The sequence below is a fragment of the Eschrichtius robustus genome, chromosome 4 (assembly GCF_028021215.1).
Source record: "Eschrichtius robustus isolate mEscRob2 chromosome 4, mEscRob2.pri, whole genome shotgun sequence".
NCBI classification, from domain to species: domain Eukaryota; kingdom Metazoa; phylum Chordata; class Mammalia; order Artiodactyla; family Eschrichtiidae; genus Eschrichtius; species Eschrichtius robustus.
The window spans coordinates 45,354,088-45,642,445 of NC_090827.1; the positions used below are offsets into that span (position 1 = coordinate 45,354,088).

The window sequence follows — 288,358 nt, forward strand, 5'->3', positions numbered from 1 at the left end:
AAGAAATGGCCTCTATGTGAACCAGTGATTCATATCAACATCTGAATTCACTTTCTGTAAGCATTTCAGCCCCAGCTCCTGCTTAGCCAAGACATGGTGTTAAATAAGGTTGGAGAGAATTATACCAAGGTCAAAGCCAAGCCAAGTAATCACCTGCTGTGTCAAGTCCTTAGGCCAAAAAAGGCTCTTATAGATAAAACACAAATTTCAGTTGCTTCATTATTTCAGTAGAGGTCTCATGACTAGCTGGAAAGAGGATCACCAGGGATAATAACCCAGGGAGAATTATTTATATTCAATTAAACAAACATTTATGGAACACATCCTGTGTGCTGAATTCTAGAAAGATGCACATGAATATTGTCCCTGACCTGAAGGAAATCTCAATATTGTAGAGGAGATAAACATATAAAGAAATAAAATATGACATGGTGTGGCCAGATAATTTTAAGAAGCATCTGGAAAGATGTTACTGGAACTGAATTCTAGGGTCATGTAGTAAAAACACAAGGTTAGTCTGGTGTCCAGAATATTAGGAAACTTTATGGTTCTTCTGTTGTCCAATATGTCATAGGTGTAGGTGATAAGGTATTTCAGATCAACATAAAGTTTTAACAATGTTTATATAGCTTAGTCTCTCCACATTTAAACATTCTTCACAATCACCTTTTATACCATGATACTGACATTCCAAAATAATAGAAGCCATTCTCAGGAAAGATTGGAGCAGTAGGCTTCAAGTCACCTTTCACCCCTAATTTGAGGATCTCATGTATTCAATATGTAGACCCTTTATATTCATTCATTCAGCAGCTATTTATTTTATGCCTACTTTTTCCTGTTGTAATTAGTGTTGGGTTTACAGTAATTACTTGTGCATTGTCCCTCTTCTCTTGGAGCTGATATAATTAGGCAATACTGATCAACCAAATATATAAAAGCCCCCTCTAGGTCAAAGCTTCTAGATTACTTGATAAGAGAGATATTACTAAGAACCACAAGTGTACAGGCCAATATTCAGTCCTCAATAAATAAAACAAACATCGGGATGTCATGAAATCCTGGAAAGCACAAATGTTAAGGTAAAACACCTCAGCCCTGATTACGTAACCATGGACAATACAAAAGGGCTCTTCAGAATGTTCTTCAACAATAGGTAATGCTTAAAAGGCAACATTCATAGGCTCCTCAAGGAAAGGGTGGCTTGCCTTTTGCCACTTCTCCAGGATTCAGAAAGGGCTTGGCTCACAACAGGCAATAGATTGACAAAAAAATGACTTAAAGAAAACCAACGGTAAAAAAAATTAAAAGAACTATACTTGATGTAAGCAGACAGGGAGGCAGAGACTGCTGGATTTTTTTAAAGAACTCAAACATACTGAAAGGCTTGTAACAATGTCCACTTACTATTCTGAAAAAAAATAATTACAAAATCTTATGTAAAGCTCTAAGGATGAGCATACTGTTTGGTCATGATCAGTTGTGAGATACATTGCAAGTCACTTGTTATTACTAATAAAGTAATGAAGTAAATAGTTCATTTCTTCAAAAAAAAGGCAACATTCAGACAACTTTGGAGAGAGGAATGCAAACCAAATTGTCATCCACCGAAGGCTCTTTGACTTTTGAACTAGTATCTTATGCCAATTTCTCTTGAGTTGCTTCTTTCTGGCCTTTTAAATTCTCCAATACAGTCACTGAAATAGTACATAATGATTAATGATCTTGGGTGCCACACAGATAATTCTGGATAATGTGCTGTGTGAACTAAGGAAAATTGTTCTCTAAGCAGAGAAGAGGGCACGGTCTTCCAGGGAGAAAAATAGTATACACAAAGATGCATTGTGAGGCAGCATTATGTATGTAGAGAATTTCCTGTATTAAATTCCTTTTCACTTGAAATATCTAGAATGGTTTCTATGTCCTGTACTGGCAGGATGGGGAGTATATCTCTTGCTGTCTTTAGTATGGAGCACCCATTTCTACTAAGTTGCTGGTTACCTTAATCACTTACTTAGTATCTGAAATTTTAATTTTTGGGGAGGAGTAAGCTGTCAGATTGAAACCTGCATAGGTCAATGTAGATGAAATGTCAAATATATCTAGGAAAAATGCTTAAAAATTTGGAAAAGAAATATCATTAGATCCTACCTCACATGATTCATTAAAACAAAAAACTAAGTGGATGAAGAAATAAAATGTTAAAAGTTTAATACATAAATAGGTTCACTCTGATATGGGAGAATAACCCCAGGCATAAAATGTTCCTCAAATCATCACGGCATCATATGAATCACTCATAAGCTACCTCACCTTTTCAGCCATCTCCTTAGATAGTCCTGCTCTGTAACAATCAGGGAATCCACGGCTATTCTAAGGGCAGAGCAGAAGGGGGAAATGTTATACTCTGTGCTTCCTTTTGTTTGAGGTGTATGGGAAGGAGTAAACAAATGAGCACGTCCTCCTCACCCACATTTGTCAAAATTTATGCAAAAGAATGCGCTTCAGTGGCTATTTCCTCCAAACTGCCTTTTCTCAGTAGCTCTTTTCAGGTGGGGCCTACGTTTTCTCCCAACCAAAATAATGACTGTTCCAGATGTATCTTTCTGTAACAGTTTGTGAACTTACCTGAATTTTCTTTCAGGGGGAAACATCCTCCAGTTTATGAGGAAAAAAAATTAAAACCTGTAATAACAGCAAACTGGCTTTAGTAAAGATTGTAAGCGCTTTTTAAAAATAAAAGTTGAAAATGTGTCTGCTTGATTCCCGTTCTATTTTCCTTGGATGAAGGATAATTCTATTCTCATATTTTTTTAATAAAAAGAAGGACTTTAAAAGAATGTGTACTATCTTAAATAAATCTTAGCTGACCATATTTATTGCATATACAGTTCTTGGATGGTCCACGTAATCTAAAAGCATACCTGTCCACCTATTCTATTTAGTTTGTTTATGTGCAAAGCTAGAAAATGCTACCAGGTCACAGGTAAAAGCTAAAGGAACAAGTGAGATATTCAGGAATGAATAGAATGGGGACTGCCATTCCCTCAATTTACTGACAGCCTTTCTTGTATGAGACACTGTGCTATGTGCTAGGGATACAAAAGTGAAAACAGTCATGTTTTTGAGTTTGAGTTCAATGAGAAAAAACATAACTTTTTGTACTAAGCATTTGAAGAAGTTTTTCAATCTGATTTTTAAGATGTTTGTTTTTCAGGGACATAAATAAGGCATGTTGTTGTCATCTTGCTTTATTTTTTGGCCTAGAGAGAAATTACTTTTACTTTCTCCATTTTTCACCCGGTCCTCAACCACCTTAATAGCAGCACCCAGAGGCCTTTGCCAGATCCTCACTTTCTTTGACTTTCCTTCATCATTTGATGACCTTTCTTAGAAAGCTTTACTTGTATGTGATTTGGCAAGTACTTTCACACATATTATTTTCTTTAATCCTCCTTCAAACCCTGTAATGTTAGTGGTGCAGTGAAGCTGAGCTACAGTAAAATTAAGTGAATTGATAAGGATCTTTCCTTTCTCCCCAAATCTAAGTGTATAACCAAACACTTATGTTTATTATCATTATTATTATTTAGATATTCTTTTTCTTTATAATCTCCCTCTAGATATCCTGTGCATATCTAAAATTCAACATACCTGTAATCCAATTAACCAGGTCTCTTATTTCCTAAGCCTATTACAGTATTCTTTTTCCAGACTTCTTTATTACCATGGAAATACTTTCATTCTTTAGGTCACTGAGGTTTAAAATACTGATCCCCTTACTCCCATCAGTTACAAAATCTTCCCTTTGTATTTACAAACGTATCTTGCTTTATTTCTATCCTGCTCACCGGCCACCAACACTCCCTAGAGCCTGAATGAAGATTTTTTTTCTTGTTTGGACTGTTGCAGTAGCCTTCAAGTCAAGCTCTGTATTAAAGACTTTCTCCCGCTGACAAAGTTTGTCACTATATATTATCAGCACTTGTATTTGTTTATTGTCTATTTCCTTGAGAACAAGGACCCAGTTATGCACAACACTTAGAATAATATATTGAAGTTTCTAAATAACTGTTAATTGAATGAGTGTTGGATTAATGATGATGCTATAATGATCTTCCCAGAGCTCACTCTGATTATATCATCCTTGTTGCACGGCTTCCATGGTGCACCCAGGTCTAAACTCCACTGTAACTGTCTGGCTTATACCTATTTTCCCAATTGTCTTTTACAGGTTTCCTTTGCTTGCAAGACAATTAAATTTGTGAAAACAAGCTTAAATAAAAAGAGGATATTTATTTTGGAAGAATACAGTGTATGCATCTCACAGAATGCAAGGGCATATAATACAATCTGGCCTCATGAGGGATTATAACCAGAAGTAAAGAACCCATCCAAAATCAAGTACCATCTCTCGTTCTCACGGTCCCTCATCTATGCTTTACTTTCATATCTAATTCATTCTTTACCTTCTCTGTGGACTGGCTTTCATTGGTTAATAAATTCAGTAAATTCTTATAGAGTGATACTATATGTGTGCTGGGTATTGTTCTACAGTGTTCTAGATATAGGTAAATGGCAAACATCTCTGCCCTCCTGGAGCTTATGTTCTAGCTGGGGAGAGAGATCATTAACAACAATACAAATGTACTGCTTGGTAAGTGCTATGAAGAAAAAAGAGATAAGGGAAAGTGACTGATGGGCTTTTTTGGGGGGGGTTGAGGAGCCATGGTGACTTGGGATATTAGTTCCTCCACCAGGGATTGAACATAGGCCCTGGGCAGTGAAAGTGCAGAGTCCTAACCACTTGACCGCCAGAAAGTTCCCCAGATGGGCCATTTTATATAGGGAGGAGAGTGACATCCGAGAAGATAATTGACATTGCAGACACGTGCTGCCCTGACCCACCCCTCTGCTTCCCCGGCTTGGCCCAGGCCCCCAGGCTCTAAGCCTGTGCGCTTCCCACCTCGCCAGGAATCCCTCAACTCCTCCAGCTCATCTTTTGGTCTGTGCAACCTCTGGGTCATTATGCCTGTTATCACTTTGGTTTTGTCAGCTAAAAATAGAGACCCAATGCTCAGCTTTAACAACGGCCTCACGGGTACAGGGAGTAGGTCTGCCGCTTCCACACCCCATCCACAATTCCTTAACACAGGCTATTAAAAGGTTATCTAATTAATAAATGTTATCTAGAAATATATTATATATTAAACACATGATATAAATGTATAATATAAATTCTATCTGTTAAGGCTCAAGTCAGATATCACTTTCTTCAGAAGTCCTTCCTGATTCCAAGTGGAATTGATTGCTCTCTTGTTTTCATTGTGTGCATGTCTGCTTCACTGCTGAACTCTTCCTATTGGTGTGGAGCCAGCTGTGAACACGCCAGTCTTCTCCACTGGATTGTAAACAGGAATCACGTTATAAGCTGTGCGTCTTCCATTGCTGAGCACAGCCCCTAACGCATAGAAAGTACTCAAGAGGGATTTGTTAATTTAGCTGGAAAGTGACTCAAATCCCAGGCTGAAGAATGAGGGTAATTAACAGGTAGTCTGGAGAGCAGACTCGGGGTCCCTCTTAGTGCTTCGTGGAGCACTGGCTAACCCGACCGTACACTTTGCAGGCCACTTATTACTGTCTGTGTGACTGCATTTTCCTCCTGGCCTTGATTTTCTGTTTTTATTTTTATCTTATCTGATTGTAATAAATCTATTTTTGGTAAATTTTCCCAACCTTCGTGGGACAAGGTAAAATACAAACAAATTTTGAAAAAAATTCTACTTACAATAAGTAATATGCACAACTTTTCTGTTAAATATGTAGCACTGTGAAAAGGGCCATTATGAATGAAAATGATTGGTACTAGATTCTCCACATTATAGGAATAGGCTCTCAGTGTTCAGAATGGGCCTTGAGACATCTTCAGAAGAAAAGGAAGCCTGCTGTATACGTTTTGAAGTTTGGGAAACTGTGAGGATGGTGCTAAGCAGCATTTGGCAGAACTCTTCTTTCATGTTTATGCTGCTTAAGTTTCAGAACATGTCATCTTGAGACTTGTTCTTCTTAGATCTGTGGATGGGACAGAAACCCATGAATCCAATACAGACAAGCAATGAAGGAATTAAACTCAACTGATTTCCATAACAAGTAAAACTAAAGTCAATCTAAGCAAAAGAATAGATATTTAAGGAAGTTCAAGCTCACATATAAGTTTAGTGATATCATCGGGCTTCAGTAGGCATAAAAATTTTCATTGAATTGACATTTGATTAACATGCGTTTCTTTTATACATCTTCTTCAGTTGAATTTTTCTTCAAGAAAGCAGAAGAAATCCTGACACTTGGTCTGAAATTGCAAACCAACAGCCATTTTTCACAGATGTGAGTGAAGCTTTAGTTACCTAATGGTAATTAATAATGTCAATTCAAGCAGATGCTTGGCTTCAGAGAAAATCATGCTCTCGCCAGCCCATGTTTGTGCATATGCAATTTCAAAAATCGACTTTACTTTGTGTTTTTTTGGTAAAATCTGCTTTGGTGAACTTCTCACTCTTCAAAACATTTAACTTGTAAATATTTAGCTGCACTGGCTTTCTTTTTACTGAAGGTGTGTATATAAGCAGGTCTCCAAAGCACAGTGTCAAAACTGTGACAATAAAGTCATGAGTGATTATTGTAAACAAATATTTTGAAAGTTTTATTCAGATCTGAAAGGGACGTACAAGAAAAATTCATCTCATTATTTTAGTCACTTTTTCTTTTAGCCTCAAACATCCTATTCAAATTTGTTCAACATATCCATTCCATTGCTTTCAAATGACTTTTGGACTTTTAAAAAATTGCATCCCTTCTCAGTGGATTAATGCCATCACTGAGACTACCTTGAAGGCTGGCTCTGTTTCTGACTCGTCTTGTTGTACAATATATTGTCTGGCTTATGGTAGATGCTCAACAAGTGAATAACTGTGCATCTGAAGAAAGTCCTCAGGAATTCCTAAACTTCTTCAGTGCAGGGAATTTATCTCCAATTTCGGAGATGTCACATAACTCAGTACTTATGCCCCACAACTGAATATTATACCCAAGAAACCACATTCCATTTTGAGCCGGAAAGGAAAACCCATTTATGGAAGTCTTCCTACCACATGTGAAAAATTTAGGTGGAAACGAGTCATAGTCAAAACAATAAAACACCAAAACTTTTCAGTACTACAGTAATTTTTACTGTTCCAAGTTCTTTAAAAGGCATTATTTTATTTTGTGTAATTCATATTGCATTATCCTCATCACAATCATGTCAATCAAACAAAAAGTTCAAACATAGAAGGATCCAGGTTTTATGATGAAGACCGAAGTTAATGTAATTTGTAGGATGCTTAATAAGAAAAAGAACATAAAATTATATAAGAAAGAATATTTATTTGGAATGAAGAAAGAAATCACAGTAAATTACAAACTTAAAAGGATGATAAATACCCTAATCATCCACAAAATCCAGAAAAATAGTTATATTTTTATTAATAAACTATCTGACACATATCTGTATGACATTTTCCCTATATTTCTGACAGTATAATCTTTGATTTCCTATTCATATGACAACAATTTAATGTAATTTTATAGAGGTATTGGAGAGATAATTCAATCTTTCTTTTAGCCTGTTTGATTATTGTCTTTTATGATGGTAGTTGGGATGCATAAAACATGTGACTTCACACACAGTTGCATTCATGACTTGCAGACTGCTACAAGACTGTGCCTTAAAAACCCAAGAATTCTGACAAATTCTATTTTGCATGATTCTTAACATGAAAAATATTTATGGCTCATTGATAATTATATACATTGGATTATAGAATAAATTCCTAAAATATTACTATATTTTATAGTAACTAAACCCATTTAAATACAGTTATTCTGGAAATTACACATAAGTTAAACATTAAAGGCTTCACATCACATAAAGATATAGAATCTGAGTGACTATTTAACTTTTATACATCTTTCTTAGTTCTAAAGAAGTTAAGATAGCCCTTATTTATACAGACTGTGTACTCTTATGAAATACACCTTAAATAGATGAGAAAATGAGACAAAGGGAAGATAAGGTTATGTGGAAGCCAAATGAGATCAAGCAGTGACTACAAAGAAGGATGATATACTAACAATCTAGGCCTAGGACACTTGAATACTGTATTAGCTGAGCAAGTTACTCAACCCCTCTGAGTCTTTGTTTTCTTATCTGTAAAATGAGGACGTTAGTAATATCTACCCATAGAGTTTTTGTGGGAGGATTGAATCACTTATATGTGAGGTCCTTAACACATAATTAGTGCTTCATAGTTTTAGGCAATATTGTTACTTAGATTGTGAACTTCAAATGTTATTAAAGTTTATTATTAGTTACTCCTTAAAGTAATGATCAGCAGACAACTGATTTTTTACAGTGTAATTTATTCTTCTCTAATATTTGAGTTTCTTCAGAATAGTAGAACCAGAACAAACTACCACAGTGATAATTTTTCTTTGTGCTGCAGCAATAACTATGTGATATCTTTTTGAAATCAGCTGGAGGATTTTATTTGGTTTGAAGTTGAGTTCTGTCCTATATCCAGCAAATACTTTAAGATATACTCTTTAGTGGTTACCTGAATTCATAGCCAAATTTCAGAGACAAGGGAGAAAGTAGAGACAGACATAGAGGGAAAAATGTGTGTTGGTGTCTGTCTTATTCATTATTGTTATGGGGTCACTGTCTGTCTTACTGGTTATTGTTTCCTAGGACCTCTTACAATGTCTAGTACAAGCAATAGTATAGGCCTGCAATAAATGTTTGTTAGGCTTGCATTTAGTGGTTGAGAATGTAAAACAAGAAAATGCTTGAACAGTTGGTTTAGTTTTTAAAAATCTATTTCCAGCCATCTTTTCCTAGACAGTTGAACACTTTATTACCTTCTAATGGAGATACAGAAATAGGAAATTTCACAATTAATTTTTAAACTCTTATTTTATTGACTGATAATAAAATGTCTTTTCCAAAAGGTGTTTATGCTAAGGGAGTAGATACGATATCACTTATATGTGGAATCTAAAATATGACACAAATGAACTTATCTGTGAAACAGAAACAGACTCACAGACATAGAGAACAGACTTGTGGTTGCAAAGGGGAAGGGGGTTGGGGGAGGGATGAAGTGAGAGTTTGGGGTGAGAAGATGCAAACTATTATATATAGGATGGATAAACAACAAGGTCCTACTGTATAGCACAGGGAGCTATATTCAATATCTTGTGATAAACCATAATGGAAAAGAATATAAAAAAGAATGTATATATAGGTATAGCTGAATCACTTTGCTGTACGGCAGAAATTAACACAACATTGTAAATCAACTACATTTCGATTAAAAAAAAGAAGGAATAGGTCAAGTTTCTGCCAGTTGCCCTGCCACTCTCAATCATCATCTTCATCCGCTGGTTCAAAACTGGATTGCTGGTGTATCTGCCTTGTAGTTTGCAGGAAAGAATAAAGAGCCAAGGTCCTGGAAAGGCAGCTTGTCCATAAAAAGGAGATATCTGGAAGTTGTCCGCCTTCCTTTCCCTCTCTTCCCACTGGCCCACTGAGTCACGTGGCCTCACCTGGCTGCAAAGGAGGTTCAGAACTGTCATCCTTAGCTGGGCAGCCATGTAAGAGGGAACAAGGAAGAATAGACTTTGAAGGGACATTTAGTACAGTCTGTCACATTACATATGACCATTTTAAGCAGTGATTTTTGTGTTGGAATTCCTTAAGACACTATTACACTTTTTCTCTTCCTTAGTTAGTAAAGCTTTAGTGTGTTCAAAAGAATCTCAAGTGAATGATGACATAGAACAGAGCACCCCTGTGAGAGTAGACAAACAGACTGCTATGTAAGAAAGAAAGGAATCATCTCATTTCAACTATGTGTCCAGGGATATCTTTGTTAGAATAGTTTAACAAATTCAGAAATAGGTACCTGGAGATGGTGTCCTGTCATAACAAAAAATGATGATGTGTTGCATACTATGTGTTGTGTAAGTGGCTTGTGATGAGAAAGATATTGCAGCTTGGAATGCCCTTGAACATTTGTCATCACATAATAAAACATTTGGGAAAATGGTCTATTTTTTGACAAAATCTCTTAGCAAACTAGGAATAAAGAGAAGGTAGCATTCTTATTTTCCAAAATAACTATAGCTAACATCACACTTAATGGTGAGATATTGAGTTCTTTCCCTTCATGATCAAGAAAAGGACAAGCATGTTCACTATCACCACTTCCATCCAACACTTTACTCAAGGTTTCAGTGAGCTCAATAAGGTGAGAAAAAGAAATAAAAGGTACAAGGATTAGAAGGAAGAAACACAACTGTCATTATTTACAGAAAGTCTTGCAAGAGTTTGCAAAGACAATATACATAAATTGTACAAAGATACCATTCACAAAAGTGTTAAAAATATGAAGCATTTTAGAATAAATCCAACAAAATATGTGGCAGGCTTCTAAGATTATTTAAATAATTTAAAAATATTTTTATTGAAAGGATGTTACAAAAATGGAGAGCGATGCACTATATTCACAAATTGGAAGACTAAGCACTATCTGTGCCAATTCATTTAGAGTCAATGCCATTGAAATCCCCAGAGTGCTTTGTGTGTGACTTAGCAAGCTGAGTCTAAAATGTATACAGTATACAAAAGGCCAAGCTCACCCAGAAGTAGAGCAAGTTGGGAAGATTTGCTCACTAGCTATCAAAACTTTTTTTGACAATATAGTAACTAAGGCATCTTGTATTGGTGTGGAGAGAAACAAGCAAGTGGAATTGACTAGAGAGCCCAGAATCATATCCACACAAGTATGGGTACTTGATATTTGAAAGAGACAGCACTACAGGTCAAGGAAGAAGAAATGTAATATTTTTTGTAATAGATCGTGCTGAGACAATTGTATCCATGTGGAAAAATATGAAACTTGATCCTACTTCATCTCATACACAAAAAACAATTCCAAATAGATTAACTCTTTCCATATGATTCTAAAAGACACATTTTAAACATTCAAATATCTCTGAAATCCGAATGTTTTAACAATCAATGACATACCATAGTTTACCTAGCAATAGTCTTTCTTTCTGTGTGTTGAAAAAATTGATGGTAGGTCTTATATTTGATGATGACTTAGGTTTGATGAAATATGGTGTAACAGTTTGGATTTGCTTAGGAAAATAAAAGTCAAAGTTCCAAGAATAAAACGTTTTAATACAGGAAATTAGAAGCTTCCACAACTAATGGAACGACTAAGGGAGTGAAGAGCAGAGAAGTTGCCATTGCTGATCTTACCAATCAGTGCTTGAGAGCTCACCTGTAGGCAGCTGTAAATCTCAGGAACCTCCAAGAAGCTACTGACAACTCCCTCAGCTCAGGAAGCCACTCCCAGTGATCTCAGAGACCTAGAGCACCCAAACTGCTTAATTTGAAGATTTGCTTTCCTATGACCCTTTGACACTGTTAGCAAAGTGTTATAAGGAAGTGATATTCTCAGGCTAGTATTTGGTCCTCATTGTGTTTTGTGTGTCTACTTGGAAGTAAGTAGATACATATCTAACCTGCTTTCTAGGTTATACATTTTCTGGGCCTGAGGAGCCACTCTGGACAAGATGGAGAAGCTGCTCATCACTCAGGCATCCTGAATTTTGAGCTGGCTGCAGTAACCGGATGGAATTTTTAGTATTTTCCCTTGGGAGAAGGGTGGTATGTTGTATTGCAGGTAGAATGGTGTGTAGGATACTTGGGTGGACAGAGGGGCAGACTATAGCCAACTGCAAGTTGCCTCTTTCTTCCTGGGTATGTGTCAATCCAGGTAGAGACAATATTTCCCAGTCTTCCTTGCAATTAGGTGTGGCCATGTGACTAACCCTGGACCAGGGAGACATGAGGGGTAGTGAGGTATTCAACTTACATCTCTTCTCCAACTTAAGGACTAGTCACTATTCTCAGACATCAGTTCTTTTCCTCTTGCAGGAACTGGAATACAGATGTGCCAGAGACCTGACCATGACCATGAAGACAAGGATGATGCCTTTGGGCATGGCCAAGAACAAGGTGGAGACACGTGTGTCTCAGAATGTCCATATGGGGTAGAAAGGCCCTGCCAATATTTACTCTGTTTCACTAAAGGATTTATTGCTGTTTTCCGCCTGCTGTGTCAGTGGTGATTTACTTTTTAAATCCTTCATCAGAGATGGTGTGGTATGGAGGAGTGTATTAATTAGCTTTAATCCACATTGGCAGCGGTGAGTTGCCTGAGGAGGGAATATACACCACAGGGGTGGTGCTGTGGCATTTAATCAAAAGGACCCTGGAGAGAGTTCCTATGAGCTCTTCAACTACTTTTAGCTCTAATCAACAGTATATGCTTTGTTGATTAGCAAAACGAAGGTTAGAAATTAGTTTTTGCTGGTGAAATTAATTGTGTTGAAGACATGTGGATTGGCCAGAAATATAGAGTATAAGAGTCGAGCAGACCAGTAGTCTGTACCCTGTAGTATGGTGCCTATGGCTTAATTCCAAACTGTTACCTCTGGGCAGCCTCCTATTCAGAAAAGTCCTGGTGCCTAATACTGAACACAAGGTCAGCTGACCCTGCCTTTGTAATGTTATAAGTTTTGTCTTCAGTGAACCTTTCATGTCAGTTACGTTCAGAGCACCTAAAAAGATAGAGCTGGGATTTGACCTCGTGAAACAGATGTCTATTTATTTATTTGTCTGCTTGCTAATAGATGTTTGTAGGTGTAGACACGTTCAGTCTGAGAGTTATTTTTATAGGGCACTGATAGATTGTGGAGAGTCTCCCTAGGGCCTTACTTATGTCTAATAGATGTTACATATTGGTGGCTACTGGTATCCATATAAAATTCTGATAATTATTAGTGGCTACACCGGCTGAATCAGTTTGGTACCAATTTCATAAACAATTGTGTTGTTCTGACTTGTAGCTTGACCTAATGAAAGCAAACAAACAAACATAGCTCTAATACTTACCTGCTGGGCAATGTGGGCTAAATTACTTAATAACTCTAGGTTACACTTTCCACATTTATAAAATGGGGACACCAGTATTGCATGAGCTAATTTGTGTGAAAGCAGCTGGCACTGTACCTGGTACATACCTAGCAATCAACAATACTAGTTTTCTGGGAAATAAGCTGAAATAAATTATTCAGAGAACTTTCCTTAAGTTATATCAGACTGAGACTGTCAATCATTGAATGCTGTTTAGAGGCAGCATTACAAGACAGTGAAGAATACAAACTCAATCACATCAAATATAGTACCTGTGACCGTGAACAAGATGCATAAACTTTCTGTGCCTCAGTTCCATCACTTGTAAAATAGAGATAATAAGACCACCCTTGTTAAGGATTAAGTTATTTGACATACGGAACGCATTTAGAACAGTGCTTGGCGATGGCAAGCATGCAATAAATTTCAGTCAATATTAAAATTCATGCAAAGGACTATATTAGGAGTCATAGAGGATAGTAACTCTCAGAGATGAATGTGATTCAGTTCTTTTTTAAAGGAGTTTATAATATACTGCATGTGGCAGGAGGAAGGGAAGCTAGCCTGTTTAATCAAATATTAAATAATGTGTAAAATGAGATACAAAGTAAAAAGATGAACTACTATGAGAATGTAGAATAAGGACTTATTGAGTCAGACTATAAGTGAGTTATTCAAATGAGGCAGTGGCATTTGAATAGGCAATAAAGGATTAAAATATTTTAATAGAGAATAGGAAAAGTTATTTCTGCTTGACAGAACCACAAGAGCAAATGCATGGGGTCTTAAGAATGTAATATTTGGGGAATAAACAAGGCTGGAATATAGGAGGCATTGGAAACCTTAGGAATAGAAAAGGATGGGAAGGTATTTTGGAATCAGGTAAGGAAAATCTTTCATGCAATGCTAAAAATTCATTCATGTAGAATGAAGGCTAACTCCTTTCCCACTCACCATATGTAACATATTATAAACTACTTGAATATAAGAACTGAATCACATTCGTCTTTGAGAGTTATTATTCACTATAACTCTTAGTATAATAATTTTCAATAATAAGCTTTTTTTTTTTTACCCAATACCTTTTTTAAATTGAGGTAATTATAGATTAACATGCTATTGTACGAAGTAATTCAGAGAAATCCCTTGTACGCTTTGCTCAGTTTCCCCTAATTGTTAACATTTTGTAAAATCATAATAAAATATCACAACCAGGATATTGGTTGATACAATTGATACAACTGATAAAATTGACATTGATACAATTCTTTTGTCTTACTCAGATTTCCCCAGTTTTATTTATTTGTGTGTATGTGTGTTTTAAGTTTTTCACCTGTGTGTGTTCATGTATTTATAACCACAGTAAAGATACTGAATAGTACAATGCCACAAGGATCCCTCATGTTGCTCTTTTATAAGTTCACCCGTTCTCTTCTGATCTCTTCCCACAGAGACTGGCAAATACTAATTTGTCTTCCATTTCTACAGTTTTGTCATTTCAAATGGAAACATAGAGTATGTAACATATTGGGGTTTTTTTTCACACAAAATAATTCCCCAGAGATTCATCCAAGATGTTGTGTGAATCAATAATTCCTTTCCTATTGCTGAGTAGTATTCCATAGTATGGAGGCACTACAGTGTGTTTAATCCTTCACCTGTTGAAGGACATCTGGGCTGAGTAAGGATTTTGGCTATTACAATTAAAGCCACTGTAAACATTCATGTGCAGGTTTCCCTGTGAACATGTTTTCATTTCTTTGGGATAAATACCTTGGAGTGCAATTGCTGGGTCATATGATAGTTGCATGTTTAGTTTTCTAAGAAATTGCCCAACTCTTTCCTAGAGTAGCTGTACCATTTCACATTTCCATCAACAATGCATGCATGATCTAGTTTCTTTACATCCTCAGCAGCATTTGGAGTTGTCACTTTTTTAAATTTTAGCCATTCTGACAGGTATGTAGTGATATCTCATTTGGGTTTTGATTTGCATTTCCTTAATGGCTAATGATGTTGGGCTTTTTTTGTTTTCATGCCCTTATTTGCTATCTGAATATCCTCTTTGGTAAAATCTCTGTTCATGTCTTTTGCCTATTTTCTAATTATATTGTTTGGTATTTTATTGTTGAGAATTAAGAATACTTTGTATTTTAGATATGTGGTTTGCAAACATTTTCTCCCAAACAGTGGCTTGTGTTTTCATCATTTACACATGAGCTTTCATAGAGTAAAAATTCTAATTTTGGTGAGGCCCAGGGGATGCAGACAACAATGGACAAGAGAATTCCCCCCAGAGAGCAGAGTCAGGGAAGTCCCCTCACTGTCAGGAGAGAGTTTCCTCAAAATTCCTGTCTGGAAGAACTTCATCATTGCTATAGAGCCATGACTATTTCTCCAATTCTTTCCTTTTCTTAATTAAAGCGTTTACTGTGGCTATCTTGCCCCTACTATACCTTATATATTAGATGTGAGTGAGTGTGTGTGTGTGGGGGGGGCAGACAACCTGTATTTTTAGGGTGTAAGTCACTGGAGTGTGAGAAGATGTTTTTATACTTGGAGAGAAACATCATCACCCAAAGACTCTGGACTTTAAGCTGGATGTAGTAACTGGATGGGACTTTGGCTTCCATCCCTTAGGGAGGGGTAAATGTGTTATTTGTGTGGAAAGAATATTTGATGAGCAGAAGGGTGGGTTGTTATAGAGTCTGGCTAGCCATTTATCAAACATATTTTCTCTTCTTCCTGGGAATACATTCCCAGATTATATTTCCTGGCTTGCTGCTATGGACTGAATTTTTGCCCCCTCAAATTCATATGTTGAAGTCCTAACCCCCAATATGACTGTACCTGGAGGTAGGGTCTTTAGGAGGTCATTAAGATTAAATGAGTCATAATGAGCTCTACTCTGATAGGACTGTGGCCTTATAAGAAGAGGAAGATTCTCTCTCTCCCTCTCCCTCTCTCCAGCATGTGAGGACACAGTGAGAAGGTGACCATCTGCAAGCCAGGAAGAGAGTTCTCACCAGATACCTCTATCTTGGACTTGCCTTCAGAACTGTGAGAAGTAAATTTCTGTTGTTTAAGCCCCTTGGTCTATGGCATTTTGTTATGGCAGCCTGAGCAGACTAATACACTCCCTTTGATGTGGTCATATGAATGAGTTCAATTTAATGGAATGTGAACAGAAGTGACATGCATTATTTTCAGAAATGGTCACAAAATCATTTTTACCTTATTTTCCATGTTCTTTTTCCTTCTAAAGACTCAATGAAGTCATGCTCACGAACTTGAAAACCAAGTGTTAAAGATGGCAAAGTCATAAAGATGGAAGATGCCTGAATCTCTGAATCACTGGTGGCAGAGGGTGACCTACTGATCAGAAACCTTTATTTTGGACTATACATGTACAAGAAATAATTTTTTGTGCCAAGCCAATATTTCAACAGGTTATTTATTGCAGCAGTTGCATAATCCTATCTAATATAATAGAAATGACATAAGATAATATAGTGGGGGAAGAGACTGATTTAGGGGAAGAAATAATCTGGTTTAATGTTTTTGATGCTCAACAGACATAAATTCAGACAGTAAGTGAGAACAGAATGAGAAAGTGTCTGTGTTAGTCCATTTGGGCTGCTATAACAAACAAAACATCGTCACAGACCGGGTGGCTTAACAATAACAGAAATTTATTGCTTGCAGATCCGGAGGCTGGAAGTCCAAGATCAGGTTGCCAACTTGGTTGGGTAAGGCCCTCTTCTGGGTCACAGAGTTCTTGTATCATTACATGGCAGATAAGGGCAAGGGAGCTTTGTGGTATCTCTTTTAAAAGAAAACTAATCCCATTCACGAGGGTTCCACCCTCATGACTTAAGCACCTCCCAAAGGCCCCACTTCCTAACACTGTCACATTGGACATTAGGATTTTAATACATGAATTTTGGGGAGACACAAATATTGAGACCATAGCAGTGTCCAAGGACACAAACTTAAGGAAAATAGACATTTAAAGAGTTAGAAAATTAGGAAGAGCATCCAAGGAGAGTAACAAGAAACAGACAGAGAGAGAAGAAATAAACCAACAAGGTAAAGCATTTCAGGAGACAAGGAGGGAAAGACATTCAGGGAGAAGGTGAAAATATGTCAGTTCCCAGTGAGATGAGAATTACTTCTTGCAGAGAAGAAATGAATCTGTGGAGGAGACCACTGTTCTGAGAAGTTTTGCAATGGAGAAGCATCTTCAGGGGAAAGATTGCTGAGGATGTGTTTGGTTTTGTTTGTTAGGGGAGAGGAGACTTGGACATTTTTGTTATAGAGAAGGGATTATGGTGGAGAAATAGTATCAATATTATGATAGAGAAAAGGAATAACAGAGAAAGCCAGATTCTTGAAGAGATAGAATTACCTGTAGAATTGCTAATGAATACTTTCTTAATGAATTTGCAACCTCTAAGCTTTCACATTAGCAGAAAGGTACATTTTGTGATACTTACCATTCTTTAATTTCTTTCTAAGTCATTCAAATATGAACCGATGAATCTTTTCTTGCTTCTTTTACTGACCAAACAATAAGAATTGCTATGAGCCAGAAATACATTTTGTAGCCATATTTCTTACTAACTACAATTATTTCTTTATGTTCTTATTTAAAGGTTATTTTTTTTTTTTTTTTTTTTTTGCTAACTGGATTTAGGAGAATGTGTATTTAGATCTAGAACTTTACATCTTTCAAAATGAGTAATTCAAATTGTTCTTCTACTTTCAGACCTTTGGAACATAGTCTGTTATTTATGTTCTTATAAAGGTAAGAAAAAGAATGTAACATGCCACTGTCTATTGAGAAGAGAAGAAGGGAGAATAGGAGGGAGGAGGAGAGGAGAGGAGATTTCTAGAGATTTCCACTCATGTCTACCCTGTTATTCCAAAACTTGTACAACATTGTTGAAGAGAAAAATAATGAGCATGCAGTGGCTTTGTACACCTACCTTAAGTTATCTGTCTCTGTAAAAATGGGGGAAAATGAGATGTAGATCTTTGTTGGAATTAGGTATGAAAATTATGTGTAAAAAACATAATATCATACATGAAACCTCTTAATACAGAGACTGGCAACTTTAGGGGAGGAGTAGATGTTAATTCTCTTCCATTTCTTTTATAATTATTCTTTGTTTTTTTCTAAGTCCATTATTTTAAAAAATATTTTCCAGTGTTCTGCAGGTTAATGTCAAATGAAAAATTATGATTCATTTAAGTACATATGCTAATAGCTCTGACTTCTATCCTAAAGATACGCTTAAAATTAATTTCACTGTAAGAAGAGCCTTAATAATTCACGGAAACAGCAACTTTAGGAGTCATGGTAGGGGGAAAAAGAACTATCAGTAATTTAGCTAATATTTAATTCAGTACTATTTTTTGACTGAAAATAGCTTAACTCTGATAGTTATATATTATGATAATCAGATTCAACAGATTCAATCTCACAGTGATAGAATTCATTCTAACAGATGATAGAATGCCTGCTATCCAGGAACAATAGGTTTTTTTGTTGATGGGTTGTGTCTTCATGTAGGGATTAGATACAGACTTTCAAAATGCTTTTAGATATTTGCAGTTAAAAACATATCTATCTACATCTTCATTTCTATCTTTATCTCTAGCTCCACCTCCATGGCCATCTCTATGTCTAGATCTTCCTATTATACATGTCTCTCATATATATGTGGCATTAATAGTATACTGCCATCTAATACATGAAATATGACATAATACATCTCAGTAAATGGAAATGTTAGTAGAGAATTATATTAAGAACCAGTCTGAGCTAACATGAACCTTTTCAAAATGATATGTACTTCTTTAGTGAGAAATAAAACAAAACAAAAAAAATGACCACGTTACTAAAATTTAATTTAATCAAAAACATACGGATGAAAACTAAGGTCATAGTCAATTTAATGGTTCTTTTGCATTAGGAATATGTCCACTTGAAAAAGGAAGTTTAAATGGACTACTTTAGTTTAATATGAAAGAAATGCATGGCACCAAATCTATATTTCAACATTTCCATGTAAAATTCTTCCATTAAGTTATACTCTAATCAGTATTCAAAGGAATTAAGATTTGTTTAGCATTAGGAAACTCACTGTCACTATTTTTTTTAATATCTTGCAACATTTCTACTTCAGTCTTGAAAGCAACAGCTCTATGCTTTTTCTCTGAATACTCACCTTAATGACCCCCTAAACACCCACCCTAAGGAATGTACCAAGTCTCTCTAGCATTCTTGTTTCTTCACTCTGACCTCATTCTGATGGTTAATGACATAACACATGGCTTGTTTATGTGCTCAGATAGGCATATTCTCAATGGGTGATGGTTAAATGGCTTTTTAAAGGGCCATGAAACCAAAACATTTATAGTAAAGACACCTCTGGGAACACTGCATGTTTTTGTCTCTGTGAACATTGTTAAGCCCCCCTTTTCCATCTCAGGTTGTAGTTGTAGGTTTAGGGGAAGTCATTCAACCCAATATCTTTATGGAACTAGGCTTCCTGGGGAACCGTTTAAGACAGATGCTAACAATTCCTTTTAAGTCCTGTAGTTGAGAGCTATGCAAGGTTCCTCTGTATTTGGTTCTGAATCCTGACACTATGGACAGAGCAACAGAGAAAGGACAAATTGGGTGAAGTTATTTGCAATATCTAAAAGCAATGATGCAACAATATTTAGAACAAATAAGAAACTTCTTCAAATCACTGAGAACAAGAGAACAAAAAGAATATGAACAGGAAATTAACAGAAGGTGAAATCCGAAAGAGAAATTCTCACATAAGGTCCATAAAAGAACATGTCCAACATAGCAGCATTTATGGCATCTGAGAGCTGGAGGTAACCCAGTACCCACTGGGAAGAAAGTGGATGGATAATTAAAACCGTGGGGTACCCTCTAGGAGCTACTATGTAGCAGTTTGAAACTAGATTTTTACATAGCAGTATGAATTATAAAAATTATGCAAGAATCATGATGTAATGTACATTTAGCCCCATTTATGAAAACAAAATATATCCTCACAGAATAACAATACATGTTTTGCAAGAGGTGGGACAGAAACAGAAATGGGAACACTTAATCACTATATACAGTATCGCTGAAGCCTTCTAAAGCAAGGTCCATAGTGCTGAGTTCATTCTATTCCACTTTTGGATGGACAAGTAAAATTTGGTGGCCTATGGGAACACAACTCGCTTACCAGATAAACTGGAAATTAAAATAATTGTACTTTCTTCCAATAATCTGAAATTGAATTGTTGTGACGTTACAGATAAATCTGTAACTGGAAGAATAGAAACTTGAAGTCATTGCTGGTAAAAATATGGATAGTGGTAGTAGTAGTGGTGATCACAGTGACACAGCAATTTGAGGACCCTAATTCCATAATCACTCCCATCAGTTGCGTAGAGTGCTAGCTGACTGCTCCATAACTTGATCTGTAAACACTGGGCAAATTCAAGAAATACAACAAATTTTTTTCTTCTTTTTTTTTAATCAGTCATCAATTTTATACACATCAGTGTATACATGTCAATCCCAATCGCCCATTTCAGCACACCACCATCCCCACCCCACCACGGTTTTCCCCCCTTGGTGTCCATACGTTTGTTCTCTACATCTGTGTCTCAACTTCTGCCCTGCAAACAACAAATTTTTTTTAATCCCTCCATGTATAACTCTAAACCTCTCTAAGAATTCCCCTGGAGGTTCAGACTTTGGGTAGCATTACAGACCAAATCTTAGTTCAGTGGGCCCAGCTCTTCATTAAAAAAATCTGCCAGTAGACTAGTTACACATGAGACCATCCTCTCATTCACCATTGGAAAACTTGTCAAAAGTCTGGTGCTGTTTCTTATTACTGCTTTTGCCAACAATTAGAAATCTCATAGCCTCTATCTTTTATCATAATTCTGTCATCAATAGTACCAACACTACCCTCTCCATCCTGTCCTCCTGGACAAGTTCATCATCTTCAAGGAGGAAGGGAAGTGGGAAGGCTTTCCCACTCACATGTGTGGTCCTGTGATTGGCTGGTACCCAGTTTCCAGCAAGTGTTCATTAGGTTATCCTCTTCCATACAGGGTTCTTTATAATGTATAAAAATGGACATTTTTCTAATATTGCCAGTGTTATCAGAATTTCAAAACATACATCATATGAGCCTGCTCTCAGATGCCACTGATAGATATCCCATCTTACCAGTTTCTTGGAAGCATGGCTATTAAAGTAGACCTCTGAAGAACCTATAACCTGGTGTTCTAGATGTTCCTCAGTTTTAATAAGCTCTGGTGTTATTGGACATGGGAAAATTAGCCAATATGAAGACACAGCAATAGGAACTATTCAAAAAGAGACACACCGAGAAGAAAGAATTTGAATAAAAGAACCAAGCATAAATGAGATGTGGAAAAATTCTATTGGCCTAACATATATGTAACTGAAGTCACAAAAGGAAAGGAAAGGAATGCATAAAAAATGTATTTTTAAAAAAAATGACTGAAAATTTTCAAAATTTGGTGGAAACTCTTAACCCACATATCCAAGAAGCCCAACAAAGACTAAGCACAGACACATGAAAAAACTATCCTAAGGGTTTGGGTTACACATGTTAGGAGCTTGGAAGTTACCACTCCATCCTCACAAGTAAAAAGCTAAACAGACTGAAAAATCAACTATTCTTGGATCCATAAAGAGGGCAGGACAAAGAGCAAACCAGTGCCTATGAGACTGGAAAGGCAGACAGGCTAATATAGGGAGTCACTGCTTACCAGGGCAAAGACTTACAGAAGCTGCTGGAACCAGTGTCAGGACAGGAAAACCTCAGCTGTAATAGATGAATAGCTGGAGCTCAATGGGGACAATTCTGAGAGTTAAAAACTCCAATGAGACCCAGTCTTGGGAAGCAGGGGACACAATATTTTGAGATTACCTCAAGCAGCTTGATCAGTTTCCCCACAGTTAATATTGGAGAAAAGTTCCTTTCTGCTTCTGTCAGGAAGAGGGGAAAAGGAACCATTTAAAAATACCCCAGAGCACTCTACTCTTCTTAATAAGGCCTGCCCTCAGGAGAAACTAATTAACCAGAACCAAACCTGCTGGGTTTTATCAGATCCTAAGTGACCTGGGGCAAAGGAAATAACCCAACTCTAGTCAGGTCTAGTCTTCCATGTGGGAAAAGGGAAATACCTAACTCTAGCCCACTCTAGTCATCCTGTGCCACCTAACAAACGGGAGAAAACAACTGAGAAACACTTGTGAAATTCACAGTCCAGAGGCATGGGTTGCTAAAAAACTGAGACTTAATCATAGGACCAGAGAACACTTCTCCTCCACCACACCTCACCTCCACATTACTAAGCTCTAAACACAGCAGTTCTTTTTACCCAGAACATCATGTCCAGCTATCAAGAAATAGTTACAAGGCATACTAAAAGGCAAAAACACAATTTGAAGAGACAGAGCAAGCATCAGGACTAGATATAGCAGGGATGTTGGAGTTATCAGGCTGGGGATTTAACACAGGTATAATTGATATGCTAAGGGCTCTAATGGATAAAGTAGACAGCATACAAAAATAGATGAGCATTGTAAGCAGGGAGATAGAAATACTAACAAAGAACTAAAAAGAAATGCTAGAGATAAAATCACTGTAATAGAAATGAATAATGCTTTGCTGGTCTTACTGGTAGACTTAGACATGACTGAGGAAAGGATCTCTGAGCTTGGGGATATGTCAGTAGAAACTGCAAAAACTGAAAAGCAAAGAGAACAAAGACTGTAAAAAACAGAATAGAATATCCAAAAACTGTGGGACAACTACAAAAGTTGTAACATATGTGTAATGGGAATACCAAAAGGAGGAGAAAGAAAGGAACAGAAGAAATATTTGAAGCAAAAAGAACTGAATTTAATATCAGACACAAAACCACAGACCTAGGAAGCTCAGAAAACACCAAGCAGGACAGATACCAAAACAAACAAACAGACAAACAAAAAACCCTACAGCTAGGCTAATCATTTTCAAACTACAGGTAGTCAAATATAAAGAGAAAATTCTGAAAGAAGCCAGAGGTGGGGGGGGGACCCACTTTACCTGTAGAGTGACAAAACTAAGAATTATATCCAGCTTCTCCTCAGAAACAAGGTAAACAAAAAGAGAGCGGAGTGAAATATTTAAAGTGTTGAGGACACAAGTTTAACACACAAAATTCAATTGATTTCCTATATACCAGCAGTGAACAAGACGAACTTTACATTTAAAAACCTAATACCATTTATATTAGCATCCACAAAAATTGAAATACTTAGGTAAAAATCTAACAAAATATGTACAAGATTTACATAAGGAAAACTACAAAACTCTGATGAACAAAATCAAAGAACTAAATAAATGGAGATCTATTCCATGTTCATAGGTAGAAAGACTAAATATTTTAGAGATGTCAGTTCTTCCCAACTTAACTGGAGATTCAATGCAGTCCCAATCAAAATCCCAGTAGTTATTTTGTGGATTTTGGCAAGCTTATTCTTGTTTATATGGAGAGGCAAAAGACCCAGAGTAGCCAATACAATATTAAAGAAGAACAAGGTTGAAGGACTGATGCTACCCAACTTCAAAATTTATCATAAAGCTACAGTAATGAAGATGGCATGGTATTGGCTAAAGAATAGACAAATAGATCAATGGAACAGACTAGAGAGCCCAGAAATACTCACATAAATATAGTCAACTGATATTTGATGAAGGAGCAAAGGCAATGCAATAGAGCAAAGTAGTTTTTTCAACAAATGGTGCTGGAACAACTGGACCTTCACATGTAAAACAATAAATCTAGACACAGACCTTACATCCTTCACAAAAATTAACTCAGAATAAATTATAGGCTTATATGTAAAACACAAAACTACAAAACCCCACAAAATAACATAGGAGAAAACCTAGGTGACCTTGAGTATGGTGATGACTTTTCAGATAAAACATCAAAAGCACAATCCATGAAGGAAAGAATTGATAAGCTGGACTTCATTAAAATTAAAAAATTTCTGCTCTGCTAAAGGCAATGTCAAGAGAATGACAAGACAAACCACAGATTGAGAGAAAATATTTTCAAAAGACACATCTGATAAAGGAATGACAGCCAAAATATACAAAGAACTTTAAAAATTCAACAATAAGAAAACAAACAACCTGAAAAAAATGGGCCAAAGATCTTAACAGACACCTCAACCAAAGAAGATATATGGATGGCAAATGAGCATATGAAAAGATGCTCAGCATCATATGTCATTAGGGAAATGCAAATTAAAATGAGATACTACTACATACCTATTAGAAAGGCCAAAATCTGGAATACTGACAACACCAAATGCTGGCAAGGATGTGGAGCAAGAGGAACTCTCATTCATTGCTGGTGCTGGTGGGAATACAAAATGGTACAGCCACTTTGGAAGACAGTTTGGCATTTTCTCACAAAATAAAACATACTCCTACTATAAGATTCAGGAATCACACTCCTTAAAAATGTATCCAAAGGAGTTAAAAACTTATGTCTACACAAAAACCTGTACATGGATTTTATAGAAGTGTTATTTATAATTGCCAAAACTTGTAAGTAACCAAGGTGCCCTTCAGTTGATGAAAAGAAAAATAAGTAAACTGTAGTACATCAGACTATGGAATATTATTCAACACCAAAATGAAGTGTCAAGCCATGGAAAGACATAGAGGAACCTTAAATGCATATTAATAAGTGAAAGAAGCCAATGTGAAAAGACCATATATTGTATGATTCCAACTATATGACATTCTGGAAAAGACAAAACTGTGGCGACAGTAAAAAGATCAGTGGTTGCAAGGGTTGGTAGGATGATGAATAAGTGGAGAACAGAGGATTTTTAGGACAGTGAAAATACTCTTTATGATACCATAATGGTGGATAATACCATCATACATTCGTCTAAACCCATAGAATGTTCAACACCAAGAGTGAACCCTAATGAAAACTATGGACTTCGGGTGATTATGATGTGTAAATGTAGGTTCATCAATTGTAACAAATATACAGCTCTGGTAGGCGATGTTGATAATGGGGGAGGCTATACATGTGTGTGGGTAGGGGTATATGGGAAATTTCTTCACCTTCTTCCTAACTTTGCTGCCAACCTAAGACTACTCTAGAAATGAAGTCTTGAAAAAATAACTTAAGCTGTATAGCAATAAAGTAAAATGTAAACAGAAAACAAAACAAAACAAAACAAAGAAACTGTACTGAGACATGTCCTTGTCAAATTGCCCAAAAACAGTGATAAAGAGACAATCTTATGAGCAGCCAGAAAAAAAGACATCATGTATAGAGGAGAAAAGAAAAACAGATTTCTCATCAGAAACAATGCAATCAAGGAAACAGTGCAGCAACATCTTAATAATACTGAAAGAAAACAACTGTCAACCTAGAATTCTCTACCCAGAAAAAATATCTTTCACAAATACAACCAAATGAAGTTTGAAAACCCTTCCTCTGTCCTCTTTGATTCTTCTCTTTCCTATAATTCCCTATTTTTCAGCCTCTGTCAATTTGCATATGACAATAACTATCTGGGTATTTCACTTTCTACATTCACCCACCAACAATGTACAACCTAGAAGTACCTTCAGATCAATCATCCCTCAGAACAATTGGTGGCTACTTAGTTTTTATTTGCATAACTGAAATAGCCGATTACTTTCGTTGTTCTCCAAACTAAGGGAGAGTATGCTGTAAAGGCAAATCCAGTCTCTAAGAAGCTGGCAAGTGTCTCTTAATTTTTAACTGGAAGGCGTTTTAGATTCAAAAGCAAGTTTTTTTTCAAGCAGATCCCTTGGTTTGCTTGTCCACTGGGATGTAGTTTATCTGCCTTTCCATGGTGTCTTTCTATCACTCCACTGTGTCTCTCTATCCATTTTTTTGTCCAATTTCTATGACCAGACATCATGTTCTAGCATTTGGCTTCCTACTACCATGTTTTTGTCTCCTTTTAAATCGTTGATTCACATGTACTTGTTGTCTTTGTGTAGACCTTAAGTTCTCAAAGCTTTTTAAATTATAAGGGAGAGAGTATACTTGATAGGCTGGGAAGTAAAAACACCCCAGGCATTTCTTTCTACCCCTCTGCAGTCAGGCAAGATACATACCAATAGACACTTGTCTGTTTTCCTTAATCCTTCAATTACTTTTAATAAATGCATTTTGCATTGTAATACCAAGGATTACACATCATTCTGCAAAGGACTCAAGGTAGCATTAGAATTACTCTTAGTCTAAATGCATAAATTTTGTTCTTTATTCTCTTTCTGTCTCAAATTTTCTTACTTATATGGTTTACTTTTCAATAATGTCATGTTTCTGAGGCAGGGAATTTCCAAGCTCATTGAAATTTGATTTTACATTTATTTTTCCTGTTTTGATGAGGATCACTAACTTCTGGAAATGGGACTCTGTGTTTCATTTCACAGGCTCACTTCCAATGCCTAGTTTCATTTTTCTCTTCTCTCTTTGCTCCTCAGGCTTCAGATTGGCAGCATGATGTAGTGTGTATTGTTCTTTTTATGTTGAAAGCAAATGACTAGAGGCAACTTGTAGAACTTTACTCAAATTAACCAACATCCTGTGAAGGCAGGAACCCTCAAGGAACAGATTCTCACTATGAATTTTATATTGAGCAGCCTTGGATTAACTGTTAGCTGCAAGTTGGTAAGTAACATCTGTGTTTATAGATATTAGGTTATAATTAACCAGTAGTTAATTGAATATAATTTTATAGATTATTTTAGCTGATAGTAAGAAAGAATAATTCATGCCTTACTTTTCATTATTTTATGTTTATATTTCTGTCTGCCTTATTTATCTGTGAGCTTTCTAATACGCTCATTGCCTTGCACAGTGCGTGGCAAATAGTAAGCACTAAATAAATGTTTGTTGAATGACAACAGGCAAGACCATAGGAACTTGGGGCAAAGAGGGTTTTTCAGAACTTGTGATTGGTAATTTCCACGTACATTTTTAGTTTGTTGAAGAGCCAGTTTAAAGTGAAATGCTGTGCCTGGCTTTCTTCAGCTCTGATGTTGGGTCATATATGAATTCTTATTCTTTTCTTCTTCACTGATGGCATTCTTTTTTCTTGCCTTTGCTAAAAGTAATACTTCATTAATTTATTTATATTTGTTAAATTTTATTTTTTAATATTTGTTGGTTGAGATATAATTAACATATAACACTGTATTAGTTTTAGGTATACAATGTAATGATTTGATATGTGTATATATTGCAAAACGATGACTACAAAATTTAGTTAACATCCATCACCACACATGGTTACATATTTTTTTCCTTCTGCTGAGAATTTTGATCTACTCTCTTAACAACTTTCAAATGTACAGTATAGTATCATTAACTCGCTTTAGTTTTCTGAACATAGTTATAACAGCTGCTTTGAAGTTTTTGTGATAATCTGACATCTGGGGTCTGTAGAGACGGTTTCTGTTCACTTGTTGCTTTCTTGTATATCTGGTCACACTTTCCTCTTTTTTTATGCATATCTCATAATCTTTTGTTGATTACTGGATATTCTAGATAATGTTGCAAATCTGGATTCTGATCCCAAGGGTGGCATTTGTTGTTGTTTGTTTATTTGTTTACTGAGTTTCCTGGACTAATTCTTTAGGCTCTCTTTTCCTGCATTATTAGCCACAATGTATTAACATCTTTGTTTTCATTTTTAAGACTTCTTTCTTAGAGATCTCCCTGGATCAATATAGCTTATTGGTTAGCCAAAGATTGGTTAAAGGTTGTGCTTAACACTTTGAGCCATTAAGTCTTCATTCCTTTTTTTTTTTTTAAGCATCTTCATTGGAGTATAACTGCTTTACAATGCTGTGTTAGTTTCTGCTTTATAACAAAGTGAATCAGCTATGTATATACATATATCCCCATATCCCCTCCCTCTCGCACCTCTATCCCACCCTCCTTATCCCACCTCTCTAGGTCGTCACAAAGCACCGAGCTGATCTCCTTGTGCTATGCAGCTGCTTCCCACTAGCTATCTATTTTACATTTGATAGTGTATATATGTCAATGCTACTATCTCACTTCATCCCAACTTACCCTTCCCGCTCCCCATGTCCTCAAGTCCATTCTCTACGTCTGCATCTTTATTCCTGTCCTGCCCCTAGGTTCATCAGAACCACTATTTTTTTTTGGGGGGGGGAGTTTGTTTTATTTATTTATTTTTAATAAATCTTTATTGGAGTATAATTACTTCACAATACTGTGTTAGTTTCTGTTGTACACCAAAGTGAATCAGCCATATGCATACATATATCCCCAATTCCCTCCCTCTTGAGCCTCCCTCCCATACTCCCTATCCCACCCCTCTAGGTCATTGCAAAGCACCGAATTGATCTCCCTGTGCTATGCTGCTTCTTCCCACTTGCTAACTATTTCACATTGGGTAATGTATATTTGTCGATGTTACTCTTTCACTTCGTCCCAGCTTTTTTTTTTTTTAGATTCCATATATATCTGTTAGCATACGGTATTTGTTTTTCTCTTTCTGACTTACTTCACTCTGTATGACAGACTCTAGGTCCATCCACCTCACTACAAATAACTCAATTTCATTTCTTTTTATGGCTGAGTAATAGTCCATTGAATATATGTGCCACATCTTCTTTATCCGTTCATCTGTTGATGGACACTTAGGTTGCTTCCATGTCCTGGCTATTGTAAATAATGCTGCAATGAATATTGTGGTACATGTCTCTTTTTGAATTATGGTTTTCTCTGGGTATATGCCCAATAGTGGGATTGCTGTGTTGTATGGTAGTTCTAGTTTTAGTTTTTTAAGGAACCTCCATATTGTTCTCCATAGTGGCTGTATCAATATACATTCCCACCACCAGTGCAGGAGGGTTCCCTTTTCTCCACACTCTCTCCAGCATTTATTGTTGGTAGATTTTTTTGATGATGGCCATTCTGACAAGTGTGAGGTGATACCTCATTGTGGTTTTGATTTGCACTTTTCTAGTGATTAGTGATGTTGAGCATCCTTTCATGAGTTTGATGGCAATATGTATATCTTCTTTGGAGAAATGTCTGTTTAGGTCTTCTGCCCATTTTTGGATTGGGTTGTTTGTTTTTTTTTTGATACTGAGCTGCATGAGCTGCTTGTAAATTTTACAGGTTAATCCTTCATCAGTTGCTTCGTTTGCAAATATTTTCTCCCATTCTGAGGGTTGTCTCTTCATCTTGTTTATGGTTTCCTTTGCTATGCAAAAGTTTTACGTTTCATTGGGTCCCATTCATTTATTTTTGTTTTTATTTCCATTTCTCTAGGAGGTGGGTCAAAAAGGATCTTGCTGTGATTTATGTCATAGAGTGTTCTGCCTATGTTTTCCTCTAAGAGTTTGATAGTGTCTGGCCTTACATTTAGGTCTTTAATCCATTTTGAGTTTATTTTTGTGTATGGTGTCAGGGAGTGTTCTAACTTCATTCTTTTACATGTAGCTGTCCGGTTTTCTCAGCACCACTTATTGAAGAGGCCGTCTTTTCTCCATTGTATATTCTTGCCTCCTTTATCAAAGATAAGGTGACCATATATGCACGAGTTTATCTCTGGGCTTTCTATCCTATTCCACTGATCTATATTTCTGTTTTTGTGCCAGTATCATACTGTGTTGATTACTGTAGCTTTTTAGTATAGTCTGAAGTCAGGGAGCCTGATTCCACCAGCTCCGTTTTTCTTTCTCAAGGTTGCTTTGGCTATTTGGAGTCTTTTGTGTTTCCATACAAATTGTGAAATTTTTTGTTCTAGTTCTGTGAAAAATACCATTGGTAGTTTGATAGGGATTGCATTGAATCTGTAGATTGCTTTGGGTAGTAGAGTCATTTTAACAATGTTGATTCTTCTAATCAAAGAACATGGTATATCTCTCCCTCTGTTTGTATCATCTTTAATTTTTTTCATCAGTGTCTTATAGTTTTCTGCATACAGGTCTTTTGTTTCCTTAGGTAGGTTTATTCCTAAGTATTTTATTCTTTTTATTGCAATGGTAAATAGAAGTGTTTCCTTAATTTCTCCATCAGATTTTTCATCGTTAGTGTATAGGAATGCAAGAGATTTCTGTGCATTAATTTTGTATCCTGCTACTTTACCAAATTCATTGATTAGCTCTAGTAGTTTTCTAGTAGCATCTTTAGGATTCTCTATATACAGTATCATGTCATCTGCAAATAGTGACAGTTTTACTTCTTCTTTTCCAATTTGGATTACTTTTACTTCTTTTTATTCTCTGAATGCCATGGCTAAACCTTCCAAAACTATGAGGAATAATAGTGGTGAGAGTGGGCAACCTTGTCTTATTCCTGATCTTAGAGTAAATGGTTTCAGTTTTTCACCATTGAGAAAATGTTGGCTGTGGGTTTGTCATATATGGCCTTTATTATGTTGAGGTAGGTTCCCTCTATGCCCACTTTCTGGAGAGTTTTTATCATAAATGGGTGTTGAATTTTGGCAGAAGTTTTTCTGAATCTATTGACATTATCATATGTTTTTTATCCAATTCGTTACTTTGGTGTATCACATTGATTGATTTGCATATATTGAATAATCCTTTATTCCTGGGATAAACCCCACTTGATCATGGTGTATGATCCTTTTAATGTGCTGTTGGATTCTGTTTGCTAGTATTTTATTGAGGATTTTTGCATGTATGTTCATCAGGGCTATTGGACTGTAGTTTTCTTTCTTTGTGACATCTTTGTCTGGTTTTGGTATCAGGGTGATGTTGGCCTTGTAGAATGGATTTGGGAGTGTTTCTCCCTCTGCTATATTTTGGAAGAGTTAGAGAAGGATCTGTGTTAGCTCTTTTCTAAATGTTTGATAGAATTCACCTGTGAAGCCATCTGGTCCTGGGCTTTTGTTTGTTGGAAGGTTTTTAACCAATTTCCATTTCAGTGCTTGTGATTGGAATGTTTATATTTTCTATTTCTTCCTGGTTCAGTCTTGGAAGATTGTGCTTTTCTAACAATTTGTCCATTTCTTCCCAGTTTTCCATTTTATTGGCATATAGTTGCTTGTAATAATCTCTCATGATCCTTTGATTTTCCTGCAATGTCACTTGTTACTTTTCCTTTTCATTTCTAATTCTGTTGATTTGCATCTTCTCCCTTTGTTTCTTGTTGAGTCTGGATAATGGTTTATCAGTTTTGTTTATGTTCTCAAAGAACCAGCTTTTAGTTTTATTGATCTTTGCTATTGTTTCCTTCATTTCTTTTTCATTTATTTTTGACCTGATCTTTATGATTCCTTTCTTTCTGCTAACTTTGGGGGGGTTTATGTTCTCTTTTCTCTAATTGCTTTAGGTGTAATGTTAGCTTCTTTCTTTGAGATTTTTCTTGTTTCTTGAGGTAGGATTGTATTTCTATAAACTTCCCTCTTAGAACTGCTTTTGCTGCATCCCATGGGTTTGGGTCGTCTGTTTTCATTGTCATTAGTTTCTAGATATTTTATGATTTCTTCGTTGGTTTCTTCAGTGATCTCTTGGCTATTTAGTAGGCTATTGTTTAGCCTCCATGTATTTGTATTTTTTACACTTCTTTTTCCTGTAATTGATATATAGTCTCATAACATTGTGGTCGGAAAAGATACTTGATATGATTTCAATTTTCTTAAATTTACCCAGGCTTGATTTGTGAACCAAGATATGGTCTATCCTGGAGGAGGTGCCATGATCACTTGAGAAGTGGTCAGGGATGAATGTGGTCAGTCCAGAATGTGGTCAATCCAGGTTGCATCACAGGCCCTGAACGAATTTTGTAAGAATTTCTGTCTCTTTCACTGTCTTTTTTTTTTTTTTAATTTATTTTTATACTGGGGTTTAGCTGATTTTCAATGCTGTGCTTATGCCACTTTACACCCACATGATTCACTTAAAGAGAGATATCAATAAATAATTTTTCAGAATCTTACTACTCAGATATATTCTCCTCCAGTGAAAGAGGTGTGTTGAGTCCAGTTCATTGAGCAATGAGTAGGTCTTGTCTATTAAATATTTGGTTTATGGAATGGTATCTGTGCTAACTTCAAACTCTTGTTTTATGCATCACCCCACCTCACGTTTCCCCTTAAGCAGCCATAAGTGGGTTTTCTAAATGTGTGACTCTGTTCTCTTTTGTAATTCATTTCATGTGCAGCGATTTTTTGAAAGCCCCTATAAGTGATATCTTATGATAAGTTTCTTTTTCTGTGTGACTTATCTCAATTAGAATCATCATACCTAAATCTACTCATTATGCTGCTACTAGCCTTTTGACATTGACTTCAAGGTTGAGTGACATTCCATTGTACATAAGTACCACAACTTGTTTATCCATTTTTCTCTTTCCTGAGATACTTAAGGTGTACCTGAGTCAAGGTTCTTGTAAACAGAGCAGACCTAAATTTTGGGGTGCCAGTGTCCTGTCGATATTTGGTTTCCTGAATATATACGCCCATGAGTGGAAGTGCCGTATGCTCTGTAGCTCGGTTTTTTATATGTTTTAGGAAACACCATACACTTCTCCTGAGTGCCGGTGGCAATTTACATCATGCCCATCAGCGCAACAAGGCTTCCTTTTCTACATGGCCTGTCCTGCATTTCTGGTTTTTACAATTTTCCAGGAAGGCCTTTTTGACGGATGCGAAGTGAGATGTCTTTGTAGTGCTGATTTGCATTGCCCGCTTGTTTTTTTGGTCAAAAAGGGCGTATGTGGTTTTTCCTGAATATATTCAGCAAAAAACGCATATGCCCTTTTTGGCCAACTGCATCATTGTCGATGTTCTGCCACTTTTCATGTGCTTTAAAGTTGAGTCCAATCTACTTGTTGGAAACTGTTTCCTGCAATTCTGCCTTGCTTTCAAATCCTCTTCGTTGTCTTAGCTAAATATATTTTTGGATGATAGTTATCATTTATAACCCTGTAGGTTTGTGAATTGCAGTGCCCCTGACTTCCATGTTTCAACTCGCTTTTTTGGGAGCTGGCCGCAAAACCGCAGGATTGCTTCAGGCCCTATTCTGGTTCTGGGGGGCAGGTTGAGCCTTTGGTTAATTCTTCTTCCTGAGTGGAAATTAGAGTGACATGTGCCTGTCCAAATACCTAGAGCTAGTCTCTCATTGGTTTCCCCTCTTCCCGTTCATCCTCCAGACAAATTGCAAAGTGTACAAAACTGGAGATTAAAGGTGCTGATTCTCCAAGTGGGGAGATTTTTAGTAAAGCGCCTGGAATAGCGAACCCGAGCACCAGGAGATGAAAAAATGAGGTGCATTTTAGAAAGCTTTCCCAATCTCATGGTGTACTGTACCCTGGGATTCCCATGCATGTTTTAGCTGTAGGAAGATTCCCTTGAACCTGGAGATTTGGGACCCATGGAATGGGTACCATGCAGTATTAGTTTTAAGGGGATGCATATGCTCATCCAATCTCACCAATCCTCTCAGCCCCAAGACTGTCCAGCCTTATGTCTCATCCAGCTGTGGATCTAGATGTGGTCAATCCAGGTTGCATCAAGGTCCCTGAACGAATTTTGTAAGAATTTCTCTCTCTTTCAATATCTTTGTTTGTTTTTTTTTTTTTTTGGAATTTATTTTTATAATGGGTTTAGCTGATTTTCAATGCTGTGTTTATGCCACTTTAAAGCCATTTGATTCACTTACAGAGAGATATCAATAAACACATTGTAAGATTCTTACTACTCAGATATATTCTTCTCTGGTGAAAAGGGTGTGTTGAATCCGGTTCACTGAGCAATGAGTAGGTCTTGTCTATTACATATTTGCTGTATGGAACGGTTTCGGTGCTAATTTCAACGTCTTGTTTTGTGCATCACCCTACCACTCCTTTCCCCTTAAGTAGCCATAGGTGTGTTTTCTAAATGTGTGACTCTGTTCTGTTTTGTAATTCAGTTCATGTGTAGTGATTTTTACATTCCATCCAGAAGTGATATCTTATGATAAGTTTCTATTTCTGTTGGACTTACTTCACTTAGAATCATCGTATCTAAATCCACTCATTATTCTGCTACTAGCCTTATGACAGTGATTTCATGGCTGAGTGATATTGCTTTGTACATAAGTACCACAACTTCTTTATCCATTTTTCTCTTTCCTGGGATATTTAAGGTGTACCGATCAAGGTCCTTGTAAACAGAGCAGCCTGAAAGTTTGGGGTGCCTCTGTCCTGTCGATTTTTGGTTTTCCGAATATATATGCCAATGAGTGGAAGTCCGGATGCTCTGTCTCTCTGTTTTTTAGATCTTTTAGGAAATACCATACATTTGTACAGAGTCGCCGTTGGCAATTTACATCTCATCCATCAGCCTAACGAGCATTCCTTTTCTCCATGGCCTGTACTGCATTTCTGGTTTTTACACTTTTCCAGGAAGGCCTTTTTGCCGGATGAGAAGTGACACTTCTTTGTAGTGCTAATTTGCATTGCCCAATTGTTTGGTTGGCCAAAAAGGGCGTATGCATTTTTTCCTGAATATATTTAGGAAAAAACGCATACGCCCTTTTTGGCCAAATACATCTTTGTCAAAGTTCTGCCACATTTCATGTGCTTTAAAGGCGAGTCCAAACTACCTCTTCAAAACTGTTTCCTGCAATTCTGCCTTGCTTTCAAATACTCTTCGTTGCCTTACCTCAATATATTTTTGGAAGATAGTTATCATTTATAACCCTGCAGGTTTGTGAATTGCAGTGCCCCTGAGCTACATTTTTCAACTCGCTTTTTTGGGAGCTGGTTGCAAAACAACCTGATTGCTTCAGACCCTATTCTGGTTCTGGGGAGCTGACTGAGCCTCTGGTTAATTCTTCTTCCTGATTGGAAATTAGTGTGACATGTGCCTGTCCAAACACCTAGAGCTACTCTCTCATTCATTCCCCCTCTTCCCATTCATCCTCCGGACAAATTGCAAACTGTACTAAACAGGAGGTAAAAGGTGCTGATTCTCCAAGTTGGGAGATTGTTAGTAAAGCAGCTAGAATGGCGAACCCGAGCACAAACAGATGAAAATTGAGGTGAGTTTTAGAATCCTTTCTCAATCATATGGTGTACCATCCTCTGGGTTTCCCATGCATGTTTTAGCTGTAGGAAGATTCCCTTGAACCTGGAGATTTGGGACCCATGGAATAGGGACCACGTAGTATTACTTTAAAGGGTCTGCATTTGGTCATCCAACCTCACCAATCCTCTCAGCCCCAAGAGTGTCCATCCTTATGTTTCATCCAGCTATGGGTGTAGATGTGGTCTATCCAGGTTGTATCACAGCACCTGAACAAATTTTGTAAGAATTTCTCTCTCTTTTGCTATCTTTGTTTTTTTGTTTTTGGAATTTATTTTTATAATGGGGTTTAGCTGATTTTCAGTACTGTGTTTTTGCCACTTTACACCCACTTGATTCACATACAGTGTGATATTAATAAATATTTTTTAAGATTTTTACTACTCAGATATGTTCTTCTCGGTGAAAAGGGTGTGTTGAGTCCGGTTCATTGAGCAATGAGTGGGTCATGTGTATTACATATTTGGTTTATGGAAAGGTATCTGTGCTAATTTCAAACTCTTGTTTTATGCATCACCCCACCTCACCTTTCCCCTTAAGCAGCCATAAGTGTGTTTTCTAAATGTGTGACTCTGTTTTGTTCTGTAATTCAGTTCATGAGTAGCCATTTTTCGAAATCCCCTATAAGTGATTTCTTAGGATAAGTTTCTTTATCTGTGTGTCTTATGTCACTTAGAATCATCGTACCTAAATCCACTCATTAGGCTGCTACTAGCCTTATGACATTGATTTCATGGCTGTGTGATATTCCATTGTACATAAGTACCACAACTTTTTATCCAATTTTCTCTTTTCTGGCATATTTAAGATATACCCGAGTCAAGGTTCTTGTAAACAGAGCAGCCCTAAAATTTGGGGTGCCTCTGTCCTGTCGATTTTTGTGTTTCCGAATATATAAGTCCTTGAGGGAAAGTGCCGGATGCTGTGTAGCTCAGTTTTGGGAATGTTTTAGGAAACACCATACACTTTTCCAGAGTAGCTGTTGGCCATTTACATCCTGCCATCAGCATAACAAGGCTTCCTTTTCTCCGTGGCCCGTCCTACATTTCTGGTTTTTACACTTTTTCAGGAAGTCCTTTTTGACAGATGCGAAGTGAGACTTCTATGTAGTGCTGATTTGCATTGCCCGCTTGTTTTGTTGGGCAAAAAGGATGTATGCGTTTTTTCCTGAATTTATTCAGGAAAAAACGCATACGCCCTTTTTGGCCAACTGCATCATTGTCGAAGTTCTGCCGCTTTTCCTGTGCTTTATAGGCCAGTCCAATCTACCTCTTGAAAACTGTTTCCTGCAATTCTGCCTTGCTTTCACATTCTCTTCATTGCCATACCTCAATATATTTTTGAACGATAGTTTTCATTTATAACCCTGCAATTTTGTGAATTGCAGTTCCCCTGAGCTCCTTTTTTCAACTCGCTTTTTTGGAGCAGGCCGCAAAACTGCAGAATTATTTCAGGCCCTATTCTGGTTCCAGGAGGCATGCTGAGCCTTTGTTTAATTCTTTTTCCTGATTGGAAATTACTGTGAAATATCCCTGTCTCTCATTCATTCCCCCTTCTCCCATTCATGCTACAGAGAAATTGCCAACTGTACAAAACAGGAGGTTAAAGATGCTGTTTCTCAATCGGGGAGATTGTTAGTAAAGTGGTTAGGTTGGCAAACCCGAGCACCAGGAGATGAAAAATGAGGTGTGTTTTAGAAACCTTTCCTGATCACACGGTGTACCACCCTCTGGGTTTCCCATGCATGTTGTAGCTGTAGGAAGATTCCCTTGAACCTGGAGATTTGGGACCCATGGAATGGGTACCATGCAGTATTAGTATACGGGTCTGCATTTGCTCATCCAACCTCACCAATTCTCTCAGCCCTAAGAGTGTCCATCCTTATGTCTCATCCAGCTGTGGGTCTAGATGTGGTCAATCCAGGTTGCATCACAGCCCCTGAAGGAATTTTGTAAGAGTTTCTCTCTCTTTCACAATCTTTGTTTTTTGTTTTTTGTTTTTTTAGGAATTTATTTTTATAATGGGATTTAGCTGATTTCCAATGCTGTGTTTATGCTGCTTTACACCAACTTATTTCACTTACAGTGTGATATCAATAAATACTTTTTAAGATTCTTACTACTCCGATATGTTCTTCTTGGTGAAAAGGGTGTGTTGAGTCCGTTTCATTGAGCATTGAGTAGGTCTTGTCTATTACATATTTGGTTTATGGAATGGTATCTGTGCTAATTTCAAACTCTTGTTTTATGCATCATCCCACCTTACCTTTCCCCTTCAGCAGCCATAAGTGTGTTTTCTAAATGTGTGACTCTGTTCTGTTTTGTATTTCAGTTCATGTGTAGCGATTTTTACATTCTCTCTATAAGTGTTATTTTATGATAAGTTTCTATTTCTGTTGGACTTATTTCACTTAGAATCATCATACCTATATCCTCTCATTATTCTGCTACTAGCCTTATGACATTGATTTCATGGCTGAGTGATATTCCATTGTACATAAGTACCACAACTTTTTATCCATTTTCCTCTTTTCTGGCATATTTACGGTGTATACGAGTCGAGGTTCTTGCAAACAGAGCAGCCCTAAAATTTGGGGTGCCTATGTCCTGTCGATTTTTGTGTTTCCGAATATATACGCCCATGAGTGTATGTGCCGTATGGTCTGTAGCTCTGTTTGTTAGATGTTTTAGGAAACACCATACTCTTCTCCAGAGTGGCCGTTGGCAATTTACATCCCACCCATCAGCTAAACAAGGCTTCCTTTTCTACATGGCCTGTTCTGCATTTCTGGTTTTTACACTTTTCCAGGAAGGCATTTTTGATGGAAGCGAAGTGAGACTTCTGTGCAGTGGTGATTTGCATTGCCCGCTTGTTGGGTTGTCCAAAAAGGGCGTATACGTTTTTTTCTGAATATATTCAAGAAAACTGCATACGCCCTTTTTAGCCAACTGCATCATTGTCAAAGTTCTGCCGCTTTTCATGTGCTTTAAAGGTGAGTCCAATCTATCTCTTGAAAGCTGTTTCCTGCAATTCTGCCTTGCTTTCACATCCTGTTTGTTGCCTTACTTCAATATATTTTTGGTGAGTAGTTATCATTTATAACCCTGCAGGTTTGTGAATTGCAGTGACCCTGAGCTCCATTTTACAACTCTCCTTTTTGGTAGCTGTGTGCAAAACAGCAAGATTTCTTCAGGCCCTATTCTCGTTCCAAGGGGCAGGCTGAGCCTCTGGTTAATTCTTCTTCCTGACTGGATATTAGAGTGACATGTGCCCGTCCAAAACCTAGAGCTCGTCTCTCATTGGTTCCCCCTCTTCCCATTCACCCTCCGGACAACTTGCAAACTGTAGAAAAGAAGAGGTTAAAGGTGATGAGTCTCCAAGTGGGGAGATTTTTAGTAAAGCAGCTGGAATGGTGATCCCGAGCACCAGGGGATGAAAAGTGAGTTGCGTTTTCGAAAGCTTTCCCGATCACATGGTGTACCATTCTCTGGTTTTCCATGCATGTTTTAGCTGTAGGAAAATTCCCTTGAACCTGGAGATTTGCGACCCATGGAATGGGTACCACGCATTATTTCTTTAAATGGTCTGCATTTGCTCATCCAACATCACCAATCCTCTCAGCCCCAAGAGTTTCCAGCCTTATGTCTCATACAGCTGTGGGTCTAGATGTGGTCAATCCAGGTTGCATCACAACCCCTGAAGGAATTTTGTAAGAATTTCTCTCTCTTTCACTATCTTTGGAATTTATTTTTATAATGGGGTTTAGCTGATTTTCAATGCTGTGTTTATGCCGCTTTACACCCACTTGATTCACTTACAGAGAGATATCAATAAACACATTTACAGATTCTTTCTACTCATGTATATTCTTCTCCGGTGAAAAGGGTGTGTTGAGTCTGGTTCATTGAGCAATGAGTAGGTCTTATCTATTACATAGTTGGTTTATGGAACGGTATCTGTGCTAATTTCAAACTCTAGTTTTATGCATCATCCCACCTCACCTTTCCCTTTAAGCAGCCATAAGTGTTTTTTCTAAAAGTGTGACTCTGTTCTGTTTTGTAATTCCGTTCATGTGTAGCAATTTTTACATTCCCTCTATAACTGATATCTTATGATAAGTTTCTTTTTCTGTTGGACTTATTTCATTTAGAATCCTTGTACCTAAATCCACTCTTTATTCTGCTACTAGCCTTATGACATTGATTTCATGGCTGAGTGATATTCCTTTGTACATAAGTACCTCAACTTTTTTATCCATTTTTCTCTTTCCTGGGATATTTAAGGTGTACCGAAGTTAAGGTCTTTGTAAACAGAGCAGCTCTAAATTTTAGGGTGCCTTTGTCCTGTTGATTTTTGGATTTCTGATTTTATACGCCCATGAGTGGAAGTGCCATTTGGCCTGTAGCTCTGTTTTTTAGATATTTTAGGAAACACCATACACTTCTCTAGCGTGGCCGTTTGCAATTTACATCCCGCCCGTGAGCGTAACAAGGCTTCCTTTTCTCCATGGCCTGTCCTGCATTTCTGGTTTTTACACTTTTCCAGGAAGGCCTTTTTGACGGATGCGAAGTGAGACTAATGTGTAGTGCTGATTTGCATTGCCCGCTTGTTTGGTTGGCCAAAAAGTGCCTATGCGTTTTTTCCTGAATATATTCAGGAAGAAACGCATACACCCTATTTGTCCAACTGCATCATTGTCAAAGTTCTGCCGCTTTTCATGTGCTTTGAAGGCGAGTCCAATCTACCTCTTGAAAACTGTTTCCTGCAATTCTGCCTTGCTTTCACATCCTCTTCCTTGCCTTACCTCAATACATTTTTGGAAAATAGTTATCATTTATTTATTTATTTTATTTTTTTGTCTGTGTTTTGTCTTCCTTTCTATGCGAGGGCTTTCTCTATTTCTTGCAGGCGCGGGCCACTCTTCATTACGCTGCACGGGCCTTTCACTGTCACGGCCCCTCTTGTTGCGGAGCACAGGCTCCAGACACACAGGCTCAGTAGTTGTGGGTCACGGGCCTAGTTGCTCCGTGGCATGTGTGATCTTCCCAGACCAGGTCTGGAACCCATGTCCCCTGCATTGGCAAGTAGATTCTCAACCACTGCGCCACCAGTGAAACCCCAGTTATCATTTATAACCCTGCAGGTCTGTGAATTGCAGTGTCCCTGAGCCCCAGTTTTCAACTCGCTTTTTTGGGAGCTTCCCACAACACCGCAGGATTGCTTCAGGCCCTATTCTGGTTCCCGGATCTGGCTGATCCTTTGGTTAAGTATTCTTCCTGGTTGGATATTAGAGTGAAATGTCCCTGTCCAAAAACCTAGAGCTTGTCTCTCATTGGTTACTCCTCTTCCCGCTCATCCTCCGGACAAATTGCAAACCGTATGAAACAGGAGGTTAAAGGTGCTGATTCTCCAAGTGTGGAGATTGTTAGTAAAGGGGCTGGAATGGTGAACCCGAGCACCAGGAGATGAAAAATGAGTTGCATTTTAGAAACCTTTCCCGATCTCACGATGTACCATCCTCTGGGTTTCCATGCATGTTTTAGCTGTAGGAAGATTCCCTTGAAACTGGAGATTTGGGACCCATGGAATGGGTACCATGCAGTTTTATTTAAATGGTCTGCATTTGCTCATCCAACCTCACCAATCCTCTGAGCCCCAAGAGTGTCCAGCCTTATGTCTCATCCAGCTGTGGATCTAGATGTGGTCAATCCAGGTTGCATCAGAGCTCCTGAAGGAATTTTGTAAGAATTTCTCTCTCTTTCACTATCTTTGTTGTTTTTATCTTTGGAATTTATTTTTATAATGGGGTTTAGCTGATTTTCAATGCTGTGTTTATGCCGCTTTACACCACTTGATTCACTTACAGAGAGATATCAATAAATACTTTTAAAGAGTCTTTCTAATCAGATATATTCTTCTCTGGTGAAAAGGGTATGTTGAGTCTGGTTCATTAAGCAATGAGTAGGTCTTATCTATTACATAGTTGGTTTATGGAACGGTATCTGTGCTAATTTCAAACTCTTGTTTTAGGCATCACCCCACCTCACCTTTCCCCTTAAGTGTTTTTTCTAAATGTGTGACTCTGTTCTGTTTTGTATTTCCGTTCATGTATAGCGATTTTTACATTCCCTCCATAAGTTATATCTTGTGATAAGTTTCTTTTTTGTGTTGGACTTATTTCACTTAGAATCCTTGTACCTAAATCCACTCTTTATTCTGTTACTAGCCTTATGACATTGATTTCATGGTTGAGTGATATTCCTTTGTACATAAGTACCACAACTTTTTTATCCATTTTTCTCTTTCCAGGGACATTTAAGGTGTACCCAAGTTAAGGTCTTTGTAAACAGAGCAGCCCTAAATTTTGGGGTGCCTTTGTCCTGTCGATTTTTGGATTTCTGAATATATACGCCCATGAGTGGAAGTGCCATTTGGCTTGTAGCTCTGTTTTTCAGATATTTTAGGAAATACCATACACTTCTCTAGAGTGACCGTTGGCAATTTACATCCTGCCCATGAGCGTAACAAGGCTTCCTTTTCTCCATGGCCTGTCCTGCATTTCTGGTTTTTACACTTTTCCAGGAAGGTCTTTTTGACGGATGTGAAGTGAGACTAATGTGTAGTGCTGATTTGCATTGCCCGCTTGTTTGGTTGGCCAAAAAAGGCGTATGCGTTTTTTTCCTGAATCTATTCAGGAAAAAACGCATACGCCCAATTTGGCCAACTGCATCATTGTCGAAGTTATGCCGCTTTTCATGTGCTTTCAAGGTGAGTCCAATCTACCTCTTGAAAACTGTTTACTGCAATTCTGCCGTGCTTTCACATCCTCTTCCTTGCCTTACCTCAATATATTTTTGGAAAATAGTTATCATTTATTTATTTATTTTATTTTTTTGTCTGTGTTGGGTCTTCGTTTGTATGCGAGGGCTTTCTCTATTTGTGTCAAGCGGGGGCCACTCCTTATTGTGCTGGGTGGGCCTTTCACTGTCACGGCCCCTCTTCTGGTGGAGCACAGGCTCCAGATGCACAGGATTTAGTTGTGGATCACAGGCCTAGTTGCTCTGCGGCATGTGTGAACATCCCAGACCAGGACTCGAACCCATGTCCCGTGCATTGGCAGGTAGATTCTCAACCACTGCACCACCAGAGAAACCCCAGTTATCATTTATAACCCTGCAGGTTTGTGAATTACAGTGCCCCTGAGCCCCAGTTTTCAACTCGCTTTTTTGGGAGCTGGCCGCAGCACCGCAGGATTGCTTCAGGCCATATTCTGGTACCCGGACCTGGCTGAGCCTTTGGTTAAGTATTCTTCCTGGCTGGATATTAGAGTGACATGTCCCTGTCCAAACACCTAGAGCTTGTCTCTCATTGGTTACTCCTCTTCCCGTTCATCCTCCAGACAAATTGAAAACTGTACGAAACAGGAGGTTAAAGGTGCTGATTCCCCAAATGTGGAGATTGTTAGTAAAGGGGCTGGAATGGAGAAACCGAGAACCAACATATGAAAAATGAGTTGTATTTTAGAAACCATAACCGATCACACGGTGTACCATCCTCTGGGTTTCCCATGCATGTTTTAGCTGCAGGAAGATTCCCTTGAATCTGGAGATTTGGGACCCATGGAATGGGTACCATGCAGTATTATTTTAAAGGGGCTGCATATGCTCATCCAACCTCACCAATCCTCTCAGGCTCAAGAGTGTCCAGCCTTATGTCTCATCCAGCTGTGGGTCTAGATGTGGTCAATCCAGGTTGCATCACTGCCCCTGAAAGAATTTTGTAAGAATTTCTCTCTCTTTCACTATCTTTGTTTATTTTGTTTATTGGAATTTATTTTTATAATGGGGTTTAGCTGATTTTCAATGCCGTGTTTATGCCACTTTACACCCACTTGATTCACTTACAGATAGATATCAATAAATACTTTTTAAGATTCTTACTCTTCAGTTATATTCTTCACTGGTGAGAAGAGTGTGTTGAGTGCGGTTCATTGAGAAATGAGTACGCCTTGTCTATTCAATATTTGGTTTATGGAACGGTATCTGTGGTAATTTCAAACTCTTGTTTTATGCATCACCCCACCTCACCTTTCCCCTTCAGCAGCCATAAGTGTGGTTTATAAATGTGTGAATCTGTTCTGTTTTGTAATTCAGTTCATGTGTAGCGATTTTTCGAAACCCCTTATAAGTAATTTCTTAGGATAAGTTTCTTTATCTGTGTGAATTATCTCACTTAGAATCTTCGTACCTAAAACCACTCATTAGGCTGCTACTAGCCTTTTGACATTGACTTCAAGGTTGAGTGACATTCCATTGTACATATGTACCACAACTTTTTTATCCATTTTTCTCTTTTCTGGCATATTTAAGGTGTACCCGAGTCGAGGTTCTTATCAACAGAGTAGCCCTAAAACTTGGGGTGTCTGTGTCATGTCGATTTTTGTTTTTCCGAATATATACACCCCTGAGTGTATGTGCCATATGGTCTGTAGCTCTGTTTGTTAGATGTTTTAGGAAACACCATACACTTCTCCAGAGTGGCCATAGGCAATTTACATCCCGCCCATCATGTTCACAAGGCTTCTTTTCTCCATGGACTCTCCTGCATTTCTGGTTTTTACACTTTTCCAGGAAGGCCTTTTTGACGGATGCGAAGTGAGACTTCTGTGGAGTGCTGATATGCATTGTCCACTTGCTTGGTTGGCCAAAATGGACATATGAGTTTTTTCCTGAATATATTCAGGAAAAAACGCATGCGTCCTTTTTGGCCAACTGCATCATTGTCAAAGTACTGCCGCCTTTCATGTGCTTTAAAGGCGAGTCCAATCTATCTCTTGAAAACAGTTTCCTGCAATTCTGCCTTTCTTTCACATTCTCTTCGTTGCCTTGCTTCTATATATTTTTGGACAATAGTTATCATTTATAACCCTGCAGGTTTGTGATTTGCTGTTCCCCGAGCTCCATTTTTTAACTCACTTTTTTGGGAAGCTGGCGGCAAAACCGCAGGATTGCTTCAGGCCCTATTCTGGTTCCGGGGTCAGGCTGAGCCTTTGGTTAATTCTTCTTCCTGGTTGGATATTAGAGTGACATGTGCCTGTCCAAACACCAAGAGCTAGTCTCTCATTGATTCCCCCTCTTCCCGTTCATCCTCCGGACAAATTGCGAACTGTGAGAAACAGGAGATTAAAGGTGCTGATTCTGCAAGTGGGGAGATTGTTAGTAAAGAGCTGGAATGGCGAACCCGAGCACCAGGAGATGAAAAATGAGTAGCATTTTAGAAACCTTTCCCTATCACTCAGTGTACCATCCTCTGGGTTTTCCATGCACGTTTTAGCTGCAGGAAGATTCCCTTGAATCTGGAGATTTGGGACCCATGGAATGGGTACCATGCAGTATTAGTTTTAAGGGGATGCATATGCTCATCCAACCTCACCAATCCTCTACACCCCAAGGGTGTCCAGCCTTATGTCTCATCCAGCTGTGGGTCTAGATGTTGTCATTCTAGGTTGCATCACTGACCCTGAAAGAATTTTGTAAGTATTTCTCTCTCTTTCACTATCTTTGTTTATTTTGTTTTTTGGAATTTATTTTTATAATGGGGTTTAGCTGATTTTCAATGCTGTGTTTATGCCACTTTACACCCACTTGAATCACTTGCAGAGAGATATCAATAAATAATTTTTAAGATACTTACTACTCAGATATATTCTTCTCCGGTGAGAAGGGTGTGTTGAGTCTGGTTCATTGAGCAATGAGTAGGTCTTGTCTATTACAAATTTGGTTTATGGAACGGTATCTGTGCTAATTTCAATTTCCTGTTTTATGCATCACCCAACCTCACCTTTCCCCTTCAGCAGCCATAAGTGTGATTTCTCAATGAATGAATCTGTTCTGTTTTGTAATTCAGTTCATGGGTAGCGATTTTTTGAAACCCCTTATAAGTGATCTCTTGGGATAAGTTTCTTTATCTGTGTGACTTATCTCACTTAGAATCATCGTACCTAAATCCACTCATTAGGCTACTACTAGCCTTATGACATTGATTTCAAGGTTGAGTGATATTCCTTTGTACATAAGTACCACAACTTTTTTATCCATTTTTCTCTTTTCTGGCATATTTAAGGTGTACCCGAGTCGAGGTTCTTATCAACAGAGTAGCCCTAAAATTTGGGATGCCTGTGTCCTCTCGATTTTTGTTTTTCCGAATATATACGCCCCTGAGTGTATGTGCGTTATGGTCTGTAGCTCTGTTTGTTAGATGTTTTAGGAAACACCATGCACTTTTCCAAAGTGGCCATAGGCAATTTACATCCCACCCATCTTCTTAACAAGGCTTCTTTTCTCCATGGCCTGTCCTGCATTTCTGGTTTTTACACTTTTCCAGGAAGGCCTTTTTGACGGATGCGAAGTGAGACATCTGTGGAGTGCTGGTTTGCATTGTCCGCTTGTTTGGTTGGCCAAAAAGGACGTATGTGTTTTTTCCTGAATATATTCAGGAAAAAACGCATACGTCCTTTTTGACCAACTGCATCATTGTCTAAGTATTGCCACTTTTCATGTGCTTTAAAGGCGAGTCCAATCTATCTCTTGAAAACTGTTTCCTGCAATTCTGAATTTCTTTCACATTCTCTTCGTTGCCTTGCTTCAATATATTTTTGGACAATAGTTATCATTTATAACCCTGCTGGTTTGTGATTTGCAGTGCCCCTGAGCTCCATTTTTAAACTCACTCTTTTGGGAAGCTGGCCGCAAAACCCCAGGATTGCTTCAGGCCCTATTCTGGTTCCGGGGTCAGGCTGAGCCTTTGGTTAATTCTTCTTCCTGGTTGGATATTAGAGTGACATGTGCCTGTCCAAACACCAAGAACTAGTCCCTCGTTGACTCCCCCTCTTCCCGTTCATCCTCCGGACAAATTGCAAACTGTGAGAAACAGGAGATTAAAGGTGCTGATACTGAAAGTGGGGAGATTGTTAGTAAAGCGGCTGGAATGGCGAACCCGAGCACCAGGAGATGAAAAATGAGTAGCATTTTAGAAACCTTTCCCGATCACGCAGTGTACCATCCTCTGGGTTTCCCATGCATGTTTTAGCTGCAGGAAGATTCCCTTGAATCTGGAGATTTGGGACCCATGGAATGGGTACCATGCAGTATTACTTTAAAGGGGCTTCATTTGCTCATCCAACCTCAACAATCCTCTCAACCCCAAGGCTGTCCAGCCTTATGCCTCACTCAGCTGTGGGTCTAGATGTGGTCAATCCAGCTTGCATCACTGCCCCTGAAAGAATTTTGTAAGAATTTCTCTCTCTTTCACTATCTTTGTTTATTTTGTTTATTGGAATTTATTTTTATATTGGGGTTTAGCTGATTTTCAATGCCGTGTTTATGCCACTTTACACCCACTTGATTCACTTACAGAGAGATATCAATAAATACTTTTTAAGATTCTTACTATTCAGATATATTCTTCTTACTTTTCAGATATATTCTTCTTACTATTCACATATATTCTTCCAATATATTCTTCTCCGGTGAGAAGGGTGTGTTGAGTGCGGTTCATTGAGCAATGAGTAGGTCTTGTCTATTACATATTTGGTTTATGGAACGGTATCTGTGCTAATGCTCTGTTTATGCCACTTTACACCCACATGATTCACTTAAAGAGAGATATCAGTAAATACTTTTTGAGATTCTTACTACTCAGATATATTCTACTCCGGTAAGAAGGGTGTGCTGAGTCAGGTTCATTCAGCAATGAGTAGGTCTTGTGTATTACATATTTGGTTTATGGAACGGTATCTGTGGTAATTTCAATCTCCTGTTTTATGCATCACCCCACCTCACCTTTCCCCTTCAGCAGCCATAAGTGTGGTTTATAAATGTGTGAATCTGTTCTGTTTTGTAATTCAGTTCATGGGTAGCGATTTTTTGAAACCCCTTATAAGTGATTTCTTAGGATAAGTTTCTTTATCTGTGTGAATTATCTCACTTAGAATCTTCGTACCTAAAACCACTCATTAGGCTGCTACTAGCCTTATGACATTGACTTCAAGGTTGAGTGACATTCCATTGTACATAAGTACCACAACTTTTTTATCCATTTTTCTCTTTTCTGGCATATTTAGGATGTACCCGAGTCGAGGTTTTATCAACAGAGTAGCCCTAAAATTTGGGGTGCCTGTGTCCTGTCGATTTTTGTTTTTCCGAATATATACACCCCTGAGTGTATGTGCCATATGGTCTGTAGCTCTGTTTGTTAGATGTTTTAGGAAACACCATACACTTCTCCAGAGTGGCCATAGGCAATTTGCATCCCGCCCATCATCTTCACAAGGCTTCTTTTCTCCATGGACTGTCCTGCATTTCTGGTTTTTACACTTTTCCAGGAAGGCCTTTTTGACGGATGCGAAGTGAGACTTCTGTGGAGTGCTGATATGCATTGTCCACTTGCTTGGTTGGCCAAAAAGGACGTATGCGTTTTATCCTGAATATATTCAGGATAAAACGCATACGTCCTTTTTGGCCAACTGCATCATTGTCAAAGTACTGCCGCTTTTCATGTGCTTTATAGGCGACTCCAATCTATCTCTTGAAAACACTTTCCTGCAATTCTGCCTTTCTTTCACATTCTCTTCGTTGCCTTGCTTCTATATATTTTTGGACAATAGTTATCATTTATAACCCTGCAGGTTTGTGATTTGCAGTGCCCCTGAGCTCCATTTTTAAACTCACTCTTTTGGGAAGCTGGTGGCAAAACCGCAGGATTGCTTCAGGCCCTATTCTGGTTCCGTGGTCAGGCTGAGCCTTTGGTTAATTCTTCTTCCTGGTTGGATATTAGAGTGACATGTGCCTGTCCAAACACCAAGAACTAGTCCCTCGTTGACTCCCCCTCTTCCCGTTCATCCTCAGGACAAATTGCAAACTGTGAGAAACAGGAGATTAAAGGTGCTGATTCTGCAAGTGGGGAGATTGTTAGTAAAGCGGCTGGAATGGCGAACCCGAGCTCCAGGAGATGAAAAATGAGTTGCATTTTAGAAAAATTTTTCGATCACACGGTGTGCCATCGTCTGCGTTTCCCATGCATGTTTTAGCTGTAGGAAGATTCCCTTGAATCTGGAGATTTGGGACCATGGAATGGGTACCATGCAGTATTACTTTAAAGGGTCTGCATTTGTTCATCCAACCGCACCAATCCTCTCAGCCCGAAGAGTGGCCAGCCTTATTTCTCACCCAGCTGTGGGACTAGATGTGGTCAATCCAGGTTGCATCACAGCCCCTGAAAGAATTTTGTAAGAATTTATGTCTCTTTCACTCTCTTTGTTTTTTTTTTTAATTTATTTTTATATTGGTGTTTAGCTGATGTTCAATACTGTGTTTATGCTGCCATACACCCACTTGATTCCCTTACTGAGAGATATCAATAAATATTTTTAAGATTTTTACTACTCGGATATATTCTTCTCCGTTGAAAATGGTGTGTTGAATCCGGTTCATTGAGCAATGAGTAGCTCTTGTCTATTACATATTTGGTATATGGAAAGGTATCTGTGCTAATATCAAATTGTTGTCTTATGCATCACCCCAGCTCACAGTTCCCCTTAAGCAGCCATAAGTGTGTTTTCTAATTGTGTGCATCTGCTCTGTTTTGTAATTCAGTTCAGGTGTACTGATTTTTACATTCCCTCTATAAGTGATTTCTTAGGATAAATTTCTTTATCTGTGTGACTTATCTCTCTTAGAATCATTGTACCTAAATCCACTCATTATGCTGCTACTAGCCTTATGACATTGATTTCATGGCTGAGTGATATTCCATTGTACATAAGTACCACAACTTCTTTATCCATTTTTCTCTTTCCTGGGATATTTAAGGTGTACTGAAGTCGAGGTCTTTCTAAACAGAGCAGCTCTAAATTTTGGGGTTCCTGTGTCCTGTTGATTTTTGCTTTTCTGAATATATAAGCCCATGAGTGGAAGTGCCGTATGCTCTGTAGTTCTGTTTTTTAGATGTTTTAGGAAACTCGATACACTTCTCCAGAGTGGCCATTGGCAATTTACATTCCACCCATCAGCGTAATAAGGCTTCCTTTTCTCGATGGCCTTTCCTGCATTTCTGGTTTTTACACTTTTCCAAGAAGGCTTTTTCCTCGGATGCTAAGTGAGACTTCTTTGTAATGCTGATTTGCATTGCCTGCTGTTTTGTTGGCCAAAAAGGGCGTATGTGTTTTTCCTGAATATATTCAGGTAAAAACTCATACGCCCTTTTTGGGCAACTGCATCATTGTCAAAATTCTGCTGCTTTTCATGTGCGTTAAAAGCGAGTCCAATCTACCTCTTGAAAACTGTTTCCTGCAATTCTGCCTTGCTTTCAAATCCTCTTCGTTGCTTTACCTGAATATATTTTTGGATGATAGTTATCATTTATAACCCTGCAGGTTTGTGAATTGCAGTGCCCCTGAGCTCCATTTTTCAACCCGTTTTTTTGGGAGCTGGCCACAAAACCGCAGGATTGCTTCAGGACCTATTCTGGTTCCGGGGGGCAGTCTGAGCCTTTGGTTTGTTCTTCTTCCTGAGTGGAAACTAGAGTGACATGTGCCTGTCCAAACGCCTAGAGCTAGTCTCTCATTCGTTCCACTTCTTCACGTTCACCCTGCGGACAAATTGCAAGCTGTACAAAACAGGGGGTTAAGAGTGCTGATTCTCCAAGTGGTGATATTGTTAGTAAAGTGGCTGGAATGCTGAACCCGAGCACCAGGAGATGAAAAATGAGGTGTGTTTTAGAAAGGTTTCCTGATCACATGGTGTCCCATCCTCTGGGTTTCCCATGCATGTTTTAGCTGTAAGAAGATTCCCTAGAACCTGGAGATTTGGGACCCATGGAATGGGTACAATGCAGTATTACTTTAAGGGTCTGCATTTGCTTATCCAACCTCAGCAATCCTCTCAGCCCCAAGAGTGTCCAACCTCACGTCTCATCCAACTGTGGGTCTAGCTGTGGTAACTGTAGGTTGCATCACAAGCCCTGAACGAATTTTGTAATAATTTCTCTCTCTTTCACTCTCGTTTTTTTTTTATGGAATTTATTTTTATACTGCTGTTTTGCTGGTTTTTAATGCTGTGTTTCTGCCGCTTTACACCCACTTGATTAACTTAAAGAGAGATATCAATAAATACTTATTAAGATTCTTACTACTCAGGTATATCTTTCTCTGGTCAAAAGGGTGTGTTGAGTCCAGTTCATTGAGCAATGGATTAGTCTTGTCTATTACATATTTGGTTAATGAAACGGTATCTGTGCTAATTTCAAACTCTTGTTTTATCCATCACGCCACCTCACATTTCCCCTTAAGCAGCCATAAGGGTGTTTTCTAAATGTGTGACTCTGTTCTGTTTTGTAATTCAGGTCATGTGTAGCGATATTTCGAAATCCCCTATGAGTGATATCTTATGATAAGTTTCTTTTTCTCTGTGACTTATCTCACTTAGAATCATCGTACTTAAATCCGCTCATAATGCTGCTACTAGCCTTATGACATTGATTTTCTGGCTGAGTGATATTCCATTGTACATAAATACTACAACTTCTTTATCCATTTTTCTCTTTCATGGGATATTTAAGGTGTACTGCAGTTGAGGTCCTTGTAAACAGAGCAGCCCCAAATTTTGGGGTGCCTGTGTTCTGTCGATTTTTGGTTTTCTCAATATATACGCCCCTGAGTGGAAGTGCCGTATGCTCTGGAGCTGATTTTTAGATGTTTTTGGAAACACCATACACTTCTCCAGAGTGGCCGTTGTCAATTTACATCCCACCCATCAGGGTAACAAGGTTTCCTTTTCTCCATGGCCTGTTCTGCATTTCTGGTTTTTACACTTTCCAGGACGCCCTTTCTGACGGATGCGAAGTGAGATTTCTTTTTAGTGCTGATATGCATTACCCGCTTGTTTGGTTGACCAAAATGGGCGTATGCGTTTTTTCCTGAATATATTCAGGAAAAAACGCATACACCCTTTTTGGCCAACTGCATCATTGTCGGAGTTTTGCTGCTTTTCATGTGCGTTAAAGGCGAGTCCAATCTACCTCTTGAAAACTGTTTCCTGCAATTCTGCCTTGCTTTCACATCCTCTTCATTGCCTTACCTCAGTATATTTTTGGATGATAGTTATCATTTATAACCCTGCAGTTTTGTGAATTGCAGTGCCTCTAAGCTCCACTTTTCAACTCACTTTTTTGGGAGCTGGACGGAAAACTGCAGGATTGCTTCAGGCCCTATTCTTGTTCCCAAGAGCAGGCTGAACCTTTGGTCAATTCTTCCTGTTTGGAAATTAGAGTGACATGTGCCTGTCCAAACACCTAGAGCTAGTCTCTCATTGGTTCCCCCTCTTCCCGTTCATCCTCTGGAAAAATGGCAAGCTGTATGAAACAGGAAGTTAAAGGTGCTGATTCTCCAACTGGGGAGATTGTTAGTAAAGCGGCTGGAATGGTGAACCCGTGCACCAGAAGATGAAAAATGAAGTGCATTTTAGAATCCTTTCCCGTTCACACAGTGTACCATCCTCTGGGTTTCCCATGCATGTTTTAGCTGTAGAAAGATTCCTTTGAACCTGGAGAATTGGAACCCATGGAATGGGTACCACGCAGTATTACTTTATAGGGTCTGCATTTGCTCATCCAACTTCACCAATCCTCTCATCCCCAAGAGTGTCCAGCCTTATGTCTCATCCAGCTGTGGATCTCGATGTGGTCAATCCAGGTTGCATCACAACCCCTGAATGAATTTGTAAGAATTTCTCTATCTTTCACTATCCTTGTTGTTGTTGGTTTATTTATTTTTTTTTTTGGAATTTATTTTTATAATGGGGTTTAGGTGATTTTCAATGCTGTGTTTATGCCACTTTACACCCATTTGATTCACTTACAGAGAGATATCAATTAATACTTTTTTTTTTTTAAAGAAATTCACGTTCTTTTATTTATTTATTTATTTATGACTGTGTTGAGTCTTCGTTTCTGTGCGAGGTCTTTCTCTAGTTGCGGCAGTGGGGACCACCCTTCATCGTGGTGCGCGGGCCTCTCACCATCGCGGCCTCTCTTGTTGCGGAGCACAGGCTCCAGACGCGCAGGCTCAGTAATTGTGGCTCACGGGCCCAGTTGCTCCGCGGCATGTGGGATCTTCCCAGACCAGGGCTCGAACCCGTGTCCCCTGCATTGGCAGGCAGATTCTCAACCACTGCGCCACCAGGGAAGCCCTCAATTAATACTTTTTAAGATTTTTACTACTCAAATATATTCTTCTCCAGTGAAAGGGTGTGTTGAGTCTGGTTCATTGAGCAATGAGTACGTCTTGTCTACTACATATTTGGTATAAGGAACGGTACCTGTGCTAATATCACATTCTTGTTTTATGCATCACCCCACCTCACATTTCCCCTTAAGGAGCCATAAGTGTGTTTTCTAAATGTGTGACTGTTTTCTGTTTTGTAATTCAGTTCATGTGTAGTGATTTTTTGAAACCCCCATAAGTGATTTCTTAGGATAAGTTTCTTTTTCTGTGTGACTTATCTCACTTAGAATCATGGTACCTAAATCCACTCATTATGCTGCTACTAACCTTATGACATTGATTTTATGGCTGAGTGTCATTCCATTGTACATAAGTACCACAAATTTTTTATCCATTTTTCTCTTTCCTGGGATATTTAAAGTATATCTGAGCCGAGGTTCTTGTAAACAGAGCAGTCCTAAACTTTGGGGTGCCTGTGTCCTGTCGATTTTTGTGTTACCGAAAATATTCGCCCATGAGTGAAAATGCCGTATGGTCTTTAGCTCTGTTTGTTGCATGTTTTAGGAACCACCATACACTTCTCCAGAGTGGCCATTGGCAATTTAAATCCCGCCCATCAGCATAACAAGACTTCCTTTTCTCCATGGCCTGTCCTGCATTTCTGGTTTTTACACTTTTCCAGGAAGGTCTTTTTGAGGGATGTGAAGTTAGACTTCTTTGTATGCTGATTTGCATTGCCCGCTTGTTTGGTTGACCAAAAATGGCGTATGCATCTTTTCCTGAATATATTCAGGAAAACACGCATACACCCTTTTTTGGCAATTGCATCATTGTCGAAATTCTGCCGCTTATCACTGGCTTTAAATGCGAGTCCCATCTACGTCTTGAAAACTGTTTCCTGCAATTCTGTATTGCTTTCACATCCTCTTCATTGCCTTACCTCAGTATATTTTTCGACGAGAGTTATCATTTATAATCCTGCAGGTTTGTGAATTGCAGTGTCCCTGGGCTCCATTTTTCAACTCGCTTTTTTGGGAGCTGGCTGGAAAACCGCAGGATTGCTTCAGGTCCTGTTCTGGTTCCAGGGTGCAGGCTGAGCCTTTGGTGAATTCTTCTCCCTGAGTGGAAATTAAAGTGGCCTGTGCCTGTGCAAATACCTAGAGCTAGTCTCTCATTGGTTCCCCCTCTTCCCGTTCATCCTCCGGACAAATTACAAACTGTACTAAACAGGAGGTTAAAGGTGCTGATTCTCCAAGTGGGGAGATTTTTAGTAAAGCGGCAGGAAATACAAACCCGAGCACCAGGAGATGAAAAATGACGTGCGTTTTAGAAACCTTTCCTGATCACAAGGGATACCATCCTCTGGGTTTCCCATGCATGTCTGAGCTGTAGGAAGATTTCCTAGAACGTTGAGATTTGGGACCCATGGAATGGGAGCCACGCAGTATTACGTTAATGGGTCTGCGTATGTTCATCCAATCTCAGCAATCCTCTCAGCCCCAAGAGTGTCCAGCCTTATGTCTCATCCAGCTGTGGGTCTAGATGTGGTCAATCCAGGTTGCATCACTGCCCCTGAACGAATTTTGTAATAATTTCTCTCTCTTTCACTATTATTGTTATTTGCTTTTTTTGGAATTTATTTTTATAATCGGGTTTCACTGATTTTCAGTGCTGTGTTTATGCCACTATAAACCCACTTGATTCACTTACAGAGAGATATCAATAAATACTTTTTAAGATTCTTAATACTCAGATATGTTCTTCTCCGGTGAAAAGGGTGTGTTGATTCTGGTTCAGTGAGCAATGTATAGGTCTTTTCTTTTACATATTTGGCTTATGGAATTGTATCTGTGCTAATTCCAAACTCTTGTTTTATGCATCACCCCACCTCACCTTTCCCCTTCAGCAGCCATAAGTGTGATTTCTCAATGTGTGAATCTGTTCTGTTTTGTAATTCAGTTCATGTGTATCGATTTTTAGAAACCCCGTATAAGTAATGTCTTAGGACAGGTTTCTTTTTCTGTGAGACTTATCTCACTTAAAATCATGGTACCTAAATCCACTTATTATGCTTCTACTAACCTTATGACATTGATTTCATGGCTGAGTGATATTCCATTGTACATAAGTTATCACAAATTTTTTATCCATTTTTCTCTTTCTTAGGATATTTAAAGTGTACCCAAGTCAAGGTTCTTGTAAACAGAGCAGCCCTATACTCTGGGGTGCCTGTGTCCTGTTGATTTTTGTGTTTCCGAAAATATACGCCCACGAGTGGAAGTGCCGTATGGTCTGTATCTCTGTTTGTCAGTTGTTTTAGGAACCACCAAACACTTACCCAAAGTGGCCGTTGGCAATTTACATCCCGCTCATCAACGTAACACGGCTTCCTTTTCTCCATGGCCTTTCCTGCATTTCTGGTTTTTACACTTTTGCAGGAAGGTCTTTTTGAGGGATGCCAAGAGAGACTTCTTTGTAGTGCTGACTTGAATTGCCAGCTTGTTTGGTTGGCCAAAAAGGGTGTATGGGTTTTTTCCTGAATATATTCCGGAAAAAACGGATACACCCTTTTTGGCCAACTGCATCATTGTCGAAGTTCTGCCACTTATCACTTTATTAAAGGCGAGTCCCATCAATCTCTTGAAAACTGTTTCAGCAATTCTGCCTTGCTTTCACATCCTCTTTGTTGCCCTACCTCAATATATTTTGGACAATAGTTATCATTTAGAACGCTGCAGGTTTGGCAATTGCAATGACCCTGAGCTCCATTTTTCATCTCGCTTTTTTGGGAGCTGCCCTCATAATGGCAGGATAGCTTCAGGCCCCATTCTGGTTCCGGGGTCAAGTTGAGCCTTTGGTTAATTCTTCTTCCTGATTGGAAATTAGAGTGACACGTGCGTGTCCAACAACCTAGAGCTAGTCTCTCATTGGTTCCCCCTCTTCCCGTTCATCCTCTGGAAAAATGGCAAACTGTACAAAACAGGAGGTTATAGATTCTGATCCTCCAAGTGGGGAGATTGTTAGTAAAGCGGCTGGAATGGCGAACCCGAGCACCAAGAGATGAAAAATGAGGTGTGTTTTAGGAACCTTTCCCGATCACACGGTGTCCCATCTTCTGGGTTTCCCATGTATGTTTTAGCTGTATTAAGATTCCCTTGAACCTCGAGATTTGGGACCATGGAATGGGTTCCACGCAGTATTACTTTAAAGGGTCTGCATTTGCTCATCCAACCTCACCAATCCTCAGCCCCAAGAGTGTCCAGCCTTATGTCTCATCCAGCTGTGGGTGTAGATGTGGTCAATTCAGGTTGCATCACCACCCCTGAAAGAATTTTGTAAGAATGTCTCTCTCTTTCACTATCTTTGGTTATTTTTGGAATTTATTTTTATCATGCGGTTTAGCTCATTTTCAATGTTGTGCTTATACCGCTTTACACCCACTTGATTCACTTACAGAGAGATATCAATAAATACGTTTTACAATTCTTACTACTCAGATATATTCTTCTCCCGTTAAAAGGGTGCATCAGTTTCATTGAGCAATGAGTAGGTCTTTTCTATTACATATTTTATTTATGGAACGGTATCTGTGCTAATTTCAATTTCCTGTTTTATGCATCACCCCACCTCACCTTTCCCCTTAAGCAGCCAAAAGTGTGTTTTCTAAATGTGTGACTCTGTTCTGTTTTGTAATTCAGTTCCTGTGTAGAGATTTTTCGAAATCCCCTATAAGTGATATCTTATGATAAGTTTCTTATTCTGTGTGACTTATCTCACTTAGACTCATTGTACTTAAATCCGCTCATTATGCTGCTACTAGCCTTATGACATTGATTTCATGGCTGAGTGATATTCCATTGTACATAAGTACCACAACTACTTTATCCATTTTTCTCTTTCCTGGGATATTTAAGGTGTATCGAAGTCACGGCCGTTGTAAACAGAGCCGCCCTAAACGTTGGGGTGCCTGTGTGCTGTCGATTTTTGGTTTTCCAAATATATACGCCCATGAGTGGAAGTGCAGTATGCTGTGTAGCTCTGTTTTTTAGACGTTTTAGAAAGCACCATTCAGTTCTCCAGAGGGGCCGTTGGCTATTTACATCCCTCCCATCATCGTAACAATGCTTCCTTTTCTCCACGGCCTGTCCTGCTTTTCTGGTTTTTACATTTTTCCATGAAGGCCTTTTTGACGGATGCGACGTGAGACTTCTCTGTAGTGCTGATTTGTATTGCCCGCTTGTTTGGTTGGCCAACTGCATCATTCTCGAAGTTCGGCCAGTTTTCATGTGCTTTAAAGACGAGTCCAATCTACCTGTTGAAAACTGTTTCCTGCAATTCTGCCTTGCTTTCAAATCCTCTTCGTTGCCTTATCTCAATATATTTTTGGATGATTGTTATGATTTATAACCCTGCAGGTTTGTGAATTGCAGTGCCCCTAAGCTCCATTTTTCAACTCACTTTTTTTGGAGCTGCCACAAAACAACAGGATTGCTTCAGGCCTTATTCTAGTTTCGGTGGGCAGGCTGAACCTTTGGTTAATTCTTCTTCCTGATTGGAAATTAGAGTGACATGTGCCTGTCCAGACACCTAGAGCTAGTCTCTTATTCATTTCCCCTCTTCCCGTTAATCCTCCAGACAGATTGCAAACTGTACGAAACAGGAGGTTAAATGTGCTGATTCTCCAAGTGAGGAGATTGTTAGTAAAGCTGCTGGAATGGCGAACCCGAGCACCAGGAGATGAACAATGAGGTGTGTTTTAGGAACCTTCCCCGATCACACGGTGTCCCATCCTCTGGGTTTCCCATGCATGTTTTAGCTGTCGGAAGATTCCCTTGAACCTGTCAATTTGGGACCCATGGAATGGGTACCACGCAGTGTTACTTTAAAGGGTCTGCATTTGCTCATCCAACGTCACCAATCCTCTGAGCCCCAAGAGTGTCAAGCCTTATGTCTCATCCAGCTGTGGTTCTAGATGTGGTCAATCCAGGTTGCATCACAGCCCCTGAAAGAATTTTGTAATAATTTCTCTCTCTTTCACTCTCTTTGTCTGTTTGTTTGTTTTTTTTTGGAAAATATTTTTATACTGGGGTGTAGCTGATTTTCAATGCTGTGTTTATGCCGCTTTACAGTCGCTTGATTCACTTACAAAGAGATATCAATTAATACATTTTAAGATTCTTACTACTCAGATATATTCTACTCTGGTGAAAAGGGTGTGATGAGTCCAGTTCATTGAGCAATGAGTAGGTCTTGTCTATTACATATTTGGTTTATGGAATGATATCTGTGCTAATTTCAAATTCCTGTTTTATGCATCACCCCACCTCACCTTTCCTCTTAGCAGCCATAAGTGTGTGTTATAGATGTGTGACTCTGTTCTGTGTTCTAATTCAGTTCATGTGTAGCAATTTTTCGAAATCCCCTATAAGTGATATCTTATGATAAGTTTCTTTTTCTGTGTGAGTTATCTCACTTAGAATCATCGTAACTAAATCCACTCATTATTCTGCTACTAGCCTTATGACTTTGATTTCATGCCTGAGTGAAATTCCATTGTACATTAGTACCACAACTTCTTTATCCATTTTTCTATATCCTGGGATATTTAAGGTGTACTGAAGTCAAGGTCCTTGTAAACAGAGCAGTCCTAAACTTTGGGGTGACAGTGTGCTGTCGATTTTTGGTTTTCCAATTATATACGTCCATGAGTGTAAGTGCCGTATGCTCTGTAGCTCTGTTTTTTAGGTGTTTAAGGAAACACCATACACTTCTCCAGAGTGCCATTGGCAATTTACATCCCGCCCATCAGCGTAACAAGGCTTCCTTTTCTCCATGGCCTGTCCTGCATTTCTGGTTTTTACACATTTCCAGGAAGGCCTTTTTGACGGATGAGAAGTGAGATTTCTTTGTAGTTCTGATATGCATTGCCCACTTCTTTGGTTGGCCAAAAAGTGCGTATGCGTTTTTTCCCGAATATATTCAGCAAAAAATGCATACGCCCTTTTTGGCCAACTGCATCATTGTCGACGTTTTTCCGCTTTTCATGTGCTTTAAAGGCGAGTCCAATCTACCTCTTGAAAACTGTTTCCTGCAATCTGCCTTGCTTTCAAGTCTTCTTTGTTTTCTTACCTCAATATAATTTTGGACGTTAGTTATCATTTATAACCCTACAGGTTTGTGAATTGCAGTGCCCCTGAGGTCTATTTTTCAACTCGCGTTTTTGGGAGCTCGCCACAAAACTGCAGGATTACTTCAGGCCCTATTCTGGTTCTGGGGTCTGGCTGAGCCTTTGGGTAATTATTCTTCCTGATTGGAAATTAGAGTGACATGTGCCTGTCCAAACACCTAGAGCTAGTATCTCATTCTTTCCCCCTCTTCCCGTTCATCCTCCAGACAAATTGCAAACTGTACGAAACAGGAGGTTAAAGGTGCTGATACTCCAAGTGGGGAGATTTTTAGTAAAGTGGCTGGAATGGCGAACCCGAGCACCAGGAGATGAACAATGAGGTGCGTTTTAGAAAACTTTCCCGATCACACGGTGTCCCATCCTCTGGGTTTCCCATGCATATTTTAGCTGTAGGAAGATTCCCTTGAGCCTGGAGATTTCGGACCCATTGAATGGGTACCACGCAGTACTACTTTAAAGGGTCTACATTTGCTCATCCAACCTCACCAATCCTCTGAGCCCCAAGAGTGTCCAGCCATTTGTCTCATCCAGCTGTGGGTCTAGATGTGGTTAATCCAGGTTATATCACAGCCACTGAATGAATTTTGTAAGAATTTCTCTCTCTTTCACTATCTTTTTATTCTGTTGTTTTTGGATTGAATGTCCTATAAATATGAGTAAAGTCAATCTTGGCTAGTGTGTCATTTAAAGCTTTTGTTTCCTTATTTTTTTCATTTTGGATGATCTGTCCATTGGAGAAAGTTTGGTATTAAAGTTGCTTACTATGATTGTGTTACTGTTGATTTCCCTTTTTATGGCTGTTAGCATTTGACTTATGTATTGAGTTGCTAGTATGTTGGGTGCATAAATGTTTACAAATGGTATATCTTCTTCTTGGATTGATCCCTTGATCATTATGTAGTGTTCTTCTTTGTCTCTTGTAAGAGTCTTTGTTTTAAATTCCCTTTTTTTCAATATGAGAATGGCTACTGCCGCTTTCTTTTGATTTCCATTTGCATGGAATATCATTTTCCATCTTCTCACTCTCAGTCTGTATGTGTCCCTAGGTTTGAAGTGAGTCTCTTGTAGATAGCATATATACAGGTCTTGTTTTTGTTTCTGCTCAACCAGTCTATATCCTTTGGTTGGAGCATTTAATTAATTTACATTTAAGGCAATTATCGATATGTATGTTCCTATTCCCATTTTCTTAAATGTTTTGGGTTTGTATTGTTGGTGTTTTCCTTCTCTTGTGTTTCTTGCCTAGAGAAGTTCCTGTAGCATTTGTTGTAAAGCTGGTTTGGTGGTGCTGAATTCTATTAACTTTGTTTGTCTGTAAAGGTTTTAATTTCTCCGTTGAATATGAGTGAGATCCTTGTTGGGTAGAGTAATCTTGGTTGTAGTTTTTTCCCTTTCATCACTTTAAATATGTCCTGCCACTCCCTTCTGGCCTGCAGAGTTTCTGCTGAAAGATCAGCTGTTAACCTTATGGGGATTCCCTTGTATGTTATTTGTTCCTTTTCCCTAGCTGCTTTTTTTTTTTTTTAATTATTCACCTATTTTCATTTATTTATTTATGGCTGTGCTGGGTCCTCTTTTCTGTGCGAGGGCTCTCCCCAGTTGCGGCAAGTGGGGGCCACTCCTTATCGCAGTGCACGGGCCTCTCACCATCATGGCCTCTCTTGTGGTGGAGCACAGGCTCCAGGCATGCAGGCTCAGTAATTGTGGCTCACGGGCCTAGTTGCTCTGCGGCATGTGGGATCTTCCCAGACCAGGGCTTGAACCCGTGTCCCCTGCATTGGCAGGCAGACTCTCAACCACTGCGCCACCAGGGAAGCCCCTCCCTTGCTGCTTTTAATATTTTTTCTTTGTGTTTAATTTTTGATAGTTTGATTAGTATGTGTCTTGGCATGTTTCTCCTTGGATTTATCCTGTGTGGCATTCTCTGTGCTTACTGGAGTTGACTATTTCCTTTCCCATGTTAGGGAAATTTTCAACTATAATCTCTTCAAATATTTTCTCAGACCCTTTCTTTTTCTCTTCTTCTTCTGGGACCCCTATAATTCGAATGTTGGTGCACATAATATTGTCTCAGAAGTCTCTGAGACTGCCCTCAATTCTTTTCATTCTCTTTTCTTTATTCGGCTCTGTGGTGGCTTTTCCCACTATTTTATCTTCCAGGTCACTTATCCATTCTTCTCCCCCGGTATTCTGCTACTGATTCCTTCCAGAGAATTTTTCATTTTATTTATTATGTTGTTCATCATTGTTTGTTTGCTCTTTTGTTCTTCTAGGTCCTTGTTAAATGTTTCTTCTATTGTCTCCATTCTATTTCCAAGATTTTGGATCATCATTACTATCATTACTCTGAATTGTTTTTCAGGTAGACTGCCTATTTCCTCTTCATTTGTTTAGTCTGGTGGGTTTTTACTTTGCTCTTTCATCTGCTGCATTTTCTCTGTCTTTTCATTTTGTTTAACTTACTGTGTTTGGGGTTTCCTTTTTGCAGGCTGCAGGTTTGTAGTCCTGTTGTTTTTGGTGTCTGCCCTCAGTGACTAAGTTTGGTTCAGTGGGTTGTGTAAGCTTCCTGGTGGAGGGGACTGGTGCCTGTGTTCTGCTGAGTTGGGCTGGATCTTGTCTTTCTGGTGGGCAAGGCCGCATCCGGTGGTGTGTTTTGGGGTGTCTGTGAACTTAGTATGGTTTTAGGCAGCCTCTCTGCTAGTGGGTGGGGTTTTGTTCCTGTCTTACTAGTAGTTTAGCATGGGGCGTGCAGCACTGCAGCTGGCCATTGAGTGGAGCTGGGTCTTAGTGTTGAGACCGAGATCTCTGGGGAACTTTCACCAATTGATATTACGTGGGCCAGGATGTCTCTGGTGGTCCAATGTCCTGGACTCAGCTCTCCCACCTTGGAGGCTCAGGCTTGACACCCCGCTGGAGCACCAAGATCCTGTCAGCCACACAGCTCAGAAGAAAATGAAAAAAAAAAAAAGGAAGAAAAAAAATTTTTAATTGAAAAAATAATAAAATAAAAAAAAGAAGAGAGCAACAAAACCAATAAACAAATCCACAAATGATAACAAGCACTAAAAACTAAACTAAGATAAACTTAAAAATCAGAAACAAATCAGTTGCAGACAGCAAACCCCAAGTCTACAGTTGCTCCCAAAGTCCACTGCCTCAATTTTGGGAACATTCGTTGTGTATTCAGGTATTCCACAGATGCAGGGTTCATCAAGTTGATTGTGGGTATTTAATCCACTATTCCTGAGTCTGCACTGAGATATTTCCCTTTTTCTTCTTTATTTGCATGGCTCCTGGGCTTCAGCTTTGGTTTTGGCCCCGCTGCTGCATGTGGGTCACCCTTAGGTGTCTGTTCCCCTCCTAGAGAGGAGGAGGTTAAAGCAGTGTCTGATCAGGGCTCTCTTGCTCTCTCAGTCTGGGGAGAGGGAGGAGTACAGTAGTCATAATTGCAATGCCGGGTGAGCCTGCATTGGCAGAGGCCAGCATGACATTGCAGCAGACTGAGGTGCACTGTGTGTTCTCCCAGGGAAGTTGTCCTTGGATCTCGGGACCCTGGCAGTGGCATGTAGCACAGGCTCCCAGGGGGTGGGGGTGGGTGTAGTGACTTGTCCTTGCACACAGGATTCTTGGTAGCAGTGACAGCAGTGTTAGCTTTTCATGCCCATCTCTGCTGTCCGAGCTGATAGCCATGGCTTGTGCCTGTCTCTGGAGCTTGCTTAGGCAGTGCTCTGCTTTCTGTGGGCACACAGGGAAGGAATCCCGTCTCCTCCTGCACCCTGAAATGATGATCTCTTGCCTCTTAGGCAGGCCCAGACATTTTCCCAGACTCCCTCCCGGCTACCTGTGTCACACTAGCCCCCTTCAGGCTGTGTTCACACAGCCAACCACAGTCCTCTCCCTGGGATCCGACCTCCGAAGCCCGAGCCTCAGCTCCCAGCCCCCACCTACCCCAGGGGGTGAGCAGACAAACCTCTCAGAATGGTGAGGGCTGGTCGGCGCCAATCCTCTGTGTGGGAATCTCTCTGCTTTGCCCTCTGCACCCCTGTTGCTGCACTCTCCTCCATGGCTCCGAAGCTTCCCCCTCACCCACCCCCCCGTTTCCGCCATTGAAGGGGTTTCCTAGTGTGTGGAAACTTCCTCCTTCACAGCTCCCTCCCAGAAGTGCAGGTCCCATCCCTATTCTTTTGTCTCTGTTTTCTCCAGGTATGTGAGGATTTTCTTGCCTTGTGGGGAGTCTGAGGTCTTCTGCCAGCATTCAGTATGTGTTCTGTAGGAGTTGTTCCATATGTAGATGTATTTTTGACGTATTTGTGGGGAGGAAGGTGATCTCCACATCTTACTCCTCCACCATCTTGACGGTCCCCCTAATAATTCATTAATTTTTAACAACTCCAGGACAATATGTATCTGTTTGGCAGTACTATTTACAGACTTTTTCTTTTCTGTAGTTACTTAGGTAGATAATCAGAAAACTGAAGTACAGCAATTCATATGAAGGCTTTCCTGTGGAATTTGTTAACTGTATCTGCATAGATGAAGACATTTCCATTTTTAGCAAGCTTTAGTTACTCAATATATTTCACAGTCTGAATAGCAAAAACAAACAAAAAACTCTGTTTTCTGTTGCTTCCATATTTTCTCAGAGGAATTCTTACATCCTAACACATATGTAGCTAGAATGTCAATGTAAATCGTTCATTCACTTATCTTTCTATTCATTCTGGCCTGGGAATATAAAAGATGAGTAAGACAGGGTTCTTGCTCTTAAAGCATTTTGGAATCAGTCTTTGCATTTCAAAACTAATTTGCCCAAGCCATTGGGCAAATACTACTCACAACATAAATGGGATGGTTGATTTGGGTAAATCCAGAATAGAATTATCCCAATGAGGTACACATTTGAATTCCACTATAAAGCAGTAAGAACCCACAGAATATTTCCTTAATTTCCAGGTTCATCATATGAGAAACCCTGATTATCTGTCTCACTGTAAACAACTGAAAGTACTGGGTGATATATTTTAAAATCATCTTTTCAAGTGCATCAGTGAGCTGGTTGCCAAAAGGAATTTGTAAAAGTAAAGACCAACTGAAGCAGGAGTACAGAAAGATATACATTGAAGCTACACAACCTTAAACTTTTGTTTTGATGGGTTTTTTTTCTTTTTATTAAGGTGTAATTGACATGTAAAATTATGTTAGTTTCTGATGTACAACATAATGATTCAATATTTGTATACACTGCAAAATAATCACCACCATAAATGTAGCTACCATTCATCATCATAAAAAGTTACATATTTTTTTTCTTGTGATGAGAACTTTTAAGACTTACTCTCTTGGCAACTTTTAAACATTAAAATACAATATTATTGACTATAGTCACCATTGCTGTACATTCCATCCACATGACTTATTTATTTTATAACTGGAAGTTTGTACCTCTTGACCTATTTTGCTCACCTGTTTTGCTCACCCCCAACACCCACCCTTCTGGCAGCCATCATTCTGTTCTATGAGTTTTGTTTTGTTTAGTTTTATTTGGTTTTTTCATTTGTTTTATTTTTTAGAGTCCACATATAAGAGAAATCATGTAGTATTGGTCTTTCTCTGTCTGACTTATTTTACTTATCACGATACCCTCAAGGTCCATCCGTGTCATCACAAGAGGCAAGATTTTATTCTTTTTTATGGCTGAGTAGTATTCCATTGTGTATATATACCACAACTTCTTTATCCATTGATGTACACTTAGGTGGTTTTCATATCTTCACTATTATAAGAAATGCTGCTGTGAACATAGGAGTGTATATATCATTTCAAGCTTTAGCATTTTCATTTCCTGGATAAATTCCCAGAAGTGGAATTCCTGGATCATTTGGTAGTTCTATTTTTTTTGGGGGGGGCACCTCTATATAGTGGCTCACTAATTTACATTCCCACCAGCAAAGCATGAGGGTCCCCTTTTCTTCACACTTTTGCCAGCACTTGTTATTTGTTGTCTTTTTGAGGATAACCATTCTGACAGGTGTGAGGTGATATCTTATTGTGGTTTTGATGTGCATTTCCCTGATGATTAGTGATGTTAGCATCTGTTCATGTGCCTGTTGGTCATATGTATGTCTTTGGAAAAATGTCTATTCAGATCCTCTGTACATTTTTTATTAGGATTGTCTGTTTGTTTACTATTGAGTGTATATTAATCCCTTATCAAATATATGATATGCAAATATTTTCTTCCATTCAGTAAGTTGCCTTTTCATTTTGCTGATGGTTTTCTCTGCTGCATAGAGCTTTTTAGTTTGATGTGGTCCCACATGTTTACTTTTGCTTTAGGAGTAAGATCCAAAAAAATCATTGCCAAGACCAATGTCAAGGAGCTTGTTCCTTATGTTTTCTTCTAGAACTTTTATGGTTTCAGGTCTTACACTCAAGTCTTTAATCCATTTTGAGTTAATTTTTGTGTATGGTGTAACATAATAGTCTAATTTCATTCTTTCGCATGTGGCTAATTTTCCCAACACCATTTTTTGAAGAGACTGTTTTTTCCCATTGTATATTTTTGGCTCCTTTGTTGTAAATTAATTGACTATGTATTTGTGGGTTTATTTCTGGGCTCTCTATTCTGTTTTAATAATCTATGTGTCTGTTTTATGCCAATATCATACAGTTTTATTTATTAGAGCTTTGTAGTAGTTTGAAATCAGGAAGCATGATGCCTCCAGCTTTGTTCTTCTTTCTCAAGATTGCTTTAGGTATTCAGGGTCTTCTGTGGTTCCATATAAATGTTAGGGTTGTTTGTTCTATTTCTGTGAAAAATGCCATTGGAATTTCGGCAGGGATTGCATTGAATCTGTAAATTGCTTTGGATAATATGGACATTGTAATATAATAATTATTCCAATCCATGAGCCTAGTATATTTTTCCATTTATTAATGTCTTCTTCAATTTCTTTCATCAGCGCCTTATAGTTTTCAGTGTACAGATCTTTTACCTTCTTGGTTAAACCTATTCCTAGTTATTTTATTCTTTCTAATGCAACTGTAAATGGGATTGTTCTCTTAATTTCTTTTTCTGTTAGTTCATGGTTAGTGCATAAAAAAACAACAAAATTTTGAATATTGCTTTTATACCCTGCAACTTTACTGAATTCCTTTATTAGTTCTAACAGATTTTTGGTAGAGTCTTTAGGGTTTTCTATATATAAAATCATGTCATCCACAAATAGTGACAGTTCTACTTCTTTCCTCCCAATTTCAATGCTTTTTATTCCTTTTTCTTGTCTGATTGCTGCGGCTAGGATTTCCAATACTATGTTGAATAAAAGTGGCAAGAGTGAGCATTCTTGTTTTGTTTCTGATCTTAGAAAAGCTTTCAGCTTTTCACTGCTGAGTATGTTGTTAGCTATGGGCTTGGCATACATGACCTTTATTATGTTGAGGTACATTGCCTGTATACCGACTTTGTTGAGAGTTTTTATCATACATGGATGTTGAATTTTGTTAAATGCTTTTCCTGCACCTATTGAGATGATCATATGATTTTCATCCTTCATTTTGTTAATGTAGTGTATCACATTGATTGATTGATTTGTAGATGTTGAACTATCCTTGCATCTGTGGAATAAATCCCACTTGAACATGGTGTATGATCCTTTTAATGAATTGTTCAATTCAATTTGCTAATAATTTGTTTAAGACTTTTTTGCATCTATGTTCATCAGGGATATCAGCTTGTAATTTTCTTTTTGTGATGTCCTTGACTGGTTTTAATATCAGGGTAATTTTGGCCCGGTATAATGAGTTTGAAAGCAGTCCCTCCTCTAATTTTTTGCAAGAGTATAAGAGAGGTATTAAATCTTTGAATGTTTGGTAGAATTCACCAGTGAAGCCATCTGGTCCTGGACTCTTGTTTGCTGAGAGGTTTTATTACTGATTTAATCTCTTTACTAGTAACCCATCTATTCAGATTTTCTATTTCTTCATCAGTCAATCTTGAAAGGTTGTATTTTTCTGGGAATTTATCCATTTCTTCCAGGTCATCCAATTTGTTGGCATAAATTGTTCATAGTAGTATCTTATGATACTTTGTGGTATTAGTTGTAACTTCTCTTTCATTTCTGATTTTATTTATTTGAATAGTCTTTCTATTTTTCTTGATAAATCTAGCTAAATGTTTGTCAATTTTGATTATCTTTTCAAAGGACCAGCTCTCATAGTTTTTTCATTCTTTTCTACTGTCTTGTTAGTCTCTCTTTTATTTATTTCTGCTCTGACATTTTTAATTTCTTTTTTTCTATTAGCTTTTGGCTTTATTTTTTCTTTATTTTCTAGTTCCTTTAGGTGTAAAGTTAATTTTTTTTTATTTGGGATTTTTCTTGATTCTTGATGTTGGCCTGTATTACTATGAACTTCCCTATTAGAACTGCTTTTACGGTATCCTTTAGATTTTGGTATGTTGTATTTACATTTTCATTTGTCTCTAGGCATTTTGTAATTTCTCCATTGATTTTTTTTGGATCCCTTAGTTTTTCAGAAGCATGTTGTTTAATGTTTACATATTTGTGATATTTCCAGTTTTCTTCTTGTAATTGATTTCTGGTTTTCCACCATTGTGGTTGGAAAAGATGTTTGATATGATTTCATTCTTCTTAAATTGACTGAGACTTGTTTTGTGGCCTAACATATGACCCATTTTGGAGACTTTTCCATGGGCACTTGAGAAGAATGTGTATTCCACTGCTTGGATGGATGCTCTCTATGTGTTAAGTTTATCTGGTATAATGTGTCATTTAAGGTCAAAGTTTCCTTATTGATATTCTATGTGGGTGATCTATCCATTGATGTAAGTGGGGTATTTAAGTCCCATACTGTTATTGTATTGCTGTCAATTTCTCCCTTTAGGTCTATTAATTTTGCTTTATATATTTAGATGCTGTTATGTTGGGTGCATAATGTTTACAAATGTTATATATTCTTGTTGGATTTATCCCTTTATTATTATGTAATGCTCTTCTTTTGCTTTTGTTACGGTCTTCGTTTTAAAGTCTATTTTGTCTGATATAAGTGGAGCTACCCAGCTTTCTTTTGGTTTCCATTTGCATGGAACATATTTTTCTACCCCTTTACTTTCAGTCTGTGTATTTCTTTATATCTGAATTGAGTCTTTTCTAGGCAGCATGTAGATGGGTCTTTTTTATTTTTTTAAATTTACTCAGCCACTCTATTTCTTTTAATTGGAGAATTTAGTCCATTTACATTTAAAGTCATTATTGATAGGTATGTACTTATTGACATTTTGTTAATTGTTTTCTAGTGTTTTCTAGTTCCTCTTCATTCCTTTGTTCTTCTCTTGCTCTCTTCCCTTGTGATTTGATGACTTTCTTTAGTGTTATGCTTAGATTCTTTTCTCTTTTTCTGTTGTGTAATTACTACAAATTTCTGCCTTGTTGTTACCATGAGGCTCACATGTAACAGACTATATATAAAACAGTCCATTTTAAGTGGATAGCAACTTACACTTGAACACATTCTAATACTCTACATTTTTACTCCTCCCCTCATGTTTTATGTTTTTGATGTCACATTTTTTATATTTTGTGTGTACCTTGACAAATTATTGTAGTTATAGTATTTTTGACAACTTTTTCCTTTTAACCTTCAAACTAGCTTTATAAGTGATTAATCTACTACCTTTATGATATATGACTTTACTTAGTAAGATCTATACTGTCATATGTTTTCTTGTTACTAATTAGTGCCTTTTCTTTTCAGCTTAAAGAAGTCCCTTTAACATTTCTCATAAAGCCGGTTTTAGCAGTTCTGAACTCCTTTAGCTTTGGCTTTGCAAGACATGCAGGAAAAGAAATGCCTTGATAACAGACTTTAACCAATGGCCAAACAGGAGTTTGTTGATAAGCATTCTAGCTTCCCCACCCTCTGGTGGGACAACTCTGAGGTAGGTTTTTATCCATTTTCCAGAGGTCTCCCACAACAGTAACCTGCTCCTGAATGCATCTTGTACTGGCTTCCTCCTTTATCTGTCTCACCTCCTAGTGCTTCTTGCATAACCTCATGTAAACTACTTCTTCCAGGTGTTCCTGTGGGGAATACTAAGACAGTATTTAAATGGCTCCCTGCAGCTATTTTTCTTAAAAGCCATATTTTTGCCATTCATTTGGTTGCCTTGACATCTGGATTTTAAATCTGAAAATATAAATTCAACCAGCCATACTGATTTTTACTTAAGTGTCAGTAAGGAAGTCATAAACTCAATGGACAAAGCAAAACTCCATATGGTCAAAATAACCCTTAAAAATTCATTTTGGATTCTGGTGCAGTGTTTTTCAGTTAAAAAATACTCTCTCTCAGATCTTGATGGTCTAGACTGAATGTGGCCATGTTCTGTGCCATGGTGTGGGGTGGTTGGGTGAGCAGATGGGGATGGTGTATAACTCTGCCAGAAGGCCACGTCTCTAAGCTCTATGTAACTGGAGATCAGCCCGCCATTTCTGAGTGAGTCTTCCACCAACTTCCTGTTGGACCAGACTGCTGCTTCTTTGGGCAGACAACAGAGGTAGTAATTGTATATGTGTGTAGTGAAAACGAGGTATAAAAATACCTGTCTTCAAACAAACATTAGCTTCCCATTCAGTGAGGAGTATTGCTCATTCCACAAGAGGCCTAGAGGGGCCTGGGACCGAGGGAGGGCAGGGAACATGTCCTGTTTTCTACTCAGTCTGGTGCACATCCTCACTGAGCATATTAGCAAGCTAATGGCTCACACTTTTGTACTTTCTAATTTGGCTGAATTGTACCTGTTGAACTTAGAACATTAAATATGTCCAAGCTGTAATTCCATCATACTTGAGTTCTCTAAGCTTCATTTTCCTTGTCTCTATAATGGAAATAACAGTCTCAGTTTGTCTCGTGAAGTTTTGGGGAGACTCAGATAATATGTGAAAGCCCTTTGTGAAGCACACAGTTGTATATAAAGGTAAGGATTTATTTTTATTAAGGCTGAGTAAATCATTATAGAGTTAATATTCATTTGGTTGCTCATTTAAGGTTGCTGCCTATCTGTGGATGGTGAAGGAATTCTCAAACTACACCCTCATACTATTTGGCAGCCTATGGAGGCTATATCGATCAAACACAGGTTCCTATTTTATTTTTTGCACCATTGTGTTCCAGGTCCTGTGTAGGAAGGAGCTTCACATGGGAACTCTGGCCTTAGAGTTAGGAGATCTTTGTTGATAATAACCGACTGATTTTGGCAAGCACTGAAACATTTTGTGCTTCAGTTTAATCATTTGTAAAACAAGCCAAATAACTTTACAGGATGATCTCTAACGTCCCTAAAACTTCAAGTTCACAAGTCAAAACAAATATTTCTCAAAGTGTGGTCTAAAGGAAAATCAGCTTCATTGGAAGTTTCCAGAGAGTTTGTGAATCAGAGTCTCCCAGGTTGGGGGTCCCAGTATTTGCATTTTTATTAAGTATGGAAAAAGAATATTTCAAGCCCTATATTTTTTACTTCAGCTTTGACTATAAAATGTAATTGGAGCCAGCCTTAATGAGCCATTTAATCAGAAAACTTGTAAGGTATGTGAATATTCTTGACACTGGTTCTTTGGAAGGCAAAACCATGGCTAGCTATTATCTTATTAGATGGATATGGAAAAGATCAGTGAATTTTTACATACCCGTTACTATAAAAGTATACCTCTTCTATATCATATCATAATAAAATGGATATTTTATCTATAAACCTTTGTGAAAAAGGGCTAATAGGGCTTCCCTGGTGGCGCAGTGGTTGAGAGTCTGCCTGCTAATGCAGGGGACGCGGGTTCGAGCCCTGGTCTGGGAGGATCCCACAAGCCACGGAGCAGCTGGGCCCGTGAGCCACAACTACTGAGCCTGCGCGTCTGGAGCCTGTGCCCCGCAGCGGGAGGGGCCGCGATAGTGAAAGGCCCGCGCACCGCGATGAAGAGCGGTCCCCGCACCGCGATGAAGAGTGGCCCCCACTTGCCGCAACTGGAGAAAGCCCTCGCACGAACCGAAGACCCAGCACAGCCAAAAATAAATAAATTTAAAAAAGGGCTAATAGTCTTTCTTTAATAAAGAATGGTTTAATAGGTTCATGGGCTATTGGCATGTCACCTTGGAAGTAAAAGTTCAAAAAAAATACAATGCATACAGACTAAAAATTTACCCCAAAGAACAAAATCCCTTCATTTGCCAAAAACCCACTGGCCCTGTCCTTACTGTCCCCTGCCTCCATCTCAGTGAATCATCGTCCTTTCTTCTCATCAATTGTTCTCCAGAGACAATTTCTGTTTTCTGCTCCCAGATCAACCTACACTTGCACTCATCTCTCACATTTGCCTCCCCTCATTGTAGTGATGATCAGGGAGAGAGAAAGATGCATTTTCACTTGCTCTGTCAATTGGAACAACTGTAAACGAGTCCTGTTGGTCACCAGTGCTCCACTCTCTGGCACTGCTTTTTTCTGTGAAGTATTGAGTGGATGAATTCTGATCACATTTGTCTAGAACAAGAAGCAAGGGCATCACAAAGGCCACCACGGGCCCAGATCTGGTGTTCCAATCAATCTCTAATCATCTCCAAGTCTCACTTTCCATCCCTGATCTTTTAATTAAGTTTGAATTCTCTATTTTCAACTACATATTGAAAACCATTTTTGTGGAGGAAAACAGTATTTGTTCACTTAAGCTATAGACCATGTATGTATAGGAAATATGGTTTTACCCAATGAACTTGACTTAACTAACTCACCATCTCTGGCCTTATTGACGTAGTTAGATAGCCTCTTTTCTATATATGTGGCTTGACTTCACATGTTAGTTGGAATGACTCAAGAGTCTTGAGAAATTATTAAACTTGATGATGAAAATTAATTTTGAAATACATGTGAGTATAAATATATCATTGATTCATTGATTCAACCAACATTTATTTAATTTTCAGTATATTCCAAGTCCTATAGTAAGTACTGGTGATACAAGACTAATGCTATTTTGACCTTTAGTATGTAAATCATATTAAGGCTTTCTTTTATACTTTTCTGGATAAAGAGAGAAGTGTTATAAAAAGCAAGAAGGAGTAAATTAAGGTAAACTAAAAGACTCTGGGTATTCACTGATACTAATGATCCGTAAAATTTCCTTTTCAGGAATCTAAAAAAATTAACATTCTTCTTCTCAATGTTAGCCTGGGGCATTTATGTGAGGAAGTAAGTATGAGGAAGAAATTAGTTGTTTGTTTATCTCTAAAGAAGTTCCACTAGTGGCTTTGGACAGGATATTAACAGAAAATAATGAGGGTATTTGCCAAATATCTGTAAGAAGGTAGTACAAATTTTTGGAAAAGAACTGCAAATCATATAATCTCCAGGGTGCCAGGATCATTTATCCACCTACTTACTCTATATCTCCACTTAGCTATTTAATAGCTCACTAAAACTTAGAATATTTAGAGTGGAATTCTTGATTTTCCTCATCCTCAAATTTGCTGCTTCTCAGTAAGTGACACCACCATTCACTCAGTTGTTAGGCCCAAACCCCCTACATGTATCCCACACACAGAATCATAAATATTCCAAATCTGATCATTCCTCAGCATGCCCATTACTTCTACCCAAATCCAAGCCAGCATCTGAGTATAGCTTCCTAATTGCTTCTATTCCTACTTTTCCCTCAATCTATTCTCTCTCCATACAACATTCAAAGTGCTCTTTTAAAACAGTATGTAGATTACATATACTCTGTTTAAAATTTTTAGTGGTCCCTGTTTATAATTAGAATAAAACAGAAATTTATTACTTTGACCAACATGGGGCCATGCATAACCTTGTCTCTCCACGCTCCTCAAAATCTGTCTCCTTAATTCTCCCTCTCACTCTTTCTGTGCCAGCTACACTGACTCCCTTCCCAGTCCTTGAACCCTCCAGGTTTTGCCTGACTGAAGACTTTTGCATTTGCTGTTCTCCCAATCTGGAATTGCTCTCCTCCCAGAGTGTTTCTTTGTTGATCTTCTTGTCTGACTTTAGACTGACTTTCTCCTTTACTTCCCTATTTATAATAACTATCAGCCAATCACTCTCCCTTCCATCACCCTTCTTAATTTTCTCCATAGTGTTGGTTACGATGAAACTGTTCTTTTTATTCATTTGCTTGCTTATTTTGTTTCCCTCAAGTAAAATGTGAGTTTCATAAGAACTGTGATTTTCTGTGTACTATTCTTTACCATACCCTGATATCTAGAACAGAACAGGGCATATAATGGGGGTTTCAGTAAATATTTATTGGATAATCTCAGCATATTAAAAATAGGAAAAAAAAGTATTGGTTCTGGGGTAATACATATAATGATGTAAATAGAGTATTTCACCATTACTGCATTGTATTCATTAACCAAATTATGTGCTTTAATTTTATCTTTATGTAGTCTTATCATACATGAGAAATATTTTTAAAAATGTGATAGGAGAAAATATGGGAATAAGAAAGTATACTTTGAATGGCTTATTTTCCCTTTCTGTATTTTTTATAATTAAATATTTAAGAGATCACTCTATGGATCATTCAGGTGATTAGTGTGGAAAATATCTTATAGATTTTTTTTCTGGCAAAGTAGTGTTTTAATGATCCACTGTTAGCCCTCTGTATCTGCCAGTTCTGCATCAACTGATTCAACTAACTGTAGACAGAAAATATTCAGCAAAAAATTCCAGAAGGTTCCAAAAAGTAAAATTTGAATTTGCTGTATGCCAGCAATTATTTACATAGCATTTATATTGTATTTATAATGATTTACATAGCATTTACATTGTGTTAGGTATTATAAGTAATCTGAGATGATTTAAAGTATACCAGAGGGTCTGGGCAAGATGGCGGAAGAGTAAGACACGGAGATCACCTTCCTTCCCACAGATACAGTAGAAATACATCTACACGTGGAACTGCTCCTACAGAACACCCACTGAACGCTGGCAGAAGACGTCAGACCTCCCAAAAGGCAAGAAAATCCCCACGTACTTGGGTAGGGCAAAAGAAAAAAGAAATAACAGAGACAAAAGAATAGGGACGGCACCTGCACCAGTGGGAGGGAGCCGTGAAGGAGGAAAGGTTTCCACACACTAGGAAGCACCTTCACGGGCAGAGACTGTGGGTGGCAGAGGGGGGAAGAAGCTTCAGAGCCATGGAGGAGAGCACAGCCACAGGGGTGCAGAGGGCAAAGCGGAGAGATTCCTGCATGGAGGATCGGTGCCGAGTAGCACTCACCAGCCCAAGAGGCTTGTCTGCTCAGCCGCCGGGGCGGGCGGGGGCTGGGAGCTGAGGCTCGGGCTTCGGTGCTAGCCGGGAGGGAGTCCGGGAAAAAGTCTGCAGCTGCCGAAGAGGCAAGAGACTTTTTCTTGCCTCTTTGTTTCACAGCACGCAGGGAGAGGGGATTCACAGCGCCGCCTAAACGAGCTCCAGAGACGGGTGCAAGCCGCGGTTATCAGTGCGGACCCCAGAGATGGGCAGGAGACGCTAAGGCTGCTGCTGCCGCCACCAAGAAGCCTGTGTGCGAGCACAGGTCACTCTCCACACTGCCCTTCCTGGGATCCGGTGCACCCCGCCACTGCCAGGCTCCCGTGATCAGGGGACAACTTCCCCGGGAGAACGCACGGCGCGCCTCAGGCTGCTGCAATGTCACACTGGCCTCTGCCGCCTCAGGCTCGCCCCACATCTGTACCCCTCCCTCTCACTGTCCTGAGTGAGCCAGAGCCCCCGAAGCAGCTGCTTCTTTAACCCCGTTCTGTCTGGGCGGGGAACAGACGCCCTCAGGCGACCTACATGCAGAGGGGGGTCCAAATCCAAAGCTGAACCCCGGGAGCTGTATGAACAAAGAAGAGAAAGGGAAATCTCGCCCAGCAGCCTCAGAAGCAGCGGATTAAAGCTCCACAAACAACCTGATGTGCCTGCATCTGTTGAATACCTGAATAGACAACGAATCATCCCAAATTCAGGAGGTGGACTTTGGGAGCAGGATATATTAATTTTTCCCCTTTTCCTTTTTTTGTGAGTGTATATGTGTATGCTTCTGGGTGAGATTTTGTCTGTATAGCTTTGCTTTCACCATTAGTCCTAGGGTTAGGTCTGTTGGGTTTTTTTGTTTTCTTTTTTTTTCTTTTTTTACTTAAAAAAAATTTTTTTTCCTAATAAATGTTTTCTTAATAATTTTTTCCTTATTTTCTATTGTTAGAAATTTTAAAAAAAATTTTTAATAAGTTTTTTCATATTTTTTATTTTTAAAAATTCAAAAAATTTTCTTAATACATTTTTTCTCAATTTTTTCTTATTTTTTATTATAAAAAATTAATAAATCTATTTTTAAAAATTAAAATTTTTTCTTAATAAATTTATTCTTAATTTTTTTTCTTATTTTTTATTATAATAGTTTTATTTTATTTTATTTTTTGCTCTTTCCTTCTTTCTTTCTATTTTTTTTCTCCCTTTTATTCTGAGCCGTGTGGATGAAAGGCTCTTGGTGCTCCAGCCAGGCATCAGGGCTGTGCCTCTGAGGTGGGAGAGGCAACTTCAGAACACTGGTCCACAAGAGACCTCCCAGCTCCACGTAATACCAAACGGCGAAAATCTCTCAGAGATCTCCATCTCAACATCAAGACCCAGCTTCATTAAACGACCAGCAAGCTACAGTGCTGGACACCCTATGCCAAAAAACTAGCAAGACAGGAACACAGCCCCATCCATTAGCAGAGAGGCTGCCTAAAATCATAATAAGGCCACAGACGCCCCAAAACACACCACCAGACGTGGACGTGCCCACCAGAAAGACAAGATCCAACCTCATCCACCAGAACACAGGCACTAGTCCCCTCCACCAGGAAGCCTACACAACCCACTGAACCAACCTTAGCCACTGGGGACAGATACCAAAAACAATGGGAACTACGAACCTGCAGCCTGTGAAAAGGAGACCCCAAACACAGTAAGATAAGCAAAATGAGAAGACAGAAAAACACACAGCAGGTGAAGGAGCAGGGTCAAAACACACCAGACCTAACAAATGAAGAGGAAATAGGCAGTCCACCTGAAAAAGAATTCAGAATAATGAGAGAAAAGATGATCCAAAATCTTGGAAATAGAATAGAAAAAATGCAAGAAACATTTAACAAGGAACTACAAGAGCTAAAGAGGAACCAAGCAACAATGAAAAACACAATAAGTGAAATAAAAAATACTCTAGACGGGATTAATAGCAGAATAACTGATGCAGAAGAACGGGTAAGTGACCTGGAAGATAAAATAGTGGAAATAACTACTGCAGAGCAGAATAAAGAAAAAAGAATGAAAAGAACTGAGGACAGTCTCAGAGACCTCTGGGACAACATGAAACGCACCAACATTCGAATTATAGGGGTCCCAGAAGAAGAACAGAAAAAGAAAGGGACTGAGAAAATATTTGAAGAGATTATAGTTGAAAACTTCCCTAATATGGGAAAGGAAATAGTTAATCAAGTCCTGGAAGCACAGAGAGTCCCATACAGGATAAATCGAAGGAGAAACACGCCAAGACACATATTAATCAAACTATCAAAATTAAATATAAAAAAAAATATTAAAAGCAGCAAGGGAAAAACAACAAATAACACACAAGGGAATCACCATAAGGTTAAGAGCTGATCTTTCAGCAGAAACTCTGCAAGCCAGAAGGGAGTGGCAGGATATACTTAAAGAGATGAGGGAGAAAAACCTACAACCAAGGTTACTCTACTCAGCAAGGATCTCATTCAGATTTGATGGAGAAATTAAAACCTTTACAGACAAGCAAAAGCTGAGAAAGTTCAGCACCACCAAACCAGCTTTAAAACAAATGCTAAAGGAACTTCTCTAAGCAAGAAACACAAGAGAAGGGAAACACCTACAATAACAAACCCAAAACATTTAAGAAAATGGGAATAGGAACATACATATCGATAATTACCTTAAATGTAAAAGGATTAAATGCTCCCACCAAAAGACACAGACTGGTTGAATGGATACAAAAACAAGACCCATATATATGCTGTCTACAAGAGACCCACTTCAGACCTAGAGACACATACAGACTGAAAGTGAGGGGATGGAAAAACATATTCCATGCAAATGGAAATCAAAAGAAAGCTGGAGTAGCAATTCTCATATCAGACAAAATAGACTTTAAAATAAAGACTATTACAAGAGACAAACAAGGACACTATATAATGATCAAGGGATCAATCCAAGAGGAAGGTATAACAATTGTAAATATTTATGCACCCAACATAGAAGCACCTCAATACATAAGGCAAATACTAACAGCCCTAAAAGGGGAAATCGACAGTAACACAATCATAGTAGGGAACTTTAACACCCCACTTTCACCAATGGACAGATCATCCAAAATGAAAATAAATAAGGAAACACAAGCTTTAAATGATACATTAAACAAGATGGACTTAATTGATATTTATAGGACATTCCACCCAAAAAAAACAGAATACACATTTTTCTCAATTGCTCATGGAATATTCTCCAGGATAGATAATATCTTGGGTCACAAATCAAGCCTTGGTAAATTTAAGAAAATTGAAATCGTATCAAGTATCCTTTCTGACCACAATGCTATGAGACTAGATATCAATTACGGGAAGAGACCTGTAAAAAATACAAACACATGGAGGCTACACAATACACTACTTAATAACGAAGTGATCACTGAAGAAATCAAAAAATACCTAGAAACAAATGACAATGGAGACACGACGACCCAAAACCTATGGGATGCAGCAAAAGCAGTTCTAAGAGGGAAGTTTATAGCAATACAAGCCTACCTCAAGAAACAGGAAACAACTCAAATAAACAACCTAATCTTGCACCTAAAGCAATTAGAGAAAGAAGAGCAAAAAAACCCCAAAGTTAGCAGAAGGAAAGAAATCATAAAGATCAGACCAGAAATCAATGAAAAAGAAATGAAGGAAACAATAGCAAAAATCAATGAAACTAAAAGCTGGTTCTTCGAGAAGATAAACAAAATTGATAAACAATTAGCCAGACTCATGAAGAGAAAAAGGGAGAAGACTCAAATCAATAGAATTAGAAATGAAAAAGGAGAAGTAACCACTGACACTGCAGAAATACAAACGATCATGAGAGATTACTACAAGCAACTCTATGCCAATAAAATGGACAACCTGGAAGAAATGGACAGATGCTTAGAAATTCACAACCTACCGAGACTGAACCAGGAAGAAATAGAAAATATGAACTGACCAATCACAAGCACTGAAATTGAAACTGTGATTAAAAATCTTCCAACAAACAAAAGCCCAGAACCAGATGGCTTCACAGGCGAATTCTATCAAACATTTAGAGAAGAGGTAACACCTATCCTTCTCAAACTCTTCCAAAATATTGCAGAGGGAGGAACACTCCCCAACGCATTCTACGAGGCCACCATCACCTTGATACCAAAACCAGACAAAGATGTCACAAAGAAAGAAAACTACAGGCAAATATCACTGATGAACATAGATGCAAAAATCCTCAACAAAATACTAGCAAACAGAGTCCAACAGCACATTAAAAGGATCATACACCATGATCAAGTGGGGTTTGTTCCAGGAATGCAAGGATTCTTCAATATATGCAAATCAATCAACGTGATACATCATATTAACAAATTGAAGGAGAAAAACCATATGATCATCTCAATAGATGCAGAGAAAGCTTTCGACAAAATTCAACACCCATTTATGATAAAAGCCCTGCAGAAAGTAGGCATAGAGGGAACTTTCCTCAACATAATAAAGGCCATATATGACATATCCACAGCCAACATTGTCCTCAATGGTGAAAAACTGAAACCATTTCCACTAAGATCAGGAACAAGACAAGGTTACCCACTCTCACCACTATTATTCAACATAGTTTTGGAAGTGTTAGCCACAGCAATCAGAGAAGAAAAAGAAATAAAAGGAATCCAAATCGGAAAAGAAGAAGTATACATGTCACTGTTTGCAGATGACATGATACTATACATAGAGAATCCTAAAGATGCCACCAGAAAACTACTAGAGCTAATCAATGAATTTGGTAAAGTAGCAGGATACAAAATTAATGCACAGAAATCTCTTGCATTCCGATATACAAATTATGAAAAATCTGAAAGTGAAATTAAGAAAACACTCCCGTTTACCATTGCAAGAAAAAGAATAAAATATCCAGGAATAAACCTACCTAAGGAGTCAAAAGACCTGTATGCAGAAAATTATAGGAAACTGATGAAAGAAATTAAAGATGATACAAATAGATGGAGAGATATACCATGTTCTTGGATTGGAAGAATCAACATTGTGAAAATGACTCTACTACCCAAAGCAATCTACAGATTCAATGCAATCCCTATCAAACTACCACTGGCATTTTTCACAGAACTACAACAAAAAATTTCACAATTTGTATGGAGACACAAAAGACCCCGAATAGCCAAAGCAATCTGGAGAACGAAAAATGCAGCTGGAGGAATCATGCTCCCTGACTTCAGACTATATTACAAAGCTACAGTAATCAAGACAGTTTGGTACTGGCACCAAAACAGAAATATAGATCAAAGGAACAGGATAGAATGCCCAAATATAAACCCACGCACATATGGTCACCTTATCTTCGATAAAGGAGGCAAGCATATACAGTGGAGAAAAGACAGCCTCTTCAATAAGTGGTGCTGGGAAAATTGGACAGGTACATGTAAAAGTATGAAATTAGAACACTCCCTGACACCATGCACAAAAATAAACTCAAAATGGATTAAAGACCTAAGTGTAAGGCCAGACACTATCAAACTCTTAGAGGAAAACATAGGCAGAACACTCTATGACATAAATCACAGCAAGATCCTTTTTGACCCAGCCCCTAGAGAAATGGAAATAAAAACACAAATAAACAAATGGGACCTAATGAAACTTAAAAGCTTTTGCACAGCAAAGGAAACCATAAACAAGACCAAAAGACAACCCTCAAAATGGGAGAAAATATTTGCAAATGAAGCAACTGACAAAGGATTAATCTCCAAGATTTACAAGCAGCTCATGCAGCTCAATAACAAAAAAACAAACAACCCAATCCAAAAATGGGCAGAAGACCTAAAGAGACATTTCTCCAAAGAAGATATACAGATTGCCAACAGACACATGAAAGAATGCTCAACATCATTAATCATTAGAGAAATGCAAATCAAAACTACAGTGAGATATCATCTCACACCAGTCAGAATGGCCATCATCAAAAAATCTAGAAACAATAAATGCTGGAGAGGATGTGGAGAAAAGGGAACACTCTTGCACTGTTGGTGGGAATGTAAATTGATACAGCCACTATGGAGAACATTATGGAGGTTCCTTAAAAAACTACAAATAGAACTACCATATGACCCAGCAATACCACTACTGGTCATATACCCTGAGAAAACGATAATTCAAAAAGAGTCATGTACCAAAATGTTCATTGCAGCTCTATTTACAATAGCCAGGACATGGAAGCAACCTAAGTGTCCATCATTGGATGAATGGATAAAGAAGATGCGGCACATATACACAATGGAATATTACTCAGCCATAAAAAGAAATGAAATGGAGGTATTTGTAATGAGGTGGATGGAGTTAGAGTCTGTCATACAGAGTGAAGTAAGTCAGAAAGAGAAAAACAAATACAGTATGCTAACACATATATATGGAATCTAAGGAAAAAAAAAAAAAGGTCATGAAGAACCTAGTGGCAAGATGGGAATAAAGACACAGACCTACTAGAGAATGGACTTGAGGATATGGGGAGGGGGAGGGGTGAGATGTGACAGGGTGAGAGAGTGTCATGGACATATATACACTACCAAATATAAAATAGATAGCTAGTGGGAAGCAGCCACACAGCACAGGGAGATCAGCTTGGTGCTTTGTGACCACCTAGAGGGGTGGGATAAGGAGGGTGGGAGGGAGGGAGATGCAAGAGGGAAGAGATATGGGAACATATGTATATGTATAACTGATTCACTTTGTTATAAAGCAGAAACTAACACACCATTGTAAAGCAATTATACTCCAATAAAGATGTTTAAAAAAAAATAAATAAAGTATACCAGAGGATGTGCTTAGGTTACATGCAAATCAACACCATTTTATACAAGGGACTTGAGCATCTGTAGTTTGTGGTATCTGCAAGGGTCCTGGAACCAATCCCCCATGGATACCAAGGGAAGACTATATTCCTTTCTCTTCAGAAGGTTATAAATCATCAAATCAAATCTACACAAATTTAATGGTGTTGGAAGCATCAGTTTAAAACACATTTTTAAGAATATTCTAGTTAACTTAAGGGAACAGAAGAAGATAACATAACATCTAGTAAACCTTTGACATTCAGCTGTGCTGCAGGTTCTGTAGACCAGTGTTACATTTACCAAATAGGTCAACTTAACATCAATCAAAACAAATAAAATTCAGTGGTAAGACATCTATTTACAATTTAAAAAATTGACAAGTCCTTCCCAGTTTTAGCGAGTGATGTTTTGGTTGACATTTCATTTTATAAATGTACAATATTATTAAATGTCCTCATATTTAGAATTCAGGTGATGTACTAAAGAAAGTTAATCAAGGCTCTGATCAGTCATATGTTTGTGATGTTGAGTTCATTTTTGGCAGTGTATTTCCCATAGGGCAGTTGTAAGGCAGAGGAGGGGGGAAACAACAGCAAAAATCAGCCTTCATCTTGACCTGAGGATAAAATATGACAGCAATAACAATAATCCAAGGGAACAAATGGTGCCCATCACAAAATGAGTATGGAAATGTTCCATGAGATTTCAGAGAAGGGGATTTCATTTTTAGCTGTGGGAAGGAGAAAGAATCTAAGAGACTAACAGGAAAGGCAATTTGTAATTTGTTCCTTCAGAGACAGAGGAGAGGGAAATTCCAGGTGAGAAGAGCTGTAGACTCAGGTGTTTGCAATGAAGGTGAGCTGTTTCATGAGTGGGCTGTTTCAGGAGTGGACTGAGGACAAACAGTGGAGGGACTTGACGATTGAAGAGGACTGTGAATGTTGGTAGTTTATGAGGGATGGTGGAAGGTGAGTGGCATGATCGAAATTTTGCTTTGGGAAGATGATTATGGCAGCAGGATGAAAGAAGAAAAGAACTTTGGGGGTGGACTGTTAGAAGTGTGTGATAGTCCAGGTGATGCGTGGTGCAGTTAGAAATAATAGAGCACTGAGGGGCTGGAGAGGGGAGGAAAGGCTCGAGATATGTGCAAAGCTTGAAGTCGAGGATGGGAAAACTAATTTGATGTGGAAAAGGAAAGTAAGTTCAGTTTTATTTATTTTTAAAATTTTTGGCTGTGTTGGGTCTTTGTTGCTGCACGCAGACTTTCTATAGTTGTGACGAGCGGGGGCCGTGGGGGCTTCTCATTGTGGTGGCTTCTCTTGTTGTGGAGCATGGGCTTTAGTTGTGGCACGTGGGCTCAATAGTTGTGGCACACAGGCTTAGTTGCTCCATGGCACGTGGGATCTTCCCGGACTAGGGATCGAACCCGTGTCCCTTGCATTGGCAGGCCCATTCTTAACCACTGTGCCACCAGGGAAGTCCCAGTAAGTTCCGTTTTAGAAATGTTGAATTTGAGGCCTCTGAAGGATCCCTAAGTGAAGTCGTCGAATGGACAGTTGGAACTATAGAGTTCAGACTTGCCTGAAAATTCAGAGGTGGAAAGGGAGTCTTAGGGGGTGATTCGAGAGATCTGGGTTCTTGAGGATTCAGATTCACCCACAAAATTCTTCACGTTGCTCCATTAAAATTTCAGCCACCTCCACAGAGGAAACCCCATCCCAAGCCAAATAGCAGGATCCACCCTTGCTCCCTTTTTGCAAAGGCCAACTCTGAGGGCTTCATTTTGGAGAACACATAGGGCTCTAAGCTGCTACTAATAAAAGAAAGAGAAAGCTCTTCATATGAAAAGACATGCAAAGCTTACATTTGGATCTGCTACTTCTTGTAACTGCATCAGAGCTGCTACACACTCTGAAAGGGACACAGGAAAACAAAGACACCAGTGCCTAGAAACAGCACAAAAACATGTCTTTCCTGCAGGACAAGGCCACATAGCTTGAACCAGTGCATTCATCCACTGAGACAAAATGCAGAATTAAAGTCATAGGACTGTGAATGTCAAAAGGACTTAGAGAGCATCTGGTTAATGTCCACTATTTTATGGTGAAAGAAACTGAGACCTACATAGAGTAAGTGACTTGCTCAAGGTCACAAAGGTAGCTATTGGCACACATGAGACTACAACACACATTGGGTTTCTCTTAGAGCACTGGGCTTTTGTTTTGCAATGAAAAAAAAATGGAGATATGCCCACAAAACAAGAAATCACATGTAACATGCTTGCTTTTATTTTTGCAGCATTAATTGCATTATTAAGACAAAGACCAGGGTACAAATATGGTAGAGGTGTGCAGTAGTGTAAGCCTTTCACACACTCCTCTCTATTAGAGATGGGAATAAAGGCCATATGATTTTAGTGAAAATCTATAGATTTGGTTATTTCAGAGTAAATTGGGATTTTTCAAAGCACTAACAGTTAAAAGGAACTTAAAAGCATATATTTTCCTTCTACAGATGGCCTGGTACCACCTGTACCTGATCAGATAAAAATGCTGTTTATGCAGTCTCCATCACTGTTCTGGCCAGAACTGAGGATATGGGCAATTCTCCAAAAATTAGGTATTTTAGTTCAAATGGAGGGTTGTTCCACAGTTCAATAGTTCTATCTGAGGAACTATACTGAAATTTTGGAAACGACAAACTTTCTGATAAAGTGCCCAGTGCCATTTACTTCTTCCATAGAGCACAGTCACTGCCTCTGGGGTGATAGATAAGTTTTCCACTCATTCCTGCTTCCCAGGAGAAGTGGTTCAAGAGGTGTGGCACTCTCAGCACTACGTGCAACGTTTTCTATGGCAAACTGCTATTTTTTTTCTTCCAAAATGAATTCATGTCAGTGTGACCCCCTAAATCTTTGAGTATTGTTAGACTTTGAGTCTCCTTTAAGAATGAGAGTATTAAACAAAACAAATTCTATCCCCCATACTATTCCCTTCATGTATTTATTAACAACCTCAGAAGTATTTTACTGGAATTTAGGCAGGAGATCCACATTCTGAATCTTTTTTTTCTCCCAAAATAATTTCTATATTTAAAAGTTTTCAAATACATTCCATTTCTAAGGAAGGCAAGCACGATAGATAATTTTAAAAAAAATAACAGGTTAATTGAGATAAAAGCCACTCTTTTGGGTGTGCAATTCAGGGATTTTAGTGTAATAAATTGTGCATACATCATCACTTCTAAATTCTAGAACATTTCATCACACCAAAAAGAAATCCTGTACCCGTCACCACTCAGTCCCCATTCCTCCCTCCAGCCCCTGGCAACCACTAATCCACTTTCTGTCTTTATATTTTTGCCTATTCTAGACATTTCATATAAATAATATAGCATGTGTGACTTTCTGTGTCTGGCTTCTTTCACCTAGCATGTTTTCAAGGTTTATCGATGTAGCGTTTGTAAAAACTTCATTTCTTTTTATAACAGAATAATATTCCATTGAGTGAATGTATTACATTTGGCTTATCCATTAATCAGTTGATGAACATTTGAGTTTTCTTACCTTTTGGGTATTATAAATAATGCTGTTGTGAACATTCATGTACAAGTCTTTGGACGTATGCTTTCAATTCTTCACCTGGGAGTGGATTGCTTTTTAACGGTACTCGTCATTCCTTGGCATAGTTGATTTGCAGAGTAACCAAAAGTTGGTTGCAGATACTTTATTTCTAAAAGGGACATATGCTCTTTTATTTTCTTATAAATGAAATCCATTCCAATGGCATTTATTTCTTCTGTATTGAAACAGGTAAATGTTTTATGGTGGACATGAATGTAAATCTTAATATGTGAAAGTGACTCAAGTGTGTTAGGTGTGTTAGTTTTTATACGCTAAGGGGGTTGAGAAAAAAATTAATTAGGTCAATAAACCAAGGATGACTAAAATACTGATTACCAGCTATAATTTCTTTATCACAACTACTCCTGGTTGAATACCGTAATGGTTAGTTTTACATGTCAACCTGACTGGGCCACAGGTTGCCCAGATATCTGGTCAAACATTATTCTGGGTGAGGGTGTCTCAGGTTGGGGTTAACATTTCCATTGGTAGACTAAGTAAAGCAAGTTGCCCTCTCTAATGTGGGTGGGCCTCATCCAATCAGCTAAAGGCCTGAACAGAACAAAATGCTGACCTGCACCCAAGTAAGGGAGAATTCCTTGTGCCTGACTGCCTTTGAACAGGGACATCAGCTTTTTCCAGCATTTGGACTCAAACTGAAGCAATGGCTTTTCCTGGGTCTTGAGCCTGCCAGCCCTCGGAATGGAACTATACCATTGGCCCTCCTGATTCTCCAGCTGCCCACTTGCCCTGCAGACTTGTCAGCCACTATAATCAAGTGAGCCAATTCCTTAAAGTAAATCTCTCTCTATATATACATATATCTATAGCAATATCAATATCTATCATATATCTAATATATCTATATCTATATCTATATCTATCTATCTATATCTATCTATCTATCTATCTATCTATCTATCTATCTATCTATCTATCAACATAATTTTTAGGTCTGTTTTCTGGAGAACTCTGAGGAATACAAATACCTGGATATCTTCCCCACCAACTTCCCTCTCATTGCCAGGCCAGCAGAGAGTGGACACGAGGAGCGAAGAGTGGGATATTAGTGTACCTTTCTTTGGTCTCCTGTTGTTTCTCCCTACATTGTGGCTCTTTGATGTTAACATGAGGTGGAGGCTGGTGTGAGGTGGAGATATATGTTGGCCAAAAGGTATTGGAGAGAGAAATTTAGCAGAGGAAGATGTCTCAAGTTTATTGGTGCCTATATAGAAAGTTGATTATCTTTGTGTTTCATTTGTTAATTTCTCAGGTAAAAAGGTTTAACTTGTAGGTTTTGTATAGTTGCTATAAGATTGTTTCATTATTACTTACCATACTTTTTTTTATACCAAAATTTAGATGATAGATGAAAATAAAGCCAACACTGTCTTCTGTCTGCCTTTAGGACTTATTTCTTATTAACACTTATTACCCCTTTTTACTGGGAGTGAAGTATTCCTGAGAGAATCCCAGGCAGAGGACAGCCAGCTCTAGCTCTGCTGACCCCGAAACTTGTCTTCTTTCTCCCTCCAAAAGATGACTCAGTCACTCTTACTGGTCCTTGGTCTTCATCCTCTCAGTTTTGTTCAGCTAAATAAATATTTGTGGGGCATCTGCTGTTCATTAGGCACAGAGTTAGCTTTTAGAAGTTCACCTCCTAGTGGGGGAGACAAACTCGTGAGCAAGAACAGTTGAGTAAATGTTGGTCAGCACTCTGATAGATGTGCATACAGACAGGTCTGCCCGTGACACTTGTGGGGCCCAGGGCAAGAATGAGCCCATGTTTCAGACGTCTAAAGATTGGAAATTTTTAAATCTAACTACCAGAGCATTGCCAAATAAGATATGTGCTATCCTCCTCCCTTGATAAATATACCTGTATGACCAGATTTGAATCTAGAAATATGGCTTCTTGGAGTTCTACAGAGAAACATGGCATTGAAAGAAAGCCAGTCCCTGACCTATAGTCCAACCCCTTCCCTTCCCATTCCTGGTTACCACTCACTGTGGGGGGCCTTGCAAACATACATATGGACACCCTAGCCTAAATGTGCAGAGTGCATCCATGTGGACATAAACAGCTGGGCTTTGGCTACCTCTCAGCCTAAGGGTGCATACCCCAAGGCCTTGGAAGTGGGCTCTGGACCATTTGTACAGAGAATTCTGTGCCCAGGGAACCTAAAGCAAAATCTGAAAGGGATGGGTGGGGCTCTGTGTAAGCACCTCCACTTGACCCTGAGGAGTCCTCAGAGGGGAGGAGGATCAGAGCCCTAGGAAGCTTGGACCTGGGGTGGGGGTTTCTTGGCATAGAACACAGGTGAGCACAGATACTGTCACAAGGTACAATAGGAGCATCGAGGAGGACATTTAGCAGAAGAAAAAGAGTCAGGGAAGACTTCTGAGAGGAAATAATATCTGAGCTAAAATATTGAAAGGGAAGGTAGCCAGATAAACAAAGGTGGACAGGCCATGACAAGCTGAGCAATCAGCAGGGGCTCATTTGTAGAGATGTGACAGGGCACAATGTCTCCATGTGAGGAACTAGGAGGGCAGCACATTCGTCTTTGCCAGTGGGAGTCCATAGGAGCAAACACCTAGCAATCGTGCGGTATTTGAATTTATAAATTTCAAGTCTTTAGACATGGGCTTCATTCTTGCCCCTAAACTCACCTAGAGCTTGAGTTTAATCTGCAGGTTGTAGGGACCCTGACAAGTCTTCACTTCTGGACCTGCCTGTGGTTTATACTGTGATCTCTTCAGCAATTTTGGGCCCCAAAGCATCATCCACTCAGGGTTTCTGCTCTAGGCCACTGTTCTGGCTCCAGAGCACTCGGGAGCTCTCTTGCAGTCAGAGCTCTGGCAGCGAACTTCTGTTGCCAGTCTTGGCAGTAGTCATAGTTTCACTCTTTGGTTCTACCTGAACCTTTTTGCAACATGTTGTGCTATTGTTATATTTCCTCCTCTCTTCTTTCTTTCCAAGATATTTCTGGCACAATCTATCCATCCATCACCTATCCTATCAGGTGTTTAACAGCGATCATATGCTCACACTGCCTTTACCGAAACACCACCAGCATGTAAATTCAAGAATTCTAGGCAGGGTTTCCCTGGTGGCACAGTGGTTAAGAAACCACCTGCTAATTCAGGTGACATGAGTTCGAGCTCTGGTCTGGGAAGATCCCACATGCCACGGAGCAACTAAGCCCATGCACCACAAATACTGAGCCTGCGCTCTAGAGCCTGCATGCCACAAAACCTGAAGCCCACGTGCCTACAACCTGTGCTGTGCAACAAGAGAAGCCACCACAATGAGAAGCCTACGTGCACTGCAACGAAGAGTAGCCCCTGCTCACCACAACTAGAGAAAGCCCGCGTGCAGCAACGAAGACCCAATGCAGCCAAAAATAAACAAAACAAAACAAACAAACAAACAAAAGAAGTGTATACATTTGGATTTTTATCAGTTTTGGTCACTGATGTATTCCAAGCCATTAGAGCAAAGCTTTGCACTTGGATGAAGAACAAATGATGAAATGCCCTTTCTTCTTCTTTACCTGACTTGACAGTTTTTAATTAGGCTTTAAAACCTGTGTGTGGACTTCACATCCAGAAGACTCCCATTCTGCTTTGGCCCAGAACTTTGCACACACCTCAGTCCTTAGCATTTGTCTGCAGGTTGACTTTTTGAATCTCCTGCTCTGTTTTAGGCCCCTAAGCTCCGAGTTTTTTTGCTTATCTCTGTACCTTCAGTTCTTATTATCACAGCTCTCAGAACATACTGAGTAAATAACAAATGTTTGTGAATGGATGTCTTACCATGATATCTCCTCTGAACTTCAAGCCAAATGCCCAACTAAAATCAACAATGGGTATTTCAAAGACACCCCAGTGTCATGTTCTTTCCCTAGATTTTCACGTGGCTCACTCTACCCAATGTCATTTCCTATCACCCTGTCGAAAAATAGCACCTCTTCTAATTACTTTCTCTGTTTTATCACAGTTAACCTGACATAAAATTTTATTGAATTCCGAGAGTCTAAAAATGACCCTGGCATATAATTGACATTCAGTAAGTATTGGTAAATCAATGAATACCAAATCACAGTTATCTACAAACCTGGTTATTGCTTCCATTGTTTCCCATCAGAGTGAATGTCACCAACCTTCACCAAGTTACTCAAATCAGAAAGCCAGCAGTCATTCTTTCTTATGGTTTATTTTTAAAATTTAAGATATAACTAACATTTTATAGAATACACAGCCATTATATGTTCAGTTTTATGAGTTTTGGCAGTTATTTACCCATATAACAATTACCCAAAACAAGATAGAGGACATTTCCATCACTTAGAAATGTCTGTTGTGCTCTTTTCCAGTCAACCCATTCCCCAGAACCAATGAGTTTCTGACTTCTGACACCATAGATTCACTCTGCCTATGTTTTTTAACTTCATTTAAATGAAATCATACAGTATGCACTCTTCTGTGTCTGGATTCTTTTGCTTAACATATTTTTTTGCTTAACGCATTGCAGTGAGTGTTGCTATATTCATCAGCAATTTGTTCATTTTTATTGTTGAGCAGTATTCCATTCCATGAATATATCATAATTTGTTCATCCATTCCCTATGGCTGGCACTGAGATTGTTTCCAGTTTGGGGTTATTATGAGTAAGACTTCTGTGAACATTCTTGTGCAGTCTTTTGGGAGGGACATGTTTTTATTTCTTTTGGGTAAATACCTAAGAATGTGCAGGTTTGGGGGTCCCCGAGACCACCCTCAGGTTCAATAATTCACTAGAAGGACACACAGAACTCAGCAAAGTATTATGCACATGGTTATGGTTTATTGTGGTTTATAGATTAAAATTAGCAATGGGAAAAGACTGAGAGAGCAGAGTCCAGGAGAGACCAGGTGTGAGTGTCCAGTTGTTTTTTCTCAGTGGAATCAAATGACAGTGCTTAGGCATTGATGTGTGATAATATATACAAGGTATTTCCAACCAGGGAAGCTCACCTGATCCTTGGTGTCAGGTTTTTTATTAGTGGTTGGCCATGTAGACACAGATGACTGTTCACATGGTGACTTTGGTTTCCAACCCCTCCAGAGGGCAAGCTGTGTAACCCCCATAAATCACACTGCCCCACACATAAATCACTATCTGGCATAGTTCAAGGCAAACAAAGACACTCCTACCAGACAGGATATTCCAAAGGCTAAAAGATTACCACCCAGAGTTGGGGGCAAAGAGCCAAACCTGTCTTTGGGCAAGATTAATCCCTTACTGCACAGAGTGTAACTGCTAGGTCATAGTAGGTTTATGTTCAACTTTATAAGAAACTAGAAAATAGTTCTCCAAGTGGCTGTACCTTTTTACATTCCCACCAGCAGTCCAATTGTTTCACATTTGTACCAACATTCGGTATTGTTGGTCTTTTTTATTTTAGCCATTGTTAGTGGTTATGAATAGACTTTCATTGTGGTTTTAATTTTCATTTTCCCTGATGATTAATAATGCAGGTACCTTTTAATGTTCACATCTTTTAGTACAAATCATTGGACATTTTTGTATATCTTCTCAGAAGTCATTCTTGACACTTCTCTTGCCTTTACAGTCTATATCAAATCCTTTATCAAGCTTTCTTGATTTTATCTCCTAAATAGCTCTCAAAACTCTGCTTTTCTCCATCTCTACCACCACCACCCTAAACTGAGCCCCTTGGATCTCTATCCTGGGCTTCTGTGGTGGCTCTTTAGTGCTTTACCTACATCCACGGTGACCACCCTCTGATCCATTCTCTATTACAGCTGGAATGATCCATTGAAAAGTTAATTCCTATTATTTTATAATCCTTGCTAAACACACCAAAATAAGCAAAAACAAACAAACAACAATACGAACTTCATTGCCTACCCATTTCTCTTAGGACAAAGCATTTCCTAGCATGATGGATAAAACCTTGCAATCTCAAGCCCTCTTATACTCTCCAGCCTTCTTTTCCATCCTTCTCACCATGGCGTTCTATACTCCAGTCATATAGGCCTTCTTTCTATCCCTTGTTTTCACCTCTGGCTCTCCCTTACCATAGAGTGTATATATATATATATATATATATATATATATATATATATATATATATATATATATATATATATATATATACATTTTTTAAAATAAATTTATTTCTTTATTTTTGGCTGTGTTGGGTCTTCGTTTCTGTGCGAGGTCTTTCTCTAGTTGTGGCGAGCGGGGGCCACTCTTCATCGTGGTGTGCGGGCCTCTCACTATCGCGGCCTCTCTTATTGTGGAGCACAAGCTCCAGACACGCAGGCTCAGTAGTTGTGGCTCACGGGCCCAGTTGCTCTGCAGCATGTGGGATCTTCCCAGACCAGGGCTCGAACCCGTGTCCCCTGCATTGGCAGGCAGATTCTCAACCACTACGCCACCAGGGAAGCACTGAGTTTATGTTTTTACTGTTACTTAATGCCTGGAGATTCTCCTTCCCTCTCTTTTACAGTAAGCTAACTCCTTCTCATCTCATAGTTCAGCTGAAGTCTCACTCACTCAGAGAAGCCTTCCACAACCTCCATGACTAGGTCAAATTCTTCAGTGATAGGTACTCCTGGCTCTCTATGTAGCTCTTCTGAGGAAGATTTATCACAGCTACAATTTTAAATTTATTTGTATGATTTTTTATTAGTCTCTCTCTCTCTCTCTCAAGTGCCAATAGAGAAGGACTCAGTGGTGTGCTGGAACCAACTCTAAGAAACTGTTGTGGGCATCTTGTCCCAACTCCACTATCAGAGGCAGCACATTGATAGCTTGAAGTTAACCAGCGTGCACGTATTTACACCATAGAAACTGGCAAGTGCTATAGACTAAGGCTTTTTTTCCCTTCCTGGAGAGCTGGTGGTTTAAATGTTTACCAGCACACTACTGGAAGAATCAGGTACTTTTTTTCTCCATCACTGTATCCTCACCAGAAGAAAGTCTTTGGCCACAATGATTTATCAATCAATATTTGTTAAATAAGTGAATAATTTAGTACCCTGGGCTCTCCAACTCCCTTGGGATTGCTTTTTTGCTCTTTCTCATCTAACTCTCCTAAATATTTTGAAAGGTGGGGCATTGGACAGTGGTCTGTTTACTACTGAATATTTTTGACTGGGTTTCAGCAATAAAAATATTAATTTTGTATTTATAATTGTTACTTTTTTTCTGGATGGCCTATGGAATAGGTTTTCTCTCTTCTCCCATGCCCCAAATTTGCTGGCTCTTCAAAGGCTACCTCGTTTATTCAGGCAGATTAAATGACCCAGCATGAGACAAATGGGACCTAACAGGAGACAGTGCATATACACCAACAGAGAGAATATATGAAAATTTACATGTAGTGTACTATGTAATGGAAACCACTTAAAATTCCATTTCTGCACTTCTGATTCAAGCCCTTCTGGAGTATTTTCTTTGGCATGTGTAGAGAACATGGAGAACATTTCAGGGAGAACAGTTCAGGGCTCAGTTTAAGCTGTTAACCAAGGTAATTGCTGCCTGTGGGGATGCAACATGATATCATGCTAGTTTTTTCATGTTTTAGTCATTCAGTTCTACTGTTATAATTTTAGTCATACATCATGTGGTAACAAGCCAATTGTATTATTATTTGTAATATTTCATATTTTTCTTTAAATTGAGCAACTTTTTTTTTTATACTGCAGGTTCTTATTAGTCATCAATTTCATACAAATCAGTGTATACATGTCAATCCCAATCGCCCAATTCAGCACACCACCATCCCCATCCCACCACAGTTTTCCCCCCTTGGTGTCCATATGTCTGTTCTCTACAACTGTGTCTCAACTTCTGCCCTGCAAACCGGCTCATCTGTACCATTTTTCTAGGTTCCACATACATGCGTTAATATAAGATATTTGTTTTTCTCTTTCTGACTTACTTCACTCTGTATGACAGTCTCTAGATCCATCCACGTCTCAACAAATGATTCAATTTCGTTCCTTTTTATGGCTGAGTAATATTCCATTGTATATATGTACCACACTTCTTTATCCATTTGTCTGTCGATGGGCATTTAGGTTGCTTCCATGACCTGCCTATTGTAAATAGTGCTGCAATGAACATTGGGGTGCATGTGTCTTTCTGAATTATGGTTTTCTCTGGGTATACGCCCAGAAGTGGGATTGCTGGATCATATGGTAAATCTATTTTTAGTTTTTTAAGGAACCTCCATACTGTTCTCCATAGTGGCTGTATCAATTTACATTCCCACCAACAGTGCAAGAGGGTTCCCTTTTCTCCACACCCTCTCCAGCATTTGTTGTTTGTAGATTTTCTGATGATGCCCATTCAAACTGGTGTGAGGTGATACCTCATTGTAGTTTTGATTTGTATTTCTCTAATAATTAGTGATGTTGAGCAGCTTTTCATCTGCTTCTTGGCCATCTGTATGTCTTCTTTGGAGAAATGTCTATTTAGGTCTTCTGCCTGTTTTTGGATTGGGTTGTTTGTTTCTTTTAATATTGAGCTGCATGAACTGTTTATATATTTTGGAGATTAATCCTTTGTCTGTTGATTCATTTGCAAATATTTTCTCCCATTCTGAGGGTTGTCTTTCGGTCTTGTTTATGGTTTCCTTTGCTGTGCAAAAGCTTTGAAGTTTCATTAGGTCCCATTTGTTTATTTTTGTTTTTATTTCCATTACTCAAGGAGGTGGATCAAAAAAGATCTTGCTGTGATTTATGTCAAAGAGTGTTCGTCCTATGTTTTCCTCTAAGAGTTTTAAAGTGTCTGGTCTTACATTTAGGTCTCGAATCCATTTTGAGTTTATTTTTGTGTATGGTGTTAGGGAGTGTTCTAATTTCATTCTTTTACATGTAGCTGTCCAGTTTTCCCAGCACCACTTATTAAAGAGACTGTCTTTCTCCATTGTATATCCTTGCCTCCTTTGTCATAGATTAGATGACCATAGATGCGTGAGTTTATCTCTGGGCTTTCTCTTTTGTACCATTGATCTATGTTTCTGTTTTTGTGCCTGTACCATATTCTCTTGATTACTGTAGCTCTGTAATATAGTCTGAAGTCAGGAAGTCTGATTCCTCCAGCTCCGTTTTTTTCCCTCAAGACTGCTTTGGCTATTCGAGGTCTTTTGTGTCTCCATACAAATTTTAAGATTTTTTGTGTTAGTTCTGTAAAAAATGCCATTGGTAATGTGATAGGGATTGCATTGAATCTGTAGATCGCTTTGGGTAGTATAGTCACTTTTACAATATTGATTCTTCCAATCCAAGAACATGGTATATCTCTCCACCTGTTGGTATCATCTTTAATTTCTTTCATCAGTGTCATAGTTTTCTGCATACAGTTCTTTGTTTCCCTAGGTAGGTTTATTCCTAGGTATTTTACTCTTTTTGTTGCAATGGTAAATGGGAGTGTTTCCTTAATTTCTCTTTCAGATTGTTCATCGTTAGTGTGTAGGAATGCAAGAGGATTCTGTGCATTAATTTTGTATCCTGCAACTTTACCAAATTCATTGATTAGCTCTAGTAGTTTTCTGGTGGCATCTTCAGGATTCTCTATGTATAGTATCATATCATCTGGAAACAGTGACAGTTTTACTTTTTCTTTTCTAATTTGTATTCCTTTTATTTCTTTTTCTTCTCTGATTGCTGTGGCTAGGACTTCCAAAACTATGTTGAATAATAATGGTGAGACTGGACATCCTTGTCTTGCTCTTGATCTTAGAGGAAATGCTTTCAGTTTTTCACCATTGAGAATGATGATTGCTGTGGGTTTTTTGTATATGGCCTTTATTATGTTGAGGTAGGTTCCCTCTATGCCCACTTTCTGGAAAGTTTTTATCATGAATGGCTGCTGAATTTTGTCAAAACTTTTTCTGCATCTATTGAGATGATCATATGATTTTTATTCTTCAATTTGTTAATATAGTTTATCATATTGATTGATTTATGTATATTGAAGAATCCTTGCATCCCTGGGATAAATCCCACTTGATCATGGTGTATGATCCTTTAAATGTGTTGTTGGATTCTGTTTGCTACTATTTTGCTGAGGATTTTTCCATCTATATTCATCAGTGATATTGGTCTGTAATTTTCTTTTTTTTTGTAGTATCTTTGGTTTTGGTATCAGGGTGATGGTGGGCTTGTAGAATGAGTTTGGGAGTGTTCCTTTCTCTGAAATTTTTTGGAGGACTTTGAGAAAGATGGGTCTTAGCTCTTCTCTAAATGTTTGATAGAATTCACCTGTGAAGCCATCTGGTCCTGGACTTTAGTTTGTTGGAAGATTTTTAATCACAGTTCCAATTTCATTACTTATGATTGGTCTGTTTATATTTTCTATCTCTTCCTGTTTCAGACTTGGAAGGTTATAGCTTTCTAATAATTTGTCTATTTCTTCCAGGTTGTCAATTTTATTGGCATAGAGTTGTTTGTAGTAGTTTCTTTGGATGCTTTTTATTTCTGCAGTGTCTGTTGTAACTTCTCCTTTTTCATTTCTAATTTTATTGATTTGAGTCCTCTCTCTACTTTTCTTGATGAGTCTGGCTAATGTTTTATCAATTTTGTTTATCTTCTCGAAGAACCAGCTTTTAGTTTTATTGATCTTTGCTATTGTTTTCTTTGTTTCTGTTTCATTTATTTCTGCTCTGATCTTTATGATTTCTTTCCTTCTGCTAACTTTGGGTTTTGTTTGTTCTTCTTTCTCTAGTTCCTTTAGGTGTAAGGTTAGATTGTTTATTTGAGATTTTTCTTTTTTCTTGAGGTAGGCTTGTATAGCTATAAACTTCCCTCTTAGAACTATTTTTCTGCATCTCATAGGTTTTGGATCATCATGTTTTCATTGTAATTTGTCTTTAGGTATTTTCTGATTTCCTCTTTGATTTCTTCAGTGATCTCTTGGTTATTTAGTAACGTATTGTTTAGCCTCCACGTGTTTGTGTTTTTAACGTTTTTTTCCTTGTAATTCATTTCTAATCTCATAGCATTGTGGTCAGAAAAGATTCTTGATTTGATTTCAATTTTCTTAATTTTACTGAGTCTTGATTTCTTACCCAAGATGTGATCTATCCTGTAGTATTTCCATGCGCACTTGAGAAAAAAGTGTAATCTGCTGTTTTTGGATGGAATGTCCTATAAATATCAATTAAATCTATCTGGTCTATTGTGTCATTTAAAGCTTCTGTTTCCTTATTTATTTTCGTTTTGGATGATCTGTCCTTTGGTGTAAGTGAGGTGTTAAAGTCCCCCACTATTACTGTGTTGCTGTCGATTTCCTCTTTTATAGCTGTTAGGAGTTGCCTTATGTATTGGGGTGCTCCTATGTTGGGTGCATATATATTTATAATTGTTATATCTTATTCTTGGTTTGATCCCTTGATCATATGTAGTGTCCTTCCTTGTCTCTTGTAACCTTCTTTATTTTAAAGTCTATTTTATCTGATATGAGAGTATTGCTACTGCAGCTTATTTTTAGTTTCCTTTTGTATGGAATATCTTTTTCCATTCCCTCACTTTCAGTCTGTATGTCCCTAGGTCTGAAGTGGGTCTCCTGTAGACAGCATATAGATGGGTCTTGTTTTTGTATCCATTCAGCGAGCCTGTGTCTTTTGGTTGGAGCATTTAATCCATTAACATTTAAGGTAATTATCAATATGTATGTTCCTCTTATCATTTTCTTAATTGTTTTGGGTTTGTTTTTGTAGGTCCTTTTCTTCTCTTGTGTTTCCCACTTAGAGAAGTTCCTTTAGCATTTGTTGTAGAGCTGGTTTGGTGGTGCTGAATCCTCCTAGCTTTTGATTGTCTGTAAAGCTTTTGATTTCTGCATCAAATCTGAATGAGATCATTGTGAGATAGAGTAATCTTGGTTGTAGGTTCTTCTCTTCATCACTTTAAGTGTACCATGCCACTCCCTTCTGGCTTGTACAGTTTCTGCTGAGAAATCAGCTGTTAACCTTATAGGAGTTCCCTTGTATGTTATTTGTCATTTTTCCCTTGCTGCTTTCAATAATTTTTCTTTGTCTTTAATTTTTGCCAGTTCGATTACTATGTGTCTCAGCGTGTTTCTCCTTGGGTTTATCCTCTATGCGACTCTCTGTGCTTCCTGGACTTGGGTGGCTATTTCCTTTCCCATGTTAGGGAAGTTTTTGAGTATAATCTCTTCAAATATTTTCTCAGGTCCTTTCTCTCTCTCTTCTCCTTCTGGGACCCCTATAATGTGAATGTTGTTGCATTTAATGTTTTCCCAGAGGTCTCTTAAGCTGTCTTCATTTCTCTTCATTCTTTTTTCTTTATTCTGTTCCGCAGCAGTGAATTCTACCATTCTGTCTTCCAGGTCACTTATCCGTTCTTGCACCTCAGTTATTCTGCTATTGATTCCTTCTAGTGTAGTTTTCATTCCACTCATTGTATTATTCATCTCTGTTTGTTTGTTCTTTAGTTCTTCTAGTTCTTTGTTAAACATTTCTTGCATCTTCTCGATCTTTGCCTCCATTCTTTTTCCGAGGTCCTGGATCATCTTCACTATCATTATTCCGAATTCTTTTTCTGGAAGGTTGCCTATCTCCACTTCATTTAGTTGTTTTTCTGGGGTTTTATCTTGTTCCTTCATCTGGTACATAGTCTTCTGCCTTTTCATCTTGTCTATCTTTCTGTGAATGTGGTTTTTGTTCCACAGGCTGCAGGATTGTAGTTTTTCTTGCTTCTGCTGTCTGCCCTCTGGTGGATGAGGCTATCTAAGAGGCTTGTGCAAGTTTCCTGATGGGAGGGACTGGTGGTATGTAGAGCTGACTGTTGCTCTGGTGGTCAGAGCTCAGTAAAACTTTAATCCACTTGACTGCTGATGGGTGGGGCTGGGTTCTCTCCCTGTTGGTTGTTTGGCTTGAGGCAACCTGACACTGGAGCCTACCTGGGCTCCTTTTTGGGGCTAATTGCAGACTCTGGGAGGGCTCACGCCAAGGAGTACTTCCCAGAACTTCTGCTGTGAGTGTCCTTATCCCCAGGGTGAGCCACAGCCACCCCCCACCTCTGCAGGAGACCCTCCAGCACTAGCAGGTAGGTCTGGTTCAGTTTCCCCTGGGTTTACTGCTCCTTCCCCTGGGTCTCAATGCACACACTACTTTGTGTGTGCCCTCCAAGAGTGGAGTCTCTTTTTCCCCCAATCCTGTCGAAGTCCTGCAATCAAATCCCACTCCCATTAGCCTTCAAAGTCTGATTCTCTAGGAATTCCTCCTCCTGTTGCCGGACCCCTAGGTTGGGAACCTGACGTGGGGCTCAGAACCTTCAATCCAGTGGGTAGACTACTGTGGTATAAGTGTTCTCCAGTCTGTGAGTCACCCACCCAGCAGTTATGGGATTTGATTTTACTGTGATTGCGCCCCTCCTACCATCTCATTGTGACTTCTCCTTTGTCTTTGGATGTGGGGTATCTTTTTGGTGAGTTCCAGTGTCTTCTTGTCAATCATTGTCCAGCAGCTAGTTGTCATTCTGGTGTTCTTGCAAGAGGGAGTGAGAGCATGTCCTTCTACTCTGCCATCTTGGTTCCTAATCCTCTTTCCGTTATTCTTATCATCAACATGAAAAATGGGGTTTTCTAATGCAGACAAATCTGTAAGTTGTTATCTATACTTTGCTCAGAATGCATAGCAGCCTTGCTCCATGTGAAACACTTAGCCATCAGCAACTTGCAATTCAGAATCAGCAGCTCTCTGGGGGCAGATTCAGACGTGTAAAATAATCATGCAAGGGTTGTTGATTTGCGTTTCTGCCTCAAACTGAAAGAAATTAGCAATTAACCATCTTTGGGATATTTCCACAGCTGGGTCTTGATTCATGATCAGTCAAAAGCAGAAATCAGGAATTATGATAAAAGGAACCATGCTTAGATACCAGGTTGCCTAATACCAACTCAATCCATCCATCAACAAAATGCATTGTTTGCCTACTGTGAACTTGGTCATTCTGGTACTGCCTCTGCCAAAACTCTCCCTGACTACACCAGTCCTCACAGACCTCTCTCCTCTTAGTCCAACATTCATGGACTTGGTGGTCTTTTAACCCCACCACAATGAACTCTTCTCATGGGACCACATCCTTCATGAAGGCAGTGTGCAACCTTGGGAAACACTGTATCTTTGGTACTATTTTGTGAGGGAGCATGTCTTTTTTTCATAAGTTCTACTCCTTAATGGCCACATAGAACTATGACCAAGTCAGTGGAAGTTTGAGGAAAAAATATCCTGCTTAACAAAAGAAGAACTTTCTTACAGGCAGAAAAATCTACCAGTTAGATGGCTGCCCCCAAGAGAGTGAGTATCCTCCAAATGGGTATTGTTCAAGCAAAAACTATACAATCATCTGACAGTGAGGATGTAGACAGAGAATTGAAAAGTTTGGAAGGGCAGTTAGACTACTTGAGCTCCAATTCCCTTTATATATAGATTCTATAATTCTATGCATTGCAAAGTACACTGAATGGTTACCAGCACAAGGGATAAACAGTAGAGCTGGAGAAACAAGATCTACAAACCTAAATAATTAGTAAATAGGTTCTTGTAAAAAACAGCATTCTTCATTGACATACTAATAAAGCATAGAGTTAACTATTGTATTAGCTATTTACTTTAAAATACTTCAATATAGAGAGTGGGACATTATGGCTGTCATTATTAGTCAGGTTAAGCGACAACCCAAGTCGTCCTAGTATATTCACTGGATCAGCTAGCATTTCTAATCAGGAAGCCCGTATTCCAGAGGTAACATCTATAAGTGCTTCTTTTATCCAGAGGGGCAGAGGATTTGTGGAGACTGTGAACCCTGGAATCAGACTGCCTCCATTGGAATCCTGGCTCTGTTATTTACTAGTTAAAATATCTCAGGAATTTAACTTACCTGCACTTCAGTTTCTGAATCTGTAAAATGGGAATAATACTAGTGACTGCCTTATAGCCTGTTAAAAGGATTAAATGAATTAATATGGATATCATTTTTAGAGTAATATATACCACATAGTAAATGCTGTATAAGTGTTAAACAAATAAAATCAGTTGATATCAGATACCTTGCTTAATAACACGCTAAATGTCAGAAATGGGTTCTCACTGGTGAAATTAAAGGTATTCAAATTGTGTAGATTGGTTAGCATAACCTAAAGACACTCTCTGTCTTTCTACCCTTGCATGAACAGGATATAAGAGCAAGGCTAGCAGGCATGACATTCAAGATTTAATCCTTAATTATTCTGGGTCCAGCAATTGAATCAAAGGATTCTGGTTCCTGATGCCAACTGTAAAGGGAACAGAATCCTGCCTTGAAATATTATCATTTTGCCTTGATTAGACATTTAATGTATGAAGGTAATTAGAACAGTGAAAACATAAAGAACTGTAATTCATGGAGCTTCCAACAGATTATATGAACATTTGTTTGCCTACCTGCTAATGAATATTTGTGTAATAATTATATTTATATGACAGAATTTGTTCTGAGACTTGCTTTTATTATAGCCCAGTGGAGAGGTTGTGGGGGAGAAGCTAACTCTCCATATCAAATAAAAATTTGTAGGATTACCTACAAAGATGGTCTATCCTAAGAAGTGCATAATGGCCAAACTGAATTAGGTTCACGTCACAAGAAAAGGAGAATAGACTAGGGTATATGATGGTGCAGTGGTTCAGTATGATCCACTGAACCCAGTAATTCAGAAGGATCTGAGACAGTAGCAGAGAGGGTGAAACTTGAGCCTCTGTAAATGGATGAAACATAGGTAACAGTAGTAATAAAGATAGGAAGGAAAGTGTGAGAGTGACTGAGATTCTGAGATAATGAGGAGTAGGAATATAAAGTTTGGATAAAAGGGGTAACGTCAAAATATGGAGAGATTAGAGGTTAGGCAAGTGGTTTTTGGCTGGGTGGACAATGCATAGCTTCCTAAAATGGCTTCTCTCAGTGCTTTACAGAAATGCTCTCCTGCACATCATCAATGATCTCCTAGATCCCAAAGTGTTATCTCAGTTCTTCCCTTTGTTCACCTTTCTGAAGTGTTTGACCTGTGATGTACCTTCCCTTCTGGAAGATGACAAGCACAAAGGTGGAAATGCTGGCCTTGGGTCCTTGAGAGAGTTGGAGCTGGAGATCCAGATTTGCAAAAGTGGAAGTGTTGATGCTGTGGCAAGGGGTAAGGGTATGCTGTGCTGGGGTGCCCAGATGCCAAGAACTGTGACAGAACCTTGGAGGGTGATGACATTGAGAGGGCAGGGAGAGAGATGCGCAGGGGAGCAGCGATCAGAATACAGGAAGGGAATCAGGGAGCTCAGAGAGAGAAACCAAAGGATGATGTGGGTGCTCAGTGATGCATCCCTGTTGTGGGTGGCTCTGGGAGTTGCTAGGGCTGAGGGTGTATCTCCGTGTTTGCAGAGAGGATAGGGAGGACAGTGAATACATCAGACCTGCCTACCAGTTTATTAACTCCATGGATGCATCCACCTAGAAAATATCGATGATTCACTGAGATAATGATTTTCCTTTTTATCTCTTCCTGTAGTTCCTCTTCCCTGCTTCATCGGTAAATTAAATCACAAAATGAGGGAACCTGTGTGTCTCTTCTTGACAAAGCATAGGCCCTGTTGCCATGGGACTCCCTGCAGTTTTCCACTATGAGAATTATTATAAAGATATGTGCACAAGAAGAACAGATGAAAGGACTCATCAAAATGAATGTGTAATTACATTTTTTACAACACTATCTTCTAATCAATGGGGAATGTTTGCATTTAAAGCATTTGGAATTAAAAGTAATTGGTTTAATCTATGTTGTGTTTCTTTCTGCAGGCTCTGGACACCCCATATTAATAAACTTCCTTCAATTTTTTTAATAGAATATAAAGGACAATACTCTAGTGAACGGAGTCGTTCATCCATCCAACAGATATTTACCGAAAGCCTCTCATGTGCTGGCGAGTGTCCCAGGCACTAGAGATACAGAAATGAACATAGTAAAAAATGCTCCTGCCCTCAGGGAGCTTGCATTCTGGATATTTTGAAAAGGTCACACAGACAACAAATTTTAATTTATTTTGTCAGCTGTTTTGCTTAAATAAGTTTTTAAATCTGTCTGCTTCACTTTCCTTATCTACTAAAAAAACTTAGAACACAGTTAAATACTCAACAAATGTGTTAAATTCAAGGGATGATGTATGCAGAAAACTAGAAAGCAGCATACCTAATTAATTCAGAAATCATCATGGGTTGGACCACCTTGGAGGTCAATTGGCCTGTGACTTTTATAGTGCTGCTTGCTCTTGGAGGAGGGATAATCATGTTTGATGGATAAACTCCTCTCTGTTTCTGGTGCCACTGCTGGGTATTCATTGTCATTACAAATCCCACTTCCAGGAGCCTCACCCATTGGGAGCTTATTTGGTTTACTTGGTTTACACTCAGCATAAAGTGTCTGAGTGAACTTTTAAACTCTTGGCTGTGCCCTATATAATGCTTATGAAAAGTTAAAATTCCTTTTTAACATTAGTAAAAAGCTTTTGTTATCATTATGTTTAGTTCTTTCTGTTAGAACAAAATAAATGGAGCTTTTCTGCCACCTTGCTCTGCAAAGCTAACCAGGTCCTGGTTAATTTACGACCACTGGAATGTGCATGCTTAGCTGAGGTCCTTAAGATCTATAGAACAATAAGAGGGAGGTCATCATTACATTGTCCTGTTATGCACTTAGTAAGGGGTAGAAGAGGTAGATATCAGGCCTGCTTTTGGCAGAATGATCACTTGGGGCAGCAAAGTCTGAGAAAACCTTTACATGATTCTTTCCAGTCTTTGTGAATAACATTCACATAAACTCTAATGAATATGTTGGTTTCATAGCGAAATTAAGTCCAAACAAATGGTAAGGTGAAGATTGAATAAGATGTGCAGAAGGTAGTGTAATATTGTAGTCACATGGCCAGTGGAAAATCAGCATCAACATTAGTATCATTGGCCCACATCTTCCTGTGGGAAGAAAATATGGGAAGCACATATATCCGAAAGGTATATATTTGAAAAAAATTAAAACACTAATTAGAAAAGATACATGTACCCCAATATTCATAGCAGTATTTACAATTGCCAAAATATGGTAGCAACCTAAGTGTCCATCAACAGATAAATGGATAAAGAAGATGTGGTACATATATACACAATGGAATATTATTCAGCCATAAAAAAAGAATGAAATTTTGCTATTTGCAGCAACATGGATGGGCTTAGAGAGCATTATGCTAAATGAAATAAGTCAGAGAGAGAAAGACAAATACTGTATGATATCACTTATATGTGGAATCTTAAAAATACAACAAACTAGTGAATAAAACAGAAAAGAAGCAGACTCACAGATATAGAGAACAAACTAGTGGTTACCAGTGGGGAGAGGGAAGAGGGGAGGGGAAATATAGCAGTGGGGGGGTAAACTATAGGTATAAACTATTAGGTATAAAATAAGCTACAAATATATATTGTACAACACGGGGAATATAGCCAATATTTTATAATAACTGTAAATGGAGTATAACCTTTAAAGATTATTAATTACTATAATGTACACCTGTAACTTATATAATATTGTAAATCAACTATACTTCAATAAAAATAATAGAAAAATAAAATATGGAAAGCAGCCCAGTATTCACGACTTTTTTTTTTATGAGTCTAGTGTGAGGAATCTGTGGCCTGGTGATTTACTATAAAATTTAAAAAAAAATTTGTAATATTAACAGATTTTTAATACTGTAAAGTTGAAAAAAATTCACAGTGTAAGGAAGAAAATGAAAGCCATCTAAATTAAAGTTCCACCACCCTGAGATAACTACCATTAACATTTTATGCCTACACAACACATAGCTTAAATTTTTACTTAAATGATATATGAAACATGCTGTTTTTGAATGTGACATCTTAAATCTTTTATTTTTTATGTCCTCTCTCCACCTTGTCATTTTTAACTGCCAAGTGTGCATCTCCCCATACCTTTCCCAGGTCATATAATCATATATAAACACACATTATAGGGAAGTTTTTAAGTCATTGTTTTACAAAAGTAGAATTCATTATATATACATCTCTCCCTATTGCTTTTGTAAGTTAACAATAAGTTGTAGAAGTCCTTCAGGTTCATTGGTATGGATTGAAATCATTCTTTAAAAAAGCTGCATACCCTTTCATGTCATAGATAAACCACAATATATTCATTCATTCTCCCACTGATGAATATTCCTTTTGTTTACAGGTTTTGCCCCTATAAAAAAGGCTGCAATCCATTTTTATTGTTCATTTATCTTTACACTTGGTACTTTTCTGTCCAGGGGAAGATTCCCAGAGGTGAGATTGGCTGTGCCACTAAGAATTTGGATGGAGAGGTAATTCAGCAAAATGGAATTTGCTTTCTGGAAGAGGGGTATGACTGATAAAACTAGAGACAAAAAAGGTCAAGCAAATATTAGATGGTCGCTGTCATGCTCTGAACATCAGATGTGCTCTAAAAATGCATGTTGATTAAAGGAATGAATGAGTGAAGGAATAATTGCAGAATTCCTCCTGTCCCCCTATTGTTGTAAATCCTTCGGTGAAGTGATAAAAACAGATTGCTCTTGTTCTTCTGTTGTATAAACCCCATTTCATTTGCCTCTGGAATTTAGTGATCTGGGGATGACTAGCCCGTTAATTCATGGCTATTTCTTGTTACACTTTACGTACCTAAGGTTTATTCATGTTGTGATAACCTACCTGAATTCCTCAGGAGGCCAAGATGTCCAAGTCCCCCCAGACACTGCGTCCTCAAGGCATTAGCATTCTCTCAGTCATTTCTACTCAGGACACCTATCATACCGTGTTAGTGCTGTTTAGTGATACATTTTCCCAAAGGTTCTTTTCCTTTTACTTCTCTCATGTTCTACTCCAGTTTTAATTGTAAATTTGCCAGACAGCTGTCAGATGTCAGCACAGTGAAGGCTTTAGTCACCTGATGGCCACTTTCCACATTTTCACTTCAAATATTTGCATTTTTATGTCCATACATAAATCTCTCCCTGGGTATTTATATACCAAATCCAGATTTGGATTAATTAACTTGGATGTATTACTCATAAAATGAAAGGACATTCTAGTTCTAGAATGAAACACTTACATTTAGATTCTTACAGTTGAGAAAGTCAAGGCTCATTATTTCACTCACTTGCTAATTTCTAACGGCCCCTTGGTGTGCGAACTAGAAAACTTGAACAACTTAATCACCCATGAATTAGTTGACACAAAAAGCAGCAGAATTTCATTTCAAAAACACATCAATATTAGGATACATTGTCCATAATATTTTAAAATATTCATGAATGACATTTTTTAACTGTGACCAAATTTGGTAAATTTGTCTATGCATTCTGTGAATGTATGAATAACAGTGTGCCAAGATTACAGTGAAAATATTTTTAAGTTTTTCCTGAGGTGTTTTTTAGGGTTTTTTTTTTTTTTTTTGTGCTTCAGGAAATGACGAGACCACTACCTCTGCATAACCCAAGAGGAGGCCCCTCTTTTGCTCTGTCTTCAGTTAACCCTCAAGCACCCCTCAGAGTCTGTAAGTCACGGATCTCCTGTCTAAAGCTGGGACTGAGAGCCCTTAGGGACATGAAGGAAATAAGGTTTAAATGGCAAAACAGGGAGGCTTCCTTTTAAATGCTAGAGACTGCAAAGGAGAAGATGAAGAAGAAAGCAGGAGAACAACTACAATAATGAGAACAACTAATATCTATTGAGTGCTTACTAATTGACCGCAATTTACATGCCTATTGTATGTATCTGTATAGGAAGTTTGCAAAATTGGTTTGCAAGTATTACCATTTCCAGGAGAAAACGGAGACTCTGACACACAAATTTCCCAAGTTACTCAATTGGTGAATTAAAGCCATGGACTGGAACCCGCTTGTGTCTGCCCCAAAAGTCCTTTATACAGTCAGACCTCCGCTTGCCGCAGTTCCGCCCCGCCTCGGTTCCGCCTCCCAGGTAGGAGGGCCGACTGTGCTAGGCCATTTTATACAAGGCACTTGAGAGGGCGCCTGTTTTGGTGTGGGCCGGGATCTTGGAACCAGTCCTCAATGGATACTGTATCACCATTTCCCTCTGTGGAAGAAGTACTCCTCAGGGCCTGTGACCTTGGGGAAACTTGAGTGCTGCAGCAGGTAGAAGCCCTCTGTTTCTGTGGCTCATCATCTGCCCTTACCTCTTGCCCCCCCTCATTTCTAGTATCCAGATACCTAGCAGGGCTGCCTGCTGGAGGGGCCTCGGTTGGCTCTGGCCAATTCTTTTTCTGCTTTCTACCCTTGCCATGCCCTTCCTGGCCTCACTTTGCTCCAGTCTTCCCCACGTCCTGCCCAGGAGTCATGCCCCTCGCCATATCCTCATCTCTAAGACTCATTTGGTGGCGGGGTTCCTTAAAGCTTGTTGGCTAGCTTGTGAGATGGAAGAAGTTACAGGGGACGTGTCAATCAGTGCAGGAGACCCAACCCCTGCAGCACTTGGCCCTCCGGTCCAGGTACCTCGGCGGCTTTGCTTCATGCACACCGGGAAGCACTTAACCTGTGGGTATAAGTCAGGATGACAGGCTGGCCTCCCAGCTCCAGAACTGAATATTTATCTTCCTAATCTAATTTAAATATGGAACATAAATACAAGGTTTGATGATTCCTGACTCCTCTATTGTCTGCTGCTTATTTGAAAGTATTGAGGACAAAGATCACAGCCTGCCTACTGTTTCAATAAACAAAGGATACTGCCACTGTAAAGCCATCAGCCACTGCAGGCACCGCTGACGGTGCACCCTGAGGGGATTTAGGATGGAGAAAAACTAGATACTGTCCCTAGATAGTTAAGATGTATATCAAAGGAATGATTCAATAAGCCCTGGCTCTTGCATCTTCCCATGAAGAGAAAAGCACTAAAATATTTAACTTGAAATGACTGTTTTTTGTGATTAGCAGTAATGTCTTGATGTTCGACTACATTTTTTTTCCCCAACAAATCTCCTAAGTATCCCGGTTCCTCCCTTAGGTCTTCAGAACAGTCCCTCAGAGCTCTCTGGGGGGCTGCCATCCCGGGCTACAGCTGAAAGCTGTCAGTTAACTGCATTCTGAACTTTCTGCAAATGAGCAAGGAGGTAAGACCAGATTCTGATGTTACTCCGACAGCATTATATTTCCCTCCCAGAAGGCCTATTTTGGAAGCATCAAACCTAAGAACAAATAAACACTACTTTTTTGGGAAAATGACCTATAGCTCCTATTCCCTTTACAATTACAGTTTTCAAGTTAAGCTTTGTTCATTGAGCGGCTGTCCTGTTGCTGCTGTTTACCTATGACTGTGCACTGGATCATCTTCTCCATGTCCTGGTGATGCTCACTAGTGGCAAACACAGTGAAGGTGCTTCAAGGACTTGTGAATGAGAAACGTTGCCTGCCGTATCAGTAAACAAAGGATGTTGCAGCCATCAAGCCATCATACCCGCTGGTGAGCCCTGAGGAAACTCAAGATGGAAACAGGATATCTGCCATCAAGCAGTCAAACACTGTGGCCATCCCCAATGGTGCATCCTGAGGAGACTCAGGATGAGGAAGCACAGGGTACTGGCCTTGGCTAGCTGAACTGCATATCAAAGGAATGATTTTAATGAGCCCAGACTTTTGCATCTTCCCATACATAGAAAAGCACTGAATTCATTAACTGAGATGTCTGGTTTTCTTTAATTAACAATAATTTTTTTGGCGTTCTGAATTTCCTGGTCTTTGTTGCAAAAACTACATATCCTGGCTCCTCCCCACCCTCTTGGGAGCCATCCCTCAGAGTGATCCTCGAGCCTGCCTCCCGGGCTTGAAGTCCTCAGAAAGTCTGCTAAATAAAACATAATTCTCAACTTTTACATTGTGCTAGACTGAGTTTCTAAATTCAGTCCTAGATTAATTTTCTAAATTATGTGAAATATAGTTTATAACTGAAAATAATAAATTTATTTTTTAAATTGAAAAACATGGGTAGGATTTTTTTTTAATGTTTATTCGAATATTTACTGCTTGATGAAAATTATTTTACAGAGGTTTGTCTAAACATGGGAAAATTCACTCACTATAATTTCTAATTATGACCAAACTTGAAAGTCAATGGCCTTTCAACATCCACATCTTATTGTTCAATATTCTTGAAAATAGAAGGCCCCACTAGTCCTTGTGGGCACAGCACCTATCAGCTAACCAACCTCTTAATGGCACAAGGAACAAAACGCTTCACCATTACAAAACTCAAAGGATACAAACCAGAGTTGGTTCAAAACGTCTCTTCACTGTTCCAGCTCTATCCCAACTTGGAGGGTGGGAAATCACAATTTGTGAACCCAGGTTAGTGAAGGACATATTTCCCCATGGACCAAATGTTTGATATTTTGCTTAGGAAGGGTAATGAATACACAAGGGAAAATGGAGAGTTTCATTGTAAAATGCCATACAACTGCTTTCATTTAGATGATTACTTTTACCTTGTCTTTTCTTAGTAAATGGCTTTCAGAGTTAGTTGTTTCAGAACACCACATCAAAACAAAGTGTTTTTTCTGTTTCTGTTTTATTTTTATTGAATTTAAAATATCTTTGTTGTCAACCATTAGGTTGTCAAACTTCTGTCAATTTTTGTTCGTCTGTTTTTAAAAATTGTCCAGAGTTCAGTGGGCAGGACCCCCTTTCCAGGAATGGGTGTGCCCTAAGCAAGGACTTGTGACACTCAGTTCCATGTGGCTGGCTTCCTCTCCATCAGGGAACTCATCTGATGGGTCATTCCTGGTTCTTACATATTTGGAACAGCTCCCCTTCCCTAAATCAGCCCTCAACCTCTCTGGTCCCTGAGGCAGACTGCTCCTTGTTATGGAGATGATGTATCAATTTCTCACAGACAGATGTGCTTAAATATATTTATTAATAATATATTTTGCTATTCTAAGTGTCTTCATTTGGTTCTGACACTTAAGCTTGCATTTTCTCAGAGGTGACAGAAGAAAACAAAGATGTCATTTCTTAGCTTTCAGGTGTTAAAAGTTGCAGCCTCAGCATAGGACAAACATAATTAGAAAAAAAATTTACTGACTGAGCATAATCCTCCTTCCAGGCATGAATCAAGAAGAGCCTCTAATGGGAAAGGCATAATTGGAGAGGGAACGAGAGTCAGACCTTCGTAAGTGCTGGTAGACTCGGGCTTGACTAGGTGGGTAGGCGAGGGAGTGGGGGCAGTGTTTGATAGAACTCTCTAGGTTAACTTTGGGAAACCCAGGAGTAGAATATCTTGTGTGCTGCTTTCTGCCTGGAGATCTGAGAGATGGTCAGTCCCACCCTGAGCTCCTGTGCCACTAGGACCCCAGAAAGAGAGTGGAGGTGTGTATACGGGGCTGCCAGGAGTAGCAGACCAGGCTGAGGCATCCTCAGAGAGAACCCCGCCCCACAGCAAGTGCCCTCCTGTGTGGCTGAGAGAGGACCCACCGGCCTCCCCTGACAGAGGCCTGCAAGCATGAGCGGGCCTTTCCTGTGTCAGAGAGAAGGATGGATTCAGGGATTTCAGGTTCAGAACAAGAAAGAGTTCTGTGACAGACACCCATGGAGATGTGGTCATCCAGCAGGTGCCAAGGAAGAGAAGTGACACCATCCAGGGACTGAAAGGGACCACATCTCAGCAGATGTCAGGGACCAAACATTTGCCCTGGAGTTAAGTCCACCCTGTGTAATCGAGAGAGGGAAAGTACTGAATTTCACTGAGACTATTCCTAAAAACAAGTTTGTACTTCAGACTGGCAATTCCAAATCAACTTAGCTATTTTAGGACTCATACTGGAAAAATACGGTACCAAACAGAGGTTCAGGTGAGCTATAGGAAAGTAAGGTTATATTTTGCACACCCAAGTTTGTGACCTGAGTACGTCTACTAGCCATTGGATTATAAATTGACTTCTGGGGATGTTTCCCTAAATGTGCCAGCCGGTTGAAGTGTCTGCTTTCTTTGGCAGTTATATTTATTGGCATAGCTAAATCCATGGCTGTTTTAGCTTGTATGTCTGACTTTTAATGAGCTTTATTTGTCTAAGTCCAAGCTGGAGAGATGCACCCACTCTCAGGGTACTGGCAACCACGAAAGGCAGAATCTGCCGAGCTGAGGACAGAATCTGACATGGTGACATGTCTCAGATGAGGCTCTCCTGGAGTCACATTAATGCGAGCACTTGGATGGAAGCCCTGAAACCAAGAGCATAGAGGCTCCGTCTTACTTACATTTTCATCAAGTACCCAGATTGGTTCATGAGGACATAAGTTCTCAATAAATGTTGAAAAATTTGAGCCAAACTAAATGTATTTTCCCTCTTTTTGATTCCTAATGTCTTTCCTAACCTTGCTAACTTAGCCCTTTCCTCCCGGACAGCACTTTCCTCTCTGGAGAGGGTGGTGCCCCCACGAGGGCTTGCTGTGCTGCTGCTTCGAGAATCACAGCATCAGGCACCCAAGTTCTCAGGTCCACTCCCACCCAGGCAAGAGACTGAGGACACAGGAGGCGAACACTGGAGGAGGGGAGAGGCAGGAAAGACCAAATGGGACCACAAAGCCCAACTGCGGAGCAAGTCATTTGGCAGGGGCTTGTTTTAAACTTCACGCCTCAGTGACTCTCTGTGGAAGAGAAAAAATTCACCTATCTTGAGTATAGTTCTCCACAAAGAGGAGTCTGTGTCTCGGTGGCAGAATGCAGGAGAACATTCTCATTGGATCATCTCAAACCCATCTGCTGTCCCTGAGCATGTGGGTATCAGAGGCTGACTCAGTGATTCTTAACAGTGGACAGCTTGGCCCTAGGGAACATCTGGCCATGTCTGGAGACATTTTGGCTGTCACAGCTGTGGGGAAAAATGCTACTGGCCTCTAGTGTGTAGAGACAAAGGATACTGCTAAACATGTTTGACCCCAGCAAAGAATAATCTGGTCCAACATGTCAATGGTGCTGCTGTTAAGAAACCCTGGGTTAACATTTTAATTTAAATTGTATTAAAAATGTAAATATTCAAAAAACAATTTACTGGTATGTGTTAGTTACACCTCAGCACGACAGCCATAGCAAGATTACCATACTGAATGGACAATATTTCAAACATCACTCGATAAGTAATTGACAAAATATGACCCTTGTCTTTGTCAGAAGTTTGTGGAAGTGGTAAAAGAGAGGATAAGCAGTGATCTTGGCACCCACCAAGTGTAAACGCCCTGCACATTGCGACTGGCCACTTTGCTGGTGAAGCCTGTAGATTCTGTTGCACTGCAAGGAATGCCTTGGTGCATGGGCCACACCTCCCCCCTTGGGGAGTGAAACACTCCCAGAGGCTGCACTGAGCACTCTCAGCTGAGTCCCTCCCTAAACACTGCTCTAGGCTGGGGTGAGCAGCCTTGCCCAAAGTCACCTCAGGCACCTCCTCAGTCAGCTTGAGGCTAATGACTTGTCTGAGAGGGAATATAATCAATTCGAGGTTATGCCGAGGGGCCCTCCTAGCCCCTGAGCTCCCAGTGGGATCACCTGAGGCTTTTGTGTGCCTGCAGTGCAGTTGCTCCTCCCTCTGCCCAGTCCTCAGGCCTCCCTCCTCCTCACCAGCCCTTGGTGCTGAAGGTCCTCCCCAGTGAACCTTCTCAGAGCTTGTTTCCCAGGGAACCCACATTGCGATATGCACAGATATAATAATTTGGGGCAAATTTAACAGTACCGTGTAAAGATCTCTTTAGGACACATTAAGGTTTCAGAACAGTACAGAACAAACCAGTTGATAATTCATATGAGAACATTTTGTGTTCCTGTATCCCAAGAGGGTTGGAGGGATAGTGAAAGAGAAAGTACTCTCAATGGATACAAAGCTACTCCTTGAAATGATGTATGATGACTGACTGGAAGTAGAATGTGGGTAAACAATGTGATGTCACTGGACCAGTCTCTTTCTTATTTAAAAGTTTCAGTTTCTGGGTTTTTTTGCTTGTTTGTTTCTTTGTTTGTTTTCCTACAAATATCCACATGCCATTTATTGAAACTGACTAGGTGGGCTATGACATGGGAAGGACTCTGTAGTAAGTACAGCCTGCCCACTCACCTTACAATTCTGTGTTCAAAGAAGCCCGTCGCTTCCCCTTCATTTGATTTATCATCTTTAGTAGCAATATATGCTTAAATCATAAAGAGACAGGGAAAAATAGAGAACATTTTTTTCTACTTCAGTTTGTATTTCTAATGGGGGGAAAGAGTTTAGCAAAGGTCTTTCAGCTTTTCCACATAAGAATCTGTATTTTTATGTAAATTATATTTATATAATGGGATTTGTTCTCCAAATTCTCTTATGCTCTGTATGGTCTCTTATGATTCATCTCATTTGCAGACATTACAGAAGATATGAAAAGTGTTGCTATGCAAGACTAAGGGCACTGATTTTTTTCTGTTATTGATTATAATAATGATGTAGATGCATATCAGTAACATATGCAGAGCAGACAATAGGTGTGTGGGTTGAATGGGGAATTGGAAATAAAAGTGGAGATTGAATTATATCCCAGTAAGGCTGCTCATCTTTGTAGTGCTTATTCTTTAAGCATTTTAAACCCCTAGGGACTTATTTCATGTTGGCATTCAGTCAGAAGGCATTGCATTACACACCTGTCTCTATTTCAATCTAATTGAAGGTTATTTTATTCCTGATGAGTGCCCATATTGTTATAATGTATGAAATATGATTTATATTGGAATAACACAGGACTAATTTTTTTTTTGCTACCAGTTATCACACTCTTGTATTTATGTCACACTCCTTCCTCCTTTGATAAGGCAAAGTGCTTTCATAAAGTCTCACTTATTTTCATAAAATTTCTGAGGGATAGATTGGGCAGGTTTAAACTTTTTTTTCACTATGGATTAGGAAATTGGGACTTAGAAAGTGTTGCCCTTATACCACATATTGGTTTGGGGCACAGTAAGTTGCCATCATACTTGGTGGCAACCAGAAGATTAGGAGAAAAAAACCCAAAGTTTAATTTCTGTGAAGGTCAGAATATACAGCAGAACTCCATCAAAGCCAATTTTATCAATTGTCTATTTGTCATTATTTGACTTGAGGCTGATTTGAAACTTTTATTTTCATTCTTTGTGGATATTGTTCTTTGGGGTTGTTTTTTGGTCATGCTGAGTGGCTTGTGGGATCTTAGTTCCCCAACCAGGGATCGACCCACACCCACAGCAATGAAAGCACAGAGTCTTAACCACTGGACCAGCAGGGAAGTCCCTGGATATTGTTATATAAACCCTGTCTAGGGGAACGCATTGAACTTGCCAGAGAAGAACAATTGAAATGAATCTTGATAATTGCAAATGAACTTGATCTGTTGGTTAAAGAAGGTCCAACACAAACTCTACTTGAAACTAAATATGAGCAGTGAGTCCTACTATCTGGAGGTTTAGAATACATCATGAGCAGGGCTTTAATATTTGTAGTACAAAACATGGTTTTAGCTAAAGGAAAATAAAACGAACAAAAACCAAATTTATCTCTGGGGTCTATGAATATTTTTAACTCCAATTTCATCTCCCTGTGGGAGGGAAGGAGTAAGTGTCCAGAGTAATAAAGAACTTCTGGAAAAGTATCCAGAGTTTTGGAACCCTGAAAAGACTATTGTGAAAGGACCAAAGACTCAAATTTTAAATGAAGGCTCCATCCTTTGCTACTGATGGCCTGTATGCAGCAGGCAGATAATAAGGTCAACTTACTGGTCTTGGTGGTGAACCACTCAGTTCACTATGCTTAGGTTCTTCAATTCATGAATGTTCTTTTATGCTTTTATGTGGAACTAGCTTAGTCAGTTTTGCAAGCAGACCAGGCCCTTTTAAAGAAAACTGCTTTACTCTGTAATCAAGGCTTTTCTTTCTTTCTCTTTCTTTTCTTTTTTCCTTTTTTTGCACAAATTGTTCTTTTCCTTTCTCAGTCAACAGGCAGCCTTGGCTATGGCCATCCTGTGTTGAGGACACTGAGGTGGTTTTGACACAGGAGCAGTGAGTGGGGCCTCCATCACTCACACGCTAGGACTCAAAGGATGGGGATGATTTCAGTTTGTGGAGATGCAGCACAGTTATCTGAAAAAGTGTTCTCATACCTGAAATGAGTATTCCAATGACTCACTAATATTCCTACTTTACTCATATTAAACCCACCCTGACTAAAGGAAATTTTCTTACAACTTTATTCTCTGTTGCATGTAATAAATAATGAAATTTATCAACAAGGCATTTCCAGTTATAATTAGCATCTGTGTGCCTATGTGAAGAGGGAATTCAAAGTTTCTCTACCCTGATACCCCTTTTATAACCCTCTAGAGAGAAGTTAGGGCGAGAACATCCACTCTCAAAAGCAGATGTGTTGTGCAAATGCTAGAACATCTTGGAAGGGTTATTTTTTTTTTTTTTTCTAGAGCTGGTGTCCCCTAGATGGGTTGCATGGATGTGTTTTCGTCTGTGTGTCTGGACTTAAGAATCTGGGCTCAATCAGCCCTAGCCAGCTCTCACTTTCACTTTGCCCACATGCAGCCTGAAAAACCTAGTTGAGTATTGAGTAATCTGCTCCCTCTTTCCCTTTGTCTCCATCTCCAATATCCCTGGTCCTATGGGATGTGGATTTTCTTTTTCTTTGAGTTTTAAGATTCAAGATTTGAGTCTGGGTTTGAGGGGAAGAAGGATCCCCAAGTCTCTAACAGAGGCAAAAAACGGAATTTTCCTGTGGTCCAGCCCAATATCCTAGTTCCTACAATGGATTTTGGACCCAAAGTTTAAGCTAAATAATAAAGTATTTTGCATCTCTTTGCCCTCTTTATATATAAGTATAGCGTTCTCAGGAAGAAGGCTGTATTTTACTATGATCTTGTGGAGAGAGAATTAGACAGACTTGGCTCTGCCACTGCAGTAAATGAGTCAAACAAGTTATTTCACTTGAGCCTGAGTTTCCCAACTGTAAACTGATTGTTAAACACTCTTTGGTTGTGAGGATTTATTACAATTTATTAAGATTTAAAAATTATCTAGTACAGTGTCAGACACAGAATATGTTAAACCAATGGCAGCTATAATATGGAAACAAAGATGAAATGAGCACATTCTAGGCTAGGAAAAATGTTTGGCTACTATTAGATTTATTATATAGAAATGTGCTTTCTGCATGTTTGCAAGTGTCTAGCATTCCACTAACAAAACCCAAGGGCTGCAGGAGTCTGGAGGAATGAGAAGTAAAGCAGAGGTCACAGGACTGTGAAGCTCTCTTAAGGCCGAGCAGGCAGCAGTGGCTGGCTTGGATGAGTGCGATAGCTTGTGAAGCCCCTGAAGATGAAGTGAGGAAGTGAGGGTATTTATCATGTCCAAATTGTGAGGCAAAGTGGAAATGAGAGGGTTAACAGCTTGTGGGGAAACTACCATACTAAGTCATGTTCGCCACCTGCTGGGGGTAGATTTGTGGTTTACACCACACAGGACTTGACAGAGTGGGATTCCTGGGGCAGGGTCTGCATGTCTATCTGTCCATAGGATTTGTTTCCGAGGCTGCATCCTACTTTCTTCCTGAGCATATTCCACCTCTGTATCTCAGGTATCTGTTTTTCCCCTCTCTGTCTTAAAGTCTTCTGACCACCATCACTCTTACCCTCTTTGACTTTCCAAGAGCTGCTGAAACTTAAAAGTCTCTAGTAGGCAGTCCCCACAGAGCATGCTGTTGGGATGCTGGCCCCGCAGATGAGGCCTCACTCTTGTTGTGGATGCTGTGACATATCACCACCCACACCCCAACATCCATTAACATCCTCCCCCATTAGTGTCGACCCCGTCTCCAGCCTGGCTTGGTATAAACCCAGAGGGCAATCCTCTCCTCCTGGCTACAGTTCTGGTCATTTACAACCAAGCCAGTCAGTGCCTGGCATGCTTCCAGCTACAAGGGTGAGTTTGGGGTGGTTCAGTCACTGAAAATGTGAGGAATTCTGTTCAAAGGTTGTAGAACTCAAGCTCTGTGTCCTACTGGTAAAGTGAGGAAACATCGGTAGCATTCCTATGGCTGAGGTGAGGCCGCTTTGGGATGGCCCTGACTGCGAAGGAAGGGTGCTGTTTCCTTATGACATCTCTGTATAAACCAACTTCAAGGCTCATCCAGCCTCTGGACTTCCCAATAAGATGGATTAGTAAGTTCTTTTTGGACATTTATTCTTAACTGCTATTGTGAACATCTTAATGGATGTAATTATGGGTATGTGCCTCTGTGTACACCAGATCTCAGGAACTCCTCATTATGGATGAGAGTGCCAGTTTGGACTCAGGTACCATAGGTAAGGCTGCCAGAAAGAGAAAGGAAGATGCTCAAAACTGTGTGTTGCACGGGGTTGAAGAAGCTGCATGGAAACAAAATCCTCACTCTTGCAAAGATGACAGGTAGTTCAAAGGCTCAGAAAGGAACTTGGTTTTGGTTAATGCACTAAAGCAAAAGTCTACCAAAATATAACTTTTTGGAAGAAAAAGAATTATTTTAAGATTTGACTTTACAGTTTTAATTGTAAACCTTGTCTCACCAAAGCTTTCAGCCAATGCTTTTAACACAAAAACCTTAGGCAAGGGGATTCTGGTGGCAAGCAGGAAACAGTTTTCAGTTTTACATCTGGGTTGACATGGTACAGAATAAGAGTAAAACAATCCATAAGCTAAAACAGCAGCTCAGAGTCAGAGGTTAATCTGAATCCATAAGACTCCATCCCTCTCAATGTTTGGAGTAGCTAGAGGAATGATGCACTATGCTATCTCCTCTTGTGGGGTGTGATTCAAGCTTATTTTATTTGACCAGCCATAAAGGACTTTTTTTTTTTGGTAAAACCATTCGAGTTACATATAGGAGGGAAAAATTACAATATACATACTTTTGAATTTGTACGGATGCCAAACAAAATAATCTCAATCTAGCCTGAGATAGATTAAGGGTGGTGCTATTTCCAATTCCAAATTGAAGTCAGCAGGATATAAATTATTACAATTAAAATGAACAATTTTGAGTTTAAATATTTTCATCAGTCATGTTGTTGTTTTAAGCCACCTCTTGTGTCACTTTAGGGATGGACACCATTGGTTGTGTTTTCCTGGTTCAAATTCTAGAGGAGGCACATTTGTCTATGTTCTCACATTGGCTGCAAGTCCATTCCTTGTGTTTCATATTTAAGAAAGTGGATATCTCTTTGTGAACCTAACACTTTGAGCTTGGGTTTATTATGTACCAGAAATAACTGAATTTATTCTGTAAGTATAAAAAGACTAGGTCTTAGCTAGAACAAAAACTTCAGAAAAGGAAAATGTCAGAGTTGTAACTTTTCAAGTTTATTTTCAGATTTGATATAGAAAAGAGAAACAGCTATAATATGTCTGCTTTACTGGCATCATATGATTTATTTTTCATAGGAAAATATAAATGAAATGGACCTTGAACTGAAAGTTATTTATTAACCAAATTTAAATTTAGACGTTATGGCAGGAAATAAGGAAAAAAGGAAGAGCTGTCTCCAGCCATACTTAGCCACGTGTTGGCTGAGTCCCCCCACTTCCCTCAGGCTTCTCCAGAGAGCATTCCCTTCACACATCTCTTTCATAAAAATCCCCACCCCAATCTCCAACCAAGCACAGTAATATGTACAAATAATATATTAAAAATACATATACACACAACTATTCTTATTCCCAAGTGGAGATTTTGGTGTATATATTTCAGATATGTAAAACCAGTGCTTTTCTGTTACTCTTGCTTTGTCTAACTTGAATATTTGCAGCTGAGAATTCAGCCCAAGTATTATTTGTGCTGAGAGGGTAGTCAACTACGGAATCACATTTTATCTGCTGTCTGTGAATCTATCCCATAGAGGTAGATTTCAATTAGATTGAGAAGTACTGAGAGATGAGTTTTTTCATTCTGGAAAGGGTTGATTTTGGCACTGCTCGCTGGAGTTTCAGTCTCCTCTCGGCATGGTAGATGTATGTCTCTAACCTACTCAAATAGTTTCTTGATCAATAGTTTCTTGTCTTTCAGGCATTCTCTAGCTGAGGGTCTTGGGGACTGACGTAGCAGCTTCTGGTGAAGACAACAGGAACCCACACCAAGAAGCCAGAGTCTTCTCTCTGCCCCTGTGGATTATTAGGCTACATTTTGCTGATTTTCTTTACTGCCCCCTATACTTGGAAAAACCTCTCTCTTCATTATAAGATATTTCACCTCCTTCCCTCCTTCCTTTTTCCACTTGTGGAGAAGCAGGGAAGAATGCCAGCTCTGGGGTCTGACTGCCTGGGCTGAATGCTGCTTCCAACAGTCTGGCCCGTAGAGCAAGTCCCTGGATGGCTCTGAATTGGTTTCCTTATCTGTAAAAACATTTGCTGTTGTGAGGATTCAATGAGTTCATATGTGTAAGGCATTTAGAACAGTGTCCGGCACTTTGCAATTGCTCATAAATGTTAGTCAGTAGTTATTAATAGCTAGTAGTTATTCTGACTCTACACAAGGCATTCTGAGGGCCCCAGAGATGGGAAAGAGAGAACTCTTGGTTCCAGGCGGGAGAAAAGACAGCTCCTCAGGAACCCAGAGGCCCCACATTTGGAGGGGACCTCACTTTTCCATCCTTCTTCTTTGCCCCCATGTTTCATGCTGTCCTATCCCTGCCTTTGTCTGAGGAAGAGTCTTCCAAAGCTCATGCCTTGACTTCCAGGTGCTGTGACTGACATGTTCTATGAGGTGTGTCCTTCACAACCCCCCACCCCACCCCTCAAGCCCTTGACACGTTGGTTTTCTCTAAATGGGTGCAGAGACCCCTTAAATCTGGACAAATTTCCTTCCTTGCCTACACCAACTAAGTCAAATAACTAGTGATATTTGATAAACTCTTAAGGTACCAAATTATTTTCAGGTTGAATGTTTCCCTCTATCCTTAATTTCAGTCTAAATTTAAGCACGATTTACCTCAATTTTTCTTAAAACTGAGAAAATTGTTTTAAGAAATATAAAATATCATAAAATGGGAAAGACCCAGAACACTTACGCAGACAAGCATTTCAATTAATATATTCTATATAAAAAAGAATGCTTCATAGTTGATACACAAAATAGGTTATTTTCCCTTCCCCTTTCTTTATAAACAAAATCATTTTCTTTTCCTGATAATAGAAGCTACACGTGGACATTGAAGGCAATTTAGAAAACAAAATAAAGAAAAAGTATGAATTACCCACAATCCCATATGTAGTGGGGTACTTTTAATATTTTCATAACCTCCGTGAATTAGAAAAAAACGCTATTACTGCATTTCTTTTTGAACATCTATTTTGTATAATTTAATTCCCATTATTTTTATTGCTGTAAAATATATCTCTTCCACTTAAATCCTAAGTGTGCAAAAAACTTAAAGTTTAAAATTTTTGCATAGATGAGGGCAATTATTAAATACAAACCTAGATGCTTCCAAGGATTTTTAAAATCAGTGTTGTGGAAAGAAGAAAAAAAGGAAGGGACAATGGACAATTCTTCTTGTAATCCTTCTGGTCAAAATTATAATTAATTTTGGAGTCAGACTCACTCATTCCAATCATCTTATTATTTCAATAATGAGGAAATAGAGGCCCAGGGAGCTTATGTGCCTTGTTCAAGTTCACATGCTTTCTTAGTTCTCTCTTTTGCTGAATTTTCCTGTCAATGATCCCTGCATTGGCTCCTCCATTTTTCTGCATAAGTTACACAGATTCTGCTTTTCTGACAGTGCATGTGAGTAGGTTTTCCTGGAAATGTGATGTGAATCTTCTATCTTCTGTATTTATAATAGTTTTTTTTAGGTTAACTTATTCAATATCCATTCTATCTTGACGATTTCATTTTCTGAAAATTTGGCATTGCCTAGTATGATCTAAAGCTGATGGGTGCATTTAGAACCATAATTTCAAGAACTATCCTGGGACATTTATATTCAAGCAGTTTCTTTGTGAAATGCTTTCCCATCATTCCTGGCTCGCAGCCAGGAATAGATGGCTTACTATGCCTCAGAATTTAACAAATTCCCAGTTGAAGAGTCAGCATCTAATTGAATTAATGAAACAGTATAGATGGATGAGAAATATATGGGCCACACCAAAAAATGTCAGCATTATCTCCGAACAGAATTCAGGGAATCTCAAAATACTCCACAATTTCCAAAGTCATTCAGAGAAAGGCCATTAGTCTTGGGTTCAGCACTGTACTGCAGAAGTCAATTTTAAAACATTTTAATCTGTGCAATTCTTGCATTTCAGCTCTCATATTACTGTTGTCTTGTCTTTTTATTGCTAAAACCAATCTTGAAAAAAAAGAAGTTGTTACCTATACTATAGTTGCGTTTACCATAGCCTGTTGGTGATTGTTTTCTGGCTCTTTTATGATTCCTTTTTTTTTTTTTTCTTTTTTGATGTGGACTATTTTTAAAGTCTTTACTGAATTTGTTACAGTATTGCTTCTGTTTTATGTTTAGTTTTTTGGCCGCGAGGCATGTGGGATCTTAGTTCCCCGACCAGCGATGGAACCCCCACCCCCTGCACTGGAAGGAGAAGTCTTAACCACTGGACCGACAGGGAAGTCCCTGTCTTCTGGCTCTTTAGAAACAGATTTTTTCTTTTTTTTTTTTTATTGAAGTATAATTTACATACAATGTTATGTCAGTTTCAGGTGTACGAAATAGTGATTTAACATTTATATATATTATGAATTGACCACCATGATGAGTCTAGTAATCTGTCACTGTGCAAAGTTATTACAATATTATTGACTATATTCCCTATGCTGTACATGACATTCTCATGAATTATTTATCTTGTAACTGGAAGTGGGTATCTGTTAATTCCCTTCACCTATTTTGCCCAGCCCTGTACCCCCTGCCCTCTAGTGACCACCAGTTAATTCTCTGTATTTATGAGTCTGTTTGTTTTATTTGTCCATTGTTGGTAATTTCTTTCCAGTATAATATTGCCATTTCTGTACATCTGTACAGAATGGATAATTTCTAGGACTTATGAATTAAGGAGACATATCTAGATTTCAGAAGAAACAGATTATCCCTGAAAATTCAAATCAAAGGTAAATCAATAGGCCTTGAGGCAAAAGTCAAAAGTAGTTTGGAGGAATGTGAAAAGAGGTGGTTGAGTGAAAGTTGCTGGTGAGTTCCTAGAGGTACCCAGGCATAAGTAGGACCTGAAGATCAGAAGAAATTAGCTTTGGTGGGTATCTAGGAAATTCATTTGGGGGAGCTAAGCCTGGGGTGGGACACAGTAGCTTTAAAATGGGAATACAAATTTCTTGGGAGCAGAGGGAGAGAAGGATTTGGTTGGAAAGAGGCTGAAGTTTAGAAAGGCCTGAGTAAAATTCTTCCTGCTGGCCAAGGATTTTTGTTTTTGTTTTTCCCTACGATTGTAATGCAAAAACAAAACAAAAACAAACCACACTTAACAATACAGAAAATTAACAATTATATCATTTTTTTTCTTCTGGGGTTTTTACCTTTAAATACACTAAAATATAATGATTTTTCTGAGTAAATTGTGGATGACACATTTCAAAAATGATGAAATGACAAAAATTGTAAAGCACACTAAAATTTCAAGTTTTATATTTTAATGTTTTTCTCAGAATAACCCTAAGGTTTTTCCTAAAGTATGAAAATATCTAGCAACTTTATATCTCTCTACGAGGTAGAAATTCTTAGAACCCAAGAATTTCTCTATTTTCTTTATTCAAATATCTAGTGTGTTGGGTGGCAAGCACTAAATTGGGTGTACCTCTAGATAAGACCTTGCAGAACAAAGCTGGTCAGGGTAGTCTGTGGAACTAGGCACCAATTAGTTTAGTGGAAACTTTGGAAACCATTTTCAAGTAGACATCTGATAGTGCCCTATTTTTCTATTGGTCTGTTTCCCACCAGTTCTCCTCCTCAGACTTAATAATGTTCTCCTTGGGCACCAGAGAATCTGTCTCTTCACTACTTCCACCCCACCTCACTGCAATCTAATTTGTGCTCACTCACTATAATTTAAGAGACAACCATGATGGAGAAGGATCTAAAAACCATATCATAAAAGGAAACCATAACCTTATTTTATGATGAGGAGATTTAGGAGACACAGGGAAATGGGCTTCAAATGACTGAGGGGATGATATATAGCTTAGGGAGCAGATTCATTTTCCTTTTGACAGAAGACAGAACCAAAATCACTTGATAGAAAACTTAGTGAGGTTGACTTTTATCAGTTTATATACGTTTTGTAAAACTTTAGGGAAAATATTTCAGAGAAAATTATTGACCTATTGCTAAGTGAGTTTAGTCATAAATTGGATTTCTAAGAGATATTGTAGATGGAAATTTTGTTTTAAATGGGAGTGTTGAACTGAGTATCACCTCAAGTTTTTCCAACCCTAAGATTCTCTGAGAGCTGAATATCAGTAAGGACTCAGATAAGATTAAGCTGTATTTTCCGTGGTCCCAGTAAACAGTTTGGTAGCCCTAGGAGTGGAACTAGAGAAAACAGATGGTGAGAGTGGCCTTGGGTGAAAATTGTCATGGATGAGGAGGAAGGGCATGACATTATGTGACACTATAGGGAGCAGTGGTTAAAGATTGAGTTTGGAGTCAAGGCCTGATGGGAGGTGAGTGAAGCCAGGAGAAGACTGATGGACTAGAAGAGTATTTTGACGATTTCTAGCTCTCAGTTTCAGTAGCCTTGAGCTTCTTGGAAAAAAGGTGTTACTTGCTTAATTAATAACTAGTAAAAGATTGGTATTGGCAGCACTGTACTATGTTTCAAGAGCATTTTATTACTATAATGGATATAGTTGCATAGGGGTGTTCAGTGGGGTTTTCTGTAGCTAAAGTGGTCTTGATGTGGGTATTGATTACTCCTCCCCATGGTCTGGTCAAGGCAGGGTGATACATCAAATGATGTTTGTGTACACCAGTGGTTTTCACTCCCACCTCTTTGAGTTCAGGCATCTTCTCAAAGCGGTAAAACTCTTTAGGGGAAACCTGCTGAGGTTGCTCCCCAGAATAACTTCTGTGCTTTTCTCTCTAAGGATTGTGGGAACTTTCTGGCTCCCCTCTTGCGCCCTCCCAGAGCTGTAGTATAGCCACATATTCTCTGTGTATTAGGTATGCTGTACCATAATCCTTAAATTTCCACAGCTCTGGCACTTAACATGAATCACAAGCTGTTTAGTACCTCAGTGGAGAAGGAGGACACCCCCATAGTTATGAGAATTGACCTAAAATAACTTGGCCACTTACCATAACTAGGTTCTTGTTAATATGTAATGTAGCTGCCAAAGAAATTTAAAGTGGTGAGGGTTGGCTATGATCTCTCTATTATATCATAACAAAAGAAATTTTATGCCTCATATACAGAGATGTATTAAGCTAAAGTTTATTAGCATATGATGTCTTCAATATTTCCTACAACTTATCTTATAGGCTCAATAAAGTCCCAACTCTTCACTCACTTAGGTGCTCTGACCATACCTTGAATGAAAGGTTCACTTGAAACAGACACAACAGCATTACAGAAGTGGGATTCTTTTATTCTTATATTTAGCATCAGACATTCAGAAATCTTCCCATTATCAATGACTAGGCAAAGGACAGATTAGGGAATCAAGACTCAAGTTTTACTCAAGTTTTATCTCTAAAGGTGAAAGATAGGTAGATTTTTACAACTTCTTCATCCAAGGATGGGGAGCATATCTCAAGTATTTTAGTCAACCCACGTGTCATAAATGTTTGCCTGTTTCACCAATAAGAGCCAGTTTCTAAGATTTATATTCTAAATACTAAAGCCATAAGTTTCAGTTGTAAAGACCCATGTCTGATACTCAGTATGATAATTGCCAAAGTGTCAATAGTTGATTAACACAGGATAAAAGGAGTACTTATAATAGCAACTTCTAGAGTATGGACCTTTTTGATATAATGTTAGTTGACCACTCTGGACTGTGCATTCTTGATTAGGGCAACTGCCTCTAGACCTAAAGTTTTAACCAACTGCTGTATATTATCACATGGTCCATGCTGAAGTATTTAGAAGTCCATTATAGTCTGCTATCAACTTCAAACCTTACAAGTGGTTCTCTGGAGACTATTGTCTGAGGTTGAGGATATAGTTCAAGGTGCTTTTCCTGTCTTTTTCCCATCAATGTAAGAGGAAGGGACCAACTCCAATTTCTAAACTGCAGAGACTCTGTTCTCACCCAGAAGAAGACCCTGCTGTATTCCCCCACCTAACCATTTACCTATAGTTGTTGGGGAGTGTAGGAGTGAGAATTATTGCCATACAGGTTTTGCTGGAATATCAGCAAATAAATCACAGAGGGCAGTTGAAACCCACAGGGGGAGTGGAACTTACATAGTAAAGCAATCAGTAATTTTCCCTGTAGTTTCAGCCATGCTTTCCTAGGACAACTGTTTTCTGGCTCAGAATCCGGGTTTACTCTCAGAGTTTTGGCTCCCCACGCAGTTGCACTGTTTGTGCAGTGGCGACTACCTTTAGGATAAAGAAAGGAGAGGAAAAAAAAAAAAAGAAAGAAATCCTCCCCTCCTCCCAACACTGTGAGAAACACAAGAGCCCAGTTCCCCATTCCTCTTGCTAGAGGGAAGGATTTTCCCTTATGATTTTGGGTGCCCACTACTGCTGCCACAGCACTGCCATTTTGAGACTGGGGCTGGCCTCAGGGAAGGCCAGGAGATGGAAAAAGAAAAAGACAAAGAAAGGAGGGAATCTCTGCATACCTATCAGCGTGCAGAGGACCTCTTTTCTGGTTCTCTGGCTAGAGAGAGGGTGTTTTTCCTGGAGTTTCCACTGTTCATGCCTGTTGCACAGTTCTGGGACTTGGCCCACTTTTGGCTGAAAACCTAGAGATAAATGAAAATACATGCTTCTGGCCATTATTCATGTTTTGATTTTTCTTCTTAGTTGTTCTTCTACCTTTCAATTTTCAGAGTTTTCAGGTAGTTGCTTTTATATTTTCTCAGAGTGTATGGTTGTAGTCTGTTAGGAGAGATAGCCCATACTAGGCTTATTCCATCTTGGTTGGTACTGGAAATCAGCAATTTATTCTGAAATGTTAATTGTTACAGTAGAACCAGTAGTGTAAACCTGACAGTTGTTGTTTATTTCCCCTTTTTTGTAATGCAAGTGACTGGCTGAGGCTTTGATTGCTGGCATCCATTTCAAAGATGGCTATCGCTCCCATCTATCCCAGGAGTGCAGTAAGCGCTGCCAGTCACAGCACCTCGCCTCACTGAGGCTTCTTTGTTTTAGAAATCTTGATTGATTTGGATAACTGACATTTGGGCAACTTGTTTTTTTTTTTTGTCTTCCAGAGCTTTAAATTCCCACTCTTATGTTTTAAATTCACCAATAAAGAATGAGTCCTTGAATTCTTTGGCCCCACCCTTGACCCCAATAAAAACAGAATCCCAGGCTCTTGTGCTCTCTCTCACTCTACCCATGCCCTCCTCATTGTGTGACCCCAGATGTGCTGTGTAATTTCCTGATCCTATAAGAAATAAGCCTTTATTTTTTTTTCAAGTTTTTCTGATGATTGTTTCTAAAGGGCATCTTACAATTATAATAAGAAACACAAGATCTGGTCCAGCCACAACATTGCTTATTGATAGGCTGAGACCAGCATGAAACAATACCATTCTATGTTGCTATTGCACTTGTTAGTAATTATTCCTATTTCAGTGAATGTGGATCAAGAGTATAACTTATCAGAAGCAAAGCGTCACCTTTGGCATTGCAGTTCATACACAACCAGTCACTAAATCTTACTGACTTCCACAGGGAGCCAGTAGGGTGATGGTTAAGAACACTGGTGATTATACTCAACTGTTTTGACTTGAATCCTGCTTCTTTCATTTTCTAGTTCTTTATCCTGGGAAATTTATTTAACTCTTTTGTGCATCAGTTTCCACAACTCCAAAATGGAAATGATGTTATCAGCGATAATAAATCTTAAATTTGTTTTGGAATTGAATTAATACATCTAAAGCAGTAAAAATAATGCCTGGCATATTGTAAGCTTTGGCTATTACCTCCCTCATCCTAGATATCTCTTGAAAGCATTTCTTTTCCACCATTATTATCCTAGTTTAAGCAGAAATTTGAAACACTTAAAAACAATATTACCCAAGGCTCTGAGAATTAGAAAACAAACTTTAAAAACTGTTCAGAGTAAAATGTAGGAAGACTTAAGTGATTTTTGCAGCATTTCAAACTTCTGTTCAGTGACTCAGAAAAGAATTACAGCAGGTAAGGCAGAATTTAGAGGAAAGCAAGAGGTAAGAGCTTTCTTTCAATGGTTCTCAGACTTTATGGCGCTGCACAGAATCAACTGATTCAGAGATCCTGATTCTGTAGGCCTAGGAATCTACAGTTTTAACAAATGTATCCTCATTATTCTGATACAGATAATTCTAGAAGCAAACTGAAATCCATACTGCTTCTCTGGCAGTGTGATAAAAGTTGACAATATGCTGAATTCTCTTTGAAGTTGAATTATTTTTTTGCTTTAGAAAACATGACCTGTAACAGCATCCCATCACGTCTCAGGGTACAAGAAATGACCCAACTGACCCCTACATTAGTGTTAACCTTTCCCATTAACTCTCTGTACTTTGTTTAGTGGGAACTATGTCTCCATAAGCAATGATAACATTTTAGAGCTCACTCTCTTTGATTTGGGGGCAATATACCTTTTTCTCCTAATGGCACATCTGGTGCTGTTATCAGCAATATCTCTCAGCTCTTGTTGCTTACCCCTGTCACCAGCTTCACTCCACTGTTGCAAGTGTTGTTTCAGATTCTGATGTGACTTATCATCTCCTTCTATAAATTCACTGTTCAGCTTTTGTTCTGGTTTAAAGGACAGAGCATGGACCAGGAGTCAGGAGACCTGTCTGGCATCTCAGTCACTGTTAGGGTGACTTTTGTTCTCTAAGTCAACTAATACGAACTGCCATTCTACAAAATGATGTTATTAATGATTTCTATAATTCTATTCTTTTAGTCTAGTCTACTAAATTATTTTCTTTTAGTCTGGTCTACCCTACTTTTCCTCTTTTTTTATCTCTAGCCCTAAAGTGAGAACAAAAAGATCATAATTATGATAATAAACTGAAAGTACTTCCAGGATGTCACTGTTTTAAGCACATTTGCCATTGGATGGTAAATATAGTTTAATTTCTAGATCTAGGAATTTGTCATTATGCTAAGATTCTTTTAAGGTCCAACAGTCAGATGGCAAGACTGTTAGAAATTTGCCAAGTAAAATTCTATTTTGGGGTCTATTATATTTAGTTTAAATGTTTTTAGGTTAATTAACCCTCTCTGAAGCTCTTTGCTAATACCTCCATAGTCTCCTGGCACCATAAATACAGCTGCTAAGGCAGACTACCTAAGCATAGCATATAACAAACTATTGGAAGGAGACACTAACCCCCTTACCCTGTCAACATTAGCAAACAGTGTGTTCTCTGTGGTACTCACCAAACACTTGTAGGAAGGTTGAATCAATAAACAAAATTCTTGTACCCTGTAAACCTTCATAGACAACTTGCCCCTATGGTGCTCAGCAAGCACTTGGAAGACTGAGTCATCTCTGTTTTGTTGAAGGAACTCATTTTGAGAGCAAGGGATATAAGTATTCCATCCTTATCTCATAAAGCAAGGATTCAGGATAGGGGAATGGAAACTTCAGTGTTTGGATAAGGCAGACAGAAAACAAGTTAACTACTTTTTTTCCCCTTCTTAAATGGTGCATATGAATTTGAAGCAGCTAACATTACAAAAGCAATTAAGAAAATAGCTTGTAGGAAATCAGGGGAATTGTAATAATTAGGGGGAAAAATACCAGTTTTGGTTCACAAATCTCACAAACATTGTGAGATTTCCTTTTCATTTCACTCACTGAATTTTTTAATAGTGACTGTTTTTCTTGAAAAAAATTCTTACATTTATCAGGATTCAGTTAAGAATTCATTGGTACTATGCTTAGGCAGTCTACTTTTGGATTATTAAGTTTAGTTTTATAACATTGAATTTCAATTCTCTCTTGTGGGTGGTGATTCTTTGGTTTGGGTGGTTATTTTTCAATTGCACAAGAAGATAAAAGTTCTAAATTTGAGGAAGCATCAATGCATTTTAAGAATGATGGGTGATTCATTGATTCCAGGTAGAGATATTCAGATAGAATTGTTTTACTGGTCAATTAAACTGCCTGCGGTTAACTTGTTTTGCAAAATGAAGGAAAATTTAATAAGTTAGGTGTGAACTAATATTTTAATGAAAAAATATTGCCCAAGATTTCTACATATCTAATGTATTGAAGTTAGGATAGCTCAATCTGCTATTAAACAGTAATTACCATATATTTCCATGGCACATGGTACCCTTCAAAGGTTGAGTTTTACTACTGACATTTCACGAGTGAAGAGCAACATATTATGTTTAAAATGTAGCACAGGGTTTCTGGTTTCTAGTCCAATGTGTAAGGAGCTTAGAAATCGCCACTCTGTCTTAATTGTTCAGTTTGTCCTCAGCAGAACAAACTGAAAAATCAATAATTCTTCTTAGATCCAGAAGAAAAGTGAGGCCACAGGGCAAACTGCTGTCCCTGGAGAGACAGACAGATAATCACAACTTATTGGAGCATAAACACATGAGCAAAAACCTCTGCAGAAACTAGTGCTGGGGTAGGAAAAATTGAACTATAATTGCCAAGCTGCTGCAGGCTCAGTTTGGACAAGTCTGAGAGTTAAAAACTCCAGGAGAACACAGTCATAACGTTCCCACACTTTTGTGATTTCTACCACCAAGAGTCCAACCTGGTTCTCACAGTAAATTTGGGAGAAAAATCTCCTGGTGTTTCTGGAAGGGAGAGTGGAAATGAACCATTCAGGAAAATATCAGAACATTTTGCTTTTCTTTACAAGACCTGCTTTCTGGTGAGATTATTTTATCAGAGCTAAAACTGGTAGGGTTTTAGCAGAGATCAACTTACCTGGGGAAAAGAAATACCCAAATCCAGCCCCCTCTAGCCATCCAACTCCACCTTAAGGGGGAAAAGCAGACAAGCAATGGTGAAATTCACAATTCAGGGCCACAGATTCACCAAAACTCTGAGACATAATTATAAGACCATAGGACGCTTTCCCTCCCACTTTACCACTATGTTGCTAAAGGCCTTTTACCAACTATGTCATGTCTACATTTCAACAGAAAATTACAAGGCACACTAAAGGGAAAACAAAATAAAACAAAACAAAACACAGTTTAAAGAGGCTGAACAAGCATCAGAAACAAGAGTTTGAGAGGGCTTTCTGGACAAGATGGTGGAGTAGAAAGACCTTAAACTCACCTCCTCTCATGAGCACACCAAAATCACAACTAACTGCTGAATAACCATTGATAAAAAAGATTGGAACCTACCAAAAAAGATATTCTATATCCAAAGACATAAAGAAGAAACCAAAACAAGACGGTAGGAGGGGCACACTTGTGATATAATTGAATCCCATACCCCCTGGTTGGGCAACCCACAAACTGGAGAATAATTATATCACAGAAGTTCTCCCACAGGAGTGAGAGTTCTGAGCCCCATGTCAGGCTTCCCAGCCTGGGAGTCTGCACTGGGAAGAGGAGCCCCCAGAGCGTTTGGCTCTGAAAGCCAGCAGGTCTTGATCAAAGGAACTCCACAGGACTGAGGGAAACAGAGACTCCACTCTTGGAAGACACACACAAGGACTTGTGTATACCAGGACCCAGACCAAAAACAGTGCCTTCATAGGAGACTGGACCATACCTACCTATTGGCCTTGGAAGGTGTCAGGGGGAGGGGCCGGTTGTGACTCATTCTGGGGACAAGGACACTGGTGGCAGAAGTATCAGGGAGTATTCATTAGCATGAGCTCTCCTGGAGGCTGACATTTTGGCACCAAGACCTGGCCACATCCAACAGCCTGTAGGCTCCAGGACTCAGGCCAAACAACCAACAGGGTGGAACACAGCCCTACCCATCAACAGACAGGCTGGACAGGCCACCTTTCCTGAGCCCACAGCCACCTAGAGACATGACTCTCAACACAGCTCTACCCACCGGAAGGTCAAGACACAGCTCCACCCACCGCTGGGCAGGCACCGGCCCCTCCCACCAGGAAGCCTGAACAAGTCCCTAGACCAGCCTTACCCACCAGGGGGCAGACAACAGATGCAAGAAAACTATAATCCTACAGCCTGTGGAACTGAGTCCACAAACACCAGAATTTAGACAAGATGAGACAGCAGAGGAATATGTTCCAGATAAAGGAACAAGATAAAATCCCAGAAGAACAACTAAGGGAAGTGGAGATAGGCAACCTACCTGAGAAAGAATTCAAAGTAATGATCGTGAAGATGATCCAAGAACTCGGGAAAAGAATGAATGCACAGAGTGAGAAGTTACAAGAAGTTTTTAACAAAGAGTTAGAAAATATAAAGAAACAAAACAGAGTTAAAAAATACAGTAACTGAAATGAAAAATACACTAGGAAGAATCAATAATAGAATAAATGAGGCAGAAGAACAGATAAGTCAGCTGGAAGAGAATGGTGGAAATCACCGTCACAGAAGAGAAAAAGAAAAAAGAATGAAAAGAAATGAGGACAGTTTAGAGACCTCCAGGACAATATCAAACACATCAACATTCACATTATAGGGTTCCTGGAAGGAGAAGAGAGAGAAAAGGGGCCTGAGAAAATACTTGAAGAGATAACATTAGCTGAGTAACAATAGCTGAAAACTTTCCTAACATGGGAAAGGAAACAGTTAACCAAGTCCAGGAAGCACAGAGAGTCCCACACAGGATTAACCCCAGGAGGAACACACTGAGACACATAGTAATCAAACTGACAACAATTAAAGATAAAGAGAAAATATTAAAAGCAACAAGGGAAAAGCAACAAATAACATACACGGGAATCCCCCTAAGGTTATCAGCTGATTTTTTAGCAGAAACTCTGCAGGCCAGAAGGGAGTGGCACAAAGGATGAATCCAAGAAGAAGATAGAACACTTGTGAATATATATGCATCCAGCATAGGAGCACTGCAAAATATAAGGCAAATTTTAAAAGACATAAAAGGAGAAACAGACAGTAGCACAATAATAATGGGGGAATTTAACACCCCACTTACATCAATGAACAGATCATCCAGACAGAAAATCAATAACAAAACACAGGTTTTAAATGACACATTAGACCCAGTGGACTTAATCAATATTTATAGAGCATTCCATCTGAAAGCAGCTAAATGCACCAAGTGCACATGGAACATTCTCCAGGATAGATCACATTCTGGGCCACAAAACAAGCCTTGGCAAATTTTTTAAAAAAAACCAAAAAACAGAAAACTGAAATCCTATCAAGCATCTTTTCAGACCACAATGCTAAAAATCAACTATAAGAAAAATAAAAACTGCAAAAAAACACAAACACTAGGACGCTAAACAATATGCTACTAAACAACCAATGGATCACTGAAGAAATCAAAGAGGAAATTAAAAAATACCTAGAGACAAATGAAAATGAAAACACAATGATCCAAAACCTATTGGATGCAGCAAAAGCAATTCTAAGAGGGAAGTTTATAGCAATACAAGCTTACATCAGAAAAGAAGAAAAATCTCAAATAAACAACCTAACCTTACACCTAAAGCAACTAGAGAAAGAAGAACAAACAGAATCCAAAGTTAGTAAAAGGAAAGATATCATAATAATGAGAGCAGAAATAGAGACTAAGAAAACAACAGAAAAGATCAATGACACTAAAAGCTGATTCTTTGAAAAGATAAACAAAATTGATAAACTTTTAGCCAGACTCATCAAGAAAAAAGGGATAAGGCCCAAATCAATAAAATTAGAAATGAAAAAGAAGTTACAAAGAACACCACAGAAATACAAGGGACCATAAGAGATTGCTACAAGCAACTATATGCCAATAAAATGGACAATCCAGAAGAAACAAACAAATTCTTAGAAAGGTACAATCTCCCAAAACTGAATCAGGAAGTAATAGAAAATTTGAATAGACCAATTACCAGTACTGAAATTGAATCTGTGATTTAAAAACTCCCAACAAACAAAAGTGCAGGACCAGATGGCTTCACAGGTAAAATCTACCAAACAGAGAAGAAAAAATTGCAGAGAAAGGAATACTTTCAAACTGGTTCTCTCAGGCCACCATCACCCTGTTACCAAAACCAGACAAAGATCCACAAAAAAGAAAATTACAGCCAAATATCACTGATGAACATAGACACAAAAATCCTCAGCAAAATAGTCACAAATCAAATCCAATGATACATTAAAATGATCATACACCATGCTTAAGTGGGATTTATCCCAGGGATGCAAAAATGTTTTTAGTATCCACAAATCAACCAATGTGGTACACCATATTAACAAGTTGAGGAGTAAAAACCATATGATCATCTCAATAGATGCAGAAAAAGCTTTTGATAAAATTCAACATCCATTTATGATAAAAACACTCCAGAAAGTGGACATATAGGGAACCTATCTCAACATAATAGAGGCCATATATGACAAACCCACAGCTAACATCATACTCAAAGGTGAAAGCATTTCCTCTAAGATCAGAAACAAGAGAAAGATGTCCTTCTCGCCACTTTTATTCAACATAGTTTTGGAAGTCCTAGCCATAGCAATCAGGGAAGAAAAAGAAATAAAAGGAATCCAAAGTGAAAAAGAAGTAATACTGTCACTGTTTAGATGACAAAAACTGATACATAGAAAATCCGAAAGATGCTACCAGAAAACTACTAGAACTCATCAATGAATTCAATAAATTTGCAGAATACAAAATTAATACTGAGAAATCTGTTGCATTCCTATACACTAACAATGAAGTATCAGAAAGAGAAATTAAGGAAACAATCTCATTTACCATCATAACAAAAATAATAAAATAACTAGGAATAAACTACCTAAGGAGGCAAAAAACCTGTACTCTGAAAACTGTAAGACACTGATGAAAGAAATCAAAGATGACACAAACAGATGGAAGTGTTCTTGGACTGGAAAAATCAATATTGTCAAAATGACTATATTACCCAAGGCAATTTACAGATTTAATGCAATCCTTATCAAATTACTAATGGCATTTTTCACAGAACCAGAACAAAAACTTTTAAAGTTTGTATTGAAACACAAAAGAATAGCCAAAACAATCTTGAGAAAGACAAACAGAGCTGGAGGAATCAGACTCCCTGACTTCAGATGATATTACAAAGCTACAGTAATCAAAACAGTATGGTACTAGCACAAAAACATACATATAGATCAGTGGAACAGGATAGAGAACCCAGAGATAAACCCACGCACCCATGGTCAATTAATCTATGGCAAAGGAGGCAAGAATATACAATAGAAAAGACAGCCTCTTCAATAAGTGGTGCTGGGAAAACTGGACAGTTACATGTAAAAGAATGAAATTAGAACATTCTCTAACACCATACACAAAAATAAACTAAAAATGGTTTAAAGACCTAAATATAAGACTGGAAACTATAAAACTCCTAGAGGACAACATAGGCAGAACACTCTTTGACATAAATTCCAGCAATATCTTTTTGGATCCATCTCCTAGAGTAATGGAAATTAAAACAAAAATAAACAAGTGGGACCTAGCTAAACTTAAAAGCTTTTGTATAGCAAAGAAAACCATCAACAAAATGAAAATGCAACCTACAAAATAGGAGAAAATATTTGCAAATCATATGTTTGATAAGGGGTTAATATCCAAAATATGTAAAGAACTCACACAATTCAGTAGTATAAACAAAACAAAACAAAACAGGCTGATTAAAAAATGGGCAGAGCATCTGAATAGACATTTTTCCAAAGAAGACATACAAATGGCCAACAGGTGCATGAAAAGGTATTTAATGTCACTAATGATCAGGGAAATAATCAAAACCATAATAAGGTGTCACCTCTCACCTGTTAGAATGGCTATCATGAATAGACAAGAGGTTAAAAAGTGTTGGTGAGGATGTGGAGAAAAGGTAACCATTGTGAACTATTGGTGGGAATGTAAATTGGTGCAGCCACTATGGAAAACAGCATGGAGCCTCCTCAAAAAGTTAAAAATAGAACTACTATATGATCCAGCCATTCCACTGCTGGATATTTATCTGAAGGAAATAAAATCACTATCTTGAAAAAATGTCTGCATACCCATGTTCATTGCAGCATTATTTAAAAAGCCAAGTCATGGAAATAACTTGTGTCCAATGAAGGATGAATGGATGAAGAAAATACGTATATACAACTGAATATTATTTAGCATTAAAAAAGGAGGAAATCTTGCCATTTATGACAACATGGATGGACCTTGAGGGCATTATGCTAAGTGAAATAAGTCAGATGAGAAAGACAAGTACTGTATGATTTTGCTTATATGTGAAATCTAAACTAAAAAACAATGCAAAAAACAAACCAAACTAATCAAAAAAGAACACATGATTAGTGGTTGCTGGAGGTGGGGATTGGGGTTGGGTAGGCAGGTGAAAGTGGTCAAATGGTACAAACTTCCAGTTATAAGCAAAATAAGTCTTAGAGATGTAATGTACAGCATGGTGACTATAGTTCATAACACTGTACTGAGTATTTTAAAGTTGCTAGGAGATAGATCTTAAAAGTTTTCATCACAGGGAAAAAATTTGTAACTATGTGTGATGATGGATGTTAGGTAAAATTACTATGGCAAACATTTCACAAAATATACATAAATTAAATCATCTTGTTGTACATCTAAAACTAATACAATATTATATGTCAATTAAAAAAATTAAAGTTGCCTCTGTGTAGTTGCACATATATAACTTTTGTGATGAAAAAAGTGGATATAAGTACCAAAGGCATGCATATCAGTAGATATCGATCATAATTATTTGCATTTCCCTGATAACATATTATGTGGAGCATCATTTCATATGCTTATTTGTTATCTGTATATCTTCTTTGGTGAGATGTCTATTAAGGTCTTTTATCAATTTTTTAATGAAATTTTTGTTTTCTTATTGTTGAGTTTTAAGAGTTCTTTGTATAGTTTGGATAAGTTCTTTTTCAGATGTTTATTTTGCAAATATTTTTGCCCAGCCTGTAACTTGTCTTCTAAGTCTCTTGCAGAGCAAAAGTTTTACATTTTAATAAAGCCTAGCTTATAATTATTTCTTTCATGAATTTTGCCTTTGGTGTCATTATTGTATTTTAAATGACAGACTATATATTTGCACTATGCCTTATTATGTTTTTTTGCATATCTTCAACTATAAATTAAAAAAACACAGAATAAAGATTTTCTAATATTCCATTTACCCTTAAGAAAAAGGATATTGATTTTGACTGTTTTTTCTGAAAAAAAAGTATTCTTGTGGTTTGACAACATGGACGTTTTATTTCATGCATCATTCTAATAAAAACAGAAAAAATTTGAAAGGGTGCTGAAGTTGTTATGCATTATTTAACTATAATAAAAAATACAGTACAAAAATTATGCTAAAAGTATACAAATAACTCTGGTAATATTCTAGGTTTGTGATAATCACCTATGGAGTCTTTTAAAAAAAATAAGTAACCATATGTCATATTTGTCATATGTCATATGATATTTGTCATATGTCATATAATCATATAAATCATATAGTTTAGTTTCTAGTGTGTTTTCTTGAAATAGGCAAAAAGCTTAATTGAATTGCTTCACACACTTTTAAAATTTGTCATTCTGACAAGTTCAAAAACCTTAATTGAATTGCTTCACACACTTTTAAAATGTCATTCTGACAAGTCTTTCTGAAAAATTATCTTGTAGTTTAAGTATTTATTTCTCTTCTCATTCTCATGGTTGAGATAATACTTTTTGGTAATAAATTAGGAGACAATAGGAAAATAAAATTTGACTGTGCTTTGTAAATTTTTAGCATCTTGTGAGAAGAATTATTACAGAACTCTGGCCACTTGAAACTGGTTACTGGCTGTGATCAAGGCTGGTCTTGTAGAATTTAAATTTTATTTGAAGGCTTTGCCTCCTAAATAAACATTAAAATATATAGTTTAGAATATATCATACTAAACATTAGAATTCTCTATAGAGTTTTGGAATTGCAACCAAAGCAAAGATGAGAGTAATACTTGGGACAAAAACACATATTCTGTACCACTCCAGTGAACTGCTCTTTTTAAGATAACTGATGACCTTCACACTGGTAGACCCAGCATTTAGTCTATAGTCTTCACCTCTCTAGAGATCTTCACAGTGTTTATATCCTTTATTCTTGAAACACTCTCTTCATGTGAAGCACATTATTCTCCTGGTTTATCTCCTGTCACAATCTCCAGATCTTTTCAGTATTTTCGTTTTTTTTCCTCTTTTACTCTACATCTATCACCTATCTATCATCTATCTATCTATCATCTGCTTTATTCAAAACCTACTGATTTAAATTTAACCTCATCTGAAAAATACCTTCACAGTGACATTTAGACTGATGTTTGACAAAAATCTGGGTTATTTGGTCTAGCCAAGTTGACATATAACATATGTCACTCTACACCCATGTACCTACCTCAGAATCCCTATCTCTGTCCCTGATAAGGCTTTCATTTCGTAAATACTGGAGTCTTTCTTGAATCCTCTATTTCCTTCACACTCAACATCCAGATAGTACTTTGACTCTACTTTTACAATATATCCTGCACAAAATGATACATACGTTGCCATGAGTAGCATCTGGACCACCATTGTCTCTTGCCTGGAGACTGTAATAACCTCTTAATTAGTCTCCTTGTTGCCTCTAAAACCTGTTTTGCAAACAGCAGGCACTGAGATTCTAAAGAAGTGAAATGCTTCATCTTCTTTTCAATCCTCTAAAATAAAATTGAAAGTTTTGCTATAAGCACATCCTTACTAGTCTGATCTCTAATAGCCACTCTAATCTTTCAAATTCTCCATCCCTGCGGGCCTTGTCAATATTCTTTGTAAACACAAAGATATTTCTTGAAGGTGCAAAGGTGCACCCACCAGGGCCTTTGTACCTGCTGTGGCCGGAGACTTGAATTCTCCCCCCCAGATACTCACATGATCCGCCCCCTCACCCCACTCATGTCTTTGATGAACTGACCACCCCAACTATTTATTTATTTTCTTTTTTGGGGGGGCTGCCTCCGGTCTTACCTGCGGCACGCAGGGGCTCTGTTGAGGTGTGTGGGGTCTTTCATTGTGGCGGGGGCTCTTTGTTGTGGTGCATGGACTCCAGAGCACGTGGGCTCTGTAGTTTGCGGCACGCGGGCTCTCTTGGTTGTGGTGTGCGAGCTCAGTAGTTGGGGAGTGCAGGCTTAGCTGCTCCACAGCATGTGGGATCCCAGTTCCCAGACCAGGGATCAAACCCATGTCCCCTGCATTGGAAGGCGGATTCTTTACTGCTGGACCACCAGGGAACTCCCTGACTAACCCATTTAAAGCAGTTCTCCCTGATGGTCACTATCTCTTGACCTTCCTCATCTTTTTTATTTTGTGCATCCCGTCCTTTCTTGCCTTTTCCTTAGAGGAATTCTCCTGCTATCACAGACCTGATTGAGCTCTCCAGCCTCTGAAATGCCTTTTAAAGTGAATGTTATACATAATGGAGTAGTGTTAACCCTAAAACCATATAAGATTTTACTTTTTTACCCCCCCACTCTTATTTCTATCTGACGTTATTTGATGTAATTCTGTATTTATTTATCGTTGTCTTTCTTCCTCACTAGAATGCAAGCTCAGTGAAGTCAGACTTAATCTGCCTTTATTTCCCAGAGCCTAGAATAGTGTCTGCACATAGTAGGTGTTCAATGGTGAATCAGAGCCATGTCCCGAGTCATGTCTTGTGGCAGTAAATATACATTGATCAGCTGCTGCTCAGTCCACAGAGTAATAACATCCTTCAAAAAATCAAAACCAAATTTCCCAAGGGAAAGAGACACTCCAAGGGGGAAAAAATCTGTAAATAGTCCTGCTTATTCATTTGTGGAGCACATCTGTTCTGTACACTCCTTATCTGCAAAGCCCTATTGTGGATGTTGCATAAAGAAGGGAGAACAGTTAAATAAGGAATTTATTGTGAATAAAATGTCTATGTATATAATTTTGGATAATGGCAAAATTTAGAATCCAAAATAGTCTTAAGACTTTTATTTTTGTCTTTACTAAGGCTTTAAACCAAGGATGTTTTCTTTTCTAGCAAAATATACTCTTTACACAAACTCCAGTTAATATGATGTCCATCAGCTTGTAATTATGGTGGAGGCTCTATTTCATACAGTTTGCTGTCATGGGGAGCTGAGAAAAAGTTTCAGTAGATAGAGGAAGATATAGGGTCAAGGCATTTAAAAAAATTAGTTTTAGCATATTTAATGCTGGTGGGAATGATAGAGAGGAAATCTACCTTCCGAGCACCCCAAGCTGTCATTTCCTGTTTTGGGGATGTGTCCTGGGCTATAAGATAGCCTTCTCCAATCACAGCATCTCCCTTTGTGTCTGTCCTTAAACCGAAAGGGTCCTTAGGGATTGTTCTGTCCCACTCCCTGTGTTTTACAGATAAGAAAGGCAAGATGCAACGATGCCCATACAGTCATCTCTTTCCTTAGACTGCCACTGTCACTTCCTAGCTGGGCTCCACATCTCTGCCCCTCCAAGTCATCCTCCACACTGAAGCCAGCGAACTTCACAAACCACAGATCTTGTACTGTTCTGCTCCTACCACCATCTAGGGGCCCAGGATTTTAGACTCCAAGCTCCAATGACCATATATTCCATTACACTTAATAAACATGTGATTTGTGGGGTTTTTTTTAATAAAAATAAAGTTATAGGTTAAGTTGATACATGCTAACTTGGTTGAAAAGAAAAAAAGTATGGTCTAATATGATATGGTTCTCACTGGTTCTAGAAATGTGCTGTGCATTAGAATCACCCAGGAAGCTCTTAAAAGTCCCAATGCCTGATCAAAGTTCCCATCTGATCTGGCCTTTGCCTAATCTCTTCCTGGCGTCCTGCTCTGGAACACACCAGGCTCCCTCCTGCCTCAGGGCCTTTGCATTGTCTGGTTACCTCTGCCAGGATATTTTCCCTCCTGGATTTTATACTTGGATCTGAGTTTCTCTTCAAAGAGATCTCATCACTCTTTAGTTATCTTTCCTTGACCCAGGAGATTACATGAGGATGGTTTGTTATATGCTGTCCTAGGACTGTCTTACCGACTTTCACTGCAGTTACCTCAGTGTGTAATTATGTGCTCACTCTTTTGGGTGATTAATGTTCCTCCTCCTCACCAGACTGAGAGGTGTATGAGTGTCATTGTTTGCACTTCTAACCTAAGTGCTTACTTAGCAGAATTGCTTTTTAGGCACTCCATAAATTTTTTTTTTTTTAAACATCTTTATTGAAGTATAATTGCTTTACAATGGTGTGTTAGTTTCTGCTTTATAACAAAGTGAATCAGCTACACATATACACACGTTCCCATATCTCTTCCCTCTTGCATCTCCCTCCCTCCCACCCTCCCCATCCCACCCCCCCCAGGAGGTCACAAAGCACCGAGCTGATCTCCCTGTGCTATGCGGCTGCTTCCCACTAGCTATCTATTTTACATTTGGTAGTGTATATATGTCCATGACACTCTCTCACCCTGTCACATCTCACCCCTCCCCCTCCCATATCCTCAAGTCCATTCTCTAGCAGGTCTGTGTCTTTATTCCCATCTTGCCATTAGGTTCTTCATGACCTTTTTTTTTTTTTCCTTAGATTCCATATATATGTGTTAGCATACTGTATTTGTTTTTCTCTTTCTGACTTACTTCACTCTGTATGACAGACTCTAACTCCATCCACCTCATTACAAATACCTCCATTTCATTTCTTTTTATGCCTGAGTAATATTCCATTGTATATATGTGCCACATCTTCTTTATCCATTCATCCGATGATGGACACTTAGGTTGCTTCCATGTCCTGGCTATTGTAAATAGAGCTGCAATGAACATTTTGGTACATGACTCCTTTTGAACTATGGTTTTCTCAGGGTATATGCCCAGTAGTGGGATTGCTGGGTCATATGGTAGTTCTATTTTTAGTTTTTAAAGGAACCTCCATACTGTTCTCCATAGCGGCTGTATCAATTTACATTAACACCAACAGTGCAAGAGTGTTCCCTTTTCTCCACACCCTCTCCAGCATTTATTGTTTCTAGATTTTTTGATGATGGCCATTCTGACCGGTGTGAGATGATACCTCATTGTGGTTTTGATTTGCATTTCTCTAATGATTAATGATGTTGAGCATTCTTTCATGTGTCTGTTGGCCATCTGTATATCTTCTTTGGAGAAATGTCTATTTAGGTCTTCTGCCCATTTTTGGATTGGGTTGTTTGTTTTTTTGTTATTGAGCTGCATGAGCTGCTTGTAAATCTTGGAGATTAATCCTTTATCAGTTGCTTCATTTGCAAATATTTTCTCCCATTCTGATGGTTGTCTTTTGGTCTTGTTTATGGTTTCCTTTGCTGTGCAAAAGCTTTTAAGTTTCATTAGGTCCCATTTGTTTATTTGTGTTTTTATTTCCATTTCTCTAGGAGCTGGGTCAAAAAGGATCTTGCTGTGATTTATGTCATAGAGTGTTCTGCCTATGTTTTCCTCTAAGGGTTTGATAGTGTCTGGCTTTACACTTAGGTCTATAATCCATTTTGAGTTTATTTTTGTGTATGGTGTCAGGGAGTGTTCTAATTTCATACTTTTACATGTACCTGTCCAATTTTCCCAGCACCACTTATTGAAGAGGCTGTCTTTTCTCCACTGTATATGCTTGCCTCCTTTATCAAAGATAAGGTGACCATATGTGCGTGGGTTTATCTCTGGGCTTTCTATCCTGTTCCATTGATCTATATTTCTGTTTTTGTGCCAGTACCAAACTGTCTTGATTACTGTAGCTTTGTAATATAGTCTGAAGTCAGGGAGCCTGATTCCTCCAGCTCCATTTTTCGTTCTCCAGATTGCTTTGGCTATTCGGGGTCTTTTGTGTCTCCATACAAATTGTGAAATTTTTTGTTGTAGTTCTGTGAAAAATGCCAGTGGTAGTTTGATAGGGATTGCATTGAATCTGTAGATTGCTTTGGGTAGTAGAGTCATTTTCACAATGTTGATTCTTCCAATCCAAGAACATGGTATATCTCTCCATCTATTTGTATCATCTTTAATTTCTTTCATCAGTGTCCTATAATTTTCTGCATACAGGTCTTTTGTTTCCTTAGGTAGGTTTATTCCTGGATATTTTATTCTTTCTGTTGCAATGGTAAACGGGAGTGTTTTCTTAATTTCACTTTCAGATTTTTCATCATTAGTATATAGGAATGCAAGAGATTTCTGTGCATTAATTTTGTATCCTGCTACTTTACCAAATTCGTTGATTAGCTCTAGTAGTTTTCTGGTGGCAGTTTTAGGATTCTCTATGTATAGTATCATGTCATCTGCAAACAGTGACAGCTTTACTTCTTCTTTTCCGATTTGGATTCCTTTTATTTCTTTGTCTTCTCTGATTGCTGTGGCTAACACTTCCAAAACTATGTTGAATAATAGTGGTGAGAGTGGGCAACCTTGTCTTGTTCCTGATCTTAGTGGAAATGGTTTCAGTTTTTCACCATTGAGGACAATGTTGGCTGTGGGTTTGTCATACATGGCCTTTATTATGATGAGGAAAGTTCCCTCCATGCCTACTTTCTGCAGGGCTTTTATCATAAATGGGTGTTGAATTTTGTCAAAAGCTTTCTCTGCATCTATTGAGATGATCATATGGTTTTTCTCCTTCAATTTGTTAATATGATGTATCACGTTGATTGATTTGCGTATATTTAAAAATCCTTGCATTCCTGGCATAAACCCCACTTGATCATGGTGTATAATCCTTTTAATGTGCTGTTGGATTCTGTTTGTTAGTATTTTGTTGAGGATTTTTGCATCTATGTTCATCAGTGATATTGGCCTGTAGTTTTCTTTCTTTGTGACATCTTTGTCTGGTTTTGGTATCAGGGTGATGGTGGCATCGTAGAATGAGTTGGGGAGTGTTCCTCCCTCTGCAATATTTTGGAAGAGTTTGAGAAGGATAGGTGTTATCTATTCTCTAATTGTTTGATAGAATTCACCCGTGAAGCCATCTGGTCCTGGGCTTTTGTTTGTTGGAAGATTTTTAATCACAGTTTCAATTTCAGTGCTTGTGATTGGTCTGTTCATATTTTCTATTTCTTCCTGGTTCAGTCTCGGCAGGTTGTGCATTTCTAAGAATCTGTCCATTTCTTCCAGGTTGTCCATTTTATTGGCATAGAGTTGCTTGTAGTAATCTCTCATGATCTTTTGTATTTCTGCAGTGTCAGTGGTTACTTCTCCTTTTTCATTTCTAATTCTATTGATTTGAGTCTTCTCCCTTTTTCTCTTCATGAGTCTGGCTAATTGTTTATCAATTTTGTTTATCTTCTCGAAGAACCAGCTTTTAGTTTCATTGATTTTTGCTATTGTTTCCTTCATTTCTTTTTCATTTATTTCTGATCTGATCTTTATGATTTCTATCCTTCTGCTAGCTTTGGGGTTTTTTTGCTCTTCTTTCTCTCATTGCTTTAGGTGCAAGGTTATGTTGTTTATTCGAGATGTTTCCTGTCTCTTGATGTAGGCTTGTATTGCTATAAACTTCCCTCTTAGCACTGCTTTTGCTGCATCCCATAGGTTTTGGGTCGTCGTGTCTCCATTGTCATTTGTTTCTAGGTATTTTTGGATTTCCCCTTTGATTTCTTCAGTGATCACTTTGTTATTAAGTAGTGTATTGTGTAGCCTCCATGTGTTTGTATTTTTTACAGATCTTTTCCTGTAATTGATATCTAGTCTCATAGCATTGTGGTCGGAAAAGATACTTGATACGATTTCAATTTTCATAAATTTACCAAGGCTTGATTTGTGACCCAAGATATGATCTATCCTGGAGAATGTTCCCTGAGCACTTGAGAAAAATGTGTATTCTGTTGTTTTGGGGTGGAATGTCCTATAAATATCAATTAAGTCCATCTTGTTTAATGTATCATTTAAAGCTTGTGTTTCCTTATTTATTTTCATTTTTCATGATCTGTCCATTGGTGAAAGTGGGGTGTTAAAGTCCCCTACTATGATTGTGTTGCTGTTGATTTCCCCTTTTAGGGCTGTTAGTATTTGCCTTATGTACTGAGGTGCTCCTATGTTGGGTGCATAAATATTTACAATTGTTATACCTTCTTCTTGGATCGATCCCTTGATCATTATATAGTGTCCTTCTTTGTCTCTTGTAATAGTCTTTATTTTAAAGTCTATTTTGTCTGATATGAGAATTGTTACTGCAGCTTTCTTTTGATTTCCATTTGCATGGAATATCTTTTTCCATCCCCTTACTTTCAGTCTGTATGTGTCTCTAGGTCTGAAGTGGGTCTCTTGTAGACAGCATATATATGGGTCTTGCTTTTGTATCCATTCAGCCAGTCTGTGTCTTTTGGTGGGAGTATTTAATCCATTTACATTTAAGGTAATTATCGATATGTATGTTCCTATTCCCATTTTCTTAAATATTTTATGTTTGTTTTTGTAGGTGTTTTCCTTCTTTTGTGTTTCTTGCCTAGAGAAATTCATTTAGCATTTGTTGTAAAGCTGGTTTAGTGGTGCTGAACTCTCTCAGCTTTTGCTTGTCTGTAAAGGTTTTAATTTCTCCATCAAATCTAAATGAGATCCTTCCTGGGTAGAGTAACCTTGGTTGTAGGTTTTTCCCTTTCATGACTCTAAGTATATCCTGCCACTCCCTTCTGGCTTGCAGAGTTTCTGCTGAAAGATCATCTGTTAACCTTATGGGGATTCCCTTGTGTGTTATTTGTTGTTTTTCCCTTGCTGCTTTTAATATGTTTTCTTTACATTTAATTTTTGATAGTTTGATTAATATGTATCTTGGCATGTTTCTCCTTCGATTTATCCTGTATGGGACTCTCTGTGCTTCCAGGACTTGATTAACTATTTCCTTTCCCATATTAGGGAAGTTTTCAACTATAATCTCTTCAAATATTTTCTCAGTCCCTTTCTTTTTCTCTTCTTCTTCTGGGGCCCCTATAATTCGGATGTTGGTGCATTTAATGTTGTCCCAGAGGTCTCTGAGACTGTCCTCAGTTCTTTTCATTCTTTTTTCTTTATTCTGCTCTGCAGTAGTTATTTCCACTATTTTATCTTCCAGGTCACTTATCCATTCTTCTGCCTCAGTCATTCTGCTATTGATCCCATCTAGAGTATTTTTAATTTCATTTATTGTGTTTTTCATCGTTGCTTTGTTCCTCTTTAGTTCTTCTACATCCTTGTTAAATGTTTCTTGCATTTTGTCTATTCTATTTCCAAGATTTTGGGTCATCTTTACTATCATTATTCTGAATTCTTTTTCAGGTAGACTGCCTATTTCCTCTTCATTTGTTAGGTCTGGTGTGTTTTGACCCTGCTCCTTCATCTGCTGTGTGTTTTTGTGTCTTCTCATTTTGCTTATCTTACTGTGTTTGGGATCTCCTTTTCACAGGCTGCAGGTTCATAGTTTCCGTTGTTTTTGGTGTCCGTCCCCAGTGGCGAAGGTTGGTTCAGTGGGTTGTGTAGGCTTCCTGGTGGAGGGGACTAGTGCCTGTGTTCTGGTGGATGAGGTTGGATCTTGTCTTTCTGGTGGGCACGTCCATGTCTGGTGATGTGTTTTGGGGTGTCTGTGGCCTTATTATGATTTTAGGCAGCCTCTCTGCTAATGCATGGGGCTGTGTTCCTGTCTTGCTAGTTGTTTGGCATAGGGTGTCCAGCACTGTAGTTTGCTGGTCGTTGAGTGAAGCTGGGTCTTGATGTTGAGATGGAGATCTCTGAGAGATTTTTGCCATTTGGTACTACGTGGAGCTGGGAGGTCTCTTGTGGACCAGTGTCCTGAAGTTGGCTCTCCCACCTCAGAGGCATGGCCCTGATGCCTGGCTGGAGCACCAAGAGCCTTTCATCCACACGGCTCAGAATAAAAGGGAGAAAAAAATAGAAAGAAAGAAAGGAAGAGGATAAAATAAAATAAAATAAAACTATTATAATAAAAAGTAAGAAAAAAATTATTAAGAATAAATGTATTCAGAAAAATTTTTTTTTAATTTTTAAAAATAGATTTATTAATTTTTTATAGTAAAAAATAAGAAAAAAATTGTTAAGAAAAAAGTTATTAAGAAAATAATTTTTTTTATTTTTTAAAATAAAAAATATGAAAAAACTTATTAAAAATTTTTTTTTAATTTCTAAAAATAGAAAATATGGAAAAAATTATTAAGAAAACATTTATTAGGAAAAAAAATTTTTTTAAGAAAAAAAAAACACGGACGGAAAAGGGGAAAATTAATATATCCTGCTCCCAAAGTCCACCTCTTGAATTTGGGATGATTCGTTGTCTATTCAGGTATTCAACAGATGCAGCCACATCAGGTTGTTTGTGGAGCTTTAGTCCATGCTTCTGAGGCTGCTGGGCGAGATTTCCCTTTCTCTTCTTTGTTCATACAGCTCCCGGGGTTCAGCTTTGGATTTGGACCCCTCTCTGCATGTAGGTCACCTGAGAGCGTCTGTTCCCCGCCCAGACAGGACGGGGTTAACGGAGCAGCTGCTTCGGGGGCTCTGGCTCACTCAGGCTGGGCGAGAGGGAGGGGCACGGATGTGGGGCGAGCCTGCGGCTGCAGAGGGGCATGACTGCAGAGGGGCATGATGTTGCAGCAGCCTGAGGCGCGCCGTGCGTTCTCCTGGCGAAATTGTGCCTGGATCACAGGACCCTGGCAGTGGCGAGCTGCACAGGGTCCCGGGAGGGGCGGTGTGGAGAGTGACCTGTGCTCTCACACAGGCTTATTGGTGGCGGCAGCAGCAGCCTTAGCGTCTCCTGCCCGTCTCTGGGGTCCGCGCTGATAGCCGCGGCTCACGCCCGTCTCTGGAGTTTGTTTAGTCGGTGCTTTGAATCCCCTCTCCTTGCGCACCACGAAACAAAGAGGCAAGAAAAAGTATCTTGCCTCTTCAGCAGCTGCAGACTTTTTCCCGGACTCCCTCCCGGCTAGCACCGAAGCCCGAGCCTCAGCTACCAGGCCCCGCCCGCCCCAGCGGGTGAGCAGACAAGCCTCTCGGGATGGTGAGCGCTGCTCGGCGCCGAGCCTCCGTGCGGGAATCTCTCCGTTTTTCCCTCTGCGCCCCTATTGTTGTGGGATCTGCACTGATAGCCGCGGTTCGCGCCCGTCTCTGGAGTTCGTTTAGGCGGCGCTCTGAATCCCCTCTCCTTGTGCGCTGTGAAACAAAGAGGCAAGAAAAAGTCTCTTGTCTCTTCGGCAGCTGCAGACTTTTTCCCAGACTCCCTCCCGGCTAGCACTGAAGCCCGAGCCTCAGGTCCCAGCCCCCGCCCGCCCCAGCGGGTGAGCAGACAAGCCTCTCGGGCTGGTGAGTGCTACTCGGCACCGATCCTCCATGCAGGAATCTCTCCGCTTTGCCCTCCACACCCCTGTGGCTGTGCTCTCCTCCATGGCTCTGAAGCTTCCCCCCTCTGCCACCCACAGTCTCTGCCCACGAAGGGGCTTCCTAGACTAGTGTGGAAACCTTTCCTCCTTCACGGCTCCCTCCCACTGGTGCAGGTCCCGTCCCTATTCTTTTGTCTCTGTTATTTCTTTTTTCTTTTGCCCTACCCAAGTACGTGGGGATTTTCTTGCCTTTTGGGAAGTCTGACGTCTTCTGCCAGCGTTCAGTGGGTGTTCTGTAGGAGCAGTTCCACGTGTAGATGTATTTCTACTGTATCTGTGGGAAGGAAGGTGATCTCCGTGTCTTACTCTTCTGCCATCTTGCGCCTCCCCCCAACTCCATAAATTTTTGTCAGGTGAATGAATGAATAATGAATTGCCATGAAGAGGTCTGAGTAGTTTCTGTGAGAAACATTAGACATAAGGGAAATAATGCATTTACCTGATGATTATTTCCCAGTGTACCCTTTATTTTTCTATGCCCTCCTACAAGTTTCACCAGTTCCCTACAAGATTCACAAGGAATTGACCATTTATTATTAGGCAGAAGTGTTTAATGATGTTGGTAGTTACTTAAAATGAGATTCAGCATGAAAAGTATATCTATTTTTTACTTTGCTTTGTTAAAAACCTTTTATACTCAGATCTTAGATCAAATATTTTGGTTTGTGTTTCCTTTGAGAAAAATGATCTATCCAATATGTATAATGAAAATATTATAACTGTTTATTATGATGCTCAGATAATTCCCATGGTCTCCTATTTTCTAGTCATCTTTCTAATATATTTTTTCTCTTATATTAATTAAATATAATTAATTAATTATAATTAATTAGTTTCTCTTATATTAATTAAATTTCTCTAATAAAATTTTTCTCTTACATTAATTAGTTTTATATCAGTATTTCAGAAAATATAAAATTATGAAATTTTCATTGAAGATAAGTTTTGCACATTAGTGGATCTCACTAGCTTTTTATCTTGGGCATCTTTCAGGATTGTTATCTCTTCTTATTTCTTTTGGCCTGGATTTTGTTATTAATTTGTTTGGTGGCTTTTCTTGCTGAGTCACATTCTGCAATTGGGTCTCATGCATTTTTTAACCCTTGGGTATAAGGAGATGTTAAATCCCATTAAGAAGAAGAATTTTTTTGGTAGTGTTTAACACTTATCCTTCTTGAAAAACAATAAAATGTGCCACTGCTTTCTATCCTTTACCCCAGTATGATACATTCCTTGAGCAACTGGTAGTTTTGATCATATTTGTAGCTGATAGTCCTACAGAATTTTAAGGCTCTTGGGGCCTCTTGAGAGCATCAAGATGTTAGTGAGATGAATCTGACTGTCCCACCTGGGTGCAGCAAGGCCAGGTTTCAAGCCCTCATTTTCACACTTAGTAGTTATGCAAGCTGGAATATTCTGAGTTCATCTTCTCATCTGTAATAACCAGTAAACAGTCACAAAACTGAGTGTAGTTTAAATAAGACAATACTTCACAGTGCTAGGAGAACAAATCTGTTGGTCGTGAATCTTCTTTTCATGTTATAGCTGATGAAGCCCAGATCCAGACAAATCTGGGGACTTTAAGCCTGTGTAAATACACTGGCAGAGCTGCGGGCCCAGGTCTTCTACACTGCATGTCCCCATTCCACTATATTTGATAAGTGATTTTAATTTTTGCTTTTAATGAAAATACAATTATAGAATGGGTTGGTAAATGCTATGTTGGTTGAATAGAAACAAAACTCTGTATGGTCTAATATAGTGATTTCCACTGGTGCTTGAACCTTACTGCACATTAGAATCATTTGGGAAACTTTTTAAAAATCGTAATGTCCAGGCTATACCCCATTCCAATTAAATCACAGTATCTGAGGGTGGGACCCAAGCATGATTTTTGTTTTAAATGACTTCCTATGCAATTTTGTACACAGAATTTGCCAAAACTAGGCTGAGAATACTCCAAACCATATCTAGGACAGTTTTTAAAGGTCTGTTCTTCTGTTAACAGATCATATATCTTGGGGACTGTGTTGAGTGCCTCTTTATGGGTTTGTTTTCTGATATATTTTCCCTTCTTCCTATTGAAATACGCCACAGACCTCACATCTTTTGGTCACTTCATCCGTGTCACTAACCTGAATGCTGCTGCATCCCAAAGAGGTCAATGCCTTATTTGCGTGCATCTCAAGATGTCTCTTAACAATGAATCCTGCAAGGATAACAGAGAAGGGCTCTTCTTTCAATAGGACCTGGTATCCACATTTAATTCAATAGGCATGAATGAATTTTATTTTAATCCCTTAATTAACTTTTTCCCTCTGGTATAAATCTAGGCTTTCTGGATCGAGTGGTGGGAGTCTTCGAGGAGACGGTACTGCCCCTTGCAGATTTAGCCAGAGATTTGTGTGGGGACACGCCTGGGTAGTTTAGATATGATAGGGTGATGATCTGGAAGAGTCTACTTCAGTCTTCTTCGTTATTTAAAATACGAACTGGACCATTGATTTTGCAGTTGTTTTCTTTCCATACCTCAGAAGTTCCTATAAGGGGCTGAAAGATGCCAGGGTTGCTTATGTGTTACTGTTTCATCTCTGACAGTTTCTATTTCTCACAGAGGATCAGAGCAGGGCTGGAAACAGCTAGCTTTATTTTTATTATCTACTGTAAAATGAGAACGTGATGTAAATGTGCAGACAGTGTTTACCAGTTGAGGTCCTGAGGGAACGATCCACATATCTTTTTTTAAACACCTTTATTGGAGTATAACACCTTTATTGGAGTATAATTGCTTTACAATGGTGTGTTAGTTTCTGCTTTATAACAAAGTGAATCAGTTATACATATACATATGTCCCCACATCTCTTCCCTCTTCTGTCTCCCTCTCTCCCACCCAACCTATCCCACCCCTCTAGGTGGTCACAAAGCACCGAGCTGATCTCCCTGTGCTATGCAGCTGCTTCCCACTAGCCATTTTACATTTGGTAGTGTATGTATGTCAATGGCACTCTCTCACTTCGTCCCAGCTTACCCTACCCCCTTCCCCGTGTTCTCAAGTCCATTCTCTATGTCTACATCTTTATTCCTGCCCTGCCACTAGGTTCATCAGTACCATTTTTTTTAGATTCCATATATATGTGTTAACATGCGGTATTTGTTTTTCTCTTTCTGACTTACTTCACTTTGTATGACAGACTCTAGGTCCATCCACCTCACTACAAATAACTTAATTTTGTTTGCTTTTTATGGCTGAATAATATTCCATTGTATATATGTGCCACATCTTCTTTATCCATTCATCTGTCAATGGACACTTAGGTTGATTCCATGTCCTGGCTATTGTAAATAGTGCTGCAATGAACATTGTGGTACATGACTCTTTTTGAATTATAGTTTTCTCAGGGTATATGCCCAGTAGTGGGATTGCTGGGTCGTATGGTAGTTCTGTTTTTAGTTTTTTAAGGAACCTCCATACTGTTCTCCATAGTGGTTGTATCAATTTACATTCCCACGATTTATTTTTAATGAATGGAAAAGCTTGCCATATAGAAAGCAAAGTAGATACATGTGATTTTATGTAAGTTTTGTATCATCTGACTCTGGGAAAATCTTTTGCCTGACTGAAAGATTGATGGCTCCGGGTGGTACTGGGTGACCATGCCTATAATCCTCGTGGCAGACAAGAGAGAGCAACAAGGAGAAAGGAGGTCAGGGAATGAGGAGAGGAAGCCTTGCAAGGCAGAAACTATGAGAGTGAGAGTGCAAGCTGCCCACCTGCACCTAAACAGGCAGAGTGCCTAGGGCCAGGGGCAGAGTTCTTTAACAACAGAAACTCTCCCACCAACCTTACAAACATCATACTCAATAACATTTCTGTGTGTTACTGCTTCCCTTCCTTGAAATCCCTTCAGTGGAATGTCTGTTTGCATTCTCATGCAGGGGGTTGTAGATGGATGGACAAGCAGGCCGTGGAGAGTAAGCACATAAAAGAGGAGCCACCTTTGACTATCTTTTTTACCAGTTTCTTGGTTTCTTTTCAAAACTGCTTTCTCTGGTAAAAGAAACAAAAAAGCTTACATGCTATCTAATATATATGTATATATATTCAGATCAGCCAAATCACCCTTGGCCATTAAAGGGGAGACAGCTGTTGTGGCCAGATCGCCCTCACATCCTCAATGCCTGTTTTCTGTAGGAACTTTCCATGAATTCTCTGCTCTTCATTTATGACCATGTTTTCCAAATGTATAGTGTCTACAAAAGGTATGAAAAGTTTAGGACTTATGATAATAATACTCAGTATTGGCAGTAGCCACACTGAGCCCTTCATTGCTCACTGCTTTTCTCACTGACCCTGGAGTTTGAGGGTGACAGGGGAGGACCTTCAAGATGATGGAAGGGTGAGACGTGGAGATCACCTTCCTCCCCAAAAATACATCAAAAATACATCTACATGTGGAACAACTCTTACAGAACACCTACTGAACACTGGCAGAAGACCTCAGACTTCCCAAAAGGCAAGAAACTCCCTACATACGTGGCCATGTGGCTGACAGGGTCTTGATGCTCTGGCCAGGTGTCAGGCCTGAGCTTCTGAGGTGGGAGAGCCGAATTCAGGATGTTAGGCCACCAGAGCCAACCTGGCCCTACGTAATATCAATTGGCGAGAGCTCTCCCAGAGATCTCAATGCTAAGACCCAGCTCCACTCAATGACCAGCAAGCTCCCGTGCTGGACACCCCATGCCAAACAACTAGCAAGACAGGAACACATCCTCACCCATTAGCAGAGTGGGTGCCTAAAATCATAATAAGTTCACAGACACCCCAAAGTACACCACTGGAAATGGTTCTGCCCACCAGAAAGACAAGATCCAGCCTCATCCACCAGAACACAGGCACCAGTCCCCTCCACCAGGAAGCCTACACAACCCATTGAACCAACCTTACCCACTGGGGGCAGACACCAAAAACAATGGGATCTACGAACCTGCAGCCGGCAAAAAGGAGACCCCAAACACAGTAAGTTAAGCAAAATGAGAAGACAGGTGTCCGAGTGCCAGCAGAAGCTGAAGGAGCTGGAGGTGGCTGAGGGCAAGGGCAGCAGGGCCGAGCTGGAACGGCTGTAGGCTGAGGCACAGCAGCTGCACAAGGAGGAGTGAAGCTGAGAGCAGAAGCTAAAGGAGATGCGCAAGAAGGAGAAGAACATGCCCTGGAATGTGGACACGCTCAGCAAGAACGGCTTCAGCAAGAGCATGGTCAATACAAAGCCTGAGCAGGTGGAGGTGGAGTTGGAGGAGGTGAGGGAGCAGAAACACAAAACCTTCATGGAAAAGTATGAGAAACAGATCAAGTACTTCGGCATGCTCCGCTGCTGGGACGACAGCCAGAAGTACCTGTCGGACAACGTCCACCTGGTGTGCAAGGAGACTGCCAACTACCTGGTCATTTGGGCCTTGACCTAGAGGTGGAGGAGAAATGTGCACTGATGGAGCACATGGCCCACCAGATCATTGTCATGAAGTTCATCCTGGAGCAGGCCAAGAGCCTGAAGGTGGACCCCCGTGCCTGCTTCCGGCAGTTCTTCACCAAGATCAAGACTGCCGACCATCAGTACATGCAGGGCTTCAATGACGAGCTGTAGGCCTTCAAAGGCTGCGTGCAGGGCCAGGCCAAGCTGTGCATCAAGAAGGTCATGAGAGAGTACGAGGAGGAGGAGTGCAAGCAGCAGCTTGGCCGAGCAGCCTGGACCCTGTTGAGGTATACGAGTCCCTCCCTGAGGAGCTCCAGAAATGCTTTGAGGTGAATGATGTGCAGATTCTACAAGATGCCGTCAGCAAGATGGACCCCACTGATGTGAAATACCACATGCATTACTGCATCAACTCCGGCCTCTGGGTCCACAACTCCAAGTCCAACGAGGCCAAGGAGGTGGAGGAGATGAGTCTCGGGGACCCCTTGCTGGAAGCCTCCAAGCCAGGTGATGAGAAAGATGTCAGCGCATGACCCACCTCAGCTGCTACCTGACTGCCTGCAGGCCCCTGTGCATCCCTTTTCAGAAAACAAAAATAGACACCATCTCCCTAGCTCCTGGTTTCCTCCACTTTTGCTGCTCCCCCACTTAGCCTAGAGGGGACAGACCAACCCCTCCACCACCGCCACACTCCCAGTGCTCATCCAAGCTTTTGCTTTGAGTCAAGGGATTTCACTGCCTGCAGGTCCCCCCAATTCAGCATTATGGAAAAGGCTCAGGGATCCAGGGAGAGGTAGAGGTTGCCAGCCTGGTCCACGGGGAAGGGGTGGGGTCCCCAGCTGAGGGGCCTGCTCCAGTCACTGTGGGCTCTGTTTTCACTGTTCATCCACATTGAGTATTCTATATAGTAAACAGCAATTATCTTCCAATATGCAACAGATGAAGGATCAAAGTAAAAACTCACCAGGCCAAACAAATGAAGAGGAAATAGGCAGTCTACGTGAAAAAGAACTCAGAGTACTGATACTAAAGACATGCAAAATCATGGAAATAGAATGGAGAAAATACAAGAAACATTTAACAAGGACCTAGAAGAACTAAAGAGCAAACAATGAAGAAGAACAGAAAAAATGAAATTAAAAATTCTCTAGAGGGAATCAATAAAAGAATAACTGAGGCAGAAGAATGGATAAGTGACCTGGAAGACAAAATAGTGGAAATAATTAACATAGAGCAGATTGAAGAAAAAAGAATGAAAAGAATTGAGGACAGTCTCAGAGACTTCTGGGACAACATTAAACACACCAACATTCAAATTATAGGGGCCACAGAAGAAGAAGAGAAAAAGACTGAGAAAATATTTGAAGAAATTATAGCTGAAAATTTCCCTAATATGGGAAAGGAAATAGTCAATCAAGTCCAGGAAGTGCAGAAAGTCCCATACAGGATAAATCCAAGGAGAAACACACCAAGACACATATTAATCAAGCTATCAAAAATTAAATTCAAAGAAAAATATTAAAAACAGCAAGGGAAAAACAACAAATAACATACAAGGGAATCCCCATAAGGTTAACAGATGATCTTTCAGCAGAAACTCTGCAAGCCAGAAGGGAGTGGCAGGACGTATTTAAAGTGATGAAAGGGCAAAACCTATAACTAAGGTTACTCTACCCAGCAAGGATCTCATTCAGATTTGACGGAGAAATTAAAACCTTTACAGACAAGCAAAGTTAAGAGGATTCAGCACCACCAAACCAACTTTACAACAAATGTAAAGGAACTTCTCTAGGCAGGAAAAAAAAAAAAAAGAAGGAAAACACCTACAATAAAAAACCCAAAACAATTAAGAAAATGGAAATAGGAACATATATATGGATAATTACCTTAAATGTAAATGGGTTAAATGCTCCAACCAAAAGACATAGACTGGTTGAATGGATACAAAAACAAGACCCATGTATATGCTGCTTATAAGAGACTCACTTCAGACCTAGGGACACATACAGACTGAAAGTGAGGGAATAGAAAAAGATATTCCATACAAATGGAAATCAAAAGAAAGTTGCAGTAGCAATTCTCATAACAGACAAAATAGACTTAAAAATAAAGACTCTTACAAGAGACAAAGAAGGACACTACATAATGATCAAGGGATCAATCCAAGAAGAAGATATAACAATTGTAAATATTTATGCACCCAACATAGGAGCACCTCAATACATAAGGTAAATGCTAACAGCCATAAAAAGGGGAAATCGACAGTAACAGAATCATAAGGGAGTTTAACACCTCACTTTCACCAATAGACAGATCATCCAAAATGAAAATAAATAAGGAAATACAAGCTTTAAATGATACATTAAACAAGATGGACTTAATTGATATTTATAGGACATTCCATGCAAAAACAACAGAATACACATCCTTCTCAAGTGCTCATGGAACATTCTCCAGGATAGATTATATCTTGGGGCACAAATCAAGCCTTGGTAAATTTAAGAAAAATAAAATCGTATCAAGTATCTTTTCTGACCACAATGCTATGAGACTAGATATCAATTACAGGAAAAAATCTGTAAGAAATATAAAAATTTGGAGGTTACACAATACACTACTTAATAACCAAGGGATCACTGAAGAAATCAAAGAGGAAATCAAAAAACACCTAGAAACAAATGACAATGAAAACATGATGAACTAAAACTTATGGGATGCAGCAAAAGCAGTTCTAAGAGGGAAATTTATAGCAGTACAATCCTGCGTCAAGAAACAAGAAATATCTCAAATAAATAACCTAACCTTACACCTAAAACAATTAGAGAAAGAAGAACAAACAACCCAAAAAGTTAGCAGAAGGAAAGAAATCATAAAGATCAGATCAGAAATAAATGAAAAAGAAATGAAGGAAACAATAGCAAAGATCAATAAAACTAAAAACTGGTTCTTTAAGAAGATAAACAAGATTGATAAACCATTAGTCAGACTCATCAAGAAAAAAAGGGAGAAGATTCAAATCAATAGAATTGGAAATGAAAAAGGAGAAGCAACAACTGACACTGCAGAATTACAAAGGATCATGAGAAATTGCTACAAGCAACAATATGCCAATAAAATGGACAATCTGGAAGAAATGGACAAATTCTTAGAAAAGCACAACCTTCCAAGGCTGAACCAGGAAGAAATAGAAAATATAAACATACCACTCACAAGCACTGAAACTGAGACTGTGATTAAAAATCTTCCAAAAAACAAAAGCCCAGGACCAAATGGCTTCACAGGCAAATTCTATCAAACACTTAGAGAAGAGCTAACACCTATCCTTCTCAAACTCCTCCATAATATAGCAGAGGGAGGAACATATCCAAACTCATTCTACAAGGCCACCATCACCCTGATACCAAAACCAGACAAATATGTCACAAAGAAAGAAAACTTCAGGTCAATATCACTGATGAACATACATGCAAAAGTCCTCAACAAAATACTAGCAAACAGAATCCAACAGCACATTAAAAGGATCATACACCATGATCAAGTGGGGTTTATCCCAGGGATGCAAGGATTCTTCAATACATGCAAATCAATCAATGTGATACACCATATTAACAAACTGAAGGATAAAAACCATATGATCATCTCAATAGATGCAGAAAAAACTTTTGACAAAATTCAACACCGATTTATGATAAAAACTCTCCAGAAAGTAGGCTTAGAGGAAACTTACCTCAACATAATAAAGTCCATATATGACAAACTCACAGCCAACATCATTCTTAATTGTGAAAAACTGAAAGCCTTTCCACTAAGATCAGGAACAAGACAAGCTTGTCGACACTCACCACTATTATTCAACATAGTTTTGGAGGTTTTAGCCACAGCTAAATCAGAGAAGAAAAAGAAATAAAAGGAATCCAAATCATAAAAGAAGAAGTAAAGGTGTCACTGTTTGCAGATGACATGATACTATACATAGGGAATCCTAAAGACTGTACGAGAAAACTACTAGAGGTAATCAATGAATTTGGTACAGTTGCAGAATACAAAATTAATGCACAGAAATCTCCTGCATTCCTATACACTAATCATAAAAAATCTGAAAGAGAAATTAAGGAAACACTCCCATTTACCATTGCAACAAAAACGAATAAAATACCTAGGATTAAACCTACCTAAGGAGGCAAAAGACCTGTATGCCAAAAACTATAAGATACTGATGAAAGAAATTAAAGATGATATGAACAGATGGCAAGATATATCATGTTCTTGGATTGGAAGAAATAGCATTGTGAAAATGACTGTACTACCCAAAGCCGTCTACAGGTTCAATGCAATCCCTCTCAAACTACTACTGGCATTTTTCACAGAACTAGAACAAAAAATTTCACAATTTGCATGGAAACACAAAAGACCCTGAATAGCGAAAGCAATCTTGAGAAAGAAAAATGGAGCTGGAGGAATCAAGCTCCTAGACTTCAGACTCTACTACAAAGCTACAGTAATCAAGACAGTATGGTACTGGCACAAAAACAGAAATATAGATCAATGGAATAGGATAGAAAGCCCAGAGATAAACCCACGCACATATGGTCACATTATTTTTCATAAAGGAGGCAGGAATATACAGTGGAGAAAAGACAGCCTCTTCAATAAGTGGTGCTGGGAAAACTGGACAGCTACATGTGAAAGAATGAAGTTAGAACACTCCCTAACACCATACACAAAAATAAACTCAAAATGGATTAAAGACCTGAATGTAGGGCCAGACACTATCAAACTCTTAGAGGAAAACATAGAACACTCTATGACATTAATCACAGCAAGATCCTTTCTGACCAACCTCCTAGAGAAAGGGAAATAAAAACAAAAATAAAAAAAATGGGACCTAATGAAGCTTAAAAGCTTTTGCACAGCAAAGGAAACCATAAACAAGACGAAAAGACAACCCTCAGAATGGGAGAATATATTTGCAAACGAAGCAACTGACAAAGGATTAATCTCCAAAATATACAAGCAGCTCATGCAGCTCAATATCAAAAAAACAAATAACCTAATCCAAAAATGGGCCAAAGATCTAAATAGACATTTCTCCAAAGAAGATATAAAGATTCCCAACAAACACATGAATGGATGCTCAACATCACTAATCATTAGAGAAATGCAAATCTAAACTACAATGAGGTATCACCTTATACTGGTCAGAATGGCCATGATCAAACAATCTACAGACTATAAATGTGTGAAAGGGTGTGGAGAAAATGGAACTTTCTTGCACTGTTGGTGGGAATGTAAATTGATACAGCCACTATGGAGAACAGTATGGAGGTTCCTTAAAAAACTAAAAATAGAACTACCATATGACCCAGCAATCCCACTGCTGGGCATATACCCTGAGAAAACCATAATTTAAAAAGAGTCATATACCACAATGTTCATTGCAGCTGTATTTACAATACCCAGGATATTGAAACAACCTAAGTGTCCTTCGACAGATGAATTGATAAAGAAGATGTGGTACATATATACAATAGAATATTACTCAGCCATGAAAAGGAATGAAATTTGGTTTTTTGTAGTGAGGTGGATGCACCTAGCGTCTGTCATACAGAGTGAAGTAAGTCAGAAAGAGAAAAACAAATACCGTATGCTAACACACATATATGGAATCAAAAAAAAAATGATTCTGAAGAATCTAGGGGCAGAACAGGAATAAAGACACAGTCGTAGAAAATGGACTTGAGGACACAGGGAGGGAGAAGGGTAAGCTGGGAGAAAGTGAAGGAGTGGCATGGACATATGTACACTACCAAATATAAAATAGATAGCTAGTGGGAAGCAGCTGCATAGCACAGGGAGATCAGCTCGGTGCTTTGTGACCACCTAGAGCTGTGGGATAGGGAGGGTGGGAGGGAGACCTAAGAGGGAGGGGATATGGGGATATACGTATACGTATAGCTGAATCACTTTGTTATACAACAATGTAAAGCAATTATACTCCACTAAAGATGTTAAAAAATATACTCAGTATTTATTGATCAGTGTAATCAACCCAAGTCCTGACAGGAAACAGATGGCATGGTTAGCTAGGATTTTTGAAGGCATTTTTTATGAAGGAACTATTTTTTTCTTTTATAAACCACTTTATTGAGATAATTTATCACACAATTCTCCCATTTAAAGTACACAATTCAATGGTTTTTAGTATATTCACAGACTTGTGCAAGCAACACCAGAACAAATTTTAGAACATTTTCATCAACACAAGAGATAATCCCACCACCCCATAAGCAGTCATTCCTCATTCCTGTCACCCCAGTCCCTGGTCACCACTGCTCTGCTTTCTGTATCCATGGATTTACTTCTTTGGGTCATTTCATAGAAATGGAATCATTCAATTTGTGGCCTGTCGTGTCTGGCTTCTTTCAGTGAGACCATGCTTTCAAGGTTCAGCCATGCTGTAGTGTGTGTCATTAGTTCATTCCTTTTTTTTTTTTTTTTAGTATTAGTTGTTTTGTTTGTTTGTTTGTTTGTTTGTACTGCAGGTTCTTATCAGTCATCAATTTTATACACATCAGTGTATACATGTCAATACCAATCGCCCAATTCAGCACACCACCATCCCCACCCCCTTGGTGTCCATACGTTTTTTCTCTACATCTGTGTTTCTATTTCTGCCCTGCAAACCGGTTCATCTGTACCATTTTTCTAGGTTCCACATACATGCATTAATATACGATATTTGTTTTTCTCTTTCTGACTTACTTCACTCTTTACGACAGTCTCTAGATTCATCCACATCTCAACAAATGACTTAATTTCATTCCTTTTTATGACTGAGTAATATTCCATTGTATATATGTACCACTTCTCCTTTATCCAGTCGTCTGTTGATGGGCATTTAGGTTGCTTCCATGACCTGGCTATTGTAAATACTGCTGCAATGAACATTGGGGTGCATGTGTCTTTTTGAATTACGGTTTTCTCTGGGTATATGCCCAGTAGTGGGATTGCTGGATCATATGGTAATTCTATTTTTAGTTTTTTAAGGAACCTCCATATTGTTCTCCATAGTGGCTGTATCAATTTACATTCCCACCAACAGTGCAAGAGGGTTCCCTTTTCTCCACACCCTCTCCAGCATTTGTTGTTTGTAGATTTTCTGATGATGCCTATTCTAACAGGAGTGAGGTGATACCTCATTGTAGTTTTGATTTGCATTTCTCTAATAATTAGTGATGTTGAGCATCTTTTCATGTGCTTCGTGGCCGTCTGTATGTCTTCTTTGGAGAAATGTCTATTTAGGTCTTCTGCCCATTTTAGGATTGGGGTGTTTGTTTCTTTGATATTGAGCTGAATGAGCTGTTTATATATTTTGGAGATTAATCCTTTGTCCATTGATTCATTTGCAAATATTTTCTCCCATTCTGAGGGTTGTCTTTTCGTCTTGTTTATGGTTTCCTTTGCTGTGCAAAAGCTTTGAAGTTTCATTAGGTCGACTTTGTTTATTTCTGTTTTTATTTCCATTACTCTAGGAGGTGGATCAAAAAGACCTTGTTGTGATTTATGTCGAAGAGTGTTCTTCCTATGTTTTCCTCTAAGAGTTTTAAAGTGTCTGGTCTTACATTTAGGTCTCGAATCCATTTTGAGTTTATTTTTGTGTATGGTGTTAGGGAGTATTCTAATTTTATTCTTTTACATGTAGATGTCCAGTTTTCCCAGCACCAATTCTTGAAGAGACTGTCTTTTCTCCATTGTATATCTTTGCCTCCTTTGTCATAGATTAGTCGACCACAGATGTGTGGGTTTATCTCTGGGCTTTCTATCTTGTTCCATTGATCTATATTTCTGTTTTTGTGCCAGTACCATATTGTCTTGATTACTGTAGCTTTGTAATATAGTCTGAAGTCAGGGAGTCTGATTCCTCCAGCTCCGTTTTTTTCCCTCAAGAATGCTTTGGCTATTCGAGGTCTTTTTTGTCTCCATACAAATTTTAAGATGATTTGTTCTAGTTCCATAAAAAATGCCATTGGTAATTTGATAGGGATTGCATTGAATCTGTAGATGGCTTTGGGTAGTATAGTCATTTTCACAATATTGATTCTTCCAATCCAAGAACATGGTATATCTCTCCATCTGTTGGTATCATCTTTAATTTCTTTCATCAGTGTCTTATAGTTTTCTGCATACAGGTCTTTTGTCTCCCTAGGTAGGTTTATTCCTAGGTATTTTATTCTTTTTGTTGCAAAGGTAAATGGGAGTGTTTCCATAATTTCTCTTTCAGATTTTTCATCATTAGTGTATAGGAATGCAGAATATTTCTGTGCATTAATTTTGTATCTTGCAACTTTACCAAATTCATTGATTAGCTCTAGTAGTTTTCTGGTGACATTTTTAGGATTCTCTATGTATAGTATCATGTCATCTGCAAACAGTGACAGTTTTATTTCTTCTTTTCCAATTTGTATTCCTTTTATTTCTTTTTCTTCTCTGATTGCTGTGGCTAGGACTTCCAAAACTATGTTGAATAATAGTGGTGAGAGTGGACATCCTTGTCTCGTTCCTGATCTTAGAGAAAATGTTTTCAGTTTTTCACCATTGAGAATGATGTTTGCTGTGGGTTTGTCATATATGGCCTTTATTATGTTGAGGTAGTTTCCCTCTATGCCCACTTTCTGGAGAGTTTTTATCATAAATGAGTGTTGAATTTTGTCCAAACCTTTTTCTGCATCTATTGAGATGATCATATGGTTTTTATTCTTCAATTTGTTAATATGGTGTATCACATTGATTGATTTTCATATATTGAAAAATCCTTGCATCCCTGGGATAAATCCCACTTGATTGTGGTGTTTGATCCTTTTAATGTGTTGTTGGATTCTGTTCGCTAGTATCTTGCTGAGGATTTTTGCATCTATATTCATCAGTGATATTGGTCTGTAATTTTCTTTTTTTGTAGTATCTTTGTCTGGTTTTGGTATCAGTGTGATGGTGGCCTCATAGAATGGGTTTGGGAGTGTTCCTTCCTCTGCAATTTTTTGGAAGAGTTTGAGAAGTATGGTGTTAGCTCTTCTCTAAATGTTTGATAGAATTCACCTGTGAAGCCATCTGGTCTTGGACTTTTGTTTGTTGGAAGATTTTTAATCACAGTTTCAATTTCATTACTTGTGATTGGTCTGTTCATATTTTCTGTTTCTTCCTGGTTCAGTCTTGGAAGGTTATACCTTTCTAAGAATTTGTCCATTTCTTCCAGGTTGTCCATTTTATTGGCATAGAGTTGCTTGTAGTAGTCTCTTAGGATGCTTTGTATTTCTGCAGTGTCTGTTGTCACTACTCCTTTTCATTTCTAATTTTGTTGATTTGAGTCCTCTCTCTATTTTTCTTGATGAGTCTGGCTAATGGCTTATCAATTTTCTTTATCTTCTCAAGGAACCAGCTTTTAGTTTTATTGATCTTTGCTATTGTTTTCTTTGTTTCTGTTTCATTTATTTCTGCTCTGATCTTTATGATATCTTTCCTTCTGCTAACTTTGGGCCTTGTTTTTTCTTCTTTCTCTAGTTCCTTTAGGTGTAAGGTTAGATTGTTTACTTGAGATTTTTCTTGTTTCTTTAGGTAGGCTTGTATAGCTATAAACTTCCCTCTTAGAACTGCTTTTGCTGCATCCCATAGGTTTTTGATCATCGTGTTTTCATTGTCATTTGTCTCTAGGTATTTTCTGATTTCCTCTTTGATTTCTTCAGTGATCTCTTGGTTATTTAGTAACGTATTGTTTAGCCTCCATGTGTTTGTGTTTTTTACCATTTTTTCCCTGTTATTCATTTCTGATCTCATAGTGTTGTGGTCAGAAAAGATACTTGATATGATTTCAATTTTCTTAAATTTACTGAGGCTTGATTTGTGACCCAAGATGTGATCTATCCTGGAGAATGTTCCATGCCCACTTGAGAAGAAAGTGTAATCTGCAGTTTTCGGATGGAATGTCCTATAAATGTCACTTAAATCTATGTGGTCTATTGTGTCATTTAAAGCTTCTGTTTCCTTATTTATTTTCATTTTGGATGATCTGTCCATTGGTGTAAGTGAGGTGTTAAAGTGCCCCACTATAATTGTGTTACTGTTGATTTCCTCTTTTATAGCTGTTAGCAGTTGCCTTATGTATTGAGGTGCTCCTATGTTGGGTGCATATATATTTATAATTGTTATATCTTCTTCTTGGATTGATCCCTTGATCATATGTAGTGTCCTTCCTTGTCTCTTTTAACATTCTTTATTTTCAAGTCTATTTTATCTGATATGAGTGTAGCTACTCCAGCTTTCTTTTGATTTCCATTTGCATGGAATATCTTTTTCCATCCCTTCACTTTCAGTCTGTATGTGCCCCTAGGTCTGAAGTGGGTTTCTTGTAGACAGCATATATATGGGTCTTGTTTTTGTATCCATTCAGCAAGCCTGTGTCTTTTGGTTGGAGCATTTAATCCATTCACATTTAAGGTAAATGTATGTTCCTATGACCATTTGCTTAATTGTTTTGGGTTTGTTTTTGTAGGTCCTTTTCTTCTCTTGTGTTTCCCACTTAGAGAAGTTCCTTTAGCATTTGTTGTAGAGCTGGTTTGGTGGTGCTGAATTCTCTTAGCTTTTGCTTGTCTGTAAAGCTTTTGATTTCTCCATTGAATCTAAATGAGATCCTTGTTGGGTAGAGTAATCTCGGTTGTAGGTTCTTCCCTTTCATCACTTTAAGTATATCATGCCACTCCCTTCTGGCTTGTACAGTTTCAGCTGAGAAATCAGCTGTTAACCTCATGGGAGTTCCCTTGTATGTTATTTGCTGTTTTTCCCTTGCTGCTTTCAATAATTTTTCTTTGTCTTTAATTTTTGCCAATTTGATTACTATATGTCTCAGCATGTTTCTCCTTGGGTTTATCCTGTATTGTACTCTCTGTGCTTCCTGGGCTTGGGTGTCTATTTCCTTTCCCATGTTAGGGAAGTTTTCAACTATAATCTCTTCAAATATTTTCTCTGGTCCTTTTCCTCTCTCTTCTCCTTCTGGAACCCCTATAATGCGATTGTTGTTGCATTTAAAGTTGTCCCAGAAGTCTCTTAAGCTGTCTTCATTTCTTTTCATTCTTTTTTCTTTAGTCTGTTCCGCAGCAGTGAATTCCACCATTCTGTCTTCCAGGTCACTTATCCGTTCTTCTGCCTCAGTTATTCTGCTATTGATTCCTTCTAGGGTAGTTTTCATTTGAGTTATTGTATTGTTCATCTCTGTTTGTTTGTTCTTTAATTCTTCTAGGTCTTTGTTAAACATTTCCTGCATCTTCTCGATCTTTGCCTCCATTCTTTTTCAGAGGTTCTGGATCATCTTCACTATCATTATTCTGAATTCTTTTTCTGGAAGGTTGTCTGTCTCCACTTCATTTTTTTTTTTTTTTTCTGTGGATTTATCTTGTTCCTTCATCTGGTATATAGCCCTCTGCCTTTTTATCTTGTCTATCTTTCTGTGAATGTGGTTTTTGTTCCACAGGCTGCAGGATTGTAGATTTTCTTGTTTCTGCTGTCTGCCCTCTGGTGGTTGAGGCTATCTAAGAGGCTTGATGGGAGGCTCTGGTGGTGGGTAGAGCTGACTGTTGCTGTGGCGGTCAGAGCTCAGTAAAACTTTAATCCACTTGACTGTTGATGGGTGGGGCTGGGTTCCCTCCCTGTTGGTTGTTTTGCCTGAGGCAACCGAACACTGGAGCCTACCTGGGCTCTTTGGTGGTGCTAATGACAGACTCTGGGAGGGCTCACGCCAAGGAGTACTTCCCAGAACTTCTGTTTCCAGTGTCCTTGTCCCCACGGTGAAACAGAGCCACCTCCCGCCTCTGCAGGAGACCTTCCAACACTAGCAGGAAGGTCTGGTTCAGTTTCCCCTGGGGTCACTGCTCCTTCCCCTGGGTCCCGATGTGCACACTATTTTGTGTACACCCTCCAAGAGTGGGGTCTCTGTTTCCCCCAGTCCTTTCAAAGTCCTGCAATCAATTCCCACTAGGCTTCAAAGTCTGATTCTCTAGGAATTCCTCCTCCCGTTGCCCGACCCCCAGGTTGGGAAGCCTGACGTGGGGCTTAGAACCTTCACTCCAGTGGGTGGACTTCTGTGGTATAAGTGTTCGCCAGTCTGTGAGTCACCCACCCACCAGTTATGGGATTTGATTTTACTGTGATTGCGCCCCTCCTGCCTTCTCATCTTGGCTTCTCCTTTGCCTTTGCATGTGGGGCATCTTTTTTGGTGAGTTCCAGTGTCTTCCTGTCGATGATTGTCCAGCAGCTAGTTGTGATTCTGGTGTTCTTGCAAGAGGGAGTGAGAGCACATCCTTCTACTCTGGCATCTTGGTTCCTCTCCTATGAAGGAACTACTTACAGAGGGGTGGGAAGGATAAAGGGAACCAAGAAGGATGAATCTTGTGGGTGCATCCTGGGACTAGCACCATAGAAAGTCATCAGCCCCTGACATAAAAGGACACAGGAGGCACAGTATTCCTGGGTGACCCAGAGCCAGAGGAGGGTTGTTCAGCCTGAGCTGAGTCAGGGATATTCCCTGCAAAGGCAGGGGCAGGAGGGAGACTTCCCCTGAATTCTCAATCCTCCTTCCTTTCCATCTCCTGACAGTGCTTCCCTTGTCCAGAATACAGGCTTGGGAGCCAAGCTGATGTGGTCTTTACAGGTCAGCAGAGAAATGGGACACAGAAGTACAGAGAAAGAGTTGGGGCTAATGGAAAGTATGTCAGACATTATGTGAAGTAGGTATTATCACAAATTTACAGAGGAGGAAATTGAGACACAGAGAAGTGAGACACATACAGAAGGTATGTCACTGACATGGGTCTATAGGTCCCTGAAGGCCAAGCTCTTCCAGCTCAGTCAGCTGCTTCACGTGTCACATGGCCCCTGGTCTTAACCAGACTGTGCTTTCCTGAGGGTGGCACTTGCTGACAAACATGACAAATACAGATTTTATGATTTGATTTTATGTCATAATTCCAAAGAACTGTCTTCTATCTTTTAGTGCTTAAGTTATTATCTTAAAAATTTTATTGAGGTATAATTGACATAAAACATTACATTAATTTCAGGTATACAACACAATGATATAATATCTGTATATATTTCGAAAAGATTGCCATAATAATTCTAGTCAACTTCTGTCACCACACAGTTACATTATTTTTCTTGAGATGTGGAATATTAAGGTCTACTCTCTAGCAGCCTTCAAATATGCTACACGTGATTTTTTTTTTTTTTATATTGTAGGGATCTGTGGTCTTTTATAACATTATGATTTATTTAATTTTGTTTTTTTAATTGAAGTATATATATATATATTTTAAATTTAACATCTTTCATGGATCTACTATGTACTTTTACATTCCCTTCTTTTCTTTTTTAAAAATTAATTAATTAATTTATTTATTTTTGGCTGTGTTGGGTGTTCGTTTCTGTGCGAGGGCCTTCTCTAGTTGTGGCAAGCGGAGGCCACTCTTCATTGTGGTGCGTGGGCCTCTCGCTATTGCAGCCTCTCTTGTTGGGAGTACAGGCTCCAGATGCGCAGGCTCAGTAGTTGTGGCTCACGGGCCTAGTTGCTCTGTGGCATGTGGGATCTTCCCAGACCAGGGCTCGAACCCGTGTCCCCTGCATTGGCAGGCAGATTCTCAACCACTGCGCCACCAGGGAAGCCCAACTGAAGTATATTTGATTTACAATGTTGTGTTAGTTTCAGATGTACAGCACAGTGATTCAGTCATATATATATATATTCTTTTTCAGATTCTTTTCGATTATATGTTGTTACAAGATGTCGAATATCATTCCCAGTGCTATATAGTAGGTCCTTGTTGTTTATTTCATAGATAGTAGTGTGTATATGCTCATCCCAAATCCTAATTTGTCTCCCTACCCACCCCACCACTAACTGCTTTGGTAACCTTAAGTCTGTTTTCTATGTCTGTGAGTCTATTTCTGTTTTGTAATTTGTATCATTGGTCAGTAATCAAGACAGTTTTTTTGGTTTTTTTTTTTTACTAAAGATGGTAGACTGGACACATATATTTATAGGTACTTTCTCCTGAAAGCTCATTAAAATATCAAAAAACAGTACTTTTTATTTTGTTTTGGTAAATAAATATATAAGGACAAGGAGAGCAGGAGAGAAGATTATAGAAAGAACACTTTGGAATCTGGAAAGTGAAAAGTAGCATGTGTGGTATAACTTTCTGGACTAGATTCAGCTCAAAAGGCAGAACACCCAACTCAATAATGATTTAAACACATGAGGTCCATTTCTTCCACATAAGTATGGTATTTGGGGAGTAAAGAGTAAACATGAGAGTTCCATAAAGTTGGCAGGGACCTAGCCTCTTTGTAGCTTTTTTTTTTTTCACTTCCCTGAGTGCGACCCTCATCTCAAGGTCCAATGAGACTGCTTGAGCTCCACACATCACGTCCTTTTTCTAGCTGGCAGTAAGGAGGAAAGGTGGGTGGAACAGTTATGTGCCTCAATTTAAAGATACTTCTTTTAGGTTGTTATCATGTCTTTCACCCACAATACCAATCTCTGCTAGAGATAGATTTTATCTAGATTTAGAAAGCTATTTTAATATCTATCTTTATGATTAACCAAAGTCTAATGAACTGACATTTATTAAACCAATACTGTACTTGAGTACAACTTTGGAGTATGAAACACCCTGTGCTAAGGAGTTGTTAGGAATGAGGGATCCAGGAGAAGTTGTGGGCAGAGCCATAGCCATGCGATTTTATTTCCTTAGTCTTGGCCACTAATTTTATGCTCCTTAATCAGCATAATAGAGGAGAGAGAGCCTTCTCTACTCAGTGGCTCCCAATCGTCAATCTCCTTCCATTCCATCACCCTCTGAAGGGGTCCCTAGGAGTACAGCATGTTGGTCTGTATCATTTGTATCATTTTTTAAGATTCCACATATAAGTATTATCAGGTGACATTTGTCTTTCCGTCTGACTTACTTCACTTAATATGGCAGTCTTTAGGTCCATTCATGGTGCTGCACATGACACTATATCATTCTTTTTGATAGCTGAGTAATATTCCATTATATATATATATATGCCACATCTTATTTATCCATTCATCTTTCTATGGGCATTTAAGTTGCTTCCATGTCTTGGCTATTATAAATAGTGCTGTTATGAACATTGGAGTGCATCTATCTTTTCAAGTTAGAGTTTTCTCCAGATATATGTCCAGGAGTGGGATTGCTGGATCATACGGCAATGTTAAAAAAAAAATACTCAGTATTTATTGATCAGTGTAATCAATCCAAGTCCTGACAGGAAACAGATAACACGCTTAGCTAGGATTTTTGAAGACATTTTTTTATGAAGGAACTATTTACAGAGGGGTGAGCAGGATAAAGGAAACCAAGAAGGATGAATCTTGTGGAACCTCCATACTGTTCTCTATAGTGGCTGTACCAATTTACATTCCCACCAACAGTGTAGGAGGGTACCTTTTCCTCCACATCCTCTCCAATATTTACTATTTGTAGACTTTTTGATGATGACCATTCTGATCGGAGTGAGGAGATATCTCATTGTGGTTTTGATTTGCATTTCTCTAAAAGTTAACAATGTTGAACATTTTTTCATGTGCCTATTGGCCATCTGCATGCCTTTTTTGTCTTCAATCTCCAGCTTTCTCCCTGATGACAAAATAACCAGACAACACAGAGCAGGAGACTGGGTCCTCTCCCTTGTCATCTTCCAGACTCTTCAGTGTCTCATACTCTAGGTAAAGCTATGGCCAAAAATAAACCATTTTTTAAAATAAGAATATAATGTTAGAAATCAGTCTTTTGAAATCCCTCTTCTTCCTTTATTTTCCTACCTAATACAGCAGTATCAGCAGCATTCCCTTGCATTCCCTTGTGCTGTCTGCATCTTCCTGAGGTTTTATTGAATGACCAATCACCTCCACTGTAGGGGAATTTCAAATAACTTGGGAATATAAGACATGAAAAGATACTGGAGTGGTAATACTACTGACAAATGGACTTTGATGAAATAGGAAAGTAGGTAGTGTATATTCTTTAGTCACATATAAAATAATACACAGCCCGGAGAAGCCTGGTTTGCTGCATGAAGACTGGAGGTAAAAGGAGCTGTTCAGACATTGCTTTCAGAATCCATGTCATAAGTGAGGGAAGCTCGTCCCAGAGTGCTGATGGCGGGGGAGCACTGAGTCTGGGAGGCATAGCAGGTAAAAATACTTCAGTATTTAATATATGATGAAATATGTAATGCAAATAAGAAAGAAAGCATGCAAAGTAACTTAAGGAAAATGGTGATAATACTAATGGCAGTGGAGAAACTGGTGGCAGGAATGGTAATTTTCACTTCTAATGTGGTGCTTTTTCATGGCTTTGAGACAGTCTAATGTGCTGTAAAGAGCGTAGGTTTGTGTTTTATTTCCAGTTCGACTCTACTGTGATGACTTTCAATTAAGTCGTTAACCTCTCTGACCCTCAGTTAAAAGAGTGAGTAACAATTACTTCAGAACAGTTTTAAGGATTAAAGGAGCTAATTCTTGCTAGATAAAAGCTCCAAAATTATAGCCATTGCTACCATCCAGATAGAAACATTGGGAGGCAGTTGGGGGATGTGGCGTTGGTAAGGGAGAGGTGCCATATCTGAATACGTAGATTTTATATTTTCCTGCTTGTAGGTGCAGGAGAGAAGCATTAACTGAAACAGGAGAAAACTACAGCACAGTTTTGACACATTTTAAGTGAATAAAAAAAAGGGAGATTGAGTGAGATGGGTGGTGGGTGGAAGAAGAAGAGCCATAAAAATGAGAGAAAAACTTTCTTTAGAGAGAACTAGGAAAGATCCTTCTCTGAAAGTTAAATATTTGGTGTAAAATAATAATAGTGGCTAAGGGCTTACTGCACACCAGGCTTCACAAATGTTAACTTATCTGTACCCTATGACATAAGTATTACCTTACATAGGAGGAAACTGAAGTATAGAAAATTCATGCAGCTGGTAAGTTTGCTCTTAACCACCATACTGTCTAGTCTAGCTAGCAAGTATAATCGATAAATATTTAGATGATTTCCCTGCTATTTTATATCCTTTAGGACAAAAACAGTCTCGGTCCATTTGAGACAGAAAACAGAACATTAATATTATTAATATTTTTCCATATAGTGATTGCTCTATCATCATTCATTTTATCTTAAGTGACTGTTGAAATAACGTGAGGGAGAAGAGCATGGAGTGTCTGTTTCAAAATCAAATTTGACTATTGACTTGATTCTTAATGCAACACCGTTTGTTAAATGCTGTTAGGCATACTATACAGACCAGCCACACATAGGCACAAGGCTTTGTGTCTGCTTTTGTAAAAGACACTTCAACTGGGCTTCCCTGGTGGTGCAGCAGTTGAGAATCTGCCTGCCAATGCAGGGGACACGGGTTCGAACCCTGGTCTGGGAAGATCCCACATGCCGCGGAGCAACTAGGCCCGTGAGCCACAACTACTGAGCCTGCGCGTCTGGAGCCTGTGCTCCGCAACAAAAGAGGCCGCGATAGTGAGAGGCCCGCACACCGCGATGAAGAGTGGCCCCCGCTCGCCGCAACTAGAGAAAGACCTCGCACAGAAACGAAGACCCAACACAGCCAAAAATAAATTAATTAATAAATTTTAAAAAAAAAGACACTTCAACTAATTTGGATGGAGGTACAACTTATACGCACATGGACCAAGAAGCTACAATATAAGGTTGTATGATTAAGATGTAGATTCTGATCCAGGAGGTCTGGGGTGGAACCTAGATTCTGCCTTTCTAACAAGTACCAGGTGAAACCAATGTTCCTGGTCAATGGACCACATTTTGAAGCTCCAGGTCACGAGGCAACATTTACAGTGTGAACTGGTTTTTGCTAGGGTGCAAATTGTAAAAGGTCTTTGAAACTTTTATTGTAGTTTCTCTGAAAGATATAAGAATGGATTGGCAGAACCATAAATCATCATTGTGTTAGACAAGGTTGTGCTCAATCAATTAAGACAAAGCATTTTCCTTTTTTCCCCACATTACAGATTATTTGTTGTGCATTCATTTGCTACATTCACTAGATAAAGTTATAGAACCTGGGCAAAAGTTGCATGGTAGGTGTCACTAACACTGACAGATAATATGGTTTTGGAAAAAAGCAATGATGAGTAGAAGAGCATACATTTTTAAATTGAATTATATTCTGACTTTGGAAAGTATTAATATTAATGTGGAACTCACGATGGTGATTTTTGTTTAGGAGGAGATGTCTATCAAAATTTAAATATGTAAATTACTCTTTATACGGAGGTAGGCAGAATTTTTATGGAGTTAGAGAAAGTGAGGATTATACTATGATAAGAGAATGGAAACTCTATGGAAATAGTACAAAACCATTTTGTTTCTGAGTAACTTGAAGGAATATGGGACTAACATCTAAGCAAGACTATTTAGAAAGTAATTTTCTTGATTTCAGTTTAATATTTTATTCTTAGGTTATTTAAATTTTAGCTTGACCTTTTGAAAGTAGGGAATTTATTGTTTTGCCCTCTCATAGATTTAGGTAGTGAATTCAATTCAATTTAACTAAAGAATTTTCAGAGTTACTATGAGTAAGACATGAGGGTACAATTAAGTATAAGACATAAGAGAACATGTCACTTATTGTGACAAGTGTATGCATGTGTGGCAAAAATCTAAAACATATAAGAGAAGCAGACATTGACTTCAGACCTCTCCTTATTCTTAGAAAGAGGAGGGAAACGAAATGAGGAAAGTGGGCTAACTATAACCATATTTGTAATATTAAGTATTTAAAAAAGATCTGAAATAAAGGTTGTAGTTATATATCATTAACTGTTAATATCATTAATGTAATATTTTAAAGACATAAGTTGTGAGTACACAGGTGCTTATTATTGTCTGTATGTTTCAAATATTTCATATTGAAAGAAAAATGAAAGAAAGATGATGGAAAAATGATTCCTACTTTTCAAGGAATTTACCATTATGGAGTAATAATCCACAAAAAGTGATTACAATCAAGTAGCTCTTTGCTTTCTGAAGTGAAGGCAAATCCAGAGTTAAGATCCCTGTGTTTCAGGTTTGGGGATTCACTTTTTAAGCAGATATAAGTACTTTATGGAAGTATCTTTATTGAAGTATAATTGCTTTACAATGATGTGTTAGTTTCTGCTTTATAAAAAAGTGAATCAGTTATACATATATATATGTTCCCATATCTCTTCCCTCTTGCATCTCCCTCCCTCCCACCCTCCCCATCCCACCCCTCTAGGTGGTCACAAAGCACCGAGCTGATCTCCCTGTGCTATGCGGCTGCTTCCCACTAGCTACCTATTTTACATTTGGTAGTGTATATATGTCCATGACACTCTCTCACCCTGTCACATCTCACCCCTCCCCCTCCCCATAGCCTCAAGTCCATTCTCTAGTAGGTCTGTGTCTTTATTCCCGTCTTGCCACTAGGTTCTTCATGACCTTTTTTTTTTCCCTTAGATTCCATATATATGTATTAGCATCCTGTATTTCTTTTTCTCTTTCTGACTTACTTCACTCTGTATGACAGACTCTAACTCCATCCACCTCATTACAAATACCTCCATTTCATTTCTTTTTATGCCTGAGTAATATTCCATTGTATATATGTGCCACATCTTCTTTATCCATTCATCCAATGATGGACACTTAGGTTGCTTCCATGTCCTGGCTATTGTAAATAGAGCTGCAATGAACATTTTGGTACATGACTCTTTTTGAATTATCGTTTTCTCAGGGTATATGCCCAGTAGTGGGATTGCTGGGTCGTATGGTAGTTCTATTTTTAGCTTTTTAAGGAACCTCCATACTGTTCTCCATAGTGGCTGTATCAATTTACATTCCCACCAACAGTGCAAGAGTGTTCCCTTTTCTCCACACCCTCTCCAGCATTTATTGTTTCTAGATTTTTTGATGATGGCCATTCTGACCGGTGTGAGATGATATCTCATTGTAGTTTTGATTTGCATTTCTCTAATGATTAATGATGTTGAGCATTCTTTCATGTGTCTGTTGGCCATCTGTATATCTTCTTTGGAGAAATGTCTATTTAGGTCTTCTGCCCATTTTTGGATTGGGTTGTTCGTTTTTTTGTTATTGAGCTGCATGAGCTGCTTGTAAATCTTGGAGATGATGGATTTTAGATTATTCCAAGCTTATGACAAAGTCATGGATCCAGGAAAACACTATTAAGTGGACATTTTCTCATGTCACATTGTTACCAAATTTAGAACATCTATTCTTTTGTGTTGCAGGTTGCCCTGGACTGAAGGATTAATCAGAACAAGGACATTTCAGTGTTAAAATTGGGACAATTACAGGCAAACTGGGAAGGTTGGTCACTCTACTAATAAGTACCATTTTAGAGTGGTGAAAGGAAACCTGGTATTTTGCTTTTGAGAACTATTTATTGATGTTAATTAACCCCATTTGTGTCTCCCAGGCTTGGGTAGGGGTAGTTTGTCCCGTTATGCAACTACATAAGAAAGAGAGCATATGTGAGGAAATGGTGTGCCATGATTCATTAAAAAAAATCAGGAAAGCATCAAAGATGAGTCGGATTTTGAGATATGTCTACATAACCTTCCAGTAGGCAAAGTGCGATGAACTGGCTAGCCTTCATCAGCAAAGTTGTTGTAACTAACCTTTGGTGCATCTTCTACTAACAATTAAATTCTTGGTGTGAACCAAGAAAACTAATAGCCTGAAGAAAAGCGAAAAAACTGATGAGAAAGTGGAATTAGAAGTATTTTTGTTGAGAAATATACCTAAGAGCATTGAAATCAGAAGGGAGGACTGTCAAGTACTAAAAAAACAGATACGTTTTTGTCTTTAAAAGCAAATAAAAGTCAAGCAATTTAATTAGACTTGTTTGAACGTATACTCATGAGTATTTTGCCAGGGTGGGGAAGAAATCAGGAAAAGCCTTCATGATATAAAGTGTGCTAAAGTAGGGCTTAAGTTTAGTTTGCTTTGTTTTATCAGCTTGCAAAATAAGGAAATGTAAGCACTAAGTTTTTAATCTTATGTTTTGACTTATTAGAATACATTCTTGTGTATTCTACACAAGGTGCCAAGAACAAAATAAACTTTGATACATGCATTCAAAATGCTGTCAGTTTTCCCAGCCAGTGATTTTGGTAAGGCAGTATTTATAACTAAACTGAGGACCTGCTAAATTCTTGTGATTAATTGCACTCAAGCTTATCTTTCCTCAAGGATAGAGAAACAAAGAGAGAGGGAGTACAGTTTAGAGAGAATGACTATTTTCCCAGGAAATGATATAGTATAAACCTTTGGAAATATAGAAATTTGAGGAACAACTGCTCCACATTCTTATTATTAGTATAGTATTTTGTTTAAATAAATAATTTGGTTTATTATAGAGAATATTTTTGGCTAAAATAATGAACCATTGCTCATCATAAAAAAGAAATGACATCTGGATTGCTGTTGGAACTAGTTATTAACTTGGCTCTATTTAGGTAAAACAAAGATTCTAGGGTCTAATCTTTGAATTTTGAAGACAGCTTCCTTCCCCCAACACACCCTCCATCTCAGCAGCCACCCATCACCTGGAGGTGGTGTCAGGAAGCCCTAAGTCATTTAGTTATGCCTATCTTGTGGTAATGAGCTTAAACCAAAGAATACATGGGCTGCCAGCCAGCAGCTGAAGGTTAGGAATTTGCCCCTTGAGCTGGAATGAAACTTGGGCCATGATTCTGCAGCTCATCCTCATTTTGGGGGGGCTCAGTGGGGAGAGCCACGACAGGGGAAAACCTCAGCAAGCAGTCAAGGAGACCCCATCTTCCGTGGGCTTCTGTCAATCATGTGCAGCTCAACCTTAAACAGCTAAGTTGTCCTAAAGAGGGTGGCATTTCTGACCACATCATGCCTATTGGAAAGGGCAGAGGTTATTACTGAAAGAGCTGAGGGAGTGGGAGATTCCTGGTCCTGTCAACATAGAATAATGGCTGGACCCAAACCCCGGCAAGCTGAGTGGTGACCTGATCTGCAGAGGGTAGTGCAGTAGACTTTTTGGTTGTGAGGGACTTGGGTCCAGAGGATACAGTTTTGAAGAAAATTCCTCATCAAGGGACATTTGGTAATACTTGAACAATTGAAGGGCTGTGGCACCTTGTGAGACTATATGTTGCTGCTACTTTACTCTGTTGTGTGGCTGGATAAGGTACTCTGTTCCCTTTCACCTTTTTGTTTCTTCTCTTCCTCATTTTTGATGGAAAGGTGGTACTTTTAGCATAATTATGTATTGGAGTTATTATAAAAGATATCTGTAAGAAAAGCTTTTTACTTGTTAATTGAGACTGTGGAGCATGATTCCCTGTGGACTGGAATGTGACACTGTAAAAACAGTGTACCAGTATACATCAGATGTACCATTTTCATCTGGTAATGTGGCGCACCTGTCTGCCTCTCAGATATTGCAGTTCATTAGGGAAAGTTACAGAAAGTTTTCCCCTTTCTGTCCCCTCCCATGAAGCTCTCCTCTGCTACTCTGTGCTTTGCGTTCCGAGGAAAGGGTATCTGTGTCCTGTGATGTCTAATAGGGAATTTTCCTGTGTTTTGGAATGGAAGTGGTAATAAAAAGAATCATGATGTCCATGAATAACCCAGGCCTTTTGTGAGATAAGTATTTCTGGCACAAGGGCTACAGAAATTCTAGTCAAGATTTGTTTTAACAATAGTGTTTGAACATTGAAGGAAAGGAGTTACAGCACATAAAAGGCAGCACAAATATAGTGCATTTCAATTTAATAACCATCACATCTTCAACGTTATATTTTCACAAGTCCTTTGGTCAGTTGAATTTTTACCCAATCCCCAAATAGGACTGGTCTGACACACATTTTTCAAATAGAATCCCTTTATCTTCCTAGATAAATCCATTCCCTCCTACTGAGCCTAAAGAATCACTTGAGTATCTTCCTCAGGTATCTGCTTGTAATGAATTATTATGTTGCTTACTGTCCATTCAGTAAGGCTCGAGAGAAGCAGCAGAGCGCTCTCCACAGGCACACAGTGTCTTCAGAGAGATGGCTCTGAAATCACACCTGTTGAGGGTTTGCTGGTATTTACTGCTACTCAGGTCCATCCACCTGCAGTGATTCCCTGGAAACAGAGACACTGGAAGCGTCCTGTTGTACATTAGTCTTAGGGCACCAGCAGTCATTCCATATTCTAGGGTTTTTAAAAAAGGTCCTTGACAAATGGCAGCAGAGCTGTACTGCCACTTGCCTGACTGAGATTTGGAAGAGGGGTTCATTAGGGGGTCTGATACTCCCTCCCACATCCCGTTTCCATGATTTTTGAAGATGCCCCAACCCCAGTCCTTCTGCTTCTGCATGCTTCATGGGAAACATAGTGACTCTCTTTGTTCCTCCAGCTCACATCAAACACAAAATATCCTGTTTTGGGGAGCTAGAGCTTTGTGGTTAAGCATGTGAATTCAGACTGCCTGGGTCTGTTTTCTAGTTTTACAACTCAAATAGCTGTGTAACCCTGTGATGTATTGAATATCTCTTGCCCCAGAGTTTAATCAGGTGGATGATGACAGGTCACCTCTTTATTCTTGTGAGGATTAAATAGAATATATTTGCAAAGTACCTGATCCACATGATAAAAAATGTTTCTATTTTTCTGTTTGTTTTTGATACTCCTTGTGGATGTATGTTCTGTTGTTCCTGCATCCTCCTTCCTGCAATCTGTTCAGGCAGTTGTGGGATCATTATAATAAAGTCTCAGGCAGCCCTAAGCAAAGAGGACATAGGCAGGACGAAGAAGAACGGGGACAGTATGTGTTGAGAGTTGAAGTTCTATCTAAATGAGATCTGGAATCTCTTGACGGTCCTCCATTATACTTGTGTGGACACCTGGAAGGTGCTCCTGGAGGGAAAGTTGCCACAGTGAGTGACATGTGGTTCCCAAATCTGTGTGAGGCTCAGAATCACCTGGGAAAATTTAAAAACTATTCCCTGAGACTGAATCAGTAGTACTGAAACTGAGAGGACCAGCAGAGTCTTCCCAGGGACAGACACCCTCCCCTCCCACCTCCACCCAGCCATATCCCCCGCCTCTTCTTTGCAGAAAAGCTTTAGCCTCCTAGGCCTTCCCCAAGTTCCAAAGAGCAAATTTAATCAGAGAAGTGAGAAAATGCAGAAACAAAGGAAAGCAGTCAAACAAGACAAAATAATAATAGTTTAGCCATAAAACAAAGTCAAGGACTTTTAGTTCCTCCTCAAGGGCCATAGATAATATCCTGAGCCATGTCCTTGGGCTGTTTTGCAGATACTAAAACCCCCACCAGGTGGAGGAAGTTAACTGCATCCTGATCACCAGCAAGTAGACCTCAGGCTGGTTGGAACCAGAAGGCTGATAATTGAGATTCCTGTAACATCACCCTGTTACCTCACCATCAACAAATCAGAGAATTGTGCACCAGCTGATCATGTACCCTGTAACCCTCTCCTTCACATTTTGTTTAAAAATCCTTCCCTGAAAGCCACGGGGGAGTTCAGTGTTTTGAGCACAAGCTGCACATTCTCCTTGCTTGGTACCTGTAATAAATGCTGTACTTTTTTTCACCACAACCAGGTGTCAGTAGGTTGGCTTTGCTGAGCATCAGGTGAGGGGACCCAAGTTCAGTTTGGTAACAGATATGGGGTGGTTATGGGAATTTCTATTTCTAAAATTTTTCCCACTTGATCTTGTTAGAAATCTTTGCCTGGCAGTATTAATAGCAGAAACTGGGAATGTATATAAGAGTGAAGGTGAAAACTGCATGGTATTTATGCACAAAAAAGATGCTGAATGATGTTTCCTATTACCATACTTTTACAGAGAACAGTCTAATTACAGTCTTAAATAAACTTGACCTTGGCATCAGTTTGTAGAACCATGTCTAATAATAGTCCCTTATACTGGGGACCAAAGAGTGGGAGGTGAAGACAGGGATTAGATATATAGCATTATCTATTATATTTCTGAAACTTGAGTGTCAAATTTACATTACTTGATTGGCATGATGCACTTTGGGGAGGAAGTACAAATCAGAATGAACACTGAAAGGTTTGTGTTCTTGAAACATGCTCAAATACAATTGAGGCCATCATTATCCACCAGCAGCTTACTGCCCTGCAAATATTGTTTCCACCTGCCTGCCTTCTGGATAAAAGAGTGGAAGCAGAGGCTTTGAACACCAGCTAACCCAGAATTATAGTTGTTTTCATTGATAAGTTTCCCAAATAATTGCTCCAGTCTTTAACAATTCTGCCAACCAGATAATAATGAAAGCAGCAGTATATGACCTAAATAATTCTTGACTACCTTGAAGGCTATTTCTGCCTGTCAACTCATCACCAAATCATCAGTTTGGTTAGTTTAGTGACAGTGGGACCTCTTGCCACTCCTTTCCCTGGAGGAGTGGCACAGCAGAGCGTGTGGCTCAGCCTCCTCCAAGTTCTCTTAGACATTTGTCTCCACAAAGCCCCAGGGTAATTGTTAGAATCTCTCTTCTCTTCCTCTGCAAGGCTTTCATTGCCACATTGCTCTTCACTCACCTCTCCCTTCTCTTTCTTCCAAACTCTGGATCCCCTTACACGTGAGAGTTGCTGTCGCACAGCCCCCAGTAAGGGGTCTTTGATCTCCAACTTTACTTTTTTCCTTTATCTCAGCAAATGAATAAAAGTGTCTATCCCATCTTTAATAAACTACTATAACTATTATTACCATTGCCACTTGTTTACTATTACTTCTGCTATTATCATTCTCACCAATGATGTCGATGATAGGAAAATAATTCTAACTAGCTTTCATTGAGTGCTTACTACTAGAAAGGCACTTTCCATGCAGGTAGAAAAACAAATTCAGTGATTCACTGACAGTTGCCTGTTACTAAGTGGAGGCAAATTTTAGTGCATGTGATTTTGTAGCTTATACAGTAAGTTCCCTACATAGGAACCTTCAAGTTGCAAACTTTCAAAGATGTGAATGTGTGTTCTATCAACATCAGGTGTGAGTGAAATTGCAGCTTGCCCTCATCTCCTATTGCTGACAATCCTTCAGCTCTACCACCTACCATCTCCTCTCCCTCCGCCAGCCAGTAACTCTTCAGCTGCTGTACTGTACTACTGTACTTTTCAAGGTACTCTACTGTAAGATTAAAAATGTTTTCTTTATTTTTTGTGTTTGTTTTTTATGTATTATTTGTGTGAAAGTGTTATAAACCTATTACAGTACAGTACTATATAGCCGATTGTGTTAGTTGGGTACCTAGGCTAACTTTGTAGGACTTATGAAAAACTTGGACTTACAAACGTGCTCTCAGAACGGAACTCATTTGTATGTAGGGGGCTTACTGTACTTTTTATATTATAATGTCATTTAAATTCATCAGTAGGGTGCATTTGTTTGAGTTTTATGAAAATGCCAGCTTTCTTTTAATGTACTAATTAGAGTAAAATTGTAGTCAATTATATTGACTTTTTCTGGGTGACTTTGACATAAGGGGGTACACAGCATACCTCCTTTCATTGTCTCTGGCAGAAAGAAATGAAATGAAATGAAAGCAAGTAAAAAATTAGAGGGGAATTGAAAAAAATGCATCTGTATCCATGGCCCATAGCATAGTGAAACCAGGCTTGTACCAGCTCAGGATGACCAACTGTGTGCATCCTTTCCCAACTCTGAATAGTGACTACATGTTGGTAGCTGAAAATCAGACACAATAGGATTATTTATGCCACACAAATTAGCAAATGCTACTGTGTTAGTTTTCTGTAGTTTCTGTGACAGGGTTCTATAATCAAGGTGTTAGCAGGGTTGTGCTCCCTCTGAAGGCCCTAGGTGAGAATCCATTCCTTGCCTCATCCAGCTTCTAGTGGCTTCTGGTATTCCTCGTCCTGTGTCCACATGACTCCAGTCTCTCTGCCTCTGTGGTCACATTATGTTCATGTCTTCTCTCTCAAAACTCCTACTGTCTCTCTTATAAGGATACATGTAATTACATTTAGGGCCCATCTGGCTAATCCAGGATAAGCCTCTCCAGATCCTTAATTTATTCACATCACTTGCCATATAAAGTAACATTCATTCTTTTGCAAGATAAGGTAAAATTCACAGGTTCTGGAGATGAGGACGTAGACTTTTGGGGGTTATCATTTAACCCACTACAGATATAAAACAATTTTTGTTTTGTTTTATTTTGTTGAGTGCTGTTTTTCCTGCATAACGCTGATCCCATGTTGAATAAAAATGTTTGACTGATGTGACACAGAAAAAAATCCTTCAGAGTCAATGCCACCAGATTACTGGTGCCATAAGTGCAATGTGTACTAGTTGAATGTCAGTCTTGTCTAGAAAATAACTTTATCATTTCAGAAGGTAAGTACAATCGATTAACTTATTAATACATTAAACTAGAAGTTTTTCTCACTGTTCATTATGATGGATGACACTGATACTTTTAGAATTGTATGATGATGTAACTGGATATCATAAGAGGGGCTTCATTTAGCAATGTCCCTAATTCATGACTGGATTGTTTTGTAGCCTCCTTAGACTTTCTTTATTTCCAAGTTTCCCTTTACATCACACATCTGGTCTCTTGTCTTTTAAAAGTATCCCAAGGATAAGTTTTCATGACCATAATTTTATTCTTAGATGCAAAATTCATTTTCAGAATGGGGATCAAAAATGTTTATTGACACTTGGGGTAGATAATTAAAGAAATGAAATTCAGGGGATGACACCCAATCACTTAGTTAGGTATGTTAAAATGATAATAGAGGATTTGTGACAACTGATCTTGGGCTGCCAAGAGAGTCTGGAACTGAAATTTGTTTTTGTTCATTATTTTTGTACTTTTTAGTGAATTTTTAAAAAGTATGGCTGTATTTATCCATGTTATTATGATCAGTAATTTCCAGTAGAACTGGAATACCACCAAGTTCCATCAATTTTGTGGCTGTTTTCAATTAGATAGTTATTTGGAGAACATAAGTTACCTTGAAGATGGATTGACTGTTGAAAGCAGATTTCCTCGGCATGGAGTCTATACTGATTCAGGAAAGTGATCAAGCTCTTAATTGCTTTTCAGACATAGTTTGTCATAGAGCATGCCATTAAACATCTGTTTCCTCTAGGAGAGTGGTTCTCAATCTCAGCTGTACATTAAGATCACCTGAGAGCTGATAAAAATACTTATGTGAGGGCAAAGTACAAAAGAATCTCTAAAGATGGTGCTTAGTCTTCCGTACTTTTAAAACTCTCCAAGAGACTGCATTAGATCCCTAGAACTTAGTAATCTTATAACTAAATGTTTGGATGCTTTGACAAACATCACCCATTTTCCTAATCCCCCAGCCCCTGGGAACCACCGTTCTACTGTCTGCTTCGATGAATTCAACATTTTAGATTCCATGTATAAGTGAGATCATGCAGTATCTGTTTTTCTGTGTCTGGCTTATTTCACGTAGCAAAATGTTCTCCAGATTTAATCATGTTGTCACAAATGACAGGCTTTCCTTCTTTTTTATGGCTGAATAATATTTCATTATGCATTATGTCTTCTTTATCTGTTCATTTGTGGATGGGGGGTCCTGTTACCAGCTGCTCAGGTATGTGGATTCTGCCTCTAGGACCCTTGTTGGTAGGGCTGGTGCTGGGACAGGAGACTGCTTCAAGGTCCATGGTTGGATCCGTACATGGCAGGCCTATTACCAGGTATGCAGATAGGTGCGACTCCAGCCAGGTTCCTGGGAGGGCACCCACCAGGCCACTGGGTGGGTTCCTGTGTAGGAAAGACTGACCTCAGATGGCAGCTGAGAGGGGCTGGAACTGAGTCACAGGACTGTTTCAGGGTCCACGGCCAGGACTGAGGTCTGCAGTCCTGCCTCTGGGAGCATGGACAGGCATGTCTCTTACCAGGCCTCTCACTGGGCAGGACAGCTCCTGGAGTCAAGCTACAGGGACGTTTCAAGATCTGCAGTTGGACTGAGGTTGGCGGGCCTGTTACCCGAGGCATGGGTAGGTGTAACTCCTCCTGGGCCACTTGGCAGATGATGCTGGTGGTGGGATGAAGGTCAGACAGGGCCATAGCCAAGTTCACAGGAAGGTGGGACTATGTGATGGTCTGTTGTTGGGACCATGGTTGGCAAGCCCGCCACCTGGGCAGGGACCTGCCTTCTCAAAATGGCTCTCCCTGGTCTTGGGCTCCACTGGGATTTTGCAGCCACCTACTTGGATCCCCAGACTCCCACGAGTGCACTTTTGTCTGTGGATAGCTGCTGAATGATTGTTGCTGCTGGGCAATATGAACCAGGGGCCTCCTATTCTATCATCTTGTTGACATTAGTCTCAAGTATACAATCATTAAGTACAGTCAGCCCTCCATATCTGCAGGTTCCACATCTGTGGATTCAACCAACCATGGATCAAAAATACTTTTTTTTAATTCCATAACGTTCCAAAAAGCAAAACTTGAATTTCCTGCACACTGGCAACTATATACATAGCATTTACATTGTATTTACAACTATTTACATAGCATTTACATTGTGTTAGGTATTATAAGTTATCTAGAGATGATTTAAAGTATACAGGAGGATGTGTGTAAGTTATATACAAATACTAGCCATAGTATTAGGACTTGACAATCCACGGGTTTTGTTATCTGTGGGGAGTTCTGGAATCAGTCCCCTGTAGATACCAAGGGACGACTGTATAACTTTTCAGAACTTTTTTCATGTATGTTTATGTGTGTGTGTGTGTGTGTGTATATATATATATATCTCCTGATGTATGTGTGTATGTACATATATACTGTGTGAAAGTGTGTGTGTGTGTGTGTATACATATAAACAAAAACATAAATATGCTCATCCTCTGTGTACTATTCAACTAAGTTCAGAAAGGAGTCTCATGGAAAAGGGAGAGTCTCAGACCTCGTTTTAGCTTAAACGGGTCATGGAGAAGGTGGTGTGTTAATGGAATTGGCGTTGTAGCATGGCTTCCAAGTCATAGCTTCTTGCTCATTGAAGGGGCAGCAGCGCATTGGCAGTCTGGCTCTACAGTGTGGCTTCCTGGGCATCCCCTAGCGTTCTTTCATCAGCCCTAATGATGATTCTATAAACTTATTGCCCTGTACCTACTCTTCATCATTAAACTAGCTAGATTGTTTTCTATTTTTCTGCTCTTGAACTTAGACTTACACACTCCACTTCTTGCAGACCTCTCCAATGTGAGCGATTTTCTTGGACCCACCATTGTTTTATTTTGGAGCGTGGGGGAAAAGGAGTCCTCTTCTCTTCTCTGGTAGAGAGAGGAGGGACAAGCCATGCTGCTTCCCTAGAGGTTCACCATCTATTGAATGATTCTCTTCTCTCTTGCTTCCCTAGTCTTTTCCTTAAAAGGATGAGGGCAATGTTTATGTGTAGCAGAATCAGTTTAGATATCACTTAATAACTGGAGGGGGTCTCTGGCCCTCAATTATTTGTAACTGTTTCTACCATAAGGAGTACTTTACATGTTGAATTCCTCATGTTTGGGGCCCAGCTGCCAATGACAAAGCCATGAAGAAGTTCCACGCAACATCTGTTCCACAATATGTTGACAAAATACTGATCGGGCGATATCAGTAGCTTGGGCTCCATTTTTAGCAGTAGAGATGAAGAGAGTGAACTGATTGGAGCTATATTCAGAAGGTAGAATGCACAACAGTGGGTGAGTGTCTGAAGGTGGAAGGGTGAAAAGAGAAGGCTGCCTCAAAAATACTTTTCAGGCTTCTGGCTTGAATAAATAGGTGGCATCATTTTCTGAGATAGTGAACATGGGAGGGATGATAGTGGGACAAAGATTACAAGTTCAATTTTGAACAAGCTTGAGATATTTTGTGGGATGTGCAAGCAGACATGACAATAGGATAGTCAAGGTGGGAAGAGAGGCTGGGCTGGAGCTATAATCTTGTAAGCTGTAGGTATTTCAACTGGGTGGATGACATTGTCTTGAGAAAGAATGAAGAGAGTGAAAGGGGAAGGTGGCTGCTTTTATTGTTGTTTTTATTTTAAATAGAGCAAATTTATTATGTCAGTATATTGATGGGGAGCAATTGGTATGAGGAAGAGGTTGAAGATACAGTGGTCAAAGTGAGCTCTCTGGGAAGGAAGAAGAAATAACATTTGGAATATGTGAGGAAGGACTGGCTTTTGGTTGGCTGACAGCTTTTCTTTTTTTTAATTATAAGAGGAAGCAAAGAGGAAAGGTTAGCTATAGATACAGATATACTTGTAGCCACAGTTGTAGGAAGTTGAAGGAGTTCCCATCTTATGGCTGAAAGTCAGTAAGGACTCAGGAGCCAAATGTCTCTGGTGCCTGTGAATCATCTGTGTCACAGTTTTCTGAAGCTGTGAAACAAGCGTGGTTTATATTTACAGGATTTTTTTTTAGCAGAAACGTTATCAATAGTTCTCCTTTCTAAATGATCCCTTAGAAATTTGTGTTTCTTGCGGAGGGGGGTAGGGCTAATATAAACCTTTACATATACCAAGAATCAAAGGAAAAAAAATAGTCAAAGGTTGAAAAGCTTCATAGTATATAACACTTTGAAACTAAACTTTAAGGATCAAAAAACATCCATTTAAAAAAAGAAAAAGAAACATCCATTTACTGAAGAAGACAAAATGATATACCAAATAATAATTACCAGCAGATTTTATTTTAAATCAGAGCTAATATTCACTGAAAAAAGGCTCAACCTTTCATACTGCCTTATTAATTTTTTTTTCAGAAGCCACCCACTCTGAGAATACTGACAAATAACTAATGAACTTCTCATGCTTAAGATTGAGATATGAAAGACACACTACTATGAAATTGTTAGAAACACACAGCAAAAGAATTGGGACATTGACCAAAGGAGATGAGTCAGCTGAAGGGAAGCGTTTTTCTCAGTGATGCAGGGTCCAGAGGTAGAAGGCACACAGGCAAGACTGGTGATGCACTTGGAAAATAACAGCATGAAAGCCTCAGCCACTGTCCTCATTCCCAGCATGTTCAGAGCCACCCAGCGGAGCAGCATTTCACCACTGATGAGGATTTGCTACCATTTGGGCCACTTAGCATTAGCATTAAAAGGATAAGGCATTTAATATTAACAGTAAAGAGAAGGGGAGCGGTGGGGGAGGAAAGAAGGACGATTAGTTCACATTTCAGCCCTTGTTTCCAAAGCGTTTTTCCTCTGAAAAGATTCTTGATCATTTTCTTATCTAGTTCACAGCCAAGTGCTGGGCCTGCTGGGCCTGATCAAAACACCTGGGATTGCCTGGCTGTGGGGATCTAACCCTGTTGAGTTTATGATGCTTTGGGGAAAAGACTTATATAAATGAAAGAACTAAAGGAAAGTTGAAAGCCATAGCTGAGTAAGTATTAAGTTGTGAGGAACTGACTAAATGCTTTAAGAATTCAGTAAAAAGACTAAGCAGGGTGGCTTTGGATACAAAGGAGATTTTGTGGAAAGAATAAGTCGAAGAAAGGGGCAGGGGTGAGACGATTACAAAGGAGGAGAGAAGCATTCCAAACAGGAGGAATGTTGTGACTAGGGTTCCCCAGAACAGGCATAAGGAAGCACCTGGTGATCAGCTCCCTGCTGGGAGCTGAGGCAGCAGGGTGTGGGGAAAGACAAGAAGATTAATTAGAAGGATCTCAGGCAACTCACTATCACTTGACTGGCAGCCCAGGCAAGCCCAATTCCTGCTTCTCTCTTGCCCTTTATGATGAATTCATTCAGAAATTAACAAGTCTAGAATCAGTTTCTTCTTACTGATTCACTGTTCATTCATTCCCTTTATTAATAAAAAATAACGGGATTCTAGAATACTGTTTGCTCAATTTGCCTGAGTTTCAATCCAGGCCGTTGATCAGAGCCTCTCTCTAAAAGATCAAGCAGAGAGGAAAACAGGTGAACCAATAAACCAAAAGGTGGGCACTGTGACCACACTGGGTGGCTGCTCATGGCCTGGGCTGACTGTGTTGGGAAGTGACAGTCATGTCAGGCCCTGGGAATGTCTGGGTTTATTTATTAGTTCTTAGATCAAACAGGACAACTGTGTCTAGGCATCTTGATAAGTCATGTTCTTTTGGAGCACTGTAGTTCTGAGTATTTAATCTGTGACAGGTGGGGAGTGAGGAATTGCTCTCAAGAGTACTGCAGACTGTTTGCCAAAGTCAACTAATTTCTCAGGCACACTCCACTGCAATGAGCTTACCACCACAAACTGACCAGCTACCTCTGTTGGCACAATCTACTCTCCTAGCAGAACAAAGGCCAACCGGTCTATTTCCTTACTTTTTTATTGTTTTAACTTTATCTTACAATGCTGCTTGACTATTCCTTTTGCCATAGTTTCTTTGTATTCTTATATTTTTCCTATAAGCCACTGCAGATCTTCTTTGGAAGGAAGTAAAATATAAATACATAATACTTTTTATTTTGGTTTAAATAAGGAATTATGAGGGAAAAAAACCTAGGAGAAACCATCTAGGATATTTATCTGCTAAAGGTAGAATTAAACTAACCCCTGTAGTCTGTATTAAAGACTTTCCAAGACCAGTAATTTGCATCTTTGTGAGGCACTTTAGTGTTTGTGCTGTGTCAGGAATTTCTTTATGTTTAGCCTAAGTTCACAGGTTACCTTTAAACAGGAGTTCCTCTTTCACTCTGTCTCAGGGGTGTTCTCATCCCCTTGTCTCCAGCTCTCAGTGTCCTAGTCCAACTTCAAAGACACATACGGGAGATGCTCCCACCCCATCTGGTAAGTCCCTCAGGGCCATCGCCCTGGGGTGTGGTGGGCACGAGACCTCAAGAGGAGGCTAAATTCTTGGTGTGTGAGGACTCAAACCTGAGGGCCGCCATTCCCACTCACCTGATGGTTAGCAGCTTGCCAGGAGGGATCCTGAGTTTTGGGCAAGTAGTCAGTTCCAGGAATGTGGGGCTCTGCTGAACTGTCACCAGGCCACCACAGTGCTGGACTTAGTTGTGTGGGGATTCTGGACCTTTCCAGGGTGTCCCTTTCAGGCTCATGCATTCCAGTCCTGGGATCTGCTGTGAGATTGGTTGGGGATGGTATCAGGTATGCTCCCATCTCCTAATCTCTCCTCCAGCCCCTTCATGTTTTCACACTATTCTGCTTCAGATTTCTATCCTCAAGGGTGCAAAGCACACAAAACACAGTCACCCTCTCTCTGTAGTAAAGCAGGACTACTTAGAAACACAGGACCAGTTTCTTAGAAACTCTCCAGTAGGTAAGATGAGAAGCTTTCATTACATCTTGGTGAGTCACTCTTTCCCAAGGAAGGAGAGAATAGTTTTCCTGAGGAAGCAAATCAACAACAGACCTACACTACAAATGATGCTGTTATGAAGTTCTGACTCCCAAGGAAAAGAAGCAGGATTGAATATCATTCTGATTTTATTATAATTGCACATCATAAACTTAGAGAAGATTGTTAAAATCATACCATGGCCTTCCTCTTTTCTCTAGGCACAATAGACACAACTCTTTTACCCTTTTAAAAAATTAGATATTCTATAAACCTGGTCATCTTTATTGTTTTTCCTGTATCTGCCTCCAAATCCTTATATCTTTCTTTAAGATTAGGCCCACTGCTTGGTGCTCTGTGAAGGCTCTGTTTGATGCAAGGTCATATCAGGGTTTTAAATACCATTTTGGTAACTACTTATCCTTTGCAGAAATTTAGTTTCATAATTTTATAATGGTACTGCTTTGCTAAGTCATGATTGGCTTTACTCCCTGACATCCATATAGCCAGCCCTCAAGTCACCGGCATTTCAGATTGTTTTATTCCTTTCCTGTAATAAGTACTCCCCGGGGTACACTTGCCTGAGCATATGTTTGGGGACAAGATGTTGAAAGGATACATCACAGGCTGATCCTATCACTTATCCTTAATCCACTCTTCCCTTCCAGATCAGCCTGGAGTGACTGCCAAGGCATTTTGCAAGCTCTCTCCGTCTCTTAGCTTTTTACACATCACACACAGTGCTTTCAGTGACTCTGCACTTCCAGCACCGACACAGCTCCCAGGACTGTTGGGTGTGGATCCCGTTGTTTTTTTTCTGGGTCACAAGGGTTATTGTTCTTTGGGCAGCAGCTTCAGGCTGAAGTTGATATGGAGGTGATGGACTAGCTCACAACCCAGGGAAACCACCTCTCAGGGTGCTTCACACTTGTGCTGCTGCCTTGGTTCAGTTTGATGGTTTTTTAGTTTCTATTTGGGGACTTCACCTGTTTTAGTTGTAGTACCTGTTTGGTTGCAATTTACCTTAACTCTGCCATAAAGATGGCTTAGTTGAATAGGGTTTCGTTTGCCTCTCATAACAAGAAGTCTGAGGGTGATTGGTTGGTTGGTAATGTTGGTTCAATTACTCATCAGCACCACCAGAGACGTAGCTTTGCCCTTCTTACTTCTGCTGCCCTTAAGTCACACATTTTTCTTTCTCATGGTTCCAAAATGGGATCTGTAGCCCCAGATGGAATATCAGCAATGCGTGTGGACAAGATAGAAGAAGAGCTGAAGGTCAGAAGCTCCCTCTCCTCTCATTCCTAGAAACCTGAAGCTATGCTTCATTGGCTACATCTTTGGCCACACTTGCCTACATGAGAAACTAGGAAAGAGATGAATTTTTCCAGTCTCAGTTGTGGAGAGGAGCACAAGAGAAAATGGTTGGAAGTGGATGTTTGATCATCCAACCAACAGTGCTGCAAAAGGGAGGCATTCCAAATGCATTATTTATGGTAGCCCCTATACAGCAACTTATGCTGACTTCTCCTTGTTATTGAGGAGTCTCTCAGTTATGAGGCAGGTCTGTCTCCGCTACTGAAGATGAAAACGCCGGATACCCACTGTCCCAGGTTTCCTTGCAGCTAAGGTGTGGAAATCTCTGAGAGAAAGAGAGAGGAGAAATTGAACCTGTATCCAGCTGTACTTGAAGCCAGCATTGTGCCTTACCACTCACAAAAACTGTTCAGTTACATGGGTTAGTATACATGTCACCCCACTTTTTTCCTTAAGACCATTTGGATTGAATTTTCTTATACTTGAAACCAAAATCACCCTAATTAATACATACTTGCAGTACAATTTTTTCTGGTATAAAATAACAAAATTACTTTCAATGGTATTCTTTTTGTTTTTAACAGCTTCATCAGTTTGATAAAACCAGTTAAAATCCCAAAAGGTAGTCTTATCATTACCCCCCTCCCCCACCTCACCTAGGTATAATGTCTGTGTTGCCTTAAAGACCTTTAGTCCATAAGATAAATCATGAAGGGACAAAAAATTACATTTAAAATAAAGTTATCCAAAGTTTCTCTCTCCTCCAACCCCCATATTTGATACTTTTATATGTTTACATTGTTTCAGAGAATATTTGAAGGATAAGGTACCCGCTTCCTGATGTTCATATTTCTCTGTACTTCTTTCTCACACTGATCTGGTACAGCACACATAGAAGATCACATGTCATTTCCAAGACAGGGTTATAAAAGACTGGAACTTCTGTCTCAGGAGTTTCCTCCCTCCCTTCCTCTTCCTCTGGGGAAATCCATCTGCCATGTTGTAAGCAGCCCATGAAGATGTCCATGTGGTGAGGAGCTGAGGCCTCCAGCCAACAGTGAGCTTGGATGTGGAACCTCCAGCCCCAGTTGAATCTCAGCTCTTTGCAGTCTTAGTTGACACGTGGACACTGAGCCAGAACCATCAGCAGGTCCCAGATTCTCGGCCCACAGGAACTGTAAAAAAAATTGTTTGTTTGCTCTGAGCTACTAAGTTTTGGGGTGATTTGCTGCATAGTGACAGATAACTAATATAGGTGGCTTAACTTTGCTGACAATACAAAATCAAAAAATTAAATAACTGTCTGAAGGAAAAGAGAGGGACAGAGGAAAATCAGAATAGAGAAGACATAATGGAGACAGGAGTGAAGTATGAATACAAAATGCGTGCTGCAAGTTCCTGTTACTTAGCTAGAAGTGGACCACTGATTTTTCCCAAAGATTTTGGCGGTCAGTGCAAAAAGAGAGAGATATAATTAGTACAATCCAGAAAGAAATTTCTCCAATAGATCTTTATACAAAGAACATTGTGCAGTATCACAAACAAATATTTCAAAAACAATTTTGCCAAAGAAGCAAAATTATTTACTCATGTTTACGTAGTGTCTAATAGTCCTCTAATTTGTAAGAAATAAAACGTTTCCCTTCAAAAATGGTATAGACTTAATTCTAGACCTAGCAAAGATGTGTCTGAGTATACAAAGCTCACAATATAAAGACATTGGTGGGAGTCAGAGCTTATAATTCAGATTGTTCTTCCACAGGCACTTTTTAAAAAATTGAATTTTAAAATAATTGTTTAATGTGAGAATGCATTTGTAAGACCCAGTGAGAAGTGGGATCTGTGATTATGGAACAGTTGGATTTGGTTTATAGAGCCCTGGAAAATAAACTTCCCAAATGTTCTAGAATGTGTTCCAGGTCTGCCTCCGTTTATACATAAGACAGCTAGAATAATACAACAAGAAAAAAACCAACTAACTAATCACTTCCCATATGGATTTGTGAGATCTGAGCTTTTTTAAGGATAATATACATTGGCACGTAAAATTAAATATGGTAAAATTCAGAGCATTGTAATCATGAGAATGAACTTGCAGCAATATGGACCAGTTCAGTGTTGTGTTGAAGTTGCCTGGTGCCAGTGAACTTCCCAACTCTGTGATCAGTGACTTCAAGCTGATAGCTTGAAATCATTCAGTTGTTAAAACTCTACCAGCACACCACTGGATGAGTTTCTCAAATAGAATGTTGGGCAAATAAAGCAAAGGAATATGATTCCATTTATATATAAACCACAAAAAATGGCCAAACTGACCTATATTTGTAGAGGTGAGTATAAATGATTACCCTTGGGGGGAAGGGTGGTGAATGGGAGGAGCATGAGGTGGGCCTTGAGGGTGTTGGTAAGATTCTATTTTTTCATCTGAGTGCTGGCATGATGGATGTGTCCACTTTTTGAAAATTCATAAATATGTACCTTTCTGTAATACACACAGAACATGTACATGCTTCAATAAAAAGTTAAAAATAACAAAAAGTAACAAGCAAACTTTTAAATTAAAAATGAGCTAACAGGACGGATGACAGGTTACAAAACAAAAACAAAGAAGAAAGAAGTATAATAGAAGGCAATGAAATCCATTAAAAGCAAAAGTTTTTGCAGGAATTGGGTGTCACAGTGTTTGACATATTATAGGGGTCATTAAATATTTGTGGAAACAATGAACAAGTGAACATTTCTTTTAAAATCTTCCTTCAGTCACTCTTCAAATACATTATTTCAAACACTCTGTAGATGCTCTTTTTAATTTTTTCAGCAACATAAAACATTTTCTAGTTTAGTATTAAAAGTTGATCAATTCTCTTGTTATACATATTTTCTGCAATCACACTTACCTTTCTAGCATACAATATGAGACTGGCAACTGTAATAATGGGAAATAATTTGACACATAACACTTCAAAGAATGAGATAGCAATTCCCCTATTTACAAATAAAAAAAGTTCAGAGAGCCTCTTTTATATTTACTTAGTCCACTGTGATACATACACAAATTGGTTATGGGCAGATTTGACTATTTTTTATCCCCATGACCCCTCTAGAATTCATCAGTTAACGTGGGTAGAAGCTTTTATTTTATTAGGCAAACAAAATAAAATTATTTATTCATATATAAATATGGTATAATGTAACACAAGACAATAAGATCTTACCTTACTGAGGAAGATGTAGTTAATAAGGAATGGGTTGCACTCTATTATATATCTTTTAGGAAACCCTCCCTAAATATTATTTCTCTCAACTAAGCTTCTGAGAAATACTCAGTGACTGTGAGTTTGGGGTTATCCTCTCTGATAAATCAATCGAGTGTAGCTCATTTCTGTTGCTGTTTCTGTTAGAAAGCATATGATTAAACAGCCAGAAACCCTGGAGGGCAGATAGACATCCCAGTAGGAATGTTAAGGAGCATGACAAAGCTCTTAAAAATCTAATCTTAATATGAAAAGTGGCCCGTAAATGCTGTGGTAATGTAGCTAAGTACATATTCTCCCCATTTGAGAGTTCTAATAGTTTTTCTCTATTGCTTGACTGATTTAAATTATACCTGAAGAATCTACAATATGAAAACCATCCTTTATCAGACAAGATTTAATTTCTTTCTTGGTTCAGTATCCATAAAGTGGAGATAATAATGATAGTTAGGGAAAATTATGAGCTTGAATTAAAGTATATTAGTAAAGTGTCTCTGTATTTTGCAAGGGAGAAATTCTCACCTCAGGGAGATGTAGTTGTATTTCCATTGTTCATGACTGGAATTTGTTTGAATTTGATTCAATTAAAAATAGTATGGAGTCTCTACTGTAGTAAGTCCTCACATAGTGAGGAGGGTACAAGAATAGTTCAGGATGGTCAATAAGCTTCCAACAATATTGGGGGAGACAATACACACATGTGAAATGGACATATATATACCATGTAATGGATCTCCTGAGTGCCGTTGGAATGTAACATACTATAAAGAGGGAATGAGGGGAGGTTTCTGGTCAGATATATGTAGGAAACACATTGGGTTAATTAAGTTCAAGTTAACTAGGGTTGTTTGCATCAAGAATTTTCATAACACATAATATGCTACTGTTAATCATGAATTTCCAAGAGGGAGAGAGACAATATTGTATTTTTGAGACTTTTGTATCTTAAAAATCCTTGGTCAGAGAACATCTTGGTGCAGAAACTACACTGACAACAGTTGCAACTCAGAATGTAGCAGCAAACTGCTGAGGAGATAACAATTTGATTCAGAGGACCTGGGTTTGAATTTTGGCTTTTCTACTTCTAACTACCAGAATTTGAGAAACATTATGTTGTGCTTTAGTAAAAGGATAAAGGAAGATATTCAGGTTTTTCCTTTTTCAGTGGTACATTGGAGCTGGGCTCCAGAATTTTCAAGAATTTTTTCATCTAGTTGTTAAACACAGACATTATTAAAAATATATATATTTACTCACCACTTCCTGATTACTTGATTATATTTCATTATTATCTACGCTCCTGAGACTATTTACTTTATTATTATATTACGCTACCACACATCTGTTCCCAACTCTATGTTCACTGATGTCATAGCTTGAAATTGGCCATAGTGGGATATTTATATCATGGAAAGTGACAAATGCTACAGACCAGTACCCCTTCCCCCCTTTCCAGCCCTCCTCTCCTCTCCAGTTGTTGAACATTTATCAGACCATCTCTGGTTTTAGTGCCAGTTAAATGTGATGATGTGTCTTAACCCTTTTGAATAATACTTAGTTGTGGAATAAGTGGAAATAGTGTAACAAGATGCTGTGAGCTATCTGTTGAGATTTTTCTTGCTTGCTCCCAGAGGTAACACGATGAAAAGGAAATACTGCAGAAGTAGGGCCCTGTTGAGAACAAAGTTATGAACTTTCCAAGCTCAGCTTGGAAATGAGCCAGATCTTGACTGAGATGCCAGTCCTGCACCAGATGCTAAGGAGGCTCTGACCGAGAAATAAGAAGACACCTGGGAATTAGGGGAGATCATTTTTTTGTGAAGAGGGAAGTGTTCTTAAAGAGAAGTTATCTGTCCCTTTCACTACCCCTTGGGACAAGAGGGTACTTGGTTGGTAGACACCTTAAATTGACTTGTAAACTTTGTGTATGTCAGAGGAAGGGGCTGTTGATGTCTGTGTTAGCTTCCTGTCGCTGCTGTAGCAGAGACCACAAGCTCTGTGGCTTAAGACAACACACATTATATGTGTTTTTATTTAACTAATTATTTATTATCTGACAGTCCTGGAGATCACAAGTCCAAAATGGGTCTTTGGGACTAAAAGCAATGGGTTAGTAGAACTACATTCCTTCTGGAGAATCTAGAGAAGAATGCATTTCCTTCCCTTTCCTTCCCACTCCAGAATGTAGAGGCCACCTGCATTTTTTGGCCCCTGGTCCCTTCTTCCATCCTCAAAGTGCATAACTCCGCTCTGCTGCCATCGTCTGTCACATCTCCTCTCAAGACTTTGACCCTCTTGTCTCCATTTTATAAGGGTCCTTGTGATCTTACTGGACTTTTTCAGATAATCCAAGATAATCTTCTCATCTCAAAATCTTTAAATTAATCACATGGTCTAAATCCCTTTTGCCTCGTAAAGTACCATATTCACAGGTTCAGGAATAAGGATGTGAATATCTTTGGGGAGCCGTTATTCTCACTACCCAATGTTATGTTATCTAACTGGATGTCCACTTAGCTGTCAGCCTTGTTGACTTGATCACAGGCTCCCAGAACTGCAGGAAGAGCAACATGGTCAGGCAGAGACTACCCTCTCGAATTTTGCAAATAGTACAGACTACGGAACTCCTCCCACAGCCTGAGAATTAGGATAATAAGGAATGCATGAGACCAAGATATAGGTTCACTGGGACCAACACAGTGTGGGGCAGTGGGTTCAGATGCTGGAGGAATAGGGCATAGGGAGTCTGGTTGGGCCAGCTTGAAAATGTAGCTGAATCTTGCAAGGGACCACTGATTCTATGGGAACAGTTTCTGTGGGATTCAGTACCATGTCAACAAGATCTTCTGGGGCCTCCACTCATCCATGTGGGCCTGGAAACAATAATCCAAGTCAGTGTGATTATCAACAGAACCCACCACCATTAACATAAAATTGTTTATGACCAACAATGAAAAAATAGTCAATCCAAAGAATTAAACTTACCATGAGAGAAAGTGGCTTTTCCCCTCCTCTCCCCAACACCAGAGCAATGCACATGAGAAAGAAAGGAGCTCTTTCATAAGAGCAAGTATTTCTACACCTCCCCCCTCTACTCCAATTCAGTCCTCCAAAGGTGAGGTGAAGGGGGAGGGGATTTTCGAGGCTGATTGATTCAGGTATGTGGTTCAATTTTTAAAATGATCAGGACTAAGTCTTAGCAACTAAAATGCAATAGTTAGTAATAAAAAGAAAGTGAAGAGTTTAAGGAAACAGTCTGCTATGTGGCAGGAGGCTGGGGGGTGGGCAGAGCACAGCTGCTCTTTGAAAAAAATTTCATGCCTATCCCCTGATGTGGTGAGACTTCTCAATAAAACTGGTCACAGAAGAAATCATTGTTATTACTGTGATCAAGTGCCAATGGGGAGAGGTAGTCAGTAAGTGCTGCTGGAGTGGAGGGCGATAGGCTGATGAGGCGGGGGGGACTTGGGGAAACAACACTGTAAGGGGAGACCAGCTGACCCAGAGCAATAGGCAGGATTTGGCTGGGAAGAAAGTTTGTTTTACTCTCCTAAAATGTGAAACATTTGAAAGGAGAGAGGGAAAATAGAAGAAAATATAAAAAATTTTGAACTTAAATGGATTCATTTTCAAAACAGACTTATTATCCCACAACGTAGGAAGAAAACAAAGAACAGCCTTCCAAATATTCTGTGACTGATGACAGCTGGGCTCTTCACCCTTTTGCTAACTTAGGCATGTAGGGTTGTTGATAGCAGGCAGGCTGAGCTCCGGGCATCTCTCATCCCTCACGTCAAAACCCGTCGCAATGAGGAGACAAGCAGACAGAGAGTCCACAAGGAAAGACGCATATTACAGCTGGAAAGGCCCAAGCTAAGAGCAAGGAATAGCTAGGGTTCACAAAGATAAATAAAGAAATGAGTCCTACAAAGTCATACGTCAATAATTCATCATAGTAGTCGTAGTAGTCTACTTTTCTACGTCTGTTCTCCCGCACAATATAACTCACCTCAACTCAGGTGCTTTCCTTTCAAAGTAGGCTGGAGAGGCAAGAGGATGTGGCTGCCGCCGCGGAAATTAGAAGTTTCCTCATTCTGAGTCCCGGCAGGAATGTGGAGAGGAGAGGAGGCTTGCCCTCTACAAACAGGACAAGGCATTTGGAAGTATTTAGAGCGTTTTGGTGTCCTGATCAACTGAAGCAGCAGTTTGGTGAACTCACGGCAGGTAAACAGTGACAGCAGGACAAAGAGTGCTCAAGTGTGTTAGCTGATGTGTTGCCTAGAGAAAGCCGACAGTGAGAAGGATGCTGACCTCTTTGGAAAGAGTGTAGGGTGATATCCTTCAAATTGTCACACCTATTATAGGACTGTCTTTTAATTTCAGACATAACAGAATGGTAGGGCAATAAAGTTTAGAATTTATGTTGTCACACTCCTTCCCTTGGGAAAATGATGGTAAAATTGCAAAAACTAGACAACATAAATCACTATTTTTATCCTAACAACTCCATTAGCTAAAATTCTCTCATATATGACGTGGTTGCACTAATTTAACAATGCAGTTATACTAAATTTCAGACCTAAATATCCAGCCATCTTTTATTCTTTTCTACCCCTGTGGTCCACAAGCACATCAGAGGTGTTTTCTAATTCCCTTTTTAATTTTCTTTAACCTAGTGGTTGTTCACATTTATATTGTTTAATTTCTACATATTTGTGAAATTTCCTGTTTTCCTTCTGCCATTGATTTTTAGTTTCATTCCTGTGATCAGAAAATATAGTTGGAATGATTTCAATCTTCTTTCATTTGTTAAGACTTGTTTTGTGACTTAACTTTTCTACTTTGAGTTGTAAAAAAAAAAAAAAAGAGAGAGAGAAAGCAACAGTATCAAAAAAGAATTCTAACCAAAAAAGTCGTTTCAGAAAAAAAAAGACTGCTTTATAAAGCAAGAATTTAATTTTACCTTTAATTAACTTGCAATCCTTTTTTGATGAAATTCTTTTTTGGTTAAAATTCTTTTTTGATATTGTTGCTTTTTCTCTTTTTTTGGTAATTTTTAAAGTAAAAAAGTCCATCCCCACTGCCTGAGACAAGGCTCAGTCGCTTGAACAGCGACATTCTTCAGCCTCATCTCCTACAAGTCATTCCCAGCCTCCCCTCACCCTACCCTGCCACTCCGAGGCCCAGCTGCACAGGATGACTTTCAGGCGTCCGAGCGCTTTAAGGGTTACTCTCACAGAGCTTCTCCATTAGCACTTCTTCCTATATCCCTTTATCCTGTCTTAGTTTTCTTCCCAGCATTTCTCAGTCTCTGACATAACACATATTTGTTTATCATTTGTCTTCCCCAACTATAATGCAGCTAGCTCCAAGAGAGCAGTGATTTTGTTTTATTCACTGCTGTGTCCACAGAGCCTAGAACAGCACCTGATAAATAATAAATGCTCAACAAATATTTAGTGAATGAATGAATAATTGAACAGACCTGTGTATTGCACTCCATATGTATGAAATACTACTCTCCAGACCCTCCTTCGCCTGGCTTACTACTGTGAATCTTTAAGATTTACTTTTCAGCATCATTTGCTCAGAAATCCTTTCCTATTTTTTTCTCCCATCTTCATCCTTATTCCACTGTATTGCAATTTCTTGAGTATTTCTTTATATCTCCTTTGCATGAAGGCAGTAATCATGTCAGCTCTGTTCACCTCTGTGGACCCATTACTAAACAGCATCTGACACAGAACAGGTATCACACACACCTTTTTTCTTTTTTGTTAATACTTGCCATTCTTCAAGCATCAGATGCATTTTTAACCTTCTAAACTTTTTGTTTATGCTACTTCTTAGTTGTAAAATACTGTCTCTACACTTCTGTTTGATATATCTACTTTATCAGCACACTGATTTCTCTCATGTACGTCTAAGAATTGTTTTTGACCATGGTTCTCAAATTGTGCACCAAGGCACCTTGGGACACCACAGATTGTTCACAGGGGAACTGCAAGATATTTTAAAATTTTGAGAGAAATACAGCAACATCTGTGGATACCACATGAACTACTGGCTTGAGATACTTTATGGTTCCACATTAGATTGTGCTACACTGCTTTCAATAACATTGTATCTTTTTGAAGCTGGGGTTTAGTGGTTTCTGTGATAAAAGACAAATAATGCATGAAAATTAATGTGGAACAGAAAGTGAGGATGTTAGTGTCCATTGTGAATCCAAGTGTTGAGAAGTTGCACGGTACCCACCAGGTTTCTACATCTCATGATATATAATGATGGCTGGGACTGAAATAAAAATATTACTTTTACCTTTCAAGTTATATGTATTATTTTTTAAAGAGTTGCTAAACATTAGGACACAAAACTTATTAAGCTGTTTGGATCTAACTAACTCTTCTATATTTCTTTTGACTTAGGTGGGAAAGGCATGAAAAATTACTGAGAGGCTAAGGGCACAGTGAACCAAGAAAGTTTAAAAACCTCTGCATTATCTAAATTAGTGTTCCAATTTCAACTTTTTAGGTCAAATTCACAAAATTGCATACATTTGAGTATACCTCTACTTTTTCCAAATTGTCAAACATCGGTGGAGCTGATCACTTTTAAGTTGACTGTAGTCTAATAAAGGTAACACATCAATAAGGTTCCTTTTTAAAAATAATTAATTAATTAATTTTTGGCTGCATTGGGTCTTCGTTGCTGCGTGCGGGCTTTCTCTAGCTGCAGCGAGCGGGGGCTACTCTTCGTTGCGGTGCGCGGTCTTCTCATTGCGGTGGCTTCTCTTTGTTGAAGAGCACGGACTCAGGATACACGGGCTTCAGTAGTTGTGGCACGTGGGCTCAGTAGCTGTGGCTCGTGGGCTCTAGAGCACAGGTTCAGTAGTTGTGGTACACGGGCTTAGTTGCTCTGTGGCATGTGGGATCTTCCCGGACCAGGCCTCGAACCCGTGTCCCCTGCATTGGCAGGCGGATTCTTAACCACTGTGTCACGAGGGAAGTCCCAGGCCTCTTTCCTTTCATCCCTCACCCTGTCCTCCACACCTCCCAGTTCCATGTCCTGCTCTCTCCTTCTCTCCTTGGTCTATGTGAGTTTCCTTTTTTATTGATTAATGTGGCTGAGCAAAAGATTTGCTGATTCTGAGTCATTTTCTCTTTTACTAGTAAAAGGAATGATCTGGATACATTTCCCCATGTGTTAATTAGAGCTGAGAGCCTTATTAAATTAAGGAAAGTGTACATTTATCACTTTCCCCTAGTGAGCTCTACCTTTTTATTTGCCATATTCCTGATGAATATCAGTTATCACTGCATACTTCATTTTGGTACAAAATGAAGAATAGATCCTCAAATAATTAGCCTGTTAGGGGCAGCAAACAGAAACTTTAGTTCTTGCTTTACAGCAATTATTTCATTAAACTTAAGCACCTGACCAAAAATTCTTTTAGCACCTGTTTGCAACAAAGGTAACAATCACCATGTGTTTTCTCTTTTCTACATTCAAAGTGACACTTAATTAGGGTAAAGAAAATTTTTTCCATCCCTTCAAAGTCTAGAGTGGAATCCTCAACTCCAGTCTATGCCTGAATCCAATGGGTTCCTTCAGCAGAACATATCTTTGCTCTCTAGTCATCCACATGTCTATCCTATACCTAACTGTACCATGCTTCACATACATCATTCTCTCTTTGTCCACTGTGGTTACCACCACTTCCTCTAGACCCCATAGAAAAAGGAGTGAAGAAATAGGATATGCTGCATATTAATAGTGTTTTCACAAGACACCAATGTGTCCTGGTAGACCAGTTTAGGAGGATATCAAGAGGTAACCATGGGATTGTGTGGGAAAGAGTCCAGGGAAGATACGGGAATGCTTCATAGGAAGCTACAACTTCAACATCATTCTACCTTGGACTGGACTGAGAGCAGTTGCATTATATTTCTCCAAATGGAAAGTGGTCTCTGGTTTCCTACAATGGAATCTTCTGGCTAGCTTTCAATGATCTATTACTCTTTCAAAGTTCAGGGGTTGTTTTGTTTGTTTTTGTTTTTTGGCAGCGAGTCATTTGTTTACCTGGCACCTCTGGTCAGCAACTTGTAATGACTGTGTCATCTTTCTCACATTGAGAAACTTCATGCAAATGATAAGAAAGATTAAAGAAGTGTTGTCCCTTCAGAAAAATTGTGTAATGAATTTCAAAGGAGTTTTTCAAGTTAATTAATACTTTTAGTCTGCTGAGTATTCTTATTCCCCGACAGCCGAGACACAAAATAAATGGGCATCACATGTATTTGTTATATTTTTAAGAAATGATCTGAGATGTACAATCAGATAAATGGTCCAAATGGTTATGTTTTTGTGGCATATATTGTACAACTATATTGGCTTTCCTTCTCTTATTTTTTTACCCATAGCACTCATCTTGTTCATCTATGAGTACATCCAGCATCCAAAGAGACCAAATTTCAACAGGCCTGGTGTATATGCCATTTGTTTTCCCATCAGCAGAAACACAATTGACCAGGATATGTTGAAGAGACACTAACATATTACTTGGATTTCTCTCCTTTCCTTCTCTCCCAGTCTTTTCTTATCTGTCCCTCCTCACTTATTTGCATCTGGCTCTCTAGTAATGTTAAATAACACTATTCCTAAGGTCAATACATGAAAGGAGAATTGTTCAGTGTTAGCTTTTGGTTATTTTTTTTTTTTTCCATTCCAAAAAAATTATTGGTTCAGTGATCTCCAAATTTCTTACCTTGCTTCCTACTTTTCTTTCCCTCTCTAACTTATTTCATGCCTTTCTTCTTCTTGTTACACTTGCTTTCCTTCTCTCTTCTCTTTCTCTTTCCCTCCCTCCCTTCCTCTTTTTCTTTCTTTCTTTCTTCCTTGTTTCCTTCTTTCTTTCCTTCCTTCCTCCCTCTTTTTTCTCTTTCTTTCTTTCTTTTTCTTTCTTTCTTCCTTCCTTTCTTCCTTCCTTTCTTTCTCTTTCTTTCTTTCTTTCTATCTTTCTTTCTTTCTTTCTTCCTTTCTTTATTTCTTCCTTCCTTCCTTTCTTTCTTTCTTTCTTTCTTTCTTTCTTTCTTTCTTTCTTCCTTTCTTTATTTCTTCCTTTCTTTCTTTCTTCCTTTCTTTATTTCTTCCTTTCTTTCTTTCTTTCTTTCTTTCTTTCTTTCTTTCTTTCTTTCTTTCTTTCTTTATTTCTTTCTTTCTTTCTTTCTTTCTTTCTTCCTTCCTTTCTTTCCTTCCTTCCTTCCTTCTTCCCTCCTTCCCTCCCTGTCTTTCTCTCTTTCTTTCCTCTCCCTTGATTATTATCCTAAGCAATACTGTAATATTATTGCTTTATAGTCATAATACACTTAAAAGAAATTCTATCTCCTTTGTGACCAATTCCTCCTAATTGCTAGCCTTTAAATTTCTGGTATGGAGATAGTAGTAGGGTGGTTGGAACTAAGGAAATCAGAGAGATTTTAGGCAATGTACACTAGCATACAAATTCATTCTGATGCTGACCAGAAGCTTAGAGGTAATAAGTTCATATATGATATGCCACATGTTTTTCATGCCAAACAGCTAAGAGAATGACATCGACACTGCCCTCTCAAATTTTATAATAGATTTTGATATGTTATTCTGTTTTGGTTGAATTATTGTTTTATACAATTTTATACAATTATGTGGACTTATTTTAGGCCAAGATTTTCCTAGTTTTGATCTGCAAATATATATCAGGTACATTTCCATAGCATTGAGAATTTGAAAATAATACTAGTGTAATTTGTTCCTGTGCTGCCACAGATGCCAAATTTCTGTCATAAGAGAGACTATATTAGCACTTTTGCCAAAATCTTAGCCAATTTGAAGTCAAAAGAGTATGGACATTGATAGTAGCTGACAGACATGGTTTGTGTAATGGAAGGTTTTATTAATAAGTTTTGTATGGCAGTTCTTCACAGAATATGGACAGTATAGATTTCACATTTTTAATTCAAATTTGGGTTATTAAGAAATAGTTGGGATGTAAAAGCAAAAGTAATACCAAATTATTATCTACTCTTTGAAATTCAGCTTTGCATTTTATTTTTGCTTTTTGGTCTTCATTCTTTCAATAATATGCCAAAAGTTTCTTTTGCTCTTTTACACATACTTTAGGGCAAGCATCGTATTTTGGGAACTAATTAAGAGAAATGTTATTAGAAATCAAGATCCAATGAGAAATGCTGTGCCAAGTAGTGAGGGTCTGTAAGGCAAGGCTTTGGGGTTCTTGTGTTCGACAGACCTTGGTTAAAGTGTAGTCAGGAAAATATGAGAGGTCAAATAGCTCTGGGAGAGATAGAGTGGGGACATGAATGTCCATTTCTGTAAGCTTGGGCTACTTTAACATTATGTTACCTTGGATTGGATGAAATCTGGCCAACTACTCAACAAAACACCCTCAGTTATGCTCTGCCTGCTTATCAAGCTTTAGATTTTAGCTTTCCCCTTCCTAATCAATAATCTATTTCCATAGAAACACAAATAGGAAGAGCATCACGAAAGCAATTTGTTTGCTCTTGCTTCCATTTAAATGGAAAGGGAATTTACAGCAGGCAAAGAAAAACAGCTTTAGTAAGTAATATTTTCAAATGCATCCCTCAAATTTATCCCTCTCAACTTATAAATTAGTTACTAGTAGCTAAAAATTTGAAGCATAAGAAGGCAATTTCATACCTGGAGCAAATTATAAGGCCTGCACTTAAACTAAAATAGGCTCCTGACCTTGAAACGCAGGCTCATCTCAGCTACTGTTCCAAAATATGATGTGTACCTTCTCCATCTCAGGGACAGCTCCCATCTCTTCCTTCCTAGAGAGACCACCATGGTCAGTGGGGGATGGTTACCGGTGAGGGAGTGACTTGAGGTTCTGAGGTTTATTTTTTGTCTGTTTCCAAGTATCCCATGGAACTTTTCTACTACTTCTGCTATGGGCACACTCTGCTATATACTTTAAATATTAACTGAGCATAAATCATAGGCAAGACACATGGTGAAAATATAAGAGTTTCAGATTTTATGAGGAAGTTTTCACGTTCTGGAGTGCACAGTGCTGAATAAACAAAATGTTTGTTATTTATCAATAAAGTAAAAAAATTGATTTGCAATATGAACTAAAATTAAAACTCAGTTCATTTCTCATTCTGAAAAAGATACTTTGCTGAGCATTTAAAAATTATCTTCCAGTTGTTTATTTCAAAAACCCTTCTTGAATGTTTTTAAGTTACAGAAATAAAAGAATCTAATATATCGAAACATTAGGCAAAAATCAATATTAAACATGACATATCAGTAGTTCTTTTACTTTAGTTGGAGAAATCAAATAGTCATTTGAAGTGTTAGTGTTTCTAAGAAGCTGGAATCATGTTTTATGGATGATGAGTGTGATGGGGGGAGAAATGACAGTTTGGGGGGAAAAAGTAGAATTTATACCTTTCTTTTTTTTTTTTTTTAAACATCTTTATTGAAGTATAATTGCCTTACAATGGTGTGTTAACTTCTGCTTTATAACAAAGTGAATAAGTTATACATATACAATATGTTCCCATTTCTCTTCCCTCTTGCATCTCCCTCCCTCCCACCCTCCCCATCCCACCCCTCTAGGTGGTCACAAAGCACCGAGCTGATCTCCCTGTGCTATGCGGCTGCTTCCCACTAGCTCTCTATTTTAAATTTGGTAGTGTATATATGTCCATGACACTCTCTTACCCTGTCACATCTCACCCCACCCCCTCCCCATATCCTCAAGTCCATTCTCTAGTAGGTCTGTGTCTTTATTCCCCTCTTGCCACTAGGTTCTTCATGGCCTTTTTTTTTTTTTTTCCTTAGATTCCGTATATATGTGTTAGCATACTGTATTTGTTTTTCTCTTTCTGACTTACTTCACTCTGTATGACAGACTCTAACTCCATCCACCTCATTACAAATACCTCCATTTCATTTCTTTTTATGGCTGAGTAATATTCCATTGTATATATGTGCCACATCTTCTTTATCCATTCATCTGTCAATGGACATTTAGGTTGCTTCCATGTCCTGGCTATTGTAAATAGAGCTGCAATGAACATTTTGGTACATGACTCTTTTTGAACTATGGTTTTCTCAGGGTATATGCCCAGTAGTGGGATTGCTGGGTCGTATGATAGTTCTATTCATAGTTTTTTAAGGAACCTTCATACTGTTCTCCATAGTGGCTGTATCAATTTACATTCCCACCAACAGTGCAAGAGTGTTCCCTTTCCTCCACACCCTCTCCAGCATTTATTGTTTCTAGATTTTTTGATGAAGGCCATTCTGACTGGTGTGAGATGATATCTCATTGTAGTTTTGATTTGCATTTCTCTAATGATTAATGATGTTGAGCATTCTTTCATGTGTCTGTTGGCCATCTGTATATCTTCTTTGGAGAAATGTCTATTTAGGTCTTCTGCCCATTTTTGGATTGGGTTGTTGGTTTTTTTGTTATTGAGCTGCATGAGCTGCTTGTAAATCTTGGAGATTAATCCTTTGTCAGTTGCTTCATTTGCAAATATTTTCTCCCATTCTGAGGGTTGTCTTTTGGTCTTGCTTATGGTTTCCTTTGCTGTGCAAAAGCTTTTAAGTTTCATTAGGTCCCATTTGTTTATTTGTGTTTTTATTTCCATTTCTCTGGGAGCTGGGTGAAAAAGAATCTTGCTGTGATGTATGTCATAGAGTGTTCTGCCTATGTTTTCCTCTAAGAGTTTGATAGTGTCTGCCTTTACACTTAGGTCTTTAATCCATTTTGCATTTATTTTTGTGCATGGTGTCAGGGAGTGTTCTAATTTCATACTTTTACATGTATCTGTCCAATTTTCCCAGCACCACTTATTGAAGAGGCTGTCTTTTCTCCACTGTATATGCTTGCCTCCTTTATCAAAGATAAGATGACCATATGTGTGTGGGTTTATCTCTGGGCTTTCTATCCTGTTCCATTGATCTATATTTCTGTTTTTGTGCCAGTACCAAACTGTCTTGATTACTGTAGCTTTGTAATATAGTCTGAAGTCAGGGAGCCTGATTCCCCCAGCTCCATTTTTCGTTCTCAAGATTGCTTTGGTTATTCGGGGTCTTTTGTGTTTCCATACAAATTGTGAAATTTTTTGTTCTAGTTCTGTGAAAAATGCCAGTGGTAGTTTGATAGGGATTGCATTGAATCTGTAGATTGCTTTGGGTAGTGGAGTCATTTTCACAATGTTGATTCTTCCAATCCAGGAACATGGTATATCTATCCATCTATTTGCATCATCTTTAATTTCTTTCATCAGTGTCTTATAATTTTCTGCATAGAGGTCTTTTGTCTCCTTAGGTAGGTTTATTCCTAGATATTTTATTCTTTTTGTTTCAACGGTAAACAGGAGTGTTTTCTTAATTTCACTTTCAGATTTTTCATCATTAGTGTATAGAAATGCAAGAGATTTCTGTGCATTAATTTTGTATCCTGCTACTTTACCAAATTCATTGATTAGCTCTAGGAGTTTTCTGGTAGCATCTTTAGGATGCTCTATGTATAGTATCATGTCATCTGCAAATAGTGACAGCTTTACTTCTTCTTTTCTGATTTGGATTTCTTTTATTTCTTTGTCTTCTCTGATTGCTGTGGCTAACACTTCCAAAACTATGTTGAATAATAGTGGTGAGAGTGGGCAACCTTGTCTTGTTCCTGATCTTAGTGGAAATGGTTTCAGTTTTTCACCATTGAGGACAATGTTGGCTGTGGTTTGTCATATATGGCCTTTATTATGTTGAGGAAAGTTCCTTCTATGCCTACTTTCTGCAGGGCTTTTTTCATAAATGGGTGTTGAATTTTGTCGAAAGATTTCTCTGCATCTATTGAGATGATCATATGGTTTTTCGCCTTCAGTTTGTTAATATGGTGTATCACATTGATTGATTTGCGTATATTGAAGAATCCTTGCATTCCTGGGATAAACCTCACTTGATCATGGTGTATGATCCTTTTAATGTGCTGTTGGATTCTGTTTGCTAGTATTTTGTTGAGGATTTTTGCATCTATGTTCATCAGTGATATTGGCCTGTAGTTTTCTTTCTTGTGACATCTTTGGCTGGTTTTGGTATCAGGGTGATGGTGGCCTCGTAGAATGAGTTGGGGAGTGTTCCTCCCTCTGCAATATTTTGGAAGAGTTTGAGAAGGATAGGTGTTAGTTCTTCTCTAAATGTTTGATAGAATTCACCTGTGAAGCCATCTGGTCCTGGGATTTTGTTTGTTGGAAGGTTTTTAATCACAGTTTCAATTTCAGTGCTTGTGATTCGTCTGTTCATATTTTCTATTTCTTCTTGGTTCAGTCTCGGCAGTTTGTGCCTTTCTAAGAATCTGTCCATTTCTTCCAGGTTGTCCATTTTATTGGCATAGAGTTGCTTGTAGTAATCTCTCATGATCTTTTGTATTTCTGCAGTGTCAGTTGTTACTTCTCCTTTTTCATTTCTAATTCTATTGATTTGAGTCTTCTCCCTTTTTCTCTTGATGAGTCTGGCTAATGGTTTATCAATTTTGTTTATCTTCTCAAAGAACCAGCTTTTAGTTTCATTGATCTTTGCAATTGTTTCCTTCATTTCTTTTTCATTTATTTCTGACCTGATCTTTATGATTTCTTTCCTTCTGCTAACTTTGGGGTTTTTTTGTTCTTCTTTCTCTCATTGCTTTAGGTGCAAGGTTAGGTTGTTTATTCGAGATGTTTCCTGTTTCTTGAGGTAGGCTTGTATTGCTATAAACTTCCCTCTTACAACTGCTTTTGCTGCGTCCCATAGGTTTTGGGTCGTCGTATCTCCATTGTCATTTGTTTCTAGGTATTTTTTAATTTCCCCTTTGATTTCTTCGGTGATCACTTCGTTATTAAGTAGTGTATTGTGTAGCCTCCATGTGTTTGTATTTTTTACAGATCTTTTCCTGTAATTGATATCTAGTCTCATAGTGTTGTGGTCAGAAAAGATACTTGATACAATTTCAATTTTCTTAAATTTACCAAGGCTTGATTTGTGACCCAAGATATGATCTATTCTGGAGAATGTTCCATGAGTACTTGAGAAAAATGTGTATTCTGTTGTTTTTGGGTGGAATGTCCTATAAATATCAATTAAGTCCATCTTGTTTAATGTATCATTTAAAGCTTGTGTTTCCTTATTTATTTTCATTTTGGATGATCTGTCCGTTGGTGAAAGTGGGGTGTTAAAGTCCCCTACTATGATTGTGTTACTGTCGATTTCCCCTTTTATGGCTGTTAGTATTTGCCTTATGTACTGAGGTTCTCCTATGTTGGGTGCATAAATATTTACAATTGTTATATCTTCTTCTTGGATCGATCCCTTGATCATTATATAGTGTCCTTCTTTGTCTCTTGTAATAGTCTTTATTTTAAAGTCTATTTTGTCTGATATGAGAATTGCTACTCCAGCTTTCTTTTGATTTCCATTTGCATGGAATATCTTGTTCTGTCCCCTCACTTTCAGTCTGTATGTGTCTCTAGGTCTGAAGTGGGTCTCTTGTAGACAGCATATATATGGGTCTTGTTTTTGTATCCATTCAGCCAGTCTGTGTCTTTTGGTGGGAGCATTTAATCCATTTACATTCAAGGTAATTATCGATATGTATGTTCCTATTCCCATTTTCTTAAATGTTTTGGGTTTGTTATTGTAGGTGTTTTCCTTCTCTTGTGTTTATTGCCTAGAGAAGTTCGTTTAGCATTTGTTGTAAAGCTGGTTTGGTGGTGCTGAACTCTCTCAGCTTTTGCTTGTCTGTAAAGGTTTTAATTTCTCCATCACATCTGAATGAAATCCTTGCTGGGTAGAGTAATCTTGGTTGTAGGTTTTTCTCCTTCATCACTTTAAGTATATCCTGCCACTCTCTTCTGGCTTGCAGAGTTTCTGCTGAAAGGTCAGCTTTTAACTGTATGGACATTCCCTTGTGTGTTATTTGTTGTTTTTCCCTTGCTGCTTTTAATATGTTTTCCTTATATTTAATTTTTGTCAGTTTGATTAATATGTGTCTTGGTGTGTTTCTCCTTGGGTTTATCCTGTATGGGACTCTCTGTGCTTCCAGGACTTGATTAACTATTTCCTTTCCCATATTAGGGAAGTTTTCAACTATAATCTTTTCAAATATTTTCTCAGTCCCTTTCTTTTACTCTTCTTCTTCTGGGACCCCTATAATTCGAATGTTGGTGCGTTTAATGTTGTCCTAGAAGTCTCTGAGACTGTCCTCAGTTCTTTTCATTCTTTTTTGTTTATCCTGCTCTGCAGTAGTTATTTCCACCATTTTATCTTCCAGGTCACTTATCCTTTCTTCTGCCTCAGTTATTCTGCTATTGATCCCATCTAGAGTATTTTTAATTTCATTTTTTGTGTTTTTCATTGTTGCTTGGTTCCTCTTTAGTTCTTCTATGTCCTTGTTAAATGTTTCTTGCATTTTGTCTATTCTTTTTCCAAGATTTTGGATCATCCTTTCTATCATTATTCTGAATTCTTTTTCAGGTAGACTACCTATTTCCTCTTCATTTGTTAGGTCTGGTGTGTTTTCACCCTGCTCCTTCATCTGCTGTGTGTTTTTCTGTCATCTTATCTTATCTTACTGTGTTTGGGGTCTCCATTTCACAGGCTGCAGGTTCGTAGTTCCTGTTGTTTTTGGTATCTGTCCCCAGTGGCTAAGGTTGGTTCAGTGGGTTGTGTAGGCTTCCTGGTGGAGGGAACTAGTGCCTGTGTTCTGGTGGATGAGGCTGGATCTTTTCTTTCTGGTGGGCACGTCCACGTCTGGTGGTGTATTTTGGGGTGTCTGTGGCCTTATTATGATTTTAGGCAGCATCTCTGCTAATGGATGGGGCTGTGTTCCTGTCTTGCTAGTTTTTTGGCATACAGTGTCCAGCACTGTAGCTTGCTGGTCGTTGAGTGAAGCTGGGTCTTGATGTTGAGATGGAGATCTCTGAGAGGTTTTTGCCGTTTGGTATTATGTGGAGCTGGGAGGTCTCTTGTGGACCAGTGTCCTGAAGTTGGCTCTCCCACCTCAGAGGCATGGCCCTGATGCCTGGCTGGAGCACCAAGAGCCTTTCATCCACACGGCTCAGAGTAAAAGGGAGAAAAAATAGAAAGAAAGAAAGAAAGAAAGAAAGAAAGAAAGAAAGAAAGAAAGAAAGAAAGAAAGAAAGAAAGAGGCTATAATATAGTGAAGTAAAATAAAGCTATTATAAAGCAAAGCTATACAGACAAAATCTCACCCAGAAGCATATACACTCACAAAAAAAGGAAAAGGGGAAAAATTATTATATCCTGCTCCCAAAGTCCACCTCCTGAATTTGGGATGATTCGTTGTCTATTCAGGTATTCAACAGATGCAGGCACATCAAGTTGTTTGTGGAGTTTTAATCCGTTGCTTCTGAGGCTGCTGGGAGAGATTTCTCTTTCTCTTCTTTGTTCACACAGCTCCCGGGGTTCAGTTTTGGATTTGGAACCGCCTCTGCGTGTAGGTCGCCTGAGGGCCTCTGTTCCCCGCCCAGACAGGACGGGGTTAAAGGAGCAGCTGCTTCGGGGGCTCTGGCTCACTCAGGCCGGGGGGAGGGAGGGGTACAGAGGAGGCGGGGCGAGCCTGCGGCGGCAGAGGCATCGTGACGTTGCCGCAGCCCGAGGCGCGCCGTGCGTTCTCCCGGGAAAGTTGTCCCTGGATCACGGGACCCTGGCAGTGGCGGGCTGCACAGGCTACTGGGAGGGGTGGTGTGGAGAGTGACCTGTGCTCGCACACAGGATTTTTGGTGGCGGCAGCAGCAGCCTTAGCGTCTCACGCCTGTCTCTGGGGCCCGCGCTGATTGCCGCGGCTTGCACCCATCTCTGGAGTTCATTTAGGCGGCGCTCTGAGTCCCCTCTCCTCGTGCACCAGGAAACAAAGAGGGAAGAAAAAGTCTCTTGTCTCTTCAGCAGCTGCAGACCTTTTCCTGGACTCCACCCCGGCTGGCTGTGGTGCAGTAACCCCTTCAGGCTGTGTTCACACCGCCAACCCCAGTCCTCTCCCTGCAATCCGACCGAAGCCCGAGCCTCAGCTCCCAGCCCCGCCCGCCCCGGCAGGTGATCAGACAAGCCTCTTGGGCTGGTGAGTGCTGCTCGGCGCCGAGCCTCTGTGCAGGAGTCTCTCCGCTTTGCCCTCCGCACCCCTGTGGCTGTGCTCTCCTCCGTGGCTCCGAAGCCTCCCCCCTCTGCCACCCGCAGTCTCTGCCTGCGAAGGGGCTTCCTAGTGCGTGGAAATCTTTCCTCCTTCACGGCTCCCTCCCACTGGTGCAGGTCCTGTCCCTATTCTTTTGTCTCTGTTATTTCTTTTGTCTTTTGCCCTACCCAAGTACGGGGGGAGTTTCTTGCCTCTTGGGAGGTCTGACGTTTTCTGCCAGCGTTCAGTGGGTGTTCTGTGGGAGCAGTTCCACGTGTAGATGTATTTCTACTGTATCTGTGGGATGGAAGGTGATCTCTGCGTCTTACTCTTCTGCCATCTTCTCTCCTCCCCCTATACCTTTCTAATATATGGGAGAAATCTATTTGAGGAATAGTCGGTTAAGAAAGAGATTTTTTTTTTTCAAAAGGCAAAGTGAAACCCTTTTGCTTCCCTCCTTCCTGCACAATACTCAGGGCTCACCTCTGAGGCAGAGGAGAGGGCATGTGAAGGGAAGCAGTCACCAGGCATTTTGCAGAGCGCAGGTGCAGAAGGGTGAGGGACAGCGGCCTCGCCTTGTCCCCCCGTGCTGCCCTCAGCTGGGCTGTGGCTGGAAATGAGACCCGAGTTCCATTCCCTGTGTGTGGTTGTAAAGTTGCCACCTTAAGTTATTATAGTCCGCGACTGAGGGGGTTTCGAGATTTGGATTTCTGTCCTAACCCAAATGAAGTGTCAGATCACATGTGCTATGGAAATAGATCATTAAAGGATGTAGAAGACAAGAAGAGGCTTAGACAAGAAAAGGACACTTCTGTTTGCTAATGACATATTTTACTAAAACCTTAGAAATTAAAATTATTTAACGTATGACCATATTATATGTGCAGCTGTGTTTTATTTGTAGTTTGCTATATTTATTTATGCTTACATTAGCATTTTTATCTCGGGAAAATGACAAAATTTAAATGTATGTAATTGCTCATGGTACATTATGAAATGTGCCAAAAAAATTGCTTCCAAAATTTCCCCCAGCATTCATTTATTCCACATGAGAAGGTCATGTACCTTCTCCTCCTCCCCCGAGGTGGGCAGGAGCACAGCATTGGTCAGGGGTCTGCCCTAGAGCCGACAGCAGTGCCTGGTACAGAGCAAGCACTTCCTGTTTGTGAAAGGAATGAATAAAGTAACAGGGTGCTTTTAGGTATTGCTAAGGAGAAAGTCTCAAACTAGGCGGCCCTAACTGATATTTAAGGGAACTATGCTGGTGTACAGAGTGGGTATAATGGATGAGCATGAATCCCTTTTCTGTGGTCTGGACAAGGATTATTCAAGTTTAGCTCTTTTGTGCTTAGATGGCCCAGAGTGTGAAGGACATGGGCTTCAGGGTAACATAGTCCTGACCACTAATGGTGTGATTTTGGTAAAATTTTTAATCTTGCTGGGCTACATGTTTTTAATTCAAAAATAGGGAAGGAACTTCAGTGGCACCAGGACTGTCCCAGACTGGCAGCTGATAGTCAACACAGCAAAAAATGGCTAAACCGTCATCTTATCTTTAGGTTGTGTTGGAGTCTGATGTCACTATTGGAGCAGTCCTGGGACTGCCTTATTATCAAGAGATCCAGTAACCTGGCTCCACTTTTCCTCCACATCAGCTCTCAACACTCCCCACGAAAAGCTTTCTCTGACTTGACTGATTCCCTCCACAAACCCACAATCCTAGTCTGTGCCCACTTCCACGCCCTGCTCAGGCCACTTCTCTAGCTCTAATGCTCTCCCCCTCACTATCTGATGGTTAATTTATGTGAACAACTTGACTGGCCACGGGGTGCCCAGATTCAACATTATTTCTGGTTGTGTCTGTGAGGGTATTTCTGGATGAGATTAGAGTTTGAATCAGTGAACTCAGTAAAGTAGGTTGCCTTCCCCAATGTGGATGGGCATCATTCAATACGTTGGGGGTCTGAGTAGAACAAAAAGGTAGAGGAAGGAGGAATTTGCCCCTTTTTTTCCTGCCTTATTGCTTGAGCTGGGATATCTCATATCTTTTCTGGCTTTGAGACTAGCATTTACACCATCAGCTACTCTGGTTCTCAGACCTTTGGATTCTGACTGATTATACCATCACCTCTCCTGGGGCTCCACTTGGAGCCAGATCATTGGACTTCTCAACCTTCATAAATGTGAACCAGTTCCTCATAATGAACTTCCTTTTGATAGGCACAGAGTAAAGGGACAAGGGTAATTAAAGAGTAATTAAATAGTTAATCCCACTAGAGGATCGTAAGTAAAAAAAAAAAGTATGGGAGACCCCTGTAAGTTAATGATTACTCAAGAAAGCAGGTTTGCTTAACTACAAACCCAAGCAAGCTTGTTTAGTAACAAAACCATGCAATAGAAGTATGAGACATGCCCCCAAAACAATAAAACAATGGTGACATGAGACCTACATCCTGCCCAATGAGCTCAATAAGTTAATGACCCCTAGGACATGCTCTCTGCACACATAAAAAAACAATAATTTATGAAAGGTGACATTCCAAAGTGAAAGACCGTCACTGTACTGAGACCTGAAATAATTTTTCCATAGTGCCTTGACAGTCCTGGCTTGACCACATAGGGACAAGAAAACTCCCCCACCTGACATGGAGGAGGAACTGATGACAGAAGTGTGGCATCTACTCAAGAATGAGGAAGAAGGTGGTCTTTTCCACCCCACCCCCTTTTCCTTTGATTATAAAACTGTAGCCCAGTTCTTGGGGTGTGGCACTCTTCCGCTCACCCACTTGTAAGCTTCACAAGTGTCCTATTCTAATAAATCACTTCTTATCTATCACTTTGCATCTTGCTGAATTCTTTCTGTTCTGAGATGTAAAGAACTGGAGCTCCTCGGACCCCCCCTGAAATGTCACCTAGTGGTTTCTGCTGGTGACCATGAAGGGACCGTGGTAAGATAAGAAGGTCTGGGGTCGGGTCCTAGAGGGGTCATGGGACACCAGGAGCCAGAAATATTGGGGAGGACGCTCTGCCAATGACTAACCATTTTAGACCGGCTGATCAAACCTGAATGCTTTGGGGCTCTGATCAGGTACCTAAGTACAGGCCAGAGGAACAACGATGTGGATGTCTAAGGACAGGGAAGGGGCTTCCCTGGCGGTGCAGTGGTTGAGAATCTGCCTGCCAATGCAGGGGACACAGGTTCGAGCCCTGGTTTGGGAAGATCCCACATGCTGCGGAGCAACTAGGCCCGTGAGCCACAACTACTGAGCCTGCGCATCTGGAGCTTGTGCTCCACAACAAGAGAGGCCGAGACAGTGAGAGGCCCGTGCACTGTGATGAAGAGTGGCCCCTGCTCGCCGCAACTAGAGAAAGCCCTCACACAGAAACGAAGACCCAACACAGCCAAAAATAAATATAAATAAATAAATAAAAATTAAAAAATAAAAGGTATACATAAAGACAGGGAATCGGAGAAACAATGGCAATCAGCATGGGTTGCCATAGAAAGGAGGTATGGATGTTTAGAGACATGGAAGGGATCTTATTGCTGGTGCAGGTGACAAGGGAAATGGTATGTAAAAAGGAAGACATGTTACTGTTTGGGTTGCTTCTGACAGGATTTGGCAATCTATACTCTTCTTAATTCTGAGACTTTTCTTCTACATTCTATGTCTATCCCTGTTAAAACCCAAGTCTATAAACTTAACTACACCAACTGTTATTTATAAACTGATAAGTTTTGCATTGCAATTCCTGTTTTATGAATAAGTTTTAAAATGAAACAACGAGATCTCAGTCTGAATATGTTATGTATTTTTGTCTTTAGATAGTATTGCTGAGGTTAATTTGTTTATGAGCTCAATTTAATTGGCTTTAAAAAAAGTAAGTGCTTACAAATTAAGCATTTCTAAATATAAGAGAAACTAAGCTAAGTGGATTTCAGGTTCATGTGATTTGAGAAATATTTAATATTAAATTAATAGCTGGAATTAAAGTTGAAGTTTGTTGTTTGTTTGTTAATAATACAAACATGTCTTTAGAGTCATCAGCATTAAGTATAATACTTTATTGTACCTGAGTTTACTAACAGTCAGTAAGTTCATATTATATTTGTTGTAAAATTTGTCAGCAAGAAAATTAACCCCTCGTTGTCAGACTTCTGCCATCTTGATGTCCTTGTAACATGGCAACAGCCTGATCCTAAATGAGAGAAATTAAAATGGGTAAACAGTAGCGGTAAATTAAACAGTCAGGGCTATGGGAAATCTAGGATGGCCACTTGGCTCTTCCTGGCTCCCTGGCAAACCCCATTTTTTATTTCATGAGTTATAGCTTTCCTTGGCTGTAAAGCTGATGCCATACAATGAAAGAAGAATGGTTTAAAAACGTGTTTTTTCACTTGGGGTATACTTTCTATAATTTTTAGTAATCAAGGCACCGACTTTATTGGACAAATTATACAAGTCTATGTGATCAATTAATCAGACTTATTTTATAAACAAATTAATCTTAATTTGGCTATATTTGGTAAAAACAAGGGTGATTTTAGAAAAAATATCATGTTTCAACAGATACGAAATTTTAGTTTTGCTACTTGAGGTCCATACCTACTGTCTAAAACTCACTTTTCAAATAGCTCTTTGTTCTATGTTATATAATTGTAAAGAATAATTAAGTTATTAAGAAGGCATTCTAAGCTTCTTTCTGAAGCTGATTACTGTAATCTATCTTTGGATGAAGATTAGATGCCCATAATTTATAACCAAGGGATTATACATACTAGACAAAAATTGTTTAAAGGATTGTGTCCAACCTAGATAAAAGACCTCTTATCAGGTATTCTTAAGTACATCATGCCCAAGAAAACTGAAGGGAATCAACTTCCAAGACTTAAGGTACTTTCCCCTTAATTACTAGAAGTGCCAGTGGAGTATTTCCTGAGCCCTAATGTCAGTCTTCCCCTCCCTCTGACCCTTACAAGTGCTGACCCTTTATTTCAATTTGCAGCCAGACCAGTTCTTGCTCATTGTCAACAGCACTGGGGACCCCTTCTGTACTATTCCTTTGTGACAGTTTCTTGGGCATTAACACCTGATTGGAACGGATAACATCTAAAGTTGTAAGTACAAATCTTGATTAAATTGCATGGTGGATTTTGGCATGGGAACAAAACTTTTGGATAGCTAACTATTGCTCCAGTGGAAGCCACTGTATCCATGGAAATGACTGCTCCAACAAGGGCTATCTCACAGGCAGGAGCGATTTCTCCAGCCAAGGCTATTATCCCAGGCAGAAACATACCCAAGGGTTAAGAGAGACTCCACTATATTCAGGAGCTCCTTTGTACCCCAAGCTACCCATGGGGCCCATTTCCAGCCTAGCTAGCACCCACAGTGGTGTAAGCTACCAATCAACTGTCCCTATGGTTCTGCCTCCAAGAAAAATTTCTGATAGAAATCAAGGAACAATAAGAGTCCATGTGTTTTTTTCGATGTCAGACCTAAGTCTGGCAGAGAATAAGTTGGGAAGTTTTCTGAGGACCTGGAACTTTTCACAATGGAGTTTACCCAATTGACGAGATCTTTTGATCTCACCTTGGCGAATTTACAGATCTTATCCCACTGCTGTCCCCCTGAGAAAAAGCAGCACGTAATACTGGCAGTCAGAGTCCATGCTGACCAAGTGGCAGTCCAAGCCCAAGAGGGTCATGCAGTACACCGGGTGGGGAGCAATGCTGTCCCCAAGGCAGATCCACAATGGAATCACCAGATAAATTTTACTAATAGGGATGTTTGGGACCATATGATTAGTTGTTTTATAAAAGATATGAAAAAAGCTTACAGTGAAACCCATCAATTATAAAAACGTGAAAAAAATCCAACAGGGACCAGAAGAAAATCCTGCAGTTTTTTTTGTTTTTTTTTTTAATGCTATTCTTGTCTGCTTACATTCTTTTTTTTAATTATGTATGTATGTATGTATGTATGTATGGCTGTGTTGGGTCTTCGTTTCTGTGCGAGGGCTTTCTCCAGCTGCGGCAAGCGGGGGCCACTCTTCATCGCGGTGCGCGGGCCTCTCACTATCGCGGCCTCTCGCTGCCGAGCACAGGCTCCAGACGCGCAGGCTCAGCAATTGTGGCTCCCGGGCCGAGTTGCTCCGCGGCACGCGGGATCCTCCCAGACCAGGGCTCGAACCCGCGTCCCCTGCATTGGCAGGCAGATTCTCAACCACTGCGCCACCAGGGAAGCCCAATCCTGCAGTTTTTAAAGAGATTAGTGGAAGCTTTTAAAAGTACACAAATATGGATCCCTCCTCCCCTGAAGGACAGGCCCTTTTGGCTACGCATTTCATAGCTCAGTTTGTCCCATACATCAAGCGCAAAATTCAAAAAGCAACTGCCGGTCCTCAAACTCCTATGAATGATTTACTCCAATTGGCTTATTTGGTTTTCAATAATAGGGATAAGGCCGTAAAGGCTGAACACCCCCAGAGAGATAAACAAAAGGCTCAAATGATTGCAGTGGCAATGTCTGCTCAAAGATCGCCAAAAGCAAGGTATGCCTTTCCGGGCCAACTCGGCCCTGGCAGACTACTGAGCCCACAGGTCACCAGGCAAAACCAGTGTACCCTATGTGGACAAAAGAGACACTGGAGGAAAGATTGTGATCTACGTGCCCTTTGCAAACAGCAAGGGCATTGGAAGGAGGAATGCCCCAGATGTCAACAAGCAATGGGGACCCCTCAGCCATTGATGGTTTTACAATCAGAAGACTGAGGGGGCCCGAGGCCAAAAGTGGCTCTGCCTAGAGATGCCATCTACATTACTAGTGCTGAGCCTCAGGTGGTCACTGAAGTGGTGGACCACTTAGTAGAGTTTCTTGTAGACACTGGTGCAAGCTTCTTGGTCCTAACCCAAAAGGTTGGAAGACTTAACAACCATAAGAAAAAAAAAATTTAATGGGAGTGTCAGGAAAGAGACAGGGGCACACTTTCCTGAGACCCCTTTTGTGCAACATCAATCGTGGCCAATCGTTTACATTGCTTTCTGTTTGTGCCTGATTGGCCTAATTTTTTAATGAAAGGGACTTGTTAACTAAATTAGAGGTCACTCTGTCTCTTGAGGGACAAAGAAGCCAACCTTATCACCAAAAGATATTAACAAAAATTAAAGAAAAACAGATTAATTCTATAAACTGAGATAAAAGACTCAGTAGACCAAATAATTCTATAAACTGAGATAAAAGACTCAGTAGACCCCAAAGTATGAGACATTGGGATTCTGGGCCTAGCAAAAAACAAACATATTAAGGTCATATTTGGAAATTGTTTTGGAGAAATGGTTTGGATCTCCAAAATCATGGTTATAATCTCTTTTAATGACTTTTTCTAATGCTTATTGCTGTATTTCTTTTAATTTATATCTTTTTATAGACTCATCCTCTGATGCTTAACATCCAAGAGTGCTGAAAGGATGATGCTAAGGAAAGTGACATTTGTTTACGGTTCTCCCAACAGAGAAGGGACAGTCAACCAGGTATTTTATTCCTTCCTCAGGCAGGCCTACGTCCCATCTCAGCAGGAAGAAGTTAGTGATCGGTCATCACCCCCTAGCTTCCTTTTAAGCATAAAAAGGTAAACACCTGGAAGGGGGAGTGATAGGGACAGAGTAAAGGAACAAATTAGGTAATTAAATAGTTAATCCCACTAGGAGATTATCAGTAAAAAAAAAAAAAACAAAGTATGGGAGACCCCTGTAAGGTAATGATCGCTCAAGAAAGTAGATTTGCTTAACTACAAAACCAAGCAGGCTTGCTTAGCAACATAAACCATGCAATAGAAGCATGAGACATGCCCCAAAACAATGAAACAATGGTGACATGAGACCTACATCCTGCCCAATAAGCTCAGTAAGTTAATGACCTAGGACATGCTCTCTGCACACATAAAAAATAATAATTTATGGAAAGGTGATATTTCAAAGTGAAAGACCATCATTGTACTGAGACCTGAAATAATTTTTCCATAGTGCCATGACAGTCCTGGTTTGACCATGTAGGGACAAGAAAACTCCCCCACCTGATGTGGAGGAGGAACTGATGATGGAAGCATGACATATACTCAAGAATGAGGAAGAAGTGATCACTTCTCCTTCCCCTCTTTTCCTTTGATTATAAAACTGTAGCCCAGTTGTCGGGGTGCAGCATCCTCTCGCCTGCCCACTTGTAAGCCTCACAAGCATCCTATACTAATAAGTCACTTCTTATCTATCACTTTGCCTCTGGTTGAATTCTTTCTGTGCTGAGACATAAAGAACTGGAGCTCCTCGGAGACCCCCTGAAATGCCACCTAGCATTTTCACTTTTATATACATAATATATATAATAATTATATATAATTATATATTTATTAAATTTATATATATATATATGTATATATATACATATATATATATATATGTATATATATACATATATATATATATATATAAAGTCAGGATTTCCCAGAGAATATATATGTATATGTGTGTGTGTGTATCTCCTACTGATTCTGGTCTATGCAGAACCCTGATTAATACACTATCTTTAATACCCACCTCATCCATGAAGCGCCTCTAGCTACGTGTTTCACATGGATCTCTTCTGACTCTGACTTCCTATGTAGCCTTTCCTTTTTCCTGGCCCTTAGCCTTCTGCTCTTTTTTATTGTTCTCTAATTATTTACTCTTTGGGTGCAAGAACAATGACTAACATTTAGCACAGTGTCTGGCATATAGTAGGTGCTTAATAGATGAATATCTGAATTGAATACCTTGAATATATTAGGGATTTCCTCTCTCAGTACCAAGAATTGTTCAGGTCCTTCAGCAGGTATTCAGCTGGCTAAGAACAGACAAGAACCTGACCCAGTCTGGCCCGATTGTACCAGTTTCCTGGAGCAAGTCATATGTTTGTGACCTCTCAGACAAATACTCCGTTTTCCTTTATACTGGAATTGAATACCAATGTGATTTTCCTCTACCATTTCCAGCAGATTTAGGAGGGCCTTATTTCAGCAAGTAGATGAATTGCTCCACTTTCAAAGAGAGCTGAGGCTCCCAGTAGTAGCCATTTTTCTTCCAAAGCATTTTTCTGCTTTTGGTGATCATGGGATTAACAGAAGATATTGAAAAGATTATCTTTTTTTAACACCCCATTGTGTCTCTGATGAGACTACCACATAGAGTTTGAGATATGACAATGGAAACTGAAATCCTGGTTCTTCAGGGCAGTCCTTTTACCAAAAAGTCATTGTGAGGATTTGAAAACAGTGACAGCTCAGTGACAGCTGCTGGTTTCCCCCAAGTGAGAGTGCACCAAAACAGGGAGGTAGCCATCCAGACAGGCTAAAGCCATCATCTTCGAAAAAAGTTTCTTTTTCTATGGTCAGTTTTTATCTGGAGACAGATTGTAGCACTGCAGTTTGATCCCATCACATTCCACTGTGTTCTGTGCCACCTGTTTTTAAATTTCTTGTCTTCGTCTAGACCAGTTTCTCTAGTTTTTAACTTAGATTCATTAGTGTTAAGTTGCAATTCAAAAAGGGCTGTCATACAGGCGTTGGTGGTATAGTGGTTAGCATAGCTGCCTTCCAAAAAGGGCTGTCAATGCATTGAATTATCCAATCAGAAGATGGTGTCAAGGTTTCATATCACAGGTGAACTCCGCTCAGTTCATGAGAACTGCCTGGTATGCTGGGTTGAAAAAGACTTATAGGTCAGCTCTGGACCCAGAAGGAAAGAATGTCATGATTAATTAGAAGTATCTACCTTGGAAGAGTGGGGGCTGTGGTGACCCTCTGGAGAAGCATTTCCCTCTCACACTGCAGACCTTACTTGTTAACTTTTCTGACTGAAACCCTCAAAACCCATTATTTTTTCTTTGCATCTTACAACACAGATAGAGTGTACCAAGTGAATAAAACTGAAAGTGAGCATCTTGTTATAAAAACATTGATATACCCATGTGGCAAAAATTCTGACAGTGTATAAAGTATAAGATGAAAAGTAAAATTCTCTCTCCTTTCTTCCTCCATATACGACTCCTGGAACCTCTCTTCAAAGTGGATGTTAACCAGTATTTGGATACCCTTCCAGAAAAATGTTGAAATAGGAATCAACTAAAAAATTACTCTTTGAGCATCTTGCAAGCTTCTAGGAGCTATGGAAATGAATAATATTGCTCCTGTCCTCAGGAAGCACACAATCTAGTTGATCAAAATAACGTGGTGAGGGGTGTAGAGGGCAGCTAAGAGGAAGCAGGGAAGCAGCATTTGAGCTGGGATGAGTCTGAAATCACTCCAGTGACCATGTTGCTATGTCAACTCTGTCTTCACTCTCAGATGTATTGACTTCAATGCAGAAAGCTAAATCCTTCTCCCCTCTGCTTTCTGCCAGAGGTGAACTAAGGACAGCCAAGGCCATCTGGCACAGGAGGCTCCAAGCTTGAGAACACAGGACAGCTGGACGGTGGTGGGTGGGAGGGAGGGCAGAAGCCATCTTGCTGTGCTCCCGGGCTGGAGGGAAGACACCCTTGATCCCTCAGAGGCTATTTAGCCCTCTGTTTGGAAATAACTGCCTGAGATATGAGGTCTTCAGATTTGAGATACACTTGTGGAGTCTCTGGAATATTCCTGGAAAGCATTCCTCTACAGAACCCCCTCCTCCCATCATGTGGAATTGGCCTCCTGTTTCCAGACCCCAACTGCCAAGATTTCTGCCAGCTCCAGGTGGTGACAGTTTTGCTTAGCTTCTGGGTTTTCTGAGAGGACTTTAGGCCTTGGCACACCCAACTTTGTTCCTCTTCTAGATCAAGGAGTTTCCAATCTTCACTTCCTCAGAGCAGCTGAGAGGAGGAGAGTTAGCTGTAAGCCAGTTCACACACTGTCACCATGAGGATGTTCATGGCTTTGTAAACCTCAGAGGGATCATCACACGTGAGTACCAGAAATTACAGATTACTGATCTCAGCCCATTTTGGGGGATTTTTCCTCTTTCTTCTTTCTTCTTCTTTCTGTTTAACCACTTGGCACGTCTGATGCTCTACCTTCTAAGAACAGTCTCTTTAGACTTAAGGAAGAGAAGACCCCTTCTGTAAGTACTTGTACAAGCCTGGTGTTGGCACATCCTGTGGTTCTGAAAAGGGCCACTTTTAATGCCATCTCAGTAAAGCCCAGGAGAGGAGTTTAACCTGTAGCTGGACTGGAAGAAATGTTTCTCTGTAGAGCATTTGGCTTGTTGATTCATTAGGAAGAAATACCACACAGGTTCAAAGTTTCTCCACCTCTTTTCTATCAAAACAAGCAAAATCCTCAGTAGATTCTCAATAATGGTTTAGTATAAATAAAATTTACAGTGTCCTCATGTTAAGTTCTGTTTGCTTAGGGATTTTGTTAGTTCACATATGTTGAAGTCCTACTATGAGAATTAGTCAATATTGAGACAGAGATATTTGTCTTACAGATAGTCCAGTCTAAACATCCTCCTAAAGCCCCCAACATAAGGGAGATCCAGCTCTGCTCATCTTTTTTCCTAGATGGATGCTTCCAACATGGAATACCTACTGTCCCTCCAGAGTGGAGCTGGGATCCTATGAAGGTGAAGAAGAGGGAAGTTTGCAAAATCAGAGTCCTGGGTACCCGTTAGAGAACACTTTATGCACAAAAATGGTGACTATAGGGATAAAGCTTAAAAGATGTTTCACGCTCTCTTCTGGCTCTCTGTTTTCACAATCATCTAAGAGGAAGATTGTGTTGCTTATGTTAGTGAGGCATTCCAGAGGGATTGGGCATAAATAAGTTTATAGGATCATGACACAAACTTGTATTCAACTGCATTCTTATCTTACAGGCATCTGTATTTCAAATATTCAAAACTGAACTAAGGATCTTTTCCTACACCCTCAAATATGCTGTACTCCCTCCTACCTTAGGGCCTTTGCACATAAAGGTTTTAACCTCCCTGTTTCCCCCTTAGTTCTGAGAAGCCTCTTCGATCTCAGATCAAAGGTCAGTTGCTAAGTGGGGTTCTCTGACGTTGCTAAGTCAGATCATCTTGCTGAAGTTCTCAGAGCTCCATGTACATTTCCTATATACTCCTTATCACAGTTTTTAATATATATTGTGATATTATTTAATTAATGTCTGTTTGCTTAAAAAAATTGACAGTAAATGCTTTGAGGGCAGGAGCACATCTGCTTAATTCAACGGGTAATATTGGTTATACAACTCATTAATTGCTACAGTTCTTTCAGATTGTGGCTTCTCTATAGGGTTGACCCTATGATATGCCTCTTTCTGTTAGCCCCTAGGTGGGAGTTGCTGCAGATGATGATATATGAAGTTGAATGAAATGAATTGCTATGCAAATAAATAGATCTTAATTATTTCTTGCAAATTTATAAAAATGAAAGTAACTAAACTATACTGTGTGTGGATGGATTGAAAACTGTTGGCTTTTCTGTAATCTTCCCCATGAGCTCCATATGCTTGTAATCACTTCCTCTGATCTAGTCACATGTATGCGTCTCATCCCATGATGAACCAAATAGTTCTGTATCACATTTTCTATCCACTGCCTCATTTAGCCATCCTGCAAGCATGAAACACTGTTCAAAACTGCAGCAGGGTGAAAATACATCTATGGATCCATGAAAATTTACAGCCATGACTACAGCATGATTCAAACTGAGTATATTACTATCAGAATAACACTGTATTATTTTGTCCAATGTCATTTCTATGACAGTCAGTCTTTTCCAGCATTACAAATTTCATAAGGGAATAAACTGCTTAGTCTTTTTGTAGGCTAAGAACAAGAAGAAATAATCCTGAGCCTTCAGCTTACTTGAAATATTATTACTTTTGAGTCTAACAAAAAGGACTGTCAATTCTTATATATTTCATCTTGATTATATTGCTGGAGATTGCTTACCTAGGTCCATGCCATTTTTAAAAAAAAATTACACTTTAGCTACCTATGTAATGAGGGAGATATACACTTAGCATTTTTCAGGCTTGTCTGATTATTATTTGTTGAATATATACATATGCACTTGCTCCCTTTCTTTGAGGTAGTAGGACTTCTGGTAGGATTGTTCACCTAATTTATGACATGCATTCCCTGATGCTGATAATAGGTTGATTATCAAGTCAGAGTATAATGCTTGGGTTATCTGTGAAGTAATTTTAGAAGCCATTTCAGTGAAACAATTCTACAGATAAAGAAGGATCTTGACAGAGGCATAAGTTGTCAGAGAGAAGCAGACATGGAACAGCTCTAGTGGTTATTCATGTGCAACTTCTGAGCAGCATTTATTAAATTTGTTTTTATGTGGTTCAAAGCAGCTTGGTGTTTAGACCTCTCATTCTTGTTTTGGTTTATATTCCCAGAGTATATCTGTGTGCAGGGAAGTCATAATGCCGGGTTATCTGTGAGGGTAATTGCATGCACCAGAAGAACAAAACACTGGATTGATAGGACTCCTGATAATGCTCATTATCACTCCATCCCCTCCCCAGAGTTAGGGAACTCGTTTGATAATGTACCAGGCAAAGTACATAATCTTTTTCAGGCCCCTTGGAGATGACTTCATAGTGTGAAGCTGTAACGAACTAAGAAGTAATGGAACAATTGGATTCTGTGACTTTAAAAATCTGACATTGGGAAGAAGTAAGTAAAATAAAGGGCAGTTTACTTAAACTTCCAGACTTGATTTTAGCCTCACCTGGAAATATAGGATCCATTTGGAGAAAATTATTTAAAGGGCTCCTTGGTGGGGAATTGTTCTTGAATACTTGACCCACAACATCTGCTTTGGTGATGAATGATATGAATTGTTCCTGAGACCTAGCCAGTCCAAAGAGCCACAGAGTCCTGGGCAGGTTGATTTTATGGAGAGCTAGCTGCAGAGGGATGATTGTATTTCAGACTTGACTCTGAACTTGGCCTCTTCTGTCCAGAGACAGCAAACCTGAGCATACCACTATCATACCTGCACCCAGAATGGGCTGAGGAACAAGGCTCAGTAGGAAACTTCGAGAGGCCTTCCAGAGCCAGTGTCGTGGCTCCAGGGCAACTTCCCCTCTCACCAGCGCCCCCTCCCCCACCGTCCCCAAGCTCCTGCAGGCACCACAGGCCTCCCCCATGCAAGCCCTCCTGGGCTGGCACTGCTCTGAGAAAACTGCCCCGCATTTGGTGTGGCCATTTCTTAACCCTCAGGCCACAGACAAAGACAAAGGTGTCAGGCTCATCTCTGGCTAATGATCAAACTCATTTTTTATTTTAGTTGATAGGAGTGAAGAATTAGTTTAAGGAGAAAAATCAAAGCCTTAGACACTTGGTTGTAAAGCTGATGACGATGCCAGTTGGAAATTATGTCTGGTGAAATTACACTGAGAAACATTATATACCACCTTCAGCTTCTGAAATTTGGAATATTAGCACAACCACATGTAAATGATGGCAAATCAGAGTTTTCTCACTTAGGTTCCTTTTGCTTTAATTTAATTATGCAAAGAAGTAACACAAAATTTTAAAATAAAAGTTTTGCCATATTTACTTCTGATTTTTTTAAACAATAAGAAAATGCACATTAAAGATAAAGTTGAAATCCTGTTTTCCTTCCTCAAATTCCCCATTATAATCATTTTCTTCTCTGAGTTAATCACTATCAGGAATTTATAATGTGTTTCTCCACTCCAGTTTAAAGTGTCTTAAATACTTGTATGTAGTATTGTTTTGAATGGATTTAAAGCTTTACTTAAGCTGTATCATATTATTCATTCTATTTTTCAACTTGCTTTTTACATTCTGCATTATTCATTCATCCAACAAATAAGTATTTTGTGTCTACAATGTTCTGTGTACTATTTTAGGTGCTAAGGTTAGAGATTAATAAAAATTAACCTGCTCTTATGGAGTTTATATATTATTTGGAAAGAGTCAAACAAATAAAGGAGTAAAATATGTATTATGCCAGATGGTGATAATATTACAGAAAAAAATAGGAAAGGGGAATGCAGAGGGATAGGGTTAGGAGTCTGGATAAATGAGACGAGTCCTGAGGATGTCAAGGGTGATAAGAGTGGCCAGGTTGAGTGTTGCTTGGAAGTGAAAGGCAGGGAAGGAGACTCAGCCAGAGCACACGAGGTTCTGGGACTTCCTTCTGACTAAACCAGGTGGAGGTGTTATTAAGATCTATCTGTTGATATGTATGAACCTTGTTCATAGATGTAGACTACTGTAGAGCATTCCATCTTATAGGTAAACTACATTTTATTTATTTATTTCTTAATGGGTAACCATTTGACTGCTTCCATGTCTTTGTTTCTATTGCAGCACTGCTCTGAAAATTCTTGTTCACTTATCCTTGTACTCATGTGCAAGACTTTCCTTGGGCCTAGAAGTGGCATGGCTGACATTTTTGTCATGCTCACTTTCAGTTTGATCTTCACTGCTAAATTGTTCCCCAAAGTGCTTGTTCACATTCTCGCAGCAATGCACAAGTTAACATATACAATCACAAGCCATAGTTTCCTTACAGCCTTGTCATTGCTAGACATTATTAGACATGTTAATTTTTGAGCCTCTAATGGGTGCAAATAGGGGTTTATTGCTTTAATTTATCTCTCCATACTAATGAAGTTAAGCATTATTTTTTCTCATTTATTGGACATTACATTAACTGTTGTATAAATTAGCTTTCATTATTTTGCCTATTTTTACTCTCATGTTGTTTGCCTTCTGAATGATTTACATCAGTTTCTTATATATCCTGTATATGAAGCCTTTTAATATACTCTGCACATTTTTCCTCCTTGTTATTTATCTTTGTTTATTTTCTCCTTAATTATACCCAGGTTTTAATTTTTGCTATAGTCCAGTCCACTAATCTTTTATTTTATACTTGGAAATTTCAATGTCTTCTTAAGACATTCTTGGGGGAGACCTTCAACATGGCTGAGGAGTAAGACATGGAGATTGACTTCCTCCTCACAAATACATCAGAAATACATCTACATGTGGAACAACTCCTACAGAACACCTACTGAATGCTGGCAGAAGACCTCAGACTTCCTAAAAGGCAAGAAACTCCCCACGTACCTGGGCAGGACAAAAGAAAAAAGAAAAAACAGAGACAAAAGAACGGGGATGGGACCTGCACCGCTGGGAGGGAGCTGTGAAGGAGGAAAAGTTTCCACACACTAGGAAGACCCTTCACTGGCAGAGACGGGGTAGGGGAGTGGGGGTGTAAGGGGTGGGGGGGAAGCTTCTAAGCCACGGAGGAGAGCACAGCAACAGGGTGCAGAGAGCAAAGACGAGAGATTCCCACACAGAGGATCAGTGCTGACCAGCACTCACCAGCCTGAGAGGCTTGTCTGCTCACACGCCGGGGCAGGTGGGTGCTGGGAGCTGAAGCTCGGGCTTCGGAGGTCAGATCCCAGGGAGAGGACTGAGGTTGGCTGCGTGAACACAGCCTGAAGGGGGCTAGTGTGCCACAGCTAGCTGGTAGGGAGTCCAGGAGAAAGTCTACAACTGCTTAAGAAGAAAGAGACCATTGTTTCAGGGTGCGTGAGGAGAGGGGATTCAGAGCACCGCCTAAACGAGCTCCAGAGATGGGCGCAAGCCGTGGCTATCAGTGCGGACACCAGAGACAGGCATGAAACACTAAGGCTGCTGCTGCAGCCACCAAGAAGCCTGTGTGCAAGCACAGGTCACTCTCTCCACAACTCCCTTCCTGGGAGCCTGTGCAGCCCGCCCCTGCCAGGGTCCCGTGATGCAGGGACAACTTCCCCAGGAGAACACAAGGCACACCTCAGGCTGTTGCAATGCCACACCGGCCTCTGCCGCCGCAGGCTCACCCCGCATTCCACACCCCTCCCTCCCTGTGGCCAGAGTGAGCCAGAGCCCCCTAATCAGCTGCTACTTTAACCCCGTCCTGTCTAAGTGAAGAACAGATGCCCTCAGGTGACCTACAAGCAGAGGCAGGGCCAAATCCAAAGTTGAAACCCAGGAACTGTGCAAACAAGGAAGAGAAAGGGAAATCTCTCCAAGAAGCCTCAGAAGCAGTGAATTAAATCTCCGCAATCAATTTGATGTACCCTGCATCTGTGGAATACCTGAATAGACAAGTAATCATCCCCGAATTGAGGTGGTGGATTTTGCGACCAATGATATACACATTTTTTTCCTTTTTCTCTTTTTGTGAGTGTGTTTGTGTATGCTTCTTTGTGTGATTTTGTCTGTATAGCTTTGTTTTTACCAGTTGTCCTGGGTTCTGTCTGTCCATTTTGTTGTTGTTGTTGTTGTTGTTTTTAATTATAGTTTTTAGCACTTGTTATCATTGGTGGATTTGTTTTTTGGTTTTGTTGCTCTCTTCTTCCTTTTTTCTTTTTTTTGAAATACTTTTGAATTTTTTGAATTTTTAATAATTATTTTTTCTTATTTTAATAACATTATTTTATTTTACTTTATTATTTTTTTCCTTCTTAATTTTTTTTTCCGTTTTCTTCTGAGCCGTGTAGCTAACAGAGTCTTGGAGCTCTGGCTGGGTGTCAGGCCTGTGCCTCTGAGGTGGGAGAACCATGTTCAGGATATTGATCCACCAGAGACCTCCTGGCTCCATGTAATATCAAATGGCAAAAGCTCTCCCAGAGATATCCATCTCAACGCTAAGACCCAGATCCACTCAATGAACAGCAAGATACAGTACTGCACACCCTATGCCAAAAAACTAGAAAGACCGAAACACAACTCCACCCATTAGCAGGGAGGCTGCCTAAAACCATAATAAGGTCACAGACACCCCAAAACACAACACCAGATGTGGAACTGCCAACCAGAAAGACAGGATCCAGCCTCATCCACCAGAACACAGGCACTAGTCTCCTCCACTGGGAAGCCTACACAACCAACTGAACCAACCTTACCCACTGGGGGCAGACACCAAAAACAAAGGGAAATATGAACATGCAGCCTGCAAAACGGAGATGCCAAACACAGTAAGTTAAGCAAAATGAGAAGACAGAGAAACACACAGCAGTTGAAGGAGCCAGGTAAACCCTCACCAGACCAAACAAATGAAGAGGAAATTGGTAGTCTACCTGAAAAAGAGTTCAGAGTAATGATAGTAAAGATGATCCAATATCTTGGAAATAGAATGGAGAAAATAAAAGAAACGTTTAACAAGGATGTAGAATAACTAAAGAGCAAACAAAAAATGATGAACAACACAATAAATGAAATAAAAAATTCTCTAGAAGTAAGCAATAGCAGAATAACTGAGGCAGAAGAATGGATAAGTGACCTGGAAGTTAAATAGTGGAAATACCTACTGCAGAGCAGAATAAAGAAAAAAAGGATGAAAAGAATTGAGGACAGTCTCAGAGACCACTGGGACAATATTAAACGCACCAACATTCGAATTATATGGGTCTCAGAAGAAGAGGAGAAAAAGAAAGGAACTGAGAAAATATTTGAAGAGATTATAGTTGAAAACTTCCCTAATGAGGGAAAAGAAATAGTTAATCAAGTCCAGGAAGCACAGAGAGTCCCATACAGGATAAATCCAAGGAGAAACATGCCAAGACACATATTAATCAAACTATCAAAAATTAAATACAAAGAAAAAATATTAAAAGCAGCAAGGGAAAAACAGCAAATAACACACAAGGGAATCCCCATAAGGTAAACAGCTGATCTTTCAGCAGAAACTTAGCAAGCCAGAAGGGAGTGGCAGGACATATTTAAAGTGATGAAAGGAAAAAAACTACAACAAAGATTATTCTACCCAGCAAGGATCTCATTCAGATTCAATGGAGAAATTAAAATCTTTACAGACAAGCAAAAGCTAAGAGAATTCAGCACCACCAAGCCAGCTTTACAACAAATGCAAAAGGAATTTCTCTAGGCAGGAAACACAAGAGAAGGAAAAGACTTACAATAACAAACCCAAAACAATTAAGAAAATGGTAATAGGAACATACATATCGATAATTACCTTAAATGTAAATGGATTAAATGCTCCAACCAAAAGACATACACTGGCTGACTGGATACAAAAACAAGACCCATATATATGCTGTCTACAAGACACCCACTTCAGACCTAGGGACACATACAGACTGAAAGTGAAGGGATGGAAAAAGATATTCCATGCAAATGGAAATCAAAAGAAAGTTGCAGTAGCAATTCTCATATCGGACAAAATAGACTTTGAAATAAAGACTATTACAAGAGACAAAGAAGGACACTACATAATGATCAAGAGATCAATCCAAGAAGAAGACATAACAATTGTAAATATTTATGCACCCAACATAGGAGCACCTCAATACATAAGGCAAATGCTAACAGCCATAAAAGGGGAAATCAACAGTAACACAGTCATAGTAGGGGACTTTAACAGCCCACTATAACCAATGGGCAGATCATCAAAAATGAAAATAAATAAGGAAACACAAGCTTTAAATGATACATTAAACAAGATGGACTTAATTGATATTTATAGGACATTCCATCCAAAAACAACAGGATACACTTTCTTCTCAAGTGCTCATGGAACATTCTCCAAGATAGATTATATCTATCACAAATCACAAATCAAGCCTTGGTAAATTTAAGAAAAATGAAATTGTATCAAGAATCTTTTCCAACCACACGCTATGAGAGTAGATATCAATTATAGGAAAAAATCTGTAAAAAATACAAACCCATGGAGGTTAAACAATACACCACTTAATAACCAAGAGATCACTGAGGAAATAAAAAAATACCTATAAACAAATGACAATGAAAACAAGAAGACCCAAAACCTATGGGATGCAACAAAAGCAGTTCTAAGAGGGAAATTTATAGCAATGAAATCCTACCTCAAGAAACAAGAAACACCTCAAATAAACAACCTAAACGTATACCTAAAGCAATTAGAGAAAGAAGAACAAAAATACCCTAAAGTTAGCAGAGGGAAAGAAATCATAAGGATCAGATCAGAAATAAATGAAAAAGAAATGAAGGAAACAATTGCAAAGATCAATAAAACTAAAAGCTGCTTCTTTGAGAAGAAAAACAAAATTGATAAACAATTAGCCAGACACATCAAAAAAAAAGGGAGATGATTCAAATCAATAGAATTAGAAATGAAAAAGAAGAAGCAACAACTGACACTGCAGAAATACAAAGGATCATGAGAAATTACTACAAGCAACTATATGCCAATAAAATGGGCAATCTGAAAGAAATGGACAAATTTTTAGAAAAGCACAACCTTTCAAGACTGAACCAGGAAGAAATAGAAAATATAAACAGACCAATCACAAGCACTGGAATTAAGACTGTGATTAAAAATCTTCCAACAAACAAAAGCCCAGGACCAGATGGCTTCACAGGTGAATTCTATCAAACATTTACAGAAGAGCTAACATGTATCCTTCTCAAAATCTTCCAAAATATAGCAGAGGGAGGAGCACTCCCAAATTCATTCTATGAGGCCCCCAACACCCTGATACCAAAACCAGACAAAGATGTCACAAAGAAAGAAAACTACAGGCCAATATCACTGATGAATATAGATGCAAAAATCCTCAACAAAATACTAGCAAACAGAATCCAACAGCACATTAAAAGGATCATACACCATGATCAAGTGGAGTTTATCCCAGGAAGACAAGGATTCTTCAATATACGAAGATCCATCAATGTGATACACTATATTAACAAACTGAAGGATAAAAACCATATTATCATCTCAATAGATGCAGAAAAAGCTTTCCACAAAATTCAGGAACCAATTATGATAAAAACCCTCCAGAGAGTAGGCATAGAGGGAACTTACCTCAACATAATAAAGGCCATATATTGACAAATCCACAGCCAACATCATTCTCAACTGTGAAAAACTGAAAGCCTTTCCACTAAGATCAAGAACAAGACAAGGTTGTCCACTCTCACCACTATTATTCAACATAGTTTTGGAAGTTTTAGCCACAGCTAAATCATAGAAGAGAAAGAAATAAGAGGAATCCAAATCAGAAAAGAAGAAGTAAAGCTGTCACTGTTTGCAGATGACATGATACTATACATAGAGAATCCAAAAGATGCCACCAGAAAACTACTAGAGCTAATCAATGAATTTGGTAAAGTTGCAGGATACAAAATCAATGCACAGAAACCTCTTGCATTCCTATACACTAATGGTGAAAAATCCGAAAGAGAAATTAAGGAAACACTCCCATTTACCATTGCAACAAAAAGAATAAAATACCTAGGAATAAACCTACCTAGGGAGACAAAAGACCTGTATGCAGAAAACTATAAGACACTGATGAAAGAAATTAAAGATGATACAAACAGTTGTAGAGATATACCATCTTCTTTGATTGAAAGAATCAACATTGTGAAACTGACTATACTACACAAAGCAATCTACAGATTCAATGCAATCCCTCTCAAACTACCAATGACATTTTTCACACAACTAGAACAAAAAATTTCACAATCTGTATGGAAACATAAAAGACACTGATTAGCAAAAGCAGTTTTGAGAAAGAAAAACAGACCTGGAGGAATCAGGCTCCCAGACTTCAGACTATACTACAGTAATCAAGACAATATGATACTGACACAAAAAGAGAAATATAGATGAATGGAACAGGATAGAAAGTCCAGAGATAAACCCACGCACATATGGTCACCTTATTTTTCATAAAGGAGGCATAAATATACAATGGAGAAAAGACAGCCTCTTCAATAAGTGGTGCTGGTAAAACTGGACAGCTATATGTAAAAGAATGAAATTAGAATGCTCCCTAGCACCATACACAAAAATAAACTCAAAATGGATTAAAGACCTAAATGTAAGGGCAGACACTATAAAACTCTTAGAGGAAAACTTTGGCAGAACACTCTATTACATAAATCACAGCAAGATCCTTTTGACACACCTCCTAGAGAAATGGAAATTAAAACAAAACAAAAAAATGGGACCTAACGAAATTTAAAAGCTTTGCACAGCAAAGGAAACCATAAACAAGATGAAAAGAGAACCCTCAGAACGGGAAAAAATATTTGCAAATGAAGCAACTGACAAAGGATTAATCTCCAAAATATACAAGCAGCTCATGCAGCTCAATATCATAAAAACAAACAACCCAGTACAAAAGTGGGAGGAAGAACTAAATAGGCATTTCTCCAAAGAAGATATACAGATTGCCAGCACACACATGAAAGAATGCTCAACAACACTAATCATTAGAGAAATGCAATTCAAAACTACACTGAGGTATTACCTCACACCAGTCAGAATGGCCATCATCAAAAAATCTACCAACAATCAATGCTGGAGAGGGTGTGGAGAAAAGGGAACCCTCTTGCACTGTTGGTGGGAATGTCAACTGATACAGCTACTATGGAAAACAGTATGGAGGTTCCTTAAAAAACTAAAAATAGAACTACCATACGACCCAGCAATTCCACTACTGGGCATATACCCTAAGAAAACCATAATTCAAGAAGAGTCATGTACCATAATGTTCATTGCAGCTCTATTTTCGATAGCCAGATCATGGAAGCAACCTAAGTGTCCATCAACAGATGAATGGATAAAGAAGATATGGCACATATATACAATGGAATATTACTCAGCCATAAAAAGAAACGAAATTGAGTTATTTGTAGTGATGCGGATGGACCTAGAGTTTGTCATACAGAGTGAAGTAAGTCAGAAAGAAAAACAAAAACCATATGCTAACACATATATATGGAATCTAGAAAAAAAAATGGTTATGAAGAACCTAAGGGCAGGACAGGAATAAAAATGCAGACGCAGAGAATGGACTTGAGGACATGGGGAGGGGGAAGGGTAAGCTGGGATGAAGTGTGAGAGTGACATGGACTTATATATACTACCATATGTAAAATAGATAGTGGGAAGCAGCCACATAGCACAGGGAGATCAGCTCGGTGCTTTGTGACTACCTAGAGAGTTGGGATAGAGAGGATGAGAGGGAGACGCAAGAAGGAGGAGATATGGGGATATATTTATACGTATAGCTGATTCGCTTTGTTATAAAGCAGAAACTAACACACCATTGTAAAACAACTATACTTCAATAATGATGTTAAAAAAAAATATCCCCTAAAAAATAAAATAAATTAAAAATTTTAAAAGAAACTCTTTTATATTCCTATGTCACAAAGATATACTTATCTCTCTATCATTCAAGGTTTGATTTACATATTTGCGATGGTAGTGGATGCTGTGGTGCAGAGCCTAGAGTCTATCTTAAGGGTATTCTCCCATCTGCCAGAAGCATTGTCTTCTGACAGCTCAGTCTGTCTCCCCAAATTATCCTCAGCCAAAGGGACTTGTCTTGCTCAAGATTCAGGTCCCTCTTCAGAGACAGCCATGTATTCTATTACTAGTTCATACAGAAGGACAAAAATCTGGCTACTGGACTCAATTTGGGACTTCTCTAAAGGACTGGTCCAACTTCCAAGTTCTCTGTGGGGTGGATTTAGGCCTCTGCTGCAACTTCTCTTCCTGCCCAATTTTGTTTCCTTACCTCCTTTATCCAAATTACTCACCAATAAACCAGCTGTTTGCTAATTTCCATTTCAGAATCTGTTTTCCAGAGAACCTGATCTGTGACAATTGGCACAAGAGGTGGTCTTAGGAAACAGATATTAAAATGGATTTTGGAGCTGAATTACCCACTCCTGGCTGACAATGATGTCATAGATGAAATAATGATAAACCTTGGCACATGGTAGCCTAGTGACTCTTAAAACATATGACTCCTCTAATGGCCTTTGTGACATGCATTCTCTCCTTATGCCCAGGGCCTTCTCCTTGTACCCCCCTTAGATAATACCCTTGGGAAGCTTACCAAAACCCCCACTCTTTTTGTTTTGAATTGGCAGTATATAAAGAGATTCTCAGCTTTTGCAGTTGCAAGGCAGGTCCACAGTTTAAAAATAAGAATAGTGGAGCTCCAAAGAAAATTGAATTCTTAACCCTGAAAACTCTGCTACACCAAATTCAGGGCAGAGTTTGGGAAGGTCGGACTCTAAGACTTGGGTTAATGCACTCAAAAATTTTGAATCCTTAGATTCTCCTGAACAAAAATCCTAGGCATGAATAAGCCACCCATTCCTTGCTGTTAGTCTAGTGCTTCTTGTTTACATTAAGGTTATGCAGAGGCCTTTCCATCGCAAGACAACAATTGCCCTCCTTACAAGCGCATCCTTTGACTATCATATCAGTTGCTAGGGTTAAGTCATAACATGATGTGGCCAGGGAAGTACTGAGCATGCTGAGGAAAGGACAGGATCACACCTAAGAGCTACAGGATCTATTCAGCGTGTTCCAACAGGAGATGGGAATGTGGTTTTGGACTATAACATCTTGAGGATTCTAGGTTAAAGAAGATGGAGTATAAAGTCAGATAAGGGAGACTTCAGTGATATGGGAACAGCTACCCATGATCAAAGCTTTTTTTTTTCTTTTTAACATCTTTATTGGAGTATAATTGGTTTACAATGGTGTGTTAATTTCTGCTTTATAACAATGCGTCTCCCTCCCACCCTCCCTATCCCACCCCTGTAGGTGGTCACAAAGCACCTAGCAGATCAAAGCTTTAACACCCTGATGAGGACCCAGGAGTCAGCATTAACACGTGGTTCAGATGACTTCTGAAAACTTGGAGAAAGTGAAATGCCAGCATCATTGCAGGTGGTGGAAGACTGGAGTAAAAGATGTGAGCAGGCTAGAGAGGAGATCCTACATACAGTGGAAAAATATCACACAAGGCTGGACACTCCACCAGCAATTATGTTCCACGGGAGTGTCCAGAATATACTTTATCAAAGCAATAAGGAATGCACTTGTAAGAGAGGCCAAAATAATGTTGAAAAGCTTAGTGGTGGCTGTCCTCTGTAGGCCAAGTCTGATGGTAGGACCAGGCTCCTTGATAGCAAAGGAGATTGTATGATCCCCAAATAATTAGAGGTCAGGTGGGAGTGCTCAAGAATCAGAAGCAAGATGGAAGCAATTGTAATGTGTGAGAATGTTACAATATTTGTGTCACATGCAGGACTTTATTCAGCACCGTTATAAACACTTATAGACTGTTTTAACCATTTGGCAGGGATTCTGCATACAATTGTGTCAAACTAAGGAGGTGCAACAATAGGCATGTGACCACAAGATCCACAGGTCCTATTACATACTACACCACTCAGAAGCTACACTACACCACTCAGCAGCTTCCAGAGCACTTAGAAATGAGGGTCTAAATTACTCCCCTAGGTGGTGCTGACTCAGAGCAGAGGGAGTGAAGAATGCGTAGTAGAGGATGGAGAGGATGAGTATTTGTGTGGCCACTAGACAAGGTACAGCAGTGGAGGGCCTCCTTATAAGTATCCCCAAGAGAAGAGACCCATAAGAATCCTGAAGGAGTTCTTCCCAACGGAGTGAACTTATCCAAAGCAATCCTATCTGAGCAGCGTGAGGGATGGACTGAAGTGACTACTACAGTACACTTCCCAGATCTCCCTTAAACCACAAGGCACACGCTTCTGGGAGTTTTGCCTGATGAAGTTTCAAAGCTGGATCCCTCCACAGGAATTGTTCTCAGTCAGAGGATGCTTCTCCCTAAAAGAGTCCTCCCCTTCCTGGGGGCAGCCTGCTTCTCAGTTGAGGATGTCTCTGCAGAGCCCTCAAAGTTTCCTGTGAGATTAGCTGAAACCTATTGCAACTGAATCACAGTTTAATTTCTATCTCTGTCCAATTCTTGTTCTCTCACTCCCGTGAGCACTCCCCAGTAAACCTCCTGCATACAAATTTGAGAGCTGTTTTCTGGGAAAACTGATCTACAAGATCTTAATTTAGCATTTATTTTTGTGTGGTGTGTTAAAAGGATCTAATATTATTTTATTCCATACAGAAAGTTTAGTGCTCCAAAGGTATTTACTGGTAAATCTATTGAAAGATGAAAAGGCCCATTGATGTGTAATATCAGCACTATTATATATCGAGTTCTTATATATATGTTTTTCCCCCTGCCTTTCTTTTTTTTATTGATCCATTTATTTACTCCTGTATTGATGCCATGTTGTTTTAATTACTACATATTTATAATAAATATTATTATCTGTCAGGGCACATCACTTCTCTTTGTTCATTCATTTTGGATTTATCTTGGCTCTTCTTAGACCATTATCATGCCACATGAATTTTAAAATCCTGATTTCAAGTTCATAAAAATATTGTCTGGATTTAAATTATGAACGAATGGAATTTATACCAAATTGATATGGTAAAAATTGACAGATTTTAATATGAGTCTTCTGATCCATTAACATGCTATAAATATAGTTTCCTTTTATGTTCTCCATTTGGTTTTTCATATATTTCTTTTTTGATATCCCTACTTATTTTAATATCACTATTAGTTAGTAGTTCCATTTCTTCTCCTTTCTTTCTGGATTTATTTCCTACTTTGAGGATTCTATCCAAGATCTTCACCCTGGATGTCTACCTTCTGAAGGTATACACAGTGGACTCACCAGACAGCTCTGTATTTTTCAGATATCTTGTTTCTTTTCCTAGTGAAGAGAAGTCAAATTCCAGGGAATGGTAAAGTCCAAGTCAGGCTGGTAGGATGGTGGGATATAAAAGCAACATAACAGATGAACCTAACATAAGTTAGGTTTATAGATGATGAAATGCCAGACCACTCAGTATTTTTCAGCAGCTGTACTGAATGTAAAAATGTTATATTACCTTGCATCCATCTTGGTTCTTGAATGCTTTGCTGTATTGATTTGATAGCAGCCCATTTTTTATTTTGCAAAAAGTATTTACTGAGCAAAGAAAAATTACATAAAACCAAATAGGTGTCACCTGCAGTAAAATAAAAGATTTCTTCAGAGATCTTAGCTTGTCTAAAATTACATGAAACCTAATATTGTTTAAAATTGATACGTGTGGAGAAAAACACTCCTACCACTCTTTTTGATTTGGTATTAAAATCCTTCAAAGGAATGAGCATTGGCACGTAAAACAGCTGGGCCAGGATTTGGTGGTGGAAGTGGCGGGGAGAAAAGATTTTTTGTTTGGTACACTGTCATAGAATTAACACACATGGTTTTAGATACAGATTTACAGTATCATATGCTGAAGTAAATCTTGAGTCATTACTGACATGATGACTCAGAAAATATTTTATTATTGTCTTCCTTGAGATAAGGAAAAAGTCTAGGGTTTTGCAATACATTCATGGTTGTGTAAATCTGGCCTTAGTTATTTGGACTTCCATTTCCGGTTATGATGGAGTAAAAGCATTTGTACTTATCTTCCCACCAAAAAAAAAAAAAAAAACCCTAAAAAATCTGGGTACTATATGTAGCAACTTTTTCAGACATCAGACAAATAGCAGTTCAAACTGTGATCTCTGAGAAAAGGGGAATAAAAGATGAATCCTATCATTTTATTGTCCTAGATTTCTTCATGGAAGAAAGTACTGGACAGTAGCACAAAAAGGGAAACCAGTAATCTTGCTAAGTTGAAGGAACAGAAGTAGGAATCCAAAGACCTTGAAGTAGCTAGAATTTTCAGGAAAGAATACCGCAGAGGCGCGAGCTATGGAGAAAGGACTCTGGACATGTGCATGGGCATCCCATTAAATCATAGGATTGATAGCATTTTGCACAAGCATCCAGCATAAGGTCAAGGAAAGAAAGACTCCTAAGGAAAGAATAATTACTGGGGAGTATGAGGTCTGCATGTGTGGATGACATGGCTACACAGCACTGGCTAATTTACTCTGGCAATCATAATTATGGAAATGCAAGAGAGTGAGACCATTTGTTGAGTTATAGCATACAATTAATTTGTTATTAATCAATGAATTTGGGGGGGGAGTAAGAGGATGTTATGAAAACTGAGAGGATTAACAAATCTCCAGGGACTTTCATTTTTTTGTATTAGGTACATGAGTATGATTTTTTTTAATCTGAAAAGTACACAGTCATTGAAACATATTTTGTTAGCATATTTTACTTGTAATTAAACTGGGAAAGTTGAACTTCTCTTTTAATTTTTCAGATTATTTTTCATCCTAAATTTGGTAAACAAGTAATGTCTCACAATAGAGTAGAAGTAATTAAAATTTGGAGAGGTCAAGCAAGCCTGACTATTCCTATTGTGTACTTTCTATAAAATGAAAAAGCAAATTTTTGTGTTATTAATGGTCATTTAGGAAAACCAAAGATATTTTATATATTTTAAAAATCTGGGACTTCCCTGGTGGTGCAGTGGTTAAGAATCTGCCTGCCAGTGCAGGAGACATGGGTTCCATCCCTGGTTCGGGTAGATCCCACATGCTGCGGAGCAACAAAGCCCGCAAGTCACAACTATTGAGCCCGCGTGCCAAAACTACTGAAGCCTGCGTGCCCTAGAGCCCATGTGCTGCAACTACTGAGCCCATGTGCTGGAACTACTGAAGCCCGCGTGCCTAGAGCCTGTGCTCCACAACAAGAGAAGCCACCACAATGAGAGGCACACGCACCACAATGAAGAGTAGCTCCCACTCACTGCAACTACAGAAAGCCCATGCACAGCAACGAAGACACAATGTAGCCAAAATAATTTTAAAAAGAATATAAATTAATTTAAAAAGTAAAAAATCTTTGCTCTTTGTTTTAATTTAAAACGGGGTATAAATTAGATAATAGCAAAATCAATGAGTATTTAGAGGAATCAAGACATGAACATGTTTCACTAGAATCTGAAGGCAAGAAATAATTATAGGAAAGACATTTTTTTTAACATCTTTATTGGAGTATAATTCCTTTACAACGGTGTGTTAATTTCTGCTTTATAACAAAGAAAATCAGTTACACACATACATATGTTCCCATATCTCTTCCCTCTTGCATTTCCCTCCCTCCCACCCTCCCTATCACAACCCTCTAGGTGGTCACAAAGCACAGAGTTGATCTCCCTGTGCTATGTGGTTGCTTCCCACTAGCTATCTATTTTAAGTTTGGTAGAGTATATATGTCCATGCCACTCTCTTGCTTTGTCACATCTTACCCTCCCCATATCCTCAAGTCTATTCTCTAGTAGGTTTGTGTCTTTATTCCCGTCTTGCCACTAGGTTCTTCATGACTTTTTTTTTTTTCCCTTAGATTCCATATATATGTGTTAGCATACTGTATTTGTTTTTTTCTTTCTGACTTACTTCACTCTGTATGACAGACTCTAACTCCATCCACCTCACTACAAATAACTCCATTTCATTCCTTTTTATGGCTGAGTAATATTTCATTGTATATATGTGCCACATCTTCTTTATCCATTCATCTGATGATGGACATTTAGGTTGCTTCCATGTCCTGTCTATTGTAAATAGAGCTGCAATGAACATTTTGGTACATGACTTTCTTTGAATTATGGTTTTCTCAGGGTATATGCCCAGTAGTGTGATTGCTGGGTCGTATGGTAGTTCTACTTTTAGTTTTTTAAGGAACCTCCATACTGTTCTCCATATTGGCTGTATCAATTTACATTCCCACCAACAGTGCAAGAGTGTTCCCTTTCCTCCACACCCTCTCCAGCATTGATTGTTTCTAGATTTTTTGATGATGGCCATTCTGACCGGTGTGAGATGATATCTCATTGTAGTTTTGATTTGCATTTCTCTAATGATTAATGATGCTGAGCATTCTTTCATGTGTCTGTTGGCAATCTGTATATCTTCTTTGGAGAAATGTCTATTTAGGTCTTCTGCCCATTTTTGGATTGGGTTGTTTGTTTTTTTGTTATTGAGCTGCATGAGCTGCTTGTAAATTTTGGAGATTAATCCTTTGTCAGTTGCTTCATTTGCAAATATTTTCTCTCATTCTGAGGACTGTCTTTTGGTCTTGTTTATGGTTTCCTTTACTGTGCAAAAGCTTTTAAGTTTCATTAGGTCCCATTAGTTTATTTTTGTTTTTATTTCCATTTCTCTAGGAGCTGGGTCAAAAAGGATCTTGCTGTGATTTATGTCATACAGTGTTCTGCCTATGTTTTCCTCTAAGAGTTTGATAGTGTCTGGTCTTACACTTAGGTCTTTAATCCATTTTGAGTTTATCTTTGTGTATGGTGTTAGGGAGTATTTGAATTTCATACTTTTACATGTACCTATCCAGTTTTCCCAGCACCACTTATTGAAGAGGCTGTCTTTTCTCCACTGTATAAGCTTGCCTACTTTATCAAAGATAAGGTGACCATATGTGCGTGGGTTTATCTCTGGACTTTCTATCCTGTTCCATTGATCTATGTTTCTGTTTTTGTGCCAGTACCATACTGTCTTGATTACTGTAACTTTGTAATATAGTCTGAAGTCAGGGAACCTGATTCCTCCAGCTCCATATTTCGTTCTCAAGATTGCTTTGGCTATTCGGGGTCTTTTGTGTTTCCATACAAATTGTGAATTTTTTTGTTCTAGTTCTGTGAGAAATGCCAGTGGTAGTTTGATAGGGATTGCATTGAATCTGTAGATTGCTTTGGGTAGTATAGTCATTTTCACAATGTTGATTCTTTCAATCCAAGAACATGGTATATCTCTCCATCTCTTTGTATGATCTTTAATTTCTTTCATCAGTGTCTTATAATTTTCTGCATACAGGTCTTTTCTCTCCTTAGGTAGGTTTATTCCTAGATAGTTTATTCTTTTTGTTGCAATGGTAAATGGGAGTGTTTCCATAATTTCTCTTTCAGATTTTTCATCATTAGTGTATAGGAATGCAAGAGGTTTCTGTGCATTGCTTTTGTATCCTGCAACTTTACCAAATTCATTGATTAGCTCTAGTAGTTTTCTGGTGGCATCTTTTGGATTCTCTATGTATAGTATCATGTCATCTGCAAACAGTGACAGCTTTACTTCTTCTTTTCCGATTTGGATTCCTCTCATTTCTTTTTCTTCTATGATTTAGCTGTGGCTAAAACTTCCAAAACTATGTTGAATAATAGTGGTGAGAGTGGGCAACCTTGTCTTGTTCCTGATCTTAGTGGAAATGGTTTCAGTTTTTCACCATTGAGGACGATGTTGGCTGTGGGTTTGTCATATATGGCCTTTATTATGTTGAGGAAAGTTCCCTCTATGCCTACTTTCTGCAGGGCTTTTATCATAAATGGGTGATGAATTTTGTCGAAAGCTTTCTCTGTATCTATTGAGATGATCATATGGTTTTTCTCCTTCAAATTGTTAATATGTTGTATCACATTGATAGATTTGCGTATATTGAAGAATCCTTGCATTCCTGGAATAAACCCCACTTGATCATGGTGTATGATCTTTTTAATGTGCTTTTGGATTCTGTTTGCTAGTATTTTGTTGAGGATTTTTGCATCTATGTTCATCAGTGATATTGGCCTGTAGTTTTCTTTCTTTGTGACATCTTTTTCTGGTTTTGGTATCAGGGTGTTGGGGGCCTCATAGAATGAGTTTGGGAGTTCTCCTCCCTCTGCTATATTTTGGAAGATTTTGAGAAGGATATGTGTTAGCTCTTCTGTAAATGTTTGATAGAATTCAGCTGTGAAGCCATCTGGTCCTGGGCTTTTGTTTGTTGGAAGATTTTTAATCACAGTTTCAATTTCAGTGCTTGTGATTCGTCTGTTCGTATTTTCTATTTCTTCCTGGTTCAGTCTCAACAGGTTGTGCATGTCTAAGAATTTGTCCATTTCTTCCAGGTTGTCCAATTTATTGGCATAGAGTTGCTTGTAGCAATCTCTCATGATCGTTTGTATTCCTGCAGTGTCAGTGGCTACTTCTCCTTTTTCATTTCTAATTATATTGATTTGAGTTTTCTCCCTTCTTTTCTTGATGAGTCTGGCTAATGGTTTATCAATTTTGTTTATCTTCTCAAAGAACCAGCTTTTAGTTTTATTGATCTTTGCTATTGTTTCCTTCATTTCTTTTTCATTTATTTCTGATCTGATCTTTATGATTTCTTTCCTTCTGCTGACTTTGGGGTTTTTTTGTTCTTCTTTCTCTAATTGCTTTAGGTGCAAGGTTAGCTTGTTTATTTGAGATGTTTCTTGTTTCTTGAGGTAGGCTTGTATTGGTATAAACTTCCCTCTTAGAACTGCTTTTGCTGCATCCCATAGGTTTTGGGTAATCGTGTCTCTATTGTCATTTGTTTCTAGGTATTTTTTGATTTCCCCTTTGATTTCTTCAGTGATCACTTCGTTATTAAGTACTGTATTGTGTAGCCTCCATGTGTCTGTATTTTTTACAGATCTTTCTTGTAATTGATATCTATTCTCATAGCGTTGTGGTCGGAAAAGATACTTGATACGATTTCAATTTTCTTAAATTTACCAAGGCTTGATTTGTGACCCAAGATATGATCTATCCTGGAGAATGTTCCATGAGCACTTGAGAAAAATGTGTATTCTGTTGTTTTTGGGTGGAATGTCCTATAAATATCAATTAAGTCCATCTTGTTTAATGTATCTTTTAAAGCTTGTGTTTCCTTATTTATTTTCATTTTGGATGATCTCTCCATTGGTGAAAGTAGGGTGTTAAAGTCCCCTACTATGATTGTATTACTGTCGATTTCCCCTTTTATGGCTGTTAGTATTTGCCTTATGTATTGAGGTGCACCTATGTTGGGTGCATAAATATTTACATTTGTTATATCTTCTTCTTGAATCGATCCCTTGATCATTATATAGTGTCCTTCTTTGTCTCTTGTAATAGTCTTTATTTTAAAGTCTATTTTGTCTCATATGAGTATTGCTACTCCAGCTTTCTTTTGATTTCCATTTGCATGGAATATCTTGTTCTGTCCCCTCACTTTCAGTCTGTATGTGTCCTTAGGTCTGAAGTGGGTCTCTTGTAGTCAGCCTATATATGGGTCTTGTTTTTGTATCCATTCATCCAGTCTGTGTCTTTTGGTGGGAGCATTTAATCCATTTATATTTAAGGTAAATATTGATATGTATGTTCCTATTCTCATTTTCTTAAATGTTTTGGGTTTGTTATTGTAGGTGTTTTCCTTCTCTTGTGTTTCTTGCCCAGAAAACTTCCTTTAACATTTGTTGTAAAGCTGGTTTGGTGGTGCTGAACTCTCTCAGCTTTTGGTTGTCTGTAAAGCTTTTAATTTCTCCATCAAATCTGAATGAGATCCTTTCTGGGTAGAGTAATTTTGGTTGTAGGTTTTTCTCTTTCATCACTTTAAATATGTTCTGCCACTCCCTTCTGGCTTGCAGAGTTTCTGCTGAAAGATCAACTGTTAATCTTATGGGGATTCCATTGTGTGTTATTTGTTGTTTTTCCCTTGTTGCTTTTAATATGTTTTCTTTATATTTAATTTTTGATAGTTTGATTAATATGTGTCTTGGCATGTTTCTCCTTGGATTTATCCTGTATGGAACTCTCGTCCTTCCTGGACCTGATTAACTATTTCCTTTCCCATATTAGGGATGTTTTCAACTATAATCTCTTCAAATATTTTCTCAGTCCCTTTCTTTTTCTCTTCTTCTTCTGGGACCCATATAATTCGAATGTTCATGCATTTAATGTTGTCCCAGAGGTCTCTGAGACTGTCCTCAGTTCTTTTCATTCTTTTTTCTTTATTCTGCTCTGCAGTAGTTATTTCCACTATTTTATCTTCCAGGTCACTTACCCGTTCTTCTGCCTCAGTTATTCTGCTATTGATCCCTTCTAGAGTATTTTTAATTTCATTTATTGTGTTTTTCATCATTGCTTGGTTCCTCTTTAGTTCTACTAGGTCCTTGTTAAATGTTTCTTGCATTTTGTCTATTCTATTTCCAAGATTTTGGATCATCCTTTCTATCATTATTCTGAATTCTTTTTCAGGTAGACTGCCTATTTCCTCTTCATTTGTTAGGTCTGGTGTGTTTTTACCTTGCTCCTTCATCTGCTGTGTGTTTTTGTGTCTTCCCATGTTGTTTATCTTACTGTGTTTGGGGTCTCCTTTTCACAGGCTGCAGGTTCGTAGTTCCTGTTGTTTTTGGTATCTGTCCCCAGTGGCTAAGGTTGGTTCAGTGGGTTGTGTATGCTTCCTGGTGGAGGGGACTAGTGCCTGTGTTGTGGTGGATGAGGCTGGATCTTGTCTTTCTGGTGGGCACGTCCACGTCTGGTGGTGTGTTTTGGGGTGTCTGTGGTCTTATTATGATTTTAGACAGCCTCCCTGCTAATGGATGTGTCTGTGTTCCTGTCTTGCTAGTTGTTTGGCATACAGTGTCCAGCACTATAGCTTGCTGGTCATTGAGTGAAGCTGGGTCTTGGTGTTGAGATGGAGATCTATGGGAGATTTTCATCATTTGGTATTATGTGGAGCTGGGAGGTCTCTTGTGGACCAGTGTCCTGAAGTTGGCTCTCCCACCTCAGAGGCACAGCCTTGATGCCTGGCTGGAACACCAAGATCCTTTCATCCACACGGCTCAGAATAAAATGGAGAAAAAATAGAAAAAAATAAAGAAAGAGGATAAAATAAAATAAAGTTATTAAAATAAAATAAGGTTATTAAAATAAAAAATAAAAAATAATTATTTAGAAAAAAAGAAAAAAATATTTTAAGTAAAAAGAAAAAAAACCCCAGACGGACAGAACCCTAGGACAAATGGTGAAAGCACAGCTATACAGACAAAATCTCAAACAGAAGCCTACACATACACACTCACAAAAAGAGGAAAAGGGGAAAAAATAATATATCTTGCTCCCAAAGTCCACCTCCTCAATTTGGGATGATTCGTTGTTTATTCAGGTATTCCACAGACGCAGGTACATCAAGTTGTTTGTGGAGCTTTAATCCGCTGCTTCTGAGGCTGCTGGGAGAAATTTCCCTTTCTCCTCTTTGTTTGCACAGCTCTCGGGTTTCAGCTTTGGATTTGGACCTGCCTCTGCATGTAGGTCACCTGAGGCCCTCTGTTCTTCTCTCAGACAGGACGTGGTTAAAAGAGCAGCTGCTTCAGGGGCTCTGGTTCACTCAGGCCGGGGGGAGGGAAGGGTACGGATGCGGGGCGAGTCTGCAGCGTCAGAGGCCTGCGTGACGTCGCAGCAGCCTGAGGAGCGCCGTGTGTTCTCCCGGGGAAGTTGTCCCTGGATCACGGGACCCTGGCAGTGGCGGGCTGCACAGGCTCCCAGGAGAGACAGTGTAGATAGTGACCTGTGCTTGCACACAGGCTTCTTGGTGGCGGCAACAGCAGCCTTAGCGTTTCATTCCCGTCTCTGGGGTCCGCGCTGATAGCCGCAGTTCGTGCCCATCTCTGGAGCTCGTTTAGGCGGCGCTCTGAATCCCCTCTCCTCGCGCACCAGGAAACAAAGAGGGAAGAAAAAGTCTCTGCCTCTTCGGCAGCTCCAGACCTTTTCCCGGACTCCCTCCTGGCTAGCTGTGGTGCGCTAACCCCTTCAGGTTGTGTTCACGCCGCCAACCCCAGTCCTTTCCCTGGGATCCGACCTCCAAAGCCCGAGCCTCAGCTCCCCGCCCCCGCCCACCCCGGCAGGTGAGCAGACAAGCCTCTCAGGCTGGTGAGTGCTGGTCAGCACCTCTCCTCTGTGCGGGAATCTCTCTGCGTTGCCCTCTGCACCCCTGTTGCTGCACTCTCCTCCGTGGCTCTGAAGCTTCCCCCCTCTGCCTCTCGCAGTCTCCACCAGCGAAGGGGATTCCTAGTGTGTGGAAACCTTTCCTCCTTCAGAGCTCCCTCCCACTGGTGCAGGTCCCATCCCTATTCTTTTGTCTCTGTTGTTTCTTTTTTCTTTTATCCCATCCAGGTACGTGGGGAGTTTCTTGCTTTTTGGGAGGTCTGATGTCTTCTGCCAGCGTTCAGTGGGTGTTCTATAGGAGCAGTTCCAAGTGTAGATGTATTTCTGATGTATCTGTGGGGAGGAAGGTGATCTCCGCGTCTTACTCTTCCGCCATCTTCTCCTCTCCTCCCAGGAAATACATTTTTAAAAGTAAGTTACATGGGGATTCCCTGGTTGCGCAGTGGTTAACAATCCACCTGCCAATGCAGAGGACATGGGTTCGAACCCTGGTCCAGGCAGATCCCATGTGCCGTGGAGCAACTAAGCCAGTGCGCCACAACTACTGAGCCTGCGCTCTAGAGCCTGCGAGCCACAACTACTGAGCCCAAGTGCCACAACTACTGAAGCCTGCATGCCTGGAGCCCGTGCTCCAAAACAAAGAGAAGCCACTGCACCACAACAAAGAGTAACCCCCACTTGCTGCAACCAGAGAAAAGCCTGTGTGCAGCAATGAAAACCCAACACAGCCAAAAAGAAAAAAAATTTTAAAGTAAGTTACAATGTTGTTTTAGGAAATTTTATTAAACTGATTTAAGAATATGTCAAAAGTGTACAGCATAACAAAATATTTTGGTATTGAAAAGAACCTCTGCTATGCAGGTACAAAAACCCCTGTATTTTGACAGAAAATATAAGTTCAAGTTTTGCTCTCTTTGCATGTCATCCATGTAACAATTTGCAATAAAAAGATTCATAAGCCTTCTGCCTTATGAATAAATCCAGCATATTTACTCTCATTTGCCAAAAATTTCAATAAATTTTGTTCATTTAAAAATTATCATTTGTAGGTTTTATATTCCCTGGAAAATCAGGTCCATGTCCCATCAGACCTTAAGGAACTTGAAATCATATAAGGTATGTTCTCCAAGCACAATGGAATAAAATTAGAAATCACTAACAGAAGGAAATTTGGAAAGCTCATAAATATGTGGAATTTAAACACAATGTTAAATAATCAATGGGTTAAAGAAGAAATCATGAAGGAAATTAAAAAAAACTTTGGGATGAATGGAAATGAAAACACAATATACAAAAATTTATGGGACACAGTTACAGCAGTGCTTAGAACACAATTTATAGCTATAAATGCCTATATTAAAACGAATAAGGAGAAGAGGAGGAACCAAGATGGTGGAGTAGAAAGACGTGCTCTCACCCCCTCTTGCAAGAACACCAGAATCACAAATTGCTGCTGGACAATCACCGACAGGAAGACACTGGAACTCACCAAAAAAGATACCCCACATCCAAAGACAAAGGAGAAGCCAAAATGAGACGGTAGGAGGGGTGCAATCACAGTAAAATCAAATCCCATAACTGGTGGGTGGGTGACTCACACACTGGTGAACACTTATACCACAGAAGTCCACCCAGTGGAGTGAAGGTTCTGAGCCCCACGTCACGCTTCCAAACCTGGGGGTCTGACAACGGGAGGAGGAAATCCTAGAGAATCAGACTTTGAAGCCTAGTGGGAATTGATTGCAGGACTTTGACAGGACTGGGGGAAACAGAGACTCCACTCTTGGAGGGCACACACAAAGTAGTGTGCACATCGAGACCCAGGGGAAGGAACAGTGACCCCAGGGGAGACTGAACCAGACCTACCTGCAAGTGCTGGAGGGTCTCCTGCAGAGGCGGGGGGCAGCTCTGTTTCACTGTGGGGACAAGGACACTGGCAGCAGAGGTTATGGGAAGTACCCCTTAGCGTGAGCCCTCCCAGAGTCTGTCATCAGCCCCAACAAAGAGCCCAGGTAGGTTCCAGTGTTGAGATGCCTCAAGCCAAACAACCAACATGGAGGGAACACAGCCCCACCTATCAACAGTCAAGTGGATTAAAGTTTTACTGAGCTCTGCCCACCAGAGCAACAGTCAACTCTACCCCCACCAGTCCCTCCCATCATGCCTCTTAGATAGCCTCATCCAACAGAGGGCAGACAGCAGAAGCAAGAAGAAATACAATCCTGCAGCCTGTGGAACAAAAGCAAGATTCACAGAAAGAGAGACAAGATGAAAAGGCAGAGGGCTATATACCAGATGAAGGAACAAGATAAAACCCCAGAAAAACAACTAAATGAAGTGGAGATAGGCAACCTTCCAGAAAAAGAATTCAGAATAATGATAGTGAAGATGATCCAGGACCTCGGAAAAAGAATGGAGGCAAGCATCGAGAAGATGCAAGAAATGTTTAACAAAGACCTAGAAGAATTAAAGAACAAACAAACAGAGATGAACAATACAATAACTGAAATGAAAATTACACTAGAAGGAATCAATAGCAGAATAACTGAGGCAGAAGAACGGATAAGTGACCTGGAAGACAGAATGGTGAAATTCACTGCTGCAGAACAGACTAAAGAAAAAAGAATGAAAAGAAATGAAGACAACCTAAGAGACCACTGGGACAACATTAAATGCAACAACATTCACATTATGGGGTCCCAGAAGGAGAAGACAGAGAGGAAGGACCAGAGAAAATATTTGAAGAGACCATAATCGAAACCTTCCCTAACATGGGAAAGGAAATAACCACCCAAGTCCAGGAAGCGCAGCAAGTCCCATACAGGATAAACCCAAGGAGAAACATGCCAAGACACAGAGTAATCAAATTGGCAAAAATTAAAGGCAAAGATAAATTATTGAAAGCAGCAAGGGAAAAATAACAAATAACATACAAGGGAACTCCCATAAGGTTAACAGCTGATTTCTCAGCTGAAACTGTACAAGCCAGAAGGGAGTGGCATGATATACTTAAAGTGATGAAAGGGAAAAACCTACAACCAAGATTACTCTAAATGGTAAGGATCTCATTCAGATTCGATGGAGAAATCAAAAGTTTTACAGACAAGCAAAAGCTAAGAGAATTCAGCACCACCAAACCAGCTCTACAACAAATGCTAAAGGAACTTCTCTAAGTGGGAAACACAAGAGAAAAAAATGACCTACAGAAACAAACCCAAAACAATTAAGAAAATGGTCATAGGAACATACATATCGATAATTACCTTAAACGTGAATGGATTAAATGCTCCAACCAAAAGACACAGGCTTGCTGAATGGATACAAAAACAAGACCCATATATATGCTGTCTACAAGAAACCCACTTCAGACCTAGGGGCACATACAGACTGAAAGTGAAGGGATGGAAAAAGATATTCCATGCAAATGGAAATCAAAGGAAGGCTGGAGTTGTTATAGTCATATCAGATAAAATACACTTTAAAATAAAGAATGTTACAAGAGGCAAGGAAGGACACTACATAATGATCAAGGGATCAAACCAAGAAGAAGATATAACAATTATAAACATATATGCACCCAACATAGGAGCACCTCAATACATAAGGCAACTGCTAACAGCTATAAAAGAGGAAATCAACAGTAACACAATTATAGTGGGGCACTTTAACACCTCACTTACACCAATGGACAGATCATCCAAAATGAAAATAAATAAGGAAACAGAAGCTTTAAATGACACAATAGACCACATAGATTTAAGTGACATTTATAGGACATTCCATCCGAAAACAGCAGATTACAATTTCTTCTCAAGTGGGCATGGAACATTCTCCAGGATAGATCACATCTTGGGTCACAAATCAAGCGTCAGTAAATTTAAGAAAAATGAAATCATATCAAGCATCATTTCTGATCACAATGCTATGAAATTAGAAATGAATTACAGGGATAAAAACATAAAAAACACAAACACATTGAGGCTAAACAATACGTTACTAAATAACCAAGAGATCACTGAAGAAATCAAAGAGGTAATCAAAAAATACCTAGAGGGCTACCCTGGTGGCACAGTGGTTGGGGGTCTGCCTGCCAGTGCAGGGGACATGGGTTCGAGCCCTGGTCTGGGAGGATCCCACATGCCGCAGAGCAACTGGGCCCGTGAGCCACAACTACTGAGCCTGCACGTCTGGAGCTTGTGCTCCACAACAAGAGAGGCCGCGACAGTGAGAGGGCCGCACACTGCGATGAAGAGTGGCCCCTGCTTGCCACAACTAGAGAAAGCCCTCGCACAGAAACGAAGATCCAACACAGCCTAAATAAATAAATAATTAATTAAAATAAAAAAAAAAAAAGTCCTTGTTCTCAGGGGACTGAGTTTAAAAAAAAAAAATACCTAGAGACAAATGACAATGAGAACACGACCATCCAAAACCTATGGGATGCAGCAAAAGCAGTTCTAAGAGGGAAGATTATAGCTATACAAGCCTACGTCAAGAAAAAAGAAAAATCTCAAATAAACAATCTAACCATACACCTAAAGGAACTAGAGAAAGAAGAACAAACAAAACCCAAAGTTAGCAGAAGGAAAGAAATCGTAAAGACCAGAGCAGAAATAAATGAAATAGAAACAAAGAAAACAGTAGCAAAAATCAATAAAACTAAAAGCTGATTCTTTGAGAAGATAAACAAAATTGATAGATCATTAGCAAGACTCATCAAGAAAAAGAGGGAGAGGACTCAAATTAATAAAATTAGAAATGAAAAAGGAGAAGTTACAACAGACACCACAGAAATACAAAGCATCCTAAGAGACTACTACAAGCAACTCTATGCCAATAAAATGGACAACCTGGAAGAAATGGACAAATGCTTAGAAAGGTATAACCTTCCAAGACTGAACCAGGAAGAAACAGAAAATATGAACAGACAAATCGCAAGTAATGAAATTTAAACTGTGATTAAAAATCTTCTAACAAAAGTCCAGGACCAGATGGCTTCACAGGTGAATTCTATCAAACATTTAGAGAAGAGCCAACACCCATCCTTCTCAAACTCTTTCAAAAAATTGCAGAGGAAGGAACACTCCCAAACTCATTCTATGAGGCCACAATCACCCTGATACCAAAACCAGACAAAGATACTACAAAAAAAGAAAATTACAGACCAATATCACTGATGAATATAGATGCAAAAATCCTCAATGAAATACTAGCAAACAGAATCCAACAACACATTAAAAGGATCAAACACCACAATCAAGTGGGGTTTTTCCCAGGGATGGAAGGATTCTTCAATATACACAAATCAATCAATGTGATACACCATATTAAAAAATTGAAGGAGAAAAACCATATGATAATCTCAATAGATGCAGACAAATCTTTTGACAAAATTCAACACCCATTTATGATAAAAACTCTCCAGAAAGTGGGCATAGAGGGAACCTACCTCAACATAATAAAGGCCATATATGACAATCCCACAGCAAACATCATTGTCAATGGTGAAAAACTGAAAGCATTTCCTCTAATATCAGGAACAAGACAAGGATGTCCAGTCTCACCACTATTATTGAACATAGTTTTGGGAGTCCTAGCCATGAAATCAGAGAAGAAAAAGAAATAAAACGAATACAAATTGGAAAAGAAGAAATAAAACTGTCACTGTTTGCAGATGACATGATACTATACATAGAGAATCATAAAGATGCCACCAGAAAACTACTAGAGCTAATCAATGAATTTGGTAAAGTTGCACGACACAAAATTAATGCGCAGAAATCTCTTGCATTCCTATACACTAATGATGAAAATATCTGAAAGAGAAATTATGGAAACACTCTCATTTATCTTTGCAACAAAAAGAATAAAATACCTAGGAATAAACCTCACTAGGGAGACAAAAGAATTGTATGCAGAAAACTATAAGACACTGAGGAAAGAAATTAAAGATGATACCAGCAGATGGAGAGATATTCCATGTTCTTGGATTGGAAGAATCAATATTGTGAAAATGACTACACTACCCAAAGCCATCTACAGGTTCAATGCAATCCCTATCAAATTACCAATGGCATTTTTTATGGAACTAGAACAAATCATCTTAAAATTTGTATGGAGACACAAAAGACCCCGAATAGCAAAAGCAGTCTTGAGGGGAAAAAACGGAGCTGAAGGAATCAGACTCCCTGACTTCAGACTATAGTACAAAGCTACAGTAATCAAGACAATATGGTACTGGCACAAAAACAGAAACATAGATTAATGGAACAAGATAGAAAGCCCAGAGATAAACCCACACACCTATGGTCAGATAGTCTATGACAAAGGAGGCAAAGATATACAATGGAGAAAAGACAATCTCTTCAATAAGTGGTGCTGGGAAAACTGGACAGCTACATGTAAAAGAATGAAATTAGAACACTCCTTAACACCATACACAAAAATAAGCTCAAAATGGATTAAAGACTTAAATGTAAGGCCAGACACTATAAAACTCTTAGAGGAAAACAGCAGCAGAACACTCTTTGACATAAATCACAGCAAGATCCTTTTTGACCCACCTCCTACATAAATGGAAATAAAAACAAAAATAAACAAATGGGACTTAATGAAACTTCAAAGCTTTTGCACAGCAAAGGAAACCATAAACAAGATGAAAAGGCAACCCTCAGAATGGGAGAAAATATTTGCAAATGAATCAATGGACAAAGGATTAATCTCCAAAATATATAAACAGCTCATGCAGCTCAATATTAAAGAAACAAACAACCCAATCCAAAAATGGGCAGAAGACCTAAATACACATTTCTCCAAAGAAGACATACAGATGGCCAAGAAGCACATGAAACGCTGCTCAACATCACTAATTATTAGAGAAATGCAAATCAAAACTACAATGAGGTATCACCTCACACCAGTTAGAATGGGCATTATCAGAAAATCTACAAACAACAAATAAATGCTGGAGTTGGTCCAGAGAAAAGGGAACCCTCTTGCACTTTGGTGGGAATGTAAATTGATACAACCACTATGGAGAACAGTATGGAGGTTCCTTAGAAAACTAAAGATAGATTTACCATATGATCCAGCAATCCCACTATTGGACATATGCTCAGAGAAAACCATAATTCAAATAGACACATGCACCCCAATATTCATTGCAGCACTATTTACGATAGCCAGGTCATGGAAGCAACCTAAATGCCCATCGACAGACGAATGCATAAATAAGTTGTGGTACATATATACAATGGAATATTACTCAGCCATAAAAGGGAAAGAAATTGAGTCATTTGTTGAGACATGGACAGGTCTAGAGACTGTCATACAGAGTGAAGTAAGTCAGAAAGAGAAAAACAAATATCGTATAATAAGGCATATATGAGGAACCTAGAAAAGTGGTACAGATGAGCCATTTTGCAGGGCAGAAGTTGAGACATGGATGTAGAGAACAGACGTATGGACACCAAGGGGGGAAAACCACTGTTGGGTGGGGATGGTGATGTGCTGAATTGGGTGATTGGGATTAACATGTATACACTGATGTGTATAAAATTGATGACTAATAAGAACCTGCAGTATAAAAAAACAAACAAACAAAACAACTAATACTAAACTTTCATTGGATTATTTGTATGGAAATATGTTAATATAAATGTTTCAGACATTACATGAAATTTCTAAAAATCTTATATGTTCTGGTATAATGTTATAAGTCATAATTCTAGTTATTACTTTAAAATGTATATCTCAGAAATAACTAAATTTCCTTGTCAATTCCAAAAAAAAAAAGAGAATGAGGATTTCAAATCAATACCATAGTACTCCACCTCAAGAATCTAGATGAAGAAGAGACAACACATCCCAAATGTTCATCTACTGATGAACAGGTAAACAAATGTGGTATATCCATATAATGGAATATTATTCAGCAATAAAAAGGAATGAAATATCAATAAATGAGACAACATGGTTGACCCTTGAAAGCATTAAGTTAAGGGATGATACCTAGTCACAAAAGGACACATATTGCATGTATCTATTTGAATGAAATGTTGAGAATTAGATAAATCAATAAAGATTAAAAAGTAGATTAGTGGTTGCATAGGGCTGGGAGGAAAGGAAAGTGTGTTGTGACTGCTAATGGCTGTGGGATTTCTCTTCAGGGTGATGAAAATGATCTGAAATTATATTGTGGTGATAACTGCACAATTCTGTGTATAAACACCACTGAATTGTACACTTTAAAAAGGTGAATTGTGCAGTATGTTAGATCTCAATACATTTGTTATTAAAATAAAATGCAGGCTTTGTTCCTAGAGATTCTGATTCAGGTTTGGGGTGGACTCAGATAATTCATGTACTGTGGGAAGTGTGTGAGCTATGAGTCATGCTATTGTGTTTTCAGAAGACTGCTGTCAAAATGCAAATATAGTATCGGGGAAGAGTACGATAATAAACATCTGTTCTCCGACTGATATGAGTTAAATCCTCCATCTGTCTTGTGGACTCTGAAAGACTGGAACCTAATCATGAGAATCTTAGTGACAAGAATGTGGAAGATAGTTAAGTGGCTGGCCATGAAGGTAGGAAGGGAGTCCTGGGACGGACACTTAGTAGGAAAAAGGGGCGCTGGGCAGATGGAGGTGCCTGAAGCCCACTATTCCTAGACTAACACAGCTGCATCTGCCTCTCCACTTAAGTATCAGAGTGAATATGATAGCCCACATGTATTAGGCACTTATTTTGTAGCAGGCAATGTTCTAAGTGCTTTTTAGTGTAGAAACTTCTTTATTCCTTAAAAAAAAAAATGAGATTGGTACAATTATTATTTCAATACTACAAAAGAGGAAACTGAGGCACAGAGCAATTATCGTGTCCCAAATCACATAGCTGATGCAATAAAGAGCCAGAATTCAAACTTTGCAGTCTTGCTTCAGAGCCTTGTAACCACCACACTACTTTGTTGCTCCAATGCTACCTGGGAATCACCAGCCAAGGCAGATGGTGGAAGGAGAGGCTGCCAGGTGCCTTATCTGTGGCTTCTAGAGGCGGTGATAAGGTTGTGTGGAGCTCCAGAGAAGTTGGGTAACACACGTGGGTGTGGAAATGAGTATTAGACTTGGATTTGGACCATCCTGAGATTAAAACCACAGCAGAGACCTAGCTTTTAGGTTCTCATGATTCCTGGAGGTTCTTGGATTTATAAGCGATCTGGGAAAGAAAAACTGTCTTTTCAGACCAGTCCTTAGAGATGAGAGATTTCCATTGCAGTTTGAGGATAGCTGTCTCTCAGGTCTCCTAGTAGGTAAGTCCAGTTTTAAGTAATTGACATTAAAAATAATAATTCTTTCTAGAAAATTATTGTTAGTTTGTTTCACGAAAAAAAAGTTGGCAGAAGAAAAGTTAGTTCACCTCCACCTCAGAGCAATTGTTCAGCAAATTTTTCAGAAGTCTGGATGTGCATGGAGGAACAGGCTCTGAAAAGTTCACCTCGAGGTCTCGCTTCAAATTATAACGTCACTCTTTAGTCAGGGGGAGTCCATCTTTTATGTCTGTGTTATGTACAGTTCAATGGCAGGAGGGAAGAGGAGAAAGGATTTGATTTTGATTTCAGCTTGCTCTGATTAGGGGGTGGTGGAGGACTTTTTCTGAATGTGCCGTTAGGATGGCTGACAGATGTCTTCTTAACATTTGTACTGGAATGTAGAAATTCGCAGTGTGTTCAGTGACTTTCTGGTAGCTGTGGGATTTCATAGCTCCTGAATGTGCTAATTTAACATTTGTTTAGTTTGGATGGCCTTGTTTTGAAATGGTAGCAAAGAAGGCTCTGAGGATCATTTTGAAGGAGAGTTGTTTTGGAATATAGTGACAAGCTCATAAACTAAAGGTCATAACTGTGACCAGTGGATCATTAATTTGTTTTTCTGCTTCTTGGCAGACCAGATCCTGTGTATTTGCAGCAGACTTTAATGCTGATGATTTAGACAATGAGAAATGTCCCTGTTTGTATTCCTGCATTCAGAGGCTCTGAAGTATAAGTGAAAACATGCTGAGCTGAAAGCCTAGAACAGGAGGTCTTAGCACCATTTTACTCTAGCGGATCCCTTTACCCCAGTCTCTCTCTCTTTCTTTTTAACTGGTACAATAGAAACCTACAGATAGATTTCTGGGCCCAGTTGAGGAAGTTATTTTTCTAGGAATTTTTTTTTAAATTAAGTTTTATATTTTCTTCCTTGGCTAGATTCATTAATCAACAGGTAGAAATAGTTTAAAAGTAGTATGGGACCCTCTCTGCTGCTCTCCTAGGGCAACCTAACCAGGTTGCTCTCTCCCTTTCTCTTTCTTCTGAATATATAATTAAGCATCTAAGAGGATTTGTGTTCCTTTGGTTCCTGCCTTTTTATACTGCATTAGTCCAGTTCTTCCAGGCATATTTAAGATTTACTTTCAGAAGAAGATGAGTCCTACCTCATCAATCATGCCTGAGTCACATACTCCAACTCAGCTTTCACCAAAAAGCCCTACTTTGACAGTGTCTAATATTGACTCACTTATATATAAATAATTGCTTCCCTACATGACTAGTCTTTCTTTCCCAGAGTTCTCTAGGACAGAGGCTGAGTAATAGCTCAGGACTTGGATATTCCTAATCTCCTGATCATAATATTCTCAAAATAAAATAAAACCTTTTTTAGAACTCAAAACAGTAAGCGTTTCACTGCATGCTTGTCTGACTATTGCTTTTGCCACATTAAAATTGGAAGTACACTGACTTGGTGATCCTTGATTCTATTCTGTTCCAACTCTGCCTCTTACTCCTTTGGTGCCCTTGGCCCTTAATTTTCTCATTTGTAAAATAAAGGAGAAGTAGATTCTTTCAGGTTAACCTTTAATCTTTAACATTTTCTGATACTGAAAATACCTCTCTAATGAATTCAGAGCCCACTTACATAGGAAATTTATTTTTATTTTTAATCTTTCCTCTGAATTTACTTTTGAATCTCAGTCTGCCTCTCTCTCCCTCCCTGCTCCCCCCACCCCCATAAACACACTTAAATATCAGTGAATTAAATACATTTTCTGTGAATGGAGAAAAAAATTTACATGACATAAAACGTCTATGGGGAAATGGTAGAAAACACCCAGAGTAAAACAGGTCTCACCATATTTAGGAGGCCTTTTTTAATGCAACTTCAAAGGAAATATCCTCATGTGAGAAGAAGCAGTTTCAAGCAGATCAAGCAGTTTCTAATATGCCTCATTTATAGCCTTTTCACATAACCAAGGATATCACATTTTTAAAAAGAATGAGCCATGCCGAACTCTGAAAAGAGCTTAATGTTTCCGTGAATAACATAATTACGATGAACATTCACATCAATGAGTTAATCTGGGTCATTGCTTTATGAAGAAGTTCAGAAAGAAGGACTTATTTAGGAGGCCTGTGGAGAGGATAGTGAAAAATAAAAATACAGATCGGCTTTGGAGCAGGAGGTTATACAGTCACAGAGGGCAGCTGCTGAGTCCAAGCTGGATGAAAGGCTCTGCCTGGAATCGCAGGCCAAATGGACAGGAGAAGAACTGGATGGAGAAAAGGAGAGTAAAATCCAAAATACAAAGTGTAGTATCTCAGGATGAGTACATGAGGCTCAGCCTCAATAACACGTAGCTGAAGAGTAGCACTTGCTGGAACACCATGCCTGTGAAAGAACAGAGAGACAAAGGGGATGGAGATGCAGCACCTGCTCTGTGCAGACCTCTGTGTAGTCTTTTTTGTGCTTAACCCTGGAACTTTCAGGGGTTAGAGTGGGTTGAGTTGTTCGTGCAGATATTCAATATTATCCTCATATCCTTGAGGAAATACCCTTTGCTCTGACAAATCCCTGTTTGATTTCAGTTTACGATCTCTGTTGAGTACCTGTTGCTTCGTATGTTTTTGCTGCATCACCTCATGTGGAAGAAAGGGGGAAAGGACAGTGAGAAGTGGTGGAGAGCAAGCCAAGCTCACCACCAACTTTTATCATCATCCCAGAGGAAGTTCTATTTCATGCACAAATTGTTTGGCATATATTATTCATGGAGTCACCCAATGAAAACAATGAACTGTCAAATACAAAATAATCACTTTATTCACTCACGGACTTGGTATCCCAAATCTAATTATTATTTGGAGAATTTAGGAGAGTTTTAATCCAAGCCAGTAGAATGTTGATTTTTTTTTTTTTAACCAAATTCTTATTTGTATTGTTAGGACACCATTCTCCATGGATCTCTCAATGTTCCTGTGTGTCTTATGACAGAGGCACTAATTGCTCTCTTATTCTGAGCTACCTTTTAGTGTTTATATACCAAAGAGCCTTGAAAAGATAGCTCCAAAACAAAGAGCAGGCATGTCTCTCTAAGCAAAGGGCGTGCATGCATACCACCAATTACAGAAGATGAAGGTTCTTCTGCTCTAATGCAAACCACTCTGTGTGCAGCCATCTTTCTGGGCTTATTCATGTCTCCCTGTGGGACTTGGGACAAGGGAAAATATGCTGATTCTCATGCCCTTTGCTACACTATGAGTAATAAAGTCCTTTGTCTCTGACCCAGGAATCTTGTGTCTTCCACCAGCATCCATGAACTGCTAATGAGTTGTGGCTAACTTGTTAGCTTGTAAATCAGGTAACATTTCAGACAATTAACAGTTCTTGATGAAGTGGTGCTGAGGATGAGATGTTGACAGAGATATACAACTGAGAACAATCCTAACATTCTCCTCTTCCCTTTCACTTCAATAAATGGAAGTTAAGCCAAGAAAATAATGAGATCCAACAATTTTTATGAGCTTTAAAAAAATTTGTCATCTAGAAGCAAAAGTTTAGATTTATAAAATCTTTAGACTTATATTACTTTCTGTTGTAAATATTGTGTTCCAAATGGGCTTTGTGTGCACATGAGTGACCAATATTGAAAGTGGAAACAGGCAGAACTCACAAATTCAGAAAACATTGTAGTCTCTGGGAGCATCTGAGTGGCAATGTAAATTAAAGAAATTCTCTAGGGCTAAATCCTTACCTAAATCTCAGTTTTATCTAATATATGATAGATAAACATACACTGATGTTTGTTAAACTGAATTAATTAAAAGCCATTTTGCTTAACTCAGTACACACATGATACACATGACCAGTACACAGTTAAACATTTACAAAATTTGTCGTCTTGATTGATTAAAAAAAACTGTTTTCTGGATAAAGAGAAAGAGAGAGAAAAAAACAGTATTATAGAAGGACTTCACAAGGCTGGGAAAATGCAGTTATGAGGAAGGGCTTCCAGGACAAATATGATTTGACAATAGAATAATCAAGTTTCCCAAAGAGCATGAAACTCCTCTGAACCATTCTTATCACTTAACAACAGAAGAAAAGGGTGATGCTGTAAATAAACCCTATTTATGCATATGGATATACCTATGTTTCCCTCATATTTGAGAGCTGGACTCAACTATGTTATCTAGGCCTGTGGTTGTGACTGATAAGCTGGTATTCAACCAGCTGAGCTTGTCAGACCTGTGGTTTAGGACTTCAGCTCCTCCTGGCAGAGCCTTGTTTTTATTTGTAAATCTGCACTTTTGCTAGGAGTCTGACTACCTGCACTCAGAAAATGTTCCTACAGGCTCCATTCCCAGCACCTAGTTGATGCACCCCAAACTGGGTTTGATAGGGACAGAGTAAAGGGACAAAGTAGGGAATTAAATAGCTAATCCTACTAGGGGATTGTAAGTAAAGAAAAAAGTATGGGAGACCCCTGTAAGTTAATGATCACTCAAGAAAGCATGTTTGCTTAACCACAAAACCAAGCAGGCTTGCTTAGCAACAAAACCATGCAACAGAAGCATGAGACATACCCCAAAACAATAAAACAATGGTGACATGAGACCCACTTCCTGCCCAGTGAGCTCAGTAAGTCAATGATTCCTAGGACATGCTCCTCTGGGCACATTAAAAACAAAAATATAAGGAAAGGGTGACATTATACTGAAACCTAAAATGATTTGCCATTTTTAGCATATGTTACCTCCTTTTTGCTCATTTCTATTGTGCCATGACAGTCCCAGCTTCACCCTGTAGGGACAAGAAAACTCCCCTGCCCAATGTGGAGGAGGAACTGATAATGGAAGTGTGATGTCTACTAGACAAGAATGAGGAAGAAGGTGGTCTTTTCCCCCCTCCCCTCTTTTCCTTTGATTATAAAACTGTAGCCCTGTTCTCAGGGTGCAGCACCCTCTCACCCACCTGCTTGTAAGCCTCACAAGCATCCTATTCTAATAAATCACTTCTTATCTATCACTTTGCCTCTCACTGAATTCTTTCTGTGCTGAGACATAAAGAACTGGAGCTCCTCAGAGACCCCCCTGAAACAGCACTTAGCTGTTTCAGTTTCTCTCGTCATGCTCCAGTTAAGGCCCTCTATACAGCTTAGGACTTATAGTAAGTGTCTCACCTGATTGCAGCTGCTGTTTATTATTATTTTTCATTATCATTTATGCTAATCGATTTATTATTTTCTCCATTAATTTTTTATGCTTATAAACTGTCCATATCTCAGGTCTCTAGCTTATTTTTTAAACTTTATCTTTTACAAAAATATAATTTTTACATATACACACATATGTACATATATATAACAAGATGTGTACAAATGTGTGCAATAAAAATTCCTGTGTACCTATCAAACAGATCAAGAAATAAAATTTTAGAACCCTCTTTCATGCTTTCTTTGAATAAGTACTCCTTTCTCCTATCAGAAGTAGTCAGTATCTTGACATCTAACACTAGAGAGGAGTTTTGTCTTTTTTTGAACATCATGTGAATGGAATCAGACAGTATGTATTTTTGTGTGTGTCTGTTCTCCTTGAATCAGAAATTTTTTTTATATTTGTGAGATTCATCCATGTTATTGCATATAGGCATTTTTATAGTTCACCCCCCCTCCCACACACACCATGCTTTATACACTCTACTGTTTATAGACTGTTGTGTTGTTTCCAATATTTGGCCATTATGAATAAGACTTCAAAAGTCATTTTTATGCATCTTTTAGGGCACGTATATACACCACTCTGTTGGATATATAACTAGGAGTAGAACTGCTGGGTATATTACATATATGTGAAGTTTATTGTTATGTGTCAACTTGACTGGCCATGGGGTGCTCCCACATTTAACATATTTCTGGGTGTGTCTGTGAGGGTATTTCTGGATGATATTACCATTTGAATCAGTAGACTCAGTAAAGTAGATTGTCCTGCCCGATGTGGTGGGCATGATCTAATCCACTGAGGGTCTGAATAGAATGAAAGTGGAGGGAAGGAGGAATTCCTGTCTCTTTGCTTCCTGTATGCTTGAGTTGGGTCATTTCATCTCATCTCTGGCTCTCAGACTGGGATTTAAACCATCAGCAGCTCTCCTGATTCTCAGGCCTATGGACTTGGACTGAATTACACTATTGGCTTTCCTGTGTCTCCAGCTTGCAGAAGGCAGATTTTGGGACTTCTCAGCCTCTGTAATCATGTGAACCAATTCCTCATAGTAAATCAATCTCTACATATACATATATATATATATATATATATATATATATATACATATACATATATATATATATATATATATATATATATATATATATATATCATTCACAGACACACAAAGAAAAAAAAATATGTATATATGTCTTACTGGTTCTGTTTCTATGGAGAACCCTGACTAATACAATATGTGTGCTCAGTTTAATAGATACGAATAAATACTTTTCTAAAGAAGTTGTGTTAATTGCAGTCCTACCAACAGTATACAAGGGTCCCACTTTCTTGTCAGTAATCAATACTGTCAATTGTTTAATTTTCTTATGTCTATATAGTATCACATTGAACATTAACTTGCATTTATTTGAGGGCTGATGAGGTTTAATAACTTTTGATATAATATTTGACCTTTTGCAATGTTGGTGTTGCATCATTTTCTCTTTCCTTTCTTTCTGAAACTTCAGTTACACATGTTAGATACTTTTTCCTGTGTTCCCTTTGTTTTATGCTTTTTTCTGAATTTCCTATCCTTGTAATTCTCTGTACCCCAGTCTGTCCATTTTTTACTCTCTTATATTCTAATTTATTAATTTTTCTTCAACTGTGTCTAATCTGCTGTTAATGCCATTTATTGAGTTCTTGATCTCAGTTATGACAATTTTATTTTCAGAATATTGGCTGATTTCTTTTTTAAAATTTTTATTGAAATATAGTTTATCTACAATGTTGTGTTAGTTTCAGGTGTACAGTAAAGTCATTCAGTTATATATATATATATATGTATATATGTATATATATATGTATATATGTATATATATATATATATATACATATATACATATATATATATATATTCTTTTTAGATTCTTTTCCATTATAAACTACTACAAGATATTGAGTATAGTTCCCTGTGCTATACAATAGGTCCTTGTTTGTTATCTACATATATATATATATGTATATAGTAGTGTGCATATTTTAATCCCAAATTCCTAATTTATCCCCCCCACCCGTTTCCCTTTTGATAACCATAAGTTTGTTTTCCATGTCTGTGAGTCTATTTCTGTTTTAGAATTAAGTTCATTTGTATAATTTTTTAAGATTCCACAAATAAGCAATATCATATGATATTTGTCTTTGGCTTACTTCAATTAGTATGATAATCTCTAGGTCAATCCGTGGTGCTGCAGATGGCATTATTTCATTCTTTTTTATGGCTGAGTAATATTCCATTGTGTACATATGCCACATTTTCTTTATCCATTCATCTGTCAATGGGCACTTAGGTCACTTCCATGTCCTGGCTATTGTAAATAGTGCTACTATGAACATTGGAGTGCGTGTATCTTTTTGAATTATAGTTTTGTTTGGATATATGTCCAGGAGTGTGATTGCTGGATCATATACTAGCTCTATTTTTAGTTTTTTAAGGAACCTCCATACTATTCTCCATAGTGATTCCTTTTATTGTTGCCAGTTCTCTACTGAAATTCTCTTTCCTCTAATTTATTGAACAAGTTAATCACAGTTGTTTTAAAGAGAGTGTGTCTTTGATAATATCCAGTGGATATATTTCTATTTTCTCTTTTCCCTCACTCTTTCTCTCTCTTCTCTCTCTCTCTCTCTCTTTCTCATTCTCAGTTCCTTTTTGGTCAAGTTGTCTAATCTCCTGCTAATTCTGGTAACATTTAATTAAATCCTGGAAAATTATAGAGATAATTTGAGGCTCTAGAAGATTTTATTTTTCTCTAGCAAGAATTTAATTCTCCTTCTAAAAGGCAACTATATGTTACATTAATGCATCTAGCAATTGAACTGATTTGAAGCACTTTGTGAAGCTTAGCCTTCTTTATTACTAGTTCTAGAGTATAGATTTTCTGGAGTTCCAGCCAAAAACTTGGTTGGTTGGCATAGCCCTTCCTTCTGGGGCTTCCAATTTATATAAAAACAAACAAACAATAAAAAACAAAAAAAAAACCTAAAATGAAGCAAAAAGAATGCCCAATTAATTTTGAACTTTGAATTACTAATATTATGTGAGACATATTATGCTAAAATTTTTTTGTTTTTTGTTTTTATCTGAAATTCAAAGCTAACTGGCATCTTGTATTTTATCTGGCAACCTTGTTGGACCTTATCTTCAATTTCCCATTAGCCGACCTTGTGAGACTTTTGCAGCTTCTGCTAAGTTTCTCTTCTACCAATTTCTATTTAGCTTCTGCTTTGGAAATGGCAAATACCTCATGGTGAAATTTGGGGCTGAATACTGGGCTAACCACTGAGCTTCCTTTCTTTCTTAATCTTGATCTCTTAAGTCTTCACACAGTTGTAACTGTGATGTTTTCTAGAAAATTTTGTTCTAGACACTAGTAATGAAATAGAAATCTTAGGTTGGCCAAGATTCAAACTTCAAATACACTTATTAAAGTTACTATTTTTGATGAATAGTTTCATTATTAATAGCAATATTAATACTATTAATAATAGAATATAACATATTGAGCACATGATGTGTGTCTGGTAATATTTTAAGTGTTTTTCATAAATCAACTAATTTTCACTATCTGTATGCCCATTTTTCAGATAAAGTATTAAGCACCTGTGTGAGATGTTTGCTAATGTCTGAGAAGTACAACCACAAAGAAATTAGAAAATATTTACTGCTCTCAGCTGGAGCTTGCCATGGTGCCTAGTACTAAATTTTCACTCCATGAATAATAAATTATGTTCACTAGATAGTTTTCTATTCAGGTAGCACACATCCCATTAGCTGTTTGAATTTATTGGCCTTGGTAATGCCTACCTCATTCAGAATCTTAGTCTTTAAACAGCATTATACTTTGGTTGTGTGTTTCACCAGACAATTTCAGAACAGCGTTTTTTCAAACCCTGTTTTAATAGCAGTAGACAAATACCCTAAACACATGAAAGTTATTTACTCTGGTTGAAGAAAATTAGAGCGACACAACCCACTCAATTATCTTTCCCTCTCTCCACTGTGGACTGAGAACCATCTAGAAATCTCTAGGACTCTGGGACAGCACATATTTTTGAAAAATGTCTACTGTCAGTCCAACCTGATTGGTCCAGAAATTTCATGACAGTAAAATATGATTCCAGCTCACGGGCATAGCTGATTGATCAGGACTGGGAACCTGATGCAAGCGGAGCCTAACTCTCCTCCAGTGTTTGGAAAAATAAGCTGAGGAAAGAGCTGAGCTTTAAGGCATAAAGGAACCAATTCTCAGTCTTATCACAGATAATTTGGATTTTTATCAGGAGTTTCCTGCTTGGAAACATTGATTCTTTACTTATTTCTACTGAGGGAAATAACCAGAAATTTATTATGAAGTGTCTCAGATGGTAAGCCTCTTGGAGGGCCCAAGCCATGTGCTTTTGCCATGGGGCACCCTCTGCAGCAATGATTGTAGTTGTACTCATGTTTGTTGAGGACAGAGCAAGACCTTGGAAGAAGGTGAATCTGCATAGCTCAATTATAGGAGCAACTGGTCTAAATTTAGAAATTCTAACTCATCAGTGCACTAGGTCTCTGGCACTAGTTAACTTCAGAGAGTGTCATGCAATCTCTCTGGTCAGAAAGAAAAAAGGATTTTCTTTTGTATTTATTTAAAATGTAGAAAAGAGATGACACAGAAACAAATAGAAAATAGTACAGGTTCACAACTACAAAAAGTCAAAAAATCTGACTAAAACAAAGAAAGATAGATGAGGGTGAGAGAATTTTTATAAGAACTATAAAAAGAGTGGAAATCTTTATCTTCTGAGGGAAATGGAGGCTCAGTTCAATATTTTTTTTTCTCCAAGAAAGTCTGGTAGGTGAAAAGGAAGGAAAATAAGAAAGAAGAGATGAAGAGTGGCAGAGGGGGAAAGGAGGGAGCGAAGGTCTTTAGAATCTACAAGTTTCACAAAAGTAGCATGCAGATACTTGAGAAATCATCAAAGCAGAGGTGACTTGAAGTAACAGATGATTCAAGCAGGATCATTTCAACAGAACAGTGATATCATCAAAGTAGGAGAGAGTAAAAATCAGTACAAGGATAGCAACTCTGCTCTTCATACTAAACGTCATCTTGGGCACATAGGGCCAAAAATGCTGAGGGCAGAGCTGTGTAGATTGCATATGGATGAATTTGGCTGTGTCAGTTAACCAATTTCATTTATATAAGGTATTTTGATGGCAATGAACATGGATTTGGAGCTAGAGATCTGAATTTAAAACCCAACTTTCTGCATGTGTTTTCTTATTTGTAATATGTAAATAATAAAGTTTATCTAGTGACATTTTTTTACATCTGGTAGTTATGAACCAAGGTAACCAAAGCCATGAATCTGTCCCTGAAGAAAAATTCCTTGGAAGGGCTGGATCTCTGATGCTATATGAAGTGGGGTCCCATTCTCTCTGCTGGTAATGGGGATATCAAACCCAATGTTCCATGGTCATTAAAAGACCCCATTTCAAACAGTAATATTAAGAGAATCTAAAAAATAAAACACAGGAATGTACAGAAAATGAAACAGAAACAGACTCAACAAACTAGTGGACACCTGTGGAGAGAAGGAAGGGGGAGGGGCAAGACAGGGATATGGGATTAAGAGATATTGGATTTAACATTTCACGGAAAACCCCGAACGAACTTTTTGGTCAACCCAATACAAACTACTATGTATAAAATAGATAAGCAACAAGGATCTATTGTACAGCACAGGGAAATAGCAGCCATTATTTTGTAATAACTTCAAATGGAAGTTATTTATAATCTATAAAAATATTGAATCACTATGTTGTACACCTGAAACTAATATAGTATTGTAAATCAACTACACTTCAGTTAAAAAAATAATAAATAAATTTAAAAACAAAAAAATTTTAAAAAGATTCTGACTGTGAAAAATTTTCATATGTGAAGTGCCTTTGTTCTGCAGCATTCAAAAACTGGAATAAATAAAGATGACAGAATCTATCAAAATGAAACAGTGCAGACAAATCTGTGCATAATGCTCCTTGTTTTTTCATGTTTTTCTCTCTTTTGTGGTTCAATCAATATTTTTGTAGATTATACTCTATTTAAAGTTATTACAAAATAATGGCTGTGTTATATCCCTGTATTCGTGCTTTTCTATTCTTTACTCAACAGAGCATTTTAAAGTGAACTACACCCAAACAGTACAATTTCAGGTCACAGAGGCCAAGAAAAACAACTCTTTAAACAGGAGAGTGCCACTTAAAAAAATGTTACATGGGAGAAAGAATAATTCTACTTGAAAAACTCAGAAACAAGGCCAAAAGAATATAAATATATTTCCTCAGGCAGACTCTGTAGGCACATTTTTTATTTTACTTTCTCTTTCACAAGGTAAGGAAGTCAGCCAAAGAAGAAATTTGCTTTATTTTTCAACTTAAGGACTATGTATACATTAAAATGGACATACTGCTGTCTTCTTTGAAGAATTCTGGTATGATTATCATGGAGTGGTGTCCTGTCGACCAAATAGCCTTTGTTGTATTTGTTTTCTGCAGTTGGTTTCTCCACCCCACCTATATTTTAAGTAGAAATGTTGATGCTGCTTTTGTGCCTGCAGAGCCCTCCAGTCATTGGATGGGAGTGTGAAAAGTCCAGGATATTAACTTAAAATGTTACGCTTCCGCAGCCCCTTCATTTCTCAAATTTGTTTCTGGCATAAGACAGCAACAGATTCTCCACTGCTGCAGTAGGAGACCAAGGAAATTGCTTTTTAGCTCTTCTCTGTTGCCCAAGGTCATTTCCCAGACTGTTGGTATCCAATTTGGATTGTTCTGTAAGCAGCCCAAATGTCAATCAAATAATAATTTATACAGTGACATATATTAGGATAGACATGGAAGAGAAGAAGCTGGTGCCAAAGAAATAGCTATAAAGCTGATTATTATAGCTATAAAAATCATCTTTGGTACTAGGGCCCAAAACGCTGTGGGCAGAGCTATGGAACACTGTACATGGATCAATATACTTGCTTCAATTAACCAATTACATTTATATGAGGCACTTTGGTTATTGTGGTTTCTTCTCTAACTCATCCTGGAAATATTGAAACACTGTTTGGAACTGAGGTCCCAATGAAGAGAAGAGTCTTTTGACTGGCATGACTAGCTATCTTGTAATACAAAATCAGAGAACACCAGAATAATAAACAAAGTTGGGTGAAATTCCATACAGTCTATAGTAGAAATAATATTAAAAGTATCAACTTACTGGCAAGACCAGGATGGCATGTGCCTGCACCTTTCCCTCATGTGCTTTCATGTTCTTTGTTTTTTTTTTCTCCTATTACCTGTACACTGTGAGGTTCTCCACAATCAAAGAGGTCTACGATCAGATAAATTTGGGAAACTAAATATTGTCAACATTTTCCACAGCTACTTGACCATAAAACACTTGATTTTTTTTATCATATAACATTTACATGAATAGTAAAGTGGGGGAATCATCTTCTGTTAAATTAAAGTAGTAATCAAGAGCTACAGATATTAAAATGTTTTTTTCCCTACTTTATTGGATATGTGGTCAAAATATTCAATGTTACATTCCCTCTGTTGGTGAGATGCGAACTCCAATAACAGTGTTAAACACTTACTAATACAGTGTCTCTTTCCTGCCAAGTTCCTCCAGGTCTCGGAGTTTGTGTGTCTTGAGAGCTTCCTCCTCTCCTCCCCTGGTGCAGCCCTCCTGCCCACAGCTCTCACCAAGGCAGAAGGTGAGACATCCAGCGGTTTGGTGTCTCCTCATGCTTTAATCCAGGGATCAAAAGTTGGCTTTGGAGACCTGAAAGTAAATAGTATATGTATTTTAATAATAATAGTATCTAGTATTCTTTTATTTATTCATCTGTACATTCACTGTTTTTTCTAACTTTTTTCTATGATTTATCTTTTGTCCATCTCTATCTATGCCCTCCTGCTCCTTTCAAGTCACAATTTTGTAAAATTTCTGTATAAACATGTATGTATTAGTTAAGGTACTACTAACTGCAGTAACAGGCAAACCCTCAAATCTTATCCATCAATCCACTACAAGATTATTTCTCCATTCATGAAGTTCAAAGTAGGTGTTATGATTCAGTCTCCTTCAATTTTGTGCTCCATGATCTTCATTTGGTCTCCAAAGTCTCTGCAGAGGGGAAAAAGCGTGGAGGATCACACTTGGGAGGTTTCATAGGCCAGGTGTGAAAGAGGCACAAATCACTTCTGTTCTTGTTCCGTGGGCTACAGTGTAGTCACACAGCCCACCCAACTGTAAGGAAGATCAGGAAAGACAGTCAAGCTCTTTGCCAGGCCTGACCGAGAGCTATCGAAACACTGGCACTGAGCATTTCTAACCTGAGGAGGGCTGGGAAGACTGCATTTCAATTGTTTTGGGAGAAATTTCAAGCTGCTGGCTGAATTAAAATGAAAGGTGAAATATTGTGTCTTACCAATGCTCTTACATGTTTCTCTAAGAACAGAGATTCTTAACAAAAAGAATTTACCAAGAAGACAAATTCGACAAGTAACAAAAAAATTACTATGTGAGCATGATTCCAGTTGGGTAGGAAGATGAATAATGGAGAAAAGCCAAATATTCATGAAGCATACCCAATTCTCTAAAGGAATCATCTTTATACAAACAATGAGCACACTATACTTGCATTTCATTAAAAATTTAATGGACAGTTTAGAATTTTTTAAGCTTTGTCTTATCATTTTTATTACAAAACCTAACTTCTGGGCTTCTCTGGTGTCACAGTGGTTGAGAATCTGCCTGCCAATGCAGGGGACACGGGTTCGAGCCCTGGTCTGGGAAGATCCCACATGCCACGTAACAGCTGGGCCCGTGAGCCACAATTACTGAGCCTGCGCGTCTGGAGCCTGTGCTCCGCAACAAGAGAGGCCGCAGTGAGAGGCCCGCGCACCGCGATGAGGAGTGACCCCCGCTTGCCGCAATTAGAGAAGACCCTCCCTCGCACAGAAACGAAGACCCAACACAGCCATAAATAAATAAAAATAAATAAATAAATAAAATTAAAAAAAAAAAACAACCTAACTTCTAAACCAGCTCCCTGACAGCAATAAATTTCAAAACCTTCTCAAATGTGACATTCCATTTGCTACACATGCTATATTACATTCGTAGGAGAAAATTTCATAATAAGCCCCAAAGATTTAATATTCTTATTATAAGAAAAAAGTTTTCAAAGTCACCACCATTTGAATATCCAAAACTTTCTCTAGATCCAAAGAAATAAAAGAAAAACCTGATATGATGATAAATATCTTCATTAAACAAAAGATATGCAAAATAAAGTGTTCTCTTACTTCACTATAACTGACAGTATTACAAACAGTAATCAAATAAGAAAATTAAGGTTTTGGTTTTCAAGAAAATGTACTTTTTACTCAAGGTCCAGAATGATTTTAATAACTCTTGACGCAGTTGCTTTCAACAGAATTTATGGTTCAAGTATGCAAATTGCTTTTAAAAAATAATGGTACACACAGAACTTCTGTCTGATATTTTCCTTGGCTATTTCTTCTAGCTTTCACTTACTCCCAAATTCCTACCAATTCCTTTCAAATTCCTTCCACATTTCTGTTTCCAGACCTTTTGGCTAAAAAACAATAAATCTTCCTCCAGCAAATATCCTCATATTCTATGCTCAAACATAAATGTGTAAAAAAAAATGATTAGAAGAAAGGCAGAGTATATGTGAGTCCTTATAGTATACTGACTAAATTGGATTTTGCTTTTTCTATTTTTTTTCTCAGTCTGTCTATTACTTTGGCCATACAAAAGCCAAAACATTTTACTTCCAGGTCTCTTGGCTTTTACACATTTGATCACTATGTTTTGTCCACTTGGGTGGACAGTGTTAGAAATATTTAAGGTCAAGTTGTAATGTTGACTCCTCTCTGCTCCTACCAGCCACTCTGTGGCTTCTGCAGAAGACCAGTGTTATCACTAAGAAACTTACCCTCAGACCGGACAATTGATACTATTGTTGGTTAATTTTTTTGACCAGGATTAATCTGTGTGGTCCATATTGAAAAATATTAAATTCTTGTGGGAAGGCTAACCTTTCAAAGAGTTGGAGAAACAAGCAGCTCATTTTATTCTTCATTTCAAGACAAGAAAGTGGGGGTCACAATACTCATATCAGATGAAATAGACTTTAAAACAAAGACCATAAAGAAAGATAAAGAAGGGCACTACATAATGATAAAAAGGATCAATACAAGGAGAGGATACTATTCTTCATTTCAAACTTGAGTAAGAAGTATGTTTGTTTTCTGTATTTATTTATGTCCTCTGCTTCTTCTTGCTAGATAAACTTTTCAAGACAAGACCAAAATTTGATATTTTTTATCATGAATTCTGAACACAGGTATAATGCTAATGATCATTTATATAATGGTAATTCTCTAAACAGCACATATTAATTAGGAATTCAATTTTCAGGTCATATTTGACCAGTCAGAAGAACATAGGTATTGCTATTCTTACTTATCTTTTGAGATCCAAAAGGAAATGGAATTTACCAGTTGCAGGGGCATCCTTTCAGGAATAAGTGGTTTAAAATTGAGAAATGACTAGCATTTTATATGTGAGAGATTTTAAGTGATGTGAATGTTAAAGAAAAGATTGTAAAGATATAGTATCCAAACATAGCAGTAATCTATGAGAGAAAAATGATTGAAAGAAATTTGTAACTGTAAATTATTTTAGAAAATGTGGAACTCCCTTTGTAATGAGCAAAATGTTAAATATTCATAGTACAATGCTCATTTATGAACTGTAATCAGCATTCTGTAAAAGTGTTGTGAAATGATCAGAACATGTTAATTACCTAATTAAATACAAATTTGACTAAAATAAAGTATAGCATGTTAACCTAAGTTTAATTTAGATCAATTTACATGTAATTACTTTAAGTTGAAGGGAGCTTTCACCAAATACAGATTTTACAAATCATTTATGCACTCGTTCATTTACTACACAAAGATATTTTTTACATGAGGTCAATGTTCTAAGTTTTCTTTGATTTATCTATGAACACCCACTATGTTCCAGACACTGTGCCAGTGGTGGCTGATACAGGGCAGTTTAAACAAAGGAAGGAAGTAACTAGCTCGTTCTGGACCTTCAAATCTCTGCCCAAATGTTCCCCCTCAAGCCTCCCCTGACTACCCCATCTAAGTTAGGTTCCACAGTAATTGCTATGTCATAGTTTGTATGCTTCCTTTGTAGGACTTATCACCACTAATTTGTTTGTTTGTCTACTTATATATTAGACTTCTGTCCTCCACAGTGTAAACTTTATGAAGGTTTACATGTCTTGTTTGTAAACATATTAGCTACTCAACTAATGCATGGACGAGACATGCATTAGTTAAGGTAGTATGACTTGATGGCTTAAGGTAAATAGGAGCTTTACTCTTAATGATATAAAGTACAGTTAGAGTGAAACCACCAGCCAGTCTATAAGAACTAAATCATGTACACCTATCTAGATGCAAGAATACATATTAATATATATTATTGAGATGTATATTAACACTTTCTAGTGGTACATGTTAACACATGTCATGCAGAACTATAGATTGAATGTATGTGTCCCCCTCCCAAATCATATGTTGAAACCCAACCCTTTGGGAGGTGCTTGGGTCATGATGGTGGAACCCTCATTAATGAGATGAGCGCCCTTATAAAAGAAACCCCAAAGAGCTTCCTCACCCTTTTCAGCATGTGAGGATACAGCCAAAAAGACGAACACCTATAACCCAGGAAGTGAGCCCTTGCCAGACACCAAATATTCTGGCACCTTGATCTTGGACTTCCCAGCAACCAGACTGTGAGAAATAAGTTTCTGGTGTTTATAAACCACCCAGTCTATGGGATTTTTGTTACAGCAGCCCAAAAGGACTAAGACGTATAAGTATACATATTAACACACATTACAAAGGTATTTATTAATGCATGTTATGGAGGCTCATACTAACACACCATAGGAGTACACATTAGCATATTATGGAGGTACATGTTAACACGTTATGGGAGTATGTGTTAACACACTATAGAGGTAAGTGGTAACATGTGTTATGGAGGTACATGTTAACACATATTACAGAGGCACACGGCTAACACAGTTATGGAAGTACATGTTAGCATATGTTACGGAGGCTCATTGCTGACACACAGCATGGAGGTGCATGTTAACACATGTGCATGAGCTTATTAATACATGTTATGGAAGTACATGCTAACACATGTCATGGAGGCACATGTTAACACATGTTATGGAAGTACATATTAAGAGCTGAGAAGCACTAGGGATGGATCAACTAACTTTACTTAAGAATGAGTAAATGATGTTTGACTTGGGTATTATATGACAAATTAAAGTTTTCCAGGTAAAAAATATTCAATATAGAACACAAAGCTGAAGATAAGCTAAAGGGCTAAAAGTGTGATAAAAACTATAAAATAAAAGGCTTGTAGACCTAGCATCTCAGGTCTGAAAGAGAGGCCATCACAGCTCTGCTTGTGGATAGGACCACTTCCAAGTTGCTGTTAATGAGCCAACCAGAATCTATGTCACATTTTGTTTCCCTTTAATTTTTTAAAAAGACCCTCTTTAGGGCTTCCCTGGTGGTGCAGTGGTTGAGAATCTGCCTGCCAATGCAGGGGACACGGGTTCGAGCCCTGGTCTGGGAAGATCTCACATGCCGTAGAGCAACTAGGCCCATGAGCCACAACTACTGAGCCTGTGCGTCTGGAGCCTGTGCTCCGCAACAAGAGAGGCCGCGATAGTGAGAGGTCCGTGCACCGTGATGAAGAGTGGTCCCCGCTCACTGCAACTAGAGAAAGCCCTCGCAGAAGAACGAAGACCCAACACAGCCAAAAATAAAATTAATTAATTAATTAATTTAAAAAAAAAAGACCCTCTTTATAACTATTGCAATCCCTTCTTTCTTTTGTCTAGATGTGGCACAAAACCTGCAAATCTGGATATGGAGGGAAGGATCGTTGGGGAATCATGGAAGTAGTACTGGTCAGTTTTGGTCCTCAAGGCTTGATTGGGAAGCACACTGGCTGCCTGGAGAGGAGCTGGGGAGAGAAGCGACATGATGGTCATAGCATGAAAAAGGCAGTGGTGGTGGTTATGAAGTCAAGACACAGGGGTACTTCTAGGAGCCCTGTTTCTTTCAGGGTAAAAGATGAAGTCACTCCTGGTGAGCAGACAGCCTCTACAGAGGGTGCAATCATGCCTCCGGGAGAGGAGGATAAGCTGCCCTTGTCCACCTGTGCTACATTGGCCATGCGTGAGTAAATGAGTGCTAGTACTTTAAATGATAACTGGGACTTTTCAGAATTTATAGCTTTGTTATATAATCTTCAGATTAAATATATGCAGTTTTTCATATTGAGTACACCTCAGCCTGTACCAGTATCTTGAGGGTGCATTTAACTGACGAACATTAGGCTTCCTATAGTGGTTTGTTGATTGAGTTGAAACACTCAAACAGCGACCTCAGTCCTTGTGTTAGAAGAGATTTGTCACAAGTTTTACATATATGTCAAACATAATCCCAACTTCTAAGGTACAGTTAGAGTATACCAATCAGGCAACCCATAAGTATTTTTTGAATGCGTACTCATCATTCATTTGTTTATTCACTGAATTATTTTTTCAAATTCTAGTCATGTGTCTGTATTTTTTTGTTTGTTTAGCACTTTGCCAGGTTTAATAAGCATAAAAAGTGGTCCTTAAAGAGGATTCATTCTAATGCCTTTGGCATACTTGTTGACACATAGAGTTAGTAATTACAGAATTTTTAGCCAGACTGTATTTGTGAGCTGGTACAGAACCAGTACAGAAGGCATTTCAGTGTCCCTCTTACAGTAAATCATGCACAGTGATCCTCTAACACCCAAAGCTTCCAGGAAGGAGGGTATACCATGAGTGGCTTTGAAGTTAATGAAAGTCTAATAAATTTTGGATTTTGGTAGAAACATTTCTATTGAATATATATAGTAATGCTACATATTGGTGTAATGTAAAACTGAACTCAGAGAAAATTTTTTACAATTACAAAGTGTTCCTTAAATTTACTATGAATGAACTGAATGAGTTTATTGAGGTAAACACTCATGTTACTCCTGAAATAACATAAAGAGGGGTACACCTGGCTCGGCAAAATGTATCAATTACTGAAGGACACTTTTTGTACTCTGAATAGGTTCATTATAGAGTTCTGAAATTTTAATTGACTTTGGTGTTTGATATGCCTTTGAGCAAATCAGAGCCCTATTGCCTACCGTATATTGATATTTCTTTCACAGAGAAATTTACTAAAAATGATAAAAAGAAAGAACTCCTCTATGACTTAAGCTAAATGTTAGAGCAGCTCACTGTTCATTCCTGTCTGACTCTGCACAGTGCTGCCAGCCACCCTCCTGGCCTGTATAATACAACCAGACACATGTGGGTGTGCTACTCAATCGCTGTTCCTTGCGCACAGTTTCAGCTCAGCATTGTACGCTGTAGATATCCTTGCTCTCAGTGAATGTCTCCCTCTTTTGCTTTGCCTTTGTCATTAGTCTGAAAACTTGGAACAAGTTATCTGACTATGATCTTTAGTTTCTCTTCAAGGTTGTGATTTTTAGATTTGCTACTTGTGGCCACCTCAGGTAAACATTCCACCTGAACTTCTTCACCCCTGAGAGACCTTCTCTTTACCTCTTTCTCACATTTCTCACCTGGTGAGCAGACCCTGGGCAAATTTTCCTCTTTGCAGTGTAATTTGACTTTGCTAGTGGGTAGAACATTGCTGTTTTCAATTGCTGTTAAGAATTTTAGGTTTCCTTATTATGGAAATAATAAAAGATAAGTTAATTCAGTGATATTTAAAGTGCAATTATTTTTTAAAAAGGAGAAGACATCGGTACTTATATCTTTGAACTCTGTTTAAAAGAGGTTTGATGAATATGGAAGACCACCATGATTTTTCAGGGTACAGTGACACCAAGTATACATCTCTTCAGGTTCTTAGCTAAGTCCACTTTCCACCACCATATTGCTTCCACATTCTCAACTACATTACGGCTGTGATTAAATGATCTCCCACATATGAAGTACAATTGTAAAACTGAGCTCTCTGTTTGCTCCTTCTGGGTTTGCCACCAAGGAAGTTATTCAAGATACATATCAAATCTCCTGGATTGAGATGAATTGGCATGAAATATGATCTGAGGACCGTGAGGGATCTACCAGTATCTTTGCGTCACTGCAGTCTCATGGAGAGGCTTTTGCGAGTCCCTGTGGGCAGAGAGCTAGAGGCACGAGAAACCGTAGCTGCGTGGTCACAGATGTTGTGAACCCCTTCTTCCTCTGCGTGTCAGCAGTCTCCTTGGCAACACATTTTCTCTCTTGCCTTTGGAAATTGTTATTGAGTAGAAACAATTTGGGTTGTTATAGCAATGAAGATGACTAAAACCAAGGCCAAAAGATAACTGCTTTCCTCCCCAGTAGGAAAAGAGCTCTCCCATGAATGTACATTAGTCATTAGTTGAGCATTCCCCTCATACCTGATGGCTTTATAGGGACCCTCATGCTGAAGTCCCATAAGCTGGGTTTGAAAATACCTTGGAAACCCAAGTGAATTCTGCCAGGAAAAGGACAATTCAAAATTCATTATAAGACCCAATTCTAGGAAAAAATTCAAGAAGTATGGCCCACTTTCTAATTTGTTTCCTGTTAAACTGAAGGAACTATAAACTTATTAGCTACCCCTTAGAAGATAGAACAGTGCAGAACCACAATTATGTCACATTTTTAAAAGAACACAAGTTTGGGGAGACACTGTAAATATTAAACTTTAATTACTGATAAATAATATACCGAGTCAACCAAAGGATTTTCTTGGAGACTTGAAGGTAAAAGGAGGAAATGTATTCAAGTAGATAATCATTTATGTAATCCTTGCCAGCTATGAGTGCAAATGAGGTGACACCAATATTTTCCTGGCATCTGAATTCACCAGGTAATGCAGCATTTTTATCATCACTTAAAATCTCTCATAGGATTACTGTTGAGCATCTGTGGGGATGTCACACATGAGACCATGAATGTGTTGTACACCAGATTCTGCTTTGACCCTTCCCAGATGCCCATTTCCCTCCACAGCCCATGAGGGCATCTCACATTAGTTTAAAATTTTATATTTTTTTTAATTTTAAAAAATATTTTTATGTAATAAAAAGTAAAAGTCCTTGTCCAACCATCCTGGTGGGGCACCTGTGTCTCTCACACAGATGACTCAAGTTAATGGGGAAGAAAGAACAAGGGGCCCAAGTCTGAGGTTATAAATAATAGAAAATAAAAGATCTTCCATCTCCAGCAGGGGGATAGATGAGAGGATGGGAGAGCAAGATGGAGTGGGGATGGGCAGGGGCAGAGCAGAAAACCCCCACCCCTGCTGGACCCTGGCCCTGCCCACTTTGAGGCCCTTCCCATTCAAGGTGCTTGGCAGGAATTCCACAGCTCCCCCCGCCCCCGCAGTGGGGGAAAGGGGGCTAAGGGGCTGGGGGCTGGGACTGCTCCGAGCTGCTGGGGGAAGAGACATAGATCACTCTTCCCTCCACTCATGGAGGTCTCAGGTCACAGCCAGGACAATCTTCAGTTCCCTGGGGGGTGGAAGGGGAGCTGCCGGGAGGGATGAGATTGAACTGGTTGGAGGGGAAAGAGAAGACAGCAGGCACATTAGAACCCAAGCAGCTGTCCCTTCATCCAATGCCATCCAGTGTGGGTTGTTGGGGGAGTGTTGATAGGACCGGCCTCCTCAAGGTGTCTCATGGGGCTGTCAGAAGCACAGATCAATTGCCATTTCCCAGTGAGCCAGAGCTCTTCCTCATGTGCCCAGGTCAGCCCCCACATCCCAGCCTGGCGCTGTCTGCTGCGCTGACCTTACCTTGCCTAAGTCAGGAGACAGTTGGGTTCACTGAGAGCTGAGGAGGCAGTGGGGAGCAGGGCTGCTGGATCACAACTGAGGGAGGACAGAGGGAAGCAAAGAACAGAGCCAGGAGCGAGCCCCTGGTGGCAGCGACTGTGGCTTCTGCTCACTCTACATCACAGACAGGTGCAGGTCGGCAGGCGCCCTGTGCAACAGCCCTGCCTCCAAGACCTCTCACTCCCCACCCAGAGCCCATGCATCCTGCCCTACCTGCAGTGCATCAGCCGAATTCCTCCATCTAATGAGAACTCATGAATCCTGTCATCAGCTCCTCCCGGAAATCCAGGCGCCTGTCCAGGCTGCTCACCTTGGGAGTGTCCGATGTAGGGGTAGGGTGAGGGTATGGAAGCTGAGAATGCAGGCACCCCACTCTGGGGCATTGCACATTGAGGGGAGCCCCCATGGCTCTGGGGTGGGTGCAGCGGCATCATCTGGGGCAGGTGGGGAGCCCCAGGGTGAGGAGGCTGGGCTACTGTTATTCCAGTTTGGACATGGGCGTGGGTAACATGGGCCATATTGGTGACACCGTGGGGCAGCTGCTGGTGGGCATGGATGCAATACACAGCGGCTGGTTGGGGGAAGCTGCTCTGAAGGGACTGGGCAGAAGGTCCCAGTGGCAGAGAAGGCGGTGTACCTGTCAGGACCCCTGGGTGGTACAGATTCTGCTATGGCTATACACTGCCCAGGTGTGGGGCCTGCCCCACCTGGTGCTGGATGGGACCAGGGTCCACATGCTGGGACTGCAGTTGGCTCCCAATAGGCATGGTGGCTGGTTGCGGCTGGTGGGCATGGAGCTACATGGCATGCTGCAGATAGTACTGGTGAACAGTGGCATAAAGGGTTTGGGGGGTGGGCTGCTCTGCAGAAGTGTACTGAAGGGTGAAGGGTGACACAATGGCCTGGGGATGGCTCCCTGATGTCAGCATGCATGGGTTGCTTTGAAGTATGGGGGCAAACACTGGCTGTGAGGGTAGGGGGCCATGGGCTGCATCATGGTGGGCTGGCCTGGGAACTGCTGTGGGTTGTAGGGGATGTAGGAAGAATAAGGTGTGGCAGCCACCAGAGGTGGGCCAGAAGCAGTGGCGATGGCCTGCATCATTAGAGGGGCTGAAGCTGGCTGGTGTGTGTCCGAGTGCTGGGAGGGCAGGGAGCCTTTTGCTCCCTGGTACTTGCCCTGCTGTCCAGGCATTGAGTTGGACACAGGATTTGTGTCCTGAGGTGCCTGAACATCTGGTCCCATGTGTATCTGAGGTATGTAGGAAATGTACTGGGGGCTTTATAGCCCACTCTGACCTGCTGTCAGCACCGGGATGGAGGGAGTTGAATGAGTCCGGGGCCCAGGAGAAGTTGGAGTACTGGTTGATTTATTAACAGACAGCAGGGGATTAGTGGGATTGAACTCCATGGCCTTACGGTTCAGTGTTGACTTCTTCACTTGTTCAGCAACAGGGCCCTCATCCTTGTGATCTCTTTGGCTTGGGCAAGGCAGTGGGGGCTGATCCCGCCCCTCGGTGCCTCCTGCTGGTGGCAGGGGTAGTTTGTCCTCCTCAAGCGATACAGATTCTAAAAGGAAGAAACAGCCCGCATGGGGTCTGAAGCCAAAAGACCTCCTTCTCCTTCCCTTTGGCCTCCTTCTTTAGGATCTGGGGAGGGAAAGGATCCAGGCTGGTCTCAAGGGAGCTACTGGGCTGAAACTTAAACTGGGCCCCAAACTTTCTCAGTTCTTCCAGTTGAAAGCGTTTCTGTTTGTTCTGAAGGCCAGGGACTTTCCCAGCTATCCAGGATAGCACCTGGAACTGCAGCGTTCTCTCAGGTTACTTGGCCAGGAGTTCTTTTACATCTCTGGGGGCCAGTGAGAACTTTGGAGAAGCTGGGGAAATGGAGCCTACTCCAGGATCCCCAACTGATGACATCACGGGGATGGAAGCTGAAGAGGTCGGTACTGCTGAGCAGATGGGAGGCTCAGGACAGGAAGCTGAAACTGGGGCAGGGGCAGCTGACTTGGGAGAGCGCAGGGGGTACAGCCAGCCCACTGCAGGAGCAGGTGGAACAGAAGCTTCTCCAGAAGGCCTGTTGCTGGGGGAAGACAGAGTCTTGGTACCTCTCAGAGGCCACTGTGCCTTAGGGGACATGCGGGAAGGGCCTCCATTGATACTGTGTGTCTCAGAACCTGGGCTAGGGCTGCTATTGTCAAGATGGTGAAGACCAAGAGGTGGCAAAGAGCTAAGACCAGGCTGGCCGGCACGAGAACTACTCCATCAAACTCCTCCCCTGGGACATTCCTGAACTCGATGGGGTAGAGGGATATACTTTCCCTCTCTAGATGCCAAGCTGGGGCTCTCTCGCCCTGAACCCCGTTGCTGAACTGCACTGTTCTCCTCCTCGGTGTGCCCTTCATCGTTCTCCATGGCGATCCACAGGCAGTACTGGGGGCTCGATTCAGTCTCTCAAGTCAACTGGGCTGCACACAGCTCTCGCTGATGAAATTCTTCTGAGTTGTCCTTCTCTAAGGGACAAGAAGAGAGACTGCTCTCATAGGCGATCTTTACACTGTAGTTCTCTTCATTGAACTGGAACATTTCATTGGGGTCCCATCAATTGGACATGTCAGACTCCAGGTCATAGTCATCACAGTTGCTGTCGACCCCCTCCCAGCACTGGAGCATCTTCTCTTTGTGCTCCCCACTCACTTTTGAGTTCATGGCAATGGCTGAATCAGTGAACTTGTAGTGAACTTTAGTAGCATAATTGAAGTCAACATTTCAATTGGAAGTGGACAAGCACGACATCACTTGACTCAAACACCATGGTGTCCACAATGTCTTCCTGACAAGGGCCACCTGCTGGCTCCGATGCTTTCTGGTGCACAGTGTCTACTGCCAGTTCGAACTTTGAGCTCAGCGTCGTGAACATACCTTCACAGGTGGTACCATTCTTCACCTTTACATCACAAGTGGAGCCCACAACAGTTGTAAGGAAATGCAGCATTCTGGAATTGCTGTCACCCTCAAACACCGGTGACTGTGGGGTGCCTTTCCTGTGCTTTGTCCCCTGGTGCTGCCTGTGGCCGCTGCCCTGGCCTCTTCTGATGTTTCTGCTGTGGTGGCAGTGGCTGCGGCACCGAGATGCCCTCGGCTCCGGCGGAGCCCCACTCCCAGCAGCGGCTGCAGGCCCCAGGCAGGGGGAAGCGGCCACAGGAAGCCCTGGGGCAGCCGAGGTGGAGGCCAGGGGCCCCCAGGAGGCCACCGTTGGGGAGGCTGGTGCTCTTGGGAGGCCAGTGGCCACGGCCTGTTGCATGGGGGCGGCTGCTGGGGCTCGAGGTCTGTTGTGGCGGCTGAGGCTTCAACTTGAGGGCAGCGTCCGGAAGGGGAATTAGGGGGAAGAGAGGGAGAGAGGAGGCCTGGGCTGGGCCCCTGCTGGAGAGCGTGGGAAGCGAGGAGGACTGGGAAGCTGGGGCCCCACCGCCGCTGGCGGGCGGGGGCGAGCCCTGCGGTGTCGGGAGCTCCGTTCCTTTAATTCCAGATAATTTTATCTCACCATAACACATTATTATGACTCAAAGTGTTTTATTGACCACCCTAACAAAACATGTATGTAAGTTGAAATTTAATTTTTGCACATGACCATATGACCTAGGGACTAATAGATTTCTTCCGGATTAAGAAACCCCAAAGGAAGCAGATGCTCAGCCTGGAGGAGGCATAGTTTCACATCCAGCAGGCAACATGAGAATTTCTGTGCGGTGCTTGTACAATCTCATGTCTCTGGTACTTGGCCAAAAACCAACTGTCATCCATCAGGGGCATCCTCCCTCTGAACAAATAAAAATAAACATAGCAGGTGACCACTATGATCAGCAAGCATCGTTTACCCGAGTAATTGTGCCTATAAGCACTTAAGGAAGATGCATGTTCCTTAAGCTTGCAGATTCAAGCTCCATTATAGAACAGTCACCCTGCATGATCTGAAGCCTGAAAAGCTGGTCTTCAGGGAGAGACATCAGAGAACTCTGCCCTTGAACCATGATGGAAAGAACATTATGATGTACTATTAACAATTGACACAGCAGCAAAACTCCAAGATGGTCATTAGATTCATGTTTCTTAATTAAGAAGACATACACCATTTCCTCTAGAGCACTGGATGTCCAGTCCATCAGTAGTCTGTAAACTGACAGCTACACGGGTGAACAGCATCCTCCCAAGACTCTCTGATCAAGTTGATTACTGCAGACACAGACTTTCTGTCCAAGGCAACAGAACATAATTTTCTGATTCCCTGGTACAATTTTTCTTTGCTTACTTCTAGTCTTGGTTATTATTATTGTACTTTGACACCCTCTGTTAATTGAATAAAGGTTTTTCAACATACTCTCCATTATTTATATTCTGTTATTTTTTTACTCCCTAAGGTCTTCTGCCCCTTAAGGAAAAACAAACTGTCTTGCTCATTTGTCTCTTAGCTACTGTGGTAGTTAATTTTATGTATCAACTTGACTGGATCAGGGGATGCCCAGGTATCTGGTGAAACTATTTCTGGGTGTTGTCTGTGAGGGTGTTTCTAGATGAGACTAGTATTTGAGCTGGTGGGCTCAGTAAAGTAAGTTGCCCTCTCCAACTGCTGGGCATCATCCAATGTGTTAAGGTCCTGAATAAAACAAAAAGGTGGAAGAAGGAGGCATTTGCCCCTTTTTCCTGCCTCATTGCTGCTGAGCTGGGACATCTCATCTCATCTTTTCCTGCCCTCAGGCTGGCATTTACACTATTGGCTTCTCCAGTTCTCAGGCCTTCAGGCTTGGACTGAACTACACCACTGGCCTCCTGGGTCTGCAGCTCGTGGATCATGGGCCTCCTATAGCCTCTATAACTGCATGACCCAGTTCCTCATAAGAGATCTCCTTTCATATCCTATTGGTTATATTTCTCTGGAGGACCCTGACTAATACAGCTACAATTCTGAATTTAATTCATTACTAGACTTGTCTTCTTCTATCTGATTCTGCTGACAGAAGAAATACAAGTTATTCCTTTTAACATTTCAGAAGGTAGATTTCATCCTATAGGCCCCTTCTCGTTCTTAAATTTCAGTCACATAATGCATTCCAAACTTCAGCCTTGTGAAAAGTGGACCTTGACTCCACATCAACAAAATGATTTTTCTCAGGTCATCACAACCCTGTCAACAAAACCTACCACACCAGGAATGGGAACTAATATTGGAGCTATCATAGCTATAATTATCCGTCTGTTCTCTTCAGAGCTGTTTACCTTAAAGGAACAATGACTGGTTCACTACAGTTGAGATAAACACTATGCATATACCCAATAGTATCTGTGCCCCTTTCAGGTACTTCTAATGAAAATACCTTCTGCTCTGGAAGCTCCACAAACTAGGTTAAATTTATTATCCAGTTGATGAAATAAAATTTATGTTTTAAGGTAGGACAAGAAAAAATTAAACATAAACTTCTCTCTGTGTGTTAGTTTGGGTCTTCTCCCTCCCTAATGTGCAGGGTGCATCTGCCATACACATTAACCAGAGCCCCTCAAAGATGGAAGAGCCTGCTCAACCTTAAAGATCAATTTTATTTCTTTCTTCTGATGTAACTTCTTAAAAGAATAGTGTTCTTTCCCAGCTCTGTAGGGGATCATGGTGACTTGCTGTTTCTTTGTATGTGTTTACCTGGACTATGTATCCTTGGTGAACTTTATGTAAAATATATCATTTTGATGTATGATCCTGTGTCTCAAAAATGTATATGACTTTGCCTTCCAACTTCTAACAGGTGGAACAGTTCTCACAGCTTGCTGAGAATCTGCTTCTCTGGTTATAATCCTCAGCTTGGCTTGAATAATATTCCATTTTTTCTTCTTATCTTGATAGTAAATTGAATTTTCATTGACACAGTGTTGTCACAAATAATCACATAGCCATTGATTTCCTCTTAGCTAGCCAAGGGAAAATTGATGCTGTAAGAAACACTTCTAACATAAATATTATACCTAGGTAAATACTACAGGTAAGTGAGCACATGGTTTGGGACATTACTCATGCCCAAAACTCTAAAACAGGTCAGGATAATTTAATAGGTCACTACCACTTTCACCCTCACCCCTTATTATTTGAATCTGAAACAGTTTTCATTGTTGGACCAAAAAGGGAGAGACTGAGGAAAACAGTGGAGACATGACGGGCTAGAAAGCAACTTGCTTAACCTCCATACCCTTAAGGACAGCAATCTTCTGAACATGGAATTTTTTCAGTATTTTCCTTAGATTTTAAATATATTTCCTCTGATTTCAAACAATCCTGAGGAAACGGTTTTGAGAAGCACTGGTTCATCCTTCACTTTTACTTGTAACAGCTCTCTCACAGGTAATACAGTGTCTCATTTTATGTCAGACAAGGAACTGAAATAAAATCTTGGAGGTTTTTATGAAAAGGGTGTGAATTGGCAATAGTCAAACCACTAAGCCACCTCTACTTCCACCCGTTTTTTCCTACCTCCCAACCACACTTCATGTTCTTCAAATACAAACATGTGCATATGATGTGTTCTAACATCTCTGAACTGCTGTAAGAATGCCTCAGTAACCAATATTCCTTCCAGGAATTATCACAGGTTTTCATTTTTGTATGAGAATTACTAGATTGCCCTCAACATGTCCAAACAGTCAAATCTTTAAAAGCCCTCAATCCATATTCTGATCTTCTCTAGAAAACCAGTTTTTATTTAAAAACTATTACCCTTAAATAGAGAAAAATCATATAAATCTATTTATTTCACCTTTATTATTTAATATTTATTAGATTCTCTTTAATAGACAAACATTTATTTATTTATAAATCACTTTTTGTTATAACTTAATGGTATTACTTATTCTAAAGGTGTTGATCTAATAACTCAAACTTGGATGAGAGAAAACGCTAAATTAAAAGTGTGAAACTTTTTTTATTTATTTGTGTTTATACTCACAGAGAAGCTTTGTAGGGCAATGAGAAGAGCTTGGACTCTGGACTCCAAATACATGATTTCAAGTCCTAGGAATATCCCTTGCTGTGACATCAGGCAATTTAATGAAACCTGTTACACCTTATTTAAAAACAAAAACTGGATATACTCCAATGTAATTCAAGATGAGGCATTTTACTCTCATTAATAAAACTTATAAGGAGAAATTGTAGTCCAGGACACTTTATAGACAGACTCAGGCACAAAATATCCTTTCCAAGAGGGTAGTGTATAAGTGGTGAGTTTTCCATGACCCCTGATGGTAAAAGTTGGGGGTGGAGAACCTGGGAGAATACTTTAGAAACAGATCTTCTCTACCCTCGTCCACCTGGGAATTCTAAGAGCAGGGAGGGGAGAAGATTTGAATCTGATGACAGATTGAAACTTCAATATCAACCAGATTTTTAATACTGGAAAATAAGATATGAGTGACCCAAAAGCTCTGGGGTTTATGCAAGATTATCTGTCAGAGATGAGAAAACCAACAGAGCTAGTCTGAAGGGCAGATTTGAAAACAGCACTGAAGTTATTTATTAATTGTACACTGCTAAGTCTAGCCACCCCAATAAATGTTCTATCTGTAAAGCACCTGGCACATAGAATGAGCTCAAGATATGCTAGTTCCTTCCCTCTTACTAGTTCTGGGTCCTTCACAAGCTCAGTCCCTCTGAGGGTCCTCACCTATGACACACAGGGAGTTACCACGAAATCCAAATGAGATCAGGGGTTCAACTGCTGCCTCATTCACACACTTTCTGGTTCCTTGAGTTCCTTTCCTTCTTTACATCCATTCATTGTTAATGTGAAGTCTCAAAACCAAGGAAATAATACCCAGAAAGGATATGGGAAAAAAAAAGAGAGCTGAATTTTAAATTGGCTGTATTCTGATCCTCACAATTTAAGTTTAACATATTTTAACACTGTTCAGGTATTACAAGCTTCCAAAGGAGCAAAGAAAAGAATTCTCCTTCTCTTTGGCAGTTATATCAAATTGAGGAATTAGTTCCTACAGATTTTCTTTTACATGTGCTTCTATAAACTCACAAATCTACAAATGTTAGCATGATTAACAGTTTTGAACTATTTCAATAAACTCTTGCTAATTGTAACTAAGTGAAGAGAAACAGCAGGTTATTGAAGGGAATCAATAAAAATGTATCTGTAAACAATTTTAAAAGACATAAAATCAATGAAGTAAGTGGATTTTATTTGAAAAGTATTTTTCAGAGGAAGTGTTTTGTTGAATACATAAGATTCCCAAAGAACACATTAGTATTTATATAAATAGTTGAAAAGAGCTTGAATGTGTTTGGAAAGTTCATTCTCTCGCAAAATTTAAGTATTCTACCTGATGACTTAGTATTTTGTTTAGCAGATTTTTGTCCTTAATTAATATGACATTAAAGTTTAGGCTTATTCTAATTATCTCAAATTCTAAATCTGTAGAATTGAATGTAAAATCAAAAAATGAATATTGTTTTGCTTCAGTTATAATTTCCATCAACATGAGGAGATACTGGGTAAACAGAAAAGGCAGTGCTGGATGGGGTGAGACCCACGAGAAAGAAGAAACCCATAGCACAACTGAGTGTAAATCAGGGCCTGGGTCCTGGACCTGAAGCTCTGACACCAGTGCTATGGTGGCCTAGGGTGGTAGACAGAAGACTTTAACCAGGCAGGCAATCAATCATTGGGGGTCCAAAAGGACACAGCAGCATGTCTCCCCCATTGTAAAGAGCAGAGTCACAGGGGCTAATATGGAAACTGCTGGCAGGAAGTCTGACAGCAGGAAGCAGGGAATCCAGATATTTGGCTGGGGGTTCAAGGCAAAAACTTCAGTCTTTGAGTGCACCTAAAGATGGCAAAATAGGTTCCTGAAAGTTCTGGTAGGTTTAGTCCTGGAAATGTTATCAGAACTAGAACACAAAGTGAGCACCAAATTAGCTCCAAGTGTGTTTAGTCCCAGATCATAGCACTAAACCCCTTTGGCCTAAATCAGAAATGGTTCTAGCAGTTGGGGTTACATTGAACTTGCAAGTGGATTCAAGAGAACAGGAATTTAATCAGGGTTTTGGTATGTGCTTTCAGATTTATGTTAGATCCTTGAGAGAACTATTCATCATCCTGACTTATTTTTTTCCAGCTCAAAGATGAGATTATTTTTGTGTACATTCCTTAAGGGAAAGTTGAGAGAATTTAATGTGATTATGGCCCTTGAGTTCTTTGCATTTATTTTTCTAAATTGAGAAGTCTCAGTGCTAAAGCTTGGTTTAGACAAGGCTTAATTGGAAGTAGTTTATGTGCATATGTGCTACTGTGAAGTGTGCCATCCTTAGAAGGTGTCACCTTAAGCCTTACTGAATGAAAGAACCTATTCTTATCATCACCAGTGGCCCTCAGATTGTATATTTATACACACATGAACACACAGATACACACTCTTTGCAATTGCACTCTTTCTCTCTCTGTACATAAACAAGTATGTATGTTTAAATAGAATCTATATACATACATATCCCGTGCAAGCCTACTCTTTATGCAATATGGAAAAAAGCAACAAATTTCTAAAATTAAATAAACAGAAAGAAGAGTGTTTACTTTGTCCAAAGCTTAATGCAATCACTTCTTAGCCTTTTACAAGAAAGAGGCCAGAATTCAATTGCAAGTTTTCTACACAGTTTATTAAGGTAGAAGATAAAATACATCCTCCAATCAGAGAGGAACATTGAGAATGAAAAAAATAATAAACTGTGACAAGAGCTGCCTGGGACCCTTAATGGAGCGTAAGTGTTCCTAACATCTGGGGCAGAAATAAAAGTAATTTCTACAGCATGGAAAATGGAAACAGACTCATTTCACTGGGAATCCTCTCCCCCTTTCTATGTGCATTGTTGTGAAACCCAAATGTCCACTCTTGTTTCTCCCTACTTTCCCTTTTCATTTCTATCATGCTCTTTAGAAAGAACACCAGTTATCAATTTCTTATTTGCTCTACCACCCTTTAACTTTTCTTTCATTTATTCTCCTTTTAGTTTTATCCAGTCATATTTCCCACTTTCCTCTCCTTCATTTCTATTGTTTTAACTGTTGATGTTCAGTGGAATACCACTCTATTATTCTTTCCCCATCTGTCTCCAAATTCAATATTATACATACTTTAAATATGTCATGAGAATTTGTTTCAACCTCAAATATTAAATGGAACTTCTTCTCTCTCTCTCTCATTACAATTAGAAAAGATGTTGTATTAGCTAAACTGCCTTTTGAACCATCCTTTTATCCCAGAAGCAATGTAGTGCATTTAGTTCCTTTGGGCAGGCCTCCACTTCTACCAGACATTTTAGATTTCTTCTTTACCAGTTCCTCATGAAGTTTACTTTATATTGTCTAGAATAATTTTCTTAGAGTCTTCAGTTGAGACGAAAACTCTTGGTTTTTCAGAGTAAGACTTGATCATCTAATATGCTTAAGAACTGGCACACCTCCAACCCTCTGATTTCCCTTCTCTTTTAGCCTTGTACCCTGCTCCTTCTCACACTCCGTATCCTTGGAAGCCCCTAAAACACTCCTTGCACTCGGAGATCTCATTCACTCTCATAGATTCAACTATATGAGTTATTTTCAAATCTACCACCAGTCTCAAAATTACCAACAGAATTTCTTAATCCTACATTCCCAGTTGTCTGTAAATTATTTTCATCTGAGTACCATGAAAATTTCAACCTTCATGTGTTCTAAACCAGTAACTTTCAATTTTTTCTAAACACAGATTCCTTTCTATAATATGTCTTAAATGGAAAACCAGTATTTTATCAGATTAAAGCTAATAGAATAGCAGGTACTTATTATGAAGTCCTTAAAGGTGACAAATGGGCCATTTTGTTATATGTACACATACTGATACATACAGAAAGAGTTATGGGTAACAAATAAGTTATATTTCTGTATCTTGGTTTTGCACACACAGTGTAGATGGACAATGTGCCCATCTCAGTAGACCTACATTTAGAAAAGATCACTGAGAAACAACAGTCTCTCAGCAATATTTTTGTAAGAATTCATATTTGTGTCCAAATATGAACGCATAGCAGGAACATGCAGATTTATTCTGAAGTCTGCACAAAGAGTGAGTTGGCATGGAAGCTCAGGTTAATGCCATTGGTGGCCCCATTGAGCTTAAATGTAGATATTATGCAACAAGTTTCATGAGTGTGTTGTTTTATATTAAAATTTGTTGAGTTAATTTTTAAATTATGTTCTATTACTTCCAGAAACTGTGAAATTTCAGCTTTTAAGGAACTATAACAATTTACAAATCACAGTTTAAAAGCCATTCTTTTAGTTGAATGAATGAAATCATTCCTCACCGACACTATTTTCTGATCATAATCTCTATATTCTTTTGGTAAAATGATCACTGCCTCTTATGTTTTCTTCGCATATAACCACAATTCATTTCATTGCTAACTTCAATGTATTACAATTTTTTCTGTCCTTTTTTTTCTACTTCAATAATATTTCCCTTGTCTAGGCTCATATTACCCCACATCTGTATTGCCAAAAATAGCTTCTTACATGGGCTTCCTGTTCTCCACCACCTTTTCTTCCAATTTATCCTTCACTCTGCAACCTGATGAAAATACCACTGTTCTCACACTGGTGCCTTACTCACGAAACTTCAGTAGCCCTCTACTGTTCCAAAACTAAATGCCAAATACTTCTGCTTAATTTATACTTCTGCTTAATTTATTATTTAAAAATCTTAATCTTTACATCTTTAACAGTAGACACACAAATACGCACAAATACATGCACACACACACCCCTAACTGAAACATTTCTCCCTCACTCCACATCTATCATATCCATATCAAAATCTGTTCTAGGATCTTCCTTTATACCTTTCCTAACTACACAGAAGCACTCCATTTTAGCCCTTGTGGTCTACACCACTTTTTCAGCAGATAATTATACACTGTTGACTTGTTCTCTTCATTTCATGTCTCCTCCAGCCTAGACGATATGTATTTCAAGAAAA

At 39.1% G+C, this 288,358-nt stretch overlaps 2 pseudogenes; one reads left to right on the forward strand and one right to left on the reverse strand.

Moving 5' to 3' along the window:
- The first annotated feature begins 151,439 nt into the window (after nt 1-151,439).
- On the forward strand, nt 151,440-152,409 carry LOC137763447 (hsp90 co-chaperone Cdc37 pseudogene; annotated as a pseudogene).
- A 123,565-nt stretch (nt 152,410-275,974) lies between these two features.
- Nucleotides 275,975-279,855, reverse strand: LOC137763448 (ataxin-2-like protein; annotated as a pseudogene).
- Nucleotides 279,856-288,358: the final 8,503 nt, after the last annotated feature.